Genomic DNA, 288,358 nt, shown 5'->3' on the forward strand with positions numbered 1-288,358 from the left:
GAGGCTGCTGGCCTGTGCCCAGATCCTGGGCCACAGAGCTGCCGGGAGCTCTGCGGACCCTCTCTGTGCCTTCACTTCCTGACCTGAGACATAAAAGCTTACCTCCTTCATAGGAAGATTAAATAAAATAATACAAAAAAACTACTAAGAACAATGCCTTGCATATAAGAACTCATTTTTATGGTTGTCTTTTACATTTCTTTTACTTGAATTAGAGGAATTATTTCTGATGCTGCTTGACTTTAGTAGATCAACCCTTAATTATCCATTTTGTGAATTAGTTTTTTCTTTATTTTTTTAAAAATATTAAGTCACAAATTAGTTTTATCATCCCTGCCAAGTGCATACTTTTATCATGTCTGTGTTGGAGATACTAGAAATGCTAAGGCATTCTCCTTGGGAGAGGTTGGGGAACATCCATGTGCCCCCAGTGTAAAATTAGAAAAACCCAAACTAAATATTTTAACCCCAAATAATAAATACATATAAAAGCTATTCTTCTCTGGAGAAAAACTTCATCAAAGGAATCCATTTCTTTAAAACAGTTCCTTTCTATGCCTTTGTGTTTCAAGTATAAGGTATTTAGAAGTGGCTTTACTTGCTATTTTAGAAGCATATTTTATATTCCAGCAAAAGATTTTAGTGAACAGTGAGAGGTGTTAGGCCTTCTCTCAGATTTAAGTTAGTTTTCAAATTGTTGTAGCCAAAACAGGTGATGAGGGGATCCTCTGTGATATCTGCTCCAGTTTTAGACATGGGACTTGATGGTCAAAGCTATTCCATATTGCAGCAGTTTTTTTTTTTGTTTGTTTGTTTTTTAACCGAGACAGAGAGTCAGAGAGAGGGATAGATAGGGACAGACAGACAAGAACGGGAAGAGATGAGAAGCATCAATCATCAGTTTTTCGTCCCGACGCCTTACTTGTTCATTGATTGCTTTCTCATATGTGCCTTGACCGTGGGGCTACAGCAGACTGAGTGACCCCTTGCTCGGGCCAGCGACCTTGGGTCCAAGCTGGTAAGCTTTTTGCTCAAACCAAATGAACCCACGCTCAAGCTGGCGACCTCGGGGTCTCGAACCTGGGTCCTCCGCATCCCAGTCCGACGCTCTATCCACTGTGCCACTGCATGGTTAGGCGCTATTGCTGCAGTTTTGATGCAGTTCACACTGCGTATTATTTATCAGTATCAGCAGGCTAGGGCAAAGCTTGTAAGAACGTACTTTCCAGAGGTCTGTAGTATAATATGGCTCAAAGAAGGAAGCTTTTTAAAAACTCCCATTTAACATTTTAAATATTACTGTGTTTTTGGTTGTTGTTGCATTTTTAAGCCTATCTTTAATAAACTGACTTTTGTGAGGACTAAATCTTGTTCTTTTTATCTAAGTCACTTGTGCAGATACTCCAGTATTTCAACCTTTTGTACAGTGCATTTTCACCAATGAAATAAAAATTGGTTTTGCATCTCATTTTGCACAATCAAATGACCTACTTTAACTTGTCGTTTGTTTTTCTGATCTTTAATAAAAAAATAAATCAAATGCTTCTTTTTTTTTATCACTTCATATTCATTTGGAAATATCCTCTAATTTTTGTGAGCAGTTTATATCAAAAGAGGGGGAATGAGGCTTTGGGAAAAATATCAAGAAGTGTTTGTTGGAAGCTTGCGTATTAACCTCCATCTTAAGTATGTTAGATGGGAGGGGGATTTAGGTTGGTGTTTAACACTCATCCATGTTCTGTCAGTGATGCATGTATAATTTCTGAGAGGCGCTTCTTAAGGCAGTTTCTTGAAATTTGGGGATGGATTTGAAAGTTTCCTTGTGCTTTGTCTTACTCTCCTACCCACCCAATAAAACCCTCACCTGTTATTTCATTTTCGATACTTTTAAAACTTGAGATAACTGCATATAATTTTTAAGAAATACTCATTTTATTGATTTTAGAGGAAGGGAGAGAGCAAGAGACAGAACATCAATCTGTCCCTGTGTATGTCCTCACCGGGGATCGAACCAGCAACCTCTATGCTTCCGGATGATGCTCTAACCAACTGAGCTATCTGGCCAGGAACTGTGAAGAATTTTAACAGTACAGAACACTACAAACTAGCTAACCGCTACACTTCTATGTGTATCCCCTTCTAACCTGTTCAGGTCATCACTCTACATCGGTCCTTTCCGTTTTTTGACAAACATTTAGCAGATTATAGTGGAGGCATAGCTCCTCTATTGAAAGGGTTCTCAGAGAAATCTGTTTGGCTTTAAAATGTTCCTTGAATTCTATGTACCCAAGAGAGCATTGTCCTCTCTTTGGCTGTCTCTAATTTTGTTGAATGGCAGACCTTTTCAAAATGTATAACGTCGAGCTTATCTATCCAGATCTTCTAATGAGATTATTGAAGTGATCCCCCTTCCCCAAAAAAGCCAATTGAGATTAATTTAGGGTGGCTTTCAGAAAGAAGGAAAAAGGATCTTGGTGGAGGAGACAACCTTGGACATTAAGGAGAAAGGAAAAAAGTGTTTTTTATTCTTCATAACATTTATTGCCATCTAACATTATATAGATATTATATTTCTTTACTCTGTTTATAGATTGCCTTATCTCATGGGAATTTGAACTCTATAAGACCAGACTTGTGTTCCCACTGCTAATGAGAATAGTAGAATTCATGTTATGTAATGAGAATGTTTAGTTGAATGGATTCTAGCACAGCACTTCAGCTGTTAGATCTTGATTACATGCCTCATGAAAGGAGAAACAGGCAACTCCACTAAAATTAGAACACTCATGTCTTTTTTTTCTTTTTTCTTTTTTTGAACTTCTGGGCCTTCACCCTAAAGTTATCAGGTTCCTTCCTGAACTGTAGTGGCACAGTGGATAAAGCATTCGACCCAGGAGGTTGCCGGTTCAAAACCCTGCCCTTTTACGGGAGTTGATGCTTCCTACTCTTCTCCCCTTTCTCTCTCTCTCTCTCTCTCTCTCTCTCTCTCTCTCTCTCTCTAATTCTCTCTCCTCTCTAAAATGAATAAATAATAAAAAAAACTTTTTAAAAATAAAGACAAAAAAGTTACCAGGTTCCTGGAATTATTGCTTAGAGAACCTAACAAAATAACAGTTACTAATATTTTCTCAGAGAAAGAACGCAGTTTCCTTAAAGTATTTGACAGGAGAAAATAGCCCCAAAACGTTTACTTTTTTATTTTATAGCTTACAGGAATGGCAGTGTTAAGAGCCATGACGTTTGATTTTAGTGTCCTGTGTCAGATCCCATAGACCATCCCCTACTGTTGTGAATGAAGGAAGGGCATTCAGGCGGGCACTGTAAGCAGCCCTTTGCGAAACGACAGGCTGACCTGCATTTGTACTTCAGAGTAAAAGACTGATTTTGCTGAAGACTGTGCTTGTGGTTGTAGAGGGGGAAAAGCACAGGCTTGGGGGGGGGGGGAGCTGCACCAGATTAGTTAAGATTAATGATAAACATTCCTTGATGGCCTTTCTTTACATAAAATTCTGTGATTTTTCCAGGATTTATTGATTTAGACTAAGGAACATAATGCACCTAAGAGTACTGTTCTTGCTCCTGTTCCCTTTCCAATGGCTAGAATGCAAATATTATGGCAGGAACTAGAGTAGCCACCTTGTAGACGTGGGAGCCAGGGGACGAGAGTGAAGCGCTGTGCTGCTCCTGGAAGGTTCTGAGAACCAGGAACTTGGAGGTGGGGCGTGTTCTTGTTAACACAGTTCAGAGTGTAACCTTGTCAATACTTACTTGCTCATTTGCTTCGTCTCACCAAACCTTTCCTGAGTGCTGGGCAGCAGAGCCGTAGCAGGGAGTCACCTCTCATCCCCACAGAGAGTGAAGCTGTAACATAGTTTAGTGTTCTCAGTCCCTATCTAGTAGGGTTATCCAGTCAGTTTCGGAGGGTGGATAAAAAGCAGGAATGGAGAATGGAGAAGACTAAAAATAGGTTCTGCGTCTGTTTATCTGATGTCTGTACTTTCTCAGGTCCTGAGCAGTATTAGGTAAAGTAGCAGTGTGCTCATTCATTCAACTAATATTTGAGGGCTTTCTAGATGTCAGGCTGAGGATAAACTGAATAGAACAAAAATTCTTTTCCTCAAGGAACTGCATTCTGGTTATAGAGACATAAAACAAGCTAAATGAAATATAGGGTGGGGCAATAGACTATAATCTTAATACAGCATCAGGGTGGTTAACTCTTTCATGGACCAGCATGAAATTTCTGGCAGACTGGCACCAGTCTACAGACTGGTGGTTGAAGACCACTGGTGTAAGGTAGTGGTAGGTTCTAAGGAGAAAAAGCAGGAAAGGGAGATTTGAAATATCCGGGGTGGGGGGAGGAAGGCAGTTGAAGTTTTAGATCAAAAAGCCAGGGAAGGGCTCCCTGAGAAGGCGATCTTTGATTCAAGTTCAGAAGGAGGTGAGAACGTGGTTTGTGAAGCAGTGATTTAGCTGCAGCCTTGTCGAGGCAATTCAGGAGGCATATGAATGACACGGTCAAGATTCCTGTGGGGAAAGGGGTCGTTCAAGTAGAAACCGCAAAAGGAACACACTTAAACTGGATGTTCTTTTAGTCTCCGCAGGAGATAAAATAATAACTGAGGTGTTATACAGGAGACAAGAAATGTCAGTTGCTAACAACTTTGCAGATTATCACCTCCAGGAAACTGGCCACCTGGTGAATCGATCAGTAAGGCGAGTTCAGCTCAATGTTTCATCTGATGCAAGTTTAGTTTAAGGTAGAAAATAAAGGTAAAGTGTTCAGAGGAAGAACCCACGAGCAAATTTACCTGAACCTTGAGCTCTTTCTACAATATTACATTCAACAAATACTTGTTCATTGCCTGCTTTGTGTGTCACATGATGTGAGGCGTTGGGAGAGCAGCAGTGCACAGGGTGGATGTTGTCCTTGACCTTGTAGAGCCGACATGTTAGTGGGGGTGGTGGTGGACATTAGGCTATGATGTGTGTGTGTGTGTGTGTGTGTGTGTGTGTGTAATAAAATGTAAGCAGAGGGGAGATAGTGAGGCAGACTCTTGCATGCACCCTGACAGGGATCCACCCCACAACCCAATCTGGGGCTAATGCTTGAGTACTGAGCTATTTTTAGTGCCTGAGGTTGTCATGCTCTGATGAGCTATCCTCAGTACTTGGAGTCACTCTCGAACCAATCGAGCCACTAGCTGTGGAAAGGAAAGAGAGAGAGAAGGGGGAGATGGGGGAGGGGGAAGCAGCCATTTGTTGCTTCTTTGGCTTCTTCGTGTGTTCTACTGGGAATAGAACCCAGGCCATCCATTTGCCGGGCTAATGCTCTCTATCCACTGAGCCATCGGCCAGGGCCTATATAGTTATTTAATAGCTGTGATCCGGGAGTTGACTGGGGGCTATGAATGAATGTAAGTGATCTGAGAACTCAGGCATGTCCTTTTGGAGGAAGAGATATTTGAGACTGGAAGGATAAGAAGGCATTAGCCAAATGAAGGATGAAAGACAAACAGCTCAGGCAGAGAGAGCTGAAGGATTGAAAGGCCATTGTGTCTAAAGCCTGGACTCAAGAGGGGCATGAGGGGATGAGACTGGAGAGGTTTTTTGGGGCCAGATGTTGCTGGTCTTGTAGGCCAAGAGTAGGATTTTGTTTTACTTTCTGAGAGCAAAGAGAAGGAAGCCATTGGAATGCAAATGAGGCAAAGTAGATGTTGGGCTTTGAATTTGGGTGGTGCTGGTGGAGATGAAGGGGAGTAGATAAAGCAGATTTGGGGCTAGGAGGTGATGGAAGGCATGTGGGGAAGATGAAGAAGAGTTTGGGGTCAGGAATGACCACCAGGTGGTTTTTACTTTGGACAACCAGATGCAATTTGCTGAGCTGAAGACGACGGGAGGAAGAGTTAATTTACATGGAAGGCTGAGTTTTAGGCATGCTGAGTCTGAGGGTGCCCATGAGATATCCAGATGGAGGCATTGAATAGGCTCAGGGATAAGGTCTGGAGAGAGTCATTTGAAAAGCACCTGAAGCTATGTGAGTGGATGCGCTAGTTTTAGGGGAAGCTCAGTGTAAAAAGACCTAGGACAGCTGCACTCATGCTCCGGGCATACCTGCTGGGAAGTGGCAGACCTCTGCTCTGTTCTAGGATAGCGCATTCCTTTTGGAAAAGGACTGCAAGTCACTGAGGGAAAGCAGTTGCTGTTCGGTTGCTGAAAACATTTCTGGAATGGTCCTCCTGTTTAGTAAAAATGATAGCTCACATTCAGAGCACTTATACCTGTCAGACATGAGTGAAGCACTACTTACAATGTCTCAAATCCTATGAAGTAGATGCTGTTATCTCCTTTTTACAGAGGAGGAAACTGAGGCTCTCAGGCATCCAGAAACATGAACTAGGCATAGAGTGGATGGTCAGGGTCAGGTTACCTCTAGGACTGAGGCTTTTGGTCACTACAATATGCTGCTTGTCCCTGGCCCTGGCATCTGCAACCACCTTCCCTAATTTCATCCCCACCTCTCACCTCCCATCAGAAATACATTCTCAACCGTCTTCTCCGCTCCCAGTGGAATTGCAGCCCCAAACCTCTGCCATGGGTCCTATGTTTAGCCTGCCATGCCCAGCTCTCCCAAAGGTGGTGCCAAGGCATCATGGGACCATGGCAGAGCAGAGAGCCAAAAGAAGTGTGTGTAGACCTGCCTCTCGACACCCATCTGAATGTCCAAGTACCACGTTGTAGTCCACTTAGCTGCTATCAGTGGAGGGCAGACAGTGCAGCCACATCCCTGCTTTCTGGGGGAGAATCTGGGACTAGGTCCAACATGGGAAAGGGCCCATTACTGCTCAACCAGTCTAACACTGTACTAGAAGAGGAAGTGGAATTATTCAGGGTCACAGTGCTGACAAAAAACAGAACATTAGACTAGTTTCTCTCACCGACCCCCCCTTGGTGTCTAGAGTCCAGCTCTGCAGACCCAGTTACCTAGGAGTTTCTTCCAGAAATAATCTGTTTATTTGAAGTGCTCAAGCCTTTGGTTTCAGTGGCTGAGGCCCTTGCAACCCTTTAGAGACATCAGAGGGATGCTTTCCAAATTATCTCCATCTTAGCACTGTTTACACTGTATGCCTTGGGCCAGTATTTTATTAAGGGATTCCACAGCCTCCTGGATCCCTCCGACTTTAGCTGATTCCGGCCCAGGAACTCAGGTAACCTCTAAGCCAGTCATCCAATCATATTCTTCCCTGCAGGGGCCAGCCCTTGTCTTTGTGGGCACAGCAGACAGGGAGATGACATCTGCTTTGTGGGCCAGCTTCTCTCTTTAGCATGTTACACTGGTTATGTCATTTAATATCATGTAGAGCTAGGTGACATGATACTCATTTCACAGATGAGGAAACAGGCTAAAATAGATTAAGTAATTTGTACAGGGTCACACTGCCAGTGAGCAGGGGAACTGGGATTAAAGCCAGATGGCGAGACTCCAGAGTACATGCTTCTGACCACCCTGCTTTTAGGTATGCCCACAGGAAGGTATACAAGAGGGCGTACTCCACCTCTACAGTAGTCTCCTACCCCTCACAGCCCCTAGATCCAGGCCTTGTGTCCCCCATAATAGCAGTGTGACTTCATTAGGGCAGCCAGGGGACCTCATATCTCCTTACATTTATTCCACTTAGCTGTCTCTGCAACCAAGGGTAGGGAGGTCTGGCTACATTTCCAAAGACCAAACTAGAATGTTCTGTGAAGTTATCATAGAATTAGCACCATTAGGGTTTGTCTGGTGTTAGCTCTCCAAGACATGGGTAATTATGCCAGGGTGAAACATCTACTTATCTCTGCTGCTTCAAGGGATAGGAGCCAGGAGGGGCTCTAGGAGGCCTGGCCTGAGACTCTAGCCCTAGCCCACATTTTCCCCTGCCTCAGCTCGGGTCCGTAGTAGGTTTCAGTGTCTGACACCCTTACCAAGCGTCTGCAGGACTATGTGCCTGGCTGCCTTCTGCTAAAGGCAGGTGTCCTTAGCATTCTGCAGATTCTCAGCACCCCAGTGACCTCCAAATGGTTTAGATTACTGGATTAGATAAGATCTACAGAATGCTTTTTTAGTCACACATTCTCTCAGCTCTAGTGCCCCAGAGCCAGGTGACTCCTGACACTATTCTAAATACCCCTAAAAAGACTCCCTAGAATTAGGTTCACTTTGAAAATGGTCAGGCTTATCAGAGATCTGTCTCAGGTTCTTTGAGACTGTCTCCTGGTGGGTTTACTCATCCATTGCTTTCTGCTGTGTTCTCCACAGCTGGCCTCCTCCTGCCTAGTTAGGGAAGAAGTGCTGAGCAGCTGCCTCCACCTCCTGAGCCTTAGGGCCCTTCCTTTGCCAGCTGGTTCTGGGTTAGAATAGGCTCTTGGGAAGTATTCAGGCCCAAACAGGCTATGAGAGCAGAGAGGACAGGAAGGGAAGGTCGCTATGGAGCCACGTTTCAGGACAGTAATTCCTTTTGGAGACTGGCTCTAAAAACACTCCCGGAAGCAAGTAACTGACCCTGGGGGAAAGCTGGAGAAGAGAAAATATCAAAACTGACCTGGGCCACAGCAAGGCCGGAGGCAGGCTGCACTTGGCTCTCAGCTGCTCAGGATGCCCTGCCCTTATCTCCCTTCCCAAAGTGGCGCAACCAATGATCAGAGCGTTCTCAGCACTGGGTCTAATTCGGTGAGGTTTTATTGCAGATATACCACCGCTGGAGATGTGGGACGTGGATCCCCACAACAGGGTGCTGCCGGTGAGACCCTATGCTTCTAGACCGGCTTCCGCTCCGCCCGTGCCCGCAGAGAAAACTGGGTCCTCGGACCCGGGTGGAACCTAGTGAAATTCCGTGCCCCCTCACTTTCCCTGGAGAATGTGGTCCCCGAGGGCCACCGTTCTACAAAGTCCAGCTGAGTTTATGCTTTGGTCCCAGCGAGGTCCTACGTGCCAAAGACGGGAAGAGGCGGTAACAGCCGCGGGAAGACAGCACAGGGCCAGCAGTCCGACAAGCAGGTCCCGGCTGGTTGCGCGCTCGCCGTGCTAGCTCGTTCGGTGTGCAAATGAGGAAGCCAGCAGGTGGCAAGCCAGGCGCCTAAGTCCCTCAGACCTCCTGTCTTGGGAAGAAAGACTCTGGCGGGGGATCAGAACCTTGGTGCCTCGCGGCTATTTGGAGCGGGACCCTAAGTAGCTCTGACGCTTCCGACTCCCTTTACCCTCAGGTTGCCGATCGAGGTCTTCGAGGTCGGGAAGGGTCTTTAGGTCAGGGTGCAGTGTGCCCCAGGGCCGGCAAGCCCCTGAGGTCAAGCCCGCCCTACCTGGCTCACACTACTGCTCAAGGTGAGACCGGGACTTGGCGCCCCCCGCCCGGCCCGCTGCGCCGTTACACCGGCCGCGTCTTCCAGGGCGCTCGGGCGTCGCGCAGCGAGCGGTCGTGGGGCAACGCGGCGAAGGCCGAGTGGCGCAGCTGGCAGCCAATGAACAGGACGACGAGCGCCACGGAGAGCAGCAGCAGGAAGAAGAGCAGCAGGTAGGTGGGCAGGTCGGGCTTTGCGGCCGCGCCGTCCCGCACACCGCGCGCGGTGGCCAGCTCCAGCGGCAGAGCGCCCTCCGCTTTGACCGTGGCTGCCAAGGCCAGCGCGCCGCCCACCGCCGCCTCCGGGCCGCCGGTGGCATTGAAGACGTCGCCGTACATGGCCCGCGGGTCCCCGGCCAACCCGCTCACTGCGCCTCGCGCGGACCGGCGCTGCCCTGCGCCTCCATGGCGCGCCTTCCCGCCCTGCTGCGCACGACTGGCCGGGAGTCGGTGCTTTCGGAGCCGCAGGGCCGGGGCTGCGGCCGCTTCCTCGTCCCTGCACTCAGCTGTCCTCCGAGCAGGGTGGAGGTCACCCGGCCTCGAAGCTGGACGGCACTGCGCCCGCGCCCCGTTGGACTTCCCCTGTGTTTCGCCGTCGCCACCTGCGGTGTGGAATCACCGTCTCGCGGTTTTACGGCCGCCCTCTTGGCTGGGACCCGCAGCTCCCGTGAGCTGCCCACCCCGGGGCGCCTGTGGACTGCAGCGGCGGCGAGAGGTGCCTGGGGAGCGCGGCGGCAGCTCGGGTCTCTGCTCGGGCGGTCGGGTCGCCTAGTGCACCGAGGAGAGGGCCCGGAGTCCTCCGCGTCTACCGCGGTGTCTGGGAGCAGTCCTGCAGCCCAGAGTCCCGGTCCAGACACCCGCCGTGCGGCGAGCCGGCCCCACTCTCGCGGGCTGCTGTGCTCCTGTCTTGAGCAAGAGACTGAGCGCTAAGGAGGCTTTGAGCAAGCTCGGGTCCAGGGTGGAGGCGGGACTGGCAGAGGCTGCCCCCCCTCCCCCCCGGAGTGGCTGCGAACCAATGACGGTGAGGGAGGACAGGGCTGCGAATGCCCCAGCCCGACCTCACATCACTCACAGAATGAGGGACACACAGAGGAGGGGGAAAAACACAGGGTCACAGAAAGACAAAGAAACGGGTACAGACTTATCAAGAGACAGTTGTGCACAGCGCACTGACTTGGGGACATGGACGTCGGCTTTCATTCTTCTTTTTTCTCTTTTCCTTTCTTTTTTGAGATTTTATTTATTCATTTTACAGGCGGGGTGGGGTGGGGGGATCAAAAATTAGCGTAGTTGCTTCTTGACATTCCCCTCCCAGCCTCGCCTGGTTTGTGCTGAGCCCCACAGGGTGCTAGGTTTCCCAGGGAGGGCACATGCCTCCAGGCAAGCTGGGACTAGCTTGGTGGGCCCAGGCAACTCTCTAGCTGTATTTTGAGGGTACATGTGCTTCCCTGCCATGAGCTCCCTGCTACTCTCTGGCCTGGCCAGTTCCTGCACGGGGGCAAGAGGAATGACACTGGCGATGGCCCTCCCACCCTTGGCTGCCTTGGCAAAGGCTTGGTGGCCAGGACAGAGGTGAGCAGTCAGCATTGTTGCGGGAGGAAGAAAGGAGGGCAGTCTCCCTTCCCAGGAGTCCTAACTCCTCACTTCCTCTGAGAAACCTTCCAGACTGGCATGGGAACTGCTGCCCAGGTCACCACGGCCCTGCACGTCTCAGGAGATACCCACTGCTCCAGACTGCCTATGACTGTCTGGAGTTAGGGGGAGGGGGAAAGAAGCCCAGGGCATGAAACTGAAAGAGGTGTTTGCCTTTGGGGTCCTGCAAGTGCAGTTGGGACTGAGTGTGCCTCCTTCCGTGTGGCACTGAAGGCACCTCACCCCGCCCTAGTCCCAGCTCTGCTGCCTGGCCACTCGCCTGAGAGCTCTGCAGGGTCAGCCAAGTTCACAGATTTGTTCCTTTCCCCATTAAGGGTGCAGTGATGGGGAGAGCTTGGTGAGCATGGGCTGAAGGAACTGGTGGGAAAATAAGGTAGCTGTTCCCCTCTCCCTCACTGCACCTTACACTTGGCCACCCCGGTGATGCGAACAACCAAGCTGTGCAAGGCCAGTTTTGGCCACAGCTCATTCCACAAACGCCAGCCCAGCCTAGGACAAATACCTCTGTGAGCTCTTTGTCTGAGGTTGGAATTGTGGTTCCAAGACCTGTCCTGCCCCTGCAGGGTGTTTGCTGGCTGAGAATGTGGATGTGCCCTAGAGGCCCTCTTCGTGCTTCCTCTTAGTCCCACCTATGGGCTTCTGGGGGCCTCCCTGGATGGAGAGGCGGCTGTGGTGTGTGGAGAGCAGGACCCACACTGGTACTGGGGAGCTGCCCAGTGTGCTCCAAGGGCATCAGACTCTGAGCCACTATGCCTGGCTGCTGAGACAGTCAGTCATGGGGAAGGTCAGAAGAGGGTTGCATGGAGGGGATCTTATCCAGTAACTCCCTGGGTCCTGGTAAGGCTACAGGGCTTGAGGGGCTTGATTTGGGGTCTGGCCTGGAATTCCCTTCTTGTATATGCATGGAGAGTGACATGGCCTTGCTGTCCCAACTTCTTCTGCACTCCACCCATGAGATCAGTTAAGACACTAGGTGGTGTCCAGAAGCCTGAACAGCTCAGTAGGGAGTTTCTGAGTGGAATCTGGAGCTATAAAGTGGGGGTTCATGGTAAGTGATTTCTGGTCCTGTTCTGGAAACATGCTGTGAAGCACTCAGGAAGTGGGTATGGAGCCAGGGGAGTCTGTGAAGGGTTTGGTGCAGATGGTGGGGGTCCCTGCAGCCCTATTGCTCATGCTGGGCTTTCGGGGTGTCTGGACTGGGGTCACTGGCACTGCCCATTCCTGCAGCTGCTGTTTTTCATCATCATATTGAATTTTGCTGGGGCTTGTGTGTTTGCCCTGTCTGCTGAGGGAGGTGGCATATTAGCTTCTTGTGAAATGGCGTCTAGTTTCTCTGTGAAGGCTGAGGATGCTCTGGCTTACAGATCTTTTTTTTTACCCATCACCCCTCATAGCAGGTTTTCTTATTTTTATTTTTGATTTTGTTTTTACAGATGGCTTGGGCTACCATACTGGTTGGCAGCTTGGGGTTTCAGCTAGGCTCCAGCATCTAGGCATTCAGCCACTACCATGGCTGTCCCCAGTGGTAGAGCATTTCTAGTAGCTGCCATTCACGGACCCCTTACCACGGGCAGAGCACTGGCTTGGGCCTCGGTGTGGTCTGTCTCCTCACAACAGCCTGTGAGATGGGCACTGCTGTCTCCCCAGTTTTCCCAAGGAGGAAGCTGGAACCTTGTGAAGTGGTTGGTGTCACTTCCCAAGGTCACACAGACATAGCCGTGTCACGGTGCCAGGGAGCCTCAGATTCTGTAGCCTGTTGTCCACTCATCTCAAGCTGCTGCTTCTGATGGGAAACTTGGCAAAGAGCACGTGGTTGAACTGCCTTGCTTTTTGGTAAGGTGGGAGGAGGTACCTTGCCCTTTTGGGGGGATCTTTTGGTTCTGAAATGGGGAGGGCACTGTTTATTTTCTGAAAGATGTTCAGAACCCCAAGAGGGCAGTTGTGTTTCCTAAATATCCCGGGGCAGGAAATTAAACAAGGCTGAGCTGGGTAAATGCAAAGATGGAGTTTACACAGCTTTTTACACAAGCCAGAGCAACCTTCCATTAAGGGAGCTGTGTGTACCCACACATTTAAGTCTCAGAAGGATTATAAAGGGGCTCAGAGGTTGGCTTTGACAGGCAGAGGTCACAGGGCTGGGACCCCAGAGTGACCTCTTCCCCATTACATGGCTGCTGAGTGACACATATTCCTTGCCCTGTCAGCCTATCTGTGGAGAAACCGAGAGAGGCAAAGCAGGGGTGCCCTTCCTGCCACCATAGGGTCATCAGGCACCTGTTTAATGGAAACTTGGGAGACTGGGAACATTACAACCCCATGATTTCATAAACTGTGCTGTGCTGGCCTGTGGTGCTTGGTGGAGCTATTTCTGTTTCTTCTGCACACCAGGGGAGTTATTAAACCACTCGGCTTCACCAGTAGGCTGCGATGAAGATCAGGGTGAGGTGTTGCTATCTGACTGGGGGAGTTGTTTGCTGCTGGCTGTGTTTGCCCTGTCTGCTGAGGGAGGTGGCGTATTAGCTTCTTGTGAAATGGCGTCTAGTTTCTCTGTGAAGGCTAAGGATGCTCTGGCTTACAGATCTTTCTTTTCACCCATCACCCCTCATAGCAGGTTTTCTTATTTTTATTTTTGATTTTGTTTTTACAGATGGCTTGGACCACCATAGTGGTTGGCAGCTTGGGGTTGCATTTTAGAATGACTGTTTTAGAACTCAGCAGCCAGTAGGCCGAGTCCAGCTCTGAAATGAAGAGATTTTTCCAGTGGTCACAGGCAGTGGTAGGCTCAGAGTACGGTCAGCCAGAGCCTGGTGGGGGCTGCAGTCTGGTTTTCAGAGTGGGGTAACTGGAGAAAGGGCAGGTGTGAGGGAGAGACGGTTCTGTGAGAAGAGCGTTCACAACAGGGCTCCCCTCCTAGAAACATTGCCTCCACCTCTGCCGCCCGATCCCATGGGCCTGCGGTATCTTATAGGATCAAGTGGTAGGATGGAGAGATCAGTGATGTGGTTCACAGGATGCCTGGGGCTGGGAGTCTTGTAAGAAAGATATAGATGACAGTCCAGGCCACCTGTTACCCCAGCTGGTCTGAGCCATCAAGAAGCTCTTTTGGGCCTGACCAGGCGGTGGCACAGTGGATAGAGCATCGGACTGGGATGCAGAGGACCCATGTTCAAGACCCCGAGGTTGCCAGCTTGAGTGCGGGCTCATCTGGTTTGAGGAAAAGCCCACCAGCTTGAACCCAAGGTCGCTGGCTCCAGCAAGGGATTACTTGGAATGCTGAAGGCCCGCGGTCAAGGCACATATGAGAAAGCAATCAATGAACAACTAAGGTGTTGCAACGCGCAATGAAAAACTAATGATTGATGCTTCTCATCTCTCTCCATTCCTGTCTGTCTGTCCCTATCTATCCCTCTCTCTGACTCTCTCTCTGTCTCTGTAAAAAATAAATAAATAAAATAAAATAAAATAAAATAAAAAAAGAAGCTCTTTTGGGAACCTGCAGGAAGGGGTGTCACCAGCTCCTGCCATTGGTCCATCCTTCTCTTGGCCATCTCCTGAGTGAGCTCTCTGGGCAGTCTACAGGAGCTGGGCCAGGATGGGGAGCAGCAGCAGGGGCAGGCTGGAGCTCTGCCTCCAGACTCTGCTCAGTGCGGGCTGCTGCATGGGCAGTTGGAGACCTGACTTCCCGGAATCTCAGGGGCTTAGTCCTGGGCCTGCATGGACAGGCACCGTCTTCCTGCTTACCCCACCCCAGAGAACAGGTCTAGCCTGCAAACCAGGATGGGCCCTGGCAGCTGGTCTGGGACTTCTGCAGACCCTGCCTTTGTGGGCACAAATCCTGAAATCACTTTCCACGTTAACAGGAGGGCGGGATTGGAGAATCATCCTTCTGATACGTTCACTCTTCACCCCTTCCTCCACCTGTGTTTCCTTTTTCTTCCAAAGTTTAAACACAACAAAACCAACGAAGACACAACTTGCTTTCTCTCCCATAAAACTCCTAGGGATCCCAATAATCTTAATTTTGGATAAGTCCCACCCTACAGTCACTCACCCCTGCCCCAAATCTTGCTGTGGCTGGTTTCTGGGGTACAGCTCTCATGTCTTTCCCAGTCCTTCCTGCACCTCTGCCAGTGGGCTGTGTCATCTTTGGGGGTGCAGGTGGGGTGTCATGATGTGCTATCCAGAGTCTGGGGCAGAGGGGACTACAGAGGTGGAGCAGGGACAGAGAAAGGCCCCTTGACTAAAGAAACAGCACGTCGGTTATGACAAAATTGAAGTGTCCTTTTGGCTGTCACTTCTTGACAAGGAGGGAAGGACACATATGCCCAGGGCCCAATTCTTGAGGAAATGTGTTTATCTAAAAAAAAAGTTTTCAGTGAGAGAACTGCTGTCCTTTCAGTGGTATTTTAAAACTTACATTGGAAACTAAATTAGCGTTGCCATTTTATGCTGAGGTGTTGGGCAGATAAAATGTATTATGCTCACTTTGTTAAAGATAACACGAGGAGGCCGTCGCCCAGGTGATATTAATGTGTGTTGGGGTGGGCTAGGGGCAAGCAGAATCCTTGTAGCCTTGGTTTTGGGATTAAGCCTGTCCTACCCTTTTTGATGTGGGGCGGTACAATCCAATCATGCCTCAGAGAAGTGACTTTGTAGTAGAGACTTCCCTATTTTGTATATTGGATTAAAGGTTGTGAAGCTACAATATAAAATAGGGGTACAACGGGAGCTTGGGCTCTCTTGGTTCCTGGGATGATTAGCGTGAGAGAGTAGAGCCAGCAATGGAAGGAGGCCACGTGGAGGAGGCCAGGAAAAGCAGCCAAGATGGCGGAGTGCTGAGTGAGATGCCAGTTTGTGCAGAGTTTGTATCTGGGATAAGGAAGGAGATGGGGAACTGAGGAGAATAAGGCTGGTGAGCTAAAAACCTTTGGTTCTAGGAAACTCGGATAAGTCAGTGGCTTTGTGAGCACTGAATGTGAGTGGGCCTTGGAGCCCAGTGTGTGTTTTTACTTGCCCACCGGGTGCAAGCTAGGATTAAAGATGACAGCCCATCAGTTTTTGGCTCCATTGTTTCTTTACCGACTGTCTGAATCCAATGTGAACCTGCATGGGCCGGGCGGCGGTGATGGTGGCCCTGGCCGTGGCTTCTGGCTTTACATGAGGCGACAGAAATTCCAGCTGCCCCTCCCCTGGGGCTGGGTTCCCAGGTGCTAGGTTGGGATGTCTCCATCCTGGAAGGCTTCCTCTGGGAAGACACATGTGGCCCCAGTACCCCAGGACTGTGGGAAAGGCCCCCTAAGGTGTGCTGGTGGGGGTTCCCTGAGGGGGGGAGAGGGGTAGGCTGGTGAGGGCTTCCTGCAGGGTGGGGGATGGGCTGGTGGGGGCTCCCTGCAGGGTGGGGGATGGGCTGGTGAGGGCTCCCTGCGGGGAGGGGGAGGGGCTGGTGAGGGTTCCCTGCGGGGAGGGGGTGGGCTGGTGAGGGCTCCCTGCAGGGTGGGGAGGGGTAGGCTGATGAGGGCTCCCTGCGGGGAGGGGGGTGGGCTGATGAGGGCTCCCTGCAGGGTGGGGGGGGTAGGCTGATGAGGGCTCCCTGCGGGGAGGGGGGTGGGCTGATGAGGGCTCCCTGCGGGGTGGGGGATGGGCTGGTGAGGGCTCCCTGCCGGGAGGGGGTTGGGCTGGTGAGGGCTCCCTGCGGGGTGAGGGGGGGTAGGCTAATGAGGGCTTCCTGCGGGGTGGGGGATGGGCTGGTGAGGGCTCCCTGCGGGGAGGGGTGTGGGCTGGTGAGGGCTCCCTGCAGGGTGGGGGATAGGCTGCTGAGGGCTCCCTGTGGGATGGGGAGATGGGCTGCTGAGTCAGTCATCAGGGCCCTTCTCTGGGACAGCCTATAAACTGACATGCCCACAGTAATGGCAGCCAGTGGATTTTCTCAACATCTCAGTGGGAACCAAATAGGGAAATAAGACGCTTGGGGGTGTAAAGGGCATTCTGAGATTTGACAGTCAGCCCTCTAACACCTCCTGGACCTGGCTTCACTCACCCAGACAAGAAAGGCAGTGTCAGCACCACCTCCAAAGGCGCTGCGGGCTGTGGGCAGTAGCTCTTCCTCTGGTTCCTCCACCCCCAGCTCCTTCAGAATCCCGTGGGGGGCTGTTGGGCAGATAAAATGTATTATGCTCACTTTGTTAAAGAGGCCGTTGCCCAGGTGATATTAATGTGTGTTGAGAATCCTTGTAGCCTGGGCTTGGTTTTGGGATTTAGCCTTTTCTACTCTTTTTGCTGTGGGGCGGTACAATCCAATCATGCCTCAGAGAAGTGACTTTGTATTAGAGACTTCCCTATTTTGTATATTGGATTAAAGGTTGTGAAGCTACACTATAAAATAGGGGTAGAATAGGAGCTTGCGCTCTTGGTTCCTGGGATATTTAGCATGAGAGAGCAGAGCAGAGAGCAGAAAGAGGCCATGTGGCCAGGAGAAGCAGCCAAGATGGCCGAGTGCTGAGTGAGATGCCAGTTTGTGTAGTGTTTGTATCTGGGATAAGGAAGGAGATGGGGAACTGAGGAGAATAAGGCTGGTGAGCTAGAAACCTTTGATTCTAGGAAACTCGGATAAGTCAGTAGCTTTGTGAGCACTGAATGTGAGTGGGTTTTGGAGCCCAGGGTGTATTTTTACTTGCCCGCCGGGTGCAAGCTAGAATTAAAGACTATGGCCCATCAGTTTTTGGCTCCATTGTTTCTTTACCGACTGTCCGAATCCAATGCAAACCTGCATGGGCCGGGAGGCTGCTGTGATGGTAGCCCTGGCTACTGGCTTTACAGGGGCGTCATAAATTCAGACTCTGGCCCAAACCCCAAGATTCAAACCAGGGAGCTGGGAGTGTACACATATGTATGTATGTGAGTGCGTGTGCGTGCATGGGTGTGTGAGTGACCATGCATTGACCAAGATGTCCCCCTCGTTTCCGGACACGTGGGATTCTTCCTCACAGGCTGATGGCAGATTGCCCAACCTCAGCTGCCTACAGGAAGGACCCACAGTTTTAACAAAGGAGTCAAATGATTGGCTTTTTTTTTTAAGTGTCAAAAGTCTGGGCCTGGGTATAGGGTTTGGAGCAAGACATGAGTCAGGGCAGGGCTGTGGCTGCCCTATACGGGGCTTGTGAGTGAATTACAAAAGGTACCTTTCTCCTTGGCAGGGCACTGGCAAATCTGAGTCTCCTGTTGTCCGCCCTCCACACATACACACAGGGCACATTGAGCTGTGTGCACCCTGCTCACCTGGCGTAGTGGCCCAGGAAAGGCCGCTCTCCTAGGTCTGAAGTGAGGAGGGCTTCCGGCTCTTGGGGCAGAGTGGGGGAGCGGAGGTGAGGAGAGGGTAGTTGGTGGGAAGACAAGGAGACCTTAGATGTTGGTGGGTCCCTGAGAAGGGCTCGCTCTGCCTTAGGAAGAAACTAAGTAGTTCTGGAGATGAGGGTGCAGAAGTAGATAATGAATACCTTTCTTGGGTAATGTCCTCGGAGGCAGAAGCCCTCAGAGTGCAGATGGCTGCCCAGGCCCTACCAGGTGGGAGGTGGTGGACTAGTTCCGGCAGGCTCATCGAAGTGTCCTTGGAAGTATCTCAGGGCTCCCTGGCTTCCTTAGGCTCCAAATGGTTTGGGACAGAAGACAGGCCTCCTGGGCCAGTGCTTCAAGAAGGCCATGAAAGTGCCAACGAGGCGTCTGGGGACATCTTTTGGATGGAAATGAGGGTCCACATAGCCGCAGCCTGCAGGTCCGACCTTTAGGAAGCAGCAGGTGCTTGGTTGACGCCTGTGTGGAGGACTGGGGATGGTAAGTGCACCCGCCTTCAGCCTGCAGACCTCAGTACAGTGTTGGGAGATGAGGTGGGGTCGTGGGGCTGAGACTTAGACCATTTCAGGGGACTAGCTGGGGACCGGTGGAGTGGAAGGGAGTGGAGGGCTCCTCACAGAGACAACTAAGGGGAAAATGTTATATTTCATACCCATTTGAGTTTGTAGATTAAATGTGCTACAAATAGGCAAAGAAAACCACAAGTAATGATCTGTGTGTGATGGGATTAAGGGAGATTCCATTTTCTTTCTGAGTGCTGAGGTTTTTGAAAATTTCTCCAGTGACCATGGTTTACTTTTGTAATGAGAGTAATAATTAAAAACAAAAAAAAAAGTATGAAAAATAGTAAACACAATTTTCTTTTTGCCCCCTCTGCTCGCTGCGGTCCTCAGTCCTTGGTGCTTCCCGGATCATGCTTCCTGCAAACCCAGGGCCCCTTCCTGCCCTGCTCGCCTGACAGGCGCAGCAAGGCCCTGAGTCAGGATGACACAACACTAGCATCTCCAGGACACTGTTTCATTTTGCTTTTATTAACTTACTCATTTTAGAGGGGTGGGGGAGAGAGAGAGAGAAGAGGGAGGAGCAGGAAGCATCAACTCCCATATGTGCCTTGACCAGGCAAGCCAGGGTTTCGAACTGGCGGCCTCAGTGTTCCAGGTTGGTGCTTTACCCACTGCGCCACCACAGGTCAGGTGCCAAGACACTTTTTAATCTCTTCTGTATCCACGTGAGAGGACAGCCAGGGTGGGAGGGATGCTCTCATCATTTCTTGGCTTTGTGGAGGTGGCCTGTCCTTTGCCTCAAGCAGGAGAGGGCTGGCCTTTCTGCTGTCCAAGCTCCTGCCCGAAATGGTACCTTTCTGGGAATCTGCTCCTCTGGCTCTGGAGCTCTTGCTGGAGCCTCCCTCTGAGTACGGAGGAGGAAGGGCCCACCCTGGCTGCTGGGCCATTTGGAGAGAGAGGGAAAGGATGACAAACCAGCCAGGACCCTTTAAGGAATCCCCACCTGGGAGCGATGTGATGAGAATAGAACGGAGGCAGAAGGGGAGGCTGAGTGAGCTGGAGGGAGAAACATGCTGGTTATTAAAGAGCGGATTACCTGGGCCTCGTTGTGAGAGCATTTCTTCTGACACAGACCGGAAGTGCTTCTGATTCTGTCACAGAGAGTTGGAAAGGGTGATTGAGAAAACAAACAGGTGGAGCTCAGATATGAGGAGTCAGTCTTGGCTTTCCCCTCTCTGCCAGCTTGCAGCTTTCCTTCCTGCTCTCTCCATGGGCAGAACCTGTTCACACAGGGCAGGGGGTGAAGGGTCCCTTCCTCTCCTGTGTGGTCCAATGCCAGGACACCCAGGAGGCTTGCTCTCCTCATCCGGACAGGCTGTCTGCCTTGGGCTCTGCTCTCTGACTCCAGGTGAGCTCTGAGGTCCCAGGACAGAGAGGGTGGGGACCCTGCCCGTGCCCCAGTGCAAGAGTGACATTTCTCACTTCTAAGAAACAGGAGACAAAATTCAAACTAGGCCATTCCTGGAGAACGTTATTTCCCAAACCCTTGTCATTGTTTCCTGTCTGTCCACTGGGATTTTGCTTCATAATAATGCTGTTTAAGGCACTGGCCGGTTGGCTTAACAGTAGATCGTTGGCCCAGAGTGTGGATGTCCGGGTTCGATTCCCAGTCAGGGCATACAGGAGAAGCAACCATCTGCTTCTCCACCCTTCCTCCTCTCACTTCTTTATCTCTCTCTTCCCCTCCCACAACCAAAGCTCTACTAGAGCAAGTCGGCCCCGGGCGCTGTGGATGGCTTCATGGCTTCTGCCTCAGGCACTAGAATGGCTCTGGCTACAATGGAGCAACGCCGGATGGGCAGAGCATCCCCCCTGGTGGGCGTGCCGGGTGGATCCCTGTCAGGTATATACGGGAGTGTGTCTCTCTGCCTCCTTGCTTCTCACTTTAAGAAAATATAAAACAAAACAAAATAATAATAATGCTGTTTAATAATGGATGTGCAGCACAGGACAGAGTAGGGTTGAGCTATTCCCCCCCTTTTCCCTTGGTGCCTCCAATGCTTTATTCCCCGTCTTTCCTACGTGTTCAGCTCTGACACATCCTTCCAAAATGGAATCAGTCCCAACTCCTGGATGAAGACGAGTGCTAGCTAGAGCACTGGACCATGAGTCCCCAGTCCCATTTCCATCACCCACTAGACAGGGGACTTGGAAACCATGCCATCCCACTCTGCAGGAATAGAGTTCAAATGCAGTTTTTCACCAGAGTCACCAGGAGCATCAAAAAGTACAGAGTCCTAGGCCCCATTCTTGTCTGTAGATCTACATTTTAACAGTTGTCAGAGGGATTCTGAGGCAGGAGATCCAAGCACTGCATGGAGAAATACCATGAGAGGACCACCCCTTCTCCCCCAGGCTGCCTCCTGGGGACAGCACATTCATGCACTGTCCCACCTAAGAGCAACCCTCCCATTTAGCTGTGTTCATGGGCACCACCGAGCCCCAGGGGCTGACCCTGTAGCTCATTGAGGTCCCACTCAATGGGACTCCTGCACTACTTCAGATTTTTCTATGCAAAGGAGGTAATTAAATCTGCCCTGCCCACCTCACTGGGTAGTTGTTTTAATTAAATAAGATAAGGGATGTGAAGGTGTTTGATAGCTGTCAGGTTGGGAATTGAAGGGAGTGCCATCATAGCTCATCGGGCAATGATTCACTGGCTGCCTTGTGACATCTGTGTATTGTCCACTATTCACCAAACTTCTCACAAATCTACTTGCCTGTCCCCAGGCTTGCCACCTTTCTCTCCTCAGCCAGCCCCTCCATGGCACCTGTTCGGGCCTTTGCACACTGCAGCATGTGAGCTGAGCAGTGCCTACGCTGACTGGCTGCATTCAGCTTGTTCAACAAAGTGTCCCTCCTTCTGCAAGATGGCCAGGCTGTTCTGGGGGTTTCTGTTGGTGGATGGAACAGGGTTTCCTTCCAGGTGAAACAGTGTTGTCCTGGGCATTTGGGAACATCAACACCAGCAGACCTGAGTCCTGGGTCACAGCTGACTGAGGCACTCAGAGTGAGTCATTCTGTTGGGCGAATGGGTGAGACTCCTCTCCTGTAGTAAGGCTGAGTGCAGTGTGAAAAGTTTCTGACCATCCTTCGGTCTCTCAGTTTGAGTTATCTGTTGCTTTGGTAACATAGCGCTTCAAAACTGAGTGGCTCAAGACAACAGAATCCTTTGATAATGCGGTAGATTCTGTGGTGGACAGGCTTCCACCAGGCGCTTTTTGTCCCGTGACTCACACCGGAGGCTGCGCTTGGCTGGTGGCTGGGCTAGACTGGACAGGAGGCCTCTGCTCTCCAGCGCTTGTCTAGTGGCCTCCTCACATACAGTACTTTTAGCTGGGCTTCTGCTGTTTGTATTCTTTTTAATAATTAAAAGATTTATTTATTGAGAGAAACATTGGTTTGTTGTTCCATCCATTTATGCATTCATTGGTTTATTCCCATATGTACCCTCACCCGGGATCAAACCTGCCACGTTGGTGCAGTGGGATGACACAGTAACCAACTGAGCAACCACACCAGGGTTCTAGCTGGTTTCTTTGCAACATAGCTGCGGGCTTCCCAGAGGAGGCACCCCAGTGAGCATGTGTTTAGGAAGCCCTTGTGGTGCTCTGTACTTGCTGACATCCCATTGGCTTACACAAGTCACATGACCACACAGGGAGTCCTTGTGGGAGGAGGGGAAGAAACAAGGGCAGGTGAACCTGGGGCATGTTTCACCAGGGCCACTGAGTCAGGGCCACTGAGTCATAGTTCACCACACTTTCCTTTTCTGGGAGGGCACTGAAACACCTCTCAGAACAGGGCAGCTGCCATGCCAGGCGCTGTGTTCCCTGCTGCCCATCTCCTGGCCCGGGCTGAGGCTCCACCGACCCCTGGCCTAGGAGGCCGGCCAAGGGGCTGCAGCTGCGGAAGTTGCACAGGCCCAGGCTCCTTGGCTCTGAGCCTGGGGGTTTTTGCCCCCGGGCAGCCACCGCCTGCTGGGAGGTGGGTCTCGCCAGGCAGGTGAGCGCTTTCTGTTAGTTTCCCTTCGCAGTAGCTGGCTGCAGCCATTGCCTCTAATGATGGTCCTGGCCTTTCTCTGGGGGAGGTGCCCCTGCATGTGGCTCCCAGGCTCCCTGAAGATGCAGCCACCAACTCCATTGCCCTCCACATCGGCTTGGATTGCCTCCATGTCTCCGTGGCCAGGTGGATCCCTGAGAGAGTGTTTATGGGGCTCCTTATTCTTGGGAGTGCTGGGGGGTTGGCTCCAGATCCCATTCTCACCTCCTCTCCGCCTGTCCTCTCTGATCCTGTGGTGGGTGCCAGGAGTAAGCCGGGGCACCCGTGAGCTTGGTGCATCGTGATCTCTGTGGAGTCAGGCAGGTAGGGGCCTGTGACCCTGTGGGTATGCGCACAACTAGGTCCTAGGGGAGTGACACTCGGTTTCCTCACACATCTGTGCTCTTCTCTCAAACTGCTAGCTCTGTTTTCCAGGAGAGGATCATTTTGTTCACTTCTGGCTGCATCCTTCATGTTTATGTGTGTAGTACAAAGAGAGACAGGAAGGTCTTTAGGAATCAGAAAAATAGTATTTCTGCCCTTTGGGAGAAAAACTGGAAGTCTGTTCAGAGTTGCTAGAATACCGATCGATCTGTGCAGTCCTCTTGCTGCAGCCTCAGCACAGTGGAAATCTCTCACCTTTGAGCTGGGACCAGGGACATACAGGCTCAGATGTCACAGGACCCAGCAAACACTTCTGTGCATCTTTGGGGGGAAATATCATGAGAACACACACTGGCACCCCCCCCCCCCCATGGCCTTTGCTGAAGTGCAGAAGGCACATTCTGTTCATGCTGCTGGTGACAGACAGTGAGGATGCTGTGAGCATCTTTACGTAAAGATGTGTCTAAGAAAACAGCTTGGCTCTCAGACTGTTGGTTGCCTTCAGCATGGCTCACTAGGCTTTGGGGGCTTCTAATTTAGTTTTGCAGATTGGGAGGGCAACTGGAGGCTCTGTTTTGATGGGGTGTCTATCCTGTGATTGATTGGGCTGAGCACGAAACCCCGGGCTCTGTGCTGTTCTATCACTGAAATGATCCAAGAGTTGTTCCTCTCTCTCAGAGACTAAGCCCGCTCAGGTTGGGGGCTGTCCCTACACTCCCTGGCACTACTTGTCTGGAGACCATGTGAGTCCATGGTACAGATGCTGGTATTCCTGTGACTCTAGTGATCTATGGAATGCAGTAAAAGTCTCCCTAATTGAATATTGAGTTGTATTTATGTGACTCGAATAGTCCACTAGCCTGTGTCTACAAAATAAGGCTGTGTGTTTCCTATTTATAGCAGGAACCTCACCAGTCAGAAGTTGGTCATCCTCAGAGGGTCTACTGGTCATTTCTGAAGTCTCTCAGCAGTCCCCTGTCAAGGCTGATGACTGTAGCCATCATGCGACTGCCTCGTCCCTTTTTCTGCTTTGCCCTCTTTGCCACTGCACTACTTGCCGCCAGCACAGCTGTGGAGAGGTGCCTCCCTGTGCCCATTCTGGACCCCTCCGAGCTGGGGTGGGGCGTGGACAGAGCAGGGAGAAGACTCTCCCCTCAGCCTGGAGGCGCACCTGTCACCTATGTGCCAGGGCAGCCTCGTGGTCCAGCTGTTGCGGATTTGCTCCTGAACAGTTTAACCAGCCCCAGGCCGTCACCCATTGTCCACAGCCTCACTGAGTCTCAAGAAAATCAGTTGTGGCAGTGGCAGTTTCTGGTCCTCACTCCTGGAACCACAGAAACAACAGTCAGCCCCGAGGGAAGGGAGGGACAGGGAAGTCCTGGAATTCTTTCTGTGTCCAGCAGGACTCTGAGGATGTAAACGCCATCCAGAAACACAGTGCAGACCCGGCCTTAACACAGATGAGATTTACCTGGTGGCCTGGCTCAGAGTACTCCCGGGACAGGTGTCCAGACACAGGGAGGGCTGCAGAAAGGAGGGTGTCACACAGTTCTTCTCCCCCACCCTACCCCTTTCCTCCCCTCCCCTCCTCTCCTCCTTCCCCCTTCACTTCTCCCCTCCTCTGTTTCTCCCCTCTGACCTTATTAGCAGATGACTGCTGTCTGTGTGGCAGGGCACCCTTATGTCCCAGATCCACATTCTCCCATTGATTTAACCTGCTGGGAAAGGGCCCACATGCCAGTGTCCACATGAGATATTTAAATCTCAAGGCAGGAATATGATTACTCTGCATGGGGTCGTGTTGGTTTTAGGGGCACTGGGTGCTCTGGTCAGTTCGGTTGGGGTCAGGTGACAGCCTGTACCCCGGGGAAGGGGCTAGGTGAGTTTCCAGCCAAGGAGGGGGTCACAGCCAGTACAAGGCCCACCTCCACACCCCTGCCTCCCTTCCCTTCTGCTTTTTTGTGAGCAGGCACTGCCCTACGCACTGCCCTGGGGGTGGGTGGGAGGAATATGCAACTTGAGGAGTGTTGTTTGCCCTGGGGCACCCGAGAGTGTCCCCATGACCTTTTATGCGGACATAAATTGCCTTCTCTTCTCATCTGTCTGCCCAGCACATTGCTGCGTGGGTGGGTGGGGCCTGGATGAATGTGGGGTCAGCGCCACAGGACCTGCGGGCCTCTGTCAGAGGGCCCAGCTGACACAGCGTCCTTGTCACACATGGCAGGCTGTCTGACCCAGTTATTTCAGACTCAGACACTCTGAGGAAATGGAATCCACACTCTTCGAACGTCTTGTAATGAAAGGGCACTTGGCCCTGGCCTGGGCTTCCCCCCACCCCCCGCCTCTGCCTCACGCCTCCCTGGAGGGCAGTGGGAGGGCAGTCTGGCGAGGAGGTGGCCTTCCAGTTGTGGTCCCGCTTCTGCTTCTTCAGCAGCAGCGTCCTAGGAGTGCCTCTCCCGCACAGGCCCCTCCCTCCCTGCCCGCTCAGCCTGCGGGAAGCATTTCTGGCTGGGGTGGCCATGTCCCTGGAATACCCTTTCTCTCAAACACTTGAATTCTTCCCTCAATCCTCTCCCTTCTTTAAAGACTCAGGCCTTTGGGAACCCAAGCCCGGTCACCTTTATCTTTCCCTGTGTTTGTGTCATTCCTTCCCTGAAGCAAAGGGCCACAGGACAACCTGCTGCCTGAGCGGGTGGAGTGAAGGGAGCACTCTGGGCAGCACCTGCAGTTTCCTGAGGACGAGGATGGGCCGCCCAGCTCGAGCTGCCCTGTCTGCAGCTCCAGGAAGGGCATTTGCTGCCTGGTTAACAAGCCGGAGTTGATCTGCAACCCTGTGTCTTTCCTCGAGTCCCTTCCCTTTGGCACTTCGCCCTTCAAGGCAGGAGGGGAAGGGATAGGGGATAAACATAGAAGGGGCGTTGCCTGCCTGCCTCAGCGGATCAGAACTCCTCGTTCCAGTCAGCCCCTGGGAGCCTCAGACTCTACACTTTACATAAGTCTAATGAGCACTTGCAAGAGTGACAGGTAGTGGGGCCGCCTATTTTTAACCAGACACTGTGCTCCTGAGTGAGGCAAGGTGTCTCACCACCCTTCCGGAGGACGGGGCAGGGGAGGGTGGGCCATGTCTTGCGGTGGCCCCTGGGAAGAGATTCGCAGAGTTGTCCCCACATTGGGGCACACCTTCCCGCGGGCTGCGTCTCCTGGGCCTCACTGGGAGGGAGGGTGGTGCTCTGTGACGGGCAGGGGAGGCCGGCTCTGCTTTCTCAAGCATGTGAGCACTTGTCCTTTTGGAATAGCTCTAGGGACTAATTGGAGATTTTGCCCAGGAAGCGTCACTGGGATTTGTGGAGTCCCCATTATAAACCATCAGAAGGTGACAAGTTTTTGGAGAATGTGCTGCTTAACCACTGGTACCCTGGGAGAGCTGGACTGTGCTGGCACCCCCAGCTAGGCCTGCACTGCAGTCGTCTGGCCTGGGGTGGGGCAGAGGCCATAGAAGCTCAGTGATACGGGGTGTCAGGGCCGGGCCTCCTTCCGTGCTGGGACCAGAAGGGAAAAGAGACCCGCGTCCGCTGACACTGCACTGAGCTGCAGCAGGGACGCTTGTGTGTCCTGCGTGTGCACCCATGTTTCAGAGCCCGATGGTGCCATCTGAAGGCATTTTAGAAAATTGGAGTGCAGCAGTGATTCACTGAGTGGCCACTCCTTGGCTCTGTGCCAGTGCACAGTAGGGGTGAGACAAATGTGCAGAGTACTGCCAGGGGCCAGGGCTGGTGCTTTGGGAAGTGTGCAAGTCATGGGGGGGAGGGTTGTCTGCGGACTTCTAAGGGAGGGTTTGGGCCCTCTCTCCTTGTCTGCCACTGAGCTCCTCCCAGACTCTATCCTCTCTGCCCTGTTCTCTGCAGCTTGCCTGCCTAGCTAACTCAACAGGAGCCAAGGAGATGGGGGGTGTGGCAGTGTCTGAAAAGTTGCCGAGCTCTTGGCCCCAGCTCCAGGCTGACAGCTCCACCAGCCCTCAGTTCCAAGGCTCGCCAACAGCTTTTGACAGAATGGGGGTTCCTCTGCTCCCCCACATCCCTGGTAGCCCTGAGTCATTCCTGGACTACCTTCACCTGCCAGACATTCCCAAAACCCAGTGGATAGGGCTGTAGTCCTGTTCCAGTTTTTACCTTGGACTTGTTTTCCTTTACCTCCTTGCAGGGTGCATTTGAGACTTAGGTGTAATGGGGAAAGGGTGCCCGGATTTTAAAATGGGGTTGCCAGCTGCCTCTGGTTGAAGACAGGTAGGGAGACTGAATAATGGACCCGAGGTGTGTTTATTAGCATTCTGATGAAAACAAGTGAGGGATCTGACAGGAAATCTTCCAGAAGTGTTGGTAATTTGTCCCTTGGGTAAACCAATTGCTCTTCCTGCAGAGCAGGCAGCCTCTCTATTCAGAGCCCGGGGTTCAGAGGGAGCCCCACCAGAAATGTGTCCCATCCTCAGTACTGGCACGGGGCTCAGTCAACACCTGAGTGGATTCAGCCCTCCCCTGCAGGCTTTGGGGGCTATGGAGCCGTATCTGAGCAAGGCTACAGGTATTCTCTCCAGAGCAGTGCACCACCACAAAGACAAGCATGCAGTCTGATGAGCACTTTCAGACTTGCACGTTCACTGAACTCACTTCTGTAAAGTTCCCTGGACTCACACTGTGCCCGGTGCCTTTGGGAGTGCCTGTTTCTTCTTGTCTGACACAGGAGTGTGTGCCAGGTACGGAGTCACATTTCAGGGCATCTTCTGCTGCCGCCAGGGAGCCAACCAGTGTGACTCCCCTGAAATTGGGAAGATTTGGCAAGACAGGGTCCGCATTCCTCATGGCAACAGTTGGCTGGGCTGAGTGTTGTTGGCCTGCTTTATGGAGGGCAAGCTGTCTAGTTTGTCGTAGCCCCTTCCCACCCCAAATGCTGGGACCCCCTTTGCTTCTCTCCATCACTCATTCAATCTGCTTTTTCCTTAGAGCAGAGTTAAGTAAAAAACGTTCATCTCTGAAGATGCACTGTATGTCATGAAACACAAGCCCCCCTCCCCATGCACACATAAAACATATTTTGCCTTCCCAGGGTATCTGCAAAGGCATCTGAATTTGTGACCCTGCTCAGGGCTGCTGTGAGAGTTCAGTGGACTGATGCATGAAGAGCTGTCAGCACAGTGCCTGGTACTCAGCAAGGATTCACAGCAGTTCTGGATCCAGGCAGGCCCCTGGGCGGCAGATATCAGCAAGGCTGTTCAGGATGGAGCCAGTGGATCCCCTTAGGGTCCTAGAGGAGTGGCCTGCGACCCCTAGTTCCCTAGTGCTCTTACTATGTGTCCTTGAGGCTGGTAAGCAGGCTCTCCTGGAATCCAGTGGCATTACCATCCTACTCAGAATGGGTGTTGTTTGAGGCCGGGCGCCCTCTGGTGGCCACTCTTCCCACTCACACCTAGGCTCTTTCAGAAAGATTTCTGGTTCCCTTTCACAGAGCGGCAGAGGGTGGGAGGTATGGCCAGGTGAAACATTCTGCTTCCCTCACCATTTCCTTCTCTTCCTTCCTCACTCTGGTGAGGCTGGGGACACTAGGTCTGGGATAGGAGGAGGGGCTTGGGAGTGGGGTTCCTGGTTGCGTGACTGTGGAGAGGGGGTGTTGGTGTCTTTCCCCCTCATCCCTGCCCCATTTTCTTCTGATCCATAGGCTCCCAAAGCCCCCTGCAGACAGGGCACAGGGCAGCAGGAGGGCAGCACATTCACAGAGGCTCCCCAGGCTATTATGAGGTAATTTTATTTCTTTTCATTGTAGGTAAAAATAGTAAATACAAGATAATCTTAATAAAGGTAAAAATACATCATTTGGATTTTGAACAGTGCTACCTACAGTACATTTTTTGATTTAGAATTTTTAAACTTTTTTTTTAAAATAAACAAATAGAACTATTTTGCTATTAGGCTATCTGTGTTCTCATCTGGCACTTAAGAATAGATCACAGGTCCCCTCCTGGTTCTGTCGGGATGTGTGTGGGTGGTGGGGAGGGATGAGCAGGGCATGTGGGGTGAGGTGGTTTGTCTTCCCAGGACACAGACAGAGCTGCGCTCCCTGTGCAGGGAGGTGCGTGTGCATCCCAGAAGGCCTCTTCGCGGCCACACGGTGTATGTCTGTGGCTGGACTGAAGGTCTCACACATGTGTGGGGGCCGGGGGGCACTTCCTCCCTTCCTGTGGTCCTGTTTCTCACCCAACAGCCTGGATTCACAGCAGTTCTGGATCCAGGCAGGCCCCTGGGCGGCAGATATCAGCAAGGCTGCTCAGGATGGAGCCAGTGGGTCCCCTTAGGGTCCTAGAGGAGTGGCCTGTGACCCCTCCCCACCTGGGCTGGTGGCCAGGGCATTCACCCTGGCCTTGGAATGCTGGTAGAAGTCACAGATGCCCATGTGGGCCGCTAAATGTCTTTACCCTTGTTCACCCTCAGGTGATCCTTGTTTAAATTCTTTCCAAATTTCTCACTGAGCTGCTGGATCAGGTCTGCCAGCTCCCCGGTAGCTTGAGATTTCTCTTCGAGAAGCTCATAGCGCAGGCTGGAGATATCTTGCTTGATTTCCTTCAGTTCACCTGTAAGGGCAGATGAGGTTGTAGTGAGCAGGCAGGAGGGGTTCCTGCCACATGCATTTGGGGTGCACATCTTTCCAGCAGAATGCCAGGTTGCTGGTCTAGCCCACCAGAGACGGAGGTGAGGGGACGTTTTGTCATAAGTACCACCCAGCTGCTACCACTGAAGGACACATCCATCTATCTGGGCCCCCTCTCCCATTCCTGGTCAAGCTCTCTAGTAAGGGTTTGAGGTAGATGGAGGAGTCAAGGTCAGGGTTGTGAATTACCGCCACCTAATTCATACGATGATTGTTAGAATGCAGATCTTAGAGCCAGCAAAGGTTGATTTCAAGACTCTGAGTAGTATCCTCGTTAACTGGAACCCGTTTTCCTGATGCTCGCTGTATTGTACTGTTAGTATTTGCAGAGTGGAGAAACTCCCACAAGTGAAGGGAGCAGCTCGGCCTAGTCGACTCGGCCATGGAACCGGGCAGGTTTGCAGGGGCAGGGTCCGTCCAGACCATGCAAATGGCACTGTGTCACAGAAGCCCTGCGCCAAGCCTGCCACCTCCTTCTGTTGCGACGGACCGCCAGGTGGGGACTTTCACCAATTTCCACAGTGAACCATGTGGCTAGAGAGCCACCGGGGCCTGAGCCGTGTGAACCTTTCCACATATTAACCACAGAGGGAGTTGAAAAAGTCTTTCCTGATGTTATAGATACTGGACTTGACTCAAGCGGGAGTCCACTGCCTGCGGACACAATATTCACGTCTGTTTTCTAGGTATATCTTATATACACACACAACATAGAGCTCTTAAAGGTACAGTTTGGTCAGTTTTGACATCTCTCAAAACTCACTGGGTACCTCACTGAGCCCCGGTTCCACAGTGTGATTCTAGTGCCATGGAACCCTGCAGCTCTGCCCTCTGTAGTCAGGTAGCTTCTTGTCAGTCACAGTTACACACTGCTTGAGGCTGGCTGGCCTGACACCTGGCAGTTTTATGTTTGAGACCCCAAAGTAGGAGTGGGTAGAAGGGCTCCTGCTCAGTCTCCGATAGATAGCCGGGGAGGGGGGGGACGCCCCAGGTGAAGCAGAGAGCCACCAATGATGACCAGGCTCTTCTGGGAGGCCCCTGTGGCTCAAGCGAGGGGCAGACTTAGTGCCTTTATTCATGGAAAAGGCTGTTTCTAGGTAGCAAATATTTGTCCTAGGTATCTTATGAAGATTAATTACCTGGCATAAAGTAACTTGCATTTTCATTTAAGAGTAACTGCTTAAAACAGACTGAAAAATACTGAAACAGTGAAAATCATGTAGTTTGCAAACTTCACCATGTATCAGAATGACCTGGTGCTCTTATCAAAACGCAGACCCCCAGGCATGGCCCTTCATTAGGCCTGGGTGTGCATTTTTAACCCGTGATTCTGAAGCAGGGTTGAGAAACCCTGGGGTTGTCAGATTCTGAGAGCCTCGGGGTGAGACAGGACGGAGCCAGCTGGACCTAAGGCGGTGGCGGAATTGGAAAGAGGTGTGTAGTCCACCTGTGCACCCACAGAATGAGGAGCTCGGGGCCATCCTGAACTCAATGGCCACGAGGCCGACTCAGGCAGCCACTGCGGCAGCCAGCAGAATTCCTACCCCAGGTCCTAAGCCCTGTGTCCTGCCTATGAACATGCTATGTTATGTGGCAAAAGGGCACTACAGTTGCAAATGGCATTGAGATTGCTAATCAGCTGACCTTAAATAGGGAGGTGATCCAGGTTTATCCAGTCTAATCACAGGTCTTTAGAAGTGGGAGGGGAAAGCAGAAGAGAGGGTAAGGGGACGGGATGACAGGAGGCCCGAGTGGTGGTGCCTGAGGAGGAGGAGGCCCAGTGCTGGCTCTGAGACGATGGGGCTGCACGCGGCAGGCAGACTGCTCTAGGTGACAGCGAGGGCTGCCCACCTGACAGCCCACAGGGACTTGTGATTTTAGTCTTACAGCTGCATGGAGACACATTCTGCCAACCTCAAGCCAGCATGGAGGCTGAGCCTGCCCGGGGTGCCCAGACAGGACCCCGGCCCTGCTGACAACACCTTGCTGGCACCCTGCGAGACCCCGCCCGGCTCCCGCTGACCCACAGGACACGGTCCACTCTCTTACCTTCATTAACTTCATCATTTTCTCTGTCCACCTGGGCCTTCAGGACATATCTTTTGATAAGCCGTTTCATGATTTTCTGAAATGTGAACACAAGGACAAGCCTAGCTGAGCACGGAGGCAGCCTGTGCGGTATACCACATATCATCCCTCCCACCGCACCTGGCCAGCTGCGGGGAGTCCTCACACGCCTGGTGCTCTGTCTCGTGGCAGGCCTGGCCAGTGCCTGCATTTAACCTCTCCCCCAGGATTCAGTACACCTGACCCCGGGATGGGAGAATGGGGCACTCTCAGTGCCAGGGAGAGAGAGCCATCCACACACGCTGCTCTAGGGTCTGAGGCCTGAGCAGCCCTGTCCTTGTGACCTCTGCCCTGCAACGGCCTCTTCTTGGGGCTTCAGCTCCGGAACACTTTCTTCTAGTTCAACAACTCATGCGATCAGGAGGGAGCGCTGTGGTCGTAGCAGCCGGCATTCCTTTGAGGTGCTGTGTGTGAGCAGAGATGCGCTCAGTCCAGAATCAGGGCCTGGGTTGGAGGACAAGACTTTACCCCGGAAAATTCCTATCAGATGCAGAAACAGACAGAGCTGGGCCCTGGGAAGTTTTGCCAAGATAGCACTTCCCTGAAAGCCCGCACACCTGACTCTGTGTCCCTAGGCTGCACGGAGTGGGAGGCTTTGGCCTGTGGCTTCAGTTAACGTGCAGACAGTGGGCTCTTGAAGCTGACACAGCCTGAGCAAGAGGAGATGCTGAGGACACAGCCAAGTGTAAGGACGACTGCAGGGGTGAACTTTGGATGTTGCCAGCTAGTTGTTCCAGGGTTCCTGTGAAATCACAGCATTTAAAAATATTCTGGTAACTGAGACTTTTGAATTTTGCAAGAGATGAGCAGCCAGCCAGCCAGGCAGGGAGGGACGGAGTCCCTGCTCCTTGACTGTGCCTTCCTATGACCTGTTCACCTGCTCACACCTGAGGACTAAGAGGACAGAGGCAGCACTTTCTAGATGGAAGGGCCCTGAATTCTGTCCCTCACTCAGCTGTGGATATCAAGCGGGTTAAGTTCTCTCTATGACATAGGCACAGGAAAAGCTCTTGCACGTGAAAGGCATGACCTGCGTGATGCAAAGACCGGCGGATATAGTTCATTATCCCATGGTGGTTCTCTCAGGGCCTTTGATTTCGAAGACATGGCTCTGAGGGGCACTCCAGCCTGGGGGTCCGAGGGCTTCCACTGAGCCTGGCAAAGGCTCTCTGTGGTGACCTTGAGTCCGTCCATTCGGATCAGTGCTGCCCTCTTCAGCTCTTACTGGGCTGGTGGTCCACGTGGCTCTGTGGTTTGAATTGTGATTAGTGCTAGATTTTTTCTTTCTCTCTCCCTCCCTTCCTTCCTTTTTCTTTCTCTTTATTATTGATTTTGAGAGAGAGAGAGAGAGAGAGAGAGAGAACTCAGTGGTGGGATTCAAATAATTTAACAACTGGTTCTCTTCCCTAATGACTGTTTTAAGTATAAAAAACCCGATATACTAAAAGTAGTTTATTATTTCATGCATTTAATACTTAAATAAGAACAAGAAAAGAGGCACACAAAACTAGATTATAAGAGTTTTAAAATATTAATGAAAAAAGATTAAATAATACCTGACAAAAAACAGTAAAACTGTTATTTAAGATATTTCCATATTGCTTCTTGATTGGCATCCTCACTTGCAATTTTTTTTTCCTACGGACGGAATGAACATTACTACAGGTGCTTAGAATATGCTGTGGTGCAGATGAACGTTAAAAAAGAATACATAATGTCAATTTGTGATTTTCACATTGGGTGGATGCCCAGGCACCCACCTTAGAGAGAACCCTGATTAAAATGACATTTTAACAACCAGTTTGCAGAACTCAACAAAAATTAGGTATCAGTTCTGCCAAAGTGGTGTGTACCAGCTGAATCCCACACTAGAGGAGAGAGATGGGACGCATCAACAGCTCATAGTTGCTTCAGTTAAGTTGTTTCTTGGTTGCTTCTCATATGTGCCTTGACTGGAGGGCTCAAGTTGAACCAGTAGCCCCTTGCTCAAGCCAGCAACCTTGGGATCATGTTGATGATCCCACGTTCAAGCCAGTGACCCTGCACTCAAGGTCGTGACTCTGCATGCAAGCCGGCGACCCTGCGCTTTAGCCAGTGACCTCAGTGTCGATACTCTATCCACTGTGCCACCACCAATCAGGCAGTGCTAGATTTCTCATTGATAGTCTTCTGGTCATTAAGGCCAGTCACCTAAGTTACAAGATATATATGCCTTTCCATGGGACTCATTAATGCTCTTTGCACTTTGAAAAAACAAAACAAAACAAAACTTGGTCCAAACCAGTCTCACGGGAAAACAAACAAACAGCCCAGGGATCTGACATCCTTATTGAACAAGGAATTCAGAAGTACTCTTCCACTGCAAAGTTTCAGGCTGATGCAACTTAAGGGGATCTGGTTAGTCTGTTTCCATTTGTGTTGTAAGATTATCAGCCAGAGATTGGAAGTGAAGAGTTTCCTTTTCCCTGAGGTGCTGAGTGGGATCCTCCCCCAGCCATGGCAGCACTTTGGCCCTGCTGGCTCCGGCCAACACTGCGTTCCAGGGCAGCGTGAGTAAACCAATCATTTAGAGCAGGGGTCCCCAACCTTTTTTGGGCCACAGTCTGGTTTAATGTCAGAAAATATTTTCACGGACGGCCTTTAGGGTGGGACGGATAAATGTATCACGTGACGGAGACAAGCGTCAAGAGTGAGTCTTAGACGGATATAACAGAGGGAATCTGGTCATTTTTAAAAAATAAAACATCGTGCCCTGGCCGGTTGGCTCAGCGGTAGAGCATCGGCCTAGCGTGCGGAGGACCCGGGTTCGATTCCCGGCCAGGGCACACAGGAGAAGCGCCCATTTGCTTCTCCACCCCTCCGCCGCGCTTTCCTCTCTGTCTCTCTCTTCCCCTCCTGCAGCCAAGGCTCCATTGGAGCAAAGATGGCCTGGGTGCTGGGGATGGATCTGTGGCCTCTGCCTCAGGTAGTAGAGTGGCTCTGGTCGCAACATGGCGACGCCCAGGATGGGCAGAGCATTGCCCCCTGGTGGGCAGAGCATCGCCCCTGGTGGGTGTGCCGGGTGGATCCCGGTCGGGCGCATGCTGGAGTCTGTCTGACTGTCTCTCCCTGTTTCCAGCTTCAGAAAAATTAAAAAAAAAAAAAGAAAAAAAGAAAAAAATAAAACATCGTTCAGACTTAAATATATATAAATAAAACGGAAATAATGTAAGTTATTTATTCTTTCTCTGCGGACTGGTACCAAATGGCCCACGGACCAGTACCAGTCCGCGGCCCGGGGGTTGGGGACCCCTGATTTAGAGAGTCCGTGGTATGTGTTTAATGAATACACAATGTGCCCTCAAACTCCATTTGTTCTGAACAGGTGAGACGCTGCTCCCTAACCCCCTTCAGTGCCGAGCAGCTCCCCAAAGGAGGGGACATGGTGGGAAGGAAGCAGAGAAGCAGGTGTATTGAGTCCTGCAGACCGGAACCATGTGAACCTCCTGCACCAAAGGACCCTACTAAATCCTCCCAGAAACTGTGAGATGGAGGTGTCATCTCCATTTACAGGTGAGGACACTGAGGCTCAGAGAGGAGGTGACTTCTCCAGGATTGCACAGCTGGGAAGTAGCAGATCTGGGATTATCCAAAATAGAAGCCAAAGTTGGGGCTTCATCCAGGCCTTAGAAAAAGGATAAGTGCAAAATAGTTTAGGAGATGAGATGCAGGAAACTGGCTCCCATTGGTCAAAGGGGAATTTGGACCATTTCTGGGTACCAGTTTGTCTTTTAAAAAGGTACGTCTTTTATGCAAGAGGAAACCTCATTTAGATTTCAGAGGATGGTTGGCTTTGTTGTTACTCCTTGGAGAAGAGGGTCAGTGGTATGTCATGGTCACGCATGCTCATGGCCCGCTCTTGAAAACTGGCATGCTTGCCCTGAGTTCAGGTTTCTGCAGACTTATGGCTCAGAGTGTGGAGAAGCAAAGGCTCGCTGGCTGGTTTCTCAATATACGTGAGGATTATAGAGCCTTAATATGGAAGCCACATCACACGAGACTACAGACATGAAGGGGCCCTTTAACCTTCATTCCTGTCCCCCATCCACTTCCAGGACTGACAGGTGCCTGAAGGGAGAACAGTGTGGCCACCTGGAGTTGCTGAGAAAGTTCTTGTCCTGCTGGGGACCTACTTCCCCCCTGGTAGGTACACATCAAGACAACCTGGGGTCTGCAGGAGCAAGAGGTCAGTCTTGTTCCCAGGAAGTCTGAAATGGTGAGAAAATGCCCCACATCTCCACTAAGTGAATGCTACACAGGATTCTAGAAAAGATGGACAACAAAAGCCTCCCCTCCTTCCCTACCTGGGGGAAAATCATGTTCCTTTGGGGTGAGTGTGAGATATCTCTTTAGTAGTCTTGCACTTCAAGGAGATGATGAACTTTACCCACGTTCACATGTCTTCACTGGTGGCCCTCCTGGCCCGCCATCCCCCGTGCGTTCAAGCAAGAGTGGGCGGTGAATATTTTCAGTGACATGATGGGGCAGAAGAGCTTATACTGAGATGCACAGTGGGTAGGATGGTTGTGAGACCAATATTCTGAGACCAATATCCAGGGCAGAAGGGACACAGTTCCCCTTGCCCAGACTCCATGGGGCTGATGGCCTCTGGATGCTACTGATGAAGGGAAAATCGGTCTTTCTATGGAAGAGAAACCCCTGCGGTGCAACCAGGACAGCTGAAGACACAGACGAGGAAGAGCACACCTGTGGTATGTGGAATGGCACACCAAGTAGAACCTGGGAACACAGAGGCTGAGGCACACTGGGAGCAGGGAGGGCAGAATGGGTCCTGGGGCGAGTCGTGTGTTACACGGGGCTCATCAGACATGGAAGAGAAGAGATCAACACTGGCTAGTGGTCTCCTCTGGTTGCTCTGATCTCTGCACAACAGGCCTTCTGCAAGGTGAGAAAAAGGACTCCCCCGGTTTGTGGGGAAGAGATTGTGTCATCAGGGTTGGGGCTATTTGAATGACGGACTGTGCCTGGATTCGGTGGTTCTTTGGGATGTGGCTTGTGTGCCTGCCCACAAAGGAAATGTACCTCTCCAAGAGTGCGTATATGGGTCATTATACACTCCAAGACACTGACACTGGATCTTGGAACAGGTCACAGGGCAGCTTTGATAGGAGGCACAATATGGCCACCTCGCTGTTGTCATGGTTTTGTTCCATTGTTCAGTCTCACCACAGAACCCAGATTGGAAAAAACAACATTGCAACAGCTAGGAACCGCTTTTGTGAAAAATAACAATTCAGGCCCCTGGAAGCTCAAGAACACAAAGCACAGAGAGCCCTGGGGTCTGAAGGGGACCTTTCCCTGGAGAGCACCCAAAGATCAACACTGTGAGTTTCAACACCTCAAGCACTAAGGCTGAACAATCAAGCAGATCTACAGAGACACAAAGGAAACAAGCTTAAAACCACAGGCTTATGGACAACAGGGCTCCTGTCTTATTGGGACATTACAGAATTTCCCAGAGCTGTGAGGGTGACAGGCTGACGGTGTCTGTGCTCAGAGAGATGGCAGCCTGGGTGCAGCCTGGGAGCAGCTCAGGCTCCCCCGACCTTCGCAAGTTGGGGAGCTGCTTGGAGAAGACAGCACTGCAGCTGGGAAGGCCACCAGTGGCCCAAGAGAGGAGGTGAGCCATCGTAGATTCTGGCCTGACTCCTTTTCTCTGCTTCCCAGTTCCTTTTGCACAGTGCTGCCTCCTGCACCTCGCCTTCTCCCCTCAGGCTGCAGAGGCTCAGCTAGATCTCTCCCTAGTGACGGTCACACTCAGGCAGGGCAGGCCCCCGAGGAAGGCTCAGGTGTGATGCTATGCAGATGATGATGGGCCAGTGCCTGGGCTGCATGTGAGGTGAAGGACCTCAGTTCAGCCAGCTGTGTGACCTTTGAGACTGAGCATCAGTTCTCTCATCTGTTAAAGGGGGTTAAAGATACTGCCTCAGACAGGAATATGGTGAGATTACACCAGTGCTAGTGTCTAGTCTGCCCCCAGCTGTCTATTCATGTCGGCTCAAGGTTTACTTCTGTTTGAGCAGGTGATGGCTCAGGAGGATGCCTAGACCTTCCTGAGCAGAGCTGAACAAAGTGCAAGCGTGCACGTGCCCAGTGCTCCCCGCGCCCATCTGCTCTCCTCCGACGCCTGTGGTCCAGTTTGCCTGTCTCCTTCTCTGTGACGACTGTCTGAATGAGCAGCCCTAGGCTTTGCGTGGTGGAGTCACAGAATGCAGGCGAGCCCACTTCCCAAGGTTATCCCTGCAGCTGCAAACCCTCCAGTCTCTGTGGTCAGAGCAGGGAGCTCTACAGGAGATGGGAGGCTGCCAGGACTCCACCACTATGATGGGCAGAAGCGGGACCCCCCTGAGACTGCTTTTGAAAATGGCCTCACTCGTTAAGGACTCATTCTGGGTACAGGAATGGAGAGGTCTTCCTCCCTCTCAGCAGCTGATGGGCCTCAAAACCCAGGAGAGATTTGGCCCCAACCTGATGGGGTTGTCTATCTTTTTGGTGACACAGATAATCTAAACTTCCCTCTGAGAAGCTGAGAAAGGAGAACCCTCCCACTGACCAAAGGATTTGTCCTGTAAAACAACTCAGGGCAGGTCAGATGGCTGAGGCCCGATTTTATGCGTGATTAAAGACAAGATTGCCCAATGCCAACGTTCAACCTGCATCATCAGATAACACCTGAAGAAGTGCTTTGAGGGATGAGCCAGTTCTTAATTGTGCACTTCAGTCCTCCTCACTGCACAGCTGGCTTCTGAAATACGGACGGGAATTCAGTTGGAGACCTGTGTCTGGAAGGTGTGATTGCTCCCTCTGGGGTGGTGGCACTAGGGACACATCACCTGGGCCCAGAGGAAGGCTCAGAACAGCTTCAAATTTACATCTGATAGGAAGTGATTAGTGCGGATCAGACTGCTGATCATTGGGGAGGAAGTCAGGGAAAGAATGGCTTGCACTTTTATAATTAATAACCTGAAGTTACCATTTATCACTACTGGCTCACAGGCTGATCGAACCGATACAGAGACTTGACATTAATGTCCAAAAGCGATGTGAGGACGGCAAGCACGGAAGACCATCTTCTGATCTGTACCAGACTCTGCGGGCTGGCAGGCCAGGGGCAGGAGCTCGCAGAGGACAGCAGAGCCACCTGGTGCCTGAGACCAACACTGGGAGTCAGGCAGCCTCTCCCTGCCACATGCCCGTTGGGGCGCCTCTGTGCCATTGGTTCTATATCCAGAATATGTTTGCTTTTCTCCTTCGCCCTACTCACACCCCGATCGAAGCCATAGTCCCCCGTACCTTCATGACCGTCCCATTCTCCTCACTGGCCTCCCTGCTTACACTCTGATCCCCAGCAGTCTCCTCTCATTAGAGCCGTTAGGTATTCTTCAAGCAGAGATAGCAGGTTATCTTCTCCCTCCCAAAGTTTAACTCCTCCAGCTGCCTTCCTTGATGCCTGACCTTGGTCTGGTCGCCCACTCTCTCCTCTGACTCTTTTGCCCCCCCTTCCAGCTGGGCTCCATCGGCTCTGCATCTGCCCTCCAGCTGCATGGAAGGCCCCAGATGCTGCCTCCTCCTTGCCCACAAGGGCCTAGCCTGTCGGGAGCCGATCAACAACTGCTGGCTGACAAGGTCACAGCAGGAGAAGACCCACAACTGCTGGCTGACAAGGTCACAGCAGAAGAAGATCAAAAACTGCTGAATGACAAAGTCACAGCAGAGAAGACCAATGGCTGCGGGGTGACAAAGTCACTGCAGTGAAGACCAATGGCTGCGGGGTGACAAAGTCACCGCAAAGGAAAGGCACAACGATACTTCCCCCTTTGACTTTTTGAATTAATCTGGCCTTATATTCCCCCTTTTCTGGGTGTGTGCTATTAATTATGGCACAGGGATAATAGTACCGTGCTTTCCCTGTAGATTCGTAGTGATTTCTTTGGAAATGAGACAGAGGATGTGAGTTCCACAGAAAAGCCTGTAAGCCCCTTGAACTGGGCTCATAGACATAAGAGGCTGGCTATGATATCCCTCGTAAAGGGTTAAGTTTGTAGGAGAATTCCTTCTTAATCATGTTAGAAAGAATAGATTGTGACTTGTGAATGGTTAGGAGGCAGTGGCTGTGCACAGAGCACCCCTAGGCCTTCACTTAATTCAACATTTTTCCTCCCTAGCCTTTTCATGTGATAGAGTAGAGAAACATTCCTTTCTTCTTGCTTATTTGATCTGCAAATAGTGGTATATTCTGAGAAGAATAGAGTCAGAACTTAACTAGTGTTTAAATATAATAAATAAGTAATATTTGACTAGACAATAGTATCTTAGGTAAGGTATAGTAGAATGGCCCATTGTGTGGCCTAGGATGAGAGCGTAGTCAGCAAGAAAAGAATGTTTTACTAAGAGAATTGTCTTTTGACTAAAGGCAATTGCTAGGCTTTCTCAATGAGATGTTCTCATGAGATTTAAAAATGTAGGGAAATCCATGGAATGTCTTGTGTTGCTGCTGGGCTATCTTGCAAGTGCACTCTGCATATCTTTGGATGAAAGCTATTCTTGATGTTATGTTAATTTCTTTAGAGGCAAGCCTTTTAGAATCTTGTGAGAAAAAGTAGGACATTGCATAAACCCAAGGCCATTTACCTGAGCAAGCGGTGGTCCATTGTTAGTCGTCTGCTAAATCTCTCTCTGCCCCTTAACTCACAACAGCAGTAAAGTTAGTTAATTTTTAGAACTAATACTCTAAAAGCTTTTACTGATGTTGTTATGCTATTCAAGTTATTTTGTATTTTGAATGATTTGCTACCTGGTTTGTGACTCATAGATGTAAATTAACTGTTATCTGGAAACATACAAACATAGTGAAACAAAAGCAATAATTAACACCATGTGATTGTAACTCAGTGTGCGTGTATAAAAAGGGAGCTATACTAGCATTTGGGAGAGATGCCTGGCAGTAAATGCTAACCAGAGAATAAAGAGAAAGAAAAGAATTCAGCTCTCTCACTCCATTTTCGCTGACGCCGTCTCCTCCTGTGGGACCCCTGGATCCCACCCCGGGGCTGGACCCCGGCACTAGCCAACCTTCCTCTCCTCGAAGGGGCCTCTGCTGACCACATTGAAGCAGCAGCTCCCTGTTTTCTCCATCTCTGCAGCCTACTGTGTTCTTCATGGCACTCTTACCAGTCTGGTTGTATCTATTTACTAGTGTGTTTACTTGTTCATCGTCTCCCCCACTGGACTGATGTGCCACTAAGGTAGGAACTCTGTCTTTGTCCCCATTAACTAGCACAGCCGGGCATACCGTAGGCACGCAGGAAACATTGGTTGAGTGGAAGAAGGAATGAAGCTGTTCTGAGGGCACAACAGCCATGCGGTTGAATTGTGTCTCAGTGGAGCCCACTTCTGCCCATGCCTGAGAAAAGGGTGGTACCTGGTAGCGGGTGGGTTTGCTGAAAGTATCATTTGCTGTCTGTTTCTCAGAATTCCTCATGCCAGCCTGGTAGCGAGTCTTCTGGAAAAAAAATACACAGATACATCATACCTATTTACCTGGTAGGACTTGAATAGCACCCACATATGGGGTGGTCCCTAAAAAGAAGACCCTTTGGAAGGCAATATACCCACTGCTGCTTGGCTTCCTGGGACACTGTTCCCAGGACCTTAGTTCTGTAGGATGTCCACAGGTTACAGAATACTGTTGATCAACTTTGGTAAGCACTGAGTTCAAGTTATACTGTTGTCTGTCCTCCAGGACTCCCCAGGCATTTTGCTAAGCTAATAAATGTTGAGAGTGTCCAGAAGGAGGAGATCATTCTCCAGTTACACTCTGGGAAGAGTGTACGAGTCCCCTAAGGGGTTCCCTAGGCTGGGGCTAGGGCTGGGCCCCAGACACACCTGGCCGAGGAGCCGCAGGGCACAGGGCAGCCCCCTCCGCCTCTGTGAGTGCTGCAGTTTTGCTGATGTGCCCAGCATTTGGAAAAGCAGTGGCCTTTCTGGAAGCCCAGCTCCCCTTGTATCAGGGGCCGTGTCTGAACCGAAGATACACAACTCCCCCTGCCCCCTCCTGCTGCCTTCTTAGCCCCATAAACTCCATGCTACCTACCCTGAATTTGGAATTTAGCATGCCCATTTCAAGGTCGTTTTCACAGCTTTTGGCCTTAGATTTGCAGAGTTTGATGAGGCACATCTTGATTCTCATTATGAGATAATAAAATGATTTAGGACTTGGCACTAGATTAAAAGGAGCAGGTAGAGTTCTTCCTTCATCAAAATACGACAGCCAGAGCTTCGCTCGGGCAAATTTCCATTCCACGTCTGCGTCCTCCTGTGGGGCCAGCAAAACAACAAGACACCATCAAAGCCCACGATTTAACAACTGAGCTCCATCTGAGGGAGGGGTGCAGCCTCCAAATCTGAAAGCAGATTTCTAAACAGGACTCTGACACCTTGTGGATCTCACTAAGAGGCATGCCTGGGAGCGTGCTGTCGCTAACACCATACACGCTAGTCATTCCTCCGGTCCCCGCTTGCATTCACAGCTGAAAATCTCAGCCAGTTCATCCTCGTTCGTTCTCCACTGGGTGTCTTTACCGACATTCTCCACCTGCCCCTAGCCAAGGAACGTTTCTCACTGCCACGTAATCTCGTTATCCGCTAACATTTATAGCTCTGCTAACTGGTTCACCAGCCACCACAGCATTAGCTAAGCCACAAAGGTGGACCGCAGAGGTACAGTTGAATTTTCAAGTAGCCACAATACGAAAAGAAAAATGGAACAGGTGAAATTAATTTCAGCGATACGTTATTTAATCCAGTAGATCCAAAAATGTGATCATTTCCACATGTGATCATTATTAAAATATCATTATAAAATTATTTTTAATAAAAATTATTTTTAAATAAAAATTATTAATGAAGTAGCTCACATTATTTTTTTCACGCCGAGCCTTAGAAATCAGTGTGTATTTTATACTTATGGTGCATCTCAACTTGGACGAGCCGTGTTTCAGGCACTCAGTAGGTGCATGTGGTAAGTGGCTACCATGCCGTATACCACGGTGTATTTCTCAGTAGGAAGTGTGTTTCCTGTTAGATAGAGTGCTGCCAGGAGATGCTAAGAGACACAGCACATGTAATTCAAGGGGAACAAACCTAACCATCGTTGGTCCGGCCATAGTAACTATGTTGTTACTGTTGTAACTATAGTTACTCTCTTCCCCGGGGATGGTGGTAGATTGAAACCCCAGATCTGTTACTTCTGACTTGGTGTCAGCACCAGAAAGCTGAGGGGGCCTCCAGTGAGTGGGCAGGCTCCGTAGGCCTCTGTCCTGGGAGGGCAGTTTGAGGCCAGCACAGAGGCATGGGATTTGGGATCAGACAGACCTGGGCTCACAACCTCTTACAAGCGATGTGACTTTAGGCGAGGGGCTTGGGCTCCCTCATCTGTGCATGGAGATGATGCTGCCTCCCTCAGAGCCCTGAGTCTGTGCTCTGTGAGTGGTGGCTTCCTCTCCCCACAGGTGCTGGCGACACTCGAGGCCCTGAACCCAGCAAGCACCTGTGTGAGGCTGTAGGGATGTGCTGTGTGATATAAGGCCATCGCCAGCAGGCTTGGCCATTTTGCTTGCTTTTGCTGAGACTCCATCAGCACCTGGCCTGGTTTATGGAACATCCTACATAGGTCTTTTAGACTGGAAGCTTTGTGAGGGTAGGGGTTGCTCCTTGTACAACAGAGAGTGTAACAGGGACCTAAGAGGAATGGTGATACGGTGGTGAGACCATGGGCTCTGCAGCCTGCCTGGCTCCATTCCTTACTAGATGTGTGCCCATGGTAGCTGCTTTACCTGCTCTGGGCCTCAGTTTCCTAATCTGTAAAATGGGGATAATAATACCTACCTTGTGGGTGGTTGTGAGAGTTAAAGAAGTTCATGTCTGAAAACCATTTAGTATCAGAAACTTGGGAAACCCTCAGTAAATGTTATTTTTATCTCCATAGCTTAACACAGTGCCTAGTGTTCAACCTTTAGTCATTCAGCAAACATTTATGGAGTACCTACTGTGTACCTGGCATGTGCTAGGTGGGCACTAGGGATGACAAACCATGCCTTTGTGGCAGTGACATGAGTATGTTAACGCATCAGCTAACCTTATACGTAGAGTCATGCTGAGAGCCATGGAGGCTCTGGTGTTTGGGTCGGCAGCCTGGCCCTGGGGACCAGGGAGGCTGCCCCGGTGGCTGGTATTTGAGCTGAGGTCCAGGGGAGAGTAGTTCCCAGCCAGGTCAAGTGCGGTGGCCGGCGGATGGAGAAAAGTGGGAGTCTGTCAGTGGGAGAAGCAGCGGGAGAAGCAGCAGGAGACGGAAGCCCTCTGAGAAAGATGGCAGTGGAGTGGAGAGCGGGCGGGAGCCGGGTTGAGAGCCAGACGTGTGATGGAGGGAGGACTTCTTTTTTTGTAGTTTTTAAGACCCAGAGGGTTATTTAAATCCTGACAGGAAGGACTAGACAGAAAGGGGGAGGGTGACAATGCAGGGGGAGCCGGGATAATAGGCGGGAGGGTGGGCTGCTGGGATGGGGAAGGAGGCAGGTGGGCGAGGCGGCACAGGGGCTTGTGGGTGTGAGCACTTGGACAGTAGGTGCTCAAGGGCTACTGGCTGTTCTCATGGAAGGCTTTATAAATATGGACTTGATCAAAATTCACTGTAACCATGAAGAGCGGGCATGTTCCAGTGGCCTCATTCCTTCCTGTCTGGCACACGCACCACCAGTGGGATGGGCGGGGGACAAGTGCTTTCAGCGATGAGGAGGGCCCAGAGCCTGGAGGGGAGCTGTGGCTGCAGTGAGCTCTGTCTGCCTCGTGTCACCACACTGTTGGGATAACTCGCCATCACAAGCCACACGCTTGCCCACTCTCACCCCAAACTAGTGGGCATCAATAACGTGGCTTTACATTTCACATTCATTTGGCCCAAAGCATGATGCTTGTTGGGATGGGGTCATCCATCCCAGGTGAGTGGTACAGAGACTCACAGATTATCTAGGCACCATCTGGTTTCTCTTAAACATGGGGAAACTGAGGCCCAGAAGGGCAAGGAGGACCAGTTAGCAATAGCTCATCCATATAGGTGACCAAATAGGTATAGAACTTTTAAAAAATATGTTTTTTAATCAACAGATGCTGCATTTTTATGGGTGTGTGGTTTGGTGGGGATGAGAGCTTCATGGTCCAGCTCACCTCTGCTTCTTTTCCCTGCACAATCTACACTCCTTCAGTGCTGAATATACCACATTGTTTACCCCTATCTACCTGGTGTATCTTCCTAGAATTTTATATGTTGAAGTTCTATTTTTCCGAAGCTGGAAATGGGGAGATACAGTCAGACAGACTCCTGCATGCGCCTGACCGGGATCCACCCGGCACGCCCACCAGGGGGCGATGCTCTGCCCCTCCGAGGGGTCGCTCTTTTGCGACCAGAGCCACTCTAGCGCCTGGGGCAGAGGCCAAGGTGCCATCCCCAGCGCCCGGGCCATCTTTGCTCCAATGGAGCCTCGGCTGCAGGAGGGGAAGAGAGAGACAGAGAGGAAGGAGAGGGGGAGGGGTGGAGAAGCAGATGGGCGCTTCTCCTGTGTGCCCTGGACGGGAATCGAACCCAGGACTTCTGCACGCCAGGCCGACGCTTTACCACTGAGCCAACTGGCCAGGGCTATGTTGAAGTTCTAAACCTCAGTACCTTACAATGTGACTACTTGGAAATAGGGCTCCCTAAGAGGTAATTGTAGTTAAATGAAGTTAAGGATGGGCCCCTAATCCAGTATGACCGGTGTCATAAGGAGAGGAAGAGACACCAGGGATGCATAAACACAGAGGAAAGGCCATGTGAGGACACAAGGAGGCAGCCATCTACAAATCAAGGCGAGAGGCCTCAGGAGAAAACAACCACGCTGACACCTTGAGTTTTGACTTCAGCCTTCAGAATGGTGAGTCAGTAACTTTCTGTTGCTTTAAGCTACCCTGTCTGTGGTACTTTGTTATGGAAAACCTCGTTTACTAATATATGGAGATCTTTATTTTTTCCTATGTGAGAAATAGACAAATAATTGTTTCTTATAAAAGATTTAAATACAGCCTGACCAGGTGGTGGTGCAGTGTATAGAGCATCTGACTGGGAAGTGGAAGGACCCAGGTTTGAGACTCTCAGGTCGCCAGCTTGAGCACGGGCTCATCTGGTTTGAGCAAAAGCTCACCAGCTTGAGCCCAAGGTCCCTGGCTCCAGCAAGGTGTTACTCAGTCTGCTGAAGGCCTGTGGTCAAGGCACATATGAGAAAGCAATCAACGAACAACTAAGAAGTCGCAATGTGCAACGAAAAACTAATGATTGATGCTTTTCATCTCTCCGTTCCTGTCTGTCTGTCCCTGTCTATCCCTCTCTCTGACTCTCTCTCTGTCTCTGTAAAAAAAAAAAAAAAGATTTAAATACAGAGGTATACCAAGCATATGTGATCATCCTCTTTCAAATCTCTGTTCTTCATCCCTTCCCCAGAAGATGCCCCAGGTCAGGGGGGTGGCCCCTTTCCTCTGTCTTCCCCTACTTTGTCTTTCTCTATATTCACATTTGCATATAAATAAGATTTGCTTATATTTGTATAACATTGTTTCACTCAACATTATCACGGGAATTTTGCTATATTTGCATTATGTAAATAAGATGTGCTTATATTTTCTTACAACTGCCATTTTTTCACTTTATGTTATCATAGAGATTTTGCTATATCAGCACAGAGACATTTTCCCCCTTGTTTATACAGTATTATATACACAGTGTTCTAAACTCTATACTACATTACAGTTTATTTAAATATTCTAACATTGATGAGCTAGTTCCAAGTTTTTTCTTTCATGAATTGTATAAAATCATATTTATGCATGGATATATTCCTAGATTTGTAATTATTGAGTGAAAGCATTTGTGCATTTTATTTGGTTTTAATTTTTAGTTTATTTATTTAACTTAAAAGTAAATCAAACAATAATATGATTTCTGAAACATAAAAAGGGATGAATGGAAAGGCATTCCAACCATTATGTCTCCCAACTTTACCTCTCAACAGGCACCCTGCTGTTCATTTCTTGTGAACCCTGTCAGACATCTTTTTTCTTCTTCAGATGTTTATATAATCAAAACTAAATATGTATTCCCCTTTCTCCCTTTCTTACACAAGACAGAGTACACCAGTGTTTTCAACCGCTGGTCCCTGGAAAAACATGTACTACAACTTGATTTTTTTTTCACTTAACACTCTAACTTGAAGATTTTTCCAAATCAGTATATAGAGAACATCTTCATCCTTTTTTAAAGCTGCGCAGTATCCCACTGTTCGGATGCAGCATAATCTATTTAACCAGATCCCTATTAATGCTCATTTAGTTTATTTTTAATTTTTTGCTGTTCCAGACAAGACTTCAGTCAATAGCTTATGGCTTGTGCATTTTAGATTTTGATAAATTGCCTCCTGGTACTCTCTCTAGGATTCCTCTATCTGATGGCAAAATCGTATTAGTCTTTGAATGGCCTTCAGTCATCACCTCTGCAGGCTTCTTGCCCCCACAGCCAATCACAGTTTCTGTTTTGCACCTCCTGCACCTGGCAGGATTGGCCCCAGGGTACTGTGGTTTGTTGATTGACATGTCTGTTTTTCTCATTGGACTGAGTTCCTTGAGGGCAGGGACTGTGCCTTAATCATTTCTGTATTGTCTTGTCTCCCACAGACTTGGCATACAGTAGGTACTTAATAAATTCAGGTGGGAGGCGGAAGGGAATGTGGGCTGAAAGATATAGTCATTTTGATTTGCTGTGGGTCACCTGCATTCTGCTCTGAGGGAACACATGTGAAAGAGGAAAGAGCCATGACCTTGAGTCTTTCTGTCCTTGTCGGGCCATTTTCTGTGTGCTGCTTGCTATGCCATGTGGCAGGTGGACCTGAAGTGCTCTGTGGAGCAGTCTGGGAAGAATGCCTGTCGTTTGCTAGTCTGGCTTCACATTCAATAACACATGGGCTTCTAAAGTCATTCCTTCATTGCTGAAAACAGCAGTGCAAATTAAACCAAGGGAAAGGGGATTTTCAATGAACTGGTCTTACCTCAATTTCCTGATATGAGTTGTTGATCATGGCTATTAGCATATTGAGCAGCACTACCACCATGGTGACATTGTAGACACCGTAGAGGACATAGCCGATGTTCTCGATGAACTTGTGGTCATATTTCAGCACCACCGAGATCACTTCAGACAAGCCAAATATGGACCAAAATAAGGTTTTAAAACTTTCTTCAACCCTGCAAGGAAACAGCAGTCACTTCAGGCAGTATGTATCGGCGAGCACTTCTCACACCCAAGTGGCCGTTACCCAGACTGAGTGGGTACCCCGAGTGGGGCTGGGCTGGCTGGTGGCACCTGTGTGCTGAAATAAGGAGACATTCAAGCTGCTAAGAATAATTTGAAAGACTATTATAAAGCGCAGGCTTTTCTTTTTCATTCAGTTCATTTATTAGGACTACCTACTGACTGTGGTGTTGGTTTTATCTTGTAATTAATTAAACATTTAAAATTAAACACCAGGGTGAATGTTTGTTCTTATGTTATCAGACTTTTTGTAGTTTGAGCCTCCTCCCAGACTGCTCAGTCCCATGTGTAAAGGGAAGAGGATGATGTCACTGATGGAGGTGGCATCATTGGTGACTGGGACTTGTTGGGCACTTGAAACCAATCAGCTCACTTAAGCCTTAAACCACCTCTGGGCTCTGTGGTGGGTCTGCTTATTATTCCCATTTTGCAGATGGAACCACTGATGTTCAGAACCTTACTATGTACCTTCCCTAGTAGCAGTCAGCTGGAAAGTGGGGGTGCAAATCCAGGCATGTCAGAGGTGTTCAGGAGTGTGTACTTCTAACACTACCCTTTCCCACCCCCTGGTCTGGGGAGGGCAGCCAGCCACTTATATCAAGTCCTCTAAACTAGGGTTGAATGATCAGGAATGAGACTGGTGAGTTTAGTGTGTCCATGTTGTTCCAGTTCACCAGGTTACTACCCAAACCTCACCCTGCTGTTCACTCCAGGCAGATACTGCATGTGCTTTGAGGGAAGACCTGGCTTATGGGACACTACACTTTGATGCCTGTGGAACTTGGGAGTTTCCAAAACACACTGGTTTTAAGAAGAAGATCCAAACACATGCCTTACTCTGTACTTTGTGGTGCTGATCTTGCATCAGGTTTCTGGCACAGAATCTGACTGGGAAGCTGGATTTGGGTGGGCAGTTGAGAACATGCATGTGTATCCGAGTGGCTAAGCAGTTCTTTTAGTTTGTGTACAGATTTTTCTGGTACCATTTATGAGAAAGCACTTTCTTTTTTCTTTAACATTTCAGATTTTTAACACTCACCCACAAATGGCCAGAATTAACCAGATCTAAAAAAAAAATCAGTGTTTCTTAAGGATTGGTATTTATTTGAAAAGATGTACAAAAATACTAGTACTTGTCACATTGGGTAAAAATTATATTCTCTTGCATAAATTTTCAGCGCTCCTATGTGTGTGTGTGTGTGTGTGTGGGGGGAGTAGTGTGTGTGTAGCCAGCTGTTTGGCTCATGCATCAGTGTCTGAAAACTAAAAGTTGAAAAGGGTTTTTGTGGTCATTACTTGTTTTTCTTTTTTTTTTTCTTTTCTTTTTTTTGTGAGGCAGAGACAGAGAGAGTCAGAGAGAGGGACAGATAGGGACAGACAGACAGGAATGGAGAGAGATGAGAAACATCAATTCTTCGTTGTGACACCTTAGTTGTTCATTGATTGATTTCTCATATGTGCCTTGACCGGAGGGCTACAGCAGACCGGTGACCCCTTGCTTGAGCCAGCAATCTTGGACTCAAGCTGGTGAGCCTTGCTCAAACCAGATGAGCCCACGCTCAAGCTGGTGATCTCAGGGTCTCGAACCTGGGTCCTCTACATCCCAGTCCGATGCTCTATCCACTGCGCCACTGCCTGGTCAGGCTCTTTTTTTTTTTTTTTTAAGTGAGAGGAGGGGAGATAGTGAGACAGACTCCCACATTCACCCCAAGCTGTATCCACTTGGCAACCCTGTCTAGGGCCAATGCTCAAATCAGCCAAGCTATTTTTAGCACCTGAGGTTGACATTCAGACCAATGAGCCATCCTCAATGCCTGGGGCTGACACTTGAACCAATCAAGCCACTGGCTGTGGAGGGGAAGAGGGAGAGAAGGGATACAGGGAGGGGGAGAGAAGCAGATGTTCACTTCTTCTGTGTGCCCTGACCAAGAATCAAACCCAGGACATCCATATGCTGGGCTGATGCTCAATCCACTGAGCCACTGGCCAGGGCCTTTGTTTTCTTTTAAAACTATGCATCTGGAATATTATAATTCATTTTAGTTTTAGCAAGCAGGAATTTCCTCAGGGGTTTGGGTAACCAGTGAATAACAAGCTGTTATTTTAGAGCTCCTGGTTCTCATGCTATTTCAAAAAAGAAGGAGAACTCTTTCCTCATATGAGATACAGCTTCCATTCGTGTGAAAAAGATGCTGTTCCATGTGGGGGCATGATTCATTGCAGGTGCTGTCTCCACTAAGAGGCAATCTTGGCTTGACCTGTGGTGGTGCAGTGGATAAAGCGTCGACCTGGAACACTGAGGTTGCTGGTTCGAAACCCTATGCTTGCCTGCTCAGGGCATATAATGGGAGTTGATGCTTTCTGCTCCTCCCTCCATTTTCTTGGTCTCTCTCTCTCTCCCTCTCTCTTGCTCTCTCCCCCTCTCTAAAATGAATTTTTTTTTTTTTAAAAAGAGGCAATCTTTCGGTTATCACCTTAGTGGAAGGGTACAACTTCAGAGAGAATTCAAAACCAAATACCAAAGGGCAGGATGTGGTCTCTGACAGTTGTCCCCTTCCTGGCAGGATCAGGTGAAAACTGGAGGACACTGTCCGGAGGAGGGGAGCAGACAGGTACTGGTCCAGGATTATGCGCTTAGCACGAACAGCCTGAGAGATGGATGATATGTGGACTGAAAGACATTTTACAGAAATTCATCTTCTCCTTCTTACCTCGAAAACCTCACAAACCTTTGGCTGACGCAACGAGGCACACAATTAATTATAGAACACATCTAGGGAAAACCTTCAGAATTTTGATTAGGGAAAATGGCCTAGATTCAGCAAGTATTTTTTTTCTCATTTGCTTCTTGCTATGATTTTTGCCACTAAGCTCTGATTTATCCTGGATGCCTTCACTTAGGCATTCTTTGTCAATAAGCTGAAGGAGGCAGAGCTGGCTCCTTAAGCAGTCTGTGTTCCAGTAAAAGAATACTTACAGATCTCTAAACCTATGCCTTGCCCCTCCCCCCCACACCCAGTCCCCCTCCCTTCCCCTCTGAGGCTTGGAATCACGAGCTGTTCAGTTTGTTGCCTGGCTTCCAGTTAATCTTCACACTTGTTTTTATTTCTATTCTGTAGTTTAAGGATTGGCCTCTGGACTTGAATGTGACCATGACCTCTAGGAGAAGCTAATTAGAAGAGACCGAGGCCCACTGGGATGGCCAGAGTGAGAGGGACTCCCAGCATCTGACTGGGCAGGATGGGATCTTACCCAAACTGCGTGTTTTTAACAATCTCTTCTCATCTTTAGGGGGGTATCGATAGCCCTTGCTTCCTCTTATTATGAGGCAAAATATATTGCAGGAAGAAAGGCCTTTAAAAAAAAAAGCTGAGTTCATTGGGTTGAATCATCCAAAATGGCTAGCTAGAGTCACCAGCAGGGACCCTCGGGTCTTGCATCTGTACCCACATTGCTTTACATGAATGTTCAGTGGACCGACGGGACAGACTGATTTTGTTGTTGTAGTGGTTTCTCAGAGGGGACCTTATGAACTGAGTTATGCCCAATTAGCTGGGCTAAGTAGTGAGCAGTTAAATATTTTATCCATACCTCAACCCATTTACCAGTAACTAAACTCTGAACAGCATTGAAGAGTTCAATGTTTAAAAATTACATGAACAAAATAAAACATTAGTATTTATATCATCTTGGTCTGAGAAAGGCTTTAGAAACTACAAGGGAAACAATTGCCCACATCAAACTTGTATACATCAAAAACATAAGTAAAAATATAAGGTAAAAAGACTAAGGGAAGAAAGAATTTGTATTTGTAACACCTATGACAATGAATATCTTTCTTATATAAGAGCTCTTATATATCAATATGAAAATGACAGACATCCAGCCCTGCTTGGTTGGCTCAGTGCATAGAGCATTGGCCTGGTGTGTGGATATCCCGGGTTTGATTCCTGGTCAGGGTACACAGGGAGAAACAACCATCTGCTTCTCTCTCCTTCCTTCACCCCCTTTTCTCCCTCTTCCCCTCCCACAGCCAGTGGCTCGATTGATTTGAGCATTGGCCTGGGCATTGAGGATGGCTTGGTTGGTCTGAGTGCATCAGCCTTGGGCACTTAAAATAGCTCTGTTGATTCGAGCATCAGCCCAAGACAGGATTGCTAGGTGGATACTGGTTGGGGAGCATGCAGGTGTCTGTCTCACTGTCTCCCCTCCTCTCACTTAAAGAAAAAAAGGGAAGAAAATGACAGACATTTGAGTAGAAAGAAAAAGGTGAAAAGTCCATGAAAAGTTGATGTTTTTTTATGGTGACGAGTGCTCCAGTCAGTAAGTTGATATGCCACACTTGTGGCATTTTCTGACTTACTATGCAGCAGGAAACAAATGAAACTTCTCCTCACTGTTGTGAGAGGGAAAAGGCTTGTGTTGCCTTGGCCTTGGAGCCCTGTAACAGTTTCTAGAAGGCTGGCCTTGGATGGAAGGCAATAGTACATTGTCCTCAATCTCATGAGGTTGGGCACTGGAGCTAGTCCCAATGGCTTGTGAGGTTATGATGCTCTCTGCGTCATGTACTAATCATCACCCACAATTTCAGGACCTATGGGACTTGGCATGGGCAGAAGACCAGTCACAGTGGAAGTCTGAGGATGTCTTTCTTTTTTTTTTTTTACAGAGACAGAGAGAGGGATAGACAGGGACAGACAGACAAGAACGAAGAGAGATGAGAAGCATCAATCATCAGTTTTTCGTTGCAACACCTTAGTTGTTCATTGATTGCTTTCTCATAGGTGCCTTGACCATGGAGCTACAGCATACTGAGTGACCCCTTGCTCAAGCGGGTGACCTTGGGTCCAAATTGGTGAGCATTGCTCAAACCAGACGAGCCCACGCTCAAGCTGGCGACCTTGGGGTCTCAAACCTGGGTCCTCCACTTCCCAGTCCGACGCTCTATTCACTGCACCACTGCCTGGTCTGGCTGGGGCTGTCTTTCAAGAAGAAAGTATCTTGCCATGGACTTCCTTGACATTCACCATGAAGCCACTTTTCTCACAAAAGGACCCTACTATCAACTAGCTGGTCTCAAGGCTAAATTTGAGGTTCTTTACTGACAGGCAAGGCTGCCACAGGTTCCACATTGTCCTCCCATCCACTCTGGCTATCCGCAGAGTTTACCATAGATCCCTTCACTTGTGTCAATCACAGGGATCTTCACAGAGATAGCTGGAGGAGTAAGAGCAGGAAAGGAGCATGCCTGGGTTCAATCCCAGCTCCAGCATGTATTGGCTCGGTGAGCCTGGGCATGTTACAAAACCTGTTTCAGTCTCAGTTTAGTCATGTATGAAACGGGATAATGGTGTGCTATTATTAAGTTGCTTTGAAGGTTACATGAGCAACCCATGTGCCTGACCAAGTGGTGGCACAGTGGATAGAGCATCGGACTGGGATGTGGAGGATCCAGGTTTGAAACCCCGAGGTTGCTGGCTTGAGCCCAGGCTCACCAGCTTGAGTACAGGGTCACTGGCTTGAGCGTGGGATCATAGACATGACTCGATGGTTGCCTGCTTGAAGCCCAAGGTCACTAGCTTGGACCCAATGTTGCTGGCTTGAGCAAGGGGTCACTTGCTCTGCTGTAGCCCTCTGATCAAGGCACATATGAGAAAGCAATCAACAAACAACTAAGGTGTCACAACAAAGCATTGATGCTTCTCATCTCTCTCCCTTCCTGTCTCTGTCTTCCCTATCTGTCCTTCTCTTTGACTCTGTCTCTGTCAAATAAAAAAAAAAGAGCAGCCCATGTAACATACATAGTAAGAACCCAATAAATGGTAGCTATTATTTTTATTCATTTGTGTATTTGCCAAACATTCACTAATCTCCCACTGTGCCAGGCACTGTCCAGGTGATGAGGACATGTTTCTGTCCTTGTGGGGGTCCCAGTCTAAAGCAGGTCCAACAGGGTGAGTGGATGCTATACAGACATTGGTAAGGATGCTGCATTTGCCTTGCTTTATCCGGAAACACATACAACCCCATCGGCCCCTCATTGCTTCTGCACAGGACTAAGTAACGTTACTAAATCAGCTGCCTATTGACTTTTCTGAACAAGCCTCGTCTTCCTTCTTGTCTGCAAAGAGCATCACAAACCCTTGATTTCATGCAAATCCTATTTCCGCTTTCTCCAGCCCTTGCTGTCTTTCGGTATTTGACATGTACTCAATAGGCCACCCTAGCCTAAGCAGTGCTCCTAATGAATAAGAGGGGAACAGTGCTGTAGTGATGTTGAATAGACTGTGATTCACCCTCCTCTTACCCGCTGGGGTGTATGTGGGGGGCAGGTTGGGACCGATTTGTCAAGCAGAAAGCAGGGACCTGGTAATCAGTTCTGTGCCAGGTCTGTCTCGCCTGCATAACAGGACTTTAATCACAGGTTGCTGGAAGAGGCAGTGAGTATTGGTCTCAGAGAACAAGCTGATCAACAAGGTGAGGGTTTGGGGTGATTGTTATGAAAATTGTTGCTGCTTCAGAATGCATGTCGCCCTTTCCCCAGTGTCAGGGCACTCTCCCCCACCCCAAAAGTTAAGTTCAGTTACCTACCCAAGTGCAGGGTAAAATTAAGCAGGAGGAGCAGGTCCTAAAAGACTGTTTCTCAAGTTCAGGTGTTGTGCTCGAGTTCTGCTGAAGCAGAAACAATGCTCACTTTCCACAGAGCTGGGAGATGGAAGAAGATGCTGGAACATGGACAGTCTCTGTTGAGGGGCTGTGTTTGTCTGTGCCCAGACCTGGAGACCCAGGGCTGTAGGATCAGGTTTGCAGAAGGCACAGGAAGAGAGTCAGATGCCTGAGAAAGTCTGAACCTCGCCCTTGCTCTGCCCTGCAAGCTTGTGTTCTCCAAATCATTTCTTGGTTTGTCTAGGGTTCTAAATGAAGAGTTTGATTTAGACAGTCCAGAGATAGAGTCCTAGATTTAGGCAAGGAACTCAATGCACAAAGCCCATAAAGCCTAGATTATTCCTCCTGAGGACCAAACTCTTCTCCTGGTAGCTGGGCTGCTTCTGGAGGGCAGAGCTGGGCATTCTTCACCCTTGAAACTCCAACTCTAGTACTTTACTTGGCCCCTGGTGCATGAATAAAGCATGGCGCACTGCAGGTGTGGGTAAGTTCAGTGTGGTTCAATGAATAAAGGAATCCCTGGTGCACATTTTGGCTTCGTGGTTCCTGGTCCCAGTGTTACCCAGTCAGAGTGCAGGCTCTGAAGTCAAGGAAACCTGGTTTGACTGTGAACTTCTGGCCAAATCACTTAGCATCTCTGAGCTTTTCTCCCTAGCTATAAAATGAGAGAACAACAATTTCTACTCCATAGGGTTGCCCTGAAGATTCAATGAGTTCATAGAATGCTTGGGAAGTGCATCAAATACTGCCTGGCCATACAAATACACGATAAATGTTACTAATTTTATTATTTGTATTCATTTCTTTTTCTTTCTTTACTGTATTTGGTTCTGGCATCAGGGCAAAAAGACTCTTCTACCCTACAATCAATTCTCAGAATAGCCCTTCCACAATGAGAACCAGCTCTTTGTCCATCTTTAGGGGCTTTCTATAGGCTGATGGCTGAATGAGCCACCTGGCGCATTCTCGCAGCCGTGGTACCTGCATCCTCCCCACTTCACCTACCCATGCGTCCCGCCTCTGTGCCTCCCCTGCCCTCAGCCTGGGATGCCCCTTCTCGCCACATGGCCACCCCTCCCCAATCTTTTCATCCTAAAGGCTTTAATTAATTGTCACATGCTCAGGGAGGCCTTCCCTGACTGCTGTGTCTGAAGGAGGCCCACTCCTAATTGCTCTTTTGTACAGCACTTAATCTATAATGCTCTTTCTCTCTTACCACAGGGGGCAGGGCCTGCCGATTGCTCCCTGTTCTGCTGTCTGTACCCAGAACAGCGCCAAGCTCTTAGTAGGGACTCAGTAAACACTTTTTTGGGGTCAATAAATGATTAAATTCTGGGAAACTAAGGCACAGAGGTATTTGATCTTAGCTAACGTGCTTCAGACTCGCCTAAGAACTGTCCCTCCTGATTGATCCATAGAGCTAAGTCCAGTTTCCTGTCCCTGTCACTTTGAGGAATGACAGTTTAAACCTTATTTCCGTTCTAGAACTGACTTTTAGTGAATAAAAAGGTAGGGATTTCTTCCCTTTAGGTTGGCTACGTCCATCTGTGCTCAGACGGAGGACTTGGGGAGACACCTGACAGCGTGCTGTGAGGACAGCACCCACATTTTTAGTGTGTCATCAAGCCCTTTACCTCAGGACTCCGGGCTCAGCCTGTGCCAGAAATGCAAAGGTACCAGGCTTTTAAAATTCACATCATGAATAAACATGAGGAGAGGCTATGAATAAACATTATAGAATGGTAGAATGCCTTTGGTAACAGGCATAATCATTTTTCTAAAGGAGCCCAGGAAAAGATCTATATTTCATCACTTATTGGAGAGTTATGCTAAGATAGGAACTTACATTAGGCCCAAGTTTTGTTTGTTTGTTGTTGTTTTTTTGGACACACAAAGGCCATTTGAAGCTGCTCACCCTCTCTGAGCCTGACCTGGGCCCCAGTGTTGACCACTGCTCTCTCCTCTGTCAAGTTTTAGACCCTCTGTGCTGCTTTCTCCATGTGAAAATGGGAGTAATAAACTTTCTCATGACCCCCAAACCCTTATGCCTTACTTGAATTAATAAGATGAAAGGCAAGATGATAACTTTCCAAATATAATACAGCATGATAGCACTTCTATAGCAGAGGTGCCCAAATTTCAACACCAACCCTGGGTTCTGGAGAAATGTGCCCTCTGTAAAGCCCAGGAGGCCAACCCATCCCTCATCTCATGGCAGACATGCTCAGCATGCTTCACACCCACAACACGGCAGTGGGCCGTGGTCCTGCAGTGCCCCACCGTGACCTTTCCTCGGGTTCTCTTAATTCACACTGGTCATCATGAGTCTTATGAGGGCAGGCAATGTAATCTAGCCTTGGTTGCCCCGCAGGACCCCCTCTGCCCACAGGTCCTTCTTGGGGGTATGGCTCTTTGCGCTCTGTCAGGAGGCCCCTCTGACTCGCTGCCTTCCGGATGTCTTTGGGCCTATATGGCTCACCTGACTGTCTCCCTTTTTCCCTTCCTTAGACTGGGGAAGTCTTAGGCTCTTGTCTTCTGTTCACGAAGTGCAAGTGCAGTATGTCACTCCGTCAGGAAGTCCTCGCTTGGCCCCTGGTGCTGAGCCTGGGGCCCCCTTCTCAAGGCCCTACGACTCCTCCAGTCCTTGGGACATGGACTTAACTTAAGCTTCTGGGAGGTGGTCTGAGAGCTTGCTTCCGTCCTGTTGGGTGTGGCTCGAGAAGGCCAAAGCCCTGTCCCTAACCTGAGTCACCAGGGACCTTGCCCTCTTCCCCCTCATACCCTCCTTGACTCTCTCTGAAATCCTTCTAGGGTCTTCCCCATGTCAAAACCCCGGAACATTCTCCTTCTCTCACAGCCCCCATTCGGGCCATCACCGTGTCCCAGCCAGTCGATCCTCCTCAACATCCCTTCTGCACCTCGGCTCTTCATCCCCAGGGCCGCTCCCGAGTTCAGTTCACCCGGCTCTCATCCTCTCCCACCCAGCTCCTTGCCACAGCCTCTTCCTGGATCTAGCTCAGCATCCTTTGGAGCTGCCTTTCTTTCAAGTTCCTTTCTTCTGGAACATTTTCTCATTTGCCCTCCTCATTCCTGTGAAGGCATCTGTCTTCCCAGCCAGTCCCTAAGTTCCACAAGGGGAGGAGCCCTGACTGTTTTTGCTCATTGCAAAATCACCAGCACCGAGCTTGAGCCTGGCAAGAGCTTCCCCTCCCACCTGTCCTGCCCAGCTGCCACAGTCTGCCCTCTGAGGGCACACTGATCACACTTCCTCCTTTTCAGAATGCCTCAGGGAGATGCTAACACCCTATCAGGACCTAGAAATCTGCAATCTGACTCCTGCTGGGTGACCTGATCTGACCTTCCACCATTTCCCCAAACTCTTGCCTACTTGTCTACTTTCCTTTTTATGAAAATTGATTCTTAAATGTACAAGTTCCACAATAATACTTCATTCTCACTATAGATGGCAACAGATTAACATTGGTTCTTGGCAAGGAATCCAGATGTTTAGACAGGGATAGAATTAAGGATCACTATTGCCTCAGGAGATAGCCTATTTGGGGGCAGATTCCTTAACTCCACTTGGGTGGGGTTAGGGTGCTTTCCACGGCCCTCAATGTGTGCTCCTCAAATCTGTCTCCTCCTTTTTCCCCTCTTCACTGCCTTATCTCATCTGTCTCCCTGGCCTGCTTCTTGAGTGCAGCTGGGGCTTCTTCTTGTCACCTCTGTGGCCTGACATGGCGCTTGCTGTCCCTTCCCCAAACCCTGCCACTGAAAGCAGCTTTTTTTTTTCTTAAATAATTTTTTTGTGGTTTATAAGGCGTTCCCTGCCAAGCAGAGTTCAATGCTTCCTCCTTGCTGTGCTGCCCAAGTGCCCTGGATGATGACCACATGATATAAGAACTGATGCTTGCTTTACTCTTCTGATTCCCCTACTTGTTCATGAGTTTCCCAGGGATGGGAAGATTGCTTTATTAGCCTCTGTGACCCCAGAACCAAACACAGAACTTGGCATGGGGTAGCTTCTCCATAATATTTGTCAAATAACTGAACACACTTTTGAATGGAGAGCTGTTTCACCGGAGGACAATCACAGCTGCAGACGCAGAGTTCTTGGTGATAATCGGAAATCGGAACTTAGTGTGCTATTTTTTAGAATAGCTTCAGGAAAGTGACCCAACTTGTAAAGACACTCAGCATCCACCTCAGAGCATAGGCCTTGGGGTGCCCCTGGGTAATTTCCGGTCAAAAGGTGGAGGATGGGCTTCGAGTCATGCAGATCTGGGTCAAATCCTCATCTTGGTTCTGTGATCTGGAACAAGTCTGGCATCTCTCTGAGCCTTGGTTTCCTGGTAGTGAGATCTGTGTCGTTCCATTGATGTGTGGATCGGATGAGGAGAGCAGATCTTATGTTTGTCACAAGTTGTTCAACAACAGGGTGGCACAGTGGCCCTGAGGTGGGCAGAGTCGCAAGGAGTCCCTCTCAGCCGCAGTCCCCCTTCAGGTTTATTGGTGCTGCCCTCTGGGCTGGCGCAGCGGAGTCAGTGTCTTCTGCCCCTGGTGGGCACATGACTCTACAGAGTGTGGGGATTTTCTGTAACTGTCATGGCAAACAGAAGCTTCTAATTTTGCCTCCCACTACTGAAGCTCCTTCCACTAAAATGATTCCTGGGAAGACAGAAGGACCTTCGGAGAGGTATTATTTGTGATTGGAAAAGTCTCAGCCCAGCTGTGCTGTGAAGCTGCCTCCACAAACCTCTTGAAAAGATTGGCTGGGGCCTCTTTATAGAGTCGGGGCTCACATTTACTCTCCAGTCACAATTAAGTGGGGCAGGTCAGGTTCACCCAAAGGGAAGACCAGGGGCCTGTCCTGGTCTCCACTCCCTACCCCTGCATTCTCAGTCACCTGTGCACCTGTTGTGCCATGGTCACCAGTTGGGTTGGGCATAGGGAAGGTCGCTTTTCCCCCTGTGTTCTCGCCCTGCTGCGTTTCATCAGTGAGCTGGGGAGTTTGTCTGTTTTCCTAACACTGCAATAGAGTGCTGGGACTCCGAGATTTCTGTGCAGAAATTTCTAAGCAGAAAAATCTTTGCATTCCAACAAAGCTGGCTACAAAGCAAACTTCCAAAAAGCAAATCATATTCGTCTAGTGATTTCCATGATAAAATCAAAGATATGGTCCCAGTTAGAACAAAATTCCTCATAGTTGGTATTGAGATCTTTTCTTAACTGCTTTCTGGGAGAAAAGAGCATTCTCAGGCAGTGTTCTCTCCACTTCCTCATACCTGTCCTAAGAGTACCTGGATTTTGTACTTGAAGAGTGTAAAACGTGTCTGAACATCATCTCTTCCTTCCTGCCGGCCACTTGCAGTTTCTAACAGAGGTGGCTTGGAGATAATGAGCTGCCAGCAGGTACACTATCTGTGATGCCCAGGCAGCCCGCTCACTACCCAGGGACCCGTGCACCCCATCCCGGCTCCTCCCTCAGGTCAGCCGTCCAACACAGGAGAGGTTGTGACATACGACCCAGACCTTTGAGGAACCTTTGGTTTTGAAGTGAAAAGAGGCTGAGAAGTTGGGAACTACTCATAGGATCTGACTCTAGGGCCTGATCCCCACTGGGTCGGGCTACCTAGCCTGACGGCACACGACCTAGAATTCTACCAATAAGACATTCAATTTTTTAATGCGCAGACCCGAGATTGGTCTCCGTCGCCCTATCTGAGTAATGATGAGGTTCAATCAGATCAGTATTTCTCACTGTGTGGTTCTGAGCCCACCTAACTCAGAATTCCCCAGTCTGCTTATTAATGCAGACGTCCAGGCCATACTTGGAACTATTTTATTTTAAGGTGAGAGGAGGGGAGATAGTGAGGCAGACTCCCACATGTGCCCCGACCGGGATTCACATGGCAACCTCATCTAGGGCCACTGCTTGAGTTCTTGAGCTAGTTTAGTGCCTGAGGCTGATGTACTTCATTGGAGCTATCCTCAGCCCCTGGGGTCTGCTCAAACCAGTTGAGCCACTGGTTCCGGGAGGGGAACAGAGAGAGGAGGGGAGAGGGAGGAGGAGAGAAGCAGACGGTCACTTCTCCTGTGTACCCTGACTAGGAATTGAACCTGGGACATCCATACGCCAGGACGATGCTCTATCCACTGAGTCACTGGCCAAGGACAAGGGACTAGAGTAATTAGACACTTTAAGGGATGGACCTGGGGAAGTCCCAAGGTTAGCCATTTCCTCAGATGACTGAGGTGTGGTTGGAGAACCACTGATCTTTTTTTTTTGGAAAAAAAATTTTATTTAGTATTTAAGATTAAAAACTACAAGATTCTGCTTGCAGCTGATGAGAGGAGAGAACCACTGATCTTAATTAAGACTGCTCATGCTAGGCCCTGGCCGGTTGGCTCAGTGGTAGAGTGTCGGCCTGGCGTGTGGGAGTCCCGGGTTCGATTCCCGGCCAGGGCACACAGGAGAAGCGCCCATCTGCTTCTCCACCCCTCCCCCTCTCCTTCCTCTCTGTCTCTCTCTTCCCCTCCTGCAGCCGGGGCTCCACTGGAGCAAGGTTTGCCCGGGCACTGAGGATGGCTCCGTGGCCTCTGCCTCAGGCGCTAGAATGGCTCTGATTGCAGCAGAGCGACGCCCCAAGATGGGCAGAGCATCGCCCCCTGGTGGGCATGCCGGGTGGATCCCGGTTGGGCGCATGCGGAGTCTGTCTGACTGCCTCCCTGTTTCCAGCTTCGGATAAAAAAAAAAAAAAGACTGCTCATGCTATGTGTTTATTCATGCCTCTGCCAGACTGAGTTCAATCAATCTGTTTTCTTTTAACCTCTCACTGAGGTCTGCCGGGTGAGGGAGTGGGACTCGGGGGTGGGGAAGGAGGTGTGTGATTCCAGAGCTGGAACACAGCAGGGGGTAGGGCAGGGCTTGGCTGAGGGTTGGGGCTCTGCAGTTGGATTGTCCCAGGATGTCCCCACCTCTCCCATTTGGGATAGTACTGTACCGAGTGAAGTTTAGATGGGATGGGCTTTTGTTAGCTGGCCTGCTCCTGAACCCCTAGGGGGAACGGAGTTCCTCTGAGATAGCCATTAGTTCCTCATGGGAATTTCACAGTGAACTCTTGAAGAGTTTTTAGGAACTCAAGCTGTCTTTGAACATGGCAGGGGTAAGGATGGGGGTGATAGTCAGTGGTGAGGCAAAGATACCAGCACTGTGCTCAGGCCGAGTTTTCTTTCCATAGGACTGAGTCTTCCGGCCCTACAGGATGTCTTTCCTTACAAGCTCAAAAAAGACCCCCTGTGGGTGAGCCACAGGGGAGATCCCAAGCTGGGCAGGGTGGCCTGGGCATGGGCCGCTGTGAAGCAAACATTCCCCTAGGAGGAGTCATTGGTCTTTATCATCAGTATAGCTGTTACTCAGAATAGCTCAGATCCCCTAAAGCACAAGACTCATTGACCCCAAAGTGGCTTCTTGTTCATCCAAGGTCTCTAGGGGCTGCTGTGCTTCAGAGAGCAGTCAAAAGGTAAGGGACGACACACAGATCCATTCCTTCCTCTTCACTCCACTGCTCTATTGGCTGTTTTCCTGTTCAGTCCAATCCTATTTACACAGCTGCACATCCCATTTTAAGAGCTCCCAGGGTGGTCAACATCCTGTTCTCTCTTCACTGCCCTTGCTGTCGCCAAACCTTCCCCTCCTCTAACCACCCTGCAGGGCCTGGCTCCACTTCGGTCAGGTCCCTTGTTTCTAGGAAGTCTCCCTTTGGTTCTGAGCACACGGGATAAGCCAAGTGCTGTGTCCCCTTCTCCTCCCTCCACCTCTTCCCTGTAGGCTAGCTGTGCTGCTCCTAGCTGAGAACTGTGGCCAGGTCAGCCCTGCTCTGAAGTCATGACCTTTTCTATTTTCCCAGGTGTCACGGCACTGACCCTCTGAGGAGCTGATGGCAGGCAGTAGGAGGACGGCATACAACACCCAGGGCACTAGAAATGGCACAGAAGTCTACCCATTCAGATTTCCAATCTGCTGCTTATCCTAATGCCTTGAATCTGGCTTTGTTTTCCTATTCATTCCCTCATTCTTTTTTTTTTTTTTTTGTATTTTTCTGAAGTTGGAAACGGGGAGGCAGTCAGACAGACTCCCGCATGCACCCGACCAGGATCCACCCGGCACGCCCACCAGGGGGTGATGCTCTGCCCATCTGGGGCGTTGCTCTGCTGCAACCAGAGCCATTCTAGCGCCTGAGGCAGAGGCCATGGAGCCATCCCCAGCGCCCGGGCCAACTTTGCTCCAATGGAGCCTCTGCTGCAGGAGGGGAAGAGAGAGACAGAGAGGAAGGAGAGGGGGAGGGGTGGAGAAGCAGATGGGCGCTTCTCCTGTGTGCCCTGGCCGGGAATCAAACCTGGGACTCCTGCACGCCAGGCCAACGCTCTACCACTGAGCCAACCGGCCAGGGCCTCCCTCATTCTTCTTAATGAAACACGAAATGAACACAACTGTGTGCAAGCACTATGCTAGACGGGAAACACAGGAGGGACACGGCCCGACCACCACAGGGAGGAGCCTGTGTTCACTGACTGACATCTTGACTGTTGTTCAGTAACACTGCATCCTGTACTTAGCGGACACATTTAGCTTTGCCTGTAGCAGGTCGAGAGCAACTGTGATTTTGGGTTAATCACTGGGTTTTGGAGTCCAACTGATTTATTCATGCACTTGGCCTGATCTGGTGGACAGTTTGAAAGGTAGGCCCTGTCCAGAAAGGACCCTGTGAAGCCAGGTCAGTCCCAGGTATCTTTTCTTGCAGCCTACCCTCCCCTCTTCGCCTCATTCACCATCTCCATGATGATCACCACCATTCATTGAAGGCTTATTATGTGCTGAGCACTGATCTGATCCTATTTCTTCTCGTTGGATCCTTACAACAAACCCATGATGCTGACGGTCTTAGATGATCATTTCGAAACTGGGGAAATCGAGGCATAGGGGGTTTAAGCCTTGATCAAGGCCACATAGCCAGGAAGAGGAGAGCTCAGACTGAAACTGTCTGAGCCGTGGGGTGCGTGGGCTGAGAGGCAGAGCCTGGCACCCCTCAGGTGCGTTTCTCAGCACTGGGCCTGGCACCTGCTCTGTGTGAACGTACACTATTTCTCTGTCGTAACCGGACAGCACCTGTGGTTCAGCAGTGCCAGAGCCCCACCCTTCTAGGGTCCACGTGGGCAGGCCACACAGTTCATTGCCCTTGGTCTGGGCTCCTAGAGACAAATATCTTCCCTTGATGGGTGATTTCTCAGAAGGAGGGTAAGGTGAGACCCTGCTTCAAGGTGGGGACTGCGCAGGAGCCTGCAAGGCTCAGGCTCAGCTATTTTTACTGTCTGGAAAACAGATTCGAGGCTATTCACGGGTTCCTGGAGACAAGCATCAGGAAGTGCTTAACTTTGTTGGTCCCGGTGGCTGAGCCTGTGGCTGGAGGCCTGACTGTCCTTCCCTCGAGACTCTGGGCAGAAGCCTGCTGGAGGCTGGGGGGCACTAGGTGGCCTAGGGTAGGACCTGGGTGGGGAACACTTCTGTGCTTCAGGCACTTACTTAATTGCTTCATCGATTTGTGCAGATATTTATGAGCAAGGTAGGAAACATTATTTTTGTTTCATCTGTGAGGACACAGAAGACACAGGCATGGATAAACATAGTGACTTGGTCATTAGTAAGGGCATCCTTTGCCGGAATGAAAACTCAGACCTGTGAGGTATTCACTAGTCCATGCTTAGGGCTGCTGCTGCCTTCTAGGGGATGCCTGGCACCCCCAGAGGGGAGGCACTCTGGGTCTGATGCCAACTCTGTGGGGGAGGCTGTGCCACTGTCCTGTTTTGTCTGCAGCAACTACTTCTGGATCCTGTTATCTACTGGCCTGACAGTGCTTAGACTCATGCTTGTGCCATGTGTCCCCTACTTCCCAGAGGCATGTGAGGCTGCAGGACTTGCTTGGTGCCCATGCAGGTGCTGGCTTGCCCAGCCAGGCACAGAGAGCTGCTGACCTGTGCCCACGAGTAGTCCTACCTCCCATGCTATGTGGATATGGCTTCCCCAGGGGCTGCCCTGGAAAGCAGGTGAGTTAATGTCCTGGGGAGTGAATCTGACTCATGGAGGACAGCAGATGGGCAAGAACTGGCTGATTAATTCCTGATTCCTCATCCTGATGGGCTATTCTGAGATGTGGTGTTCCCATCAGCCTTCCTGAGAAGTCTGTCACGATCAGGTTTTCTGTTCTGGCAGATGGCAGCCAGGTCAGCAACCTATATATGCTTTCTCTCCTCTCACACTGATTTTTTTTTTAAGTGAGAGGAAAGGAAAAGAGAGACAAACTCCCACATGGGCCCCTACCGGGATTCACCCAGGAAACCCCGTCTGTGGCTGATTCTTGAATCAACCAAGCCCAGGGCCAACTCTTGGACCAACTGAGCCACTAGATGCAGGGGAGGAAGAGAGAGAGAAGGGGGAGAGGGAGGGGGAGAGAAGCAGATGGTTGCTTCTCCTGGGTGCCCTGCCTGGGGATCAAACCTGGGATGTCCACATGCTGGGCTGATGCTCTATCCACTGAGCCAACAAGCTAGGGCCTTTTTTCCTTTAGTTTTATTTCTTTTGGGTTGCAGCTCTCTCAATCCATTAATGTGTTGGCATGCAAGACTTGCCCAGAGCTTTGTTTTCTAGGTAACATAGGCTAAGCCAATAGTAATAGTAGTGATGATGGTTTCTTTCATTTATGGAGAGTCCAGTGTATGGCAGCTGTACCAGCTCTTTGCATCTCACACAATCCCTGGTAAGCAGGTACTATTATAGTCTTTATTTTAGAGATGAGGAAACTAAGGATCAGAGAAGTTAAGGAACATATATGTCTGTGGCCACGCAGTGTGTAAGTGGTAAAGTGAGGATGAATCCAGCTCTCTTGTTCTTCCAACTCCAGAAACTGCCCTTGAATAAAGTTGCCTTTAACCTTTAGAAATACCAAGGAAACCTGAGCCTCTGCAAAGAGTCACATGCAAGAGCCTCTGAAAGACTCCTGGAAAGCCCATAGAGCCCCTCAGGGGAGCCCTAGGATACTCACGTTGTAAACGCTGGGTTGTACTTGGCACCTCGGTAGTAGGAGTACAGGTTGAACATCCCGATCATGAAAGCCACAAATACCATGATGAAAATGACCATGAACTTGAAGATGTCTTTCACGGTTCTCCCCAGGGAGATCTGCAAAGGCCCAAAACTCTCATTGGCTGGCAAGATGTATGCAATTCGAGAGAAGCTGAGCACGACAGCTATTGCGTACAGCCCTTCTGATATGATCTGAGGGTCTGATGGCCACCACTTGTCCCTGGCTAAAAGAAAAAAATCTTGGTTACTCACTGGGGACAGGATATTTTCTAGAAAGAAAACCAGTTAGCCATCTTTAGAGGTCTCCAACTTCATCACATGCCAATCCTGCCCTTTTCTTTAACTTAATCCCAATACGCTGGATCTTGGAATGTGCTGGACTATCTGCCTGGAACATTCTTCCCTCACTTTAAGGTCTACCTCATTCCCAATCATTCTTCAAGACTCTGCTCAGCTGTCATCAATTTCAGGAAGTGTTCTGTGACCCACCATGGGCTGGGGCAGCCTCCCTGTTCCCCTGGGTCCCACAGTATCACGTAGACGTCTCCCATGGCACTTACCAGGTTTGAGCTCCACTAGCAGGGCTGTCCCACGTGCAAGGAAGTGGAGGGGAGGAGCATAGACCTGAGGTTGAGAGTGACCTTTCTACACACTGGCTGTATGATTCTGAGGAAGTCAGTTAACTTTCTGAGCCTCATGTTCTCCATTGGTGAATTGGGAAATAGCAATCTAGCAGAGCTGTGGTGAGGATTAAATTAAATCATATATATTAACTGCTTAGCAGAAAAACAAATTCTGGGCTACTCAGGGTGTCCTGGGGACAAGGGTCTAGAACACAGCAGGTGCTGATAAGTGTTTGTTAAATGACTGAATGAAATCCTAACCACAAGCTTAGACTAGCCACAAATCAGAATAAGTGAGCTCAGATGGGGGTCAGGCATCTGAAGGATCCTGTCTGAGGAAGTGCTCCTGGGTTTTGTTCCACAATGTATGTCTGGGAGAGTTTGTTTGAGGAAGTGCTCCTGGGTTTTGTTCCACAATTTGTGTCTGGGAGAGTTGCTCACTGATTAAATTAAGGCCCCCAGAATGGTGACTAGTCATCCAAGTTTGCTATGACAGCCCCATTCAAGGGGGGCAAGAGTCCCAGGACCTGTCCGGGGCTGGGAAGATGCTGCCTGTGGTCACAGGTGAGGGTCTGAGCTGCCCCGGGTATATTCCTGCAGCAGAGTGTTCCTACTGCAGTTCTAATGGTGCAAGGAGCCGCACCTCTCTCTAATGAGCTGCCTACTATGTGATGCTCAAATGAGGGCAACACCTTCCTCCTGAGGAAGCGTGTGGGGTGTGTGTGGTTGTCATGATGACTGGGTAGGAGTATTATTGTGATGCTAATGTCTTGCAATGCTCCAGACAGACAAATGCTGTGAAAATTGCCCTGTCAAGAAAACCAGTAGTGTCCCTGTTGAGAAATACTAAGTGAAACTTAAATTGAGAAACACTGAGAAACCTCAATTAGCCCTTACACTTACATTAGCTGTAATTTTCACAATAGTCCTGTAGAGTAGATATTATTATTGCCGTTTTAAAGATTGAATTTGGGGTATGGGGTCCTTTCCACAGCCAAGTAAATGCAGAGAGCAAGGATATTACAGAGCAATATCCTTGGTGCCCCAAGGGAGATGCAAGAGGAAGAATTTTGTTCTTTATTTTCAAAGCTAGACTCTGTTAAACAATTATAATAATAAAGAGCAGTGAGAAATCTTTAGTAAGGGAAGCCAGGCCTGTATTTGCCACAAAGTTTCATGTAGGGCATTTTTTTAAAATTACATTTGGAAATATAATAAAATTATAGATTCTTATGATTTTATCAAGGTCATAACTCAGAAGTCTACGAAAGACAAGTATGAAGACTAAATTATGTTTTTCCAATATATCTGTCACCCTTTATGGAGAAATAACACAACTGGATAACATAAAATAGGACATAGCTTCTTCAAACAGACACCAAAGGAAATTCTTTTTTTCTGCCTCCTATAATTTACAATCTTAAACATCAGCTGAAATAAGAAAAGGCACTCCTATAATCTATTAAGATAGATTTAGTCTTCAGGCCCTGGTGACCAGGTCAGGAATTTTTAGTGAAAAATATTCTCCTTGAACTAGTTTGTAAGAGTTGTGATGGGTGTAAAGCAAACAGCACTGTAATAATTCAGACAAAAGGATTTTTTTCTTGGAGAAAATTTGTCCTAATCTGAAAGGACCACTGTCTTGCTGGCCACAAGAGGGCTCTCTTCCTCCACAGCTGGAGCACGACAGCTATTGCATACAGAGAGATCCAAAAGATATCCAAAGGCACCAAGTGGACAGTAAAAGCAAGGGCCATAATGTGCAATGTTTTGGGTTGGTTGCGACCTTAATATAATCCATAAAAGGAGTAGAAGTCACAAGTGGACAATATTGAAGGCTGAATCATGGCATTAAGAAAGGTAGCCAATGTGGTATCAAGATTCTTTCATCCTTCCTTGATGAACACTGAGCAGCACAGAAGGGAAGATATATAAAGACCATTTTGCTTTTAAAAACTCTGAATTTGCCTGACCGGGCAGTGGTGCTGTGGATAAAGCATCAACCTGGGACACTGAGGACCCAGGTTTGAAACCCCTAGTTGCCAGCTTGAGCACTGGCTTATCTGGCTTGAGCGTGGGGTTTCCAGTTTGAGCATGGGATTATAGACATGATCCCAAGGTCGCTGGCTTGAGTAAGGGGTCACTGGCTCAGCTGGAGCCCCCAGGTCAAGGCACATATGAGAAAGCAATCAGTGAACAACTAAGGTGCCATAACTATGAATTGATGCTTCTCATCTCTCTCCCTTCCTGTCTCTCCCTGTCTGTCTCTCTCTTGCTAAAAAAATAAAAATAAAATGTCTGAATTTGTGAACTAATAAGTGAAGAGTGGATGATTTGTAATACTACAATATTCTCCATTTCTCAAAGGGGATTTCCCTATCACATTTAAAGGTCACATAATCTGCATAACACACTCTACATTGAATATTGGCAGTAACTCAACTTTTGCACTAAGTGGCCAACCCTCTTCAGATCATTGCTGTACCTGATCATGAAGATTCTGTGGTCACAGGAGCTATGTGGTTTTATCTAACAGGGACATTTGATATTCAAACCCTTTATAGTATAGCAGCTGCCATTAGTGAATACCTATTAAATGTCCAGCTAATTTCCTGTTAACAACAAATATCTACTGTTTCTTCTCCCCACTCATCTTTCTCTTTCAGTAAAGAACGCTCAGTGTTTGAACAAGAAAATGACCCAAGGAGAGATGACGTCAGAGTAATGGCGGGGTAGGAAGCGATACCGATAAATCTCCCCCAAAACTCAACAAGATCTTCAACCAGAAACAGAAAAACCTATACTTGGAGCTTCCAGATGCTTCGCAATACACCCAAAGTTATGATTGAGTGAAAAATTGGCTAAATATATAACCAAACCCCGAAGGAAATAGGGAGTAAGAAATGCTCTGCCTTCCTCACTAACCTAAACAGGGAGGCTTTCTCTGGTAACTGTGAATATAGAAACTGAGGCGGGCAAAGGGGGTGAATAGATCCAGGCCGCCGTGGCACAAACGGCCGAACCAGGCTGTGGCACGGAGATCCAAGCCGAGGAAAATCTGATCCTGTGGCAATCCGGGCAATACAAGCTAACACTCCCGCCAAACCCAAACAAAGAAAGACAAGCGGAGCGGCCATTTTACCCGGTCTCCTGGTCGGCGTGCGCACAGTTAGTGGGCGAGAGATTTCTTCCTAAGCCCCGGAAGTGGGTGCCCGTGTTGCCCCACGGAGAGGCAGGGTCAGAGGCCTTTCTGTGGGCCGAGGGCAGAGTCTCTGGGCAGCCCCAGCACCCTGGGAAAGCCATGCACGGGAGGGAGTGAGAACTAATTCCAACGGTGGAGATTTTCCGTGCTGGAGGGTGTTTCACTCAGAGGGAACCGCGGCCGGCCTCATATCCTGGTTTGCGCTCGCAGATAAGGAGTGAGCAATTCCTCCGAGTGCCTCGGCAGTGCACGCCCGTGTTATCACACAGAGGGGCAGAGTCAGGGGCCTTTGTGTGGGCCAAAGCGGAATCTCGGGCCGCCCCAGCGCCTTGCAAAAGCCACGCACGGAGATGGAGCGAGACTCAATTCCAACGCTGCAACTTTTCCCTGCGGTTGGGGGTTTCACTCAGAGCGTGAGACTGCTGGCCGGATATCCTGATCGCAGACAGTGAGTGAGAGTTTCCTCCAAGCGCCCCGGAAGTGGGCGCCCGCTTGTGTTACCGGACAGAGTGGCAGAGCCAGAGGTCTTTGAGTGGGGAGAAAGCCCGCCTGATTATGCTAGCAGCTCTGACTGACTGAGCCTTACCCAGAGCCCTATGCTGAGTGGAAATAGAGTGGGGAATTGCCAGCTCATTGAGCCTCTTACTATCCAGGCAGAGGCAGCAGCAACCCCATAGCTGGATTATCAGGCTACTAATTGAGGAAGGAAAGACTAGGAGAAAGGCTCCAGGAACACAGACTCTCTCACTGTCGGAGCCTATAAATGCTAATGAGCCTCGACTCCCAACGAGACTAAAGCACAATACATGACATTGCCATAGAGACTTATCAACTGCAAACCTCTACCTGAGCGTGCCAAAGGGGCAGAACCCGGGGTACAGAGTCACCGACCAGGAAGAGGGAGAGAAAAGAAAAAGCAAGAAGATAACCTCTCAAAATCAAGAATAATCTGCAGACTTTATAACCTATCCCATTTTATTATATTTGTTCGTTTGTTTCTCTTATCTTCATTCTTGATACTTTTTTTTCCTCCTCCAATTTGGCTGATTAACTCTCTATCGGTCTTACTCTCTCCTCTCCTTGAACTACACTACCCATAAGTGTTACATCTCCCATTATCTTTTCTCTTCTCTTCCTTTCTCTCTATGAGGGTTGCACTCCAAAACCCTTAACTCTCTCTCTCTCTCTCTCTCCTTTCTTTTTTCTTCTTTTAGTGGTTCCCTCTTTTTTTTTCTCTCTCTCTTTCTTTTCTCCCTCTATATTAGTTTCTTCCTTTCTCCTTTACATCTCCTCTCATTCAAACCTCAATAACAAACAAATTATCTTATCTGGGACTCAAACCTATGTTTGTGGCATTTTGGGGGGTTTTTACTTCATCTTTTTAACTCACTAGCAGTGCTCCCATCCCTGGCTCTCCATATTATCTAGTTCTTGTTCCACTAAATACAATAGTAAGTTTTTAATTTGTCCCCCCATTTTTCCGTTTTCCTCTTATTCCTCTCATCATAACTCTTAGACAACCAACACCTAAAAGCAAATCATTTTATTCTTGACCCAAATTTTTTCCTTATTTGCTTTTTGTGGGTCCATATGCTCTTTTTTTTTTCTTTTTTCTTTTTCTTTTTATTTTTTTTCTCTTTTCTGCCCCTTTATTACTTTTCCCCAATTCAGGCCCTCCATCACAGGCATTGTTTGTTATAACTCACAGTCCACCACAAGATTTTCTTAAGAAAGAGGGGAGAGTAGAGGAGAGGAAAAAAGGAGGGGGGGAATAATTTCCTTTTTTTAAAATTTTTATTTTATTTTATTTTTCTTTATTTCATTATTAATTTTTTTTAAAAAAACAACTCTTTTCGATTTTTTATTTTTTTATTTTTTTTAACTTTTTATTCTTTATTAAATCTCATTAATACTATCAACAAAACCACCCTCAGATGCCATTAAGGAAGAGAAAATCGAATATCATGGATACAAAAGAAAGAGAGGTAACACAGCTAGATGAGGAAAAATCTATGGAGAAAAAATTTAATATATTGGAAAGCTTGGAGCTAAATGACAGAGAATTCAAGATAGAAATACTAAAAATCCTCCGAGATATACAAGAAAACACAGAAAGGCAATATAGGGAGCTCAGAAAACAACTCCATGAACACAAAGAATATATGTCCAAGGAAATTGAAACTATAAAAACAAATCAAACAGAGATGAAAAACTCAATTCACGAGCTGAAAAACGAAGTAACAAGCTTAGCTAATAGAACAGGTCAGATAGAAGAGAGGATTAGTGAAATAGAAGACAAGCAACTTGAGGCACAACAGAGAGAAGAAGAAAGAGACTCAAAAAATTAAAAAAAATGAGATAGCCCTACAAGAATTATCTGACTCCATCAAAAAGAATAACATAAGAATAATAGGTATATCAGAGGGAGAAGAGAGAGAAAATGGAATGGAGAACATACTCAAACAAATAATAGATGAGAACTTCCCAAGCCTGTGGAAAGAACTAAAGCCTCAAGTTCAAGAAGCAAACAGAACTCCAAGTTTTCTTAACCCCAACAAACCTACTCCAAGGCATATCATAATGAAATTGACACAAACCAACAGCAAAGAAAAAATTCTCAAGGCAGCCAGGGAAAAGAAGAATACAACATATAAAGGAAGGCCCATTAGATTATCATCAGATTTCTCAGCAGAAACTCTACAAGCTAGAAGAGAGTGGACCCCAATATTTAAAGTCCTGAAAGAGAGGAACTTTCAGCCACAAATACTATACCCATCAAAGCTATTCTTCAAATACGAAGGGGAAATAAAAACATTCACAGATACAGAAAAGATGAGGGAATTTATCATCAGAAAACCCCCACTCCAGGAATTACTAAAGGGGGTTCTCCAATCAGATACAAAGAACAAAAAAAAAACAGAGCCACAAGTAAAAGCTCCAAGAAGAACACAATAAAACCAAATTTAAACTGTGACAACAACAAAAAGAAAGAGGGGGAGAAGATGGAGATTAACAGTAGCAAAGGACGATGGAGTGCAAAAGTACTCACAAAATAGTTCGCTACAATGAACAGGGTAGGGACCCTTTTCATTACTCAAAGGTAACCACCATTGAAAAAAGCACCACAGAAGCACATGAGATAAAAAAGATAGCAACAGAGGAAAGATGTATGGAATACAACCAAATAAAAACAAAAGATAGAAAAATGAAAGAGAAGGATAAAACAAGACACAAAACTAACAGAAAGCAAGATATAAAATGGCAATAGGGAACTCACAAGTATCAATAATTACACTAAATGTAAACGGATTAAACTCACCAATAAAAAGGCACAGAGTAGCAGAATGGATTAAAAAAGAAAATCCAACTGTACGCTGCCTACAGGAAACTCATCTAAGTAACAAGGATAAAAGCAAATTCAAAGTGAAAGGCTGGAAAACAATACTCCAAGCAAATAACATCCAAAAAAAAAGCAGGTGTAGCAATACTCATATCGGATAATGCTGACTACAAGACAGGAAAAGTACTCAGAGACAAAAATGGCCATTTCATAATGGCTAAGGGGACACTGAATCAAGAAGACATAACAATTCTTAATATATATGCACCAAACCAAGGAGCACCAAAATATATAAGACAGCTACTTATTGATCTTAAAACAAAAACTGACAAAAATACAATCATACTTGGAGACCTCAATACACTGCTGACGGCTCTAGATCGGTCATCCAAACAGAGAATCAACAAAGACATAGTGGCCTTAAACAAAACACTAGAGCACCTGGATATGATAGACATCTACAGGACATTTCATCCCAAAGTGACTGAGTATACATTTTTCTCCAGTGTACATGGATCATTCTCAAGAATTGACCATATGTTGGGCCACAAAAACAACATCAGCAAATTCAGAAAAATTGAAGTTGTACCAAGCATATTTTCTGATCATAAAGCCTTGAAACTAGAATTCAACTGCAAAAAAGAGGAAAAAAATGCCACAAAAATGTGGAAACTAAACAACATACTTTTAAAAAATGAATGGGTCAAAGAAGAAATAAGTGCAGAGATCAAAAGATATATACAGACTAATGAAAATGACAATACGACATATCAGAATCTATGGGATGCAGCAAAAGCAGTGATAAGAGGGAAGTTCATATCGCTTTAGGCATATATGAACAAACAAGAGAGAGCCCAAGTGAACCACTTAACTTCCCACCTTAAGGAACTAGAAAAAGAAGAACAAAGACAACCCAAAACCAGCCGAAGAAAGGAGATAATAAAAATCAGAGCAGAAATAAATGAATTAGAGAACAGAAAAACTATAGAAAAAATTAATAGAACAAGGAGCTGGTTCTTTGAAAAGATCAACAAAATTGACAAACCCTTGGCAAGACTTACCAAGGAAAAAAGAGAAAGAACTCATATAAACAAAATCCATAATGAAAGAGGAGAAATCACCACGGACACCGTAGATATACAAAGAATTATTGTAGAATACTATGAAAAACTTTATGCCACTAAATTCAACAACCTAGAAGAAATGGATAAATTCCTAGAAAAATACAACCTTCCTAGACTGAGTCAAGAAGAAGCAGAAAGCCTAAACAGACCTATCAGTAGAGAAGAAATAGAAAAAACCATTAAAAACCTCCCCAAAAATAAAAGTCCAGGCCCTGACGGCTATACCAGCGAATTTTATCAAACATTCAAAGAAGACTTGGTTCCTATTCTACTCAAAGTCTTCCAAAAAATTGAAGAAGAAGCAATACTTCCAAACACATTTTATGAGGCCAACATAACCCTCATACCAAAACCAGGCAAGGATGGCACAAAAAAAGAAAACTACAGACCAATATCTCTAATGAATACAGATGCTAAAATACTAAACAAAATACTAGCAAATCGAATACAACAACATATTAAAAAAATAATACATCATGATCAAGTGGGATTCATCCCAGAATCTCAAGGATGGTTCAACATACGTAAAACGGTTAATGTAATACACCATATCAACAAAACAAAGAACAAAAACCACATGATCTTATCAATAGACGCAGAAAAGGCTTTCGATAAAACACAACACAATTTTATGTTTAAGACTCTCAACAAAATGGGTATAGAAGGAAAATATCTCAACATGATAAAGGCCATATATGATAAACCATCAGCTAACATCATATTAAATGGCACTAAACTGAAGGCTTTCCCCCTTAAATCAGGAACAAGACAGGGTTGTCCACTCTCTCCACTCTTATTTAATGTGGTACTAGAGGTTCTAGCCAGAGCAATCAGACAAGACAAAGAAATAAAAGGCATCCATATCGGAAAAGAAGAAGTAAAGGTATCACTTTTTGCAGATGATATGATCCTATACATCGAAAACCCCAAAGAATCCACAAAAAGACTACTAGAAACAATAAGCCAATACAGTAAGGTCGCAGGATACAAAATTAACATACAGAAGTCAATAGCCTTTCTATATGCCAACAATGAAACAACTGAGAAGGAACTCAAAAGAATAATCCCCTTCACGATTGCAACAAAAAAAATAAAATACTTAGGAATAAACATAACAAAGAATGTAAAGGACTTATATAATGAAAACTATAAACCATTGTTAAGGGAAATCGAAAAAGATATAATGAGATGGAAGAATATACCTTGTTCTTGGCTAGGAAGAATAAATATAATCAAGATGGCTATATTACCCAAAGCAATATACAAATTTAATGCAATTCCCATCAAACTTCCAATGACCTTTTTTAAAGAAATAGAGCAAAAAATCATCAGATTTATATGGAACTATAAAAAACCCCGAATAGCCAAAGCAATCCTAAAGAAAAAGAATGAAGCTGGGGGCATAACAATACCTGACTTCAAACTCTATTATAGGGCCACGACAATCAAAACAGCATGGTACTGGCAGAAAAATAGACACTCAGACCAATGGAACAGAATAGAAAGTCCAGAAATAAAACCACATATATATAGTCAAATAATTTTTGATAAAGGGGCCAACAACACACAATGGAGAAAAGAAAGCCTCTTCAATAAATGGTGCTGGGAAAACTGGAAAGCCACATGCAAAAGAATGAAACTGGACTACAGTCTCTCCCCCTGTACAAAAATTAACTCAAAATGGATCAAAGATCTAAACATAAGACCTGAAACAATTAAGTACATAGAAGAAGACATAGGTACTCAACTCATGGACCTGGGTTTTAAAGAGCATTTTATGAATTTGACTTCAATGGCAAGAGAAGTGAAGGCAAAAATTAATGAATGGGACTACATCAGACTAAGAAGTTTTTGCTCAGCAAGAGAAACTGATAACAAAATAAACAGAAAGCCAACTAAATGGGAAATGATATTTTCAAACAACAGCTCAGATAAGGGCCTAATATCCAAAATATACAAAGAACTCATAAAACTCAATAACAAACAAACAAACAATCCAATAAAAAAATGGGAAGAGGATATGATTAGACACTTCCCCCAGGAAGAGATACAAATGGCCAACAGATATATGAAAAGATGCTCATCTTCTTTAGCTATTAGAGAAATGCAAATCAAAACGGCAATGAGATACCACCTCACACCTGTTCGATTAGCTGTTATTAGCAAGTCAGGTAATAGCAAATGTTGGAGAGGCTGTGGAGAAAAAGGAACTCTCATACACTGTTGGTGGGAATGTAAAGTAGTACAACCATTATGGAAGAAAGTATGGTGGTTCCTCAAAAAACTGAAAATAGAACTACCTTATGACCCAGCAATCCCTCTACTGGGTATATACCCCCAAAACTCAGAAACATTGATACGTAAAGACACATGCAGCCCCATGTTTATTGCAGCATTGTTCACAGTGGCCAGGACATGGAAACAACCAAAAAGCCCATCAATAGATGACTGGATAAAGAAGATGTGGCACATATACACTATGGAATACTACTCAGCCATAAGAAATGATGACATCGGAACATTTACAGCAAAATGGTGGGATCTTGATAACATGATACGAAGCGAAATAAGTAAATCAGAAAAAAACAGGAACTGTATTATTCCATACGTAGGTGGAACATAATAGTGAAACTAAGAGACATTGATAAGAGTGTGGTGGTTACGGGGGGAGGGGGGAATGGGAGAGGGATAGGGGGTGGGGAGGGGCACAAAGAATACAAGATAGAAGGTGACAGAGGACAATCTGACTTTGGGTGGTGGGTATGCAACATAATTGAACGACAAGATAACCTGGACTTGTTATCTTTGAATATATGTATCCTGATTTATTGATGTCACCCCATTAAAAAAATAAAATTATAAAAAAAAAAAAAAAAAAGAAAATGACCCAAGAGGTAGAATGTTACTGACTATTACTACTTACTTAGCATTTAATATTTTCAGAATATAGTACAAAATTCTTTGTATGCACTCTTATTTAATCTTCAAAACAAACTTTTTAACACACATTTTATTCCAGTTTTTTATAAGAAAATAGAAGCTGAGAAAAGTTAAATAAATAAGGTTTCACAGTAAGCTACAGAAATAGGTTTGAATTCAGATCTCTCTAAACTCCAAAGCCTGAGAACATAACCACTATGCCTTCTGCATGGTTTTCAATTCATGTTGGGCCAGAATCCCTTGCAACCCAAGGTAATTTGTATTTATGGGAACATCATGAGCCCTGCCTTAAAAACCTGTTTTTTTTTTCATGTATAAAATAGGGACTAAAAAAGACCCTTTTATGCAGGATTATTGCAAGGATTGCAATTTATGGTGTAAAATGTTTACACAGTTCATGGCACTTGGTAGGTCCCCGATACATGGATGCTGTTACTATTATTCCTAAATTTTCAATCTAGTACCTCACTGTACGTATGGCCTTGTGGTTTGAAAGAATTGAGGTATCACTGAAAACATTACCTTGCCACGAGAAAATAACTTTTAAACAGAGAAACCATAACTTATCTTTGCACAAAACACGGGGATCTAACATAGAAGGAAAAAAAACTCTTGCATCTGCATCAAAAATGAGATCTTTATTTTAAAAAAAAAAAGACTACCATAGAAAGGCTCCAAGAGCCTTTCCCAAACAAATCCATCCTTCCTAACATAAAATGATTCGTTTCTCCTAGCCACTAACTAGCTCAGCTTGTACTGCAGCGACTAAAACCTTTTTGGGGGGCAAAGGTTGTGTCCGTATCTAGATGACCACAGCCGCCATTACAAATCAGCTGCAAAACAAACAAACAAACAAACAAACCGAACACCAAGCAAGAAACATAAGAACAAAAAAATCAGAAGCTGCAGGACCAGCCAAGGGAAGGGCCGCTGGCCACAACCTGGAAGTGCTTGGGCCGGAAGGCAGAGGAGCAGGAGCGCGCTGACTCACCATAGGTGAAATATGCCACTTCTGGCGGAAGGGAGACGTTGTGGAGTGTGTCATGTGGCACATTCTGGTCAACGTACATTTGGGCTTCGCTGGCCTTCAGGAAGGCCATGAACCTTGCGGTGAAGGAGGCCATGAAGATGGACAGCATCCCGAAATCCAGAAGGTTCCACAGGTGCAGCATGTACTCCCGCGGCCCCTCCTCCCAGATTTCCTTGCACTCGGACCATATCATCCCTGCAGGAGACGGAGAAAGGTCCTTGGCATTTGTGACTACAGGGGGCACGGAGGGAGCTGGGGACAAAGGTAAATAAAAACTTGGACGCTGATAAGGTGGATAGCCAGTAATAAACGGAAACGTATTTTCTAAGCCAGATTGTGGATAAGCAGATCCTCAGTCTGTGAGGACAGGTTCTCTTGTGCCTCGCCGTGTGGCTCCTTTTTCTCTACAAGCGAGGAGAGAGTTCTCACCCACTGATAGCCTCTTGCAGGCCACGGAAGAGAAATCCAGTGGCTTACTTACACATTTTAAGAGCGGGAGGTCTTAAGGAATCATCCACTTCTGAAGTAAATATACGGAAACGCAGGTCCAGATGGCCTTTCTGAAGATCTCACACATGTGATCTAGAACCCAGTTTTCCTGACTTTCAGGTTAGAGTGCTTTCTGCAATATTTTTCTTTCTTTCTTTCTTTTTAAGATTTATTCCTTTTAGACAGGAGAGGAAGAGAGGTGGTGGGGGAAGGAGCAGGAAGCATCAACTCCCATATGTGCCTTGACCAGCAACCCCTGGGGTTTCAAAGCAGTGACCTCAGCGTTCCAGGTCAACGCTGTATCCACTGCACCACCACAGGTCAGGCTCCTCTTTATTTCTATGACTGTTTTGGTGCATGTTTGTTTTGAGTTACTAGCTTTTTTCTTAGTCTTTTATGACTTTTTAATGCCTTTAAATAATTTATTGGATTTTAAAGACTTTCCTCATTTTTCCATATTAAACTATGTAAATGCATGTAAATAGAATGTTAATAGTTTTCCCACCCCACTTCTGAGGCAGCCCTGTTGCCTAGACCAGTGGTTCTCAAAGTGTGCTCCAGGGTGCACTGGTGAGCCCTAGAACAGTGGTCCCCAACCTTTTTTGGGCCACGGACCGGTTTAATGTCAGAAAATATTTTCACGGACTGGCCTTTAGGGTGGGATGGATAAATGTATCACGTGACCGACAAGCGTCAAGAGTGAGTCTTAGACGGATGTAACAGGAAATCTGGTCATTTTTTTTTTTTTCCCGTTCTGAAGCTGGAAACGGGGAGAGACAGACTCCCGCATGCGCCCGACCGGGATCCACCCGGCACGCCCACCAGGGGCGATGCTCTGCCCACCAGGGGGCGATGCTCTGCCCCTTCGGGGCGTCGCTCTGCCGAGTCCAGAGCCACTCCAGCACCTGGGGCACAGGCCAAGGAGCCATCCCCAGCGCCCGGGCCAACTTTGCTTAAATGGAGCCTTGGCTGCGGGAGGGGAAAAGAGAGACAGAGAGGAAGGAGGGGTGGGGGTGGAGAAGCAAATGGGTGCTTCTCCTATGTGCCCTGGCCGGGAATCGAACCCTGGTCCCCCGCACGCCAGGCCGACGCTCTACCGCTGAGCCAACCGGCCAGGGCCAAAATCTGGTCATTTTTAAAAAATAAAACATCGTTCAGACTTAAATATAAATAAAACGGAAATAATGTAAGTTATTTATTCTTTCTCTGCGGACTGGTACCAAATGACCCACAGACTGGTACCGGTCCACGGCCCGGGGGTTGGGGACCACTGCCCTAGAAGATTTCCAGGTGCGCCCTATGTATTCCAGAGAAATATGTGCCTGTTGGGGACCAAAAAACCAACAAGGTTTTTGAAGGTTAGATTTTGGGGGGACAGAGGTGTGGGGAATTGGCTGTAAGCTGACAGTCTGCCCAACCCCCCCACATCACTTGCCTCATTAGGTTTCAGAAGGCTGTTAAGCTGTGGTGCTGGATTATTTACACTACCCCCCATGTTCCCCGGAAAGACTGGAGGCAAATTTCTTCTAGCCTTTGTTTGGTGTAAAGTGAAAATGATATGTATGGTGGGGGTTTTCTGCACTCAAAACAATTGAGAGTAAAAAGAGAGGAATTCTTCAATGTATTGACGAGCAAATGAGAGTTTGCCTTTCAAATATATGCCCAAACATTGAAGAAATCGCTAGGACACATCAGGCTCATATTTCTTATAAACACAAGAATGAAAAAACTTAACATATTTGCGTCGGGACTTGCCAAATTTACTAAATCTTACTATGAATGTATCTATATATATATATAAAAAGATAACATTTTTATCGTTTTTTTATTTTTAACCCCTCTTTTTTACGAATTCTAAAAAGCATAACTCAAAAAAATGTAACATAAAAATGTTTTTTAATGTCAGAATAAATTTACTTTTGTTGTATTTATTTTGTTTAATTACCATAAAAGCATGCTTGGACTTTATATTTTTTTCTTTAATATTTGACTTAATTATTATAACATATTTCTCAGAAATTTGTATATAGTGCACCTACAATTATTTTAGGATTTTAAATGCACCCCAACTTCAAAAACTTTGAGAACCACTGGCCTAGACTAACAATTTGGTGTATGTCCTTCCAATAGTAGCCACTAATCACATGTGCACAACTGGGCACTTGAACTGTGGCCTGCTGAGAGGTGCTGTGTAAGTGTTAATGCACACCATGTTTCAAAGACTTAATCTAAAAAGTGAAATAGTTCAACATTTGCCATATCAATCACATGTAATCATAATAATTTAGATATATTGGGTTAAGTAAAATTTATTACTTGTTAATTTCACCCATATGTGACTACTAGAAAAATTTAAAATTTAAAGTGTGGCTTATGTTGTGCTTTGCTCTAGATTTTAATTGAATAGTGCTGTTTTACATTTATCTTCACTGATTACTAAAATAAAATTGGATTAGGTTATTAAAAGTTAACCATGAAATAACATTTTGAGCACTTAGTATGTGCTGCGCACTATTTGAGATGTATGTATATATTAACTCCCTTTAGTCTTTGCTATAACCATATGAAGTAGCTTCTATTATTATCTCAGTTTTATCGCTAATGTTTTATTAGGCACAGAGAGTTATAATGTGCCCAGCTAGGAAGCACACTTAGGAGGTTAATGTGGTAAAAGAACCACTAACTGGTTGGTTAGTGTAACAATTCCAGCTTGCTGACCACACACTTCCCAAGTGTTAACAGGGCTCGCCTCTTACACCGCTCTTGCTCCTGTGCATCAGACACATGGCCTGCCTTCCCAGGTGTCTTCTGTCTCTCTTCCTGCTCCTCCTCAGCATCCTTTGTTCTTCTGCACCCTTCATTCTTCTGCATCCTTCTCCCATCCCTGAAAGGCTGCAGCTTTCCACGGTCTTAGCCATTCTCATTCTTCCCTTTGCCTTTGTGGAAGTTCATCTACCCCTGCAACTTTGTCCTTTGTTCCCTTATAAATGCGCATGGGTGAACATCTTCCTCTGAGCTCAAACCCAAGCACACTGGCAGATAACCACATAATAAGACAGTGGCCTTTGAGGACCCAGCTGCCTGAGAAGCCAGTGGTAAAGAATGATTCTAGGAGCAGATAAATGGTCCTAGAGGCTGAGGTGTGGCTGACTTGGTCACAGGCCCACATCTGGTTGAATTTGAGTGATAAGCTGATCACTGCTCTGGGACTCAGTCCAGGGTCTTTTTTAATCAAAATTTTTTGTTTTCTGGTGAGAATGGCCCATCAAATAAAAGGATTTGAAAGTAAATGTTTTTTGAGGAGAAAAGTAATTTGAGAGCAGCTGTTTAGGAAAATCGTGGCTTTGTTTGATGAAATAGAGTCTAAGATTTGTGTGTCTGTATGAAATTGGAGTCCCCACAACAGGAAATATCCCAAAACATTGCAAGTCTGTTTACAAGACACCACCCCCTTCTGCCCTTGCCTTTCTTTTTCTCTTAAAAAAGCCTCACTTGTCAAGTTTATCCTTTCAAAATTTGTGTGGTAATTCAGTGAAGTAATAATTTTCTTAACACTGAGATTTACTCCCATCTCTGCTTGTCCAAATAGATATTTAGAAAAGATTAGAAAAGCCATTCCAGGCTGGAAGAAATCTTTGTTGCTTTCCTCTACCCCCAGATTAAAATTTCTAATGTCTTAATGGAACTGCTTTTAACTGGGCACAGGCGATCACTTAGTGCTATTGCTGACTTTAATTCAGGAAGCCCTGGGTTCAAGTTCTAGTTTGGCCACGTCCTAGGTGTGTGACCTTGGATAAGTCCTTTGATTTTCTTTAGATTTGGGGGTAATTTGAAGTGTTAAAAGCTCTATGAATCTGAAATGCAAATTATTTGCAGAAAACTCACTTTTCTGATCAGTATGGAGTTGCTCATTGGGCATTGCAAATCACTTCCTCCATGCTCAGATGCCCACATTAGTCTTCCTAGATTTGAATATTAACTCACCCAGACTAATTTAAATTATTCCTAGGCCATGAGTGAAAGTAGCATGGACCCAAGGGTTTGAGCAGCAGGAACGTTTAATGAAAAAAGAAATGTGTGAAATTAAGCACTTTAGTGAGTGAAAGTAGGTCCTCCCTTCCAAGGTGCTGAGGGTGGTTCAGCATTTTGTATCTAAGCTGAGCCTCATGGCTTCTTGCCTCCAGCATGTCAATCAGAGGAGTGTTTAGAGTCCAGGGATCCTGGGGGTGAGGATGCTTGCTGGTTATTGGAGCCTCCTTCAGGCAAAATCCCCTTCACTCGGGGAAGCCTAGAGCCCAGAGAACAAGGGCACTGATAATTAATGAGGGTAGCTGGCAGGAACTGACTGGGAAATGCTCTGAAGCCTTGGGGGCAATGAGTAGCTTCCTTTGGGCAGGTTTGGAGTGACGGCCTGCAGGCTTCTGAGGTGGAGCTTGACAGTTAAATGGCGGTTCACTCCCAAGCCTGCCTCAGATGCTGTTCAGAACAAATCATCCTTCAAAATTCTGGCTGAGTCAGGCAGAAATGTGCACATTCCTTGAATGACCACGCTCCCCTGCACTTCCTCTACATTGTCCCAGGGCCCAGGTAGAGCAGACTTCTTCCCTACCCCCTCCTGGAAGGCCTGTCTGTTCTTTCAGCTCAGCCTCTCATCATTGGGCCAGGACATGGATGTTCTGTGAACTCACAGAATGGACAGGATGCCGGGAAGTTTTCAGCCCTCAGCCCTGATATCCAATCACTATCTCAGTGGCAGGTCCTTTGCAGCAGATTCAGCCTCAGGCACACTCAGGATTCATTTGTTTTCCTGACAGGAAGACAGTATTAATAGATTGAAAGATTTTTTAACAAAACTCCCCATCCTCTTATGATTTATTTTTTTCTTCTTTTCAAAGTGAGAAGGGAGATAGAGAGACAGACTCCTGCATGCGCCCCGACTGGGATCCACCTGGCAACCCTGTCTGTGGCTAATGCTCTGCCCATCTGGGGCCATGCTCGTAATCAGGCTGTTTTTAACACCTGAGGCAGAGGCTTCCTGGAGCCATCCTTAGTTCCCTGGGCTGAGGTGCTGAAACCAATCAAGTCATGGCTGTAGGAGGGGAAGAGAGAAAGAGAGAGAGAGGGAAGGGGGAGAGGGAGGGATGGAGAAGCAGATGGTTGCTTCCCCTGTGTGCCCTGACCAGGAATTGAACACACCAGGCCAGTGCTCTGCAACTGAGCCAACTGGCCAGGTCCTCTCTTCTGATCTTAGTAGCTGACAGTTATTGCTAGGTGCTAGGCCCTGTGTTGAATACTCTGCTAACCCTGAGTCTTCCTGATAGCCTGATAGGTAGCTACTATAATCATCTCCACTTTACAGGTGAAAACTCATGTGCAAGATGGCAAGAATGTTGTCTATAAAGTTTCACCAGCAGTCTAGGACCCTTGCTCTCCACTGTCTGTCACCCACCGTGGCCTCTACCGGCACAGCTTACTCTATGGTCAGGAACTTACCCACTCACCAGGCATTGTCGAGCACCACCTCTGTGTAAGACACCATTCTGAGGGTGCAGCAACCCGGAAGATGACATCCCTTCCTAGCAAGTTCAGTGCTGGAGATAGATGTGTCTATAAATAGTGCTACAGAGTAACAGATGTAAGAAAAAATGTCCAGGAGACTGCTTTTGGAGACAAAGGGTTAAGAGCAATCTGCGTTATACTTATTTGACTTAGCTGAGTGTCTGGTACAATATTTATCTGTTGACTGAATGAAGGAGTGAATTCATGGAGGAGGTAACACTTGGTATGAGGAACCAGGAGTTAGCTAGGTTTGGGAGAGGGGCTGGCAAGGTGGTCCAAGTCAGAGCCATGGAAGTGGGGGGATCGTGAGAGGCTCGCTGTGGTTTAGGGTGAGGGCATGGCACTGGAGGCTGGCCTTTGCCCAGGCAGTTAGTGAAGTGACATCAGAGCAGAAACACGGTCTGACTTGCTGGGAGAACACTTGGCAAATTGGTTAGAGTAGTCTAAGATTTCTGCTTGGAAATCTTGTCTAAATAAATAAATGAAACCATCAAAAGAACGAATCAGGTGAAGAACCCAGCCCATATAATTTTATAATTTTAGTCTTGCCCCAACGTAGATGTGTGATCTGGAGGTAAGTCTTAGCACTGCCCTCAAAGACTTATAATCTTGGGTGGGCGGGTGAGGGAGCAGCTTGACCCTCACATTTTACACATGTGAACACAAATTTAGACAGACGGAGCCACCAAGGAGGAAGGGACACAGTCGGACTAGGTTTCCTCGCATTCATTCCCAAGCTCTTTCTGCGCCTCGGGTGTGTTTTCTCACTGAGCTGGCATCTCCGGTTCACTCTATCACTTGAGCTTTCAGTACTAGGGCATTTGTTTAAGAAAACTGCTAGGTTCTCCCTAAGAGTAGTGTTAAAGGAGTCTTCATGGCATGATTCTGTTCCTGGATGGAGAACTGGCATGCATTGTGGAGAGCTTCCTGCTCTTCAGGCTCAATGGCTTTCTGGAAGCCTCTAATGTTGTTTGTTACATAGTCATCTCTGTATCTAGAACCACAGTCTCCAGTTGAAAAGCTTTATTATGAGCTCTTTTAGCTACCCCAGTACAGCTGCTCATGATGCCAGCAAGAAAGATAGGTACTTATGGAATGAACTGATGTAAGAAGTTCTCCACGATGGAAGGAGTTCTCCAGGACGGAAGGAGTGATGGTCTGTGGTTCATTTAGTCCTCCTCAAAGCAGCTCACCTGACAGCTCTGCAGAACACACATCTAGTAGCGAATGTATCCTTCTGTCCTCAGTCACACTCTGCTCTTGGCTCCCTTGATGTTGTGTTCTGGTTTTTCTTCTACCTCTAGGTAAGTGTTAGTCTCTTTATGGTCCCCACCTCTTCTGCTTATGCCTTGAATCTCCTGCATTGACAATCTAGAATTTTATCAAAATTCTCCTGGTAATCAAGTGAAGCTGCGGGATTAAAGGAAGAATATCTTTCTAATTGGATCTGACCCATCCATAGAGCTGGACGGCAGAGAGGAACATCCTTCACGCCCAGCAGGAGTAGGGGCTTGGGAAAGTAAGAGTATCTTCACACTCTGGCCATTGAAAGAAGTTGTTGGGAAAACCACATGGCCACATGCAGAGAGGGCTAACAGAAGATGGAAGAGTCAACTACATGTTTGTATGATTACAGAAATATTAATATTGAGACAGACGGGAAATGAAAGCATGTGTTGTCAGAGGTATGAACTGCTAGGAAGACAAAGAGAAGGAGGCCTAAACTAAGAGGACAATGTGGCTTGAGGAACTTCCTATTCTGCAAAGGTTTGTTTAAAAGGCCTCACTTTGAGAAGGAGACTTCAGAGCAAAGACCTGAGGAGGTGAGGGAGTGAGCCAGACAGCTACCTCAGAAAGAACTCTCGGGCGGAGGGGGCAGCCCAACCCAAGGTTCTGAGACAAAAACAGTGTGAAGCAGGAAGCCAGTGGGGAGAAACCATGAGGTGGAAAGTAGTAGGAGATGAGGTCACAGAGACGTGGTGGAGAGGTGGAGGGCTTAGTAGACCATTATATCGACATCATCACTTTTAGGAAGATGGGAAGCCACTGATGAGTTTGAGGCAAAAAGTGACAAACCTGATTGCATTTAAAATGCATCACTCTAGCCCCTGTACTGAGAATATAGGCATGGGGGTGGGAAGGGCGGAAGCAGGGATACCTGGTCAACCTTGCCATTTCTTAAAGGAGCAGGCTAACTTGTTAGGGTCCTAAGGTTTTCTTTAGCTCCAGGGCTGCTTCTGGTAGAGAGGAATAATGATTGAGGTGGTGATGGGGTTTATAGCCAGTCTGTCCAAAAGATTGTTTATGAGTGTGACACATCACAGGAGGAAAGAACTGTGTTGCATGTTTCCATTTGATCCATGATGTTCTTTGTGGTGGCCAAGAGTGGAACTGCAGATTCCATCAGTGGGGCTGAGACCGTGTCAGCCTGTTCATGTGTGAGCAGAGAGTGCTCAGACTGTGGACCTTAGGTAGTGCTAGCTCAAAGAAGACCAGGAACACAGTGCTCAAACTTCTCTCTCAGATGGTGTTATTATTATATATTATTTTATAGTAATTAAAATACTCCAGAAGATATTTAGGGATAAGATAATGTTAGTCTTATTTTATCGCTGCTTCCCTAGTATCTGCACAGTGCCTGATGTATAATATAAGGGTTAATAGCTTTAGAATACTTATTTAAAAAAATTGAGAACATAGAAATAATCCCAACAAATTTCCACATTGCTCTCACCACTGCATCTACTGAAATATAGAAAAGAAAGGCCCTTAGCATGAATAATTTTTGGCAGTACTTACTTTCTCTAAAACAAAGAGACTTTTGGCAGGGCTTAACTTTTCTAAAAAGACTCCATATTCTTGGCCTTGAGGCCAGTCTCCCAGCCTGTGGCCTTGGGCTGGCTTTGCAAGGTTGCAGGTATTCTCAGAAAGTTTCTCCCTGGATTAACCCTATAAATAAACGTTGTAAGAAAGCTTGTTTCACTGCTTTGTCCTACTGCTATGTTTCCTCTCCTCCCCATTCCTCAGTCAGTATGTAATTTTGTCTTTAAAAGCTTGTCCCAGACTGTAGTCGGGACCGCATTGAGTTGAAAGACTTAGGTCTCTGTGCACTTGCGCAGCTAGCTAATAAAGACTCCCTAATTCCTTTTCTTTTTCTTTTTTTTTTTGTATTTTTCTGAAGTTGGAAACGGGGAGGCAGTCAGACTCCCGCATGTGCCCGACTGGGATCCACCCGGCATGCCCACCAGGGGATGATGCTCTGCCCATCTGGGGCGTTGCTCTGTTGCAACCAGAGCCATTCTAGCACCTGAGGCAGAGGCCACAGAGCCACCCTCAGCGCCCGGGCCAACTTTGCTCCAATGGAGCCTTGGCTGCAGGAGGGGAAGAGAGAGACAGAAAGGAAGGAAAGGGGGAGGAGTGGAGAAGCAGATGGGTGCTTCTCCTGTGTGCCCTGGCCAGGAATCGAACCTGGGACTCCTGCATGCCAGGCTGACGCTCTACCACTGAGCCAACTGGCCAGGGCCACTCCCTGATTTCTTAATTCGGCTTCTTGATTGTGTGTGTGGCAAGACATCTGTTTCTTGCTGTTCCAATACAACATTACCAAGCCACCTGTGCTGTGCCCTACACTTCCCTCCTATTGCAGTGGGTAAAGTGTTTATAGTCCTGCTGAGGCCATAAACCTAATGTGATTTTTTGTTTTTTATTAAAACTGAGTCTTAGTTTTGGTTGCTACAGCAAAGTACGTACCACAGACAGAGTGGCTTATGAAGAACAGAAGTTTATTTCTTACAGTTCTGGAGGTTGCCATCATGTTTGGGTTCTGGTGAGGACCCTCTTGGGGTAAGAGAGCACTCTGGGTTATCTTTTATGAGGGCACTAATCCTGTTCATGAGGACTCCACCCTTATGACCTAATCACTTCCCAAAGGCCCCACCTCCTAATACTGTCATTTTGGAATTAGAACTTTAACATTATTTTAAGATGAAATTTTAGGGACATAAACATTTAGTCCATGCAAAGTGCCGAGTATACTAAGGAGAATCAGGATACATTGAACTGTGAAAATGAGGCCACAGAACTCAGTCTGCAACAGGATGTCCAACTTTAATGCCAATGACTCCACTAAATGAGCCTTTGGTTGCAGACTTGCCAGTTGATTACAAGGCCTTAGGACACAAGGTGTGCTTTTCTGCCTCTGCTCTTTGGATCGGACTGTTCTCATTTCCCTCTGCTTATTGAGAGGTCCAGTTTAGACCATATTCCCAGTTGATCTCAGCTTGGCCGTTTTGAAGGATCCTCTCCAATGGTTCAGCGCCTGTGACTCTCTTAGGCTACGTGTAATTAACATGGGCTGTATGTTGGGCTCTCTTTTCATGTGTTTGTTCTTTCGTGATTTTGTTAATTGATGGCACAGGCACATCAACCCTGAATATATTTTCACTCAATGTTTGTGAAAAATGTAACAAAAATTATGACAACATTGAAATTTTGTCATGAAAGCAAACCTGGGCTGGGGTAAATATCAGAAATGCAGTTTAATTAATTGATCAAATTTTGATATTGCTTAAAATTTTCAGTCTTTTCTATCTTCAGTTTTGTTTTACTCAGAACATTCTCATCAAATTCAAATATTTCTGATATAAATCTAGCAATTTATTTTAAAATTTATTTTTAATTATAGTTGAGATACAATATTATGTTAGTTTCAGGTATATAATATAGTGATTAGGTGTTTATATACCTTAGTAATCACTGTGATTAATTCTAACAATCGGTGTTCATACATTTTTATTAAGCTATTATTGACTACTCTCTATGCTGCACCTATTTCCCCGTGACTGTTTTATAACTGGCAGTTTGCCCTTCTTAGTGCATTCACCCTGTTTGCCCATTCCCCCACCCGCGTCCCATCTGGCAACCATCAGTTTGTTCTCTGTGTCCATGAGTCTGTTTCTGTGTTGTTGTTAGTTTTGTGTTTTAGCTTCTACATATAAGTGAAATCATATGGCATTTCTTTTTCTCTGACTGACTTATTTCATTAAACATAGTTCCCTCTAAGTCCATCCAGTATCACAAATGGCAAGTTTTCACTCTTTTTTTTTTTTAAGTGAGAGGAGGGGAGACAGAGAGACAGACTCCTGCATGTGCTCTGACTGGGATCCACCCGGTAAACCCCCTACCAGCAATGCTCTGCCAATTTTGGGCTGTTGCTGGGCAACTGAGCTATTTTTAGTGCCTGAGGCAGAGGCTCCACGGAGCCATCCTCAATGCTCAGGGCTAATGTGCTAGAACCAAATTGAGCCATGGCTGCGGGGGAGGAAGAGAGAGAGAGAGAGAGAGAAAGAGAAAGAGAAGGTTGAGAGTGAGGGGTGGAGAAGCAGATGGTTGCTTCTCCTGTGTGCCCTGACTGGGAAACGAACCGGGGACATCCACATGTTGGGGCAATGCTCTACCACTGAGCCAACTGGCCAAGGCCAAGTTTTCATTATTTTTTTTTAAAATGGCTGAGTTACAATTCACTGTACACACACAGACACACAAACACAAACATAGCACATTTTTATCTTTTGATGGATACCTAGGTTGTTTGTACATCTTGGTTATTTTCAAAAACATGTCTTTTTGAATTAGTGTTTTGGATTACTTCAAATAAATACACAGAATTGGAATTGCTGGGTCATATGATAGTTCTATTTTTAATTTTTTGAGGAAACACTTACTATTTTCCATAGTGGCTGCACCAATTTACAGTCCCACCAACAGTGTTATGAGTGTTCCTATTTCTCCATATCCTCACCAACATTTATTTTTTGTTATCTTTTTAATAATAGCTAAATCTCATAACTTACTGATCAGGTTTTGATTAGATACAATATTACTGATAATAGCTTTTGTGATTTTTATTTTTCCCTACCAAGTCTAATTTTTTAACCAACTTTGAAGTTTTCTGTGTTAGAAATATCTATAACACATTTTGTCACGTATAATTTTAGCCATTGCCAGTTGTATTTTATCTTGTTTGTATTCTGCAAGTAATGGTTTTTTTGAGTTGGGCAGAAGTGAGATAGCCTTTCTTAGCTGGATAGTCAGTGGAGAATGGGAACAAGATCCTTGGCAATTCAGTGGAGGCCTTGGCAGCACAAGGTGTCACCACAGAGAGGAATTTCACAGCTTCATTGTATTCATTAAACACAAATAATGAGAAAATGTTATTTTCCTAACTTTTTAGATTCATATTAATCACTAAGATTCTACTATATATCAGTATTCAGTGATAGCAAAAATACTCGTCAGCTACACAATTTATACTGTTTCAGAAGCACAACCTGATTTCCTAAGCTTCTAGGAGACTGTATTTAAATGAGCAAATAGTATTTTTTTTCTATGCAAAGCCACTTTCAATCATGTTCAATACACCCTAATGAAAAGTACATAATGGATTTTCCCCAACATCTCCTTTCAAAATTGGGATTATACTACAGGTCTGTGCATCCTACACAGCAGCACATAGGGAAATTGACTTTGACTTCCGTGTTGGTTATCCACTCACCATTTTATCTGCTAAGAGTGCACTCAAGGAGAAGGAGGTTCAGAAGTCAGAGTTTAACAATGTTCTATTACACTTAGGGGAGGAGAGGATACATAATAGTGATTTGCTTACCTAACACCCACTTCATGATGAGCATTTCTGTCCAGGAGAACTGCGTAGTCTTCACTCGGAAGATCTGCTTCGGGTAGTCTGTGAAGGTTTCATTGGGCAGGGTTTTGACGCCTTCGAAGCGGTCTGATGCATTCACAACTAATAATCCCAAGAAGATTGTAAAGGAAACTGCATGGGCCACAAATTTCATAAAAGGGCTCCTCAGGGTTCGTCCTAGCTGGAAACAAAATACATACAAGACTGTTTAAACTGGATGACCCAGGTGCACACATGCCTCTCTCTTTAAAACATTGCTTTTGCCAAATGTGGAATCAGGTCTTGGGCAGAAACTGCTGACTGAACCCAGGGACATTTTCTCTCATATTTTCTGTGAGATGCTGCTTGACCAAGCTATTTTCTACCAACTTCACTTTTTCTTCTTTAGAGGATTTAGTGATCAGGGTGGTTAACTCTGGTGAACCAGCACACAATTTCTGGTGGACTGACACTGTTCCACGGACTGGCGGTTGAAAACCACTGGAGTAGAACGCACTGACATGTCACCATGTTACGCTTTGGCAGCATAGCTCCCCTCACGCACATGGATGTGAATGCTCTTTTGTATATTTTCTTGAGTTTTGTGCTTAATTTGTTTCCAGTATTTCTTATATCTGGTAAATTTATTTAAAGCTGTACATTTCCTGCTAAGTACCTCTTCAGCTGTTCCTGTGAATTTTGACATGGAGCCTTTTCATTGATATTCAGTTATTAAATACTTTATAACTTCCTTTTTTATTTTATTTTTAATTGTGAGGCTATTTAGTTGCCAGACATATAGGACTTTTTTTCTGCTTTTAGAAAATTTAATTTTATTGAACTATGAGCACAGATCATAGCTGCTCTGATAGAACATTAAACCATACTGAGATTTTCCTTGTGGTCTAGTACATAACTAACTTGTGCCATTGCATGGGAGCCTGAAATGATCCAGAAGGTGCCCTGTTCGGGAGCGAGTATTGGTCACATCTTCTCTATCCCTGGCATGCCATCCAAAGGCCACTTAGATCTTTAAGGACTAAATTGGGGATTGCACTGTGAGCCTTTGCTGACCCCTGTTAATAATCTCACTTGAGTCTCTTGCAGATCACTGCCAATATCCTCATCTAAGCATCAATTCTTCCCCCCTCACCCAAGTATATTGATGTCAGGCACAAAGAGGGAAGCCTTTTATGTGCTCAGTTCCTTCTCCAGGGCAGATGATCACTTATAGCCAGTGACTGGTTAGCTGATGTCCACATCCTGCCTCATTCAGGATCCCTAGAGGAACATGTTGACCAGAAGGCAGAGTATTGGTTCAGTAGAAGATCAAGTATAGGGTTTCTCCAGATAAAATTTCTCTCATATGACTGTGTTCAACATAATATTCATAAATCACATGGCTTGACAGTGTGCTCAGCATGGTAATCACCCACTTTAGTTATGCTAGTTATTAGTGTAACATGATTTATTATGGCTTTCATGCCATTGAACCTAACTATTGACATTTTTTAAAAGGTAGTTTTTATGTTTTTTAAAAAAATTGCATTTCAAGTTGACATTGGGAACCCCTGCTTGTGCTGGGAAAACACTGATTTGGAGTCACCTGCATTATCAAACCATCATATGGCGCTAGAAATGGAAAAAGATGTTTTCTGGAAAACTATGGGGCCCACAGCATCTTAGAAATGGCTTCCTCTTTGTAATGTTTTACTTTATTATTTAAAATATAGGAATGGTAGATTATTTTTAGCCATAAGTAGATGTGATACATTTAGAATACAGTGATTAATGTAAGGGTAAATAAAATATCTCATTTAAATTAAGTAAAAAAAATGGAATTAAGTCATATCTCATTTTGAGTTAGATGATTTCAAATAGCAAGTTTGAATTTTCACTTGACTGTGATGGTGTCTTGGAGCCCAGTTTCCCAACCAGGACATTGGGACACTTTGGTGTATCCACATCCTTAAAGAGTCATCACATTGTTTCTTGTTCCTGTGTTCTCGATGGTGCAGTGGTGAGAGGCGCAGGAAGACGGAGGATGACCGCAGAGTTGGAAGGGGCCATGGGAGAGGGAGGGTTGAGGGCAGGGCAAGGGATATGAGTTCTGTGTGTCCAAGCGGGGCCCTAGAAATATCAGAAAAAAGATGGGGAACACAGCGATAGACAGCTCGTAAGGGATTGATGGCTAAGTTTCCCTGGTCCTTTGTTAGTGTTTTCTATGTAGCATTTTCCAGTAACTACCTGGATGAGGATGTGGGGCCTATCTTCATCTTCTCAGGTGGGTGAGGCACTGCATGCTGCTGTACCCAGGCTAGGCTCAGGATTCCCTGGAAGAACTGCTTTGAGGAATTTAATGTTCTCTTTATTGCTTCCTTCAAGCTTTTATTTTCTGGCAGAAAATACATCTGTAAAAATTACAATATTTGTGGCAAACCATAAGAAAAAACTCTGATAAGGCCCTGCAATGATTTGGAAGATTATCTTGGGCTCAGTTTGCACTTGATCTAGGATGTAGGGAGTGAAAAGTGAGGTTAGAAATTGATGTGCCTTTCCTATTTTTCTTTTGGCCTTGAATGCCTCTTTTTAACTGATCAAACTGTGATATAAGTCAGACAAGATCAAATTGTTTCAGTGGCTTTTTTTTTTCTTTTCCTTTTTTAGGTGACGTTTCTTATTGTTTCACAGAGGTAATTTTTGAAGCAGATTACACTGGGGCAAACCTCCTTTCACAAGGCCACCAGGGGAGCCAAAAAGAAAGGAGAAAAGTCAAACACTACCTGGCAGCAGCTCTGAGCTGGGGAATCATTAAAGCTGGCTTTGGTAACAGCAGAGGTGTGAAAAAAGATGGTAGAGCTTCAGGAGATCTAGGCCTTGGCCTCATTAGTCTGAAATACGAGCTTGGCAGCTCTGTCATTACTTGGACCATATGAGCTAAGAACATATCAGGAAATCCAAACTTGTAATAGCTAAGCCTGGCTCCAAACTTTCTTTTACTTTGGGAAATATAGGCAGTCCTTGGGTTATGAACGAGATAGGTTCTATAGATTTGTTCTTAAGTTGTTTTTGTATGTAAGTTGGAACACGTATATGTGCCTATTAAATACAACTTAGATGTTTGTCTTAACATAATAAATACTTAAAAATTTTCAAACCTACGGAACCTATCTTGTTTGTAACCCAGGGACTGCCTGTGTCTGAATGTAGGAATAACTGAGTAGCACTCCTGAATTAGCTCCAAATGAACTGCTTTCATGAGCCCACAGGGTTGGATACCTGCTTTTACTGGTTGGCACACCTCTGTGTTCCATGGCACCAGGCTCTTTGCCCTAACCCCAAGTGTGAGCATTGACTGGACCTGGTGGCCACATGCTCACAGAAACAGGCCAGTCTGCGCCACGCGCAAAGAGAACGGCACTGCGCACAAACAGAACGTTTCCAGCATCTCCCCCACTGTCTGTGCCTTTAGAGTCCTCTCACTGAATGCCAGCCTCACTCGTTGCCACGTGCCAGTGGCCTCAAGCAAGGGACCAGTGTACTAGTTGGGAAGCTCGATGGAGACAACGTTTGGATCAAGTATTCTGTAAAGAGACATCTTCAAGGCTGGAGTGGCTTTCATATTTTAGAGAGATAAGTGGCAGTTTCCTCAGAATGCTGCCTACAAAAATGTTATTAAAAAGATCTAACCTATGGCTCAGGAATCTCCCTTTCTTTGAGGTGGAGAATGTTCCCTAGGAGTTTCTAATCATGGTCTTACATTACCATGTGAATCCACCCATCATCCTGGGGGCTGAGGAGAGGCTGAGTAACACTGGGGTTTCAGCGGTAGGGCTTCCAGGGAGAGAAAAGGAAGGAGTGGTGTTTGTCATATGGTGTTTATTCCTACCTTCTAGAAGAGCCTTGCCAACTAACTCTAAAGATCTTAAGTCAATTCTAACATTAATTAGCAGCTAAAATGTTTACATCAGCACTGAAGATTGTAATGGTGCTGATGTAACTGAATGGGATGGGTGGGAGGCTGATGGGTGTGTGGGTATATGTGTGTGTGCATATGTGCATGTGTGTATGCACGCATGAGTGAGCACATGTGTGCAGAGGTAAGGGGAGGTCTCTGAAGCTGGAGAGCCTAGGTTTAAATCACTACTCCATAGTTTTTGGCAAGTTACTTAATCACCTTGTGTCTCAGTTTATTCATCTGTAACAACAAGAATAAAATAGTAGTTACTACATAAGGTTGTCATAAGGAATGAATTACTATGTGCAAAGCAAAACAGCGCCTGGCACATAGGGCCTCAGGCACTTCCCTAAGGGGAAACTTAAAAGAACCTCGACTGACTCTAAAAAGCTTATATGCAGTTCACAAAGGGAGACCTGCACAGAGTCCTTATGTATTTTTGTCACAAGTCCTCTGGGGCACTATCTATGTGCAGCATGGTTCTGGGCACACGAGGTGATGGAGATGAACAGGCGAGAGCAATTGGTCCTTGCCTTCACAGTGATTGGTTTTCTAGTCAGGAGAGACAGAATGAACACATGGTAGGAAATAGACGAAGGGATGGGGAGATATGTTGCAGATCTCAGACTGGGCTGGAGTGGAGGTGGTTAGCCTCTGGCACTCCAAAATCCTACCCAGCAGGGTAACAGGAGTTGGACTCTCCTTTTGGATTTGAGGGTGAAAGCTTTTGTAACAAAAGGGCAAAATACTCTCCATTTCCTAGCACAAGTTTTCCTTCTGTGACAATGCTTCAAAAATTGTGTCATAACTTTTTTTAGTCTGATGTGGCTCTGTGGTAGAGACAAATGAGGGGACGCAGAGGCCTTTGGAGGTATTGTCCTCTCCTAGTTGGCCCTGGACTGCATGTCAGGGATTGTCAAAAACCTGGATCGCAGATGGGGACTGTCAGAAACTAGAATCACCATGCCTTCCTGACTAGATGCTTTCCTTTGGGATGGGGCTGAGGGTTGGGGGCAGCAGCTGACACTTTGAAATTTCTGCAAGCAAGAGTTATGTGGCAGGCAGTAAGGACTGGTTGGCCATACACTACACAGACATCAGGTAGGAGTCTAAAGTTGTTTACAGTTCTCTCTGCCTGGGTCCTGGAACTAATTTATAAGGATAGTGGAGTAGTGAAGATGAACAGATAACAAAGGAAGTCAGCTTCCCCTCTTGTACTTTCATACAAGTCCATTGGGACTTGTGTGGTTCCTCAGCATGCCCATGATGCCGACTTCTGTCCCAGTCTGCCTGCTGCAGGGCCGCTGAGCCCTGGGCGGTGGTGGCTGTTCTTTCAGTTGTCTGACTCTAACAGGCAGACAACCTAAATTGTGAATCATAATGCAATAGCAAAGGGTGGAAAGCAGCTTAATCAGCATAGAGGCCCTTTGGCGTTGGGCCCTTGTTGAGAGCTCTCTGGGGAAGACCCACCTGAAAGCACCCATGTGGGCCAGAACCCACTGGCCCCTCAGGCTGCCTGGCCCCACCCACGTTGTTGTTTACGATGAGAAGTGATTTGTTAAAAAGTCACTGTTCTGTTTATTGACCCTGACAAACTTCTCCTATGCTCCATACCTGCAATTATCACCAAAGGTACACATCTGGGACTTGGTTATCCTCTACAACCATCATGTCAGAAAGCTGAACTTCTGTTGACACCTTTAACCTTACAATCTTATTTCCCTGTCTTTCTTAGACCCTTAGAAACTTATATAAAAATAGAATTGACAACCTTGGGAATTCAGTAGGAAATAAATAATGAGGTGATTTTGGCAGGCCAATCAAGTAATTTTGGTGTCCCTAGATAATGACAGCAACTATTAAGAAGTGAATGCACCATTAGGTTGGAAGCAGAAATCTCAACATTTATGAGACATTGATAGACAGCAGCTGGTTGATAAGATTAAGCAGAGATTTTATGGATACATTTATCAAAGAATGTCAGGGTCTAATTTTGTTGAGGAAGTTGTAATAAGGTCATTAGAACATGGACTTTCTGGAATGACACTGGCCTTTTCGCTGAATTAATAGACAGATATAAAGGCTGTGATCCCTTGAGAGGGGGGATGCTGGCATATTAACAGAGTTCTCTGCTATGCCACTCCTCTTGGGATGACATTGTATTCTGGGCAGCAGGAGCCTTTAGAGAGGGCTGGTGTCTTCACATGGAAGATGTGATCCCTTTGTATCCCCTGCTAACGTATCTCCACCAAACCTGACTAGATTTCTTTCTAAATGGTGAAAGGAAAGACTAAACATGTCTTGACCATTTTATTTGTCCTTTAGTTGCCTCAGAATAAGTTTGACAAGCTCTCTAGTGAGGGAATCTTTTCTAGGGATGAGCATTGTCACCAGAAATTGTCTCATGTCAGACTAAGACTTGTCACTCAGCTGTGGATATACCTTCCACTGCCCTGAGCTTGGATTTGGAGCCCAGAAAGTGCAGAGCAACCACAAATGGCTTAAGGACCAGTTTGTTTATCCTGAGTGCTCTGTTTCTTAGACTTTCTGGAAGTTCCAAGGGCACCAAATGTCAATCAGACAGGTATCCGAACAGAGGAGAGGAAGCCCAACCATGGGGCCAAACTCTCCTGCAATCATTTCTTCAAGAATGTTCCAGAAACCTGTTGTATCTCTGACCCTTTTGTTCCAATGGTGGCATTCAGTCTCATAGGGTTACTAAGCGCCAAGAAAGTCCCAACCCCCCCCCTAAACACATACTCCCCCCCATACTCTCCCCCCCACACTCTCCCCCTCCAAACACATACTCCCCCACACATTCTCCCCCCTCACACACATACTCCCCCAGCACACATACTCCCCTCACATGCACATACAACCCTCACTCCCACACACATGCTCCCCCACACGCATACTCCCCCTCACACACATACTCCCCCCTCACACACATACTTCCCCCCCACATACTCCCCCTCACACACATATACTTCCCCCCATACACATACTCCCCCCACACACATACTCCCCCCTCACACACATACTCCCCCAGCACACATACTCCCCTCACATGCACATACAACCCTCACTCCCACACACATACTCCCCCACACGCATACTCCCCCTCACACACATACTCCCCCCTCACACACATACTCCCCCCTCATGCACATACTCCCCCCCAACACATACTTCCTTCTCACACACACATGCTCCCCCTACCCCCCACATACTTCTCCCCAATCACATCTGTGTGATTTTGGCTAAGATTATTCTTCTCAGACCTACTAAAAAGTTAGCAATTGGCATATAATTTCCATGTGACTGTTTCCTCAGGCAGGCAGAGGCAAAAACAATTTGTTGGTATTGGTTAGTACCAGTTTCCTGGAAACTGTCGTATTTAGTTTTACAGCAAAAGTGAAGATTGGCAGTGTTTTTTCCACAAGTGGTTGCTATTTTAATGACTGAATGTCCTAGAATTAGTTTGGGGCTACGAAAGTGTGGAGGCAAGCATCCCGATTTGTCTAGGCTCTGAAAGAAGGCAGTGACCAAATTTGCAGTACAGACTAGATAATTCCAGGGTGAAAACCCATGCCTCAGCTCAATGACCAGCTCTAATACAACTTTAAATCTTGTTAGTTTTTTGTTTGTTTTCTTTCACTTGCTGTACATTTTTCAGCTCATAATGAAGGACAGAAAAATTGCCTTCACCTACATGTATACATCTGGGAAATTGAGTCAGAAATCCATGTCATGGTAGACTGACACAGAACCAATATTTGTTGAACACCACAAATATTCAATGTGAGAACTTTTGTTTTTAACACCATTCTACAGAAGAAGGAGTTTGGGTCCTACTCTTTCTCTGTGACACCCCTCCTGCCCTAAGGCAGTCAGTTCATTGCCTGCCTGGTTGGGTGGCCTCAGTGGCAGCTCTGAAGTCTTGAGCCCACCATCCTGGTGTGAGTTCCCACTTGGTGGAGTTGACAAGAGGATCCTTTTACCGATGACACTTTTATTAACTGTATTAGCTAATCATATTTTCTGTGGAACTAATCTACCTGTAGTTGTATTGCTTCTACTGAATGTTGATTACTTAAGCTTAATTCTTTTTTAAAGATGTCCCTAGGTAAATGTAGCTTTGGAGCCTTTAGTGACCATCTTTACCCGTGAAACATACTTCAGAATTGATGAGTGGTTTGGTCTCATAAGCCTGGTCCTTTCCTTGAGCTGGAGAGACTCTAGTGTGTTCTGTGGCTATATCAAATGGCAACTTGTGTGTGTGACAGCTTGGGACCTGCAAGGTCCACTGTCTCATTACCAGTGGGCACTAGACACTTGCCCTTCCTCGTGAGGAAAAACTTAGCTTTGTACCTTTTAAGGTCTTGTGTGTGTGTGTGTGTGTGTGTGTGTGTGTGTGTGTGTGACTTGATTAGCTGTTGATGTGGGCCAGAACCCAATCAAGGAGGCTGAGGAAACTGGAAGATGTTGATATGGGTCTGTAGTGCTCCAGTATGAACTGTGTTTGTCTCTCAGTCTACTTGTTATTTCTCTTTTCTGAACCTACTTCATTAAGTGTATGTTTCATAATGTAACTAAAGGAGCGGAATGAGATATTCCATGAAAAAGGAAAGTACTCTAACTGTTGGCTATTCCACTTACCATTATTATAATCATATATTATTACTGTGGGTTTGGAGGACATGATTACATTATTGCATAATTAGAAAAACAGAAGTGCCTTTATTTCTTCTCTGATCTTTAATTGATCAGATTGTCTCATATACTTAAAATTTCCCATTTTATTGCTCTTCTCTCTTTAAAAAACTGATGGCAAAAGAAAGCAGATCTTAACATTTTCCCTCTAATGTGGTTTTCCACTTTTGCTCATATCTCAGGGCTATTTTCTTTAAATGTGGGAAATGATCAGCTTCTTATTTGAACAAAATGGACCTCGGCTGTGGTAAGTAGAGAGAGAAGAAATCCACAAAGACATGCACCTTAAGCAGTCTGTACCTTGCTGCACGGAGCAATCCAATAGGCTATGGCGAGAAAAGGGAGGCCTAGGGAGACTCCAAAGACAGCCAGGAACTTCACAGCGATAGACTGTTGACGTAAGCCTGAGAGGTTTTCATACCACATGGTAAGTAATTGCTGCTGACAGTTAGGATGAGCAACGAACTGTAAAAACAAAACAAAAACCAAAATGCAAGCAGGAAATGGCATCAGTAGCAATTGAACAGATACAACCTATGAGTAGCTTGGGGCTGGGGTGGCCTGTGTGTTAGAGCAGGATATCTGGGCCAGGTAGCTGCTGGGCCTGCTGGCCTGCCTTGGGGATACTGGGGGTCTTTGTGCTATGGCCAGAGTCCTCACCAGACTGACTGCATCAGTGCTTGGGAAACCAGGGCCCAGAGAAGTCTCAGGCACAGAAAATGAGAGCCAGCTGCTGGGTAAATGCTTGTCACTAATCTGGGGGGATTTATTTCTGGGCAGGGAACATTTGGGAGTCAACGTGGAAGACTGGATGGAGCATGAACGGGTTTTGGAGTACCACATGGGTTTGAGTTTTGTTTCACCACTTACTAGCCACATGACCTGGGCCAGCTACATACTTCAACTCTCTGAGCCTCAATATTGTCATATGCACAACGGAGTCTGTCATACTGTCTGATAGGATTAAATGAGCTATTGTAGAGAGCTTCCCCTCGCTAGTCCTACATTGTCTAAGAAGAAGTGCTTGCAGTGTTTCCGGAGGATGTGCTAAAGCTCCTCAGTACTTCCCGCCGGGTCTCAGCGGGCTGCCTGGGTCCATGGAGCACTTTGTGGTATGCTGGAGCACTGACACGTTGGGTCCCCATGTACTAGCTTTTCACTGCCCTCTCCTCTCTCTGAACTGCTCTAATGCTCAGGTTAAAGGACGAGCCTCCTGTGATCCTTTTGTATTGTTGATCTCAGCCCTCTGGGAAGAGCTTATTGGACTAGGGGTGGACCCCTGACTTAAACTGGGCCCATTAGGTTTTCTCACCAGGGTATTGGAAACTGTGATCGGAGAGGCAGTCTCTTTATTTCCAGAGTGTTAATGTGTAACCTTGGGAGATCTGGGCAGACATCTTCCACTGAGTGGATTAAGTAGTAGACATGCCAGTTAAAAAGAGAAAAAGAAGATGAAGTTGTGTAGAAAGAGGCTCAGCTGGTGTCTGACCCCTTTTGGAGCCCAGTTCCAGTCTGCTACATGGTCCATGAGATACCCCTGCATTCACCCTTTTCTGCTTAATTCAGCACATTGACTTGGAGTGCAGCCCCACACTCTGTTTCTGCAAGTACGTGGTGCTGCTTGACCAGTTGTTAGTTGACTCTGAGGCCTGACCAGTGGAAACTAGTAATAGGCAATATTTGAGTAAACTGTATAGGAATACAGTTTACATTTGAGAAAATTAAATTCATTTGCTTATTTTGCTCCTGTGACAGGAGAAAGCCACTATTTGCTTTGTTAGCCCTGTTCTCTGGCCTACTTAGGATAGCCATGTGCCATAGGAGCTGGGATCCATGCACCAGAGCAGATAGACCTGGCCTTCTTCAGAGGGATTGACTTTCCGTCTGACCTCTTTGGGGCAAAGCATGCTGGTTTTCATCTCCTTCGTTGGGTTTTAAGGGGACATGTACAGTGATTCCTGGGAAATGGGAAACATGCTTTTTCATTATAAGAACAATATAAAAAGCTACTTATACAATATAATCAATAGCTCAAATGCTATAGAAATGTTTGCCTGAAATCTATGTATTCTTATTGATCAGTATCACCCTATTAAATTTAATTTTCTTTTTTCTTTTTTTCTTTTTTTGTATTTTTCTGAAGCTGGAAACGGGGATAGACAGTCAGACAGACTCCCGCATGCGCCCGACCGGGATCCACCCGGCACGCCCACCAGGGGGCGACGCTCTGCCCACCAGGGGGCGATGCTTTGCCCCTCCGGGGCATCTCTCTGTCGCAACCAGAGCCACTCTAGCGCCTGGGGCAGAGGCCAAGGAGCCATCCCCAGTGCCCGGGCCATCTTTGCTCCAATGTAGCCTCGCTGCAGGAGGGGAAGAGAGAGAGACAGAGAGGAAGGAGAGGGGGAGGGGTGGAGAAACAGATGGGCGCTTCTCCTGTGTGCCCTGGCCGGGAATCGAACCTGGGACTTCTGCACGCCAGGCCGACGTTCTACCACTGAGCCAACCGGCCAGGGCCTAAATTTAATTTTCTAAATAAAATTATAAAAAAACTAAACAAAATAATTAACAATGCAGATGGCAGCACATTCTTGTTTCCTGTTTCTGGAACTCATGGCAGCAGCCAGGTGACCTATGAGGTCACTATCAAAGGTTTATGTAGCAACCCTAATAATTCTATAATTCAAACCTCAGCTACAAATGAGGCTTTTTCGGGTAGCATCATTCATAGCAGCCTCTAAAAAGAAGGGCAGTGGATTCTCCTTGATCAAGGTAGGAGCTCCTGGTGGCAGGCAGAGTGCTTTCCTGTGTCCTTTCTAGCTCACAGCAGAGTGGAGCGAGCAAGACAGTACTGTGGATGTGTTGGTAATTCTGAGAGCCTGGTGTCAACACAGTTCCCACAGAGGGTGGCGGTAGGGGTGGGGGACGGTTGTGTGGTTTTCAGCAGTCAGCCTTCTCTGGGCGTGCAGTGGCTTTACTCTGGAGAAACTCAGTCTGATTAGAGGGTGGGACATGTACCCAGGAAATAGCAGAAGACCCTGTGGCTGACGGCTCCCCTCACCCTGCTCCCTGCACTGTGCTGCTCTGGCAGGACGCCCTTTCTAGTTCCCTCTGCTGGCCTCTGTCTGTCCTGGGTGAGTCCGCCCTTGCTGCTCCTGCTGCACATAGGTCAGCCCAGCTGATGGGCAGCAGAGCGGGAGGGGAGGCACTTTTGAGAGAGAACACATTGGAACCGTTCCAACTTGCCCTTAGCTGACTTGGAGGAAGACAGTGGTCCCCATAAAACAAGGGCTCTCTAAGGACACTGTCCTCCTCTGATCACATCTTTTTAATTTCCCCAGCTGTATCCCCTTTCCATAATGAAACAACCTAGCTCCAAATATGCTCTTTATTTGTAGTCAGACTTCCTACTATAAGGCTCCCAGAAAGCTGACAGCAGCTGATAGATGAAACCCGAATTGTTGTTTATTGTTATATGGGCACTTTTCTGTATCTGAGGCAGGTCTTCTAAGACAGCTTCGTGACATCCAGTTCAATGTGTAACAAAGGATTCTTCTACTGTGCTTTTGAAGCATAGAGAAATATCATCCCTGAACCAAGGAAGATGAGAGTAACATGAGGCATACCATCTGAACACAAAGAACACCCCAAAAGGGCACTCAGCCAGGGAACAAAGGCAGGAAGAACTCCTGGGGGCAGGGGCAGGGGGCAGGTTTTCAAAAGCAGGGTCAGAGAGGAGCAGTGGAAGGAAAGCACACAGCTAGGATAAAGTGGGAACTCAGGAAGTCATTACTGTCTTGGGCTGCTTCATTTGACATCTAGCTCACAAAAGGATGGAATGATCAAAGTCTAGGTGACACCAGGAGCTTTGTCCAGGGACCATTGCTACCTCTAAAACATCTGGTGAGGTCCTGGTACATTTTCATGAAAGTTATTCTGGGGAAGAACTGATGTGACTGCCTCAATTTTCACAATGACATGGTTCTCACTGTTCAGAGCAGGGAGTATGTAATGGCTTGGAGCTGAGGCTCTGTTAAGGTGGGCTATGTGGAGCTTGGCAGCTTCTGAAGAAAATATCACATCACATCCACCATTGGGATGGACTGTCCAGAAAACTGGGCAAGGGGCAGGGAGGGCTAGGAAAAGTTACACTGAGAGAGAACTAGGAGGGGGCTCTGAGCAGAAGTCCCTGTAATGGAAAAGGAGGCTGGTGGGATGAGCCAGATGGGAAAACAGGACCTGAGAGTCAAAGGGACCAGAATTTATGTGGCTGCTGGTTCTTGAATCCATCCCAAGTCATTTACCTGGTAGCATGTTCAACCAGACTTCATGGTTAATATAACATTTCTCCCCAAAGCTAGTTTTCTGATAATATCTCACCTAAATTTCTTCTTCCTCCCTGGCCCTGGTGACATAGTGAGAATATATTGCTGGCATATGGGAACTCTTCGGGATATTGGCCAAATGTTCGCTGTTATTTTGCTTTTTTACTTTATTATGGGCCAAACGAAAACCATTTCCTTCACTCTTTTCTCTGCTTTATATTTATTCATGAGGAAATATATGATGCTTTAAGGATGGATAGTTGTTGAAGAGCTATTACCATTCTGTAACTACAGTAACTATTGAGTATTTTTAGGGCTGTTTCCTGGGATGTTAACAGCCTCGGGCCAGCTGCTCACACACATTGCAACAGGGTCTGAGACTTCCTGAGGAGGGGTTGTGGGGGGTGGGGGTGGCTGTTAAGTGCATGGGCTGGTGCCAGGATGCCTGGATTCAAGTCCTGGTCCTGACACATGCTGGCCATGTGCTCTTAGATCACTGACTCCTCTATGCTTAGCTCCCTCTTCTGTAAAATGAGGCCAGTAATGTGGTTAACTGAGTATTTCTAAAGTGCTTAGAACAGCACCTGGCAAATAGCACTTTGTTAGTATTTAATGAATAAAAACAAGACCATGACTTTCCTATTTTTCTCTCTCAAACACTTCGTTTTTGTTCTCCTTTACACTCCTTATAGCTCTGCTAATCCCGGGTCTGCCCCACTTTGTCTGCCTGCCTTCTCCACAGCAGTACAAGTTCTCTGCTAATCCCGCGTCTGCCCCACACTGTCTGCCTTCTCCACAGCAGTACAAGTTCTCTGCTAATCCCAGGTCTGCCCCACTTGCACTGTCTGGGATGCATGGAAGGGTTGAGCATAGATGGAGGAAAGGATTCTAGGTGGGGAGAAAGGAAGCAGGGGAAAGAGATTGATGGGAGGTGGAAGAAGAAGAGAACAGAGCAAAGTCAAGAAAACTGCTTCAGCTGCTGCTCAGGCTTGACCCCTGCTCATTTCTTCCCCGCCCTCATCTGGCCAGACTCCAGTGAAGCTGCTCTCAGAGCCTGCCCCAGGCCTGACCATCTCTGAGTCTCTGCTCCAGGGAGCTCCTGCTGCCTGTACTGCTGTCTTTCTTATCTCCATATGTCCAAACTTTGTCCAGCTCAGTAACTGTCTCTCCCATGAAAGCTTACCCTACCCACTCAGGTGAGAATTTCTCCTCTCCTGTCCAGATGCAGTCCTTAGCATTTCCCTTTTGTCAAAGTTCTGTGCCTGCCTGACCCTCTGACAGAGAGCAGCCCCCTCTTGGAGGGCTCCTGCAGTCCATAGTGTGGTACTCGGCGAGGGCTTCTCAGGTGAGACTGTTGGCATGAGTGAGTGCTGCAGCTGGAAGTTCTCTGTGTTCAGACTGCAAACATGGTACCATCTGTAGGACCAGAGTGGCCGTCCTCACCCATTGTCCCATGGTGTCGCTCTGGCCACGTCACCACAGATGGAGGAGGCACATGGGCACAGGAGGCCGAAAATTTGCTTGCTTTCTTGGAGACATGATGAATAAGTAAAGGACTGATTCATGTCTCCACTAAATTTACTTTCACTCTAGAAGTGCTAGCTTGGAAGATGATAACAACAGCTTCATTCCCAAAGGCAATTGAGCTAGGAGTTTAAGGATCTTATCAGGAAAACGTTCATACCATCATCTGAAGCGGTTGCTCAAGAACTGATCTGAGGAGGGGACAGGGATCAGAGTCAACTTGAGGGGACACTTGGCTCTTCCACCTACATTGCCTTGCCCTCTGCCTCCCTCTCCTCACCTTTCTGCAGCACTGCCTTCAAAAGTCTCCATTTTCTGAGCACCTGAGTGCCTTTCAGACATTCTCTTTATTGCTAGAAGAGTCCATTTGGATGCCTGTACAGGTGTCTCTCACTCAATTCCAGCCTTTCCGCTGCTTCGCTTCTCCCATGTGTGCCCCCACAGCCCAACCAACCCCAGCATGCTGCTTGGTTATTCCACGGCTGTGGTTCCCGCAGGTGGCTGCTTGTGGAGCCATCCTGAGGGTCTCTGGGCAGCAAGCAGGGATGGGCCCTTCAAAAGGCCCTTCATGCCCATAGAGACTTGACGGCATTAATTCAGTTGAGTAGCTTGCTCATTGTCAAAGCCAGCTATCTGTTTCTGCTTCTCAGGAACAGCAGGACATGGAAAACTCTGTCCCACTCAAGTTCAGCAAACCTCCAATTTTCCAGAGAGATCATTTATACAAATGTCCAGATTGGTATGTTGCCCTGAGGACTCAGCAGCTTCTCTCTTCCCAGAGAAAGGATGACTTTATGCTGAAGACAACTGCTCATGAGTAGCCTGTGCTTCAGTCTTCAGGGTGCGGGGTCCAAACAAATGGCGTTGGATGCTAGAGCTGTGGGTGAGTCATTTCCCGAGGGTGGGTGGGACGGCAGGGCCTTGGTTGACTTCCTGGAGGCCAGTGCTAAGTGTGTGGTCTTCCAGTGCTCACCAGGAGCCCTCCCATAGCACCGAGCCCAGAGGGTGCTGACCAGGTGACTCATTTCCAGTCTGGCTGTATTGTCATGCCAAGTCCCATGGTGGTCTCAGAGTGAGCTTCTTACTGGCTCCAGGTGGCTGTCTCTGCTCTTTAACAATGTCACAGAGGGGACACTCCATACCTGGGCAGTGACTCTCTCTACCTTGCTTAGGGCTCTTTTCTAGCCTGAAACCAAAGGAGAAATGGAAGCAGTTCTAGCACAGTGATTTTCAACTGCTGGTCTGCGGATTAGAATCTCATACAACACCAGGGTGGTTAACCCTTTTGTGGATCTGCATGGGATTTCTGGCAGACTGGGTCCATGGACTGGCAGCTGAAAACCACAAAAGACCTTGGATTTTCTTCAACTACTCACCCTTCTGAGCCTTCCCCTCCGGTCAAGCTGTTCTAAATGCTGTTCCCAGACATGGCCTATGTAGCACCTCTTGCCTGAGCTCAGGGACAACTGCTCCATCCTATTTTTCTCTGGTTCCATTTTTATTTAGCTGTAGACTCCTTCAGGTCTTGTTCTGTGGTCCACTCACTTGGCAGTCATGGCTCACGGTCACATTTGTGAATAGCTGTACTACTGTGTTTACAGCTGATCTGTTCTGCTGTTTTTAAGCTCTTTGAGGGAGCCAACTGTCTCTGCATACCCAAGAGCATGCAGCCCTATGATCTGCACATAGTAGGTGCTCAGGAAACATCTGTTGAGTGATAAACTACATGCTCTTCTAGAGCCTCTAAGATTTGCTTCATGATTTTCTCTGTGACTCATTGTCCTAGAATAATTTCTAAGTATATAAAAAATCCTCTATTACATAGGGTCTGATGAACACTGAGCTGTCTTCACCTCTTTAATAGAGGACAGGCAGGGAGAGGCGATGAAAACTAAACCAGGCTCTTGTCTTCTTGAGGAGAGAAGATTGAAACGTGAGATTAAAATAGGGTTTGAGGATTATCTTTTGGATTGGATGAAGATTGTTTAATTTTTTGTATATAGTTATTACTGAAAACTGACATCAATCCAGAAAATATATCATAAAAATTATTATTATCATGACAAAGAATAGCTAATGTTTACTGAGTACCTATTTTATGTCAGGCTCTGTGCTTAACAGTCATTACATTGTTTAACCCTCACATCAATTTATTGAGATGGACATTTTTATATCCCTATTTCAAATATGAAAGCATGAGACATAGATAAACTAATTAACTTGCCTGTAATCACAAAGATGATTATGATGGGGTCTGGACTTGAATCCAGGCCAGTCTGACTTCAGGGACAATATTTTGAGCTATTGTCCTATATTTCCACAAGCTGAATTTAATATCAAATGGACTAAAGCACAAGGGACCACAGAGATTTTTCCAAGCCCACAGAGGCCAGGAGACCTCATGTTTTAAAATTCTATTAGAACTCTCATTTCTCTGTGTTTCTGACTATGGGCTAGCCAAGTCCCAGTGGAGATGAAAGCAGCAGTCTGCAAGGGTAAGGGCTCAAAGCCAATTTCCTCGACAACTTCATCTCCCCGAAAGGAGTGTCATCACGCTAAAGATGGAGCTTGGGCTTTCTCTCCTGCATACAGACAAGAGCAGCAGCAAACGATTCAGCAGTGGCTCCACTGGCTGGGCACCACTTTGCCAGGAACCAGGTTAATGTAGAGGCCAATTAAGCCCAGACTTACAGCCTTCAGAAGTGTAGGCTCCAGCCAAGAATGCTTGACTGAAGGGCCTGTTAGGATCTCAAGCCTCTTGCCCAATCCCAGGCAACACTGACAACTAGGCCAAGAGCTGTAGTTTAAGGTAATTCTCTGAGCCCAAACTCTGACTAGATGATGTTCCGGTTGGATCCATAACTCTGCAGACTTTCCTGGGGGCTGTGCTGTCCCCGGGGTGCAAAGGTTCATGGGATCATAGAACATGCACAGGTTGTGGGGTCAGCCTTCCTGGGTGCCACTCTTGGCTCTACCACTGACTCGTGAGGGACAGAGTAGCTTAATTCCTCAGGCCTTAGTTTCTCCATCTTAAAATGACCATAATTATGACTAACTCAGAGGTGTTTCAAGGGTTCAGAAAATGCAGTTCCAGTTTTTGGTGTATGGTTCAATTTTTAAATGCCAAAATACTGTTGTTGTTGTTTTTTGTTGTTGATATAATTTATTTCTTTAATAAAAGTTAGACAAATATATCACTTATATCTTAAGCCTTGTCCAAGGCTTATATCATATATTAAACTTAATTTTTTTTTTTTTGGTATTTTTCTTAAGGGAGAACTGGGGAGGCAGAGAGACAGACTCCCGCATGCACCTGACTGGGATCCACCTGGCAAGCCCACTAGGGGGTGATTCTCTGCCCATCTGGGCCATTGCTCTGTTGCAACTGGAGCCATTCTAGCACCTGAGGCGAGGCCATGGAGCCATCCTCAGCACCCGGGCCAACTTTGCTCCAATGGAGCCTTGGCTGTGGGAGGGGAAGAGAGAGATAGAAAGGCGGGGAGGGGTGGAGAAGCAGATGATCACTTCTTCTGTGTGCCCTGACAGGAAATTGAACATGGTACATCCACATGCTGGGCTGATGCTCTACCACTGAGCCAGCCACCCAGGGCCCACATGTTAAACTTTTTAATCAGTCAAAGGTATGCTCACTTACAGAGTATTCATATTTTTCATGGTTTTTGTTTGTTTGTTTATGACAGAGACAGAGTTCGAGAGAGGGACAGATAGGGACAGACAGACAGGAAGGGAGAGAGATGAGAAACATCAATTCTTTGTTGCGGCTCCTTAGTTGTTCATTGATTGCTTTCTCATATGTGCCTTGACCAGGGGGCTACAGCTGACCGAGTGATCCCTTGCTCAAGCCAACGACCTTGGGCTCAAGCTGGTGAGCCTTGCTCAAACCAGTTGAGCCAGCGCTCAAGCTGGCAACCTCGGGGTCTCGAACCTGGGTCCTCCCTGCCCCAGTCTGACACTCTCTATCCACTGCGCCACAGCCTGGTCAGGCTCATGGTTCTTAAGTAGAGGAAGAAATTTGATTATTGATAACAGCAAAGTTTTTCTTGCAAGAATAGTTCTTACTCTAGTTCAAAGACTCTATCAGCAAGGAGAACAGGGATCCAGAGGCAATTGATGTTGACAGATGAAGTCTGCATCTGTATTTAATTAAACAAGAGAAGACTAAGAGAGACTGCAAATACTTCCTGGAAATATAAAATACAGCTTCCAACCAGTACAACAATGCAGTCCTGGGTTAATGGAGCTAGTAGTGAGTGACAAGTTGGGGTGGTCATACATTTTTCAAAAAAGATTTCTCAAATTATTGAATAAAATATTAGGTCAGTGGCCGATGAAAGAAACGGAGGAAATTTACTTAGAACTTTCTCTTTATGCTTCTAAATTCTTCAAGTTGTTCTTGCAGAGAAAAAAATGTGCATATAATTCAAAAGTAATGTATTTGATTCATCTTACTTTTTAAAATCACAGTTTACATTTTACTTTTACATAATTATTTAAAAATAACTTTAAAAATTAATTTCAACTCCTGCAACTTTATTTTATAATGTTATATATGTGTTACATGTATTTTACTTTTATTTGATGGTTTTATTTGTGTTTACATTGTTATATTTAAAGCATACTTGAGATTTAGTGTCACTTTTTTAAATTTAAAATTTGAATTCTCAATACTGATACGGTATTACTGTTACTAGTATTTTTATGTGAGACATAAATGTTGAAGTAACGGCATAGCCATTGGTTTAAGAAGCAGCACTCCGCATCTTGGTAGCTGGTGAGGACAAACCCAGCCCATTGGTAGACGTGCAGCCATGTCTTCACCGGACAGATAGTGGAGGCACGTTGGCACAGTGCACCGGGCACCTTCAGGCACGAAGGGCACTGCGGTGAGCAGATGGTCAAGGTCTTGGCCTTTGGGAAGCTTGTTAATTCCCAAATCTTGCTGGTTCAAAGCTAGTTCAGGCTGGGTGATAGGGAATTTCTTTGTGATGGCCTTCTCCTGAGTATTTCTACTTGATTCAGGTACCCTACATAATTCACCTTCCCTGTCACCAAATGTCCTCTGAGCTTTCCCAGGTCTGTAGCACAGGTACACTGCTGTGGTGTCTCTGTAGTGCCCTCACTAACTCTCTGATCAGTTGTCCTGCCTACATCAGAGCCTCCTGGGCTGGCCTGCTTCTGTGGAGGGTGTCACCCTCCACCCTCCGCTCTGCTCTCAGAGCTGCTCTCTCACCTTCTGCTGCTGGGCTGGTGGCCTCCCCCTTGGTGGTGCGTGCTGAGTTCCTCGGGGTCTTGACTGCTTTCTGGGCGTGTCGGGCCACTGGCTCTCCATCATACCCCTCTGCAGATCTCGTCTGCCCCTGAGATGCCTGTCTCTCCTCACATCCATCTTCCCTACAGGGCCCTGCTCCAGCAGAGTCTCTGGAAGTGATGCCCAGGGTGAGTGATGCCTTCCACTGTTCCACAGGCTCTCCTGCTCAGGGTTCAGGCCTGCGTAGTTTTGCTTTTGATGATCCCAAGTGGAGGATGACTTGTTTTATTTTATTTTGCCTCCATTTGACTACATGAGTTAGTTTCCCAAAATCTGTGTGGAGAGAGGTGCTAAATCCTGACCAGGACTCTCAGCTTCTTATGTACAGCTCACCTTGGCCTGTGGGGAGGATCCGAGGACCGCCTTGCACAGAACTCAGAATCCCTGCTCATCCCCTACACTCAGGGCTTGGCCAGACTTCTCCCTGCTTCTGGGAATTTTTCTCTCAGACTTTCCTTAAAAATTAACCTTATTTCTTGCTCTTCCACCTGCCAGCACCAACCTGACCAATAAAGTTAAACCCAGTAGAGATAGTGTTCAAATACTTTTTCATTTGGTTCTGCACCCTATGCAGACACTATGGATGGTCTAAGATGAGCCTCCCCTTCCCCAGCAACCACCATAATTCTTCACATCTAGAGCACACAGAGAACTGCCCATTTCTCCCCTCTGATACTTTTAGGCACATGGTTACTTAGAGAACCTGGCTCTACTGTGGCCTGATACTTAGTGCATGTTGCTTTCTTTTTGTGGTATCTGTGCCTGCTCTTTCCCCATGGCTTCCAGCCTGGACTTCCTCAGTTAACTCTTTTCCCTTCTCTGGAAAATGTGGAAACTCATCACACCCCAAAGACTGAGAAACATGCAGTATTCATTTCTGGTGAAGTCACACCTGGTTGTGTAGTGGACTGCGGGCTTCCTGCTCTTAGATGGCAGATGAGGAATGGGAATATTCAGCGTCCAATGCAGAGATTCCGTTCACATATGTTTTGTGTTTGAAGAGGCTGTAGTCTCTTTGTCATTCAGGGGCCAAATCCCAAGCTCTGATATATGTATGAATATATACACACAGAAGATGTCTTTTATTTAATAGAAAACTTCTTGATGGGTTGTGTTAATTTTGGTCACAATTTGAATGCTGGTTTTTATCCTCTGGCAAATAAAAGCTCTCTTATTCTCAGCATGATCACATTCTTCAGAAGTAGAAACAGAATCCTGTAAGTTACTGTGGTATATTAAGTTTACATCTATGTATTCACAAATTTACATCCATCTATCCATCCAGAAAATGCCTTCTGAGTCAGACACCAGGAACACAAAGATTGAAAATAATATCCTGGGTCTCATGGCCCTCAAAATTTTGTCAGGAAGACAGGTAAACTGGCAAATTCAATGCTATAAGAGGGCTCACTCAGCTCAGAATGCCATGAAATAGTATCCAGCCCAGGAGGGGATGTGGAGGGACAGTGATGACAGGCTTCCCTGAATATGGATCCTTGAGTTGAAGGCTGTAATCAGTCATGCTAGAAGAAGCTGCAAAGAGTTTGGGCTGGAGAGTTGGGTAGATCTTGACTGTATCTGAGCCGGATCCATTTCATCTGTGAGTGGGGATGACAGTATTGAAGGTGCACTGAATGAGTGCATTCAGAGGACTTGGCCTGGTGAAGGGCACTGATTGAGCTCTGAATAAATTGTTGTTATTAGTGATGCCTCAGAGCCTGATGTGTCAGGAGCGGCACAGGTGGCTCAGGGTGCATGGCCCGTTAGGGAGTGATGGGAGATGGGAGCCCCTCAGGGGTCTTACATCATGCTAGATGGAGACAAACATGACGTGCCTTGGCAGCTATAGAGAGTTGTAACAGGTTTTCATTTTTAGTACATGGGCCATAGTATAGATTGCATGTGCACACACATTTTCCCCCACTTCCACGCCCAGTGTTCTCCCATTTACCACGGAGCAAAACAACATTATTTAAATAACAGCATCAGAGCCTGACCAGGCAGTGGCGCAGTGGATAGAGCGTCGGACTGGGATGCAGAGGACCCAGGTTCGAGACCCCGAGGTTGCCAGCTTAAGCGCGGGCTCATCTGGTTTGAGCAAAAGCCCACCAGCTTGAACCCAAGGTTGCTGGCCCCAGCAAGGGGTTACTCAGTCTGCTGAAGGCTCACGGTCAAAGCACATATGAGAAAGCAATCAATGAACAACTAAGGTGTTGCAACACGCAATGAAAAACTAATGATTGATGCTTCACATCTCTCTTTGTTCCTGTCTGTCTGTCCCTGTCTATCCCTCTCTCTGACTCACTCTCTGTCTCTAAAAAAATAAAAATAAAAAAATAAACAAATAAATAAATAAATAACAGCATCAGACAGTCTCAAAAGGCTCCAGGCACACCTGATTCATGGAACCTGCCCAGTAGACAATGATAATTTATTGCAAATGTCCAGGATTCTGCTTGCAATCTCTTTAAATGTTAATGATCAATAGTGTAATTACAATGGGGAAAGTTCCTGGGCCAGTTGTTGGTTTAATTTAATTTATAAAGCCATCTGGAGCTTTGCAGAATTCTTGTTACATTTTTTTCCAGACCAAATGTGGATAGCTTCTAGTCACTGTAATGTCAAATGTATAACAGTGACACTACTCCCAGGCTCTGAGGATCCAAAGGGGAAGCCTGGTAACCTGAGGATAAGCCAGAGGGCTCAAGGATGATGGTGGATCCTATAATCTATCTCCCTTTCCTCCTCTCCCCAAGAGCAGGGAAAAGGCCTTATGTGGTTAGTGAGGATGGGTTTCTGCTAAGAAATAAGCCTCCTTCAGCTGGACAAGAGGCCAGACCAATGAAGGACTACCCACAATGCTTAGAAAAAAAAATCACATTTCTTCCTGTGTCTGTAAGACTTTGGGCAATCCAATTCTTATCTGCTTCACATCCTTCTACTCTTCTCTCTGCTCACTGTGAATCAGCCCCATTGACTTCCTCACTATTCCAGAAACACGCCAAGGATTTTCTTGACCATCCTGACCAAAATAGAAGTCTCCCCTCTGCTTACCACTCAATCCCTTTCTGTCCTCTTACCCAGCTTTATGTATCTTTCTCACTTAGTACCACCAGACTCTGTGTTTCGCATTTATTGACTGTCACTGTACTAGAATGTAAGCTCCATAAGGGCAAGGACTGTTTTTATTTCATAGCACTCAGAATAGTGTCCAGGACATAGAAAATGTTCAATGAATATATGTTGAATGAATTACTCTTGCAGCTCATCTCCTTAACTCTACAATGCACCCCCACAAATGGGAGCTCTAACCCTTTTTTCCTCCTGGGGTAGATGGCAGCGACAGTATCTCCCATCTCACATGCTCGGCAATGTGACTTTGACTCGTTCCTGTCCAGAGGTGGGATCTAGTCCTGCTGTCTTTGAAGTTGGGCTAGCTCTAAGAGATCTATTTGAATCACTGGAATGTGGCAGAAGTGGTGCTGCAAGGCTTTCCAAGACTGGGCCATAGAGATCTTCATTATCTACCTTCACTCATGGGGGAGCTCCCCCTTGGAAGGCACCTGCTGTGTACAAGAGCAGTTCCCCAAGACCACTGTAGTGGTGGAATCCCAGCATAGCCAAGTGGAGAGAGAGAGGAAGACCATATGAAAGAACACAGATGTGCAGACCTGTAAGTGAAGCCTGCTGGCATCTTCCATTCCAGCCCAGCCACCAAATGACTTCAGTGGAGCTAATGGCTCCAGACAGTGTAGTATATAAGTTCTTCCTACTTGAGCCTTATCTGATTTCCTGACCCACAGAATTGTAACCAAATATAATGACTGTCTTTTTAAAACCATTAAATTTTATGCACTAAAAGGTCAGTTGAAAACCTCTCTTTATTGTCCAGTCCTCAGCATTCCATCTTGTCTCCTCTTCTGTGGGGCCGTGGGCAAGAGCCCCTTCCTCAGTCCTCACTGCTTCTCTTCCCTGCTGCTCTCCCCTGCTCTGCTCCCTTCCCGGGGGAAGAAGCATCCTCATCATCACAGCCGACTGTCACCTGTGTACATGGTCTTCCCTATGGCCTTCGGGCTTCTGAACTCTGCTGTGGTCCCGTTTCCATTTCCTCTGTTTATCAGACCCATGACTCTGCCCTATGTCTTCCTTCTCTCTGACAGCTCTGTAGCCCAGATGCCTCCTACTGCTACCTGAGCCCTAAGTGCCTCCTCTCTTAACCCCTCTGTATCACTGGGTATCTGAATAATCTACCTGGGAGATGAGCCTGTCTTGTTTTCTTAGCTGAAGTCTTGTCATAGGAGAGTGAGTGCCATTTTGCCTTCCATCTCTTAAGGAGTTGGCCAGGAGGGCTCTGTGAATCAGGTGGTCCTGGCCCGAGAGGAAATTCACAGTTTGTGGAGGTTTTAGGGATGATTCTAAAGACCACATGCTGGCCTTTCGGGGGAATCAAGTCCCAGTGAAGGAAAGGGGCTAGTGGAGGGTGCCTGGTGTAGGAAAGACACTTTCTGAGACTGGATGAGGGGAGTGGGCTTTGGGGATTTCCACTTGAACTCTGTCCAGAAGGTAAAAGGACCTCGAAATGGAGTCATTCTAGAGTACCGGGGAAACTGGCCAATCCCAAGGGGCTTCTTTGTGGAAGGGGAGGATCCTGGCACAAGTTTGACCAAGAGACCTTGCTTCACTGGAAGCTTCACGAGGGAAGGGATTCTTGTCTGTTTTATTTTTATGAATTGTATTTTCAGCATCTACTATGGTATCTGGGTCACAGTGGTGTTGAATGAATAAGAGCCACAGCTTGGGGCAGATGGTGCTGATCAGGGCGTGTTACGGGCATCACATACTCACAAGGAGAAGGGCATAGGCCATGAGCTTCTTTGGGTGCAAAGGTGAGTCATCAGGACTGTGGTGTGGCACAGAGGAGGGTGGCCCAGGGTGACTGAGACAGACTTCCCTGGAAAAACTAGGCCAGGCTTCACATGATTTTGAAAAATTAATAAATCATAAGAGCCAACTGTTAATTGAAAATTTATGATACACTAGACATTGCATTGTTGTAATTTTCATGCATTATTTTAATCCTCATAACATAATATAGGCACAATTATTAGCCTTTTTTTTTTTTAACAGATGAGGGAAGTGAGGCCCAGATAGGCTGAGTAACTTGTCTAAGGTCACACAGACAGGACGCTCACTCCAGGCTTTCATGGGTGCCAGGTAAGCAGTTAAGCAGTGAGATTTCTTACCCCTCAGAGTCGTGAAGCAAAGTCATATTGGTTATCCCTGTTTCTTCACTAGTCACACATGTAATATCTGTACATAATGTATAATATTATATATAAAAATTTAATTATATTAAAAAAATTCAAAAGAACAGATTAAAGTTAGAAGTAGATAATTTTTTCCTAGTAGTAGAGTATCAAAACTTGGAGTGGGCTATGTCTGGCCTATGACCCAGGTAATATGTAGCCAGTGTCCCAAGTACCTGCTACGGATCAGAGTATTCCTGCAGGATCACCTTTGTAAGGTGCTGTGGCCCACACTCACCCAGCGCTTGCTATGCATCATTGCCGCACTTTGGAGATGAAGGAAGAGCAAGGCCAGTGGTTTGCCTGAGGCCATCCAGGCTCTCACTCAGAGTGCGTGACTCTAACCACTGCACTACAAGGAGTCTTTTCCCATGTGTGGAAAGCTGTGTATTTCAGCAGAATCATACACTGTTTGATTATCTGAAAGGGAGTTAGTGATTTTAGGAAGAAGTCTTTTAACCAAGTAAAGAACCTTCAGGATATGTATGCCCTGTTTATGAATATAATAACCAATTATAATTATAAAAGACCATTACATGCAGGTATATGTCCTCCGCCCTCACAGTACATGGTCAGTTTTCTCTGGGCAGTGGTCTGTTATCAGCAAAGGATCCTGTAGCTGGTGCTAATGGATTTGGTTGTTGGAACTTTGTCTTTATAAATCCTCCTTAATTTCAGGCTGATGGATACTGAAAGCTCTTTCCAAATTAATGAACATTTTAACATCTTTCTGCCCATTGAGTGAGGGTCCTCATTAGAAAATCAAGTATTATTTTATATTCACTAAAAATAATCTGGGTAAAGAGAACAAGAGGGTTGGTGAGGGTCGGGGGAAGGTTTTGTGTCTCTGAGATCTCCGAGGCGTCCGTGTACACAGCCAGCTCCCGCCACTTTCTGCCACCGCTGGCCTTCATGCATGGGACTGGAGCAGGAGCCCTGGCTTGGTGTGCTCCCTTGCCCTCTGCCCCCCCCCCCCCCTTGTGAATTCCTCTGACAACCCACTGGGCAGGGAGAGCTGGGCTTGGTCTCTGGTCCCAGCAGTGTGGTAGTTATGAGCAGAGGCTTTGGGGCCAGGAATGTGGGTTGGAATCTCTGTTCTGCTTCTTAGTAGCTGCTTAACTTTCCTTGACTTACTCTCCCTTCTCCGTCAGTGAAGTGGGAAAACGTGCCTGAGCTGCTCTGAGGATGTGGCATGCACGCGAGGAGCGGGGACAGGGCTGGCACTCAGTGTGAGAGCCACTCTGTGCACTTCTCTCTGAGCATCACCCTCAAGCCCTGATCCTTCTCTCCTGTCCTCCGCCAGCGCTCTCCTCATCCAGTGGACCACAGCTCTGCACTGCCCCTTCCTACCAGAGTCGTCCAGGCTCCTCATGGCCTACAGTTCCCTTCCTCACCTAAATGCAATCTCTGTTAAGACAATTTAGGAATGTGATAAAGCCATTAATCCTGTGGTTGGTAGGCCAGACCCTCACAGAAGCTTCTAGATTGAACTTTGCCTTTGGTTGCAAAGTCCCGTTTTCACCTTTAAAATGACCATTACAGAAATTCCTTACAGGATTACAGCCACCACCTCACTTTAGGCCCTCATCACCTCCCACTGAACTCTTCCAAAGAGCATTCTGGAAGGCCCTGTTCTCTTATTGATCATCAAACCTTTGCACTGCCCTATGGAAGCAAAGCTACCTGCTGTCATGACATTCCCCTGACCTGGACACAAATGGGTAGAAATTCTCTGTTGCATGATGCTGTACAAATCAACATGGAAAAGGTCAAGGCTCCAGTTCGGAAATGCTAGAGGATGTTGGTGGTGTGGTGCAGTGAGTAGTGACGGGCAGGCTGAATTCACAGAGAAAATGCTCATCTGCTCAGTGACCAGAGGAATGCATTTGAAAATAGGCGCAGCATAGAATTTTACATCTGCTAAGTTAGAGGAAAAAATCCTAAAAATACCCAGTGCTTGCCAAGTATTGATGAAACCAGTTCAGTTGTATAATATTGTTGATATTAAAAATAGCATAGCCATTTGAGAAAATAATTTTGCAAAGTGTTTCACAAATATTTGTGTTCTTTGACCGAATAACCTCACTCTTAGAAATTCATTGTTTGCAAATAGAAAAGGAGGAAAGAAAAGTGCTGCATGGTGATAACAGTGAAAGATAAATATACATCAAAAGTGGATGTTCACAAGTGGGGAAGATACATAAATAATGGTACATCAGTGTTGTGCTGGCAGAAAAAAATAATGATTGTAGAAAAACAGCAAAATGTTTACCTTTAGATGTTAAGTGAATCAAATCATAAAATTATTTAATCTATAGCTGTAAGTATGTAAACATGCCTGCACGTGGCTAAGAACCAGAAGAATATAAACAAATGAAAACTGACATATGGGGCATGTGATTGTAGATGATTCTTTGCGTTGTATTTTTCTCATTGTTATAATGCAGTTTGTGCAGTAAATATAATAAGTAAGTTTATAAAGGCAAATGTGAAGACAGCCTCGGGGGTTCTGTGTCTGTTGTGGAATGTATGGAATGAAGGCACTTGAGCACCACTTCCGCTTCTGGGCTCCTGACTCCTACCTCGTGTGTCTCCTCCTCCATGGCCTCCCTTCCTCCTGAATGCCCTCACCTGACCATCTGCAGTTCTCCAGACATTAGCACACTTTTGTGCTTCCCCCACTGTCTTCTCCATTTGAGTATCTTCATCCCCCTTTTCTTTGGCTCTCTGACCCGCCTTTCAGACTCTGACTCAGCAGCTACCCATTCTTCCTCCTTGAAGGTTTCCCACATAATTTTTGCCTGAATTACTCTTTCCTTTCCTTGTTAGATAAAAGGTAGATTTGGTATGTGTAGCCCTTTGGGATATAAGCTCCTAATGGCAGGGGCTGGGTCCCACTTATCTTTTTAGTGTCTACAGATTAAGCTGCTAATGGGTGTCACATGGGTACTTCCTCCTTTAAGCTTGCAAGTCTCTGTTCAGTAAGAGCCAAAAGCTTTCAGAAGGGGGGGAGCAAAGCAGTCAGATGATGACATATCAGGTGGGTTTATTATAGAATAATTATAAAAATTGATTTGTAATTTCTTCAGGATGCAATTTGTGGCCAAATTATTAGTAATTTAGTTAATCAAACAGTGATATTTTGTATTTAAATTACCTTTCTTCCCCTCTCCATCCCTCCCTCTTCCTTCCTTCCCTCCCTTCCTTCCTTCCTTCCTTGTTTTTAAATAAAATAAGGTCAGCAGTCATTATCTGCATTTCCATGGACTCGATGCCATAGTTGTAGAAAGAATGAGATAAGTAATGCCTAATATCTAGTAGTTTATCATGGGCTACTTCCCTGTTTATCTCATTTTGATTCTCAAGAGAACCCTGAACGTTTCCTCAACAGCATTTAGGAGTGCATCTCACTTTGAATGTGTGGTTGTAGTTCAGAAAAATAAGAACTGTAAGGAAACTCAAGTATGGTGCATTCATTCACTCTATCAAATTCAATAAATATTTTTAAGAATCTTCTACTTGCATGGGTCTGCTCTAGGCTAGGGATACAGTGGTGAGCTGCTGCCACAGAGTTCACTGTGTTGGGGAAATAGATGATAATAAGTAAACAAGTGATAGAAAAGAGGACACAAGGGCAGAGGGTGGCTGATGAGGGAGGGTATAACATGGCGGCCACACTCAGATAAGGTGGTCAGGAGGGTCTCTCTGTGAAGGAGACAGTTGATCAGAGTTTTGAATGATGAGAAGGACACAGCTAGCAGAGATTTGAGGGAAGGGGATCAGTAACTTCTCTGGGGTGGGAACGAATGTGGACCATGTAAGGAGCAGAGAGGCAGGCCCACAGATAGACCGTTACCCAGCAAGTCCCTTCAGCCACTGGGAGCTGCTTTGCCCAGAACTGCCTGAGAAGTTATGCCCCTCACTTGGGGGCAGCCTGCAGCTAATGGCTGCATGACCCAGGTGTGCACAGGCCAGGCCCCTTGCCTCGGTGTGGGCCGTGGTCTGTAGTGCTCCTCACACTCCAGAACTCCCCCACGAGACCAGACTGAAGTCAGGCTTCACTGAAACCACATAGCCTAACTTCTTCTCCTGCCCTGTCCTGCCTCACCCTGCCCCGTCCTGCTCCTGTTCTTCAGGGCAGGTTTCTCCCAGGAACACTCAGTTGCACAAGGACCATTCAGGCTCTGCTTCTGGCCATGAAGCTTATTAGACTGTGAGCTCCCTGACTGAGGGCAGGGACTGTGCCTGTCTTGTTCACTTTCAGATGGAAGATTTAAGCAGAGGCATGATACTATCTAACTACTTAAAATTTTTTCTGTTGCTTGTGTATGTGTGTGTGTGTGTGTGTGTGTGTGTATGTGTGTGTGGGAGGGTAGGGGGGTGGGGATGAGGAGGGGAGGGAGAGCGCAGAGGTAGCTAGACCAGTCAGAGGTTACTACAGTCATTCAGGAAAGATACAAGTATGGTTGTTTTATGTAAATGGAAGTGTCTATATTAAGCAAAGATTTTCACCACAATTTTACTTACAAAATTCCTCTGCCATCAAGAAATTAGCAGGTGACCTGAGGCAGATGAATGTTGATAAAAGAATAATGTGTTATGTATCTAAAGAGAGGACTGTATAAAAGATCAGTGCTCACTATGACTCAGAATCCATAGAGGAGCATCTAGTACAGAAATAATGGGACAGAAATGTGAAGTTGGTCTTTAGCATAATTACTGGAGTTAGTCACAGGTTTTTGGGGTAGAGGGAACTGTAATGTCTAAGATCTGTTTGAATCTGGGATAGAAGTAACAGTTTAAAAATGAATCTTGTTCTTTGCACTTTAGTAGATGCATGTGATTTGTACCTATTCCTTGGGGGCATTGGGGATTTACATTCCTCCCTTGAATGCTCTTCAGATTCCTCTCTTCATATTAACTCTCAAATCAGAATGTAATAATCTGGCTCTGACTATCTTAACGCAGCACACGATGAGTGTAATGACAGTTACACAAGCTAAGGCCACAGGCTTAGGGAACATGATAACCAAGGAGAGGAAAGATGATCTAAAGCAGGGGTCCCCAAACTACAGCTCACGGGCCACATGCGGCCCCCTGAGGCCATTTATCCGGCCCCCACTGCACCTCCGATAGGGGCACCTCTTTCATTGGTGGTCAGTGAGAGGAGCACAGGATCCATCCTCATCCTGTGCTCTGGGAGTACTGTATGTGGCGGCGCCACAAAGCGCAGCATGGCTCACGTATAGTACTACTTCCGGTGACGTGGGATGCACGCATCACGGCTCCGGAAGCGCGTCATATCACCTGTTACGGCTAGCAGTGACAAATATGGAACCGGACATTGACCATCTCATTAGCCAAAAGCAGGCCCATAGTTCCCATTGAAATACTGGTCATTTTGTTGATTTAAATTTACTTGTTCTTTATTTTAAATATTGTATTCCCATTTTTTTTTACTTTAAAATAAGATATGTGCAGTGTGCATAGGGATTTGTTCATAGTTTTTTTTATAGTCCGGCCCTCCAATGGTCTGAGGGACAGTGAACTGGCCCCCTGTGTAAAAAGTTTGGGGACCCCTGATCTAAAGGATTATCCATTCATGCAAATATTTTATGTTGAAAGAACTGAGCAAAAGGCAGGACAATAATAAAATGGCAATAGTTTTCTGCCCTATTGTGCCAGCCTGTACGTTGAGGGTGTGAAATCTTTTTTTGCAGATGTGCCATAGTATCTGCTCTTTAGAGAGAGTTGCATCAGGTGCCTCACAGCAGCAGGCATGAGGGAAAGGGGGAGAGGAGGCATGAGGTGCTCTGCTTTTCTCCCTTAAAGCTGAGCGAGGCAGGGTGGGGGCTGGCCACTCAGGCTAATGAGTGCGGGAGCCTCCTATGACCCACTGGGGAGCACTCAAGTGACCCAATCTCCCCTCCTAGGACAAGGACCCATAGCCTCTCTCTAGTAGTGCAGAGCCACCTGGGCGCCACCCACCTCTCTGCTCCATCCCTGAAACTGCTGTGCCAGAACCAGTGTTAAAGGTGCTCTGGATGCTTAGAGCTCTTTTCCAGAATTAACAACCCAGCAGGGAGCCAGGTCAGCAATGGAGGGAGTAGAGATGATGACCCCATGCTCTGAAGCCAGCCTGGAACATCATTTAAAAGTCTGATGATTGATTTCTAATCACAAGGGAATTACAGCTATTTGGAGAAGCATTAAAGTCTGTGGCTTCTCAGGCCCTGGCCGGTTGGCTCAGTGGTAGAGCGTCGGCCTGGCATGCAGAAGTCCCAGGTTCGATTCCCGGCCAGGGCACACAGGAGAAGCGCCCATCTGTTTCTCCACCCCTCCCCCTCTCCTTCCTCTCTGTCTCTCTCTTCCCCTCCTGCAGCGAGGCTCCATTGGAGCAAAGATGGCCCAGGCGCTGGGGATGGCTCCTTGGCCTCTGCCCCAGGCGCTAGAGTGGCTCTGGTCGCGACAGAGCAACGCCCCGGAGGGGCAGAGCATCGCCCCCTGGTGGGCAGAGTGTCGCCCCCTGGTGGGTGTGCCGGGTGGATCCCGGTCAGGCGCATGCGGGAGTCCTGTTTCCAGCTTCAGAAAAATACAAAAAAAAAAAAAAAAAAAAAAAAAAGTCTGCGGCTTCTCACTTTATACCATCTATTCATTTACTTAACACCCAGCCCGCTCTGTGTTCAGAGACCAAGATGAATGAGGAGAGATCCCACCTTCTAGGAGCTCAGTCTTTACAATAACTAGACTCATCAGAGAGCCTTGGAAAAGCACAGTCCCCAGGCTCCCACTCAGAAGAAATGGATTAGAAACTCTGGGCTGGGCTACCAGCATTGGTGTTTTTTATAAAACCCCAGATGGTTTCATTGTGTAGCTAATTTTGAGAATCTAGTTTGTCCTAGAGAGATACAGAAGTTTGAGTTTGATCTAACCATTCATTTGGTATAAAGAGTTGCAGGGCATCCTTGGAGAACCGCAGTCTTTGTCCCCAGGGGTATACAGTGAAGAGGTTATGGCCTCAGATCCTGAAAACTATCCTAGAGACTCTCAGCAGGGCATGCTACTGTCCTTACCTCTACCCCAGGGACATTAGAGATGGTGTCCAGACACATTTTTGGTTGACACACTTGGGGGGGGGGGGGTTGTGTGCTACTTACTGACAGCTAGTGGGTAGAGGCTAAGGAAATTGCTAACTATCCTGTCATGCAGTGGTCCCCAACCTCTTTTGGGCCACAGACTGGTTTAATGTCAGAAAATATTTTCACGGACTGGCCTTTAGGGTGGGACGGATAAATGTATCACATGACCGAGACAAGCATCAAGAGTGAGTCTTAGACGGATGTAACAGAGGGAATCTGGTCATTTAAAAAAATAAAACATTGTTCAGACTTAAATATAAATAAAACAAAAATAATGTAAGTTATTTATTCTTTCTCTGCGAACCGGTACCAAATGGCCCACGGACTGGTACCGGTCCGCGGCCCGGGGGTTGGGGACCACTGCTGTAATGCACAGGACAGTGCCCACAACAAAAACTATCTGGCCCCAGTTGCCAATTGTGCTGAGGTTGAAAAACCTGGTGTAGTCTTAAGGGTAATTCTGCTTAAAGTCAACATGACAAACAGCTTTTATTAGGTAACATTTATTATGAACTTACCGTGTTCTAGCTACATTGTGTGTTAACAAATATTAACTATTGTTCTTAGGTACTACTATCCCCATTAGATAAGAAAACTGGGGCTCAGAGAGAAATACCTCATCTATATCTAGTGGAACAAATAAAGGACTGGGCTTTGAACATGTGCAGTCAGGTTCCTACATTGTATTATTGCCCAACAGGTTCTATTTTCTTCTCCTGATAGTTTTCCAGGCAGTAAAGTGATATGTATATACCTGAATTAGTCCTTCTTAAGATTTATTACTTGAAAAAGCAAAACTTCTTTTTCTATGTGAAAGACAGCGCCTCTGAGCCAGGAGATTAATGGACATTGATCATTTTTGTGCCATGTGGCCAGACGAGGGTCACAGAAGTGCTGAGAGGAATCCTAGAGAGGAGGCTGATGGATACTCTTGGCACCAGTGGATTCAAGCAGTGTTTGGCAGCCCACAGGCATCCTGCGGCGCGGTTTGGGGTCATGCCTGACCACAGACTGTGTTTCTGACAACTCTGCTCTTCTTAACTCTGAGCATCTGCTGGAACGATGCCTGAGCAGGAAAACGCAGTGGGGGAGTGTCTGCTCAGGGCATGTGCGCTTCTGACTGACCTCTCCAGTGTCCTCTAGAAATCCTGGTTTCCCCAGGTCCCCTTTGCTCACTGGCCCTGTGCAGATGGAGGGAATGAAACGAAACCCAGCAGAGGTCATCTGCTGTCTCTCTAGCGTCTCTGCACCAAGGCGAGGACTTTCAGCCAGTCCTGCAACTCCTGCTGGGCCTCATTGTCTCCTAAGCCAGGAGGCACCGTTAGGGTTGGAGCAGTGTCTGTCCTACCTGGAGACCCCTGCAGGCTGGTGGATCAACTAACTTACTTAAAGACACAGGTCTAGTAAGTGGAGAACCTGCCTGAGCAGGCAGGCTCCTGGTCCTAACTCTGCATCGTTACCCAATGTTTTCTTCTCTTGGGAGTTTTGATCAGTTAGAAAATTGACCCATTTGCAGCATGACTCTAAAATGTGCAGAAGATGGTGATTTTTGGAAGAAAGAAGCCAAGGGACTAATGCTGGGGTTAGAGGCCCTGGGCAATTTTAGTCAGAGTGGCAGTGTGAGTGGAGAGTGGACTTGGCCCCATGCCCCTCCCCTCTAAGCTGCCCCTCCCTCCTTGGCTTTCTTCTCTGAGGGCAACCTTCTGGGTGCTGTGCCTTGTGGGCACATCTTGTGCACCTCTGCGTCTCATGTCTATGAAAGAATTTTGAAATGAAGCTGAGAGAGAGAATAGAGGTTCATGGAGGACATGGACATGGTGTGTTAACCATTTTTTGTAGACATTTTCTGTTTTTATTAAGAACACAGGCTGCTGCCAAAGAATTTATAATCTTGTCTTAGCTGGGCTTTTGGATCTATCTCTTCAGCACTCTCTTCTCCCAATTCCCACAAAATTTTTTCTGAACTTTTTTTTTTTTACTTTTTTTAGTCTGTCTTCTACTTTAGGGAATGATACTGCTCCCTACTTACAGAGGAGTTAAGGCTATTAATATGAATTCCCTCAACTTTCCTCCTTTTGATAATCATTAGTGCTATTTGCCAAATAACTCTATTTTTCTCTCCCTCCAAACATATAGCAGGGTTGTACTTCCTGGCCCTTCTTGTGGTAGGGTGAATGATGTGACTAGGTGACAGCATTTCATTGCTGATGTGAGCCTACCCAGGGCTGGACTTCCCTGTGGCAGGGCGGAGGCATTTGAGGTGGTGACTATTCTGTCACCTTTGGTTCCTCAGGGAATTCTATTCCTAGATGGCAATAGGATGAGCCCTACATAAACCTCCATTCATTAAAAGCCACACAACTTTGGTTGTGCTTGTCAATGCAGCATGACTTTGACTATCTTGATTAATATCCTGTCCCTTTGCCCAGCAAATGTGCTGCATCTGTACCCACCCCTGTCACCCTCCAGCTTTATCAGAGGGATCAGCTCTCTCCCTTTCTATCTTGATCTTTACAACCATTCTGACTAAAGTCCTCCAATGGCTTCCTAATCTTAAAAGAACAAAACCAAAATCCTTTATCAGGTCTAAAAGCCCCTGCATGGTTTGGTCCCTGTCTGCTCTTTAGACCTCTCCCCACACCCTACTCTTCATGTCTTCTAATCCAGACACATTAACCTTCTTTAAGTTCCTCTTAGGTGCCGTGTTTCCTCTCACCACAGTGCCTTTGAACATGCTTTGAACATCTTTTTTCTTTTCTTTTTTTTCTTCCAGAAATGTCCTCCCCATCTCTGGTTAATTTTTCTTAGAGCAAGCATGAGTTCTTCAGAGGAACCTTCATTGACCTCCTTGATCAGGTCACATCTGCTTTTGGGAGTTATAATATGATTTTTTCCCCTTTTATAATGCTTACTTCAGTTGCGGTGTTATAATCTATTAGTGTGATGCTTTGATTACTGTTGTGGCTGATATCATGCCATTTTTATTCACCACCATGTCCCCAGTAATTAGCATAGCACACTTTGTAGCCACTCAGTGAATACTTGTTGAATGTGTGAATGAGCATATACAGCTATACTGTTCACTTAGGTCACCACTGGACACATGTGGCTATTAAATTTAAATTAACTTAAACGTATTAAGAATTCAGGTTCATAATTACGTTAGCCTATCTCAAGTGCTAATTAGCCATATGAGGTTAGTGGCTACCATATTAGAAAGTGAAAAATAGAAGATTTCCATCATAACAAACTTCTGTTGGATACCACTGGCAGGATAAAGGCCACATGTCTATGCATAGTATGGAATGCCCTCAAGGATCTGGTTTATTTCCCGTGGTGACACAGCGACAGGGGAACATCCCCTCTAAACATGTTCCATACACATGCCACCCTTCAGGCGTCTGTGACTTTTTAACTGTCACTCTCTCTGCCTGAGTTGTCCTTCCTCAGCTCTCTATGCCTCGGGTGCCGTCTTGCCCGCACCTCTCATCCTTTCTGGCCTGTCTCAAGGGGTTTCCTTTCTGAGAAACATTTCCTGAGGTCCAGACTGAGCTGGTCAGTGCTTCATCTGGCCTTCATTTGGTCCCCTTCCCATTCCTGTTTGCTTTGGTAGGATAGGATTGTAACCCTTTGTTCAAACATCTCTGTTCTGGTTGCTACATGAACCCCTCAAGGGCAAAGGCTGGGTCTTGGTCTACTCAGTCTTCCCCGTGCTCAGCACACAGAGGGGAGGGGGCAGTAGACAGCAGTGAATGTTAAATGATGAGTGAGTAAATGAGTGGAATTCATAGGGGCTATTATTTTCTTAATACGACAGTATGAAGAAAGGGAACTGTGGTACTGAGTAGGGCTAGTGAGGGTTTCTCCCTGAAGTCCTCGCCCCTCCCATGGTCCTGTCCCAAGGCTTTTATTTCCTGTGAGTCTAGCTTTCTGAGCCAGGAATCACCAGGAGCTTGGCAGAGTCAGGAAATGGCACCTCTGAACTCCTAGAGATGGAAGGCTTGGTGGAGAGGAGCAGGGTTTTTTTTTTTTTTTTTAAGATTTTATGTATTCATTATAGAGAGGAGAGAGAGAGAGAGAGAGAGAGAGAGAGAGAGAGAGAGAGAGAGAGAAAGAGAGAGAGAGAGAGAAGGGGGGAGGAGCAGGAAGCATCAACTCCCATATGTGCCTTGACCAGGCAAGCCCAGGGTTTCGAACCGGCAACCTTCAACATTTCCAGGTTGACGCTTTATCCACTGCGCCACCACAGGTCAGGCGAGGGGCAGGTTTTTGAGGAAAGTGAGGAGTCTCATCTGCTAGAAAGAAAGATGGCTGGCACCATGATTAGATTCCCCAAATCAAGCCACATGCCAAGATGCTAGAACCGGGGCCACCTGGAAGTCCAAAAGAGCTAACTGCTATGAACTCTACTTTGCTTAGCTAGTGAAGAGCAGAGGCTACTGCTGCTGTAGTTGCAGCATACCTGCTGCTCTGATGGCTCTTAAAGGGCAAAACTGTGTCTTATTCTGCTCAGGAGCCTCAGCAGGCTAATCGGTGTCTGTGGAGCTCATAGGTGGTGGCTAAAAGAACTAGTCAGATGGAAGTAACGACCCTCACTGGTGATGCTGACTGAGAGAGATGTGCTTTCTGCAGTAGGAGTAACATAATTGTGGACAAAGATATCTACAATATGTTTTTCTTTTCTTTTTTGTATCAGACCTTTGCTTAGTTATGTCCAAAGAGGCCTGCATCTCCTTTAAAGGTAGAGTTAAGTCCCTCATTGTGCAAAACAGGACCTTCTGGGTCTCTTTGTCCTGCACTTCTTTGGTAGTTGAGCCTGGAGGACTCATGCCTACAAAATTCTTCGAGGAACTAGGAGATTCACCAGGTCCTCATTAAGACAGACTTGGAGTCAGGAAGAAGGAAGAGATGACGTGTGTGTGTGTGTGTGTGGGGGGGGTCAGCCCTGTAGCCTAGAGACAAAGCAGTAAAGGGCAGAGAGGGAGGGGTGACCATGAAGGCCCAGGTGTGTCCTCAGACTGGTTGGACAGAGCAGCGAGGATTGCGCCTGGGTCTTTGTGGCTGGTCACTCAGCGGTAACCACGTGCCAGACACTGGGTTCCCTTTACAGGTGCAGCCTGGGCCCAGCCAAACCTAAACAGATTCAGAGACTGTTGGGTCCTCCTGGTTGGTGGGTCTAGAAGTCTTCTAAACATTTATTCAGAGTTGATATTCTGTGCTCGAGTTTTCGAGACTGTTATATGGACAACTAGTTTCATCAGATGCTTTGTAAGAAATAGAGCTCTGTGATAACATAATACATATTGTTCCCTTCTTTTAGAGTAGCAGTGCATTTTAAAGCCTCTATAATGTTTTTAAGCAATTAAATCTACTTTATTTATTTGAATATGTAAGCTTTCTTATGGTAATACCTGTTAGCAGCTCATGAAACTGCCAAGAACAGCTAGTTAGCTTTAATCATTGAATTTAAGGTTTGCTTTGATATCACGTGGGCAGAGCCATAGGAATTTTTTGAGGTTGTATATTTTAGCCTTAAGACTAGATATCTGGTATAAAAGGCCGTGTATTTGTAAATAGGCCTTGGCGCTAGTCATTTCATAACTCAAAAGACTCAGGATTAGATTGTGTCCAGGCAAGCATGCTAAAGTTCATAAATCAAAACTGAATCTCATTATGATATTAAATCTTTTTAATATTAGATATTTTCACTGGTAAATCATAATAGAATAAATGTCAGTGAAAATGGTGAGCCTGCCTGCCATCGCCTGATGACATGTGTTTGCGAGAATCTCCCCACTGGGGGTCTTCAAGTGTGCAAGGCTGGCATTTCATGCAGCTCATTCCTCGCTGGCCCACCTATGGATGGCAGCAGAAACTTGACATTCATGATGGGGATTTCTGAGACATTTATGACCCCCTAATTAGCAGATACTACTACTGTCAATGATTGCCCCCTTAAAGCCTTTTTATTCCGACTGGAGCATCATGTGCTTGGAGCATTTCACTTTTTCTTCTTGCTCATCACTTTGGCTGTTTTGTACTTAGTAGTTGACAAAAAAAGACTTCTGAACTAGCTGACTGATCTACCTTCAGTGACAGTTTTGCTAAGGTACTTGGGTTTATGTTACAGAAAAATAGTGAATGTGTGCATCTCCTGGGCTGTTGTAACTGCTCCTGAATGGCCACACCTGTGCATGTGAGTCTGCAAGTGCTAAGCTTCTGTTCTTTGGGTTTTCAGAGCCATCTTCACCTCTCACCCTGTGCTGGAGGTAGGGGTGCTCTGGCTCGGTGAGGGAAGGTCATGCTCGTGGTTCTGGAAGCTCAGGCTCATCTTTACCCTTCCCAGTCTCCACAGCAGGCTTGTTTGAACTTCAAGGCCATGAATATGTCAGCAACTTCAGGAAGGGATTGTGGGGCTTTGATGAAAAGCCTCAGGCTAAAAAATTAGCTTCCTTGAGCTAAAAAAAAAAAAATAGTATTGTGTTTCACACTGTAGCCTGACTCCTCCCCTCCCATCACTTGGAATATTTGCCCAAACAGCCCTTTCCATGATTTATCCACTTTAGATTTGGGACTCAGTCTTAAAAGAAAGGGCTGTTTTTCGTAGAATTTTTGATTATTATTAAAAGTAAAAGGGCAGGAAGTTTTTATCAAACTTAGAAGCTATCTCTAGATGAATTCCACAGATATATGTGTTTTGTTGAAGGATGGGTTTACTCCACACAAATTAAGACAATCAGACTAGAAGAGAAATGCCCAGAGACTGCTTTGGGGGCACTGAAGATCTATCTTCCCAGTGTTGAACCTGTGAAGAAGCTGGGGGACCCCTGGAAGACTAGCAGCTAGCCTGCTGTGTGAAAAGCACATTGATACATAACATGGCTTTGGACCTTTGATCTTTTGAGCTCTGCAGTGTCCCTGAGGATGCATGACGTCATCTAACGTAAGAGCAGATTCTGAAGACTCCAGAGCACATCTAAACTGGAACCATGGTTGTGTTCTGCTTCCTAGGACCTCTCTAGCCACAGTGGGTCTGAGGGCTACTGTGTGCCAGTGGCTACGAAACACATCTTCAGGTTGATGAAGGAGGTCGGTCAACCTTGCTCTGTGGAAGTCGACTGGAGCTTTGTACTGGGGACTTTCATAGCCTGGGGAGTGAGATTCCTCTTAGCCCCCCAGAACCATGGATCCCATAGACATTTTCTACAGAGTCCCCAGGCACACAGAGAAAGCACAATACACGCTATTGAAAAACCTGAGTAATATGTTTCTTATGAAAACTTGTGAACTGGCCTGCTTGCTGATGGGAACACTCACTGTGACATTGTCCCTGTCAGTGATTTGGAGGCTGAAAGTCCTCTCTTTTGTTCTCAAAGCTCACAGCCTGTTGGTGAAATGGCTATCATAATTTCTCTCTCCTGGTAGGCTGGGGTAAAGGGGAGGGGGTTGGTGAGAGGACTCTGAGCAGCTCCCTGTCTAGAGAGAAGTTGGGTAATGGCTGGTGTTGCTTTTACCTTGCGGGAAGATAAAGCACGCATGAGCATAAAGCTAGGCCAGCAGCCTTGCAGGGGAGGCCAGGACAGGTGGGGCAGCTTACCTTCTTGACTTCGTATTTAATGGCGAGTTTGATCCGGCTCAGACTTGGACGGTGGTGGTCGGACCAGACTTGAAAGTTCACATCACCATTTAAAATCGCTTCCACCTCTTCTGTGTCTCGGCATAGGTCCAGCACGCCCACCACAAAATCCTTGCATTGCATAGATAACTTCCTGTAATCATTCTAACAGAATAAAGAGAAATCAGGGGTGCGCACACCGAGCCCACAGAGGGCTTGCCCAGCACAGCAGTGTCGGTCAGCCACTGTCCACCAAGTAGGAGCTTATGGAGAGTGTTAGAACTAGGGCTGTGCTGGGTCCAGAAGGCAGGGCAGTTTCTTTGACACAACGACCTAGAGGACATCTTCTCTAGCTAGGGTTTGTCCAGGTGTGCTTGAGCCACCTGCACCAGAGTCACCCTGGGTGACTAAATAATCAGACACTGGGCCCTGTTGCAGACATATCGAGTCAGAACTCCTGGGGATGAGGCCCAGGAATCTGCCTTTTAACCTGGTTCACTAAGTGGTTCTGATGCTTGCCAAAGCCCATCCTGTCTCTGTCACAGCAGCAGCTCTTTGCGCCCAGCTCTGAAGGAGGAGTGATAAGGAGGCGGGCTTCTGAGGCTGGCAGCACTACCACTCACTCTTCCCACCAGTCTGGGCCGGCAGCGGCTCCGCACCACCCCGGAGGCTTACTGGGAAGGCACCACTGCTGCACTCAGCTGGAAAGGGTGCACACAGGCACACTTCCTGTTTGCTGGAACACTTGTTTTTAAATTATAAATTTAAAAAGCAAATGTAATTTATCTCTAACAGGATTCTCTCTTACCACAAATTCTTTTGTGTGGCAAATCATGGCTCCTTAAATTACTTGCCTGTTACTAAACAATTTTAGATCTTGACTTTTTTTTTTGTTCTGCGTTTTAAATAGGTTGCCTCTGGAGTTCTCACTTCTCTGCCCTAGGCATCCTTTCAGCATTTTCTCCGGGAGGCTGGCTTCCTTTCCTAGTGACATGCCACTTGTCTCTCCCCCAGACAGACTGCTTCAGTCCAGATAGTGATCCAAAATGCTGGACAGAGAATGTTTCATGTCACCCTCTTCCCACCATTCCCCGCGCCCCTCCCTAAATATTCTCCCCTAGAGGCTTCCTTGTTGTTTTCTTACTTGGAATGAGTCTATTCAGAGTCTAGTCAGAAAGGACACAAGAGACAAACATCACTTTCAGTGCTAACCAGTCAGCAGCCTCTCCTGGTAAAGTATTGCTGATGAACAGTAGTGCAGTTTTACTTCCCAGAGCCCGATTCCTCAGCAGGGCGGGAGCCGGGCAAACTGCAGGAGCTCAGCCGCTTTCCTGAATTAATGATTCTTGTCTCCTCCCAGCGCTGTTGTGTCACGTCTCTTTGTGTCAGAGAAAGAGGTAAGTAAATGTTCATTAGCTAGGAAAAGGCAATGGATCAAGAAAATGTTTTCAGATAACGGTGGCCTCCCTTTATGTGTGTGTAATTTAGGGAGAAGACAGGAAATGCGGGATAGAGAAATGACTGCCCAGTTCAGGCGGATGGTCATTGGAAAGAAATTCAGGAAAGGTACTTGGAGTGTTCTAGTTTTTGGCACACAAGCCAGAGAGCTAGCTGGTAGTATTATGAAGAGCTTCAGGCTGTGTTCTTTCCTCCCATCCTCCCTCCCTTCCTTTTTTCCCCTTCATTATTGAGAGCCTACTCGCAGGGGTCCCCAAACTTTTTACATAGGGGGCCAGTTCACTTTCCCTCAGACCATTGGAGGACCGCCACGTACAGTGCTCCTCTCACTGACCACCAATGAAAGAGGTGCCCCTTCCGGAAATGCAGCGGGGACCAGATAAATGGCCTCAGGGGGCTGCATGCGGCCTGCAGGCTGTAGTTTGGGGATGCTTGGGTGTATTAAGTAATGAAGAGTTGGCAGTGAACAAGGCAGATGTGGTCACAGGGTAGTGTGGGGGGCAGAAGGCTAGGATCCACTCTGAGGATTGCATAAGAGCAATGCTGAGTGAGTACAACCTGCTTGGGCTTGTCCCAGCTAAGATAACCTGAGAGCCCTGACAAGCCAGGGGTAGGAAGCTCAAAGAAATGGACAAGAGGGGTTGCCCATCGCATGGACCCATTCAGCTCTGGCAGTTCTGCTGCAACTCATTTTCCCTGACTTTCCAGCCCCTACTCCACAAACCTTAATGTCACTTTCTCAAGAACAAGGAGTCTCTGAATATTATTACCTGTTCGTGGTAAGACACAGACTTCCCTTTTAATTGGACAAGACCTCTTCGTTTGGTGGAAACTCCTGCCTAGAGCTGAATGCATGGATGGACACAGAAAAGCAGTGGAAAGAGCTTGACCCAGGCTTTGGCCCAATGTCCTTATGCTAGGAGCAAGCCTGACTCTACTGCTCTAGAGCTGGTACTGCGCACACTCCTGAGTTCAGCGCAGTTGAGAACACAAGGCACCATTTTATTAGAGACTTTCACTTTCCTAGGCTTGTTCAGCTAGCCTGGTCATAGTACGGAGACACACCAGAGAAAGTAGTTAGCTTTTACCATCTGCATTAGCCACTCAGGCTGGAAGACAGCAAGCCTGCTGTCTGTAGATGGCTGGAAGAGACAGAGGGAACCCTTGTCTGCCTGGAAGTGGAAGTGACATGGACATGGATAGCGGCAGGGTCGGGCCAGGCTTATCACAGCATACTGAGGAATTATGATGATTATGATTCCCTGGTTATCCCTGAGCTCGGGAAGCCTTCCAAGCCACACTCCTCAACTTTAGTTGTGACACACACCCAAGACTTCACAGGTTCCCTTTTAAAAATAATATTTCTACAGTCTGAAGTCTGCCAGTCCCAATGGGTGACAGATGTTCTGCCTGCATCATCTCACTCAACCTTGTAAAAACCTCATGATAGAAGGACTGGCAGCATTTCCAACTCAAAAAGGAGGAAACAAAGACATAGAAGAGTTAAATTAATAGGCTCAACCAACTTTTCCTTGTATAGTCCCCTGTTATTTATAGGGGATACATTCCAAGATGTCTAATGTGTGCCTGAAACCAAATCCTACATATGCAATATTTTTTCCTATACATGCATATCTATGATAAAGTTTAATTTATACAAGCATGGCATACCTTTCTCTTTCCTCAGTCTTCTAACACCTCCTTCCTCGCCTAAGTCTCAAACAAGGATCTAGTTTCCTATTTACTTGGAAAACAGAAGTCATCAGAAGGGAAGTGCTACCTGCTCACACCATCATCTGCTCTACCTTCATGCATCTGCGTTCACAGCTGTTTCCCTTTTCTTACTGTGGGTGAACTGCCACCGCTCCTGTCTAAGGTCAGCTCCTCCACATGGATATCACCATTATGCCTACTCAAGAAGGCGGCTCCTGCAGTCATCTTCTCTCTCCTGCATCACCAGTTTCTTCTTTCCCTACTAGCTCCGTATACAAGCACGTGCTATCCTCTTGTCTTAAAGTGGAATTTCTCTTGACCCCACTTCCCTCTGCAATCACTACTCTAATTTTCTGTTGCATTTTATAGCAAAGCTCCTCAGTTGAGCTGTTTACACACAGTATTTCCAGTTACTCTCCATGTACTGTTTCATATCCCACTTACTAAGGCTTTCACACCTATACACTGCCTCCACTGAGACTGAACTTACCAATGTCACAAGTGTTGCTAAATCCAGTGGTTGGTTTGCAGTCCTCATCTTACATGGTCTATCAAGTGCTTTAACATAGCTGATCGCTTCCTCCTCCTTGATACAAATTCCGTACCTGGCCTCTAGCATAACAGGCTGTTCTGTTCTTTATCCAGGGTGACTTCTTTTGGCATTTATTTTTGATTCATTTTTATATCCCTGATGTCTTAATTTTGGAATGCCCAAAAGTATGCCTAGCGTTTTGAATTCTCTTTATTTATTTATACTCATTGCCTTAGTGATCTTATCTAAGACCATAAGATACCATCCATATGCTGATGACTTCAAAATTTATCTTTAGTCCAGCAGTCTCCCCTGAACTCAATTCATATATCCAATTGCCATCTTGCTATTTCCACGTAGATGCTAAATAGGCATTTCAAACTTGACCACACTCACTCTGCATCTATTCTTTTCCACTTGCTTAGTCTTTTCCACTATTTCAGTTGTTCAGGACCCAAAATAATTGGATTTATTTTTTATACTTCTCTTCCTCTCATTCCAACATGTAATTCAGTAGCAGATCCTGCCTGCTCTACCATCCAAATATTTATATATTGAAAAGAGGTCAGATTACATATACAGTGGTACCTTGAGATACGAACAGACCAACATACAAATTTTTTTTTTTTTTTTTAAGATATGAGCTGTGACTCGGTCCGTATTTTTGTTTGAGATCCAAGCAAAATTCCGAGATACGAGTCGTGATTCGGGAAGCTGCCGCTAGTTGGCGTATTGGTGCACAGGTCCAGTATCTGCAGCACAACACCAGCATCTCGTTCTTTCTCATGTTTTACCCACAGAATCAAGTAGAATCTTGTGCGCTGTACTCATTCTTGCATCATTTTTTACTAACTATTTTTGTGTGCTATCATGGGGCCAAAGAAAATGAGTGCAAAGGACAGTGGTGAGAAGAAGAAGAGAACAATGTTAATAGAAGTAAAGCAAGAAATAATAGAAAAACATGAGCATGGTATATGAGTGATTGAACTGGCAAGGCTATACGACCGCAATTCATCTACAATTTGTACCATCCTTAAACAAAAGGATGCCATCAAAAGCGCAAATCCAGAGAAGAAAAACTACAATTCTGTCCCAATTAAAGACAAATATCCATGAAGAAATGGAGAAGCTTCTGCTGGTGTGGGTGAAAGAGAAAGAGCTGGCAGTAGATACAGTGACAGAGACTGTAATATGCAAAAAGGCACATATTATTTACGGCAACTTGAAGAAGAAAGAACCATCAACCTCAAAAGAGGCAGCAGAAGATATGTTTAAGGCAAGTCACGGCTGGTTTGAAAATTTCAGAAATGCAAATCAAAACTACAATGAGATACCACCTCACCCCTGTTAGATTAGCTATTATCAACAAGACGGGTAATAGCAAATGTTGGAGAGGCTGCGGAGAAAAGGGAACTCTCATCCACTGTTGGTGGGACTGTAAAGTAGTACAACCATTATGGAGGAAAGTATGGTGGTTCCTCAAAAAACTGAGAATAGAACTACCTTATGACCCAGCAATCCCTCTACTGGGTATATACCCCAAAACCTCAGAAACATTGATACGTGAAGACACATGTAGTCCCATGTTCATTGCAGCACTGTTCACAGTGGCCAAGACATGGAAACAACCAAAAAGCCCTTCAATAGAAGACTGGATAAAGAAGATGTGGCACATATACACTATGGAATACTACTTAGCCATAAGAAATGATGACATCAGATCATTTATAGCAAAATGGTGGGATCTTGATAACATTATACGGAGTGAAATAAGTAAATCAGAAAAAAACAAGAACTACATGATTCCATACATTGGTGGAACATAAAAACGAGACTAAGAGACATGGACAAGAGTGTGGTGGTTACCAGGGGTGGGGGGAGAGAGGTCATGGGAGGGAGGGAGGGAGAGAGTTAGGGGGAGGGGGAGGGGCACAGAGAACTAGATAGAGGGTGGCGGAGGACAATCTGACTTTGGGCGAGGGGTATGCAACATAATTTAATGACAAAATAACCTAGACATGTTTTCTTTGAATATATGTACCCTGATTTATTAATGTCATCCCATTACCATTAATAAAAATTTATTAAAAAAAAAAAAAGAAAATTTCAGGAAGAGATCTGGCATCCACTTGATGGTGAGGCATGGTAAAGCTGCGAGTGCTGACATTAAGGCAGCTGAGAAGTACATCACACGTTTTGCTGCACTGATTGCTAAAGAAGGCTACATCCCCCAACAAGTATTCAACTGTGACGAAACAGGATTGTTTTGGAAAAAAATGCCCCGGAGGACTTTCATCACCGCAGAAGAGAAGAAGCTGCCAGGCCATAAACGCATGAAGGACCGTCTGACCCTTGCATTGTGTGCAAATGCTAGCGGTGACTGTAAAGTAAAGCCACTGCTAGTGTATCATTCTGAAAATCCTCGAGCCTTTAAAACACAAGATTTTTTAAAAAAACTGCAGGTTATGTGGTGCGCCAATGCTAGGGCATGGGTTACGTAGAAGTTTTTTTTTAAATTTAATTTAATTTTTTATTTTTCTGAAGTTGGAAACGGAGGCAGTCAGACAGACTCCCGCATGCGCCCAACCAGGATCCACCCGGCATGCCCACCAGGGGGCGATGCTCCGCCCATCTGGGGCATTGCTCTGTTGCAACCAGAGCCATTCTAGCACCTGAGGCAGAGGCCACAGAGCCATCATCTGTGCCTGGGCCAACTTTGCTCAAATGGAGCCTTGGCTGTGGGAGGGGAAGAGAGAGACAGAGAGGAAGGAGAGGGGGAGGGGTGGAGAAGCAGATGGGCGCTTCTCCTGTGTGCGCTGGCCGGGAATCAAACCCAAGACTCCTGCACGCCAGGCTGATGCTCTACCACTGAGCCAACTGGCCAGGGCCAGCAGTTTTTTATTGAATGGGTAAATCTCGTCTTTGGTCCTGCAGTGAAGAAGTATCTTCAAGAAAATAAACTCCCGATGAAAGCATTACTAATCCTTGAAAATGCTCCAGCCCACCTACCTGGTCTTGAAGATGACATTCTCGATAAGTTCAAATTTATGAAAGTCCTCTACCTCCCACCCAACACAACTTCAATCTTGCATCCTATGGATCAGCAGGTCATTCACAACTTTAAAAAGCTTTACACAAAGCACTTGTTCCACCATTGCTTTGAGGTGACTGAGAATACAATTCTAACCCTTCGAGAGTTTTGGAAAGATGACTACAACATTGTGATATGTTTATGCATTATTGACTTGGCATGGCAAGAGTTTATAAGAAGAACCTTGAACTCGGCATGGAAAAAGTTAGGGCCTGATGTTGTTGCAGACAGGGACTTCAAAGGATTCGAACCAGAGACCGAGACCGAGATAGAAACGTTGGAGGAGATTGTATGCCTTGGAAAGTTGATGGATCTGGAGGTAGATGAGGGTGATGTAAACGAGCTCGTCCAGGAACATGAGGAGGAACTCTCAACTGAGGAGTTGAAGGAGCTACAGATGATGCAACATACGGAGCTTCTGCAAGAGATTAGTAGTGAGGAGGAGGTAGAGTTGGAGGAAGTGATTTCTACAAGTGAAATTAAAGACATGCTGGCAATGTGGGAGAAGCTTTCAAGTTTCATTGAAAAGAAACACCCAGAAAAAGTTTCAACTGGTAGTGCTTCAGCACTTTTTAATGACATTTGTTTGTCACATTTCCATAACATTTTAAAAGGCAGGCAAAAGCAAACCTCTTTGGATAGATTTTTATTCAAAAGTCCTGCAAGTGAAAGTGCTGAAAGTGCAGCCAAAAAGGAAATAACAGGTGATGATTAAATGAAAAATACGTAATGTTAAGCTCAGGTTAAATTTAAAGTTAAGAAAGTGCATTTTTTTACAATTAAGTTTTTGTGGTTTCATTTTAAGTAAAGAAAGTGCAGTTTTAGTTTTGTTTAAAGTAAAGAAAGTGCAGTTTTAGTTTACATGTCTACAGTGCCTGCATCCCTTCCTCTCTCCCTCCTCCTCCGCCATTCACCTCCATTAGCCACACTCATCTGTCTCCAAGGTAAAAATACAGTACTAAATAACACTTTTTTCTTTTATTTCATATGTTTTGTTATGCATTGGTAAAGTATACATGTGTGTTTCTTAATTAAAAACATGTCTTTTTCATAATTTAGGATGGTTTGGGGATGTTTCACAGGGCTGGAACGGATTAAATCTATTTCAGTTATTTTAAATGGGAGAAATTTGTTTGATATACGAATTGACTGACTTACGAGCTCAGTTACAGAACGAATTAAATTTGTATCTCAAGGTACCACTGTATATAATTTTATGTTTATGTATATTTTACCAATTCTGCTCTTTTTGCCTTGGTCTAAACCATTGTCATCTTTTACTTGGACTAATCCAAGAGATTTCTAATTAGTCTCCTTAATTCTGGCCTGGGCCTCTATAATGTATTCTCCATACATCAGTTAAAAGGACACTGGAAAACATAGTTAGATCATGGCACTGCTCTTCTCTCACTCTTCTGTGGTTCCCCATCCACTCAGACTAAAAACAGAGTCATGATACTATCCCCCAAGAACACATATTATCTAGTCTCTCCATTTCCTGTGGTTCTATTCCTCCCTCACTCTACTCTAGCCACTCTGAGCCGGAGTTTGTACTGGGCATTCTTTCTGCTTGCTTGGTATGCTCTTTCCAGGTGTCTACGTGGACAACTTTCTCAGCTCCTTCAAATCTCCATTCAAATGTTACTTGCAGTGTATCAAACAGTTTTTTGTTTTTTTGTTTTTTACAGAGACAGTCAGAGAGAGGGACAGATAGGGACAGACAGACAGGAAGGGAGATGAGAAGCATCAATTTTTTTTTTTTTTGTTGCGGCACTTTAGTTGTTCAATGATTGCTTTTTCATATGTGCCTTGACCAGGGCACTACAGCAGTTGAAGCGACCTTGGGTCCAAGCTGGTGAGCTTTGCTCAAACCCACTCGATGAACCCGTGCTCAAGCTGGCGACCTCGAGGTCTTGAACCTGGGTCCTCCGCATCCCAGTCCAACACTTTATCCACTGTGCCACCGCCTGGTCAGTCGAACAGTTTTTGATATTCTTCTAGCATTTATGTCTTGTGCTCTGCTCAGTGCAGATGTTTACAGAGATTCTTTGATTTTCAAGTGGTTCAGAATTTCCTCTTCTTTTTTTTTTTTTTTGTCTATGAATTTCATGAACTCATTCATTATTGAGATAAGTCTGTGGCTCCACCACAGAGGACAAGCCAAAGCCATTTAACATGATATGTTGATATTTTTGAATTTTTAGTACTGAAGCTTTTGTTTTGACAACACCGATTTCAGGAAATTATTAATTTGCTTGACTTTGGTTAAGAACCCCAACACTCAAACATTTTCCAAGCTACTGTCAAACTTAAATTAGAAAAGAGAGAGAAGCTTATTACTTCATTGGTCAAAAGTTAAATTAATTTTTCAGACTGATGCTGTGGAGGCACCCACACAATACAGGATAATTAACACTCATTCCTCAGTGGAGACCTTAGAAATTAGATTCGTAAGAGTGTGGGCCTCACACCCACACCCATGCCGCCTCCCTTCAGGGACCCAGTTACGGAGAAGAGTGTTCACTGACAACCCCAACTGAAATACTGAGGGAGATAAATCACCACAGGTGTGCATGCGGTAAACCTGGGAGGTTTCTGCTTATGACATTTAGACTGAGTTTGTTTAAGAAATGAGTCAACAGCAGTTTATAATAAAAGTGGTCTAAGCATTTTAGTATTTCATTAAATGGTCACACTTACCCTATAGAGCTGATGGTATCATTATTTCTAAATAGGAGGACTGACAATTGGCCATTGGATGTCAGCAGCTTGGAGGTCATTGGCCACTTTGATGGGAGCACATTTGGGAGAGTAGAGGGCATGGCCAGTGAGGATTAGAGAAGGGGAAGAGGCAGAGTGGGAGCCAGTTCTATAGACAGCTCCTTTGAGGTGCTTTACTGCAAAGGAGGTTGGAGAAATGGGTAAGTAGCTGATTGGAGAAGTAGGGTCAAGAACAGCTTTTTCCCCCTTTCACCCTCCTTCCTTCTACCTTCCCTGCCTTCTTTCTCTTGATGAAAGAAACCATAATATATTGTATGTTGATGGAAATTTTGCAGTAGATAATTATGCTGATCCTTGAATTGGAAATCAGTAGCTCAATAGCATATCATAGATGATTGGATTAGTCATGGATTTAGATAGAATTGCATATGGTTTATCTATAGTGGGAGGATGGCCAACTATGTGAGTGAGGATGCTAGCATTGGTGGTGGGGCTCTAGACATTTTTTTTCTACTGCTTCAGTTTTTTTTTTTTTTTTTTCAGTGAATTGGAAGAAGAATTATCAGCTGAGAGTAAGAATTGGGAGGAAGTGATAGAAGTTTGAGGAGAAGAGGTCTGAATAGTTTTTAGGAGAATTTTAAGAGTGACTGGATTAGTAAGGCAGGATATGATTGCTGGAGAATAATATGAGCCCATTAGAGGTTCATGGTGAGAAATTTAAAATGAAACCAGCTAATATGGTTGATGTTCTTTCACCACATCCACCTTCCTGGGTGCTGGCATGGAGGAAGTAGAGAATTAGATTGTACCATGATTGTATTTTTGACAATGAATACAACAAGTCAAGAGAAGGGCAGAGGAACTGAGACGTGCGTGACAGAGATTATAATGAGAGTCCGTGGAATTGAGCTGTATGGATGGAGACAGGACTTCCAGGGGAGAAGGGAAGTGGAAAGATGGCTAGAAAAACAAGACCTGAGTATATGTTGTCTACAAGAAACCCACTTTAAACCTGAAGTTGGCAATTTCTTATAAAACTAAACATACTTTTATATAAGACCCGACAGTCATGTTCCTTGGTATTTACTCAGAGGAGTAAGAAAATATGTCCACATAAAAATCTGCACATGGATGCTTATAGCAGCTTTGTTCATAATTGCCAAAACTTAGAAGCAACCAAGGTGTCCTTTGGTACGTGAATGGATAAACAAACTGTGGAACATCCAGACAATGGACTATTACTCAGTGCTAAAAGAAATGAGTTATCAAACCATGAAAAAGACATGGAAGAAACTTAAATGCATATTACTAAGTAAAAGAAGCCAATCTGAAAAGGTTACATATTGTATGATTTCAACTATATGACATTCTGGAAAAGATAAAACTATGGGGACAGTAAAAAGAACAGTTTGCCAGGGGTTAGTGGGCAGGGAGGAAAGAACATGTGGAGCACAGAGGGTTTTAGGGGCAGTGCAACTACTCTGTATGATATGTGACGGTAGATACATGTCATTATATGTTTGTCCAAACCCATGGACTGCACAACACCAAGAGTGAACACTAATACACAGTATGGACTTCGGGTGATAGTGATGGTCAGTGCAGGTTCTTCAGTTGTAACAAATGTGCCACTCGGGGGGGGGGTGGTGGTGAGTATGGGGGAGGCTGCACGTGTGAGGGGAGGGATATATGGCAACTCTGTGCCTTTGCTCAGTGTGGGTGTGAACCTAAAAGTGCTCTAGAATTAAGGTCTATTTAGAAAAAGATAGTTAGATTAGTGATTTGGAGGGTAGGTCCTGGGGGGAGGCAAAAGATGTACAGAGTGAGGATATTATAGGGAGGTGGTAACTTTGAGCAGGTAGTCAGGAAGTAGTGTGAGGTGTGATGCTTATGGAGAGTTTGCATTTACTGATCATGACAGTTGTGGGCTCAAGTAGGTTCTTGGTCACTAAAGTAAGACTACTGGAGATGAGTTCATTAAAACTGAGCCAGGGTGTTGAAAGGATGATCTATGTATATATTAAAGTGCCAAGAATTTAAATAGGGACTGAAACCATGGAAAAATGACAGCGTGACCCATTGTTGCAGCCTGCAATGATGAGGGCTAATGGGTAATATAATCTGAGGAAATATGACTCAATGCCGAGTATTCTTAGGGAGGCATGGAAGAGAAAGGTCTGGCAGTGGTAAAGAACAGCAAGAGAGACGCACCTCCCATGCCCGGCCCGTGGTGTGAGGACCGTGGCAGCAAAAGCAGCCCACACTTCTGGGGAATGTGTCCTCTGGGAGCCAGGCTTTAGAAAGGGCAGGAAGGTGATGCGTTTCTAAGAGGATGGACAGTGGTGGGGATTGTACTGAGGAGGAGCTGTGACTCACAGATGGTGAAGTAGGAGGGTGTCCGGAGATGGGAAGAAAGGAAGTATGTGGTTACGGAGCAGGGATATGAGGATGGAACAGGGATCTGAGGAGTTCTATGTGGATCTGATTGCAGGTTCTGAAGGATGACCCAGGAGACAGATGGTGATGACCCCAAGATGGACTAAAACACCTGAATTATATGGTGAGGAGTCAGTGGGGGAAATCAGGGGAAGTGCATAGCTCAGTGTGGGCACACAGGTCCTACCGAGTACCTTTTAGGTGAGAAAGTAACTTAAAGCCACGTCCTGCGCTCCAGCACTACCTTCTGCATACCCCCACTCAGTTGATGGATGACAGAATGGAATGTTAAGATTTAACACACATGGCTGAGTCCTTATTAATTGTAACTGGAATCACTGAAATAATTAGTGGGCGTCAAATGCTGGATAAGAACCCAAGCCTAGTGCTCATTATTGCAGATGAAAATTGAAAAGCTTCAAATCCATGTTTTAGCTTTCATGAATACACTTAATTGTTTCATTAACCTTCACTGAATCAATAAGCCCATACCCTAAAGTACTGTAAAAGGCAAATACCCTTAGCATTTAATCTTCATTTAGGAATGCAGATCCAAGGAAGGTGATTCAAGTTCAGTACATGAGTCAGACAGCCAGTGTTTTTTTTTACCTTGGCTTTCCTCATAGGATTTAGTCCCCTGGGCCCTCAGAGTCCAGGGTTCTACCCCCCGGGGGTGGGGGCTCAGGCAGGGCTGGCTTCCTGCTCCAGTGACCTCTCAAAGGCCAAGTCTGTAACTCTGCTACTGGTCACCCACTGCCTCATTGAATTTATTATCTGCTCTCTGAGGAGGCCTTTCTCCATTCAGCTCACACTCCCTGCCTTTCCCAACAGGGACTCATCCCAAGTGTTCCAGGATTTGGGAATGCTGATTACATGTGAGCCATTGGTGCTTTCAGAAGCTTCTGGCACAGGCCTGATCAGTCTTTACCTGAGGATGACTGGGTTAGAGCTTGAGCTCTGGAGTTGGAGTGTCTGGGTTCAGATCCCAGCCTGCTTCACACTGGCTTTGTGATGCTGAGTAAATAGCTCATCTCCCTGTGTGTTCTGACCCGTGGGGCTGATATTGCTACTTACTTTAGAGGGCTGTGACAAGGAGTAAGCTAAATGAGATAACCCATTCAGTCACTTGACACAATATGTGACAAGTATTAGCCAATTTTATGATACCTGTGGCTTTCAGAAGAGGGTGGAAACCTGCATGTTTTCTCTTTTGGGGTGTGGGTCTTCGAGTGCCTTTTATAACAAGCTGACAGCCCTCGCCAGATTCAGCTCCACAGCTTCTCTCTGTGCCATGGTCAGGTGGCTGGTGCAGGCAGCACAGCAGGGCAGCAGCTTGGAGCTGGGGTTGCAGCAGAGTCCTGATAGCCACACACAGGGGCCACCCCGGGGGCTGAGCCTGCGTCCAAGGCCGCTGTGCCACCCTCCCAGCCAGCCTGTGTTGACTTGCTCTGCTGATGTTTTGGTTTCCACCATGCTTCTGGTTTACCTAACTGGCAGCTCCTGACATTGCAAGGGGCTCTTTAATTTGTCACCATGACACTATGAAGTCCCAGCAGTAATGGGTTGCCCTGCTTGCTGATTCTGTTACAGGCCCTTTCTGAGGGAGGCTGAAGCTTGCCGAAGGAAGCCAGTGTTTTTCAGAAAAATGGGCAACTCCAGTATTCATTCCCTGGCTCAGCACAGTATTTGAGCCCCCACTGTGTGCCAGCACTGGGGTGCAGACCTAAGTAAAACAGGCTTGATCCTTGAGGAACTCAGGGTCTTTCTAGACAGCATGACAAGTAACCAGGGAAGGGTTATAAGGTGACATAAGTGCCTTGGGACATGCCACCCAGCTCCAGATATGGGGGACTTTCAAGAGGAGGAAGGGTATACATTGAGGCCTGAGGATGCGTAAGAGGCAGGGGTGGGAGGAGAAGTAACGGAGTGGGCATTCCAGGAGGAGGGGCTGGCGAGTATGAAGGCCCACGGGGGAGAGACAGTCTCTGACCTGTAGACCTGTGTGGTTACAACTCCTTTAACAATGGCATGGTTATGTGCATAGGTTATGCACATCATCCAATGTTTACTACATTTCTAACTATTAAATATACACGAATGCTTTTCTGAATTCAGAGAGGAATTCGTGCACACTCTCTGCACATCTTTCTTTAGATTAAAGATGCTGCTTGGTTCTCTCTCACTAAGTTCTCTCCTCAGCCTTTTGCTTTTTCTGCGGGAACCGCAGGGAACCAAGACTGGGAGGCAGGTCGGCCTGCGTGAGCCTGGCCCTGCCCACACTGCCCGGAGGCTCCAGGGCATGCTTCTCTCTCTCTTAATACTCGGTTCTCCTAGCCCTTGCCCTCCACCCGTCTGTCTCTGTCCCCAGCTCCCTCTCTCCTTCTTCCTCTCTCCCTCCCATAAATGTTGGTACCTCACTCTGTCATCATAGGTCACTGTGAGTCAGTGAAGAACAGGGCAGGCATGGCGGCCCTCATGGAACTGACAGCTCAGAGGGGAAGAGAGACAGTGAAGGTCCTACAGCTCTATGGCAGGGCGATGTCCTCAAGCTGTGACTCAGGAAACCATCAGGCTGTGTGAGTAGAAAGAGAGAGGACTCTCAGGAAGCCCCATGCTTCATGGACATAGAAGCATGCCCACTTTTCCCCTTTCTTCCTGACCTCCTGCCCTCCTGCCCTCCTGCCCTGTGCCCACATGGGGCTAGCCTAAAGCATGGTTGGTTGGTTTCTGTACCCATTAGAATGGGAGACATTCTTAAAACTTAGAGTGTCATAGTTATTACTACTGTTAGTTATCATTTACTGAATGCGTACTCTGTGCCAGGCCCTGAGCTGAACGCTTTACATACAGTGTGTTTGTAAAGTCATGGTGCACTTTTGACTGGTCACAGGAAAGCAACAAAAGACAATAGAAATGTGAAATCTGCACCAAATAAAAGGAAAACCCTCCCAGTTTCTGTAGGATGATGTGGTAGCATGTGTGCATGCGCAGATGATGACATAACACCGTGTATACAGTGGAGCAGCCCACAGCCATGCCAGTCGACATGTGGACGGTACAGAGGAAAGTTCAGTGTGTTCTGTGGCTCGCTAAATTTGAATCCATGACCAAAGTGCAACGTGAATATCGGCGTGTTTATAACGAATCGCCACCACATAGGAATAACATTACTCAGTGGGATAAGCAGTTGAAGGAAACAGCAGTTTGGTGGAGAAACCCCATTCTGGTAGGCCATCAGTCAGTGACGAGTCTGTAGAAGCTATACGGGATAGCTACCTAAGGAGCCCTAAAAAATCTGTGTGTGAGCCCACTTTGAACTACACTGAATAGGTATGAAACTGGGAGAGTTTTCCTTTTATTTGGTGCAGATTTCACATTTCTATCGTCTTTTGTTGCTTTCCTGTGACCGGTCAAAAGTGCACCATGACTTTACGGACACACTGTATTTAGCTCACTGAATTCTCATGACAAATCTAGGCGGTAGATACAGTCATCATTCCTCTTGTATAGACAGGGTAACAAAGGCCTAGAGACTTCAGTGATAGCTGGGATTTGAACTTGGGTATGTCTGACTCCAAATTTTATAATCCTAACACTGGGAAGTACTCATTTGCTAAAAATACCAACATTCTTGACAAGTGCTCTAAAACCCCGAGCAGCACCCTGAAGGGGCAGGTTCAGAGTCCTTCCTGCTGAAGAGGAAGAGAGAAAGGAGGGCCTGTTGCTAAGAAGCAGAGGTCCTCAAACAGTAAGGCAGTCCTCTGTGCATCCACACCCAGAGGGAGGCAGGCAGGGAGGTGATGCTGGCTGAGCTCAGCTGAATGTGACCCACCCTCTAATTTACTGGCAGGTTTACTCTCAACTGAGGTCAGAGTGAGAGTCATCCCTACTGAGATGGGCCAATCCTGTTCCTCCCAAGGCCCCCAGCATCTTATCAAGGTATTATTAGTCTGTCTACTTATTCACATCTTTTTTGGCTGTATGACTCCCACCAGGGGGTCATCCTTCTCTATTCTTTCTATTCCATAATAGATTCCCCAGCTTCATCCAGGATCACTGTCTTCATGGGAAGGAGTTATGAGAATAGGAGCAAAGCCAAGGGTTTGCAGTTTCCTCTCTGCAGTGGCTTGGGGACCTTGCAGCTCATTCTGCAGGTACACGGAGAAACTGAGTGAGGTGAGGAGAGGTGGCATTGCTTGCACCAGCTGAATTCCAGAGGGACAGCATGGTGACTGCTGTTCACAGTGCACTGGCATTTAGCAAGCATTTGGGGGCTGTTTGTCCTGTGGAGCTGAAGAATAAATACCAAACAGCTGCAGAGGAGTACTGAGTTAACACACCCAACCTTGGTTCCTTCCACAGCTTTCATCCACAAGCATACTTAGCCACTTTGGTCCAGGGATTGGCTCACGGAAGAACTCATGCTCATTAATCATTACTTCATTAATCAGAAATAAATAGAGTTCTGCCATGTGGTGAGCACTCTGCTGGGGCCAGTAGTGGGATTCACACAGTTTCGGCAGAACCGAGACTTAATTTTTTGTTGAGTTCGGTGAACCAGTTGTTAAAATGGCAGTTATAATCAGGGTTCTCTCTAAGGTAAATTTGTGGAAATCATAAATTTACGTTTCTTACTCTTTTTAAATGTTCATCTGTGCAACAGCGTATTCTAAGCATCCATAGTAATTAATGTTCATTTCATTTATAGGTGAAAAAAATCTGAACTATGCTTGTAATATTTATTTATTTATTTTATAAAACTTATTATATATTTGATGAAATACTACATTTTAATTCTTTCGCTTTTGTTACTTCAGTAAACAAACATATAATGTAAAGAGAAAAAGTGCCAAACAACCAGGGGGTGACAAGCTGTCACTGGAAATATCTTAAATAACAGTTTTATTGTTTATTGTCAGGTATTATATATTTTATTAATATTTTAAAACTTATAACAATCTAGTTTTCTGTAACTCTTTTATTCATATTTAAGTATTAAATGCATAAAATAATAAAGTACCTTTTGGTGTACCTTTTTTTATACTTAAAATGATCATTAGGGCAGAGAACCAGTGGTTAAGTTATTTGAATCCCAGCTCTGGTGAGGGCCTGGAGAGACTGACGAGCGAGGCTGGCATGGTCACTGTTCTGGGGCTGACAGACCAGAGGGAACGGAGGCAATGCGGGTCCTACGGCAAAGCGTGATGAGGATCTCTCTTTTCTGTGCGTATTAGACCTGAGTTTCTTTACATCCAGTCTCAGTAATTCCTGGGAAAACATATTCTTTCAAGTGAACCCAATTGGTATGAGCCGATTAGCTTGAAAGTTTGAGTGCTTTCCATAATCCACCCTTAAAAAGATGTTCCACTCATTCAGCATGAGTTTATTGAACTGTCTGTGTCCTAGAAGCTCTTCGCAGCACTGGCGGTGCAAAGAGTGAGGTGGGTCACTGCCTGCGCAGGGGGAGAGGACACATGACCCAGTCGTGTGACTGTTATGTGTCAGTGCTGGTCATTTCTTCAGCAGTTACTCATTGAGGACCGACTCTGTACCAGACACGGTCCTAATCTTTGAGATACAACCATATGCAAAACAGAAAGTCCTGCCCTCATGGAGCTTATATTTTACTGTGGGCATGGAGACTGCGGTTGGCTGTTTTATATAGATGGTTAGGCAGGAACTCCCTGAGGACATGATTTTGGATAGAGAGTTGAAGTTGGTGAAGAAGGAAGCTGTGAAGCTTTTTAATGTGGGAGAATGGCATGGTCTGATTTGCACCTTGGTGGACAGGGGACTGTTGTGGCCTAGATGTAGAATCAGGGTGGGAGCTGTTGTACTCATCTGGTCAAGTACAGTGGTGGTCCAGACGCAGAGATGGAAATTGATTAGGAGACATTTACATTTTAATACCTGCAGGATTTAAGATACAGAGAGAAACTGAGAGCTCAGTAGTAGCATACTTGGGCATCTAACACTGGGAGGAAGTTCCTTGACATTTTAACATCTGATGGGTTTCAGATAATGTTTCTTTTTATACACAAATTCATTTTCTATTTTGCCAATAGAACTACACAGAAAATTTGAGTGTGTTGATATTTAAACCTGCCTGTGTTCCTTTGGATAAAGTTTGCTGATCCTTAAATTTCAAGGCTGGAGAGAGGTACCTACTCTTCCTGCCACCATCTTGGCCTGGGCTGCAGTTTTCTTTGCTTGTTACCTAATAACTTTTTAAATTTTACTTTTATATCAAATTAAAGAAAGTTCAAAAAGATTTAGAGCAAGTATGACCTATGCATCGTATTTGTACTAATTGTATATTGTGAAAACATTTCAAAGAAACACTAATTTAAAATTGGCATCTTCTAGAAAATTATGTCATGACTCTCCTCATTATGGATTCAGAGAAGTACATGTTCATGAGACTCGTTTTGAGTATGTATAGAAGTAATCTTTAAAAATTTGCTTGTGATTGCTGAAAATGTTATTAAGAGAGACTAATAACTAGATGGCAAAGTAGCAATTAGAAAAACGTAGAGTCCTCCTAATTAGAAAACAAAACCCAAGCTAGGCAAATCAGTACAAGATCCCCTTCCCATGGAGAGAATTTCCAAGACCCTGAGTGGATGCCTGAAACCCTGGACCCCTATATATACTGTGTTTTCTCCTGTACATATATACCTATGATAAAGTTCAATTTATAAATTAGACATAATAAGAGATTAACAAAAATAACTAATAATAAAACAACAATTATAACACTGTAATAAAAGTTATGTAAATGTACTCTCTCTGTCTCTCAAAATATCTTATTGTACTCATCTAGTCACTTGAAAGAAGAATTTTTACAGCTTCTCTTTGGCATATTTGAATGCCAGCATCACAATCTTGAGCTTTCGGGCCATTATAAAGTAAAATAAGGCTTACATGAACACAGGTGCTGCGATACCAAGGCGGTTACTAAGGGACTAATTGGAAGTTCATGTATACAGTGTGGATACACTGGGCAGAGGGATTATCCACCTCCCCAGCAGGACAGAGCAGACAGTTCAAAATTTCATCATGGACTCGGGATGGTGCTTAATTTAAAACTTGTAATTGTTTATTCCTGAAATTTTCGGGCTATGGTTGACTGTGGGTAACTGCAGAAGTGAGCCTGCGGATGGGGGAGACTGCTGTGCTTATGCTTTCCCGCAGGAGAGGAGCAGGCTCCATCCTTCCCACTGCAGTGCTCTGTGCACTGTGTTCCCGGGTCCAGGCCGATGCTCCAGGATGGCTTTCCTTGTGGTCCTGGGACTCCCACTGCTTCATACTCTGGGCACCACAGCATTTTATTCTAGGGCTCCCTAGTCCTGTCAAAATGCTCTCTGTATTTTTGACATTTTCATACTTAACTAATCAACTTTGTTCATTTGTGTATATTCCAGCCCAGGATAAACCACATTACAGGACTTCATAAATTTGCATAAAATGATTTAATACATATACTCTGACTTAAGAATTCTATTTGTAGGAAGCTGAGGAGCAAGTAAGTGCTGGCTTGTGGCTACCAGGAAATTGAGCTAGAAACAAACAGCAAGGGGGGTATGCCTGACTCGGAGAGATACCTCAGAGCCAGTGCCAACTGCTAAGGGCTCATTATGTTGTGCTAGACAACTGCATCACTTTCGAAAAGTCCCGGAAGACGTGAGTAAAAGATGAATAAGTGATTGCATTTAAATAAGTTCAAATCTCATCAAGAAAATCAGATTCCAGTTTTTTTCTTCTTCTTAAACGGATGTATCCAATGCATGACTGAATGACAGCTGGAAGTAAGACTTACTCCTATTTGGTAACATGAGAAAGAAGACTGAGGTTTTAACATGATTTCATTTATCTCCACAGCTTCCACTGTTGTCTGTGTGCTGATAGTCCCAGGTTTGTACCGCCAGCCCCAGCCTCTATCCTAAGGAGCTGATTGAATAATCACCTGCCAAGTGGTCTCCTGCACACACAAAGAACACTACCCTTTGCTGAGAAGTCATTTAACCATCTCACTGTTTCCTCATCTGTAAAATGGGAATAATAATATTTTTTTGTAAACTTCAGCTTAAATGTTGTTTATCAAAATACTGAGTAGCAGTGAGAAGCAGAAGGGGCTGGAGAAGTAGGGACCCAGTGAGAGGTGACCAGTCCAAGCTCTTGGCTTTATGAATGAGAAAGGTGAACTACAGAGCAGTGAATGATGTGAATGACAGGCCGAGTCCCATGCTGTGCATGGCAGGAGCCTGGGCCTTCTCACTTGGGCTTTCCTTTTGCAGTGGGAGGCTGGCCCGCCAAGGCCCCATGCTAGCATGGCCCAGAAGGATCTCTGGGATGCCACGTCAACTGTGACCTATACCATGTCCTGGGGAGAGTGTGACCATATGGCTCCAAGCTGTTCGTTTTCCTCAAGTAATCTCAAAAGCTCATTACCACGAGAGCACTCTTCAAATATCTTCTTTAGGTGAAGAAAAATCTCTCTCTAAACTCTGGTTCATATTTATAATCTGAAAAGAGATACCACTTAGAGGAGAAGAAACCTTGCTCCTAACGTTCTCTGAGCTGAATTGAAATAGTTTTCCCTCTTCCTGTGCATTTCCTGGAGCTCATTGCCAGGTTTATGTTGAAGTATCAGGTTTAAGCACATGAAACATGAAGTTTCTGATGTGCTGTGAAGGTATTGGGTGAATGCTTTGTGTTAATAATCAGCAGAGAAGATTGTCATCAGAAAGATTTCTTGGGCCACTGTTTTCAAATAACACGTGGGAGGAGCTGGAGAGAAGTATCAGCTGAACAGGCAGCGCCCTGGTCTTCGTTGCCCAGTAGGTCAGCACCTGCCTGCTGTGTTCCCAAGAGTGAGAACTGAGCTTTGCACCTTTCCCCCCACCCAAGCAACTGAAGTACTAGTAAATGTGAAGTGTGTACTATTTCTAGTATGTGTTTGTGTGTGTGTGTCAGAGAGAGACAGAAAAGGTCCTTAGCATTTCAGTATGGCCCTTCTTAATTTTCAAAACATTTAACCATGAGTAATTAGCGAGTCTCCTCTTGAGCCCAGAATAACAAGTCATTATTATTAATTTCACATCATGCTACTAGCCATTTGGAAAACCCTTTTCTGTTTGAGAAGTGATAGTATTTAGACAATTTTTGTCTCACTTATTCTTATATCACTGTAATTTTAGGACTAGGTGTATACCTTTAATTTTCTTAGTTTTTCTTGGTCTTACATCATAGTACCCCTAGTGTGACTAGAAATTGCACCTCCCAACACTTCCAGACTTCCTGAGGTTGATAGAAATGTGCAGATTGTACTATACGGCCTGATCTATTTTATTGAGAGCTGGTGGACAGGTTCATGGCCTCTTTTTGTTCAGGTAACATATGTTTTTTTTAATTTTATTTATTTATTTATTTATTTTTGGATTTTTCTGAAGCTGGAAATGGGGAGGCAGTCAGACAAACTCCCGCATGCGCCCGCCCGGGATCCACCCGGCACGCCCACCTGGGGGCGATGCGCAGCCCATCCGGGGCGTTGCTCTGTGGTGACCAGAGCCACTCTAGCGCCTGGGGCAGAGGCCAAGGAGCCATCCCCAGCGCCCGGGCCATCTTTTGCTCCAATGGAGCCTCGGCTGCGGGAGGGGAAGAGAGAGACAGAGAGGAAGGAGAGGAGGAGGGGTGGAGAAGCAGATGGGCGCCTCTCCTGTGTGCCCTGGCCGGGAATCGAACCCGGGACTTCCGCACACCAGGCCGATGCTCTACCACTGAGCCAACTGGCCAGGGCCAGGTAACATATGTTTTAAAAAGAAGCCTGTGGCCCTGGCTGGTTGGCTCACCAGTAAAGTGTTGGCCTGGCATGTGGAAGTCCTGGGTTGGGTTCAGTTCTGGTCAGAACACACAGGAGAAGCAACCATCTGCTTCTCCCCCACTTACCCCCTCTATCTCTTTTTCTCTCTCTTCCTTTCCTGCAGCCATGGCTCAAATGATTCGAGCAAAGTTAGCCCTGGGTGCTGAGGATGGCTCCATGGCCTCGGGTGCTAATATAGCTTGGTTGCTGAGCAATGGAGCTGGGCAGAGTATCCGCCTGGTAGGGACTTGCTGGGTGAACCCTGGTCAGGGTGAATGCAGTAGTCTGTCTCTGCCTCCTTGCCTCTCACTTAATAGAAAAGAAAAAGGAAAGGAAATAAATAAATAAATAAAATGAAGCTTGTGCCAGGATATTTAGTGTTTATTACAGAATTTCTTACCCTACACTGTGTTTGAGTGTATAACATGGTGGGTACTGATTACATATTTTAGAAATGGAAAAGAAAGAGAGAGACACTTAGTTCATCAATGACAAGTGAGATTTCTGAATGCGGGAGAATTTTTTTCACTTTGCTATCAAGTGCCCTTCTCTCAGTTTTCTTGATTGGTGTTAAATAGAGCTCAACCTTGGATCCAGGAGCTGCGGTGCATTTTCCAGCTTCTTATGACTCAAGGACTTGAAGGGTAGCGTGATATGCCACCCCCAAATATGTCACTTTGGCACAAGGATTATTTTGAGCTGAAGGCAATTCAAAAGAAGTAGGTAAAAGAAGAGCTCTCTGCCCTCCCCCTATTTGTCTGCAAGCAGGAGACATATTTGCAAGAGTGTCCCTCCTTCCCTCTCTACCAGGGACAGAAGTGAATCATCAGAAACAAGTCTAGGCCCATATCAGCCCAGAGACAGCACTAGAGGAGTCTGCGTAAGAAGCCGGCCTAAGACTAGTCCTCCTCTCCCATTAGTTTCCCCATATGTTTACCTTCCCACGGTCTGGTGACTCTAGAAGCTCAGAGTCCTTTTCCTTTGTCTTGTCACTTCTCTGAAACTTATTTTTCTTTTAAGTTATTATATAAGCCCAATCCTGACCACCCCTTTGAGTTACGTGTTTCTGAGTTCTTCTGTCTATTGTGCTATGTACATGTTAATAAACTTCTATTTTTTTCTTGTTAATCTGTCTTTTGCTTGTCTATAGGACTTTACCCAGGGAACCTAGGAGAGTAGAGGTAAAAATATTTTTTCCTCTCCTCCAGCCTAATAGAGGAAGAAAAGAATCATGACTTTTTGCCATTATGCAGCCTCAAGACCAAATACTAAAAAAATCCAAAGCTATGAACTCAGAAGGGTGGAGGGAAAATCATTTTCCTTCCCTACAGGGGCCTGTCTGTATGTCTCTGGCTAAGGGCTCAGAAACCCTTTCCCACATGGCCCTTCCTCAGTCCTGGGGCCCACCATCAATCACCCTAAACTGGACCAAAGGGGTTGCTTGGGACTCTGAGTTGTCAGAGATTTAGTTATATTCATTTAGTTATATATGTAGGACTCTTGTCAGCGTAGCACAAAGATTATTTTAAGCTAAACACATCTGAGCAAACAGCAGCTGAACTTTTTTTTTTAATATTTTATTTATTGATTTTTTAGAGAGAGAGGAGTGAGAGAGACAGAGAGAGAGAGAAGGGGGAGGAGCAGGAAGCATCAACTCCCATATGTGCCTTGACCAGGCAAGCCCAAGGTTTCGAACCGGCGACCTCAGTGTTCCAGGTCGACGCTTTATCCCACTGTGCCACCACAGGTCAGGCCAGCAGCTGAACTTTTTAATAGAACCTCCCCAAAATGTAACCATCATAAATCTGCTAAGAGTGGGGGGATGGGCATGGGTGTTATAGCCAGAAAGAAGACTGATCCCATGCACCCAGATGAGAGCAAATATCACAAACTCATGCCTTCCGTTTGTTTCCCTAAAAGCCTCTGTTTCCTAAAAGTCCTCTTTCTCCTTAGAAACTGTTTTCCCTCCTCTGTTTCCCACTATGTTGGTATATAAACCCTTGTCCTTACTGTTCAGGTAGCTACTGCCTTTAGGTAGTTCTACATGCATATGAATAAACTCTGTCTTTTCTCCTGTTGATCTTTTGTTCATCACAACCACCCCCCCCCCCACACACACACACTGCAGCCTGAGATGGTGGAGGAACAGTTTTCCTCCTGATAGGTGACACTGAAAATTTTCAGGAACTGTTTACCTATAAAGTATTGATATCACATGGGGGGAAATGCTAAAGTTACAATATTTAATGAGAACATGCAGATTTCAAATTGTCCATACAGTCTTGTCACTATTGCACAGAACTAACAACCCATGCACAGAGACCAATAACCTCCATACCTGGTAATAGGTCATAAAACAAAAACTTAGGAATATAACTGGAGGAATGGGCGGGTAGTAGTCATATAGGACACCAGAATGGAATGGAAAGTTGAGGAGGAGAAATGTGTATTTGGGAGTATGCGGGTCTGTGAGGTGCCCTCACAGACTAGTGGGGAGCAGTTAGATTGTCTAGTAACAGTGCTGGGAAACTAACTCATGGAGGAAAGCAAAAATCCACCGCAAACAAAATAGAAAGCAGCAAACAAAACAAAAAATCTTGTGGACAGAGACAACAAGGGAAGTGGGGTGAGGTGAGGTTGAAGGGAAAGGGGGTCAAATATGTGGAAACCTAACTTGGGTGAAGAGCATACAGTAGAGTAGCCAGAGGATGTATCACGGAATTGTACACTTAGAACTCACATTGTCTACCTGGCCTGTGGTGGCGCAGTGGATAAAGCGGCAACCTGTAATGTTGAGGTCACCAGTTCAAAACCTCAGGCTTGCCCGGTCAAGGCCCATGTGAGAAGCAGCTACAAGTTGATGCTTCCTGCTCCTACCCCTTCCCTCCCCCCAGCCTTTCTCTCTGTCTCTCAAATTAATAAATCAAAACAAAACAACAACAAAAACACAGCCCTGGCCAGGGGCGTCATCTTGATTACACCAAGGTTGCAGTTTTTTTTTTTGTTTTTTTTTTCATTTTTCTGAAGCTGGAAACAGGGAGAGACAGTCAGACAGACTCCTGCATGTGCCCGACCGGGATCCACCCGGCACGCCCACCAGGGGCGATGCTCTGCCCACCAGGGGGGCGATGCTCTGCCCATCCTGGGCATCGCCATATTGCGACCAGAGCCACTCTAGCGCCTGAGGCAGAGGCCACAGAGCCATCCCCAGCGCCCGGGCCATCTTTGCTCCAATGGAGCCTTGGCTGCGGGAGGGGAAGAGAGAGACAGAGAGGAAAGCGCGGCGGAGGGGTGGAGAAGCAAATGGGCGCTTCTCCTGTGTGCCCTGGCCGGGAATCGAACCCGGGTCCTCCGCACGCTAGGCCAAGGTTGCAGTTTTGAACCTTGGTCAAGACATGTACAGGAGCAGATCAATGTTTCTGTCTCCCTTCCTTCCTCTCTAAAATTTAAATAAATTTTTAAGAAACTTACATAATTTTATTAACCAATATCACCCCAATAAATGTAATAAAATAAAAATTGAAAAAGTATATATTTCTTTTACTCTGAAGGTAGTAGAAGAAAAATGTAAAAAAAAAATAAATAAAAATGTAGGTGGTATGATATATGACTATCTTTGTGACCTTGGGTGGGGAAGGATTTCTTAATGAAAGACTAAATGCACAAACCCTTTGGAAAATAGGGGTTTTGTTCAACAAAGGGTGCCGTAGACAAAATTTACCAGAGGAGTGATAGACTGGAAGAAGGTAGCTCCCTGAAGTAGACAGGGAGCTAGTATTTAGAATATGTGTGGAACTCCTGAAAGAAAATACAGAAACACCCTAAAACAGAGCCTGTTAAAAGTGGATGAAGAAGCCCTGGCCGGGTAGCTTGGTTTAGTAAAGCATTGTGCTGATATGCCAAGGTTGCGAGTTTGATCCCTAGTCAGGGTATATACAAGAATCAACCAACGAATGCATAAATAAGTAGAACAACAATTTTATGTTTTGTTCTCTCCCTTCCTTTCTTTCTCTCTCTAAAATCATTAAAAGAGGGGGTGAAGGAATGATTGCAAGTCACTGAAAAGAGAAATCTCTATGGCTGAAAAATATATGAAGCAGTCAGCTTCATTATCAATTAGAGAAATGCAGATTAGACTAACTGTGTGTTCCTCACTCATACTGGCAAACATTTGGAGAGCAGGATAATACTAGAGCTGCAGCACATGGCAAACCAAAGCCCCTGGGGGCAGGCCTCCTGGGGAGCAGTGGGTGGCGCCCAGTGAAATGAACCATGGGCAGACAGACCTTCCTGGGTCTCTCACACAAGAATACTAAGAAGGGATTGTAAGCAGGTACAGGATGTTCTTTGCAGCATTAGTTGTGACAACAAGAAATGAGAGGCAGTCTAAGTGTCTATTGCTACAGAATGAGCAAGCGGAAGGCTGCAGATACAGATAATGGGATGCTAGGCAGCAGGCAGAAGCAATGGGCTAGTGTATGTACAGCAACGTGGAGAGTATAAAAAGCTTGGTGGTGAGTGAAAGAGTAAGCTCATAATTTTATAATATGATCCCTTCTACATAGTTTATAAACACAAAAATCAACAGTCTGCTTTTCCATTGTTTTCATTAGTGTGTCAGCTCTGTGAAGCAGAGTGCAGGGCGTTGATGGTCTCTATGTAAGTGTTCCCAACCTCTAGAGCTTTCATATAGGGGGCACAAAAGAAATATTTCTTGAATGAATAATGTCGACAGAGAGACTTACATATACACACATTATATATATACTTACATATGTGCAAGTGTTTTTTTGGGGATGGGAGAGAATGGGAATGCAGATAAAATATGAAGGGAAAGAGAAATATGACAATATTCCATCAACTGAGTCATTTTTGTACCTGAGGGAAGGAGGAGCACCAGGAAGAAATATGTTAATTGTTCTTAGAAGGTAGGATTAATGCTGAACTTTCTGTTTTTCTATATTTTCTGAAGATTCTATAATCAGTGTGTTTATTTTCATTATCCCCAAACCCAACACTTGAAACTGTTTTTCTCATACTTGAGAAGGGCAGTTCCCCAATACCAAGTTTCCCTCATTCCTTCTGTCAGCTGCCACCCCCCTTACCCGCCCAACTCTCCCAAACACCACACGCACAGACACATGCAGAATTCCAGTATCTGTGTCTGCACTTGTGCCTTGGTCAATGGAAAGCATCAGAAATCTCTTCTCTTCCAGACTGACTCCTAGTCTTAGGACTGTCTTTGGCTTCCCAGAAGAAATGACCTTTGGCCTTTTGTCCTGCCCTGCTGGAAGGGTTTGCCTGGATTCCTGGTCTTGTCCTTCTCCAGTTCATCTCTACTTGGTGCTGCCCCATCGTATTGGGTTGAATAGTGTCCCCTCAAAATCTACACCCTTCCTGCAACTTCATTATGGGATCTTATTTGGAAATAGTGTATTGCAAATGTTATTAATGAAGACAAAGTCTTACTGGAGTAGAGTGGGCCCTTAATCTAAAATAACTGGTCTTTATATGAATGTCCTGATAAGAGGCTAAGGGATACAGAAACCCACAGGGAGATTGCTGTGTGACCACTGAGGTAGAGATGGGAGTCACATGTCTATAAGTTAGGATCGCCATGGAAGCTACGAAGACACAAGGAAGGATCGTTCTCTAGAGCCTTCAGAGAGAACATGGGCCTGATAACACTTTGACTTTGGACTTCTGGCCTCCAGCACTGTGAGAGAATGCATTTCTATCCAAAGCTTTGGAGAGAGAAGAAAGAGAGGTCTACTACATACCTTCATTTATGCTAAAACCAGCTCCAGTTGAATAAATATCAGAGATAAAATTTAGCCATTTTCCTCTACTTTAATGAAAAATTTACTTGGTTCATGCAACCAACAGAGGAAGAAAGGTATCTCCAGAATCTGGAAAATGTAGTAGGCTGGTCAAAGTCCAGTGGAACCTTTTAAAATCTGGGTTATCACTCCTGCACCCACTTTCCAGTGCCTCTGTGCTGGCTGTGCGTGGCAGTGGGAAGTTTGCCAGACTTGAGATGAGTTTTTTGCCTCTAAAGGGACCTTCTCTGACTGTGCTTACTTCTGGTTGTGGTGAATCACCCACTGGTTGAGATGTACAGGTCCTTCTGCGCTCCTGTGCTCTCACCCCTTCCTGGGTGGACCTCCCCTTCCTACAGCAGTCATCCCACTCTTTCAGTCGGTCCCTCAAATCCATTTTCCACAGTCAGTAGAGTGGATCTTTCTAACCTGTAGAGAGAATCACTCCCTCCTCTGCTGAAGCCTTCCAGTGGCTCTCCATCATCCTAAAATGAAGTCCAATTTCTTACCATTGCTGCCAATGGTAAGGTCCTGGGTGACGGGTTCTTCTTCAGGCCTCTATCACCTGCCACCTTGTCCTTTTACTCCTTGCACTAGGGAAGCTACTCACGGTTCTCTGATTGGCCTCTCCCCTCTCTGCACTGGGCTATTTCTGTGCAGTTTCTGTGCCAAGCACCATCTTTCCCATGTTATGCTGTCTGTTTACCTCTTCTGTGCCCTCAGAGTTTCTGCAAACACTCTCCTCTGAGAAATCTTTAAACACATCCCTATTTTTAAACATATGCACAGTCAGCTGTCCCACCAAGTTAACTCTTTTAAAATTGTTCTTGTTGGGTGTAGCACGATCAATAATGCTATGTTTTTTGGTGTGATTGAGTGAAGGATGCCTGCCTTCTCCACTAGACTCCAGGGCCCTGAAGGCAGGAACTTGATTTTGTTCACCATTTCATCCCAGACCCAATCCAGAGTCCTGCTCCTGCTGGAGGCCTAATAATGCTGAAAGCTCACTTATCTGCAGCCCTGTGATGAGGGTCCATTCAGATCTGATACTCTGCAAGTTTGTGACCATCTCCCGTTTCACCTTCCTGACGTCTTTCCCACATTTAAGCTGTGAATTCACTAGTAAAACACTTGCCTCCATGTTGGTGGTGGTACACATTTTTGACTAATGTCACCCTAGTACGAGTAATTTCTGTAGTATGGTAACTTTTCTTCAGAGCAAAATCCTGCACTTTCATCATTTCTATTTGATGTAATTTGTGCTATATTGTGACTAATATTCTCTAAGAATGTCTCCATTTTGTCCATATCTCTGATATTTCAGCCTGATAGTTGTGCTTGTATAGGAAATTATTTTTCTCAATTTTTTGTGTGTAGTGATGATCTTTTCCAGAGAGACATCTTTAAGAATACTTTGTGTCTGTGGTTAGCAGGAGCCGGGCCTGCACCGCTTCCTCCTGCTTCACGCATCTCTCCCAACCACAGGGTCAGCAGTCCTAGCTCGTGCAGTCTCTGTCTCCTGTCTCCTGTCCCCATCTCCTGTCCCTGTCTCCAGGGGAGAAAGACTCCTTTGCTTGGTTTTTCACCATGGACCTCTCTTGCACACCCCATGCTTTCTCTTGTTCTGGAAAGACCTCTTGGTGGGGAGGGAGGAAAGCTTAGCAAAATCAGGGAGACCGAATAGAGGAAATGCTGAAACTTAAATTGTGTTTATTGGGAGAAAAAGTTGTGGCACTAAAAATCCACTGAGGAACAAAAAGGGATCCCCACTGAGCTCTGTGATTGTGGATGAGGTAGGGGAATGGGGGTCAGGTTTTCTGCAAAACGTTCTATATTCTTCATCTCATTTAATCCTTACCAATACCCTGAGAGGTCATCATTCCTTAATTCACTTACCAACTCATTTATTTACTGAGCTAATATTAGGTACTGAAACCTGATATGTGCCAGGACTTCTCTGAGGTTGAATGGGACGAGCTACAGAAAGCCCTTAACAACTGGGTGAACTGTGATGTCATTTACAGAGATTAAGGTAAAGGCAAGAGTTTGGGTGGGGGAAACAAACATTCCATTTCGGACATTTTACAATCCTAATACCTACCCCCCACCACCCCCACCCCATTTCTGTTAAGAAAACTAACCTCCAGGTCAGGAGATGCCCAAGATTGCATGGCTGCCAGGAAGTGGCTGGGACTGGAGCCCAGGCCAGTCTGATTCCACAGCCAAGTGTTTGCTCTCTACTCCAGAGCCTGAGGAAGTGAAGTGTGGCTGCCTGCTGCTCACCAGAGCCTGTCCACTGCCCTGTCCTCACCCAGCAAAGTGGCCTCCTGTATGCCACCTAAGTACCTGTCACCTGTGCACTGTTACCCTGTAATTTAGAGGCTGGTACTCTTGGTATAAATCCCAGAAGAGGAAAATCATTTAACTTTAGGCATTAGATTTGACCCAATGAAAAATTGTCATTAACGGGCATATTGATTAGCTCTTTTTCCTGTTACAGTTGATAATAAATGCTCTGGTGAAAGTGCTCCTGCAGACACTTAGATAGAATAGTAGAAAAAGACAAAGCTAATGTGGGCAGAGGTCATCTGTGTCCCTTTCCTGAGATAAGCCATTTCCTGGATCTTACTCTCAGACATGAAAGCTGATGACCCTGGCCCCAGTGTGGACCTGTTGACTGGCATGCGTGCGTGCACCTTCCCTGTGTGGGCTTATGGGCCATCTGGCATGGCTCATCACCTACATCTGTGGTCTTTGTCTTTTCTGCTTCCATTCTGCATCACCAGGGACTCAGATGAGACCTGGGTGACCCAGCCAGATCCCTAAGGGTACTGAGGGATGATGGATAAGTACATGCATTGAGGCGTTTTCTGCCAGCCTCTTAAAAAACAATTTGCTTTTAGGATCTGCAGCCTCCACAGCTTAACACATATTTTCCCAATGGAAAAGGAAACAGTTTTCAAGTTATTTCGTGCATGTTAAAAAGGCATTTGTGTATACTACCAGCCAAACTTTCAAACTTTAAGGAAATGTGTTTTCCCAAGGTGTTGGTCTATAAAATTTAAAAATCCTAGAAATATTCAAAGCACGTGAGAAACAGGTGGAAACACAGATTCCACTAGAGGCAGCAGGCTTATTTAACCTTTGGCTCCGGCTCAGGCCCCGATGGGCCTTCCCTGCCTCCTGCACCTGACTCCAGAAAGCCAGGGGCACATGGGCTCCCAGCTCCCACCACAGCAGAGTCACCCCTCCCCTTTCCATTTTGATAAGTTTGCAAGCAGATTACAAAATGTCATCTCAACATCTTTACCTTCCACAATGGGATCTCACTGGAGATCCTAGCAGGTGGCAAATTGATCTGATTTATCATTATTTGCATTTTTAATTTGTGATATTTTAGGCTCACAGAGTTCTTTTTATGGGTCTTAAAAAGGCAACACAAACATCAATACATAATTCATTATCTATTTTTCATTGAACATATGGTTAGCAACTCAGTGACAAACAGAAAATTCATCAATACTTCCAGCGAGCAGTTTCAGCTCTGGCTCTCTTGCCCTGCTCTCCCCTCTGCAGTCTGTAAGAATAAATTGCATGTGACTGAACACCAGCCTCCATGCTGGTGTTTGTCAACAGGAAATGCTTTCTCAGTTGCGACTTGTTGTTATTCAGATTGACCAAATCTTAACTAAGGTAAAGTGTTGTTGGGCTTCCACGGTTCCCTGACTTGGGAACACGGGGTACTTTTCAATTTAAGCAAAAGATGACAGAGCAAGAGGTTACATCCAGTCGCCATCCTGCTTCCTCCTTTTAAAGCCCCGAACCTCGTTCTACAATATTCTCTTGTCCTTTTGTCCTTTCATTCTCCATCCCCTCCCACCCCTGTGAGGCTGTGCTGTTGGCACAATTCTAAATTGGAAGAAAGATTTAGTACCTACAATCCTTTTGAAACAACAGCGCCATGGATAAACAACACACAAAGGCCGAATGCCTGGAATTTAACGGGGAAGACAATAGCTATATCTGAGCATTTTATCAGAAAGATGACCAGTAAAGCAAACCAAGCAGAGTCATTCAGGAGAAATGGAGAGATCTTATCATGTTCTTGGTGGCAGAAGTTGTAACTCAGCTGAGATAGACAAGTTCCTTATTTTTTACCAGGTACCTCTACTTAGAGAGAGCCTACTCCATCAGTGAAACACCTCCAAACAAACAGTCCTTCCCATGTTGGTCTGCCCCTTCTCTGTCTCCCACTGCATAGACAAACCCATCAACCAAACTGTCGTTTGTGGGCAGTGCTCCCAGACTCCATGGGGTAGGTACTGTATAGGCCAGACCAAGAAGACACACTCTGCCCTCCAGGACTTCAGTGGTCATTGGCACCAGGCAGTGTAGCAAATGATTACTCTTTAGTTATTTAACATGGCTTGCTTTATCCCTTCAACCACATTGTAACCATTAGAGCTTCCCCATTTCACCATGTCCATTAAAACCACACATGCAGGAAGAGTTTAAAGTTCCAGTGGTAGTCAACCTGGTCCCTACCGCCCACTAGTGGACGTTCCAGCTTTCATGGTGGGCGGTAGCGGAGCAACCAAAGTATAATAAAAAGATAGATTTAACTATAGTAAGTTGTTTTATAAAGATTTATTCTGCCAAACTTAGCAAAAATCCGACATAAAGTACTTGGTAAGTAATTATTATTATATGCTTTAACTTGCTGTAACTCTGCTTTATAAATTTTATAAAGTAAAGTTACTTCCCTACTTTATAAATCACTATTACTATGGAACTGGTGGGCAGTTAGAAAATTTCACTACTAACAGAGATACAAAAGTGGGCGGAAGGTATAAAAAGGTTGACTACCCCTGGTTTAAACCATAGATAAATGTAATTGCTTGCTTTATCAGTTGAAAGGATTATCCTTTTAGGATTTCCTTCATTTCCTTCATTAAGTATTTATGGAATGCCTACTAGAATACTGGACACCATTCAAGATACTGGGAAGGCCTCAGTGGCCACATTGAGCTTTAATATTTTTGTGGACTGAAGAAGATTAGAAAGGCAGAAGGAAATCTTTGAATAGCTATATCATCTCCACATTAACAATAGTGGTTTTCTAGTAGGCCTCTGACTCCAACCACAATTTAGACCTTGACATTGACTCTACTTCTTGCTAAGGATGAGACTCTATTCTGGTGGTGAATTAAAATGACTCCAAAAACAGTAGCCTTGGCAGCTGAATCCAGGTGTTTATGCCTACTGTTAATCAGAAAGAGTCACTCCCAGGGTGAGTGTTTTAGAGGCTCTGGAGGATGACATATGACATCTCCATTGAGAATCTGATGGCATTGGGTCATCCGATGGCGACAGTCAGTAATGCATAGTCCCTTTGAAGCAGTACAGACTCTTAAAGGGGGCATTTTAGACCACATGATTTCTTCTTCTGTTACACTTTGACTTCCCTCTTGCTAGGCTGCTCACTTCTCTGAGAAGATGTATGATGCCAGGAGTGCACATGCAAGGATAGTTGACTAAGTAATAAAGTTCTAAAGGAACATTTATGTTAATTTATAATGCACCCTTTGTCAACAATCTGACAGACATTATTTCAGACAAAGGTAATTAGGAGGATGTTAATAACCAGTGAATGTGTATTTGTATGTATTCTTATCTGCTCAAATCATTGCATTGTAGAAAGGATGTGTCCTCCTGTTAGTAGTGTTCTTAATTGTCCATAAAATTTACTTTTTAAATCAAAATATCACAGTAAATACTTTTAGCAAACTTATAATTTTAGATACTATATATGCTAAAATATGCCAGACTTTGGGTTTTAGTAAAAGGAAACAAATGGCCCAGATGTAATGTCAAAGGTTAGTCTAGCATCATTTTATTTAGTAAGACTGGCATGCTCCTGGGTTTCAGGACTGTAGGAGAATTGTGCGAATATCCAGATAATCTGATTCAAACCATTTTTTTCCTTGAATTTATTTTTCCCTTGGCCAGAAATGTCTAATTAAACGGCTTAGCTGTTTCTTTTATGCGACCTATATGCAGATTCAGTCAGAAGCCCAGGGTAGAGTAACATTCCACCAAGCTTCCTTGGGGCATCATAGGCCTTATTGCTGGTAGGTGGAGTTTATTGTATAGAAACAAGGAAGGAAGAGGCAATAGCTACATTTCTTGTGAGCTTCTTTGGGGAATCTCTACATCTATATTCACCAGTTATTCTAGATGAGGCTATGAAAGAGGCAGGATTTAGGGAACTGTCTCCAGTTCAGTAGATGGGTCCAAGATAGGGGGACAGATGAAATAAAATTAGTTAATTTGGTAGCATTTTTCACAATTTTTAGTGCCCTGCAGCTTCCTGTTGGCCTGGTCCTTCTGGCCCTGGCTGCAGGGGTCCCATCCCTACAGAGAGGCCCATGGCCTTCCTTGTACATGCACAGCTAAGTCGTGCCCCTCTTCAGCCACAGTGCCCCACACTCCAGGTCCTCTAGTCCATCTCACCCCCAGTCAAGTTTATGTTCAGAACTCTAGCTTTCATCACTTTAGTCCCCTAATCACAAACTTTCAGCGGCTTTCCCTGTCCTACACGATAGCAGCCAACGTGCCCAGTCTGACACCCAGGGCCCTCTGGTGTCTGCCCCCACTCATCTCTTCTGCAGCTGCCCTGCGTGCCTCTGGAGGCTGGCCCTCTGGGGCTTCTCATCAGTTCCTGCCCGCTGTGGGCCGCTCTGGACCTCACCTTCACCTGCCTCCTCCGAGTGCTCACCTCTCTCCTTGCTGATCCAGCTGCTCCTGCTCAGCAAGGCCCTGCCCAGTTGTTTCAGTCTTTGAGATCCCCCTGAGTGATGCGGTCCATGGGGCTTCCCTTGCTGTGGGTTGGTACCCATCCACAGTCATCTGATTGTGGTTGTGCAGGGGCAGCTCTTACACTGACATCTTGTTTGGGCAATGAACTGGTCTCCTGCAGGGGACTCTTTTCCCAGTTCTCTGTCAGCCCCACATGTGGCCCATCTTTAATATGCTGCATGGCATCAGAGGCTCTGATGGAAGGGCAGGGTGAGAACTATGAGCTCAGCTGTAGCTCCTCCTCTTCCAGCCCTACCTTATGCAGTGGAGAATTTCCCCACTGTTCAGAGAAAGACAGATAAAACTGAGAAGCCCAGTGCATGGAAAAGGCCTCTGATTTGCAATTTCCCATAATGGCTAAGAGCTGGTTCTGATGTTCGAGTGCCTAGATTAGATTAATGGCTTTGCTGCATATTGGCTATATGATATCTCTCTACCTCTGTGCCCTCATATAAAATGAAGATAATAATGGTATCCATATCAATGGGTTTTGAAGAGATTTAACAACATCATATTAAGGCAGGGGTCTCAAACTCAACTCAGCATGTGGGCCACAGAGCAAGATCACAGCCATTCGGCGGGCCGCACTAGGTCTACAAAAGGCAACTGTTACGCAACACTTTTCTCACTGCAGTTGAAAACAAAAAAAAATCAGTACAACAAGCACAATCGTACATGCAGTTTACTCAGTGTCACAAAACGACCAGAAACTGTAGTTCGCATCACAACTGCTGTTAACTAAGCTAATATCTAGCTAGGATGCTAGAGAAATGAAAAAATACAAGTAGGCCCCTAGGCTTACTTAATTTTATCCAAAATATTTTGAACTTCGTGGATTAGTCTGCGGGCCGCACAAAATTGTTCGGCGGGGATGCGGCCCGCGGGCTGCGAGTTTGAGACCCCTGTATTAAGGCAATTAGTCTTTGGCACACAGTGAGTGCTCACTAATGTTTGCTTTTAATTATTGTTAAACACTGCCAAAAGCATTAGGTCTCAGTCTTCTCTTTCAGGGGAATGTCAGTTGACGGGAGAGACATAGGTCCAGTATGGAATAATGGATTTTGAAGATGGCTCTCCCTGGGCCAGCCTGGTAGGCCTAGCTGTTATCAGGGTGGCTGATTTACAGGGCTTGGCCCCATGCTCATCTGCTGGAGGGACAAGCCCAACTCTACAGTGTTATTTTTATTTTCACATACCTTCTCCTCAGCGCTTTGACAGGACAACAGCAATAATTTGCTAGACTGACAAAGGCTGCAGCCAAGTCTTTCTAGCATTAGCTATGAGACAGCCTAGGATCAGCACAGTCTGGCTGGGACAGAGTTGTGAACAGGGCACATCAAAACCGTGCAGGTGAGAACACCAAGCGCTGGACCAGGAAAGCAGCCCAGGGTTTCTGGGCTCCCCTGAGCTCCCGGGGCAGAGCCAAGGCTTGTACACCAGAGCCACAGTGTGCCCTGCCTGCATGTTGCTGGTCTTTCCTGCGTGGATTTGTGTGTGCCACCTCTTCACCGCATTTATGTGGTTTCAAATATTCCACTTTGTGGGCTCTGTTTTATTTTTTTCAGGCCTACATCTGACACAGGTTGAGGAGGAGCCTTCCCTCCCTGTCAGCCTGAAAGACAAGACCCCCAGCTTCACCCTGTGTGAGACCAAAGACACTCGTTTGGCCACTGGACACACCTGGAAGAGCCCACTGCGCGAGCTGCCTGCAGGGTGGTGAGTGGTGAATTACCTTGAACTCAGTCTCAATGTTGGCTAGTCTGGCTAACTCGTTGCTTAGCTCCAGCGCGGTGAGGACAGGGTCTTCACTGGACAGGGACAAGTAGGCAGCACTGGCCAGTCCCTTGTAGGCATTCATGCGGGAACGCGAGTGGCTGAAGGAGTCCTTCCGCTGCTTCTCGGTACACTCGTTGCACTTGCAGAAGTAGTCGTGGGGCCGCTCGATGCGGGCGCCCTTGAGCAGGAGGATGTGCACGATCTCGTACTCCTGGCAGTGGGCTGCCAGGATGATGGGCGTGATGTCGTGGGAGAAGCGCGTGCCGTCCTCGTCGTAGGCATAGAAGTCGTCGTCGCGGAGCTCCTGCTCCAGCGGGCTGAGCGTCAGGCGCTGGCCCCGCGCGAAGGCCGGGTGGCTGAGGATGGCCTCCACGATGCGCACGTAGCCCTTGCTAATGGCCAGCAGCAGCGCGTCCCCCACCCGCGCCAGGTTCTCCTTCTTGAGCAGCAGCTCTGTGACCTCCAGGTGCTCGTTGCCCACAGCCAGCTGCAGTGCGTTCTGCCCCATGTAGTCCACACAGTTGAAGTTGAGGGTCTTGGACTCCTCCAGCATTTTCCTGACCACTGGGATGTTGCCATACTCGGCCGAGTCCAGGAAGCGCTCCTCCTCGGGTGTCAGGCTGGTGCCCTTCTCGTTGAACATGTAGGCCGGACCCCGGATGGCCTGGCGGCGGCCCTTCTCCCGCAGTGTCGTGTGCCGGCGCTGCATGTTTTTGAAGGTGCTGCTCCCCAACCTGAGGGGTGACAAGGCCAAGATGCTCGGTTAGTCTCCCATAGGCCTGTGGGTTCCCGGGGGCAGAGCAAACACACATGATTGAGATAAAAAAGAATGTTGAGATGGGAATTTTAGGAGAAATTATGAAATTTTATGGGAATAATTGTTTTGCCACTGAGATGAAGACAGATTGGAACCTGAACTGTTCTTACTCAACTGGAAGTATTGAATTAGTTATCCAGCATCTGTGCCCCTTTGGGGGAGGAGCGGTGGCCGAGCTGAAATGTGGGTTAGGTAGAGTGTGATGGTGATGGATGTGGTGGGTTAGGGACTGACGTGGCAGACACAGGGCAAGGCTGTCAGCTCTGTTTTCGTCTATGCAACATTGAGCATGTGGTATAACTTCTCTGAGCTTTAGTACAATGCTTCTCTGCACTTTTACTGATACAATGGGAATAATTTTTTGTGAGCTGTAGGGTCCATAGGAGGAATGAATGAGATAACATGCATGTAGGAAGTACTGTCAGTGTTGGTTCAGTCCCCCCCCCCCCCGCCTATTGGCATGCCCAGTTCTCCAAGGCTGTGCCATAGAGATGGCCACCGTGGAGGCTGCTGCCTTTGGTTCAGTTATATTGCTTCAAATGACAAATTGCAACAGCATGCAAGCTGGCCACACATCCTGTTCTGTAGTCTGCTCTCCTGTGTGGGGACTGTGCTTGCTCTCCTGTGGAGCCTGAGCCCTTATAGAAGAGCAGGGTGTGTCAGGGAGCACTAGTTCACTTACTGATGGCCACATAACAGCGCTCCTGAAAAAAATCTAGCTGTAACTTTTTAGGATTGAACCTGGGTTTTTATATGGATGGGAGAACAACAGGTCAGTTTGTATGCTAGGTTCATTTCTAACTTGTTCTTTCCATTGTGGCAGAGGTTAATATTGATACTACTAGTAATACCAGTTAACATTTATTAAGCACCAATTATATGCCAGGAGCTATACTAAGAAGTTACTATACGTCATCGTATTATTGGTGTAATTCTTGCATTAACCCTTTGAGGCAGATAGTATTATTCCTTTATTCAGATGAAGATCCTGAGACAGTGGGGCTGAGAGACAGGCTTTGAGGTCGGAAGGCCCAGAGTCAGAATCCTGGTTTCACTTTTGCCAGCACTGTGACTTTGGACAATTGACCTAATGTTTTAAAGTAGTAGGCCAGAGAAAATAACAGCTGTAGTGTGACTTGAGCCTGAACCAGATACCTCCTCTCCAGCTAGCCTTCCGATCATGAGCAGGTCCCAGCTCAAGATGCTTTAACTATAAAATAGAGGGTCTGGGCCAGATGTTTCCTAATTCTATACAAACATTTTAAACTTTTCTGATTCTCTCACTGGCCCTACCATACTTCCTATTCTCCTTTTTTAACCTGTCCCCACTCATATTACTCAAGTAATATTAGAATGGCATACATTTCAATAAGAGAATTTGTTCTAGACAGTAAGAACTTGGGGATTTGTTTTGAACTATTTTCCATGTTCCTGACTATTTGTTATTGGTCCTGTCTCTGGTGCATTAAGAATACTCAGTATTTCACTTAAGCCATTAGTGAAAAATAAAGTAATCATAGAGGAAGGCTTTTCAATTAAACCTAATGTTTTGAGAGTTTTCTAAAAGTAGATGAAGATGTGAATGTACACATGGTATGTGTAGAGCTGTGTTGTAGAGCAGGGTCCTGACACCTGTATGGTGATGTAACAAGTGCCACCCTCATCAATTAAACATTTGGGGCTTTATTTCATTTTCTGCTCATTTCACCATTTGATTTACCCGTACCCTTTGATTTTAGGTCTTTAAGGGTAAGCCCTATCAGGTATAAAGCCCTATCTTGCAGGTCAGAATTTGCACTCTCATCCTGCCTGGGCCTAGTCACACTTCTTGGGAAAAGCTGTTCAACTATTCAGTGGAGCAGCTTCTTTAGCTGCAAAACGCGAAAGGAGTAATTATAGGCAACTCCCTCCAAAGGCAGCTGTGGGTGTTACACCCTAATAGGGAGCTCTGTGCTCCTTTAGGAAGAACGTCTGAACTGCCATGTTCTTTTCTAAAGAGCACTTTGGTAGAAAATTACTGGGGAAAAGAGTCTTAGCATTCAAGTTCATGAGCTCTTTCTGAGCCCATTACTCTCAACAGTTCTGTCATTCCAGGGAGAGAGGCTCTTACTGATGCCAGAGCAGGCCATAGGTTGGGAGTCCTGCAGAGGTGGGAGTCACACATAGGGTGCAGGGATTTATTATTACAGGTTTTCCAAAAGGAGAGGGGGTGACTGAGTTGAAAGCTAAGCGTTCACCTCATTGTCATTTCCAAGGGGCCTTGGTCAGGGGATGTTATGAATTCAGTTTCAAGGTCTGTCATCTGGATACACAGACTCAGGTGGGGATTGAGCCACAAAAGACTAATAATCTTTCTCATAGAATTACTCAGCTTGTCCTGTGATGACACTTCTGTCCCTCTCAGGAGCACCCTTCTGGACTTAAACATCACAACTCTACCCAAGAAAAGGCAGTTTCTACCCAAGGACATCTGACAGTGTGTCAGAGATGAAATGGCAGCTGTCCTGGAAGGAGCTTGAGCTCGACTCCACATCACTTTTCCATTAGAGGTCTGCTCAAGAGGGAGACTAGGTCAGACTCCAAGGTCAAGGGTGTGTGCTATTCCACAGCAACAAGCCGTGGGGAGATTAATTCAAAGGAAATATAATAACTACTGAACCATTTCACAAGGAACACATAAGTACCCAATCTAAATTCACAGTCCACATGAGTATCATAGATTCTACAGCCTACAAATGTAAAGGATGTTAAAGTATTATTTGTTAATTACTCTGATTAAACAAATAACCATAAAAATCAAGGTATTATCAAGGTCTCATTTTTTAGGTGGAGACTCTGTGGTAGGTGAAGCAAAAGGACTAAACTTTAGGGCAAATAATTTCTGCATAAGAACACAGCATCATACATATCTTGATGTTTCTGTAATAATTATGTATATCTAGTATTTGTCAGAAGTTAAAATGTCCTTCCCAGTTGACATGTGTTTTTTCAAATGACCTTGAAAGCAGACACCCAGAGGTAAATTAACAAGCCTCTTTTTCCCAGCTTTTAAAGCCTCAACGTTGAGGTCCATTAGGATGCACACAGAATTGTCAGTTCCCCTTTCCTAGCAGAATTTGGTACTGATGAAACCTTACGGGCCTTCAAGTCATGTATGCATACAAGCATGTAATGGGCCATGCTGCTCAATGAGGTTGCTTCCAACATAGGGGTTTCACAGCAGACCCTGGAGCCACATGAATTGATCCTGATATTGATGGAGGCCTTTTACCCTGATATCCCTCTAATGATGTTTTTTAAACATTTATTTTTCAGCTTTCTTAAGGTATAAACTAGTGGTTTTCAAATGCTGGTCCATGGACCAATGCTGAGCCTCCAGAAATTTTGTGCCAGTCTCTCTGGTATAACCAACAAATAAAAGAGTACAATATTTAAAGCATATATGGTGGTGATTTTATATATGTATACATCATGAAAGGAATCACATCAGGTAGCCATAATATATTCATTGCCATGTACGTATGTATGAATATATACATATATCGATATATATGAGAATATTAAATACTATTCTTAACAAATTTCAATTGTATAATACAGTGTTAACAACTATAGTCACCAAGTTTTATATTAGATCTTCAGACCTTATTCATCTCACAGCTGAAAATTTCTACCCTGTTACCAGCTCCCCCTATTTCCCCTACTTAAATATTTATAGACCCATTAATATATATATTAGGCTACCACATCCTTGCTACTTAATCTTAACTTTAGTTAGGCTTTAGCCATATGTTTCACAGGGGGAAAAAATCTGCAAAAGATACGTCAGCGAGAGCAGCTTCTTTGGTCCACAATAGCTGGTAGCCAGAACGCACACGCAGGGATCAATGTGCTTCTCTGCTGGACTCTGGGCATCTTGTTGCAGTTTTAGGGCCAGTAAAGAGCAAAAGGATTCTCCCTAAAGTGAAATTAGCATTTGATTGCCCATACTTTAATATTTTTCTTAAAAATGAACTTTGAATGCAAATACCTTTTTATTTGCATGTATTATTGAGATAATAACTGATCAAATACCTCAAGATAGTGGTTTTCATATTTCATATATGCATACATTGACATTTGATGTCATTGAGAAGAGGGTTCTAGTGGAAACAAAACCATATTTGAGAGGAGGACTGATTATTAAACTCCCTCTTAATCTCTCAGTGGCTATTTTTATCAAGCTGCTCTCACAGATGCATCAGCCAGTCCAGGCAGCTAGATGCCAGCGATCCATGGAAAGTGAATTCTGCACCCTAACTCAGGCTGCAGTGAGCATGACCACAGAGTCTTTTTGAGACAGGGATTGTTGTTAATTACTGATGAAGAAAGGCCACTTAATCAAAGTGTCTTCTTAGAGATATTTGTTGTTATTTTTCTTTTTAAAATTGGTACGTGCACCACAGGTCTCTGTGGAAATTATTCAAGCCTGAAACCAATTCAGTCTGTAACATTCCATAACTGAATATAGAAGCACACAAAATCCAAGAGTCAGGCCAGTCACCCGGGAAAACCCAGCTCTGGTCTGTGCAAGTGTGCATATTGAATTTTAGTCCAGGGCAGCAGTGACTAAATCAAGTGATTTGAAATCTTTTTCAAACCTTAGCTCTCTTGCCAGTGGAAAGAGAACCATAAAATCTATCCTCCGTGTGCTTCAGCCACAGAGATGATGACATAATGTATATCATGAACATTAAATATCCTGAGTACTATAAATCTATATACAAATGTCCATTACAGCAATGATCAAACCCTTACATATCCGTACACTTAGGTAAATGATTATAAATTTGATAACATTTTACTCTACACTGTTATTTTTTAGTTTGACTGTTTTTCTAAATGACTATATGATGGTAATGAACATATATTACACATTTGCCATGTGCCAGACACTGTACTAAACACTTTATATAAATTATTTGAAATTTGTACAAATCATATGATAGGCTTTGCTATTTTTATCATTGACCAATAATAATGATTAGCATTTATGGCCCATTGACCATATTGCAAGTACCATGCTGAGTGCTTTAACATATGTTATCGTTGTAAATTTCATTAACTACTGCACGACATAGGTGCTAATGTCATTCCCATTCAATAGATAATGAAATGGGGCTCAGATAGATTAACCGCTCTGTCAAAGATACACAACTTGTGAGTAGCAGATGTACTAGCAGGAGTAGGATGTATCTGACTTGAACACCCATGCTTTTGGCTGCTATACTGCTGCCAGCCATCTTCCTCCTGCATTTTTCTGTTTCTTTAGATTGTAAAATTTTCCATTAGAGTTCAGGATCCTTGAGGATGGGGGACTATAATATATTGCTGATAAAATTATTTGATATGGTGTATATGTACCTGGCATCTAGTGCTCCTGATGCCTGGCCTATGGGGCATTGTTAAATACTTGGCTTTGGGTTGGTCATTACAGAAAACCAGTAAAATAGAGGTGTTAATGTTTACCAGTGGTTTAATTCTTACAAATACAGGAGCCATGTAATCTTTTAACTACTGTCATATTTATAACTGAGTACTAATGCAAAAACTAGTTTCCAATTATAAATAATGATCCATATGTTGCTGCGTGTGACAGCTAATATCAGAGTGTGTATTAAGTCCTGTGGGTGACTGGGGCAGAAAACTGAGGTATTTTCACTTCTGCATTATACTCCTAAAATTTTTAATGTATGTATTTCTAGAGGCATCCAATTTATTTCTAAGTATTATCTTTCTTAATTTGTTGAAGTCAAGATAAGATAATGTATATAAATTACAGTGCCTAGTAAGTGCTCTACTAACTTTGGATAATATTAAGTATTTTAGTTTACTACAATTATAATAATTGTGGATCTAAAGCATACAAGTTGCCCCTAAGCTACAGACAATAATCTGCTTGTATAACACATGTATTTTGAATAAACGAAAAAAAGATATCCACCTATTTATTACCATGAATATGTGAATTCACTGATAAAGTCAGGTCCTATGTATTATATCAAAATATGTTTTCTAAGCAATTCTATTAATGTAGGATTTTCTTTTCTATTGTACTTTGGATTGAAAATATTATATAGTATTCCTGAATGTTAATAAATTATTTTATCAACAATATTTTTTCCACCAAATCATCATTTCTCTAAATATTTGCAGAAGAGGTTATCTCAGTATTTTCATAGTACTATATATATTAGCCATCCAAGTATAACTAGTGTGTTGTATGTGCTTTTTTTTTTACTACTACTTTTTTTAAAATCCATATTTATCTATTTGGAACTGGGAAATTATGAACCTGGATGTTTAAATCTCATTATGTATAGCTCCAGACAGAGCTGAAATATGTTCTAATAGTTATGTCCTCCACCCCCATCAAAGAGTTGTCTTATAATAAAATAAACATGTGAAACCTTTTGATTGTTTCATTGACCTCTTTAATAAGAAAGTATGAAGTAAAAATCCAAAAAAGTAAGAGAGGCTCTTGAATTGTGAAATGACAATCCTGAAAAATATAACTTGCTTAATATTTATTTGGGGATAAATGCTGATTGCTTTTTCTAAGCAAGAGATTTTGGCAGCTCTCTTGCAGGATACCACATGAATCTTCAATTAGTCTCAGTGATGCTCCAAGTAGTCCTGATTTTTTCTGGGTTAATTACTGCCTAAAGGAGTTAGCTAGGCTACATCCTCTAAACTCAGGATCAAGTGTTTTTGGAAATAAATATCTATGAAATTTTAATTGTGACATAGAACCTTCAAAAGTTATTAAATAATTGAATCAATGTCATTGTTTAAAAGATCTTAGAGAATGAGTTTCAGTCATACCCATAATGAATATTCTGAATTTAATATCAATTCATTCATAAACTTGATGTGTGACCAGTGCTTCAAAAATAAGACCCACCAGCAGGTGGCATTCTGAGCCAAAAATTCATAGAGTGCCACCAGACAGGGTCAATCATTATTGCCTCTTTCAAATCTACCCTGAATCCATTAAGCCTTTAAATTACAATTAATGGCAAACACATCTTGGTTATGTCAACTCAGCTGTACTTAAATGGATTTACAAATTCAAACTTAAAGAGGAAGATTTTATGTTCCACAGTTTCAAAGCTGTGACAAAACCCTACCCAGATTAGATCTTTTATTAAGAGCACATTCATTATGTTGAAATGGATGTCTAAAAGACATATTTTCACAAAGAAAAGGAAAGAAAAAGGAAAATCTCTTTCTTTTCATCTGTTCTTTAATAGTGCCTACTTATTAGAATATAGACTTCTTCCTCATCCTATCCTCTTGTTTACATTAAGATAAATGCAACCACACAAAAAAAATCAAATTAAGAAACTGCCTGTAAGTGAACTAGGAGAAGAGACGACGTAATACTCTCTTCTAGGCTTAATACTACACTCCAGCACAAAAGGACTGGGCTACCAGCATGAGTTGTCTATTTCTAAATAGCTTTGTAAACTTAAGACTTTCAATGAGAAGTAAAACATTCCTCTATCAACCCAACAAATCAGAAAGATTTCAGATCCAGGTTTATATCTAAAAATCTAAGCAATGTACAGGAGGGAGAAGGCTAATAAGTAAAAGTTTAATTCCATATTTCAGCGAGATAAGGATCTCTACTGAAAGAAATCAATATGAAAGAATTATCATAGCTGCTTACATTGAGGGCGAAATACGCAGGCTTGTCCCTCCTCTAGATGACCAGAATCCGGTGTTGAGTCCTGGGAATCCGACTCCCCATGGGTGGTAGCCAGGGAGGTGCCGCTCTCCGTGGTGCTGAAGTGTAGAGCTGACAAAGTGAGCGGAGCTCCGAGGATGTGAAAGCGCACTCTTCAGTCCTTTGTGCTGTATGTAATGTTACAAACTCGCCTTCCGAGGCAGACCCGCCTTACTGTTTTCCCTCTCCTAATCTGGGGGAAATTTCCCAGGGAACATGACGGAGAAGGATTCGTGTGTGAGGCTGGCATGCGGTGGGGTGATGGGTTGGTCTAGTCCCCACCCCCTCTCCCAGACAGTAGCTTTGTAAGGGAGGTAGCAACTCTGCCTAGCTCCTCGGGATTTCTACCTGCCCCTTCTCACACACAGAACAGTACATAACACACACAGAGACTCTCTCTCTCTCTCTCTTTCTCTCTCTCTCTCTCTTACACACACACACACACACACACACACACACACATACACACACACACACACACACACACACACACACACACCTCTACCTCAATTATATAAGGCAGCAGATTCTGGCTCCTGAGGCAGAATATTCATCTGTTTAAATAAATGAAAAATGAGGAATGAACTGGTTTCCTACATGTTGTGTATCTGTGTAAATTTACAGAGGAGTGGGTTTAAAAAACTAAAACCAGAGGAACCTGAAGAATGACAATAGTAGTTTCCTTTAATAAGCTTTAATGACACACCCCACTTTGTCTTCAGTGAGTGATGTATCTCCTAACTTTACCTTTTTGTTTCATGTCTTTTTGCATTGTCTAGGATCAGGAAGAGGTCAGTGGTGTAGCTCAAGTGTGATATTAGTCACAAGACTTGAACAGGCTTTGTTTTCATTTGTAACTTCATTTTTTAAAGGAAATTCCTAATGCAAAACCCCTTTTCCTGCACAGTCCCAGCTCACACCAATTGCTACGTTAATAAGCAGTCTACTATTCCTTTTTTTTAAGTGAGAGGAGGGGAGATAGGGAGACTGACCCCTGCATATGCCCTGATGAGGATCCACCTGGCAACTGCTGTCTGGGGCTGATGCTCGAATCAACCAAGTTATCCTCAGCGTCCAGGGCTGCAGCTCGAACCAGTGAAGCCCATTGGTTGCGAGAGGGGAAGAGAGAGAAAGAAGGAGGAGAGAAAGGGGAAGAGAAGCAGATAGTCACTTCTCATATGTGCCCTGACCAGGATCGAACCTGGAATGTCTGCATGCTGGGCCAACGCTCTACCCACTAAACCAACTGGCCAGGGCTGGTCTGCTATTCTTTTACATTAAAGTATTGTGATGGTCTCATTGGAGAGAAAACCTACTTTTGCCTCACTTGATATTGCCTGTGTGAGAGAAACCAGAATTACTCCCTGGATAGCGTCTATCTGGGTCACTGAACAATATGTCAGAATGTTTGTTCTTTCAAATCAATTCATGGATTAACAACTGACAGTCTGTAAAGACTGTCTCTCTATGAAAATGCAGTATTTAGAATTAAAAAGTTAGCTCTAATGTATTTTGTACAATGCCACTCTAGGTTTATATGCAAATCAGATTTCATGGTTCACTAATATGCTACTAGCATTTTTCTCTGGAAACAATGTGGTATGTGGGGAAAGACCCTGGAGCTTTGACTCACTTATTAACTGGATGACTTTTGGTATAATACTTAACCTCATCAAATCTCAGTCTTTTCCTATGTAAAAGGTGGTTAGCAATATTTTTTTCAAAATTCATGGTGTAATAATCAAAATAACATATACAAGCACCCAGAAGAGTATTAAGAGATGCAGAGTAAGTTTGAGTGTTCTTGCTCCCCTCCTTGCTCAGAAGAGGTTAAAACAATTCTCTAGTTAAAATTCTCTAGGAAACTTGACAGCAAACTACTTTTATTTCTATAAGCTTCTATATAAGCTTTCCAATGTTAGTAGTTGTGCTTTATTGGATAAAATACCTTTTTCAAGATAAACTTTCTCAAAATTAACACTTTTTCTTTAAAAAAATTTAAGTCTTTGAAGGGCAGGGGAATTTTTAAAAATTAGAGTCAGCAAAATACATTTAACTTACTTGAAGAAAATAGTAAGAGCTATTTTGTATTACACTGATGTGTAGGACAAAATATGTGAATTCAACAAAAGTGTCCTACACAACTACAAAGTTAGAAGATTTGCTATGACACTGATAATTTCCTTTTGATTGGGATTCCCATCATCATGATTAGTGAAGTGGTATAGAAAAAGTACTCTTAATTACAAAATGCTTCTTAAAAATAATGTGTTGTAGCCTGGCCAGTTGGCTCAGTGGTGGAGCATCGGCCTGGCATGTGGATGTCTTGGGTTTGATTTCTGGTTAGGGCACACAGGAGAAGTGCCATTTCCTTTCTCTCTATCTCTCTTTCCCTCCCACAGCTAAGGCACTATTGGAGCAAAGTTAGCTTGGGTGCTGAGGATGGCTCCATAGCCTCCACCTCAGGCACTAGAATGGCCCTGGTTGCAACAGAGCAACACTCCAGATGGGCAGAGCATCACCCCCTCATGGGCATGCCAGGTAGATCCTGGTCGAGTATATGCAGGAGTGTCTCTCTGCCTCCCTGCTTCTCACTTCAGAAAAATCAAATCAAATCAAAACAAAACACCCCCCCCAAAAAAAAAACTGTGTTGTAGCTTTTAGTTGATAACAATGGAGCTGGAGTCTTATATACAGGCAGTCCCTGGGTTACGAATGAGATAGATTCTGTAGTTTTGTTCCTAAGTTGAATCTGTATGTAAGTGGAACAAGATATTTGCCCATTAAATACAATTTAGACAGATGTTTATCTTAACAGTATTTATTTTTACCTTTCTGTGCATATAAATACTTAAACATTTTCAAACCATTGTAGCCCAGGGACTTCCTGTATTCTGTTTTTAGTAAATAACCAATGAGAATATTTTCATGAAATTATGACATGAACTATGTTTTTGTTTCCACTCATGATGAGCTCACTAAAAAACAAACCATATTTTTATAAAACTGTGTCAATGATGGTAGTTATATATATGGAAGAAGTGAGCAGATTACTTTACAGGTATGTTAACTGAAGGTAGGTCAGAATCAGGCCAGGCAGTTCTTCAAAATTGGTAAGATTAGATGATGTTTAGTGAAGGTTCCAACTTTCAGTGTCTACATTATTAGAGAGCTTTATCACTTCTAGAAGATATCATCCATGACATTTGTGTGAATACTTGTAATCTGAAAAATCTTGCATAAATATAAAAATATTTTCAATATGTAAGACACAGCAGTTATTAGCTCCTTACTATCAACAGTTCAAGTTCAGAAGACAGCTCTTAGACTAGAAGATGTCTAAGGTTCATGAGTAAGATCTTGAACTTTTGTTTTCTTGTAGGCTTGCAGTAGAGCGTGTACTACTTCTAGTCAAACTTCTTGTGTTGTAATTTCGAATGTTCCATTCCCCAAGTGTGTCCCTCACTGTAAAGGAAAGTAGTAATAGTCCCTCACTTGTAGCATTATAGTGGGGATAAAATGAGACAACTTACATAAAGTGCTTGCAGCAATGCCTGGCATGTAGTCAGAGCTCAGCATATGTTAGTTTTCATAATTGCTTCACAGCTTAGTCTGTGACTGAACGGTGAACAAAACTATTGCTTTGTGCTTCTTAGACGTTGCATACTCCATCATTTCCTAGTCGGCCTGTAAAAAATATGAAAATACAAATTTCTGGCACTCCTTCCCCAGAGAATTTGCATATTTTCCTCCAAGAACTTTGGTGATTCTGATGCAGGTGATTGATAAGTCACATTTGGAGGCGACACTGTTCTTGTTTATCAGAAAACCAAGTTGTTTTAGAAACTGCAGTCATGAGTGTGAAAGTCTGTTGCAAGTGACTGAATCCTCTGAGATGCTCATTCTCTTCCACTCCCAGAATGTTCTCTAATAGTCTGTGCTGCTTTGTTCAGTTACTGAACAGACCTGGTTATTTCTCCTAGACAGAAACAGCGATGTATTAAGCAGATTTCTATTTGTGATTTGATAAAATGATGCAAATAAGTTCCACAAAATGTCCAGAATCCACTGCGTTATGCTCATATTCAAAAGGAGTAGGCCAATTTCTGTCATCTTGGTTGATTACAATATCACTGCAGAACATTTCCTGAGTGAGCACAAGATCTGTTGTAAATCCTGTTCTCTACTGCTCTCAAATCATGAAAAATTGTCTTTATTCACAAATAGGTGGGGAGTGACTAGAATGGCCCATGTTTCAAGTTGTTAAGAATAATGCTAATTTAATTTTATTCATTTTTATATGTTTTATGAAGAATTATTGATCTTCCAGTTCGGGCTGTAGCTTTGTGGATTTCAATGGTTATGGCTTTGTAAGATTTATGTCAGCTATGATTGGCCAGTCACCTATTAAATTTTTCTTTTAAAAGCAAACAGAAATTAATATGAAATAATCTATATAAATAAAAATGTAAATGATTGTTTGTTCAAAATCTTAAATCTCCGAAAGTTCTTCACCAATTGCTTTGAAATTTTGACACAACGTTGCATTCGAATATGTGCTCTTTTTTATATACCTACTATTATATAGATATTGATGTCACACCTGTGACAAGTAAAAACATGCTTTTTTGAAAAACAGCACCATCTGTTGGATGTAAAAGCAACACATGCTATACTAAATATTTTATGATTCCATTTCAATGTTTCTGATTTACGATCCATTTACATGCAGCCAGACTTGAGGATGCACTGTTGAGAGCATGGTGATCGTGTTCTGCAGCTTCAGATCTGCTTTGTTCTCAACAGAATGAATGTGATAGGCTGAGAGTGGCTGAAAGACATCAACGAGAAACAGCAGATCAGCATCAAACACGACTCCATGCTCAGCAATCATGCGATTACAATCGCCTTGCATTCCGGTACAACCCAGCTGATGATTATAGTTTGAGCCCGCATGTTCTCATGGGCACTATGACTGCAGTGTATCCTTATTGCAAGGCTCTGAAATTTAATGGAGAAATGAAAGGAATGTGTTGCACTGCAGGAAAAATTAAACTGCCTCGACTTGGAGAACAGCCAGAGCCATTAAAAACTTTGCTTGCCGGATATACTGTTGAATCAAAGCATTTCCTATCTAACATCAGGAAATAGAACTCATGCTTCCAAATGACGTTGTTCAGTGCAGAAATCGTAACAGCTCAATTCATGCAAACTTTCAACGTGAAAAGACAAATGTATCATAAAGCCGGCTCCCTGCTTCCATTCCCAAATGGTCAACATAAATTCCTATGAATGTATTTCATTGGTGATGGCAATGATGAATTGAATGCACGCTGTGGAATTTCTACCAGCATGAAAAGGTCCATCGTTCTCAATTGCAAGAGCTTCTTTACGAAAAAACAATTTAGTGCATTTGTTCAAAACAGCAGTTGACATGATGCCACTGATACACACAAGATTGTTATTCATGCTGACAAAACGGCTGCTGGAGAACATGTGCGAAGACTCAATGCTCCAACTATAGACAAAGTGGCAATTGTTATAGTCGGAGATCAATTCCAACCTAGAGATATTGTTCTTCATCAGAGAAACAAACAATTGACAAAACTTGCAGAAACTCATCAATGCTATGATGCCCTACAATATCCAATCATTTTTTGGGATGGTGATGATGGATATCACTTCAACGTTATGATGATAAATCCAGTCAGTGGTGAAGAAACAAATATGAAATGCAGTGCAATGAACTATTATTCATACCGATTAATGATTTGAGAGAATGAAGACAATCACATTTTCAAATGCTGTCAATTGTTTCACCAATACATCATAGATATGTATGCAAAAATTGAAACAGAACATTTGATATTCATCCATTTGAATAAGACCAAGCTTTGCTCTGAAGAATACTTTCATTTGCGAGATGTAGTTGTAAATGACGGTAATACAACTAACGTTGGAAGACTAATGATTTTGCCATCTTCATATACAGGCAGTCCACATCATATGCATGAGTATGCTCAAGATGCAATTGCATATGTTTGTCACTACAGGCGTTCATACCTATTCATTACATTCACATGCAATCTAGCTTGGGATGATATACAACAACTCTCATTTCCTGGACAGTTGCCGGTGGATAGGCTTGACATCATAGCACGTGTTTTCAGACAGAAGCTGAAATTGCCAATGGATTTCATGGTAAAACACAAAGTGTTTGGGTCCGTGCGCTATAAAAAATTAATGAGCGGGATGACGTCAGAGTAATGGCGGGGTAGGAAGCGCTACCGATAAATCTCCCCCAAAACTCAACAAGATCTTCAACCAGAAACAGAAAAACCTATACTTAGAGCTTCCAGATGCTTCTCAATACACCCAAAGGTATGATTGAGTGAAAAATTGGCTAAATATATAACCAAACCCCGAAGGAAATAGGGAGTAAGAAGTGCTCCGCCTTCCTCACTAACCTAAACAGGGCGGCTTTCTCTGGTAACTGTGAATATAGAAACTGAGGCGGGCAAAGGGGGTGAATAGATCCAGGCCGCCACGGCACAAACGGCCGAACCAGGCTGTGGCACGGAGATCCAAGCCGAGGAAAATCTGATCCTGTGGCAACCTGGGCAATACAAGCTAACACTCGCGCCAAACCCAAACAAAGAAAGACAAGCAGAACGGCCATTTTACCCGGTCTCCTGGTCGGTGCGCAGTTAGTGGGCGAGAATTTCTTCCTAGGCCCCGAGAGTGGGTGCCCGTGTTGCCCCATGGAGAGGCAGGGTCAGAGGCCTTTCTGTGGGCCGAGGGCAGAGTCTCTGAGCAGCCCCAGCGCCCTGGGAAAGCCACGCACGGGAGGGAGTGAGAACTAATTCCAACGGTGGAGATTTTCCGTGCTGGAGGGTGTTTCACTCAGAGGGAACCGCGGCCGGCCTCATATCCTGGTTTGCGCGCGCAGATAAGGAGTGAGCAATTCCTCCGAGTGCCTCGGCAGTGCGCGCCCGTGTTATCACACAGAGGGGCAGAGTCAGGGGCCTTTGTGTGGGCCAAAGTGGAATCTCGAGCCGCCCCAGCACCTTGCAAAAGCCGCGCACGGGGACGGAGCGAGACTCAATTCCAACGCTGCAACTTTTCCCTGCGGATGGGGGTTTCACTCAGAGCGTGAGACTGCTGGCCTGATATCCTGGTCGCAGACAGTGAGTGAGAGTTTCCTCCAAGTGCCCCGGAAGTGGGTGCCCACTTGTGTTACTGGACAGAGTGGCAGAGCCAGAGGTCTTTGAGTGGGCGGAAAGCCCGCCTGATTATGCTAGCAGCTTTGACTGACTGAGCCTTACCCAGAGCCCTGTGCTGAGTGGAAATAGAGTGGGGAGTTGCCAGCTCTTTGAGCCTCTTACTATCCAGGCAGAGGCAGCAGCAACCCCATAGCTGGATTATCAGGCTACTAATTGAGGAAGGAAAGACTAGGAGAAAGGCTCCAGGAACACGGACTCTCTCACTGTCGGAGCCTATAAATGCTAATGAGCCTCGACTCCCAACGAGACTAAAGCACAATACATGACATTGCCATAGAGACTTATCAACTGCAAACCTCTACCTGAGCGTGCCAAAGGGGCAGAACCCGGGGTACAGAGTCACCGACCAGGAAGAGGGAGAGAAAAAAAAAAAGCAAGAAGATAACCTCTCAAAATCAAGAATAATCTGCAGACTTTATAACCTATCCCATTTTATTATATTTGTTCGTTTGTTTCTCTTATCTTCATTCTTGATACTTTTTTTTCCTCCTCCAATTTGGCCGATTAACTCTCTACCGGTCATACTCTCTCCTCTCCTTGAACTATACTACCCATAAGTGTTACATCTCCCATTATCTTTTCTCTTCTCTTCCTTTCTCTCTATGAGGGTTGCACTCCAAAACCCTTAACTCTCTCTCTCTCTCTCTCCTTTCTTTTTTCTTCTTTTAGTGGTTCCCTCTTTTTTTCTCTCTCTCTTTCTTTTCTCCCTCTATATTAGTTTCTTCCTTTCTCCTTTACATCTCCTCTCATTCAAACCTCAATAACAAACAAATCATCTTATCTGGGACTCAAATCTATGTTTGTGGCATTTTGGGGGGTTTTTACTTCACCTTTTTAACTCACTAGCAGTGCTCCCATCCCTGGCTCTCCATATTATCTAGTTCTTGTTCCACTAAATACAATAGTAAGTTTTTAATTTGTCCCCCCATTTTTCCATTTTCCTCTTATTCCTCTCATCATAATTCTTAGACAACCAACACCTAAAAGCAAATCATTTTATTCTTGACCCAAATTTTTTCCTTATTTGCTTTTTGTGGGTCCATACGCTCTTTTTTCTTTTTTTTTTTTTCCTTTTTTTTTTTTCTTTTTTGCCCCTTTATTACTTTTCCCCAATTCAGGCCCTCCATCACAGGCATTGTTTGTTATAATTCACAGTCCACCACAAGATTTTCTCAAGAAAGAGGGGAGAGGAGAGGAGAGGAAAAAAGGAGGGGGGGAATAATTTCCTTTTTTTTTAAAATTTAATTTTATTTTATTTTTCTTTATTTCATTATTAATTTTTTTTAAAAAAACCACTCTTTTCGATTTTTTATTTTTTTTATTTTTTTAACTTTTTATTCTTTATTAAATATCATTAATACTTTCAACAAAACCACCCTCAGATGCCATTAAAAAAGAGAAAATCAAATATCATGGATACAAAAGAAAGAGAGGTAACACAGCTAGATGAGGAAAAATCTATGGAGAAAAAATTTAATATATTGGAAAGCTTGGAGCTAAATGACAGAGAATTCAAGATAGAAATACTAAAAATCCTCCGAGATATACAAGAAAACACAGAAAGGCAATATAGGGAGCTCAGAAAACAACTCAATGAACACAAAGAATATATGTCCAAGGAAATTGAAACTATAAAAACAAATCAAACAGAGATGAAAAACTCAATTCACGAGCTGAAAAACGAAGTAACAAGCTTAGCTAATAGAACAGGTCAGATAGAAGAGAGGATTAGTGAAATAGAAGACAAGCAACTTGAAGCACAACAGAGAGAAGAAGAAAGAGACTCAAAAATTAAAAAAAATGAGATAGCCCTACAAGAATTATCTGACTCCATCAAAAAGAATAACATAAGAATAATAGGTATATCAGAGGGAGAAGAGAGAGAAAATGGAATGGAGAACATACTCAAACAAATAATAGATGAGAACTTCCCAAGCCTGTGGAAAGAACTAAAGCCTCAAGTTCAAGTAGCAAACAGAACTCCAAGTTTTCTTAACCCCAACAAACCTACTCCAAGGCATATTATAATGAAATTGACACAAACCAACAGCAAAGAAAAAATTCTCAAGGCAGCCAGGGAAAAGAAGAATACAACATATAAAGGAAGGCCCATTAGATTATCATCAGATTTCTCAGCAGAAACTCTACAAGCTAGAAGAGAGTGGACCCCAATATTTAAAGTCCTGAAAGAGAGGAACTTTCAGCCACGAATACTATACCCATCAAAGCTATCCTTCAAATACGAAGGAGAAATAAAAACATTCACAGATACAGAAAAGATGAGGGAATTTATCATCAGAAAACCCCCACTCCAGGAATTACTAAAGGGGGTTCTCCAATCAGATACAAAGAACAAAAAAAAAAACAGAGCCACAAGTAAAAGCTCCAAGAAGAACACAATAAAACCAAATTTAAACTGTGACAACAACAAAAAGAAAGAGGGGGAGAAGATGGATATTAACAGTAGAAAAGGACGATGGAGTGCAAAAGTACTCACAAAATAGTTCGCTACAATGAACAGGGTAGGGACCCTTTTCATTACTCAAAGGTAACCACCATTGAAAAAACCACCACAGAAGCACATGAGATAAAAAAGATAGCAACAGAGGAAAGATGTATGGAATACAACCAAATAAAAACAAAAGATAGAAAAACAAAAGAGAAGGATCAAACAAGACACAAAACTAACAGAAAGCAAGATATAAAATGGCAATAGGGAACTCACAAGTATCAATAATTACACTAAATGTAAACGGATTAAACTCACCAATAAAAAGGCACAGAGTAGCAGAATGGATTAAAAAAGAAAATCCAACTGTATGCTGCCTACAGGAAACTCATCTAAGTAACAAGGATAAAAACAAATTCAAAATGAAAGGCTGGAAAACAATACTCCAAGCAAATAACATCCAAAAAAAAGCAGGTGTAGCAATACTCATATCGGATAATGCTGACTACAAGACAGGAAAAGTACTCAGAGACAAAAATGGCCATTTCATAATGGCTAAGGGGACACTGAATCAAGAAGACATAACAATTCTTAATATATATGCACCAAACCAAGGAGCACCAAAATATATAAGACAGCTACTTATTGATCTTAAAACAAAAACTGACAAAAATACAATCATACTTGGAGACCTCAATACACCGCTGATGGCTCTAGATCGGTCATCCAAACAGAGAATCAACAAAGACATAGTGGCCTTAAACAAAACACTAGAGCACCTGGATATGATAGACATCTATAGGACATTTCATCCCAAAGTGACTGAGTATACATTTTTCTCCAGTGTACATGGATCATTCTCAAGAATTGACCATATGTTGGGCCACAAAAACAACATCAGCAAATTCAGAAAAATTGAAGTTGTACCAAGCATATTTTCTGATCATAAAGCCTTGAAACTAGAATTCAACTGCAAAAAAGAGGAAAAAAATTCCACAAAAATGTGGAAACTAAACAACATACTTTTAAAAAATGAATGGGTCAAAGAAGAAATAAGTGCAGAGATCAAAAGATATATACAGACTAATGAAAATGACAATACGACATATCAGAATCTATGGGATGCAGCAAAAGCAGTGATAAGAGGGAAGTTGATATCACTTCAGGCATATATGAACAAACAAGAGAGAGCCCAAGTGAACCACTTAACTTCCCACCTTAAGGAACTAGAAACAGAAGAACAAAGACAACCCAAAACCAGCTGAAGAAAGGAGATAATAAAAATCAGAGCAGAAATAAATGAATTAGAGAACAGAAAAACTATAGAAAAAATTAATAGAACAAGGAGCTGGTTCTTTGAAAAGATCAGCAAAATTGACAAACCCTTGGCAAGACTTACCAAGGAAAAAAGAGAAAGAACTCATATAAACAAAATCCAAAATGAAAGAGGAGAAATCACCACGGACACCGTAGATATACAAAGAATTATTGTAGAATACTATGAAAAACTTTATGCCACTAAATTCAACAACCTAGAAGAAATGGATAAATTCCTAGAAAAATACAACCTTCCTAGACTGAGTCAAGAAGAAGCAGAAAGCCTAAACAGACCTATCAGTAGAGAAGAAATAGAAAAAACCATTAAAAACCTCCCCAAAAATAAAAGTCCAGGCCCTGATGGGTATACCAGTGAATTTTATCAAACATTCAAAGAAGACTTGGTTCCTATTCTACTGAAAGTCTTCCAAAAAATTGAAGAAGAAGCAATACTTCCAAACACATTTTATGAGGCCAACATAACCCTCATACCAAAACCAGGCAAGGATGGCACAAAAAAAGAAAACTACAGACCAATATCTCTAATGAATACAGATGCTAAAATACTAAACAAAATACTAGCAAATCGAATACAATAACATATTAAAAAAATAATACATCATGATCAAGTGGGATTCATCCCAGAATCTCAAGGATGGTTCAACATACGTAAAACGGTTAATGTAATACACCATATCAACAAAACAAAGAACAAAAACCACATGATCTTATCAATAGACGCAGAAAAGGCTTTCGATAAAATACAACACAATTTTATGTTTAAGACTCTCAACAAAATGGGTATAGAAGGAAAATATCTCAACATGATAAAGTCCATATATGATAAACCATCAGCTAACATCATATTAAATGGCACTAAACTGAAGGCTTTCCCCCTTAAATCAGGAACAAGACAGGGTTGTCCACTCTCTCCACTCTTATTTAATGTGGTACTAGAGGTTCTAGCCAGAGCAATCAGACAAGACAAAGAAATAAAAGGCATCCATATCGGAAAAGAAGAAGTAAAGGTATCACTTTTTGCAGATGATATGATCCTATACATCGAAAACCCCAAAGAATCCACAAAAAGACTACTAGAAACAATAAGCCAATACAGTAAGGTCGCAGGATACAAAATTAACATACAGAAGTCAATAGCCTTTCTATATGCCAACAATGAAACAACTGAGAAGGAAATCAAAAGAATAATCCCCTTCACGATTGCAACAAAAAAAATAAAATACTTAGGAATAAACATAACAAAGAATGTAAAGGACTTATATAATGAAAACTATAAACCATTGTTAAGGGAAATCGAAAAAGATATAATGAGATGGAAGAATATTTCTTGTTCTTGGCTAGGAAGAATAAATATAATCAAGATGGCTATATTACCCAAAGCAATATACAAATTTAATGCAATTCCCATCAAACTTCCAATGACATTTTTTAAAGAAATAGAGCAAAAAATCATCAGATTTATATGGAACTATAAAAAACCCCGAATAGCCAAAGCAATCCTAAAGAAAAAGAATGAAGCTGGGGGCATAACAATACCTGACTTCAAACTCTATTATAGGGCCACGACAATCAAAACAGCATGGTATTGGCAGAAAAATAGACACTCAGACCAATGGAACAGAATAGAAAGTCCAGAAATAAAACCACATATATATAGTCAAATAATTTTTGATAAAGGGGCCAAGAACACACAATGGAGAAAAGAAAGCCTCTTCAATAAATGGTGCTGGGAAAACTGGAAAGCCACATGCAAAAGAATGAAACTGGACTACAGTCTCTCCCCCTGTACAAAAATTAACTCAAAATGGATCAAAGATCTAAACATAAGACCTGAAACAATTAAGTACATAGAAGAAGACATAGGTACTCAACTCATGGACCTGGGTTTTAAAGAGCATTTTATGAATTTGACTCCAATGGCAAGAGAAGTGAAGGCAAAAATTAATGAATGGGACTACATCAGACTAAGAAGTTTTTGCTCAGCAAGAGAAACTGATAACAAAATAAACAGAAAGCCAACTAAATGGGAAATGATATTTTCAAACAACAGCTCAGATAAGGGCCTAATATCCAAAATATACAAAGAACTCATAAAACTCAACAACAAACAAACAAACAATCCAATAAAAAAATGGGAAGAGGATATGAATAGACACTTCTCCCAGGAAGAAATACAAATGGCCAACAGATATATGAAAAGATGCTCATCTTCTTTAGCTATTAGAGAAATGCAAATCAAAACTGCAATGAGATACCACCTCACACCTGTTCGATTAGCTGTTATTAGCAAGTCAGGTAATAGCAAATGTTGGAGAGGCTGTGGAGAAAAAGGAACCCTCATACACTGTTGGTGGGAATGTAAAATAGTACAACCATTGTGGAAGAAAGTATGGTGGTTCCTCAAAAAACTGAAAATAGAACTACCTTATGACCCAGCAATCCCTCTACTGGGTATATATCCCCAAAACTCAGAAACATTGATACGTAAAGACACATGCAGCCCCATGTTTATTGCAGCATTGTTCACAGTGGCCAGGACATGGAAACAACCAAAAAGCCCATCAATAGATGACTGGATAAAGAAGATGTGGCACATATACACTATGGAATACTACTCAGCCATAAGAAATGATGACATTGGAACATTTACAGCAAAATGGTGGGATCTTGATAACATGATACGAAGCGAAATAAGTAAATCAGAAAAAAACAGGAACTGTATTATTCCATACGTAGGTGGGACATAATAGTGAAACTAAGAGGCATTGATAAGAGTGTGGTGGTTACGGGGGGAGGGGGGAATGGAAGAGGGAAAGGGGGAGGGGGAGGGGCACAGAGAGAACAAGATAGAGGGTGACGGAGGACAATCTGACTTTGGGTGGTGGGTATGCAACATAATTGAACGACAAGATAACCTGGACTTGTTATCTTTGAATATATGTATCCTGATTTATTGATGGCACCCCATTAAAAAAAATAAAATTATAAAAAAAAAAATTAATGAGCGACATTGAGAATAAACAATCTTGACAGGACCTTTCAAAGGTGAAGATGTCCTCATTCCTCGCAGTCCTATGATTCCAACAGATATGCCATTTCAATTTAAGAGATTGCAATTCCCAATTCAATTGGCATTTGCAATCACCATCAACAAAGCTCAGAGCCAATTTTTAGAATTGTGCGTTTTAGATCTACACACAGATTACATCTTACATGGACAATTATATGTTGCGTGTTCTAGACTCAGCAAACCAGACAATCTCTATATCTGCACAGACAATGGAACAACAAAAAATACTGTATACCCACAAGCATTGTAAAATTAAACATATTAGAAATGTGCGCTCTCTCTTTTCTTTCTTTTCCATTTAACCAGACTGAGCCGCAGCAACATATGGCCGGGTACAGCTAATTATATATGGCGATACCCTTTCAAGGAAAACTTGCATGGGGATGGCAGTCAGCTGAAAGACTCTACTGTCATATTCTTTTTTTTTTTTTTTTTTACAGAGACAGAGAGAGAGAGTCAGAGAGAGGGATAGACAGGGACAGACAGACAGGAACGGAGAGATGAGAAGCATCAATCATTAGTTTTTCGTTGCACATTGCAACACCTTAGTTGTTCATTGATTGCTTTCTCATATGTGCCTTGACTGCAGGCCTTCAGCAGACAGAGTGACCCCTTGCTCGAGCCAGCAACCTTGGGCTCAAGCTGGTGAGCTTTGCTCAAACCAGATGAGCCCTAGCTCAAGCTGGCGACCTCAGGGTCTCGAACCTGGGTCTTCCGCATCCCAGTCCGACACTCTATCTACTGCGCCTCTGCCCAGTCAGGCTCTACTGTCATATTCTTTAGGGTCTGTCTCAGATGCAAAACACCACCTCACCTGAGGTCACTAGTAGACTATACCTAGTGACTGAGCAAGGTGGGAATACATAGGCCATTTTAGGGACACTTTTATGAGAGTATTTACTCCAGAGCTCACTGCCATATTGGCCAAATTATCACAGTTTGATTTCAGATTTCTGCCTATGTCCAATTCTATGTCATCTCTCTTTTTTTCATAAGTGTTGATCCCTAAGAAGTATCTTTCATGAAAGAAACCCTCCCTCACTGTCTGTTTCCAGGGAAGCTGGATCACCACCATCCACATTGCAGTGTAGACCTGATCACTGGTCATATGTGGAACACATACAACTCCTGAGCTAGTGTGAAGATCCAGGTCCTAAACTTTTACTTGTGCTGAATTTGGAGGCTATACTAGTGGAAGAGACTTCTTTATCAGGTGTGACATACCAGACATTTAAAACATTAGGAGAAAAAATAATGATAAGCACAGTGGTACTGGATAGCTATTGTTAAATGCCACTGATGCCTGGCAGAAATAAAATAAGTAGCTGAGGGTGTGTAATAGGCATTTGAAATCCAGGTGTTAAAACCAAGGACCTCTTGGTTGTATACAAAGAAGCTTTTATTTATTCTAGTGGGTGGTTAAAGAAAGTTGAGTTCTAAGCCTAGGAATTAATATTGAGAATGCTGAATTTCAAGGATGACTAAATGCCCAACCAAAATAGGATTGTCATGCCAAGTTCAATACCTTGGTTGGGAAAATGTAGGACTTTGATGGGATGTGGATATCTGCATGGATGTCTGAAAACTTTGACTTCCTGTATACTCTTGAACCCTCTGAACCCACAGACATGGCCCACTCACCCCCTCATTTGTACTGGAAGATATTGTATAGGCCTCTCACCCACGAGGTATCATATGCCTGTCCCAGAACTCCACCACCTTCTCTGCTGCCCACAATGCCTATAACTGGGGTTAAGTTGTTGACAGGATATAAGTTGGCATTAATATAATAACTAGTGACTCATAAGACAGCAGAAGATGTTCTGAGTCTGATAAAGCATGAAGGGGGATAGTGCTCCAAAGGAGCTGCAAGAACTAGGCAACATGTGCTCTAATGAGTTAGGAGGTATGTGTGGGACTGGAGTCTAAGGATGTTTGATCAAGAGGCCTGGAATGAAAATTGGGTAGTGAAGAGTTTATTGACTTGGGAATGCTCTTTTGAATTGCAGAATTTAACATTTTGGCAAGGATGCCAGGTGATGGTGTGAACTTACTCCTAGGATGGCCCCTGGAAAGAGAATAAAAGCAATGGCCCACATTACACAAAGTTGAAATGATGCAATTTCCATGGCAGAAGATGGGTGAGGGAGATAAAAAGCTTATAGATGTGGGGATGTTGGAATTGATCTATTATATTTGGCTAGAAGGCCTAGGAGATGATTATATTCATGGGACCTAAAGGACACATCCTTTACCAAGGGCATAGGAAATGCATTTGCTAGAGGGGTGCCAGTATCACAAACATTGTCAGCAGTGTTTCTCCTCTGCAGCCCAGAGGTGGCAGTAGGGTAATCTTGCTTTAGAACTTGGCCCACTGACAACAGTGTGCATAACAGAACCCTAAAATAATGGAGGTCAGGTAGCATTGCTTAAACATCCTAAACCAGGCTATGCAATATTATAATGACCAGCAAGTCTGGAGGGACAGCCAAGAGGGTATAGGCCATAGAGTTATGAAAATGATTCATAGAAAATAGGATTTCTAAAGACAAAAGAGATGGGTAGCTAAGCTACCATTCAGTTTGTGCCTGTAGGAAAATCAAGAAAGGATGACCAGTAGGCTGAGGCTGTGTTCCTTCAATAAGAAGTTATGATTCTAAATGTATATTATAGTGAGTGATGCCAATATGAAAAGGCTACATATTAGTTGATTCGTAAATATTATATATGAGATCCTGGTAAAGATAAAACTATGGAGATAGTAAAAGGACAGCTGGTCACCAGGGGTTAGTTAGCGAGGAGGCAGGGATGAATATTTGGAGCACACAAGATTCAAGATTTCTAGGGCAGTAGAAGTACTGCATATGATACTGTAATGGTGGATACATATCATTATACGTTTGTCAAGTCCATAGAGTGCATAACACCAAGAGTGAACCCTAATGTAAAGTTTGCATTTTGGCTGATAATAATGTGTTTATCAGTTGAAACAAATGTGCCATTCTGGTGGAAGATGTTGATAGTGAAGGAGGCTTTGCATGTGGAGGGTCATAGAGTATACAGGACCTCTCTGTACCTTCTGTTCAATTTTGCTGTGAATTTAAAACTGCTTCAAAAGATATAGTCTGTTGAAAGAAAGCCATGATCTGTTGCCCAGTTTCTGGATCTGATCCCGATTTTAGATCTGGAACACAATGAGTGAAGTGTTGGGCCAATTCATAGGAGAAAGAACACCTAGATTCTTTACATGGTAATGATTCCTCTAGTACTCCCCAAAGGGTTCTTTTGTCATTTACTTGAGTAACTTTGCACTAGGGGAAAAGAAAAAGGGGGATGCCCTGGCATTTTGCTGTCTCTGGATTCTGGAGACAGCAAATTCTACATTTTGAGATCTGTTGGACACAGGGTCTGAGTTGACATTAATATCCACAGACTCAAGACCTCATCTTGGCTCCCATGTTAGAGTGGTGGAATATAGTGACAAGGTATAAGTGGCATTGTGGCCAAGGTTGAGCTTATAGGAGGTCAGCTGAGTCCATGAACCCCCCTGATGGCTATTTCCCTGGTCCCAGTATGTTAAATGAGTTTGACATACTTAGCAGTTGATGCAGCCTCTACATTGGGCCCTTGTCATGTGGGATAAGAATTGTCACAGCATGGGAGACCAAATGGAAGTTTCTTGAAACTATCCCTCACACCCCACACAGACAAGATAGTAAAATAAATAACAGCACAGAATCTTGGAGAAGGAGAATAGTGGAGATTAATGGCACCTTTCAGGACTTAAAGGGTACAGAGGTAACAGTCCCCAAAGTGCCTCCATGTAATTGGAGAAATTAATGGCCCCAGGGTGATAACTGTTGACTACAATAAGCTCAGGCAACTAGTAGCCCCAATCACAGTCACAGTGCTAGATGTATTTTTGTTGGGATAAATTAATAGGCCTAAGGTATTTAGCCATTGGTTTGGAAAATATTTTATTTTATATCCTAAATCATAGAAAGGATCAGATATCATTCATATAAAAAAGACAACAGTATGCATTTAAAGGTTTTTATTTTTGCACTTAAAATTTTGCTCAAAGACATGTCAACAGTCCTATTTCTGTCATAATATAGAACAGAGAGATGTGGGCTGTCTGTGTGTAAGAGCATCACACTGATTTATTACACTGATGGTATTGTGTTGACCAGACAGATGAGCAAGAAGTGGTCAGTATGCTGGTAAGACATGTACTACAGAAAACAGAAGATGAAACCTGTAAAGATTTATGGGTTTTCTTCACCTATAAAATTTTTAGGGGTCCAAGAATCAGGAGCATGCTAGTAAGCCCCTCAAAAGTATAAGGTTAATTATTGTGTCTTGTGATCTCCTTCTTAGAAAATAAAGCACAATAACTGGTGGGATTCTCTGGGTTCTGGAGACAGCAAATTCTACATCTGATGACTCTGCTCCAGCCTGTATTCAGCAAGCATGAAAGACAGGCATTTTTCAGTGGAGCCAGAGCAGGAAAGACTCTCAAGCAAGACCAGGTTATAGTGTAAGCAGTCCTGCTCTTGGACCATACAATCAGGCACATATGAGTATTAGGGGTTATCATTGGAGGGAAAAGCTACCATGTATAGTTTCTGTTAAGGTCCCAGTGATAGAATCAGAATGTGGGCCTTTGGGGTTCTGGAGCATGACCTTGCCAGTTGCAGTGGATAATTATATACCTTTTGAGAAAGAACTTCTGGAATGCTACCAGGTCCTGGAAAAGGTGGGCCATTCATCCATGAGAAACTAAGTGACCATATGTCCAAACTGCTCATCATGAGCTGGGTTCTACCAAATGCATAAGTCATAGGTCAGATGGGCCCAGGAACAATTCATTATAAATAGAAGTGGTATGTCTAGGACTAAGTAATAGTAGGACCAGGGAACACAAGGGAACTGCATGAGCATGAACAGGTCCTGCAGATCTCCCCATGGTACTGACCTCTGTGGCACCAGTGTTCCCTCCTGAGCACATGGCTGTGGTCAGGTGAAGAATTTAACATACCACATGAAGGAGGAGGAAAATGCCTGACTTTGGTATACAGATGAGGTAGCCTTGAAAGTTAAGGAGAATCTTTTCAGTGCAAAGAGTATTGGTAGACTTGGTTATCCTTTTTGAACAGAGAACTAACCTGAGTTTAAATACGTAGAAATTCATGGGCAGTGGTGAATGGCTTGGCCAGCTGGTGAGGGGAATACAAAGAATGAGAGATGGGTGACAAGAAGGTCTGGATTAGAGGCATCTGGATGGACATATGGGACTGGATATGAATTGTGAAGGCCTTTGTACCACATCTTCATGTCTATCAGAGAGCATCTTCCATGGAGTGATACTAAACAACAAATCAGACAAAGTGGGCTATGCAGCTAACAAATGCTAACCTTTGTCATTAGCCCCTCAGTGCTGGCACAGTGGGCATATAAATGATGGAAAGATAAAGGATTTGCACAATACCAGTAGTCTCAAATCCCAGTTACTGAGGCTTGTTTACTATAGTCCTCACTAAATATTCTGTATGTCATCAATAGAGAGCAATATTAATATGACAGTATTACTCAAGAAGACTAATCAGCCTCTAGGTGGCAGATTGACTATATTGGGTTCATTTCATGCTGGAAGTTGTTTATATTCACATGTCTCATAGAAATGGACATGTATTCTGGATGTGTGTTTGCCTTTTTTGTCCACATGGTCTTGGTCAGCATAACTATCGAAGAGTTTATGGAGTGTTTGATTTATTGGCATGGGATCCAGTGTAATGTTACTTCAGATCAAGGGACCCATTTACAGCAAAGGAAATTCATGAGTGGTTGTCTATGACCATAAGATGCTCTAGTAATAGGACATTCTGTTGCACTCCGAAACTGTTAGTCTGATAGATCACTGGAGGCTGAGAGGTGATACTCTATATGGATGGGTGCCATCTTTTAGAATGCAGTATTTACATTGAGTCAATGACCTTTATGTGGAAGAGTTATTCCAAACAAAGAAGGTCTTATGTGGTACAAAGATATTCACAATTCATATCCAGTCCCATATGTCCATCCAGATGCCTCTAATCCAGACCTTCTTGTCACCCATCTCTCATTCTTTGTATTCCCCTCACCAGCTGGCCAAGCCATTCCCCATTGCCCATGAATTTCTACGTATTTAAACTCAGGTTAGTTCTCTGTTCATGCAAAAAGGATAACCAAGTCTACCAATTCTCTTTGCACTGAGATTTCCCTTAACTTTCAAGGCTACCTCATCTGTATACCAAGGTCAGGTATTTTCCTCCTCCTTTATGTGGTATGTTAAATTCTTCATCTGACCACAGCCATGCGCTCAGGAGAAACACAGGAGGAATTCCATGGAGACAGGAATGAAGTGTTGGGCACAGTAGTGACCCTACTTATTGTCCATTCAGCAGTGATTCACTGAGGGTCATTGTGTTTCCTTTCCCCGTAATAATTCTGTGTTCTGCTGGGTTGGAGGGCTGCTCCCCAAAGGGGTACACTTTCTCAAGGGGATACAGAGAAATCCCATTGAATTATAAACTTTATTTTTCCATTGGACATTTTAACCTCCTTATGTTCAGGGACCAAAAGCAAAAAGATGAGTCAACATTTTGGTGGGATGGTTGACTCTGGTTATTGGGAAGATATAGGGCTGCTATTGTACAATGGAGGCAAGGAGGACTGTGGGTGGAACTCAGTTATGCACTTGAGCTTATCTTATTACTTCCTTGTACAGTTGTGACTATAAATGGGCTGGCAAAATGACCCCACCAAAGGGCATGATGACCACAGGCTTAGGTCCTCAAGGTTGAAAGTCTGGGTCACACTAACAAGTAAGTAGCTGGGTCAGCAGAGGTGATAGCTGATGGTAAATGAAATCTACAAAGGATAATAGAAGAAGAAGGTAATAAATATCAGTTGGGACTCTGAGACCCACTTCTGCCTCAGGCATGGTAGTTCCCTTCTAAGCTTATTTTTAGAAGGGAGACATGCCAGACACCTAGAAGAGCTTCTCTTCCATCCTTATGCAGAAGGGGATTAAAGTAGAAACAGAGATGGGCATGCCACCCAGCTTCCCACTCAAGGAAGAACTCGCTGTCCAGCTTCAAGCATTATAATCAGCAGACAGCATCCATATTTCAGTTTCTTCAGAATCTACCTCAGCTCCAGAGGCCTACCTTGTCTGAACTGACATCCTTGTTGGGGAAGCCTGTGTCTGGTGGCTAATCAAGGTGGAGAACATACCAGCCATTGTGGCCTGGCACAGGATTGTACTCTCTTCAGAGTGCCCTGCCAGTTTGGCAAAGGTTTGATCAGGCCTATGTATTCCCTCTGCCCTATTTTACTTCCTTCTTCCTCTCTTCAACAATGTGGATTACAAATAAATATCTTGCACCTCAAACCCTATTTATGATCTGTTTCTAGAGAACTCAACCTGCAACAGATGGCTTACAGGGATATATAAAATACAACACAGTTTCACTTTTTCCTTTCCAATTTCTTTTTATATATTTCTCTTGCCTAATTCCTCTGGATAGGACTTCTAGTCTTATGTTGAATAAAAGTAGTGAGAGTGAGCATCCTTGTCTTGTTCCTGATCCTAGAGGAAAAGCTTTCAGTTTTTTACTGCTGAATATGATGTTAGCTGAGCATTTGTCATATGTGACCTTTCTTATGTTGAAGTACTTTCTTTCTATATTCATTTTACTGAGAATTTTAATAATAAAAGGTATTGGATCTTGTCAAATGCTTTCTGTACATCTATTGAGATGATCATGTTTTTTACCTTTTATTTTGCTAATGTGCTCTATTACACTGATTGATTTGCTGATGTTGAACCATCCTTGTTGCATCCCTAGAATGAGTCCCACTTGTTCATGGTCTATAGTCCTTTTAATAATATATTTTGTATTACATTTACTAGTATTTTGTTTAGGGTTTTTGCATCCAAGTTCATCAGAGATATTGCCTGTAATTTTCCTTTTCTGTGTGATGTCCTTGCCTGGTTTTAGTATCAGAGTAATGTACCTACAGATGGCCAACAGGCATATGAAAGATATTCAACATCACTAATTATTAGGGAAATGCAAATAAAACCACAATGAGATATCATCTCACACCTGTTAAAATGGTGATTATCAAAATATAAGAAATAACCATTTTTGAAAGGATGTGGAGAAAAGGGAACTTTCGTACACTGCTGGTGGGATTATAAATTTGTGCAGCCTTTATGAAAAACAGTATAGAGGTTCCTTAGAAAAATTAAGTATAGACTACCATATGATCCAGAAAATACTCTCCCAGGTATTTATTCAAAGAATATGAAAACACTAATTTGAAAAGATATATTTATTCCTGTATTCACTGTGGTATTATTTACGATAGCCAAATATGGAAACAACTTAAGTGTCCATTGATGGCTGAGTGAATAAAGAAGATGTTAGATAGATAGATAGAAAGATAGATAGATAGAGATATGCACAATGAAATACTACTCAGCTATAAAAAGATGGAATGTTGTCATTGAGGTTATTATGCTAATGTAAAAGTCAGATGGAAAAGGACAAAACTATGCTCTCACTCATGTAGAATATAAAACAAAAAAGTAACAAATGAATAAGTAACATGAAATAAGTAACAAAACAAAAGAAATAGATACAGACAAAAGAATGGTAATTACCAGTGGGGAAGCCATGTAATCAGGTGAAGGACAACAATTCCTCATCTTAAGAGCAGATTATTTTTCCTGAGAAAGGACACTGTGTAATGAAACTTACAACCTTAATAATTATGATTGTGCCACATGGTTAAAGAGATAGCAATCACCATTTATTATATTTAACCAATAGAATTTCAGTCAGTTGCATTATCCTAAACAGGTTTATTGTTTGTTGCTGATACTCTTCATGTTTTGGTGCAGTGGCCATGCATTAGTTATTGTAACACATTATCCAAGTGTGTTTGGTTATAATGGTTTTATTGAAGATGAAGTATGAAGGACCATGATGACCAGTGGTGCCACACACACTATTATTCATTTTACCCTATTATACACCAGGATGTTTTTGCTTGAGCTGATTTATTTTCCCCTTTGCTTCTCCTTCCCCACAATGGCAATGCTACCCAGTGCAGGAGAGGACACTGGCAAATAGGGAGAGGGAGGAATAAAAGAAGAAATATGTGTAACATTGAAGGGCCGAGAGAATCTCTCAAGTGGAGAAATTTTTTATTTAGTTTTATTTAGACAATCAACTTAAATGGGGTGACATTGGTCAACTACAGCACATAGATTTAGAGAAAACATCTCCAGATCATTTTGACATTTGATTATGTTGTATACCCATCACCCAAAGTCAAATTGTCCTCCTTCATCCGTCATTTGATTTTCTTTATGCCCCTCCCCCCCACCCCTCCTTCTCTTCTCTTCTCCTCCCCCTGGTAACCACTGCACTTTTATCTATGTCCATGAGTCTCAATTTTGTGTCCCACCTATGTATGGAATCATACAGTTCTTAGTTTTTTTCTGATTTATCAAGTGAAGAATTTTTCTTGGGAACCTGAGTAATGAGTCAGCTAGTGTCTGATTTTGAGCCCTTGGTTTTCTAGGAAATTGAACAGAGATATATAACTGGTTTCCTTACAAGAAAGTGAACTTGTTTCATTGGACTAACTCTGAGAATAATAAATTCCTTCAAAAATCAAAGTATTTCTTTTATGGCAACAAAACAAACTTTCAAGACTGGGTTTATAGTTGGATTTTGCTGAGGGGATATATAAATAATTAGTGTAATGGATTTCTTAAGATATAAAGCAGAATGTTAGATTTTTTTAAAGTATATATTTTTAAAAAAATTACTTTAAAATGCATTGCCAAGAGAAATTATAAAGAAATTATAAAATTATAAAGAATTTATAAAAATAAAATTTTGCTTCCTCTGAGGATCTAAACTCCTGCATTTATTGTATATGGCTCATAGCTTTTCTTTTTTAAAATTCAATTTAATTGCTTAACATTTAAATCTTTTTTATTGTTTTTTATCAGTTATTACTTTAAATCTCTTAGGTGCTTCGGATTTCTGCAGGGATAATTCTGTTTTTTAAATCTTTCTAGTGCCACTCCAATACTCTTGATTTCATCAATACTTCTTTATCTAAAACACATACATAAGAAACATTGATACGTGAAGACACATGTAGCCCCATGTTCATTGCAGCACTGTTCACAGTGGCCAAGACATGGAAACAACCAAAAAGCCCTTCAATAGAAGACTGGATAAAGAAGATGTGGCACATATACACTATGGAATACTACTCAGCCATAAGAAATGATGACATCAGATCATTTACAGCAAAATGGTGGGATCTTGATAACATTATAAGGAGTGAAATAAGCAAATCAGAAAAAAACAAGAACTACATGATTCCATACATTGGTGGAACATAAAAATGAGACTAAGAGACATGGACAAGAGTGTGGTGGTTACCAAGGGTGGGGGGGGGGAGGGAGGACATGGGAGGGAGGGAGGGAGAGAGTTAGGGGGAGGGGGAGGGGCACAGAGAACTAGATAGAGGGTGACGGAGGACAATCTGACTTTGGGCGAGGGGTTTGCAACATAATTTGATGACAAAATAACCTAGACATGTTTTCTTTGAATATATGTACCCTGATTTATTAATGTCATCCCATTACCATTAATAAAAATTTATTAAAAAAAAATAAAATTCAATTTAATTGCTTAACATTTAAATCTTTTTTATTGTTTTTTATCAGTTATTACTTTAAATCTCTTAGGTGCTTCGGATTTCTGCAGGGATAATTCTGTTTTTTAAATCTTTCTAGTGCCACTCCAATACTCTTGATTTCATCAATACTTCTTTATCTAAAACACATACATAATAAAAATCTCACTAATGAGGTTTATTTTTAGGTTTGAACTAATAAGATTGTATTATAATGTCTTTAAATCCATTATATGCCTTTTAAATTTACTTACAGGAATTTGGCTACTGGAGTGTTAATAAGTTAGGTGATATAGTCCAAGAATTTATTTTAAAGAAGAGATAAAAAAATTCTTTGTAAAGTTTTTGCTTTGTGCTGTGTTGCCTTTGCCCTCAGAATAATTCTCTCACTCTCCCATATTTGCTCTATTTTGAGATGGGGCTAAACTTGGCAGTCTGCGTTTCTCAGGCTCCCCATTGGCTGGCTTTCCTCTGAGTTTGGCCTATAGCAGGGGTCCCCAAACTACGGCCCACGGGCCCGCATGCGGCCCCTGAGGCCATTTATCCGGCCCCCACCGCACTTCCGGAAGGGGCACCTCTTTCATTGGTGGTCAATGAGAGGAGCACATTGACCATCTCATTAGCCAAAAGCAGGCCTATAGTTCCCATTGAAATACTGGTTTGTTGATTTTAATTTACTTGTTCTTTATTTTAAATATTGTATTTGTTCCTGTTTTGTTTTTTTACTTTATAATAAGATATGTGCAGTGTGCATAGGGATTTGTTCATAGTTTTTTTTATAGTCCAGCCCTCCAATGGTCTGAGGGACAGTGAACTGGCCCCCTGTATAAAAAGTTTGGGGACCCCTGGCCTATAGGAATACTGGAAGAATGGAGGTGGAAGAATGGAGGATGGGGAAAGGAGGTATTTGCATACCTCTAGTACTTAGGCGGCAAGTGCAGACATGATTTCTGCATCTGCTTGGTGACCCTGAACCTGGGCTTCAGAGGCATTTTCTCCTCTTTGATACCTCAGCCTAGGGCTGATGGCATTTCCTGTGGTTGCCAATCTCTGATCTGTCCCATTGCCCCATTTTGCTTCTTAGCTCATCCGTCACTCCTAAAACTGAATCTGTGCCTCATATTCCCTCTGTTTTGGGAAATATGGACTATAAAAATAAATGGTTGTGGAAATGGTTTTTGGAAAATAAATAGTTGTGTATCTCATAACAATTGCCAGAACAAATTCCAAATGGATCAGAGAGCTAAATGTAAAAAATGAACCCAAGTAATAATAGAAGAAAACTTGGGTGATTTATCTATTGATGTGTGCATGAAAAAAGTTTTGACCCTGGCTGGTAAGCTCTATGGATAGAGCATCAGCCAGCATATGGACATCTCAGGTTCAATTTCCAGTCAGGGTACACAAAAGAAACAACCATCTGTTTCTCTCCCTCTCACTTTCCCTCTCTTCTTCTCTCGCAACCAGTGGCTTGGTTGGTCTGAGCATTGGCCCAGGTGCTGAGAATAGCTCAGTTGGTCTGAGCATCAGTCCTGGTTGGGGTTGCCAGGTGGATCCCAGTAGGGTGCATACAGGAGTCTGTCTCAATATCTCCCCTCCTCTCACTTAAAAATTTTTTTTTCAAACTATAATCTAAACTCCAGAAAAAAGCAAAGAAAAGATAATATCAACTACATAAAAATAAAGAAAAATATTTTTAATGATGAAAACACCACATGCAAAGTCAAAAGACCAATGAAAAATCTGAGGACTTGCATCATGGTCAAAGGATCAATTTCTCTAATAAATAAGGAATTCTTAATAATCAATAAAGACCCCACAAAATACGACCCAAAACCCCAAACAGTTCACAATAATAAAATTTTAAAATTTCCCTACAAGAAAAGGTATTCAACTTTACTTACAATAAAATTCAAATTAAAACTTTATTGAGAGAACATTTATCATTTCTCAGATTGGTAGAAAGTTCTAGGTCTAGATACCACATTTGTCCGTGCTGTGGAAATTCAGATACTTTTTTACATTTCTTGTGGGAATGCAAAGTGATAGCCCCTCTGGAGGGATTTGATGATTTCAAACAAAATCACATATACATTTACCTTTTGACCCAGAAATTCCACTTCCAGAAATTTGCCCCTTAGACAGGCCTCCACAAATACATACAAAAGCATATGTGCAAGGTTTTCATTCAGGAAGTTGTAGTAACAGAATATTGCAGTCACTCTAAATGATCACTCAGAGGAGAATGATTGAATTAAATATAGTTCTCTATACAATGGAGTACAATGGAGCCAAAGGCGAAGAATAAGGAAGCTGTATGAATCCTGTATATAATGGAGTGCATATAATAGGCTACCTATTGTGTAAGAAAGAAGGGGAAATTGCTTATTTTTACAAAATGAAACAGGATATATCGACCAGAAATTAATGAAAATGTTTATTTACAGGGTATATAGGGATGGTGTGGAGGGTATAGGGATGAGTATGAGACTTCTCTCAGTAAGCCATTTATTATAGTTGTAATTTTAATCATGTAAATATTTAAAATGTTCAAAATATGACAAAAACACAAAAAGGCCGACGCTAAATTTGAATGCAAGCAGGAGAAAATAACCCAACTGCATGTCAAATTGATAAGAATCACACAGAGAAAAGAATTGTCAAGTAGCTTTTGAATACAAGGCTTTGACTGCACATCCTAAATAAAATATAAAGTCAAAACAAACTGTATTTTCTAACAGCTTTGTTCTTGGTGGTGCTATTTGTGTAATTCTGAAACTGTTTTGTTTATGTAATAGGATAAAGCAAATGAAAAAGTATATTTATGTTTTGGGAAAGCAGATGTTTTTCCTTTCATGGTGACATCAAACAGTATGGGGTTGATTTTAGTGAGAGGTATGAATTTGAGTTCATCATGTATATACACATGTATACATAGATATGTATACATATATAGATAGGTAAATAGATTGATAGATAATTTGTACACACATGCACACTTCCTAGATCTGTTTACTTAAAGGGTTTTAACCAGAACCACTTCCGTAGCAGTGAGTACAGTCGGCACCTAGATTTGGACTTCTAAATACCAGTCACCATTAAAGTGTTTTTTAGAGAAATGGGCCCAGACCAGGGAATTTACAAGATAAGCCTGAAAATTGTCCTGTCGAAAGCAAGTAAGGGCACAAAGACTAATAAGTACATTCAAAAGAAAAGCACAAAAGCTGGCTTGGGTCAAGTTACACATCAGAAGGAATGGTAATACTTAATAAGTGAAAACTGAATTTGTGAGTTCATAGTGATGAGATGAGAGAGTTGGGGGGAGATAGGAAGAGAGAGAATAAAAATTCTTTTTATAGAAGAATGTTAGATAATAAATGTAGCTCTAATAACAATGAGAAAATCAGCATTTTCACCCCCAATATAATAACTGATTCCAACTAGGAAGATTAGTGAATGCTGAAACCGGTGGGTGAAAGATTGCTGGGGATGAGGGTATATATGTGGTCTCAAAGTATCACCCTGAGGCTATTTGGAGTAGAAGAAAAAATGTACTTTTATGTGGGTATATCTGATATTCAGCACTTTAACCAAGTAATCAAACCTGGCATCTCTAAAAGTAGGATAATCTAACATCTGCCTCATGAAGTAATGTTTCCCCATAGATAGACCAAAGTTCAATGTCTGTTACTTCCATATTGGGCTTGTGACAAAGCAAAATATTGCACTGGGCCAAGTTAAGAGAGGCCAGAACCCAGTCTGAGTTCTCTGCTGTGTCACGTGCCACCGAGGCTGCTCTGATTCCTGATGGCTCTGTGAATGAGTGATGTGCATCTGTAATGCCTGTCATCAACAGCCCTGCGCAGCTTCTGTGCACGCACGCCACTGGTTTCTTTAATGGAGTCCATCCATCTCGTATTTGGTCTCCCTCTTCTGTGCCGCCTTCTATTTTCCCCAGTATTAAAGGGCTAGGATGTTTTAAAGAGCTAGTATGGTAAGTGGGGAAGATCATAGACCACCTGTGTTTGCTGACTGGCCTTACCCAAAGGGATAGTAAACCCCTGCATCTTCATGACAGGAGGCAGTTTTACATCTTGAAGCAGGTGTCCATGGGAAGTCAGGCTCCTGTCCTCCCACAGGAAGATGGGGTGCTGCCTTCTCTGATATTTACATTCCAAAGAGATGACTCTCAGGTTCTTGAGAAAGACATTACAGGGTTGTAAACTGGCAAGCTATTATTGTTTTTGTATGATTGTCATATAACTTAAGTAAGAAGCTTTTAGAGATTTACATATCAAAGAAGCAGAGAAAAAAAATTACAATAATTTTGTTTTTCCAAGTAAATGCTCTAAGAAAAGAGAGACCTGTCTAAAAGTTAGTGAAGCCATGAGCATGTTAAGGCCCTTTTGGTTGCCTGACTAGGCGGTGGCACAGTGGATAGAGCATCGGACTGGGCCCTGGAGGACCCAGGTTCGAGACCCCGAGGTCACAGGCTTGAGCGAGGGCTCAAATGGTTTGAGCAAGGCTCACCAGCTTGAGCCCAAGATTGCTGATTTGAGCAAGGGGTCGCTTGCTCTGCTGTAGCCCCTCCATCAAGGCACATATGAGAAAGCAATCAATAAACAACTAAGGTGCTGCAACAAAGAATTGATGCTTCTTATCTCTCTCCCTTCCTGTCTGTCTGTCTCTCTCTCTGTCTCCCTCTGTCTCTGTCACAAATAAAAAAAGGCCCTTTTGGTCTTGACATTGTGGGTTTACAGAGGTTTGACTGAGAAATGTGGGACTTGTGTCTTTCACCCTAGCCCTCATTATAAAATTCCTCACTTGACCTTGAACTGCTCTTGACTAAACAAATCCTTTTTCTTTTGAAAATGCCTGAGTTCTTTTCTTCTTGTGCTCATGCAGCTTTTTCTCACCTTAGTTCTGCAAATATCCCCTTGACAGACATGTGATTCCTTTCTCTCACTTTCTTCCTGACTTTTAATCTTCTTTCCCCCTCTCCTTCCTTGTTTTTTTGGAATAGACTGTCTCCTGGCTCCCTTCCAGTTCCAATTCTCTGTGGCTCTCTGACTCTCGGTGCTACCCAGCTGAAGTAGGGCTGTCCCAATGCGATATAGAAGCGTCTGGCTCTTCTCAGGTTTTCATCAAAGGTGATGATCAAAAGGCCTTTTTCTAACTGGTGCCACAGGAGTAGCCGAATAAATTAAATTAAGGAATCGAGTCAAGGAATCAGAAGGACCTGGCTCCCAGATTTGCAGCTTACTGTGTGGCTTTGAGTAAGCTTGTTAACTTCTCTAAGCTTCCATGCATTTGTTTATAAAATAAGAGTAATATAGAACTAGCCATGAGAATCAACTAAGGTCATGGATGTAACTTTATAGTGTCAAGTATTGAGATCACTATTTCTTTGGAAAAAACAAAAACAAAACTCTTTGCCTATATAATGCCAAGAGCTGCTTTCAGATCTAAGGTGACATTTTTTTTTTCAGGTAGAACATCTGATCACTTCCTTCTTGTGCTAGATCTGCCCTCAAAAATAGGTGTGGTATTGTTAAGAGAAATTGAGAAAGATATAATGAGATGGAAGAATATTCCTTGTTCTTGGTTAGGAAGAATAAATATAATCAAGATGACTATATTACCCAAAGCAATATACAAATTTAATGCAATTCCCATCAAAATTCCAATGACATTGTTTAAAGAAATAGAGCAAAAAAATCATAAGATTTATATGGAACTATAAAAAACCCTGAATAGCCAAAGCAATCCTAAAAAAAAAGAATGAAGCTGGGGGCATTACAATACCTGACTTCAAACTCTATTATAGGGCCACGACAATCAAAACAGCATGGTATTGGCAGAAAAATAGACACTCAGACCAATGGAACAGAATAGAAAGTCCAGAAATAAAACCACATATATATAGTCAAATAATTTTTGATAAAGGGGCCAAGAACATACAATGGAGAAAAGAAAGCCTCTTCAATAAATGGTGCTGGGAAAACTGGAAAGCCACATGCAAAAGAATGAAACTGGACTACAGTTCTCTCCCCTGTACTAAAATTAACTCAAAATGGATCAAAGATCTAAACATAAGACCTGAAACAATAAAGTACATAGAAGAAGACATAGGTACTCAACTCATGGACCTGGGTTTTAAAGAGCATTTTATGAATTTGACTCCAATGGCAAGAGAAGTGAAGGCAAAAATTAATGAATGGGACTACATCAGACTGAGAAGTTTTTGCTCAGCAAGAGAAACTGATAACAAAATAAACAGAAAGCCAACTAAATGAGAAATGATATTTTCAAACAACAGCTCAGATAAGGGCCTAATATCCAAAATATACAAAGAACTCATAAAACTCAACAACAAACAAACAAACAATCCAATAAAAAAATGGGAAGAGGACATGAACAGACACTTCTCCCAGGAGGAAGTACAAATGGCCAACAGATATATGAAAAGATGCTCATCTTCTTTAGTTATTAGAGAAATGCAAATCAAAACTGCAATGAGATACCACCTCACACCTGTTAGATTAGCTATTATTAACAAGACAGGTAATAGCAAATGTTGGAGAGGCTGTGGAGAAAAAGGAACCCTCATACACTGTTGGTGGGAATGTAAAGTAGTACAACCATTATGGAAGAAAGTATGGTGGTTCCTCAAAAAACTGAAAATAGAACTACCTTATGACCCAGCAATCCCTCTACTGGGTATATACCCCCAAAACTCAGAAACATTGATACGTAAAGACACATGCAGCCCCATGTTCATTGCAGCATTGTTCACAGTGGCCAGGACATGGAAACAACCAAAAAGCCCGTCAATAGACGACTGGATAAAGAAGATGTGGCACATATACACTATGAAATACTACTCAGCCATAAGAAATGATGACATCGGATCATTTACAGCAAAATGGTGGGATCTTGATAACATTATACGAAGTGAAATAAGTAAATCAGAAAAAAACAGGAACTGCATTATTCCATACGTAGGTGGGACATAAAAGTGAAACTAAGAGACATTGATAAGAGTGTGGTGGTTACGGAGGGAGGGGGGAAAGGGAGAGGGAAAGGGGGAGGGGGAGAGGCACAAAGTAAACTAGATAGAAGGTGACAGAGGACAATCTGACTTTGGGTGATGGGTATGCAACATAATTGAAAGACAAGATAACCTGGACTTGTTGATCTTTGAATATATATATCCTGATTTATTGATGTCGCCCCATTAAAAAAATAAAATTATAATTAAAAAAAAATAGGTGTGGTAGATTTATATTGTGTCAACTTAACTAAAAAACTATACTGCCGGCCCTGGCCGGTTGGCTCAATGGTAGAGCGTCGGCCTGGCGTGCAGAAGTCCCGGGTTCGATTCCCAGCCAGGGCACACAGGAGAAGTGCCCATCTGCTTCTCCACCCCTCCCCCTCTCCTTCCTCTCTGTCTCTCTCTTCCCCTCCCACAGTGAGGCTCCATTGGAGCAAAGATGGCCTGGGCACTGGGGATGGCTTCTTGGCCTCTGCCCCAGGGGCTAGAGTGGCTCTGGTCGCGACAGAGCGACACCCTGGAGGGGCAGAGCATCGCCCCCTGGTGGGCAGATCGTCGCCCCCTGGTGGGCGTGCCGGGTGGATCCCGGTTGGGCGCATGCGGGAGTCTGTCTGACTGTCTCTCCCCATTTCCAGCTTCAGAAAAAAAATACAGAGGAAAAAAAAACTATACTTCCTATCATTCCTTTACCTGCATAATTCTGAATCATCTGGGCCACAGGAGGCATTTTGCAGGGGATGTGACAGAGGGAAGTGAAGTAGCAGCCATATTATTTATGCCCAGGTCAGTGGGGCACGAGGTGTGGCTGCAGCCCACTGTGTGTTGTCACTGCTGTGCCTGATGTGCTGGCTCACCTCCAGTTCCTGCTGCATGTCTGCCTTCAGCTTCTATGACTCTTGGGCCAGACAGTGCCTGGCTCTATGATGTAGGGTGCCAGCCTTCCCTCCAGGATACCTCCATTGTCAGAGTAGGAGCTTGGAGGTGGTGACAGCCTGCAGCGGGAACTAGACTTTTCTACCATCCACATAGGTTCCAGTTTTTCTCTGTGTCCTGCATTTCATCTGTCTTATCTTCCAGATGGCCTGTCTGCAGATTCACACTCCAGTACCAGAGCGGGTGGAGTAGCTTCCCATGGACCGTTTAACCTGCTCCACCGGTGTCTAAAGTCAGCTTCCTCTGATTCAGCTCTTTATAACATCGAATGCACCCTGGTGGCTTTGCTTACTTGACTGAACCTTGTCAAAACAATTGGTAATGAGTTTGATCAGAGTAGATGCATAGCTCAAGCTTAGTTTCTCCCAGTTACTGGGATAATTCAGTCCAAGATGACCATTTCCTGGGGAATAAGAAATGGGGCTTTGGGCCTGGGCCTTCAGGTTCTCCTTCCCTGTGGAGTATATATATATTTTTCCTGTTTCTAGTCAGACTAATTCTAGGATGGTGTTTTGACTCCATCATTGATTACAAGCTATAATGATAGCCTTTCCTAATGTGGTGACAAAATGTCACATAACTTTGCAAATGTCACTTTGGTGATTTCTAATACAAGTATTGAATGAATTATACAATCAGAGTGTGCCAGACTGCCAATTTTCACATTTTAAATATAACACACAAAAATAGTAACTTTAAAAAGATAAGATGTACAGTATAAATTATAACAAAAGCCTGTGAATAAAAGTGTAAGCTCAGAGAGGAAGCAGATTATATCATTTAGAAACGTAGACTAGGACCAGACTGCCCGGAGTTCTGACGCTTAGATGGTCAGCTCAGAGCCCACAAATTGTGTGGTTACTTGGCCTCCCTGCTTTAGTTGACTCCTCTGCTGTGCTGGGCCCAGTGGGCCTGTGGGAGTAATGAGGTGATCAATGGCATGCTGAGCGGAGTGCATGGCACAATGGAGGCAGATACTTTCATTTGGTTGGACAGGATTCTCCTTTATAAAGCAGAAAGTATTAAATTCTCCACCGCATGAAAGCAGGGACCAGGTCTGTCTACCATGTCATCCCTGCACTTGACCATTTGCAGGTGTATGTGTGTCCAATCCAGACCCCCTCAGCTGAGTTCCTCTCCAGGAATCTGCTCGGGCCAAAGAGAACTGCTGTGGATCAGCTTGTCCAGTGACTGGTATCCAGTGAATGGTGGATGGGACAGTAAGGGCTCCCTTTCTTCATGTGGTGCAACTCTGAAAAGCTCCATGTGGGGTCCACTGGGCTGGGGCTGCCATCTTCCCTGCATCACAGTTCAGCCCCAGCTCTCCCGTCTCCAGCCCGTGCTTTTCCTGAGAGCAGACTTCCGTCTCAAGACCTGTTAAAGGGTTGAGGAGGAAGCTTTTGGGGGTGATTGAAATGTTCATTATCTTGGGAGTGGCGATTTTCAAGTTCCTGTACCCTTTCTTTTTTCCATGACTCGTGCTAATTTAATTGACTTTATGTAACACTTTCCACATCTTAAACTTGTGTGTGTGTGTGTGTGTGTGTGACAGAGAGAGAGAGAGAGAGAGAGAGAGAGAGAGAGAGAGAGAGAGAGAGAGATAGGGACAGACAGACAGAAAGGAAGAGAGATGAGAAGCATCAATTCTTCATTGCAGCACCTTAGTTGTTCACTGATTGCTTTCTCATATGTGCCTTGATTGGGGGGGTAACAGCAGAGTGAGTGATCTCTTGCTCAAGCCAGCAGCAACCTTGGGCTCAAGCTGGTGAGCCTTGCTCAAACCATTTGATCCTGCGCTCAAGCTGACAACCTTGGGGTTTCAAACCTGCGTCCTCCATGTCCTAGTCCGACGCTCCATCCACTGTGCCTCCACCTGGTCAGGCCCACATCTTGAACTTTGCTCCAATGAAGCAAGTCCCTTTGCATTTTTATGACATTATAGGAAACAGAGCTCAAATGGACCCTATGGGGGGACGGGTAGCTGTGAGAAATGGAGAAAGGAGGAGCTGGTGAGCTCAACCAATATTAAAAATGTCCCTTGAAAGTCCCATCTGCTCTGCAGTAGTGTTCACCAAATCCCTGGCAAAAAGTGACTCCCTGTTAGACAGACCTGCTGCAGTCACAGGAGATGAATGAGACATGGCAGGATTTCTGATTGAAGCCACTGTGCTGCCAGTTCACCAGCATTTCGGGTATCCACAGCTCCAACTCATCCAAAAAAGATTTCAAAGAAGAAATGACAATGACAATAGAGAAAAAACAATTGTTAGTTTATATATTTAGTAAAGGTAGTCAAATCTGAATGACCTCTTTGGATATTATAAATAGGGAAATAGGAAAAGGAGTTTCCCTGGGAGCCATAAACACCTAGAGAAACCGAACGTGAGAAACAAGGCACTAGTTGCTTTGCTCAGCGGCCTCTTCCCCTGCACTGCTGTTTGAACTCCAGTCAGCATTCATATTTGAAAAAGAGTGCCTTGTGCCAGGACAGAAAACCTAAGGGAATTACACTTTGTGATGCCGAGAACCAAGTGTTACTATAATAATAATAACTAAACAAAAGTAAGAAATTAAATAAAAACTAAAACCTAAAAACAAATATTATATATCTGTATGTGGTCTTATTTTATACCAAGTTCTGTGTATTATCTCATTTAATCCTCACTTAGCCCCTTCCATTCTAAGTGGGAGGGAACAGCACAGAAAGGCTCTGTCACTTGCTTAGGTCACAAGGCTGGTTAAGTGATGGAGCTGGAATCTCTATCTGGTTCTTTCTTTTTCTTTTTTTTTAAGTGAGAGGGGCAACAAGCAGAGAGACAGACTTGCGCATGCGCCCTGACCAGGATCCACTCGGCAAGCTCCGTACTCACTGATGCTCTGCCCATCCGGGGCTGTTGTTGTGTTGCTCAGCAATTGAGCTATTTCAAGGATTGAGGCGAGGCCTTGGTGCCATCCTCAGCACCCTGGGCCAACTTGCTTGAATGAGACATGGCTGCCAGATGGGAGCAAGAGAGAGAGAGAAGAGGAAGGAGCGGGGAGGGGGAAGAAGCACATTGTCACTTCTGTGTGCTCTGACCAGGAATTGAACCCAGGACTTTCACACACTGGGCTGACGCTCTACTGCTGAGCCAACTGGCCAGGGCCCCATCTGGTTCTGTTTGACTTCATAGCCTACTGTTTTCTTTAACTCTCATGGAGAGGTCATTTACTGAGTTTTTCTCCAAGAGCTTGGCAAGCCGTGAGAAATTCCATGAGAGCTGTATGTATAGACTTTGAAAGGTGTTATTTTGCTATTGATTTCTATTGTTATTGCCTTGTCATTAGAGAATTCTGTGTTTGGTATCAACTGATTGATTGAAGCTTCTTTGATGTGTTTGTTCTATTTGTAGGATGTGTCTGCTGGATGAATATTGTTTATTTGCTTGTTCAAGTCTTTTATTGCCTCACTTCTTTTGTCTGCTTGATTTGTCAGTTTCGGAGACATGTTAAAATACCCTGTGGTGACTGATCAATTTCTCTCCATACTATATATTTACCATATTTTTCACTCCATAAGATGCACCTGACCATAACACACATCTAGGGTTTTAAGGAGAAAAATAAGAAAAAAAAATATTCTGAACCAAATGGTGTGTTAAAATATTTAATAAAATACGGTATTTTTCTTTTTTCTTTTTTTTTTTTTCTTTCTGAAGCTGGAAACGGGGAGAGACAGTCAGACAGACTCCTGCATGCACCCGACCGGGATCCACCCGGCATGCCCACCAGGGGGCGACGCTCTGCCCACCAGGGGGCGATGCTCTGCCCCTCCGGGCGGGACCAGAGCCACTCTAGCGCCTGGGGCAGAGGCCAAGGAGCCATCCCCAGTGCCCAGGCCATCTTTGCTCCAATGGAGCCTCGCTGCGGGAGGGGAAGAGAGAGACAGAGAGGAAGGGGAGGGGTGGAGAAGCAAATGGGTGCTTCTCCTATGTGCCCTGGCCAGGAATTGAACCCAGGTTCCCCGCACGCCAGGCCGACTCTCTACCGCTGAGCCAACCGGCCAGGGCAAAATACGGTATTTTTCTTATGGATTTCGAGACAGTATGGTTGCATTTATGCTGGGCCAGGCTAGTTATATAGTGGTACCTTGACTGACAAGTTTAATTAGTTTCATGGCCGAGCTTATGACTCAATTTACTCATGTGTCAAATCGAATTTCCCCATTTAAATGAATGGGAATGCAATTAATCCATTCCGGTCCCCAAAAAACCACACAAACTTTTTGTTTTATATGCTTTTAAATAATAAAATGTACTTTATAAATAACAAATACATATATGTATATATAATAAAAAAGACTGTAAAGAAATAAAATGGTTTATGAAGTATATTTACCTTCAAGATCAGGAGAAGATGCTGGCGGAGGGGGAGGAGACTAGTGGATGAGGTTTTCATTTCGTGCACTGTTGCTTAACATAACTTACTCTCTACACACTTAATGCTACATTTAATTGCAAATTTTAACTTATACACTACGTATGATATGTAACTTTATCATTAAACTTAATTGTTATTTTTTTACTTTGCCCAATCATCATCATTTTCTTCACTGACTTTTGGTTTTTTCACACTTTCCTTGCTTTCACTTAGAGGCCATTTCAACAAAAACCTCTCCATAGAAGTTTGTTTTTTCCTCCTTTTCAGAACGTTCAGCAGGCTATCTAATGGAGGATGGCAGAAGCTTGGGATTCAAATATCTGCTCGTGACTTCAAGCAAAAAATTCCATGAGTGACCACTTGTCTCTCAAATTGCTTGTGATTTAAAGTGCTCGTGTGTCAAGGCACCACTGTATCTTGCTGGTGAATTTTTTCTTTCCATCATTAAGACCCTGTTTTTTGCTTAAAGATGCATTTTATCTCAGTATAACTTGATATTAATATTATCATACCATGTTTCTGTTAATATTTTCTTGCTTTAATTTTCTGTACTAAACTTTAGAAAATAGTCTAAAAACAGGTTTGTTTGTGTGTGTCTGTGAGTGTGTGTGGTGTTGGGACATATTTGATTTTGGTTTTGGGAATTAAGTCTAAAATTTATGCAGGACAATGTAGCTAACACTCCTGGAGGGGAAAAATATGGTGGCCTGCCAGATGCCAAGATTTATTTTAAATCTATAAAAGTAATTAAGTGAAGTATTAGTATATGGATAGAAAAGTAGGCCTGTGGACGTGAATGGAAAACCCAGAAGTAGCTCACATACATGGGAGCTTAGTTCAGACAAACCTGGAATTGCAAATCAGTGGAGGAAAGGAAGGTGGTGTTTGTAGATGACACTGGGACCATTTACACATTAAAGATATGTAATTGGATTCAGTCCTAAAATATGACAAAAAATTAAGATAAAAGTTCAACTCATATGTTTTGAGACAATACCAGAGATTACAGGAGTGGGCAAAAGTCAGTTAAATTACTAGCCATTATTATCTGAAGGATAAATCATAACTAAGGATATAAAATAATAATAAGACAAAATATATAATAATTAATAAATTAAAAAGTAATAAAAGAATAAACTGTGTTTCATGTACTCACAACTATAAACCTTTTTGCTAACCTCTGTAGATTACAGCTTTGGGGTAGGACATGATTTATTAAAATGGTGGCAAAAATTCTAACTACTAAGAAAAGATTGTTACATTTGACAGCAAAATTAAAAACTTTTATTTATCATAAACTTCCATGAAGTAAAAAAATACCCAGAAAGTGAAAAAATATATTTGTGACCCATGTTCTTGTGAAAGAATTAATATCTAGAATATATAAATAACTCTTAAAATTCTCAACAGAAAAATGGACAAAAGATGAACTGATAAATTAAAGAAGGGAAACCTGAATATCCTAAGAGTATGAAAATGATCTGCCTCATTAGTATCATATATCAAACAATTGCAAATAAACCACCACAATGTTATACCATTTTATACCCATCAGTTAGTAAAAATCAAGACATCAGAGAATATCACATTTTATAAACAACTTCTAATACCTAAAGACCCAGCAATTTCTACTCCTAGACAATATAACCTGAAGAAATGCTTGTTTTTGTGCACCAAGCCTTGTATAAGACTTTTCATAACAGCAATACCCATATTCATGAAGACCAGAAAGAACTCATATATTCATGAGTTGGAGAATTGACAGATAAATTTTGTTGTAATTGTACCACGGGATATTAGAGCACAGAGATCCTGCGTCCCTGTGATGGGTCTGTCCTGTGGGTTGTCATATCCCTGTAATATGGGGCTGTGTCCCCTGTGACCCTGCATTCCTGAGTGTCTTAAAACCCCAACTCTCTGCCCCTAGAGCCTGTATCTGGCCTCATCCTCCCTGAGCCACCGTGACAGTAGCTTCCCTTTATGCTTTGCCTCTTCATTCTTGACACGTTAGAGATTTCCTTTTCTTTCACATCAAGCTTTGAATTTTACATTTTGTGAAGAACGTTTTATCAAGTGTTTCTTTAATATAGTTTATAGCGAGAGGAGGCATTTGTGCATCAACAATGTCACAAGAAACCAAGCCTCTTATCTGTATTGATTATGCCTGTTTCAGGATCCAGGGCCTGTACCAAAATCATGTTGCTTTGCCCAAGTTCAGCTGTTGTGTCTGTGGGAGACAGAAATGTGTTCTTCATGAAATCTTTTTAGAGTTCTTTTTTTATTTATGTTTGTTCCCCTTATTCAGAAAGGACATTATTTTCCCTTTCCCTCTATTGTTTTCATATCAGTCTGTATGATGACTTAATGTGATAAAGGCATTTTAAAAAGTCTTTTCTTATATCAGCTCTCCTGGTGCATCTGAAGAATCATTTTCAGCTCTCCTAAGGGGTTGAATGTAGACTTGTGAGAGGAGACCAGGAATGACAGCAGAGTTCTTAAGATACATGTACAGCACCAGGATGTTAGAGTGCAGTCATCTGCTTAGACACTTGCCCTGCCCTTTCCTTCCCAGCCTTTCCCTTTTCCTCCTTCCTCTTCCTCCCCCTTCTCTGCTTCTTCCTCCCCCTTCTTCTTCTTTTTGCATTAATATTTTTAGTGTATTCTAAAACTCTTAGAAAAGACTAGACCATAGAGTACATCCACTGAGAATTGTATGAATTTAGCCAGTCAGGGGAGGCATTTTTTGTGACATTGTTGATAAGTTGCATTTGGTGTTATCAGAGTGCCAAAACACCCTCTTTTCCCTACACCCAGTCTCTCCTTTCTTATATCTATTAATTATTTATTTTTATTTTGGTGGAATACAAGAGTCTACCTGAAGTATCTCCTATTAATAAAAATCCTTATGGCACTTGGTTGACCCAGAACACAAAGGTTTGAGCCACTTTTTCCACAGGGTCCGTTTGCTTGGTACTGCCCGTGAGCCAGGAGGGCTAGAAAGAGAAACGCTGCACATTGGCAGTTAGTCATGTATAAGCTGTCTTACCGTAATACACCTGGTTCTGCAAACTATTACTCCATTTCAAACTCCAGAGTAGATGTTCTTTAGCTGATGCTCACAAATTCAAGAATCTAAATGAGTTAAAACTAAAATAGATATAAATAAAATGACAATAAGGCACATAATAAATTTTCTCAAAATCAGTACTATAAAGAAAAACTTAAGAGCAGTCAGAGGAAGATGAGACATAATGTACAGGAAAGTAGATAGAAATGCCAGAAACTCTCTTCAGGAAAAGCACTAGTGAGAAGAGAATGGGGCAGCATCCTTAACATCCTGAAAGAAAAATACTGCCAACCTGGAGTTCCTCTAACTGAGAGCAAAGGATCGTATGTCCATAGAGAGACTTGTGTACAGATGCTCAGTGCAACTTTATTTGGAATAGTCTGAGACTGGAAACAACCCAAATGTTTCTCAACAGGCCAAAAGATAAATATTTTGTGCTATATTTATTTAGTGGAATATTACTCAGCAATAAAAATAACGAACTGTGGATACATACTATGATGACTCTCAAAATAATTATGCTGAGTGAAGAAAGTCACACAAAACAGAGTACATACTGTATTATTCCATTTACCTAAACTTCTAGGACAGTCATCCGAGTGCAGAATAATAGAAATCAAATCAAAACGGTTGGTTGCCTGAATTCATAGGTGAGGGTGGCCCAGGGAGGGGCAGGAGCGAAGGATTACAAAGAAGTATGAGGCAGCATTTGAGTGTGATGAAAGTATAAATATATTCATTATCTTGATTGTGATAGTGGTTTTATGGATTTAAATATAGGTCAAAACTTACAGACTTGTATACTTGCTATATATGTAGTTTATCACATGTCAGTTATGACTCAGTAAAAGTGTAAAGAAACCCCTGAGAGATTATGTCCATCCTCGTTATCTTCATGAGGAAATTGATGTTCAGATGTTGCCTCGCTTAATGTTACATAGGAAAAAAAAATCCAGTTTATTTGCTCTACATACTTTGGCTTAATCCTTACAACAGTTCACAAAGATTTATTTTACTTGTCCCATTTGACAAAAAAGAAAAATGAGACTGATAGAAGTTAAGGTACTTGCCTGTGGTCACACAATTTTGGTTAAGTGAGGCTCTCAGCCCATATCTCTCTGCTTCCAAAACATGTGTTTTCTTACTGCTGAGCTTCTTGACATCTTTGGGCTCTAGGTTTGATCACCAAGTTCTTACACTCTCAAAAGAATGAAAAATCAGCACCGAGCTTTGAGAATTGCACTCCTGAAAAAATACCAGAGGAACCTGTCTGAATACCCCTAACACAATGAATGGTGCTATGTGTGCAGGGCATTCTGTTTGGTAGTCCTGAGAGATTTCCCACAGTCTCAAATACTTGCAGCCTTTCCCTTTCATTCACTAGAGTATTTTAGAATGTGGGTCAGTGAGAATGAGGCCTTGTTAAATTAACTCTATAAAAGCAAATAATTTTATAAACTTCACTATTTAACAAGAATAGCTAACATTTATTAAGTGCCAGGCACTCTCTGAGCACTTTGTGTATTTAATCCTTAAAATACTGAAGAGGCAGGCATTAATATTATCTCTTTTCAAAACTGAGAAACCTGAAGCTCAAAGACATTGTCACTTTCTAACGTCATGTAGCAAATCAGAGGAGAAGCCAGGAATAAAAATTAGTCAGATTCTAGAATGTGCTTATCATCTATACTAAATTGTCATTTTGTATTTTAACTGTCACTTAAATTAGTTCTGGTGCTAAATGATTTGAAACATATCTGGCAATAGATCATGGCAACTCATGATGCTTGGTCCCTACCGTTAGAAGAACTCTGGAGGGCTCACAGCCCCCACTAATCCTCAAATGAAATCCCACAAACCCAGCAACATAATGCTGTCTTCTTAGGAGGATGAAGTCTGGACACAGGTTTGATTAAGAAGAGCTAGCTCAGCCGGGGACCCTTTAGGATTACTGATTTTATCAATGTTAGGATGGATTAGGGAGCAGAGCAGATGGGCGTCCTCTCTGTAAAAGCTTAGAAAATGATGTTGACTTCATTCCTGTCTTCTGTGCGCATGCCTCTAAAGAGAACACCTTCAATTCTTCAAACTGGAGAAAGGCCCAAACTCTTCTTTCAGAACGACAGCACCCCAGCGTTAGCTTCCCACTGCTTCTAGAATTGAACTCAATTTCCAGAACATTAAACACACACACACACACACACACACACACACACAACAATTAACCGTTAATTTATCATCATCACGTATTGATAATACAAGACAACAAGTCAGAGTGTCTTCAGGACATTAACAGTTAGTTACCAGGTGAACGAGAGGAAGCAATCTCTTTGAAACTTTTGTTTTTGGCAGAGGGACCCATTTTCAAACAAGATCTCATACCTTTTAAAACATTTAAAAGCTTTTTCATTGATAAAGGTTGATTTTATGTCTATACAGTTAACTAACACATTTACATGGTTGGTTAATGTGGCTGCTGAACGAACAGATAGTTGAACTTGGGCTCTGTGGTGGCTCCGTGGCTCACAGTCACTGTAGCACCTGTGGAACCAGAGGCCTGTCTCAGTGGGGTTTTGGCAGCATCAATGCAGAATGTTCTGTGAGATGGTTTGGAAGCTACAGGTTTAGACCAAAGGGCTGAATATTCCTAACAGGAGAGTGATTCCTGGGTGGAGAGCCCAGGACAAGCTCCAGAAGGAGTTGGGGTTGGAAGGAATTTTGGAGGTGAAGACGGGACTGTTGGTGAAAGGGGTGCAGATGGTGTGGGAGTTCCTGTGAACTGCCTGTCTCCTCTGTGCCCTCCTGCACCTTGGGCACTAATATGGGTGGGTTCTAGCACTCGGTCCTGGTTGAGCAAGAATCTACTGTTCCTGTGCAGACTTCCTCCCCACAGACACTTAGGTCAGGGTCTGTGTCTCATTCATCTGGGTCCTGTACCATTTCCTGTACTCTGCCAGAAGCTCAATACATGCTTGTTTAGTGACTAGGGACCCGGGGTGGGGGGGCGTCACAAAGTATGCAGCAGGAACCCACTTCTTCCCTGTTTCAGAGGGTCATTCGTCAGGCCCAAGGTTTCCCTGTTCCCGTGGGTGACAGACTTTCCTCAGAACTGTACTATGATCTCACGGGGGTTCCCTGGGCCTCTGTCTGTCATCTGGGAGCAGCCTGGGCAGTGGACATAGGCATGCTCCATCTGCTTCAACTCTGTCCACAAAGGCCCCTGAGGGCCTGATTCTCTTTTTTGCAGATTTCCTCATAATCACTCCAGAACCTTCCATAGACACTTTACTTTTAACTCTTTATATCATTACCAAAGGAATACACCTGGCTCCTCCTAGGTGCCAGAGACTGGGCTAGGTACTGCAGGGTCATCCAAGAGCTGGGTGGTGGGATGGGGGCACAGGCAATGAGGAAGGTACAGAGACAGTTCAACACAGTGGAGGGATCTGTGACAAGGCATAGCATGAGCAATTGTCTAGTGAATTATGCGGACATTTGATGCTCTAAGAGTTCGAAAGAGGAAGGCAAGAGCTGTCAGGGAGGGATTCACAGAGGATGTGGCACTGGGGATGGGGTTGGGGCCTGGGGTGCCTTAGCCACCAGGGTGCACTGGGCAGGCAAGGGGAAACATGGAGGGCCTGTGCACTTGGGTTGCAGGCAGTGCACAGGCTGCTTATATGGGGAAAGAAAAGTGTTTTTTTTGGTTTGGAACACAAACATCAACTATAACAGTGAAACAGTGGCTGAGATTGCTAATAGAAGTGTAAACTCTGAGAGTAATGGCAGGGTAGGAAGTGATACTGATAAATCTCCCCCAAAACTCAACAAGATCTTCAACCAGAAACAGAAAACCTATCCTTGGAGCCTCCAGATGTTTTGCAATACACCCGAAGGTATGATCGAGTGAAAAATTGGCTAAATATATAACCAAACCCCGAAGGAAATAGGGAGTAAGAAATGCTCTGCCTTCCTCACTAACCTAAACAGGGCGGCTTTCACTGGAAACTGAGAATATAGAAACTAAGGCGGGCAAAGGGGGTGAATAGATCCAGGCCGTGGCACAAACGGCCGAACCAGGCTGTGGCATGGAGATCCAAGCCAAGGAAAAACTGTTCCTGTGACAACCCAGGAAATACAAGCTAACACTCGCGCCAAACCCAGACAAAGAAAGACAAGCGGGGCAGCCATTTTACCCGATCTCCTGGTCGGGCACGCGCAGATAGTGGGCGAGAGATTCCTTCGAAAGTCCCGGGAGTGGGCGCCCGTGTTGTCCCACAGAGAGGCAGAGTCAGAGGCATTTGTGTGGGCTGAAAGCGGAATCTGCAGGCTGCCCCAGCGCCCTGGGGGAGCCGTGCATGGGGAGGGAATGAGAACTAATTCCAATGCTGGAACTTTTCCATGCGGGAGGGGGTTTCACTCAGAGGGTGAGGCCTCTGGTCTGATATCCTGGTCTGCGCATGCAGATAGTGAGCGAGAGATTCCTCCGAGTGCCTCAGCAGTGCCCGCCCGTGTTATCCCACAGAGGGGCAGAGTCAGGGGCTTTTGTGTGGGCCAAAAGCGGAATCTCGGGCTGCCCCAGCACCCTAAGGGAGCCGCGCACGGGAAGGGAGTGAGAACTAATTCCAACGCTGGAACTTGTCCGTGCGGGAGGGGTTTCACTCAGAGAGTGAGGCGGCTGCCCTGATATCCTGGTCTGCGCGCACGGAGAGTGGGCAAGAGAATCCTCACAGCACCTCAGGAGTGGGAGCCTGTGTTATCCCACAGAGGGGCAGAGTCAGGGGCCCTTGAGTGGGCTGAAAGCGGAATCTCAGGCCGCCCCAGCGCCTTGAAAAAGCCGCACACGGGGATGGAGCGAGAACCAATTCCAACGCTGGAACTTTTCAGTGCGGGCAGGGGGTTTCACTCAGAGGGCGAGACTTCTGGCCTGACATCCTGGTCTGCGTGCGCAGATAGTGAGCGAGAGTTTCCTCCAAGCGCCCCGGGAGTGGGTGCCCACTGATGTTACTGGACAGAGTGGCAAAGCCAGAGGTCTTTGAGTGGGCGGAAGCCCCGCCTGATTATGCTAGCAGCTCTGACTGACTGAGCCTTACCCAGAGCCCTGTGCTGAGTGGGAATAGAGTGGGGAGTTGCCAGCTCTTTGAGCCTCTTACTATCCAGGCAGAGGCAGCAGCAACCCCATAGCTGGATTATCAGGCTACTAATTGAGGAAGGAAAGACTAGGAGAGAGGCTCCAGGAACACGGACTCTCTCACTGTCGGAGCCTATAAATGCTAATGAGCCTCGACTGCCAACGTGACTAAAGCACAATACATGACATCGCCATAGAGACTTATCAACTGCAAACCTCTACCTGAGCATGCCAAAGGGGCAGAACCCGGGGTACAGAGTCACCGACCAGGAAGAGGGAGAGAAAAGAAAAAGCAAGAAGATAACCTCTCAAAATCAAGAATAATCCGCAGACTTTATAACCTATCCCATTTTATTATATTTGTTCGTTTGTTTCTCTTATCTTCATCCTTGAGACTTTTTTTTCCTCCTCCAATTTGGCCGATTAACTCTCTACCGGTCTTACTCTCTCCTCTCCTTGAACTACACTACCCATAAGTGTTACATCTCCCATGATCTTTTCTCTTCTCTTCCTTTCTCTCTATGAGGGTTGTACTCCAAAACCCTTAACTCTCTCTCTCTCTCTCCTCTTTTTTCTTTTTTCTTCTTTTAGTGGTTCCCTCTTTTTTTCTCTCTCTCTCTTTCTTTTATCCCTCTATATTAGTTTCTTCCTTTCTCCTTTACGTCTCCTTTCATTCAAACCTCAATAACGAACAAATTATCTTATCTGGGACTCAAACTTATGTTTGTGGCATTTTGGGGTTTTTTTACTTCACCTTTTTAACTCACTAGCAGTACTCCCATCCCTGGCTCTCCATTTTATCAAGCTCTTGTTCCACTAAATACAATAGTAATTTTTTAATTTGTCCTTCCATTTTCCTGTTTCCCTCTTATTCCTCTCATCATAACTCTTAGTCAACCAACACCTAAACGCAAATCATTTTATTCTTTTTTTTTTAATAAATAAATTTTTATTTTAATGGGGTGACATCAATAAATCAGGGTACATACATTCAAAGAAAACATTTCCAGGTTATCTTGTCATTTAGTTCTGTTGCATACCCATCACTCGAAGAGAGATAATCCTCCGCCACTCTCCATCCAGTTCTCTCTGTACCCCTCCCCCTCCCCCTCTCTCTCCTTCCCTCCCCCCACCCTCCGTAACCACCACACTCCTGTTCATGCCTCTTAGTCTCGCTTTTATGTCCCACCAATGTATGGAATCCTGCAGTTCCTGTTTTTTTTTCTAATTCGCTTATTTCATCCCGCACAATGCTACCAAGACTCCACCCTTCCGCTGTAAGTGATCCGATGTCATCATTTCTCCTAGCTGAATAGTATACCATGGTGTATATGTGCCCCATCTTCTTCTTCCAGTCCTCTATTTTTTTTTACAGTGATTAAAAGCCTTTAAGCAAACTCTTGGCCAATACAGCAAGAATCTATAGAAGAGTAGTGTCCTTAACATGTTCACCAAGTCCAAGTTGGCCCCATCACCATGCCAAATCCCTGAAAAATGCAACCCAACCACAGTTCAGTCTGTTAGGAGCTGTCACAGGGAGCAGGAGTCCAGGAAAGTTCCCTACAGGAAAAGTCCGCATGGCACTGGAATTGTTGTCACAATTCTATACTTTGCAGCTCATGTCCAAGTCCCAATGACCGCTGCTTCTAGCTGGTAATGATTCAGGTAGACTGGAAAAAGCCATTTGCAGCTTGAGGGGATATGGAGCTTCTGTTCTCCTCTGCCTGGAGAGTTGAGACCAGGCTGCTTTTCCCTGGAGCTCTGTGACTGTGGCATGGTAAAGAGAACCTTGGGATACACTAAGCTGGGTGGCAAAGGTAAATTCATAATACAAGTTGGCAAAAGGAGGAAAGAGAGCTCTAAATTAAGAGTAGGTCCCAGCCTGAAATATGAGTGGGGCATTGAGGTAGGAGGGATAAAGGAAACACTATATATTAAGCAAAGCAGCAGAAAATAGGACTATCAACACCCACAACAGAGATCTTTGAGGGAAGAATAAAAAACCTGACTATTCAGGCAAAACATAGTTAAGTGGCCCTTGTGCAAATGAGATCAGTTTACCTGCTTCTTGGAAGAAATACCCTAGGCTTGTCCACAGTGTCATAGATGGGGCCGACGGCCCTGGGCACCTTCAGCCTTCAGTGGCAAACCCCAGCTTTCTGGACAAGGTTAGGTCATAGGTGGCTGAAGCAGGGCTGGAAGAGACTGAACCCTCCCTTAGAGGAGCAAGGGGGAAGCCCACCTTCCAGTGTCCCTGTTTCCTCACAGCAGAGGCGTGTAAGCCTGGCAGGCTTTAGCTCAATGATCTTTCTTTCCAGTATTGAAGCAAAACCCAGATGGCATCCTATGAGACCCCTTTGGGGCGTTGGAGCTTTTAAGGTGTATCCTAAAAGCTGGTAGTTCCCCCTGATCTCTATTGGGCTTTTTCTGCCTCTAGGTATCTTAAAAGCCATTCTCAGAAGATCTCGCTGAGGGGTTTGAGGATCCCCATCTGCCTATATAAATCTTTTCCATATATCTGAAGCTATTTGGAAAAAGACAAAACAGTGTTATTAGCTAGATCTAATAAAGAAGGTAGTAGTTTGCAGGTGAAAAAGATTTGGTGTCTCCTGTTCATCAGCATTCAAAAGAAATGTAAAATTTTTTTTAAGTAAAAAGCATGATATGGTAGACCCGTCGGAGTCATTGGCCTGGTGTGCAGGATTCCCGGTTTCGATTCCTGGCCAGAGCATACAGGAGAAGCACCCATCTATCTCTCCACCCCTCCCCCTCTCCTTCCTCTTTGTCTCTCTCCTCCTGCCTGCAGCCAAGGCTCCACCAGAGCAAAGCCACCCCGGACACTAAGGATGGCCCCATGGCCTCCGCCCCAGTCGCTAGAATGGCTCCGGTTGTAACAGAGCAACACCCCAGATGGGCAGAGCATTCCCCCCTGGTAGGCATGCCAGGTGAATCCCAGTCAGGCGCATGCAGGAGTCTGTCTGATTGCCTCCCCATCTCCATCCTCAGAAAAATACAAAAAATAAATAAATAAAAGAAAAATACTACCAAAAACAAAAAAAAAAAAAAAAGAGGGGGGCCTTCCCTTGTGCTAAAGCTCCAGGGAGCATGGAGTGAGCTTGAGCTTGAGTATGTCCTATGAAACATGAAGCTGTATGTTGACATATAAGTCTTTGAAGAAGAGGGAACTGCTGAAATAGTTTATCAGCATTTGTCCCTAAGACAGCAGTCTTTATAGTGGGAACACCATACGTAAATATTTGCTGTCTGTCCATAGATTAAGGGGGGAATATGGCAAATGCTGAAAAGCCATGATCTTTGTGCTCCTCTCCTCCCCCAACCGCCTCCCTCTCCTCCCCCCACCCTGTAACCCCAACACTGTTGTTCATGTCTCTGAGTCTCATCTTTATGTCCCACCTATGTATGGAATCATATAGTTCTTAGTTTTTTCTGATTTACTTCTTTCACTCAGTATAATGTTATCAAGGCCCATCCATGTTGTTGTAAAAGATCCTATGTCATCATTTCTTATGGCTGAGTAGTATTCCATAGTATATGTATACCAAAGCTTTTTAATCCACTCATCCTCTGATGGACACTTGGGCTGTTTCCAAATCTTTGCTATTGTGAACAATGCTGCCATAAACATGGGGGTGCATTTCTTCTTTTCAAACAGTGCTATGGTGTTCTTGGGGTATATTCCTAACAGTGGTATAGCTGGGTCAAAAGGCAGTTCGATTTTTAATTTCTTGAGGAATCTCGATACTGTTTTCCATAGTGGCTGCACCAGTCTGCATTCCCACCAGCAGTGCAGGAGGGTTCCCTTTTCTCTGCATCCTCGCCAGCACTTATTCTGTGATGTTTTATTGATGAGCGCCATTCTGACTGGTGTGAAGTGATATCTCATTGTGGTTTTAATTTGCATTTCTCTAATGATTAGTGATGTTGAACATTTTTTCATATGCCTGTTGGCCATCTGTGTGTCCTCTTTGGAGAAGTGTCTATTCATTTCTTTTGCCCATTTTTGGATTGGATTGTTTGAATTCCTGGTATTAAATTTTACAAGTTCTTTATAAATTTTGGTTATTAACCCCTTATCAGACGCTATATCAAATATATTCGTCCATTGTGTAGTTTGTCTTTTTATTCTGTTCTTATTGTCTTTAGCTGTGCAGAAGCTTTTTAGTTTGATAAAGTCCCATTTGTTTATCCTGTCTTTTATTTCACTTGCCTGTGGAGACAAATCAGCAAATATATTGCTGCGAGAGATGTCGGAGAGCTTACTGCCTATGTTTTCTTCTAAGATGCTTATGGTTTTATGGCTTACATTTAAGTCTTTTATCCATTTTGAGTTTATTTTTGTGAGTGGTGTAAGTTGGTGGTCTAGTTTCATTTTTTTGCAGGTAGCTGTCCAGTTTTCCCAACACCATTTGTTGAAGAGGCTGTCTTTACTCCATTGTATTGTCTTACCTCCTTTGTCAAATATCAGTTGTCCATAGAGCTGTGGGTTTATTTCTGAGTTCTCTATTCTGTTCCATTGATCTATGTGCCTGTTCTTATGCCAGTACCATGCTGTTTTGAGTACAATGGCCTTATAATATAACTTGATATCTGGAAGTGTGATTCCTCCCGCTTTTTTCTTCCTTTTCAAGATTGCTGAGGCTATTCGTGTTCTTTTTTGGTTCCATATAAATTTTTGGAATATGTGTTCTATGTCTTTAAAGTAAGTCATTGGTATTTTAATCGGTATTGCATTGAATTTATAAATTGCTTTGGGTAATATAGACATTTTAATGATGTTTATTCTTCCTAACCATGAGCACGGTATATGCCTCCACTTATTCATATCTTCCCTGATTTCTATTATCAATGTTTTATAATTTTCTGAGTACAAGTCTTTAATCTCCTTGGTTAGATTTATTCCTAGCTACTTTATTTTTTTAGTTGCAATGGTAAAGGGGATTGATTCCTTGATTTCTCTTTCTGACAGTTCATTATTAGTGTATAAAAATGCCTCTGATTTCTGAGTATTGATTTTATATCCTGCCACCTTGCCAAATTCATTTATCAGGTCTAATAGTTTTTTACTGAGACTTTAGGCTTTTCTATATACAATATCATGTCATCTGCAAATAATGATAGTTTTAATTCTTCTTTTCCAATTTGGATGCCTTTTATTTCTTTTTCTTGTCTGATTGCTGTGGCGAGGACTTCCAGAACTATGTTGAATAAGAGTGGTGAAACGGGGCACCCCTGCCTTGTTCCTGATCTTAAGGGGATTGCTTTTAATTTTTGACCATTGAGTATGATGTTGGCTGTGGGTTTGTCATAGATGGCCTTTATCATGTTTAGGTATGTTCCCTGTATTCCCACTTTGCTGAGAGTTTTGATCATGAATGGGTGCTGGACTTTATCAAATGCTTTTTCTGCATCTATTAAAATTATCATGTGGTTTTTCTCCTTTCTTTTGTTTATGTGATGAATCACATTGATTTGCGAATATTGTACCAGCCTTGCCTCCCAAGAATAAATCCTACTTGATCATGGTGTATGATTTTTTCCATATATTGCTGGATCCGGTTTGCTAATATTTTATTGAGGATTTTTGCATCTAAGTTCATCAGGGATATTGGCCTATAATTTTCTTTTTTTGTGTTGTCTTTGCCTGGTTTTGGAATCAGAATTATGCTCGCCTCATAAAAGGAGTTTGGAAGTCTTCCTTCCTCTTGAATTTTTTGAAATAGCTTGAGAAGGATAGGAGTTAGTTCTTTGAATATTTGGTAGAATTCACTTGTGAAGCCATCAGGCCCAGGACTTTTCTTTTTTGGGAGCTTTTTGATAGCTGTTTCTATCTCATTTGTTGTAATTGGTCTGTTTAGGTTTTCTGATTCTTCCAGATTGATTTTTGGAAGATTATATGATTCAAGGAATTTGTCCATTTCATCTAGGTTGTCTAGTTTTTTGGCGTACAGTTCTTCATAGTATTTTCTTATAATATTTTGTATTTCTGTAGTGTCAGTTGTTATTTCTCCACTCTCGTTTCTAATTTTATTTATTTGAGTCCTCTCTCTTTTTTTTTTTTGATGAGTCTCGTTAAAGGTTCATTGATCTTGTTTACCTTTTCAAAGAACCAGCTCCTGGTTTCATTGATCCTCTGTATTGTTTCTTTAGCCTCTATGTCATTTATTTCTGTTCTGATCTTTATTATTTCCTTCCTTCTACTAGCTCTGGGCTTTACTTGCTGTTCTTTTTCTAGTTCTTTTAGATGCAGGGTTAAGTTGTTTATTTGAGCTTTTTCTAGCTTCTTGAGGTATGCCTGTAATGCTATAAACTTCCCTCTCAGGACTGCTTTTGCTGTGTCCCATAAATTTTGAGTTGATGTATGCTCATTATTGTTTGTTTCTAGGAATTTTTTAATTTCTTCTTTGATCTCAATGTTAACCCATTCATTGTTTAATAATATGCTATTTAGTTTCCAAGTGTTTGAATGTTTTTCAATTTTTCTATTGTGGTTGATTTCTAGTTTAATGCCATTGTGATCAGAGAAAGTGCTCGATATGATTTCAATCTTCTTAAATTTGTTGAGCCGGCTTTTGTGCCCTAACATGTGGTCTATTCTAGAGAATGTACCATGAGTGCTTGAAAAGAATGTATATTCTGCTGTTTTAGGGTGAGAGGTTCTGAAGATATCTATTAAATTGTGTTCATCTAATATGTCCTTTAAGTCTGCTGTATCTTTGTTAATTTTCTTTCTTGAGGATCTATCTAATGATGTTAGTGGGGTATTGAAATCCCCTACTATTATAGTATTGCTGTTGATATCGCCCTTTAAGTCCATCAAAGTCTGCTTTATATATTTAGCTGCTCCTGTATTAGGTGTGTAGATATTTATAATGGTTATATCTTCCTTTTGGATTTCTCCCTTTATCATTATGTAGTGACCTTCCTTATCTCTAACTATGGTCTTTGTTTTAAAGTCCATTTTGTCTAATATAAGTATTGCTACCCCAGCTTTTTTTTCATTTCCATTTGTGTGAAATATTTTTTTCCATCCTTTTATCTTCAGTCTGTGTGCATCTTTTGATTTAAGGTGTGTCTCTTGTAGATAGCATATATATGGGTCCTGTTTTCTTACCCACGCAGCTACCCTATATCTCTTGATCAGATCATTTAATCCATTAACATTTAAGGGTATTACTGATATGTAATTGTTTATTGCCATTTTTTTTCTTTAAAACTGTTTTTCTCTTTTGCTATATTCTTTTTTTCCTTTGATCTGTTAGTCAACAGGTCCCTTAGCATTTCTTGCCGCCTTGGTTTGGTTGCAGTGAAATCCTTGAGGTTTTTTTTGTCTATAAAGCTTTTTATTTATCCTTCAATTTTAAATGATAGCCTTGCTGGATAAAGTAGTCTTGGTTGTAGGTTCTTGTTCTGCATTACTTTGAATATTTCTTGCCATTCCCTTCTGGCCTCAAGTGTTTCTGTTGAGAAGTCAGAAGTCATCCTTATGGGGACTCCTTTGTAGGTGATAGTCTTTTTTTCTCTAGCAGCTTTTAATATTTTCTCTTTATCATTTAGCTTTGGTAATTTAATTATGATGTGTCTTGGTGTTGGTTTCTTTGTGTTTCTCCTTAATGGAGTTCTCCGTGCTTCCTGCACATGTGAAATGTTTTCCTGCCTTAATTGGGGGAAGTTTTCCGCTATAATATGTTTGAACAAAGTCTCTATCCCTTGTTCTTTCTCTTCTTCTTCAGGAACCCCTATGATGCGGATGTTATTTCTCTTCATGTTGTCACAGAGCTCTCTTAGAGTTTCCTCAGACTTTTTGAGTCTCTTTTCTTTTTTCTGCTCTGCTTCCGTGCCTTTATTTATTGTGTCCTCTAACTCACTGATTCGATTCTCTGCTTCATCCATCCTGCTTTTAATTCCTTCCATTGTATTCTTTATTTCAGATATTGTATTTGCCATTTCTGACTGATTCTTTTTTTATTATTTCAATGTCCTTTTTTATATTTGTTATCTCCTTATTTAGGTTTTCGTAATGGCCATCTATGGTGGTTTTAATATCTTTGAGCATCCTAACAATCGTTATTTTAAACTCTGCATCTTGTAATTTGGTTATATCTGATTCACTTAGTTCCTTTTCTGGGGATTTCTCTTGGTTTATTTGTGTTGTATTTCTCTGCCTCCACATTTTCTCTTCATGGGAGTGGCTATGATCATGTGCTTGGGTGCACAAGGGTTGGTGGCCTTGGCTTTTGCCCCGCCCCCTGTGTGACGTTATGCTTGGTTCTGAGGGCACTGGCGAGCACCTTTGCTCAGCTGAGGGTCTCCGCCTGTTTCCGAGTTTTTGCCCTGCCCTTGCAGGATGATCCCACTCAAGGAACAGCTGCTAGCCTTGGCTCTACCGCTGGGCAGGGCTGCATGCCCAAGCTCAGCTTCGTAGCGGAACTCCGCCTCTTCTGGGCTTTTGGCTCCACCCCCGTGGGAGGAGCTGGCTACCAAGTCAGACCGCAAGCCTGGGTTGCACAGGCTGGGCAGGTCTGTGCTCTCTGCCCTTGCTCCAGGGCTGGTCTCTACCCTTTCCGGGGTTCCTGCCCTTCTCCCAGAGGCTGGATTACAGGCTGCCAGCAGCTGAGCTTCACCGCTTTTGCATGCCCCCTTATCCCTAGCCGGGCAAGATTGAGCTCACACCTGAGCCCAGTGGTGGCCTGCCAGTTTCTGCCTCTGCCAGCAGAACCGCGCTTTTGTCTTCCGCTGCCACCCGCTCTCTGGTGCGCCTTCAGCTGCGTGGGTGGGGGCATTGTAGCTCAGACTCTAAGACTCACTACTGTAGACCAGAAAGCTCCCTCCTTCTATGTGACTCTGCTCTGAATGCTGTGGGGGAGCTTGTTTGGCTGCTCTCCTGCTTCCCTTTGCTGGTATTGCTGTTTCCGGGGGAAATATTCACTTCAGCTTTGGGGAGTGACTCGTCCCAGGGGTTAGGGTGGCTATCTCCCAAAATGTTTCTCCCTATGCCTCCTAGATTACACTCTCTTTCTATTACTGTGGTGCTCTCCTCTCTCCCCCCGTCTCCAGGAACCCAGGTGATTGTTTTTGAGAGAGATGTTCTGCGTGTTCCCTTTAAGAAGGATCCTGGGTCTGAGAAATGAGACTCTCTCACAAACAGTATCCTGACTTGTTTCCAGCTAAATACTGTCCTTATGCCTCTTCTGGGCTCTGGGGCTGCAGGCTGGGGCTTTGTTCCTGGGGCTCAGGACCCTTTCCCCTCTGGTAAACTCACTTCCGCCACGCGAGTCTCTCCCTGCTGCCGTTTGCTCCGAGGAGCTGGGCAGCCTTCTCCGCATTTCCGCTTTTCCTACCAGTTTCGGTGTGGCTTCTTCAGTGTTCCTTGGTTGAAGAGTCCTCTTAGTTTAGTCCAAAGTTGGTTTTTCCAGATGATAGTTTATAAAATTAGTTTGTAATCCACTTTGGTTCTGGGAGGTAGATGTTGGTATGTCCGCCTACTCCAGCGCCATCTAATCATTTTATTCTTGATCCAAATTTTTTCCTTATTTGATTTTTGTGGGTCCATACCCCCCTTTTTTCTTTTATTTTTATTTTATTTATTTTTTGCCCCTTTATTAGTTTTCCCCAATTCAGGCCCTCCATTACAGGCATTGTTTGTTATATTTAATACAATATAATTCACAGTTCACAACAAGATTTTCTCAAGAAAGAGAGGAGAGGAGAGGAGAGGAAAAAAGGAGGGGGGGGAATAATTTCCTTTTTTTAATTTTAATTTTATTTTATTTTTCTTTATTTTATTATTAAGTTTTTTTAAAAAAACAACTTTTTTCGGTTTTTTATTTTTTTAACTTTTTTTCTTTATTAAATCTCATTAATACTATCAACAAAACCACCCTCAGATGCCATTAAGGAAGAGAAAATTGAATATCATGGATACAAAACAAAAAGAGATAACACAGATAGATGAGGAAAAATCTATGGGAAAAATTTAATATATTGGAAATGTTGGAGCTAAATGGCAGAGAATTTAAGATAGAAATCCTAAAAAAATACTCAGAGATATACAAGAAAACACAGAAAGGCAATTTAGGGAGCTCAGAACAAAACTCAATGAACACAAAGAATATATTTCCAAGGAAATTGAAACTATAAAAACGAATCAGACAGATGAAAAACTCAATTCACGAGCTGAAAAACGAGGTAACAAGCTTAGCTAATAGAACAGGCCAGATAGAAGGTAGGATTAGTGAAATAGAAGAGAAGCAACTTGAGGCACAACAGAGAGAAGAAAGAGACTCAAAAATTAAAAAAAAATGAGATAGCCCTACAAGAATTATCTGACTCCATCAGAAAGAATAACATAAGAATAATAGGTATATCAGAGGGAGAAGAGAGAGAAAATGGAATGGAGAACATACTCAAACAAATAATAGATGAGAGCTTCCCAAGCCTGTGGAAAGAACTAAAGCCTTAATTCAAGAAGCAAACAGAACTCTGAGTTTTCTTAACCCCAACAAACCTACTCTAAGGCACATCATAATGAAATTGGCACAAACCAACGGCAACGAAAAAATTCTCAAGGCAGCCAGGGAAAAGAAGAATACAACATATAAAGGAAGGTCCATTAGATTATCATCAGATTTCTCAGCAGAAACTCTACAAGCTAGAAGAGAGTGGACCCCAATATTTAAAGTCCTGAAAGAGAGGAACTTTTAGCCACGAATACTATACTCATCAAAGCTATCCTTCAAATGTGAAGGAGAAATAAAAACATTCACAGATACAGAAAAGATGAGGGAATTTATCATCAGAAAACCCCCACTCCAGGAATTACTAAAGGGGGTTCTCCAATCAGATACAAAGAACAACAACAACAAAAAAAGCCACAAGTAAAAGCTCCAAGAAGAACACAATAAAACCAAATTTAAACTGTGACAACAACAAAAAGAAAGGGGGGGGGGTAGAGAATGGAGATTAACAGTAGCAAAGGACAGTGGAGTGCAAAAGGTCTCACAAAATAGTGCGCTACAATGAACAGGGTAGGAACCCTTTTCATTACTTAAAGGTAACCACCATTGAAAAAAAACCACAGAAGCACATGAGATAAAAAAGATAGCAACAGAGGAAAGATGTATGGAATACAACCAAACAAAACAAAAGATAGAAAAACGAAAGAGAAGAATCAAACAAGACACAAAACTAACAGAAAGCAATCTATAAAATGGCAATAGGGAACTCACAAGTGTCAATAATTACACTAAATGTAAATGGATTAAACTCACCAATAAAAAGACACAGAGTAGCAGAATGGATTAAAAAAGAAAATCCAACTGTATGCTGCCTACAGGAAACTCATCTAAGTAACAAGGATAAAAAAAAATTCAAAGTGAAAGGCTGGAAAACAATACTCCAAGCAAATAACATCCAAAAAAAAGCAGGCGTAGCAATACTCATATTTGATAATGCTGATTACAAGACAACAAAAGTACTCAGAGACAAAAATGGCCATTTTATAATGGCTAAGGGAACACTGAATCAAGAAGATATAACAATTCTTAATATATATGCACCAAACCAAGGAGCACCAAAATATGTAAGACAGCTACTTGTTGACCTTAAAACAAAAACTGACAAAAATACAATCATACTTGGAGACCTCAATACACCGCTGACGGCTCTAGATCGGTCATCCAAACAGAGAATCAACAAAGATATATTGGCCTTAAACAAAACACTTGAGCACCTGGATATGATAGACATCTACAGGACATTTCATCCCAGAGTGACTGAGTATACATTTTTCTCCAGTGTACATGAATCATTCTCAAGAATTGACCATATGTTGGGCCACAAAAACAACATCAGCAAATTCAGAAAAATTGAAGTTGTACCAAGCATATTTTCTGATCATAAAGCCTTGAAACTAGAATTCAACTGCAAAAAAGAGGAAAAAAAATCCCACAAAAATGTGGAAACTAAACAACATACTTTTAAAAAATGAATGGGTCAAAGAAGAAATAAGTGCAGAGATCAAAAGATATATACAGACTAATGAAAATGACAATACGACATATCAGAATCTATGGGATGCAGCAAAAGCAGTGATAAGAGGGAAGTTCATATCACTTCAGGCATATATGAACAAACAAGAGAGAGCCCAAGTGAACCACTTAACTTCACACCTTAAGGAACTAGAAAAAAAAGAACAAAGACAACCCAAAACCAGCCAAAGAAAGGACATAATAAAAATCAGAGCAGAAATAAATGAAATAGAGAACAGTAAAACTATAGAAAAAATTAATAGAACAAGGAGCTGGTTCTTTGAAAAGATCAACAAAATTGACAAACCCTTGGCAAGACTTACCAAGGAAAAAAGAGAAAGAACTCATATAAACAAAATCCAAAATGAAGGAGGAGAAATCACCACGGACACCGTAGATATACAAAGAATTATTGTAGAATACTATGAAAAACTTCATGCCACTAAATTCAACAATCTAGAAGAAATGAATAAATTCCTAGAACAATGCAACCTTCCTAGACTGAGTCAGGAAGAAGCAGAAAGCCTAAACAGACCTATTAGTAGAGAAGAAATAGAAAAAACCATTAAAAACCTTCCCCAAAATAAAAGTCCAAGCCCAGCGAATTTTATCAAACATTCAAAGAAGACTTGGTTCCTATTCTACTGAAAGTCTTACAAAAAATTGAAGAAGAAGCAATACTTCCAAACACATTTTATGAGGCCAACATAACCCTCATACCAAAACCAAGCAAGGATGGCACAAAAAAAGAAAACTACAGACCAATATCTCTAATGAATACAGATGCTAAAATACTAAACAAAATACTAGCAAATAGAATACAACAACATATTAAAAAAATAATACATCATGATCAAGTGGGATTCATCCCAGAATCTCAAGGATGGTTCAACATACGTAAAACGGTTAACGTAATACACCATATCAACAAAACAAAGAACAAAAACCACATGATCTTATCAACAGACGCAGAAAAGGCTTTCGATAAAATACAACACAATTTTATGTTTAAGACTCTCAACAAAATGGGTATAGAAGGAAAATATCTCAACATGATACAGGCCATATATAATAAACCATCAGCTAACATCATATTAAATGGCACTAAACTGAAGGCTTTCCCCCTTAAATCAGGAACAAGACAGGGTTGTCCACTCTCTCCACTCTTATTTAATGTGATACTAGAGGTTCTAGCCAGAGCAATCAGACAAGACAAAGAAATAAAAGGCATCCATATCGGAAAAGAAGAAGTAAAGGTATCACTTTTTGCAGATGATATGATCCTATACATCGAAAACCCCAAAGAATCCACAAAAAGACTACTAGAAACAATAAGCCAATACAGTAAGGTTGCAGGATACAAAATTAACATACAGAAGTCAATAGCCTTTCTATATGCCAACAATGAAACAACTGAGAACAAACTCAAAAGAATAATCCCCTTCACAATTGCAACAACAACAAAAAAATAAAATACTTAGGAATAAACATAACAAAGAATGTAAAGGACTTATATAATGAAAACTATAAACCATTGTTAAGAGAAATCGAAAAAGATATAATGAGATGGAAGAATATTCCTTGTTCTTGGTTAGGAAGAATAAATATAATCAAGATGGCCATATTACCCAAAGCAATATACAAATTTAATGCAATTCCCATCAAATTTTCAATGACATTTTTTAAAGAAATAGAGCAAAAAATCATCAGATTTATATGGAAGTATAAAAAACCCCGAATAGCCAAAGCAATCCTAAAGAAAAAGAATGAAGCTGGGGGCATTACAATACCTGACTTCAAACTATGTTATAGGGCCACGACAATCAAAACAGCATGGTATTGGCAGAAAAGTAGACACTCAGACCAATGCAACAGAATAGAAAGTCCAGAAATAAAACCACATATATATATAGTCAAATAATTTTTGATAAAGGGGCCAACAACACACAATGGAGAAAAGAAAGCCTCTTCAATAAATGGTGCTGGGAAAACTGGAAAGCCACATGCAAAAGAATGAAACTGGACTACAGTTTGTCCCCCTGTACTAAAATTAACTAAAAATGGATCAAAGATCTAAACATAAGACCTGAAACAATAAAGTACATAGAAGAAGACATAGGTACTCAACTCATGGACCTGGGTTTTAAAGAGCATTTTATGAATTTGACTCCAATGGCAAGAGAAGTGAAGGCAAAAATTAATGAATGGGACTACATCAGACTAAGAAGTTTTTGCTCAGCAAGAGAAACTGATAACAAAATAAATAGAAAGCCAACTAAATGGGAAATGATATTTTCAAACAACAGCTCAGATAAGGGTCTAATATCCAAAATATACAAAGAACTCATAAAACTCAACAACAAACAAACAAACAATCCAATAAAAAATGGGAAGAGGACATGAACAGACACTTCTCCCAGGAGGAAGTACAAATGGCCAACAGATATATGAAAAGATGCTCATCTTCTTTAGTTATTAGAGAAATGCAAATCAAAACTGCAATGAGATACCACCTCACACCTGTTAGATTAGCTATTATTAACAAGACAGGTAATAGCAAATGTTGGAGAGGCTGTGGAGAAAAAGGAACCCTCATTCACTGTTGTTGGGAATGTAAAGTAGTACAACCATTATGGAAGAAAGTATGGTTGTTCCTCAAAAAACTGAGAATAGAACTACCTTATGACCCAGCAATCCCTCTACTGGGTATATGCCCCAAAACTCAGAAACATTGACATGTAAAGACACATGCAGCCCCATGTTTATTGCAGCATTGTTCACAGTGGCCAGGACATGGAAACAACCAAAAAGCCCGTCAATAGATGACTGGATAAAGAAGATGTGGCACATATACACTATGAAATACTACTCAGCCATAAGAAAGGATGACATCGGATCATTTACAGCAAAATGGTGGGATCTTGATACCATTATACGAAGTGAAATAAGCAAATCAGAAAAAACCAGGAACTGCATTATTCCATACGTAGGTGGGACATAACAGTGAAACTAAGAGACATTGATAATAGTGTGGTGGTTACGGGGGGAGGGGGGAAAGGGAGAGAGTTAGGGGGAGGGGGAGGGGCACAAAGAAAACTAGATAGAAGATGACAGAGGACAATCTGACTTTGGGTGATGGGTATGCAACATAATTGAAAGACAAGATAACCTGGACTTGTTATCTTTGAATATATGTATCCTGATTTATTGATGTTGCCCCATTAAAAAAATAAAATTATTATAAAAAAACAAAAAAAAAAGAAACAGTGGCTGAACACTTACTGAATATATGATTTTTCTCAACACTGAGCTAAACACATAGTAATCATAATCTCAATCAAATCTCACAGAACCTGATGAGCAAATGAGACTTCTGCTGGTCTGTGCAGTAGTTTTGGGGTCATGAGAAAATGGTGCCCCTCGGGCAGACACAGCTCATGGGGACGAGGAGCGAGCAGACCGCTTAGTGCCACGCACAGCTGCCAGCCTACCTGTGCTGGAGACAGAGCATCACTGTGCATGGACCGGGGGCCAGGCTGTCCAGGCTCCACACACGTACTAACTTTCCTAACTTTCTTCCTACCTGGACCTGCCCCGTGAGAGAGCTGTCATTGCCCCATCAGAGTGATCACTTGGTGGGGGTGGGAGGGTGCTCGATGCTGGTGAGGAACACAACTGCAGGTTCTTGGCTAGGCTTGCGAATGGGACCTTATTTAGTAGGCCTTGAAGACTTGCCCCAGACACGCAGTGACTCCCTGCCACGTGGTCGCAGTTGCCCAGGCCTCCAAGACCTAGCAGAGCAGCCTGCTCCACACTTACCCTGCTCTTACTGGGAATGCGTTCCTGCCCTCCATCCTGCCCTCCATCCTGCCCCTGCTTGCTGGAGCCCACCCTCTAGCCTCCTGCTTCTCATCATCCATCACTGGTCTCACCGGATGCCCCTCCTTCAGGCAGGGAGCTCTCTGGTCACTGACAGACAGGCCCTCAAAGGCAAGGGTGTTCTCACTGTCCCGGCCCCCAGCATAAGCACAGATCTTTGGACTTAGCAACAGTGGTGTGGACGTTCCCCAAGAAACCCCCTTCTCCTTCCACTTTCCCAGGTTTAAGACTCGAGGCCTTTGGCTGACCTGGCTTCCGGCACCTGGAGCTGCACAGAAGTGTCCCTGCTGCAGTGGTGTCTGCCCAGTCAGAGCCTGGGCACCGCTCACCTGCTGTCTCCCGTGCACGTCTTCGCTTGTCTCTAGGCTGCTGTTTATCTCCCGTTACTGGCTGCTGGGCCACAGCGTGCAGCGGGACCCCGACAACACTGCTGTGTTGCACTTTTGTTCCCTGGTTTGAAGTGTTGCTGGGATTCAATTGCTTTTTATGCCATGTTCCTTCAGACAGGAGGGGGTAGGTCTGGGTTTTTGTCTTCCAGGCCAGCGGCACTGATCAGATCACCTGCAGAAGTTGGGTCTTGGCACTTACTGTCTTAGATGAGGCTGGTGTTTAGCTGGTCCCCACCTGGCTGGCCATACTTGGGGTTACAACACCGAACTATTTCTGTATTTATTGGTTCGTAGCTTCTGCTCTAAGTGGGCTTGGTGGGCTCCCCTGCCATCCTGCCTGCCATGGCTGTCCCCTGGGATCTTCTAGACCTCCCTCTATCCAGCACCTAAAGAGTTAATGCTCAGCACAGGAGGGCTTGAAGACTGGCTGGAATTCTGACTGGCTTGTCCAGGACCCACAGACTGTTCAATAGTTTAAATTTCACTCTTGCTTTCTGGCCAAGGAAGGCTCAGCCTGCCTTCTAACACCAGGCTCCTGGAGAGAGGAGGAGGACTATTTTCATTACAGGGAAGAGCTTCCATTCCAGGTAACATGGGAGCTGTTGTTCAGCGTGTACTCTTTATCAGGTCCTGTGCTGAACCGTTACCTGAAATGTGTAATCCTCAGTGATACCTTCGTGCAGCCCCTAGTGGTATTACACTCATACAGGTGGGGACCTTGCCCAGGACAGGCAAGTGGCAAAACTGGGATCTGAACCCAGGTCTGTCAAACTGCTCAGCCTGCGGGCCTCCCTCGAACAGTAGTCTTCGTTTCAGCCACGCTCTGTCCACTGGACTCCAGGTGTGCCTCAGGGGGGACCCTTCTGGTCACACCAGGCCCACTCGATTCTGGTGGGTGTACCAGGGCGTGGGGACACACTCCAGGCCACCTGTCAGAGGGATTTGGTGGAGAGGTTCCTTTTACTCTCATCTAAGTGACAACGTTCAAGCCATTTGGAGATCCTACACGTAGTGAATCCTTTAGAATAGCACCTAGTGAATTCTGCCTTCTGGGTCTATACAGCCCTTTGCAGTGGGACCTTGTCATTTCACCCACGTAGCAGCGGGGTCTGCTGGCCCACTCCTTGAATCCGGATTGACTCTTTCAGTTGTTTTGACCAAGAGAATGTCATAGAAATGATGTTCTGGAATTTTGCAACACAGGCCTTAAGAGGCCTTGTAGTTTCTGCTTTTGCCATTAAAACTCAACCACCATGTAAAGAAATTCTGACCATTTTGCTCCAGAGAGGCCACATGAAGAGGGTCCCCTGGAGGAGAACTGAGCCCTCCCCCGCCCCTCCCCCACTGCGTGCACCAGTGTCCAGGTGTCGGGGTGAGGCTTCCTGGGACCTGTGCTGCCGGTTGAGCCGCCCCGTGGAGCAGGCCCAGCCCTACGCTCCAAGCCCTGCTGCCCTCTGTGGAGCAGGCCCAGCCCTACACCCCGAGCCCTGCTGCCCGCTCTGTGGGCAGGGCGGGGCCATTGTTCCAGCCACGGAGCTTGAGCGATGTGTGATGGAGCAGTAGATACCAGACACGGAACATAAAGGGAGAGGGAAATTCTATTAAAAGCAAGGCTGAAAATGATTTATAATTGTTAATAACTGTTTTATAAGTATAGATTGACTTAACAACTTCACTCTTTGTTCCTGGCTGAGAGTTAAATAATCTGTTACACAGAGAAATTTCATAAACACAAAAGGAAATCAAAGAAAGCCCTTCTTCTAAGGAAACGATTATTGAAATAAAACATTTGAAATCAAGCATCTCCTCAAAGTCAACAGCTAAGCCAGAATAAAGGATGTCCTTGAAAAAACCTACAATGATTTTTATTTACACGTTTTCTTGAAAATTACCTGTTTTATAACTCTTTTAATGGAGTTTTAAGGTGAAAATATAAATGTTAGAACCCACAAAGTAAGGTGGATATACCGCTCCATGAACCTTTCTTGCAGCAGGATTTGAACATGTCATAGATCATCATATGTGTGATGATGCAAATATGCACCTTTAATTCAGCAAGCATTAACTGAGCACCTTCTATAAGAAAGTTAAAAGCAGAGAGTCTGAATAACTCATGTCTATGCCAATTCCCAAAAGACTTCACAAAATGTATATTGACTCTCTGCTTTCTTCAAAACTAGTCAACAGTTCTAATATTTTCTGACCTCAATTCTGGAGTTCCAGTTATTCAGTAGAGGCTCCATATGAATGAGTTAATAAACAGTCAGAGAAGCTGAACCGGGGGACTTAAAGGGAGGGGAATAAGAAGAAGAATCCAGGAGGTTGTTGGAGATAGGGAGTAGAATCCTCTAAAAACATAATAATCAGTCTCTTCCAGAAGGAGCTTCCATATCTTAGGGCCTTCGGAAACCAGGCTGAGGCAGGCTGAGGGCTGATGGGTATAAAGCGGTGTGTGAAAATTAAGCACGATGTTAACTGTGCTTAGTGTGCAGCAGCCAGTTCTGGCTGGAGGAAATGGCAGTCCTGGCTTTTGTCCTGGACAGACCGCCTTTGTACTTACATGTTCAGGCAATAACCCATTTGCAAAGGACAAAATCAGAGGAACATAGAGGTGGTGGTGAGCTTCTGGGAAAGTCCTAGGAATGATCCATGGGATCTAGAGTTAAAGAGTCTGGGATGTTTAATTTTTTTAAGAAAGATTCATGGAGGAAGGGACTGAGGTTGCTCTGCAAGGCCTCAGAGGGCAGAGGGGGGCCAAATAACAGAGGTAGTAGCCCTGTAGGGTACACAAATACAACAGCAAGTGGGGAAGGAGTGTCAGGTCCCCAGGCGGGCTCTGTTCTGGAAAGATGTACTGTTTAAGATAGTTTATGGCCCAAAGATGTATGCGTTACAGTAGATTCAAAGGTTAAAGATGTCTTAGGGAGGCTTTGAGAGCAGAGATTCTGGAGCAGGGTGGCCTGGGTTAGAGTCTCCACTTTACAGCTTACTGCTGCCTTCGGCAAGTGAGTTAGCCTTTCCTTGACTCTGTTTCCTTATCTATAAATGGGGAAAATAATAGAACCTATCACATTGGGCTGTTTGAGGATTAAATGAGTTAATGTTTTTAATCATGTGGAACAGTAGGAACAGTGTACGTGGGGAGTGCTCTAGATGTGCTAGCTGTTGTTATTGTTCTTTCTACAGAAGGGACAGGAAGCGTATCTTCTTATCCAAGTTACCTTCTCTCCTTTGTGCACGGTGTTTTATGGTGCACAAAGCTCTCTCAGGTATCAGCTAATATGTAGATTCACAGCAACCATGTGCTACATGTACAATCAAGGCCATTATCCCTAGGAGAGGGATGGGAAGACAGGGTCAAGGTCATAAGTGACTTATCAAGTGAGGAAGGAGGGAGTTCTGGCTTGAGCTCTGTCTTTTCTCTGAGCCTAGCGGTCATTCCCCTGTAGCACATTGCCTCCTCCCTAGTCTCGAATTTGGCAATTTAGCTCTAGGATGGCTCAGAATAAATGACTCCATTCGATATGAGAAAGCAGAGTCACCTTTATACTCCACTCAGAATCAGATGAACAATGAACCTGTGATTTACATTGCAAATATTTTCCCCTTAAAAGTAAATAATTAGCTCATAAAGGAAGTTACCTCTTGGCACACATTATCTTTTGCTATAAAATTTCATGCCACGTATTTTAGCTGTGTTGATTGAAAGTCAAATTATGAGCCTTGGGGAAAATGCAATATGAGGTTTTCAAGAGTCTTCCTGAAATTATTACCAGTTTCCCCATATTAACTTTCATGAGTTTATCTCAGCATAAGAGTTGATAATACCGAACATGAAATTAAATGATAAATATGTTTTCCAGGTTTTCACTTGCAGGTCTAGTGAGGTCAGAGCCACAGATGCCAAAGAAGATGCTCATTTTCTCTCCCCTCCCGTGTTGTCTATACTTGGACTGATAAGCCTTTGAGCTGGGTGGATATTCTGTGGGGAAAGGGAGCCCTCCCATTGTCTAGTGAAAACACTGAGCCCCAAGCTCCAGGAGTCTCATTCCCTAAAAGATTTCGTGTTCTCATTTCTAAGATGAAATTAAGCAAGGTAATGTAGGTGAAATATCTAACAGTATCTGACTCATAGCAGCAGCTTAGTAAGTGCTGGGAGAAAAGCCTTGCGAAGGGTGAAGATGACTCATTCTGCTGGCTCTGCCGTCCTAGTGCGAGGCACCTTGCTCCTTTGTATTGTTTCTTTACTCTCTATCAGTAGCCCAGCGTGTGATTATTTCTTGAAATTCTGAACACTGTGAACAGAAATCATGAGTTATTTGTTTCTTCAACTAATATTCATTGAGCACAGAGTAAATATCAGTAGAAGAATTGTAATAATTGCTTTTGTAGAGCTTAGTCCTGGGGAGAATTAGACAAGTAAGTGGTAGGGAGAACTGTTTTGCTGTGTTTACTACTGTGTTTGTTTTGTTATGTTCTGTGGCTCATTCCCTACTCAAAGGAGACCTGGAGGCATTCTGTGCCTCAGGGAAGGGTTTTTACCGCAGAACAGAAAGATAGGAGTCAAGTCTTACTTTGGAGTTCCAAAGTATATATATTTGAAAACACAAGGCACAGGCAATAGTTTAAAAGAAGAAACTTTTGACTTCCAAAAGCTTAGGAATTTGGGGTTTCAAAAACCTGTGCTTTGAAGAGACTTTGGGTCTGGGGACTATTAGACTAATCAGAGTCTGGGGTTCTTTGTTTTTCCTGCTCTGTAAAACAAAGGTTTTTCTGGGCTCAAGGAGAAGTGGAGGGAATGCAATGGAAATGAAGACTGGAGCTGCTCCCTGAGAAGGGGTCCCTTGATGTGCAGGCGTGAGTTCTAGGGAGATAGGTGAGGAAATTGACAGTGTATCTGGTAGGTTTGGGGACAGCGTGGAGAGTGGATATCAGTACCTAACTTTCTTGATGGAGTGTGGGCCGAAAGGACTGCTTGCATTGTTTCTTTATCCTGATATGTAGGGTCAGTGGAGATGGGTATGAGGAGTGTATAGGGCAAATGGCCTTGAAAAGGCTCCCTTGAGCTTCGCATCACATGGAGAACAGAAAAATGATTCCAGTGTCTCCAAAGCAATGCCGATGTAACCAGATAGTGCTGGGCTTGGAGAGGCGGATCATGGAGCAGAGTCAGGACCTCTACTGATTGATAAGAGAGGATCAGAGCAGGGTGCTACCTCTCAGCAGAAGCCTACATGAGTGACTGATGACAGCTGAGGTGCAGATGCCTCATCTTCTCACACCTCAACTCTGTATGAGGCCAGCAGAGCCCGGAATCTGGCTGGGAAGGTGTGGTGATTGGGGTTAGGGCCACATTGGCTGGGAAAATCTTCAGTTAACTAATATTACCTGACGGGACTGAGATTATGATTTGGAGGCTCAAATAGAAATTAAGTTCAATTATTGAACAATGAAAAAAAGTTGTTTTTTAGCCCCCAAACAATTTAGATTGTTGACTGAGATACTTGTCAGGTACACAAGCCATTCTGATTCAGTGTGATACTGGCAATGATGGGAGAAGGAAGCGCATAAGCGGTCACTTGCCCCAGCTCAGAGTGGGAGGGGCGGTCAGGGAAGGCTGTCAGAGAAAGTAGTGCTTGAATGAAAGCAATAGGAGTGTGTTAACCCAAGAACTAGGCAAGGGTATTCTGAGAGGAAAAGCCATGCAAAGGCTCAGAGACATAAAACATTTTCTTTTTGGAATAGTGTAACTAGATTTGTAGAGTATGAGTTACGGCTATATATTATATAAATATATTGGGGAGTGGGGGCAACTAGGTTGTGAAGGGCTTCTAGTGTTAAGTGGTAGGCTAATTTCTGGAGGAGAGAGGGTTCTTCTGTGGATGTTTAGAGAATGAAGCACCTGTACACCCCACGTGCGGAGGCCTGGAGCGTGAGTGATGGGGGTACAGACGCAGGGCGCCAGCCTGCATGTAAAGATGGTACCTTGAACAGGTAGCTGCCAGGATGGAATGGGCAGTTCTAGTTTTGGAATGCTACCTCTTCTCCTTCCTCGTGCTAGTTTATTTGTGTGATTAAATCACAACCATTACAGCAACTCTGTGAGGCTGGTGACACTATTACCTCGATTTTTAGGTGACAAAACCAAGGTTCACAGAGACTTAGCAACTTATTTGAGGTCACACAGCCAGTACATGGCCTCACTGATCAGAACTTGACTTTGTCTGGTTTCAAAGTCCTTCCTTTTAGCCATAAAGCTCCCAAACTTGGGGCATTCCTGCAGAGTGGACAAGGGTTGTGGTGTCAGCTCTGGGGGAGAGGAGGAGGCGGCACCTCAGCTCAGCTATGGCTTTGTTTATGCGAAGCTGTGAGTAGTTATCCTCGTGCACTAGTGGATGCCTCCTTGTTTTGTAGCAATGGTCTGGCCTAACATAGCCGTCACCAACTGGATGGATTGTGGGACTGAGCTGGACCATCCAATCTCACACACATGAAGCATAAGGGGCTGGTTGTCATGGATACTTATGCTGCAACCTGCCTCAGTACCCCAGGAAAGCCCTGGGCAGAAATGTCTCAGTGTGGAGCAGCTCAAAGAGGAGCAGAGGAGGGTATAGCATAGGCCGAGGCTGTGCATGAGAAAGCAGAAGGCGCACGCTGTCCCAGGGACACACCTCTCAGCCCAAGTCCACAGAAGGTGCCCATGCCCTGAGGAGGCCATCTGGGTGACAGGCAGATCACTCAGGAAGAGAGGCTGGCTCAGTACAGAGCAGCAGGCTCCTAGCTGATTGCTGAGCTTGCAAAGCAGGCCTCACGCTCACCAGGAGAAGCTTTGATAAAGCCTCTCGCCTTGGAACAGACTCATTTATTTATGTAAATTATTTCTGAAATATTATTTGCATTGGACACTCCATGCTTTAATCAGATGTGCTCCAAAGAATTCTTGGGCAGTTCCAGCTTGGCCAGGAAGATGTGGAGCAGGGGTGAGGGTGGGGCAGAGGAAATAAACATTGCTTAGAAGTTGGATCAGCAGAGCTGGGGGAGAAACAGCCTTGTGGGTACTCAGTTCAGATCTCATGGAGTAGGGATAGAGACTCAGGGGTCAGACGACCTGGGCCCTCTCCCCTGCTCTGTCACCCACTAGTGGAGGGGCTTTGGGCAAGTAACCTCCCATTTTGGGGTCTGAGATTCTCATTTGCAAGATGGGTTTGTTGACATGTTTCTGGGTTGCTGTGAGGAGTGTATGATGGATGATGTGTATAAGTTGCTCAGAGGAGCTCCCTGCACGCTGTAACTCCTTCAGTTCATGGTAGTTCCTGTTTCTGGTATAGTGACCACCACATTCATCGTTACATGCCCCGTTCTTCTTGTTGACCTGTAGACATGGCGCTGCTGTGAAGTTGGGGAACCACCTGCTCCTCTGTCTTGGCTGAGCCTCTCTGCATTGTTCCCAGAGCCACAGGTAGTGCTCCTCCCCTGGGAAAGGATTGGCCAGAGGGAGCAGGTTCTTTCTGGGCACCTAAGGTTTTCTTTGGGTCACTTGGCAGTGAAGACAGGAGTGCTTTCCCAGGGGGGCCCTCTCCTGAGTGGAGAGGCTGGAAGGGAGCAGATTATTTCAGTAGCTGACTCTCAAGTGGGCACTGAGGACTTGTGCTGATTATCAGGCAGTAGAGTCTGGCCTGAGACCCCAGCTGTCTGGGACCAGAATGAGTCTGTCCAGCCCCATGTCTGTGCCTCTGCCTGGACATTAGCTCCCTGGGAGCTGCAGCTCCCAGAAGTTATTCCAAGACTGGCCCCAGATTTCTGAGGGACTTTTGTAGGGAGGCAGATCTTAGACAATCTTTTTTTTTTTTATAAATAAATTTTTATTTTAATGGGGTGACATCAATAAATCAGGGTACATACATTCAAAGAAAACATTTCCACGTTATCTTGTCATTTAGTTATGTTGCATACCCATCACCTGAAGAGAGATCGTCCCCCGCCACCCTCCATCCAGTTCTCTCTGTACCCCTCCCCCTCCCCCTCTCCCTCCTTCCCTCCCCCCACCCCCCATAGCCACCACACTCCTGTTCATGCCTCTTAGTCTCACTTTTATGTCCCACCAATGTATGGAATCCTGCAGTTCCTGTTTTTTTCTGATTCGCTTATTTCACCCCGCACAATGCTACCAAGACTCCACCATTCCCCTATAAGTGATTCGATGTCACCATTTCTCCTAGCTGAATAATATACCATGGTGTATATGTGCCCCATCTTCTTAATCCAGTCCTCTATTTTTTTTACAGTGATTAAAAGCCTTTAAGTGAACTCTTGGCCAATACAGCAAGAATCCATAAATGAGTAGTGTCCTTAACAAGTTCCCCAAGTCCATGTTGGCCCCATCACCATGCCAAATCCCTGAAAAATGCAACCCAACCACAGTTCAGTCTGTTAGGAGCTGTCACAGGGAGCAGGAGTCCAGGAAAGTTCCCCACAGGGAAAGTCCGCATGGCACTGGAATTGTTGTCACCATTCTATACTTTGCAGCTCATGTCCAAGTCCCAATGACTGCTGCTTCTAGCTGGTAATGATTCAGGTAGACAGGAAAAAGCCATTTGCAGCTTGAGGGGATATGGAGCTTCTGTTCTCCTCTGCCTGGAGAGTTGAGACCAGGTTGCTTTTCCCTGGAGCTCTGTGACTGTGGTCTGGTAAAGAGAACCTTGGGATACACTAAGCTGGGTGGCAAAGGTAAATTCATAATACAAGTTGGCAAAAGGAGGAAAGAGAGCTCTAAATTAGGAGTAGGTCCCAGCCTGAAATATGAGTGGGGCATTGAGGTAGGAGGGATAAAGGAAACACTATATATTAAGCAAAGCAGCAGAAAATAGGACTATCAACACCCACAACAGAGATCTTTGAGGGAAGAATAAAAAACCTGACTATTCAGGCAAAACACACTTAAGTGGCCCTTGTGCGAATGAGATCAGTTTACCTGCTTCTTGGAAGAAATACCCTAGACTCGTCCACAGTGTCATAGATGGGGCCGACGGCCCTGGGCACCTTCAGCCTTCGGTGGCAAACCCCAGCTTTCTGGACAAGGTTAGGTCATAGGTGGCTGAAGCAGGGCTGGAAGAGACTGAACCCTCCCTTAGAGGAGCGAGGGGGAAGCCCACTTTCCAGTGTCCCTGTTTCCTCACAGCAGAGGCGTGTAAGCCTGGCAGGCTTTAGCTCAATGACCTTTCTTTCCAGTATTGAAGCAAAACCCAGATGGCATCCTATGAGACCCCTTTGGGGCGTTGGAGCCTTTAAGGTGTATCCTAAAAGCTGGTAGTTCCCCCTGATCTCTACTGGGCTTTTTCTGCCTCTAGGTATCTTAAAAGCCATTCTCAGAAGATCTCGCTGAGGGGTTTGAGGATCCCCATCCGCCTATATAAATCTTTTCGATATATCTGGAGCTATTTGGAAAAAAGACAGAACAGTGTTATTAGCTAGATCTAATAAAGAAGGTAGTAGTTTGCAGGCGAAAAAGATTTGGTGTCTCCTGTTCATCAGCATTCAAACAAAATGTAATTTTTTTTTTTTAAGTAAAAAGCATGATATGGTAGACCCGTCGGAGTCATTGGCCTGGTGTGCAGATTCCCGGGTTCGATTCCCGGCCAGAGCACACAGGAGAAGCGCCCATCTGCTTCTGCACTCCTCCCCCTCTCCTTCCTCTTGGTCTCTCTCCCCCCCCCGCCTGCAGCCAAGGCTCCACCAGAGCAAATCCACCCTGGGCACTAAGGATGGCCCCATGGCCTCCGCCCCAGTCTCTAGAATGGCTCCAGTTGTAACAGAGCAACATCCCAGATGGGCAGAGCATTCCCCCCGGTAGGCATGCCAGGTGGATCCCAGTCAGGTGCATGCAGGAGTCTGTCTGACTGCCTCCCCATCCCCATCCTCAGAAATATACAAAAAATAAATAAGTAAAAGAAAAAAATACTAAAAATAAAAGAAAAAAAGGGGGGGGGGCATTCCCTTGTGCTAAAGCTCCAGGGAGCATGGAGTGAGCTTGAGTATGTCCTATGAAACATGGAGCTCTATGTTGACATATAAGTCTTTGAAGAAGGAGGAACTGCTGAAATAGTTTATCAGCATTTGTCCCTAAGACAGCAGTCTTTATAGTGGGAACACCATACGTAAATATTTGCTGTCTGTCTATAGATTAAGGGGGGAATATGGCAAATGCTGAAAAGCCATGATCTTTGTGCTCCTCCCCTCGCCCAACCCCCTCCCTCTCCTCCCTCCACCCTGTAACCCCAACACTGTTGTTCATGTCTCTGAGTCTCATCTTTATGTCCCACCTATGTATGGAAACATATAGTTCTTAGTTTTTTCTGATTTACCTCTTTCACTCAGTATAATGTTATCAAGGCCCATCCATGTTGTTGTAAAAGATCCTATGTCATCATTTCTTATGGCTGAGTAGTATTCCATAGTATATATATATACCAAAGCTTTTTAATCCACTCGTCCTCTGATGGACACTTGGGCTGTTTCCAAATCTTTGCTATTGTGAACAATGCTGCCATAAACATGGGGGTGCATTTCTTCTTTTCAAACAGTGCTATGGTGTTCTTGGGGTATATTCCTAACAGTGGTATAGCTGGGTCAAAAGGCAGTTCGATTTTTAATTTCTTGAGGAATCTGCATACTGTTTTCCACAGTGGCTGCACCAATCTGCATTCCCACCAGCAGTGCAGGAGGGTTCCCTTTTCTCTGCATCCTTGCCAGCACTTATTCTGTGTTGTTTTGTTGATGAGTGCCATTCTGACTGGTGTGAGGTGATATCTCATTGTGGTTTCAATTTGCATTTCTCTAATCATTAGTGATGTTGAACATTTTTTCATATGCCTATTGGCCATCTGTGTGTCCTCTTTGGAGAAGTGTCTATTCATTTCTTTTGCCCATTTTTGGATTGGATTGTTTGTCTTCCTGGTATTAAGTTTTACAAGTTCTTTATAAATTTTGGTTATTAACCCCTTATCAGTCGCAATGTCAAATATATTCTCCCATTGTGTAGTTTGTCTTTTTATTCTGTTCTTATTGTCTTTAGCTGTGCAGAAGCTTTTTAGTTTGATAAAGTCCCATTTGTTTATCCTGTCTTTTATTTCACTTGCCTGTGGAGACAAATCAGCAAATATATTGCTGCGAGAGATGTCAGAGAGCTTACTGCCTATGTTTTCTTCTAAGATGCTTATGGTTTCATGGCTTACATTTAAGTCTTTTATCCATTTTGAGTTTATTTTTGTGAGTGGTGTAAGTTGGTGGTCTAGTTTCATTTTTTTGCAGGTAGCTGTCCAGTTTTCCCCAACACCATTTGTTGAAGAGGCTGTCTTTACTCCATTGTATTGTCTTACCTCCTTTGTCAAATATCAGTTGTCCATAGAGCTGTGGGTTTATTCCTGGGTTCTCTGTTCTGTTCCATTGATCTATGTGCCTGTTCTTATGCCAGTACCATGCTGTTTTGAGTACAATGGTCTTATAATATAACTTGATATCAGGAAGTGTGATACCTCCTGCTTTTTTCTTCCTTTTCAGGATTGCTGAGGCTATTCGTGTTCTTTTTTGGTTCCATATAAATTTTTGGATTATGTGTTCTATGTCTTTGAAGTAAGTCATTGGTATTTTCATTGGTATTGCATTGAATTTATAAATTGCTTTGGGTAATATAGACATTTTAATGATGTTTATTCTTCCTAACCATGAGCACGGTATATGCCTCCACTTATTCGTATCTTCCCTGATTTCTTTTATCAATGTTTTATAATTTTCTGAGTACAAGTCTTTAATCTCCTTGGTTAGATTTATTCCTAGCTACTTTATTTTTTTGGTTGCAATGGTAAAGGGGATTGATTCCCTGATTTCTCTTTCTGACTGTTCATTATTAGAGTATAAAAATGCCTCTGATTTCTGGTATTGATTTTATATTCTGCCACCTTGCCAAATTCTTTTATCAGGTCTAGTAGTTTTTTACTGAGACTTTAGGGTTTTCTATATACAATATCATGTCATCTGCAAATAATGATAGTTTTACTTCTTCTTTTCCAATTTGGATGCCTTTTATTTCTTTTTCTTGTCTGATTGCTGTGGCTAGGACTTCCAGAACTATGTTGAATAAGAGTGGTGAAAGGGGGTACCCCTGCCTTGTTCCTGATCTTAAGGGGATTGCTTTTAATTTTTGCCCATTGAGTATGATGTTGGCTGTGGGTTTGTCATAGATGGCCTTTATCATGTTTAGGTATGTTCCCTGTATTCCCACTTTGCTGAGAGTTTTGATCATGAATGGGTGTTGGACTTTATCAAATGCTTTTTCTGCATCTATTGAAATTATCATGTGGTTTTTCTCCTTTCTTTGTTTATGTGATGAATCACATTGATTGATTTGCGAATATTGTACCAGCCTTGCCTCCCAAGAATAAATCCTACTTGATCATGGTGTATGATTTTTTCCATATATTGCTGGATCCGGTTTGCTAATATTTTATTGAGGATTTTTGCATCTAAGTTCATCAGGGATATTGGCCTATAATTTTCTTTTTTTGTGTTGTCTTTGCCTGGTTTTGGAATCAGAATTATGCTCGCCTCATAAAAGGAGTTTGGAAGTCTTCCTTCCTCTTGAATTTTTTGAAATAGCTTGAGAAGGATAGGAGTTAGTTCTTTGAATATTTGGTAGAATTCACTTGTGAAGCCATCAGGCCCAGGACTTTTCTTTTTTGGGAGTTTTTTGATAGCTGTTTCAATCTCATTTGTTGTAATTGGTCTGTTTAGGTTTTCTGATTCTTCCAGATTGATTTTTGGAAGATTATATGATTCAAGGAATTTGTCCATTTCATCTAGGTTGTCTAGTTTTTTGGCGTACAGTTCTTCATAGTATTTTCTTACAATATTTTGTACTTCTGTTGTGTCAGTTGTTATTTCTCCACTCTCGTTTCTAATTTTATTTATTTGAGTCCTCTCTCTTTTTTTCTTAGTGAGTCTTGTTAAAGGTTCACTGATCTTGTTTACCTTTTCAGAGAACCAGCTCCTGGTTTCATTGATCCTCTGTATTGTTTCTTTAGCCTCTATGTCATTTATTTCTGCTCTGATCTTTATTATTTCCTTCCTTCTACTAGCTCTGGGCTTTACTTGCTGTTCTTTTTCTAGTTCTTTTAGATGCAGGGTTAAGTTGTTTATTTGAGCTTTTTCTAGCTTCTTGAGGTATGCCTGTAATGCTATAAACTTCCCTCTCAGGACTGCTTTTGCTGTGTCCCATAAATTTTGAGTTGATGTATGCTCATTATCGTTTGTTTCTAGGAATTTTTTAATTTCTTCTTTGATCTCAATGTTAACCCATTCATTGTTTAATAACGTGCTATTTAGTTTCCAAGTGTTTGAATGTTTTTCAATTTTTCTATTGTGGTTGATTTCTAGTTTAATGCCATTGTGATCAGAGAAAGTGTTCGATATGATTTCAATCTTCTTAAATTTGTTGAGCCCGCTTTTGTGCCCTAACATGTGGTCTATTCTAGAGAATGTACCATGAGCGCTTGAAAAGAATGTATATTCTGCTGTTTTAGGGTGAAAGGTTCTGAAGATATCTATTAAATCGAGTTCATCTAATATGTCCTTTAAGTCTGCTGTTTCTTTGTTAATTTTCTTTCTTGAGGATCTATCTAATGATGTTAATGGGGTATTGAAATCCCCTACTATTATAGTATTGCTGTTGATCTCGCCCCTTAAGTCTATCAAGTCTGCTTTATATATTTAGCTGCTCCTGTATTAGGTGCGTAGATATTTATAATGGTTATATCTTCCTTTTGGATTGCTCCCTTTATCATTATGTAGTGACCTTCTTTATTTCTAACTATGGTCTTTGTTCTAAAGTCCATTTTGTCTGATATAAGTATTGCTACCCCAGCTTTTTTTTCATTTCCATTTGCGTGAAATATTTTTTTCCATCCTTTTATCTTCAGTCTGTGTGCATCTTTTGATTTAAGGTGTGTCTCTTGTAGACAGCATATGTATGGGTCCTGTTTTCATATCCATGCAGCTACCCTATGTCTCTTGATCGGATCATTTAATCCATTAACATTTAAGGTTATTACTGATATGTAATTGTTTATTGCCATTTTTTTTCTTTAAAACTGTTTTTCTCTTTTGCTATATTCTTTTTTCCCTTTGATCTGTTTACAACAGGTCCCTTAGCATTTCTTGCAGCCTTGGTTTGGTTGCAGTGAAATCCTTGAGGTTTTTTTTGTCTGTAAAGCTTTTTATTTCTCCTTCAATTTTAAATGATAGCCTTGCTGGATAAAGTAGTCTTGGTTGTAGGTTCTTGTTCTGCATTACTTTGAATATTTCTTGCCATTCCCTTCTGGCCTCAAGTGTTTCTGTTGAGAAGTCAGAAGTCATCCTTATGGGGACTCCTTTGTAGGTGATAGTCTTTTTTTTTCTAGCAGCTTTTAATATTTTCTCTTTATCATTTAGCTTTGGTAATTTAATTATGATGTGTCTTGGAGTTGGTTTCTTTGTGTTTCTCCTTAATGGAGTTCTCTGTGCTTCCTGAACATGTGAAATGTTTTTCTGCCTTAGTTGGGGGAAGTTTTCTGCTATAATATGTTTGAACAAAGTCTCTATCTCTTGTTCTTTTTCTTCTTCTTCAGGAACCCCTATGATGCGGATGTTATTTCTCTTCATGTTGTCACAGAGCTCTCTTAGAGTTTCCTCAGACTTTTTGAGTCTCTTTTCTTTTTTCTGCTCTGCTTCCGTGCCTTTATTTATTGTGTCCTCTAACTCACTGATTCGATTCTCTGCTTCATCCATCCTGCTTTTAATTCCTTCCATTGTATTCTTTATTTCAGATATTGTATTTGTCATTTCTGTCTGATTCTTTTTTATTATTTCAATGTCCTTTTTTATATTTGTTATCTCTTTATTTAGGTTTTCGTAATGGCCATCTATGGTGATTTTAATATCTTTGAGCATCCTAACAATCGTTATTTTAAACTCTGCATCTGGTAATTTGGTTATATCTGATTCACTTAGTTCCTTTTCTGGGGATTTCTCTTGGTTTATTTGTGTTGTATTTCTCTGCCTCCGCATTTTCTCTTCACGAGAGTGGCTGTGATCACGTGTTCGGGTGCACAAGGGTTGGTGGCCTTGGCCTTTGCCCCGCCCCCGTGTCTGACGTTATGCTCGGTCCTGAGGGCAGTGGCGAGTACCTTTGCTCTGCTGCGGGTCTCCGCCTGTTTCCGAGCTTTCGCCCTGCCTTTGCAGGATGATCCCACTCAAGAAACAGCTGCTAGCCTTGGCTCTACCGCCAGGCAGGGCTGCGTGCCCAAGCTCAGCTTTGTAGCGGAACTCCGCCTCTTCTGGGCTTTTGGCTCCACCCTCGCGGGAGGAGCCGGCTACCAAGTCAGACCGCAAACCTGGGTTGCATGGGCGGGGCAGGGATGTGCTCCTCTGCCCTTGCTCCGGGGCTGGTTTCTACCCTTTCTGGGTTTCCCGCCCTTCTCCCGCAGGTTAGATTACAGGCTGCCGGCAGCTGAGCTTGGCCGCTTTTGCACGCCCCCTTCTCCCTAGCCAGGCAAGATTGAGCTCACACCTCAGCCCACTGGTGGCCAGCCGGCTTCCGCCCCTGCCAGCAGAACCGCACTTTTGTCTCCCGCTGCCGCCGCTCTCCGGTGCGCCCTCCACCGCGTGGGTGGGGGCATTGCAGCTTGGACCCTAAGACTCACTACTGTAGACCCGAAAGCTCCCTCCTTCTATGCGACTCTGCTCTGAATGCCGCGGGGGAGCTTGTTTGGCTGCTCTCCTGCTTCCCTTTGCTGGTATTGCTGTTTCCGGGAGAAATATTCACTTCAGCTTTGGGGAGTGACTCGTCCCAGGGAATAGGGTGGCTATCTCCCAAAATGTTTCTCCCTATGCCTCCTAGATTGCACTCTTCCTGTTACTGTGGTTCTCTCCCCTCTCCCTCCGTCCCCAGGAGCCCCGGGTGAGTGTTTGTGAGAGATATGTTCTGCGTGGTCCCTTTAAGAAGGATCCTGGATCTGAGAAATCAGACTCTCTCACAAACAGTATCCTGACTTGTTTCCAGCTAAATACTGTCCTTATGCTTCTTCTGGGCTCTGGGGCTGCAGGCTGGGGCTTTGTTCCTGGGGCTCAGGACCCTTTCCCCTCTGCTAAACTCACTTTCCGCCACGCGAGTCTCTCCCTGCTGCCGTTCGCTCCGAGAAGCTGGGCAGCCCTCTCCGTGTTTCCGCGTTTCCGCTTTTCCTACCAGTCTCTGTGTGGCTTCTTCAGTGTTCCTGGGTTGAAGAGTCCTTTTAGTTTAGTCCAAAGTTGGTTTTTCCAGCTGATAGTTCATAAAATTAGTTTGTAATCCACATTGGTTCTGGGAGGTAGATGCTGGTACGTCCGCCTACTCCAGCGCCATCCTAAAAATAAATTCTATAATTTTTAATTGATAGGCAAACTTGTACATTGATATTTTATGATTTTGAGGTGCCTGTGGAAAAACAAGAAAAAATATCTAGTAGTTTTGTGACACTGTCTCTGCCCTGGAATGCAGATGGATTGGACTAGTTTTCAGATCTTAGACGATCTTGGAGAAACAGTGATCCCAACTTGGTTTGGAGAGTCAGGATGGCCATGTAGCCTGGAGCATGGGCTTTGACACCAGACAGCCCTAGACTTAACTTCTGACTTTGCCATTTATCAACCATGTGACCTGGTGGGTCACTTTCCTTTCTGAGCTTCAGTTTCCCTGGCTGTAAACCAGAGATAATTTCAGATTGTCTGCCTTTTAGAACTGTTGTAAGAATAGTGCTGGGCACAAAGTAAATACAAATTAAATGGTAGTAACAATGATAAAGTCATTTAACACATATGTGATGCTTACTATGTTCCAGGCACCATTCTAAGTACTTAGCAGATATTATCTTGTTTAGCAACCTTATGAGGTAGGTAATGTCATTGTTCTTGTTTTCTAGCAGAAGAAACTGAGGCATAGAAAGGTGAAATAACTTGCTGACGATCCCACAGCTAGTCAGTGGATGCAGTCCCAGCCAGGCTGTCAGTCTGTGCAGCCTCATGATTATAACGGTGTTCCATAAAGGGCAATGCAAAGCCCATGAAGGTATAAATATGAACTAAATGCAGATGGTTCCCACCCCCATGCCAGCCAGTATTTTGCCTGCACTTATTGTAGTGAGGGTCTTTGTTCTTTTAGGAACAGAATAACTGACATTTCTACTAACCAAATAGATGATCCCTTGCAGACCTAGCTACCCCTACCCCTGATTCCCCTTTAAGAAGCTAATTTTTCAGTTGGAGGTACTGAGGCAGCAGTGGCCAGGCTGTGAAGCCACTTGGTCACTGAGCTGCTGGGCTGCGACCACAGGGCCATGGTGGGCAGGTGTTTATGGGGATTCCTGTTTATGATGGGGCGGCTTCACCAGCCACGTCTGGAACCGGGAAATCAAAGGAAGAGAGAACACCTGACTGGCAGGCTCTCTGCGGAGTGGAAGGCTGGAATATGGCCCCAGAAAGATCTTATCTAGTTTACCAAGAAGCAGGTGATGCTCATACAGAAGGCTGAGTGTGGATGTACAGAATTGAAGAAAGAAATTGGAGAACTCAAAATGTGTGGCTGGAGGAATTAATGCTGTTAAGGTTTCAAAGACACAGTTCAGCAAGGAAGGTGGAGACCCCTGGGGCAGCACGGCTCCCACATCCCCATCACTCAAAGTCCTGCATCGATGCGCTGGAGGAATGGAATCATGTCTGCTCACTGGGGCCTGGCTACTTGGAGTACTTTCACTCCTTTTAATCCGGAAAAAACTCTTCCGGATACTTTACCCAATTCCTGAAAACAAGGAAGCTTATCGTGGCTCTATGATCATCTGAAAGGTGTTGCTGCTTAATTCAGGTGTACAGGAGAAAGGAAATTTTCTGAAAAATGAAAAAACAAACATGGGGAGGTTTTTAATTGGGTGAAAGAAGACAAATTGAAGAGGCATGTATGATTCCACTTATCTGACATTTTAGAAAAGACGAACTATAGGCACAGAGAACAGCTCAATAGTTGAGAGAGGCGAGGGGGTGGGTGTTTTTGTTTAGACTGATAGAATATTTATGTATCCTGATTGTGGTGTTGGCTACATGAGAAATGAGTTAAAAATTCAGATAACTATACCATCCTTGCACAAGAAGTCAGTTTTACTATATGATAATTTTAAAAATAAGTAAGTACTTAAATTTTTTTCATTGATTTGATAGAGAGAAACGGGAAGAGAGAGAGAGATAAGTATCAACTCATTTCACTTAGTTGTTCCATTATTAGATGCTTTTTTAAAAATTAAATAAAAGCACTAATTTTTCTTAAGTCGTTCAGAAAGTAGAGCCACATGGGCCTGGTTTGTGCATTTCACTGTTTTCAAGCGCATGTGCCTGTGGGTTGGTGGAATGCAGCCGTAAAGGCCCCTCCTTCGCAGCTGGAGCTCCGCTGGACCTGGAGCAGTGAGAGACCCCAGATCTGCAGGACAGACCTGACTTGGTTCCAGCGACCAAGCGTCCGCTTTGTTCTTGAGCTGAGTGCCCACCCTGCGCTGCACACCTCCCTGAGCACACATTTTCCTCACCGCTGCCGCACCAGAGCAGGTGCACTTGTCGGCTTCTGTGTGTGAAATGAGGTGGAGAAGTTCCTCCAAAAAAGCAACTGCCGAGGAAACGGCTGCTCTGCTCCTCTGTGGGTGGAGAGGAAGATGGGGCTATGGAGCCTCTGCGTCCCCAGCCTTCTGGACCGGCCCCAGAGGAGGCTCCCTTCCGGCAGCCGCTTCCTGTAGAGAAATAGTGTATGTTCAGGGAGAGAGAAGAGAGCAGGTGCTTTGTAAGTAGGGTGCAGGGAAATCTTGGTGAGGGAGTTGAGTGGGAGGATCGCCCCAGGAGCTCAGGCACACTGAAGTCCAGGGAGATTGGAGATGAGATGAGAAAAAAGGTCATAAAAAAAGAATGAGGGTGATATTGTTTGAGAGAAATAAATATATAGAAATTAGAATTGCATTTCAATTACTTTTAGTTGTTGGACTTATTTCTTTCAATTAACCACTCAATCAAGAAAGGTATACATGGGGGTCCCTGGACTTTATTTTCATCACATGCCTGTCCTTTCTATCATACTATGAACTTTTTTTTTTTTTTGTGACAGAGACAGAGAGAGGGACAGACAGGGACAGACAGACAGGAAGGGAGAGAGATGAGAAGCATCAATTCTTTGTTGCGGCACTTTAGTTGTTCATAGATTGCTTTCTCATATGTGCCCTGATTGGGGTGGGGGGACTACAGCAGAGTGAGTGACCCCTTGCTCAAGCCAGTGACCTTAGGTTCAAGCTGGTGAGCTTTGCTCAAACCAGATGAGCCTGTGCTCAAGCCAGCAACCTCTGGGTTTTGAACCTTGGTCCTCTGCCTCCCAGTCCAACACTCTATCCTCTGCGCCACCATCTGTGAACTTCTTGAGGGCAGGAATTGCACCTTACCCATCTCCATATCCTCATGCCCAGCCTAGGGGCCAGCACAGAGAAGGTACACTTGTAATGGGCTGAACCAGGGTTACCAACTCTTCCTGTTTCATCTGGCACTTTCCTGAATTAGCACACAAAGCCCCATCTTCCTGGAAGTCCCGAGTCCCAGGCAAACTGGAGCAGTTGACACCCTAGACAGAATCAACAACTGAACTCTAATACTGGTTTCCTATCTTGCCCTTGACTATCAAGAACTTGACAGACTAAGTGGAATGTCCAGTGGAAACCCAGCCTCACCTCTAGTTAAGTCAGACCCCCAGTCGGAAGGCTTGGTGCCTGCATCAGGAAGAATGCTGTCTTTTTCCTGCATGACTCATTCTCATTGGGTGGTGAAGGTACAGCCCAGTTGCCAGGCCCAGCCTGATGGGTCTCTTTTAAGGCCTTTGCCATGTGACACACAAACTCCAGCAGCTCCTCAATGCTCGCCACTGCTTTCTCAAATATAAGCTAGTGGTCTACAAGGGTAGTTTTTCCATTCTGGGGGGTGGGGAGGAGAAACTGGTTCCATCTCAGAGTAGCATGAACAACTTTTTTTGGTATTGATATTAAGGAAAATGAAACTTTTCCCAATTTACTGTGTGAGATTTTATTGAATGTCCATCAATCCCAGAACCTCAGAGAATTTTTTTTTCTAGTTTCTCAGGCCACTCTGTTTCTCCCGCTTCTGGGCCTTGGGATGTGCTGTTTCCCTTGCCCGGCATTTCTCTGTCCTTTTCTTCTTCCCCGGAGCTGCTCCTGGACTGCAGGGCCTTCTCCAGGCTGCTCTCCTGAACTGCCTCTCCATTCATCAGACCTCCTGCCCTGTGCTCCACAGAGTCTTGGGTTTGTAGGCCATGGACTGTTGGCATGTGCTCTCCCTGCATTCTGAGCCCTGGAGGGCCTGCCTGTGTTGAAATGCTCTTCTATGAGAGTGTTCAGCCCAGTGGGCAGTAAAAGGAGCCCCATGTGAGTGACAGGGCCACTTGGGAACATGTCATCTCTCAGAAGTCTGTTGAATCATCTGGAAATGAGTTTGCCAAAGATGATTATAATTTGAACAAAAGCCTTGGCTGAGCATGTGCTGCGAATGGATCACAGAGAGAGCTCAGAGTCCAGAAATCTGATTACTAGCAGGTACAAGGTTGGGAGCCCCCTTGATGTCTGTCTTTAGCTGGTCCAATATTAGTCTTCCACTTTATGGTGATGGAAGAAGCAAGTCTTGCTTTAGAGATCTCTGCTTGCTGTATAAACATGCTGTTTTATATCTTTCCTTACTCTAGGTACAAGGTAGAAAGGGGTCAGGCAGTTTACCAGTTTCCCAGCCAAATCCTAGAAGGGATTAAAAAACCCCTAAACTTTTTGAATAGAAGATCTTCATGCAGAACAGAGCACTGCAGAAAAAGCCAGAGGCTGGGGCTTAGACCTGGCTCTGTACCATCCCGTCTTAGGATCTTGAGTAGGCTTGTCTCTGTTTGTGCTAATATTATAATATTCATTGTGTGTGCCTCTCATCTCATGTGTTTATTTCATTAATTATAAAAAATATTTTGAGAAATAATTCTCCCCACTTTATAGATTATGAACCTGTGATTAAGTGATTCTTCAAGCAGGGTTTGTACCCATTGTCACACAAAGTAGTATGAGAAGTTGGGGTTCAAACCCAAGTCTATTTGATTCTACAGCTGAGCCCTTAAGTATGGCACTGTCTTTCTCTTGGTCTCTTTATTGTTAAATGAGGTCTCTTCTTGTTCTGTCATTCTCAGATGCATGAGGACAAACAGGTCATTTATATTTTTAGCCATACTCACAGATGGAAGCCTGTCAAAGAGAAAACACACACACATGCATTTTGAGTTGGCTGTTTCATGGGAAAAGTCTTAGAAGAACAACTTTATTTCTTCCTTTAAGCACATCCAACATTTAATCTTTGCCTGTGTCATTACTCTACTTCATAAAAATAGGAGTCAACTGTGTAATTCTGATATGTCCTAATAAAGTCACTGAGAGAGGCACCTTGCAAATGAAGAGACAGTGTGTGAGGAAATAGAATAAAATTCTTTAGAGATGATGAAAGATGATACCCCCCACCCCGAAAAGGACTGATCTTTTGGATGAAGAAATCCTTCTAGTCCTCACTGGGGGTGAGCCTTTATCAGTGAAGGACAAGCTGGGGGCACTCATGTTTTTGATGCTATTCAAAATACTTAAAGGATTGCTCTCACCCTCAAAGGCAGTAGTGTGAGATGATTAAAGTACAGGTGATGGAGTCTGATAGGAAGGAGTTCAGATTTCAGATTCTGTGTGCAATTAATGTTTCTGTGTTCCAGACCCTTCAGTATATGGTGAAGCCCAGGGACCCCTGTACAAAAAATAATATTAAATGACTAAAATAAAAAATATATTTCATAGAAAACCAATTATATTAGTTGTGAAAATATATAAAATAATAAACTTGAAGCTTTAAATAATGAGCTCTAGTGATGAATCTAATAAACACTAATTTTGTGGTAGGGATGCATTCTTGAAATATAATACAATGCAATATGAAGATATCTATGCCATCTATTGGTAATAATTTCATAATACTGTTAATTATTTAAAAAATTTATTATTAATTAGGGAGGCAGAGAGATATACTCCTGCATGTACCCTGACTGGGATCCACATGACAAGTCCCCTACTGGGTGATGCTCTGCCCATCTAGGGCTGCTGCTCCATTGCTCAGCAAGTGAGCTATGTTAGTGCCTGAGGGGAGGCTGTGGAGTCTTCTCAGTGCCTGGGGTCAACCTGCTTGAACCATTTGAATCATGGCTGCAGGAGGGGAAGGGAGGGATGGAGAAGCAGATGGTTGCTTCTCTTATGTGCCCTCACTGGGAATCGAACCTGGGACTTCCACACGCCAGGCCAACTGACCAGGGCCCACAGTACTGTTAATTCTTCTGTGAATAGTTATCTATACTTATATATAGAAAGATATGCTAACTTTCAGTAAGAGATGATTGAAAACAGTGATATAATTATTTTTGCTCATCCAAGTTCATGAGCTTTGGAATTCTGTCCATAGGTACCTTTTGTCCTCTATATCATCGAGGCTGAAAGTCTATAAACTACATTTTTATCTTCCAATAAGAGAATCTTTGTGCACTGAGGTGCAGAAAGGAAGAAATGGACTTCTTTATTTGGCCCTGGTGGCAGTGGGATCAGCCAATGGCCGCACTGGAGCTCAGGGCTCAAGGGCCATGGTTCAGAAAAGTGCAGGCTCGAGTGGGGCAGTGACTTCCTATGGTTTACCTTTGGATCACACTGTGACCCCTTTCCTACTCTGGTCCTCCCAACAATTATGAAACATAGTTCTCTGTGTTAAATCCTTCTCTACTTGAATATCTCATGGCTCCTGCTTTTTAGATAGACTTGTAACTCAAAATATAAAAATAAAAACATTTCTGTCTCTTACTGGTTCTGTCCCTTTGGTGAGATAATGGATGTATCTCTCTGCCTTATCAGCATAATACCTTTCTGAAAGTTTGTTGTGACAGCCTAGTGGTACACTATATACAAAGCATCTTCCATGGGGAAAGATCACTTCCAATATTAACCACGAACCTTTGAGCTAATCAGCTGTAATTAAGTTAGGGTGACTTTTCAAGGAAAGCGGATTCTTTGACTATATTTGATTTGAAAATCTGATCTGGCTTGAAGTATTTTCTTGGACATAATTAAGTAGGATTATCTATCTATTTATAAGGTCAGTTTAAAAAATTAATGAAAATATCATTAGGAAAAATAATGAAAACTATTATCAATTCAATTACATTTGCTACTCTCAACTGTGGCCCATTGGGCAGTTATGCTGTACTGCCCACAATCAGCGGAGGCAACCTGCACTCGGGCAGGATTATGTATAATAATTTCCAGTTGTCTCAGACTTGTTGATTATCTCACTTCATTTTAAGTAGAAAAAAACAGCAATATTAAGGGTCAGGTGAACTTCCTTCAAACTCAGAAAAGAGAACATTTTATCAGACTATAGGGAACCTATGAAGTCTCTACACTGAATTCTTTGGATCATTCTACAGAGTTTTAAAAATATTTTGTGGGCAAATGATTTATCAGAAAGAAAGTAAATTTTGGGGGGCTGTAGTGCCCACCAAGAACTAGGAAGTGAAGCAAGTAAGAGAGCCCCCAGAGAGGGAAATGTTACAGTTAATGCATGCTGGTCATAGCAGGGAGAAAGAGGCGTGAAGGGAAAACAAAGGTTCTCCATTTGGAAAGGCTCTCTAGATTGTTTGATTTGTTAAAAATGAAGGAGAAAGGCAGTGGAAAGCTGTAAAATGGTGCATAAGCAGTGTTTATCTGACCAGAACAGAGGCAGCTCTCAGCAAACACCTGGGAATATTCTGCCCCCACTATGATAAACTTCCCCTATAAACAAGTGATGGGGACACAAGGCATCTTGGCTGAGGCCAGTAAACACCGGATTCATCTCCTGTGCAGACCCAGGCTCCCCAAGCAACACTAAGCTCATGATGTGCTTCCCATGTGGATGTCCCAGGAGGAGAATGGACGATACTAAAGCTAACATCGACAACAGTGGCTGGTGTTGAGTGCTTCCCGTGTGCCAGGACTTACTCTGTGGATTGTATTTAATCCTTGCAATACCCAGAAAAAGAGATTCTACAAATATCTCCACTTCACAGGTGATGGAACCGAGCCACAGAGAGGTTATGTAACAAAACTGAAGTCCCACAGCAAGATCTCAGTTTGTTCACAGTTGGGATAATAAAAAGTGTCCCTCATGGGCCCAGCTGCTTTTTCTTTCCTCCACTTGTGTGTTTTAGGTTTCGATTTGCAGGTATTTGACTCTTGTTCATGTTTTAGCATGTGTGGAAATGTGAAATCACCACATTTGAGTGATGAGAGCTGATTTTGCTCTCTTGAAATACAGATTACATTTCCAGCTGGCTGCCTCGGAAACCCATTTAGGCCGCAGAATTGGTGAGTGAAGGAAACCCATACAGACAGTATTTTGAAGTTCTCTTATCTGTAATTTCAAAAGCAAATCCAACAGGCTTATTTTATCTTTAATTAAGGTTTGCTTTTATCCACTTCACATGACCTGCTCTGGCCAGGTCTTACCTTGTATGATGTCATCTCTTTACAGGACAGCTTTCCATCCCGGTAGCCAGGGACCTGGCTGCTGTCAAGCTGGCGAGGCTTCACTTCGGGGCCGCTGGTTCTCGGGCGTCTCTGTTAGGAGAGAGGTCGGACCTAGTTAGTGGTTTGAGCATAGCTCAGGGGATCTTCAGAGTTAGCCCTTCCCCAGGGCCCTGAATTCCTAAAAGCACGGGAGCTGTGAGCTGCCCCGCAGGGGCAGGCAGAGCTGGGGACTGAGGTGGAGCAAGACTGAGGCATGGTGGTGCCCACAACCAAAGCCAGCTGATGCTGGCTATTTGTGAAATAACTAGAAAACTCAGCTTGATTTTTGTCTGTTTTCCAAAGGTTAGATATGATACCGTTTCAAGTTAAAGACCTGTGAGCATGCCATGAACAAGGAAAGTATAATACTGTGGTTTTGTGGTGACAGACCTGCCACCTGGTCCTGCGAGACAGGATGGGACAAAAGGATTAAAGGGAGTGAGAGAGAACATGCCATGTGCCTAGTGGCCCAAAGACAGCATGCCATCTTATTAGTGCTCTCATGGTGAATTCTGGATTCCCAACAGGCTTTCCAAGTCCAGTTGCATTAACTCAGCTTCTACATAGTAGAGTTCCATGGCCACCAAGTAGCCCGGAGGGACCTCTCAAGTTCATAGTTGTAGGATTTTATCCCTGCATAAATGTTTCAAGTAATTTGTCTGCACAGGGCAAGGGACACACTCCTGAGAACTGGACTCAGTTTTCAGACATTCAAGTGTTCCGTCTCTGTCACCACTCTGACATGTTTTTATGTCAGCCTGCATGTCAGCGGACTGGACAGTTCTCCTGTAGCTCGGAGTCAGAGAGCGTGGATGCAGCAGAGAGAGGTGTCATCTGAGTGGTGCTGTAGCCCTGTGAGTCACTTCACCGCAGCACACATGCATGGCACACGAGACACACTTCTGCAGACTTTATTGTTTTACTCTTTATTAGCTTATTTATTTATTTGTTTGTTTATTATTTATTTTTTGCTAAATGGAATTAAAACAAAGGTAGTCTGGAAGTGCCCATTAGCTTAGGCGTTGGAAGCGGTGAGCACCTGGCCAGGAAGGACAGTGGGCAGCGAGCAAGTGCAGGCCAGTCTGCAGTTAGAAAGCTGTGTGGACACTCAGGAGGGAGATGAATGGGGAAGCCCGTCTGCAACACGGGATTATCAGTTTGGCGGTAGCTTCCTTCTGTCAATTAAGGCTAAAGGTGCCTGAATTAGTTACTCAATTATTCCAAATTTAGTAGCTTAAAGTAACAAATGTTGGTTATGTAATAGCTTTTGTGGGTCAGGAACCAGGGGCAACTTGATCTAGGGAGTTCTGGCTTGGGATCTCTCAAGTCAAGATGTTGGCTGGGGCTGGAGGTTCCTTTTCTCAGCTCATTCATGTAGCTGTGGGCAAGAATCTGGCATCGGCACTGGCTGTGCATGACCTAGCTTCCCCAGAGCAAGTGATGGCAGGGGTGGGAGGGAGGAGGGAGAATGATGATGATGAGAATATCCCACTGGAAGCTGCAGTCTTTTTTTTTTAATATATATTTTTAAATTTTTATTGATTTTAATTTATTGTGTTTACATAGATTCAAGTGTCCCCCTGAAATTTGCACTTTTTAATTTTATTTTATTTTTATTTTTTAGAGAGAGAGAAGGCGGCGGAAGGAGATAGGGAGATAGAAAGAGAAACATCAGTTTGCTGTTCTAGGTATTTATCCATTCACTGGTCAATTCTTGTGTGCCCTGACTGGGGATCAAACCCACAACCGTGGTATATCTGGATGATGCTCCAACCAACTGAGCTACGTGGCCAGGGCTGGAAGCTGCAGTCTTTTTATAACCTAACCTTGGAAGCCCCACCATCACTTCTGCTGCACTCTTTGTTAGATTTCAGTCACTAAGTCCAGCCAGCACTCGGAAGGAGGGGAGGTGAGTTTCACCACTGGAAAGCAGGAGTATCAGAACATTTGTGGACATATTTTTAAGGCCAAACCAGAGCCCGTGCTTAAATTAAACTGTAAAATTGTGAGGAGTAAATGCTTAGAAAGCTCCAAATAATGGAAAACACAGAGCAAGAGAGGAGAGAAGCTGTCCTGACCAGTGTGGACGGGAGACTCAGTATGGGCACAGGGTCCTTGTGGGTCAAGAAGAGTCTCAAAGGGATGGTTACTCAGATCAGACAGAAAACATTCAAAGCAAAAAGAGCTACAACCAGGAAAGACAGGACAGCTGCGGGAGAGACTGAGTGCAGAGGGGGAGGGCAGCAGGTCCCGCGTGAGGCTGAGCCACAGCGAGGTGGCAGAGGGAGCAGGTCCCGCGTGAGGCTGAGCCACAGCGAGGTGGCAGAGGGAGCAGGTCCCGCGTGAGGCTGAGCCACAGCGAGGTGGCAGAGGGAGCAGGTCCCGCGTGAGGCTGAGCCACAGCGAGGTGGCAGAGGGAGCAGGTCCCGCGTGAGGCTGAGCCACAGCGAGGTGGCAGAGGGAGCAGGTCCCGCGTGAGGCTGAGCCACAGCGAGGTGGCAGAGGGAGCAGGTCCCGCGTGAGGCTGAGCCACAGCGAGGTGGCAGAGGGAGCAGGTCCCGCGTGAGGCTGAGCCACAGCGAGGTGGCAGAGGGAGCAGGTCCCGCGTGAGGCTGAGCCACAGTGAGGTGGCAGAGGGAGCAGGCCCCTCTCGCAGGCAGGTGTGAAGGCAGAGGTGGATGGGCCCTGGGGACACAGCTGGGCACTCTGTGGCTTGAGGGAAATCATTGATTTGCTATTTTTATCAGATAAAAATGATTAAATATTGTCAATTTTATGTGGTTCAATTGAATATTTTGTTTCCTTGAACTTTGCTTTCTTCAGTTTTGGGAGGCAGAACTCTGTAATGTTGTTTTTAAGATTACATATAAAGTGTTAAAGGCCTATTTCCATGCCTGGCAAGTGGGGGACACCCAATAAATGGCAGCCTGTCATTTATCAGGATAACCTTGGTGGGGGTGAGGGCTAAAAAGTCATCACCAGAAGGAACTCAAAACCATGTAACTTAGGAAACCAAAGACCAGGTTCATTCCTAACCATTTCTAATTCACTTATGCAACTCCCCTCCCCATCTGAGCTTCAGTTTTCCCAACTCTGAAATGGGAACATTGGCCTAGAAAAACTCTGACTCTTCCTATGCAACTGAGAGAAGGGGAGTGTCACACCGCTGAAGGGAGTAACAGGAATTCTAGCCTCAAACCCTGTGGTGAAGGTAAAGATGTGAGTGTGCATGTGTGTGTGTGACTGTACAAGTGTGTGCATCTCTCTCTGTTTGTGTGTCTGTGTTGTTGAATCTCTGGCTGAGCCTTTCTGCATAGCTGTGTTTCCCCACATGAGTCTGCGGTGTAGAAGGGGAGGGACCCCGAGTAGTTATTGTGCTTCTGCTCAGTGCTTGGGGCTGAAAAGTACTAGGTAGGGATTCAGCAGTGACAGACAAGTCCCTGGCCTTGTGGAGCCATTGGCTCTGTAGTCCTGTCCACGGCGTCACTCTGCACTCAGTTTCTCAGGCTGGGAAATGGAGTTTCCAGAGCCTTGACAGTAACTCCAGGCCAATATTATCAATGGGAATTTTGCAGTCAGGAGCTGCAGGCCCAAGGGACATTGCATTGATTATTCCTCATCTAGGAGTCTACTGTGGAAGCCTCCCAGCTTGGTTGAACTAGAGGCTGCGGTGATTGATGTGACAGAGGAGAGTGGGGCAGGTGGCCCGGAGTGTGCATGTGGAGCAATTAACATTTTATGGCTCCTCCATCCCCTGCCCCTCATTCAGAAGGCAACACTTGGCTCAAAGCCAAACTTTCCAATTATGCCATCAATAAACTCAGTGACACTGGCAAGGGAGGCAGAGGGAGAGAGCATTTGCGTCACTTCAGGTCTGGTTTCTGCCCACACAGTGTGCGCCCCTGTGGTAGCTCCCTCATCGAGTATGTGAGGATACGTCGGAGCCATTCTTTCCGAGTCACGCTGCAGACTGTTGATTTATAGAGACAACATATGTTCCCATGTGTGCTTTCTTTATTGGAAGATTACACCTCATCTGCTCATTTCCTGCCAACCCAGGCAGGAGCTGAAGAGCACCTAGATCCATGAACAAAAGGGGCAAGTCAAAGAAGTGGATGAAGCTTGGCCTGGACCACATGCCTGGGACAGTGAAGCCGGGCATGGGACCATGCTCCCGGGATGGTGAGGCTGGGCCCGGGGCCTTGTTCCCAGGACAGTGAGGCTGGGCCCGGGGCCTTGTTCCCAGGACAGTGAGGCTGGCCTGGGGCCGTGCCGCCAGGCCTGGGACTATGCGCCCAGGACAGTGTCATACTTCTAGTGTGAAGGGGAACATTGTGGCTGCACTGGAGGTTGTTTCTCTTGAAGATGTCTTCCTGATGTTTATATATGTTTGGGAAGTTTTGTCTGTGGTGTTTCTTATATTCTCATTTCCCTGTTGCTGGGACTACCTGTGATGTAGTACCAGTGGGGCTTAAGAAATGCAAGAGATCTCTGAATGAATGGATGTGATGGAGCATGGGCATGGTGGGGCAGGCTTGTTAAACTTACTGTGCGGAGTTCTTTGTATGCAGGGTCTCACTGACTATTCCTGAGACAGCTGCCAGTATAAGTGGTGGCTCACAGAGAATGAGTATAAGAGAAAAGGGAAGAATGACCTGTCTCCCCATCCCCCACTCTAGAGAAAGCAACCCTAACTGCTGGCAGAGGGACATTCCAGCAGCCAGCCACCCCTCTTCCAACCGTTGTGGGTGTCTAGTTACGAACTTCTCCATTGAAGAACAACCCATTCAGCCAGCACATGGCATGCTGTGTGACAGAAGTGGACACGAGCCCCAGGAGCAGGCGGTCAGTGAGCACGGACACATTTTGGATGACTACGAAGGGTGAACATGGCAGCCCCACCCTCCACACTGGTATATGCTATATGAGATGTGTCGGGGGTGTGGGAACTTAATGTCCACTGGGCATTAGGCCCATGTTGGCAGTGAGTCAGCCAAGGTTCTCTCTTCTTAAGGGGCCAAGGAGCCTCCTGGAAAGATCTCATCCTAAGGCCAAAGGAACCAGGCAGGGCAGACTTGAGATATGTGGAGAGTGACACAGTGAGAGCTTGTCTCTTGTTTATCTCTGGCCTGTTTGATGTGTGACTAAGTTCTCCCCATGCAATAGGTCTAACGACAGTGACTAAGGAACATGGTTTCTCAACCCTTGTGACAGCGTATGAAGCCCTGCTGACTCCAGAGCTCCTGTGTCATTGTGAGCACCCAGGGTTCTCTCAGAGGCAGGATGCGCTTAGATGGCAGCAGTCTGTGGGAGGCAGTGGGGTCCTCAGAGACCACATCTGTGTATAACTACCTGGCTCTGTCCCAGGGGCACAGTGGTACCCAAGGGCAAACAGAAGTGGAGCTCACAGGGTGGCTCTTGGCCCAAATCACAGGGCTATGTGGTCCTGATGATGAGGTTCCACTCTCCGGTACCTTTAAGCTGGGTGTCTTTCTAACAGTTGTAGCATCCTTGAATCCTGGTCTTTCTCTCTTTTGACTGTCCACAGAAATGTAAAATACCAGGTCCTTCTTTCCTACTAATTTAGCTCTTAAGTTTGCTTCTTTATTTGGGGAAAAAAAATGAAGCATTTTCAATGAAAATTGGGCCATCATGTTTATTATATGGTTTTCCCTTAAAGGCTTCAATTTCCCAAATCTGCACTTTAATCATTGGTCCTGCTGTGTCCCTGCCATCTTGTTATCTTGTGACCTTTTTTTTTATTTTTAAATTTTTTTTTTAATTTTCAACAACCTCTTATGGATTAAGAAGCTGGAAACGTCCATGTTGGATGTGTGGCAGGGTGGAGATTGCCACCTGAAAGCGGCAGGAAGTCTGACAGGCATTAAACATTTTTTAGAAACTAGATTTGCAGGGTCAAAGGCAGTTTCAACATTTCTGAATGGATGTTACAGTTTGTCTTCAGAATAGAACCTTCTAAATTTCTTTTGAGGACTGTCTCTTTGGTGGGGGCCTTTCAGTCATACAGATGTGGGGCGATTACCATATTTACCCATGTATAAGACACACCTTAATTTTGGAGCCCGAAATTTGAAAAAAATGTATTACATAAAGTTATTGAACTCAAGTTTTATTGATCATAAAATTCATACAACTCCTTATCACTGTCAAAACTCCCATCCATTAGCTTGTCTTCATCTGTGTCTGAGGACGAATCACTGTCCTCATATATTGTCTTGTCCTCAGTTCCATCTATGGCATTTGAAATGCCACAAGCACTCTATAAGACGCACCCAGTTTTTAGACCCCAAATATTTTTAAAAAGGGTGTCTCTTATACATGGGGGAATATGGTAATAACTCCCTCATTTTTCTTGGGAAGCCCCACATGAACCAAAAAGTAAAACAGAAGTGCTGTAGACTGAGCTTCCGTTCTGAAAAGACAGCTGGCGACCCTGGTAGTGTCCTGTCCCCATGGAGGTCAGACCTGTTTCTTTCATTTGGCTTGCCTGTGCCTGTTCTTGGAGAATACTTGAGTCTTCTCACTCCAGCTTCTGCTCTCAGAAAGGTGGGTCAGACCAGAGAGGGCAGCTAGCCTCTCTGTCTGGTGAGGAAAGATGAAGAGGAGGACTTGTAGAGAATCACCCATCTCATCTTGAACCCTCTATGACTTGGATTGGGAAACTTTAGCTAAAAGCCCTGAGTGAATGTCTCTTGGATGCAAACACCAAGAAGCTGTGTGAGTGAGTGACCTTCTTGCAGACACAAAGGAATGCATGTGAACCGGCTTTAGAAAATTAGCCTAGAGGTTCTAGATTGCCCCTTCCTTTGTGCTTGTTAATTAGCAAAAGAAAAAGAATGTACCGACCAAATTAGGCCTTTCTCAATGTAAGCAAAACAGCCATTAATTATTATTTCCCTTTATCACCTGATCTCCCTCCCCTGTAATCCTGTTACCTTTGTTCTGCTTCTAATGAATAAAAGCTGAGGGAGAAGGAAATTCAGAAGGTCTTCTTTGCCTCCTTTGACAGGCCACCCCTCTCCCTTTTGACATAAGTCTGTGTCTTGAGTAGGTTTCTTCCACGCGACACTGGTAGTTTCCAGCTGGCTGGAGTATTACAAGGACTGGGATTGGGTGGAGGGCAGATGGGATCACTGGTGCATCTCATGCTGTTAGTTCATCTAGTAAAAGGCCAGGTGTTGCTAAACTTACTGTTGACTATTAAGACTTTCTTTTCCATGATGTGGCTGTGAGTTTCATTCTGAGGAAATCGAGGTTGCCATTGTCACCTGAGAAGTTAATTCTAGAGCAGGAAGAATGGTGGTGTTGGATGGGAATGTAGAAGGACTTCTTCCTTAATTTTGAGCCAAGAGTGAAGAGGGTGTTGGGAAGACCATTGACGCAAAGATGCTTGTAGCATCCATCTGAAGGCAGTGAGTTGGGCCCACCATCTGAGACAGGCAGGAGACAGGCAAGGACCAGCTGCCATAGAGACACTGAGTGAGGCAGAGCCCATGATCTTCGGAAGGGCCAGCGCTAGGAGAATGTGGCTCCCTTTTGGGAGGAAGTTATGTTACTCTGCACCTGCGCTATCTTGTTAACATCACAGCTGGGGTCTGGGGAGTTAGAAATCACGGTGCCCTCTTTCTGATGTTGTGATAACGTGGGGACAACCAGCAGGTTCCAGAGGAAAAGCCTGGAGAAATTGCCTGCAATTTGCTAGAGGGATTCACATGGGGGGGGGGCAATGCTGTAATAATTTGAGTATTATAGAATGGTAACTTTGTTTTGTAGTCACAGGCTGGTGGGAATATGAACTTGGTGGTTTCTATGGGGATTCTCACAAACATCAACAATACATTGTTTCTCTTTGTAAAAATAAAATTAAAATTAAATTAGTGTGGGACTCATGCCAAGGCCCTGCTTTGGAAAACAAGGGGATGCTCTGGACCAGAAAGACAAAGACAGAGAGGGGTGGGGCCAGGTGCGCAGAGTCAGACCTGGGCAAGTTGGGCTGAGGGGAATTGAGCTGGCTCCGCAGACTTCCACATTCCGGAGAGTGGTGGTAGGCTGGCTCTGTCCGTCTGCCTCACTGCAGACCGTTGTGCACAGGTGGGAGAGCTGCAAAAGAGAACCCAACAGTGTGGCCTTCTTCCAGTGGGACTTTGTGGAAAATGTAAGAGCTGGAGTGTGTGATTGTAGGAACAAGGTCATAAACACTTTTATCTTTTCAGAGACTTTAATGTGAAGAACCAGTAAGAAAATAGAGTGGGTTTCTAAACTTAATCATTGAACTCAGCGCATTGAGATCTGATTCTAGTCTGAGGTGAGACTCCACTTCTCTGTGACCTGGAGGACGGCCTGGCCCCACTCTGGACCTCAGTTTCCCCTAGTCACTGGAAGAAGTGATTGGGCTTAGCAAGGCCCTGTCCTTCTCCACCAGTGACACTCTAGGCCTCCACAATGGGACTCACTTGCCGGACACCTGGTCTTCCTGAAATTGAGATGCTTAGAGTACTGCTCGTTGCCATACAAACATCCATGGCTTAAGTAGAGGAAGGCTGGCTTTCAGGTGTTCCAGTGTGAGCACACTGCCACTCACTCTGGCAGTCTGGATACCTGATGGCCCTCTATCTCCCTGCAGCGCCCCCTGGTGCTTCTGGGCATCACACCTAGGTGTCCTCCCAAGACACAGCAAGCCAGGAACCTGCTTGATAATGCTGGAAATTCATCTTTAGGGTTTCAGAACTGCTAGGTCATTTCACTCTGCTTAACTTTGCTTACCAAATAGCAATATTCAAATGCTGGTTATTCCCAGTGGAAAGCCAGAAGGGAGCAAAAGCAGCAGTGCTGTCATTTCTGCATGATTTTAAATCCAGAGGATGGACAGGAACAACTGGAAAGCTCCCAAAACATGGGAGAAACAGAACTTCTTTGTCTAGAACACAGAGCTATATTATCATAAGCTTTAAATTAAAAAATTGTTCTAGGCAGCCCCTGGCTTTCAGTGGCTAGTGTTGATATCACATTCTGGTTTACAAGCAGCTGATGTGTGATTCTGGGTATAACAGTTATCTGTAATTGAAATCATCGTAAAACAAATCCCCCTGCCCTGGCCAAGACAGCAGTCAATGTCAGGAATGCTGTGTTTACAGCATTCAGGACCCATAGAACGTGCAGGCTTAATTTGCTGAACTTCATTCAGGCTTCTGGCAGCCCTGTCACCTGGGACCAGAGAAGCAGCAAATTCATTCCCACCTCCACTCGTTTTGAAACCTCAAGTGCAGTCTCCTTTGCGTGGCTGTCTTCTGCTGATGCTTTCTGCAAAAATCAGACTTCTGGAATGTAAAATTCTGTTTGGCCACCGAGGTGCCCTGGTGCCCCTTCTGGACCCATGACTGATTTTATTTATCTTATGTGACACACTGCCAGCCACTGTTCTAAACATTTTATAAATATTAATTTTTTAATCCTAATAGCAACTCTATGAAGGAGACAGCATTATTACTTTCATTTGATAGATGAGGGTATAAGGTACAGAGAGTTTAGGTAACTTGCCCAACGTCACACAGCTAGTAAATGATAGAGACAAGATTCAGACCCACCAGTCTGGCTCCAGAGTCTGAACTTTTTCCACAATGCAACTCACTGATTGTTGCATGGCTCACCTGTTTTTCTTTCCTTTCCTAATATTTATAATACCTTCATAATTAGCTCCTTTCTTGTAGGGTGTAAATGTGTCTAATATGGGACACCTTAAAAGACACACAACACACACATGCATGCGCGCACTCACACTCCTTTGTCCTCGTGCCCTTGTATCAAGGCACCATCCCATCTTTCTTTTTCCTGTGTTCATTCATAACAGGCCCTGAAAGATTCTCCCAATACTGCTGTCTCCAATTCTTCACTGAATTCGCGCTTGGACCTACTGCAGGCGGAGCTTCTCTCTCAACCACTCCATGGAAACTGCTCCTGTATTATCAAAACAGTCATTTCCTCTTATCACTCCATGTATTGATGTGATTAAGTATATTAATACATTTTCTAATATGGAACCAGTCTGGCATTGACATCCGTTTCATTCTTTAAACTTAGTGATGGATTCAGTTTGCTAATATTTTATTTATGTCTTTGATTAGTGTCAGAAGGACAGACTATTTCCTTAAAACTCAGGGGGACATAGGAAGTTCTTTCCAGTCCATTTAAGTTTCTTGTTAATTTGTATCAACAGTTTTACTCTCTCTGCCATTCATGTCTCTTCCCATGGAACATCTTTAATTTACCAATTAAAGGGAAATGAGTGTGCCTTCTAGTGGTTCCATAAGGCAATACCTTCACACTGGGCCGTGAGTTAAGAAAGCTAGAATCATCTGATGGACTTTTACACAAAGTTATTATTTAAATGCCTACAAAATGCAGGTTGGTAGGAAAAACATACTCTCTTGAGAAAAGCCAAAGAGTTATGATATTAATGAACTACAAAGTTTTTTAAAAGGAGACAGAGCAGTTATAGTATTTTTAGGACTTATACTATGCTAGTCATTGGGCCAAGCATATTGAATGTGTTATTTACTAGGATGTGAAGTCTATTAGGGCAGGACTATCAGTCAGTGTTGTGACAATTACTATTGTATTCACAACTCTAGGAGGGAGGTGTTGCTATTATCCCCATTTTACAGAGGAGGAAGTTGAGATTCAGACAGACAGAGTAACTTGCCCAGGCTCACACAGGAAGACTCTATAGTGGATTGTCAGCTTTTCCTGTAAACAGTAAACAGTGTCTACCAGGTACCACCGGGCCCCTTTGTCCCGCACCCCTCCTCCAGCCGAGCGGAGTGACTGTGGTTTGTAGTATGAACATTCACAGCCCACATCATTGCATGTGCTCCTTCCTCTGTCCTGAGAATATTTTGAACCCTTCTTACCTGGGTGACTTCCACTTGCCCTTTGAGGTTTATTCAGGTATCATGTTTTCCTTCTCCCATTCTGTGTTCCTCTCCCACTCCCTGGAGTTCATTCCTCTTGTGGCCATGGGGCATTAGAGATTGTGCAGGTTTCTGTCTGTCTCCTGCTCGAGGCAGGACACTGGATTATTTCCACTGGGGACATTGGCCACCAAGACCTCTCATAATAGGTATGTTGTGTGAGTCAAGAATGAGAATCTCCTAGTGCAGGGGTCCTCAAACTTTTTACACAGGGGGCCAGTTCACTGTCCCTCAGACCATTGGAGGGCCTGACTATAAAAAAAACTATGAACAAATCCCTATGCACACCGCACATATCTTATTTTAAAGTAAAAAAACCAAAACGGGAACAAATACAATATTTAAAATAAAGAACAAGTAAATTTAAATCAACAAACTGACCAGTATTTCAATGGGAACTATGCTCCTCTCACTGACCACCAATGAAAGAGGTGCCCCTTCCAGAAGTGCGGCAGGGGCCGGATAAATGGCCTCAGGGGGCTGCATGTGGCCCACGGGCCGTAGTTTGGGGACCCCTGTCCTAGTGCTTTCTCTCACCAACCTGAGTCTGGCCAGTGACAGGCAGAGGTCAGAGAGGTCTAACCCTCATCCCCTCCGCCAGCTTGCTCCTACCCTCCACAGCACTGGCAAGGTGGGCTTCTGGGCTCAGACATCCACAGCTTCTGTCCCTGACCATTCTCTGTCTTTCCGGGGAACCACCCATTATTCCAAAAAGCAGTACACATTCCTTTAAAAGAACACTACATTTTTTGTTCATTTATTGAAGATTAATAAACCAGTAACTCATTGAACATGAGGCTGAAAGAGCTATAACAAAATCTAGTGGAGGTCAGGGCCACTCAAATTTGGGGGTCCACAGCCTTAGGAATTTACAATAAATATCTAAACATTTCTTCTCTGAATTAGCCAAACAATCTTTTTTTATGACTATGATAAATACCATGGCTTTCGACTTGATCAGAATAACCCAGCTCATCAGTATTTCCAGGGACACGTAACTGATCAGGAGATTTTTTTCTCTTTTAGAAACAAATGTTTCTCTCTGTGGAGAAATAAATGGGAAAAATTCCAGAGAAGTACATCCTTCTTGTTAGCTCCAGAGATACTGAGTTTCCAAGAAGATTCTTATCTGGCCTACAGCAAGGATTGAAAAGAAAAAGCTTTATTTGTATATACAAATAGGGAAGAAATGTCATTCTCTCTGTATGCAAATTCCTGTACGGCTTTGCTATTAATCTGCTATAAAACCTCACCCATCTCTTTTCCCAACATGGAACCAACAGGTCCAGATGACACAGAATAGAGATTGCCTGTGCGATATGGCAGATCCTTGTTCTTTGAAAGTCGTGTGTTCATGTGAGAGAGACCAGCGCTGTGCACAGGCTGCTCTCTGTGTAGGTCAGCACGCGTCTGTCAGGCTCCCCTCTGAACGCTCAACTCTGCGCGCTGAGTCCGGAACCTAGTGAGAGTTCAATAACGTATGTGGAATGAATAAAGAAACAAGTGAGTGAGTGACTGAGTGACTGCATTCACTCCTTCAAAACCTCCCCCTACATCAGGACCCTGTATATATTTTGCATACTCAATTCTCCCAGAGTCCTACCCCTTCTTTCAGCCCAGCGACAGTGCCACATAGCTGTGACCTACAGGGATTGTGTGAGTACAGAGGATGGAATATCTAACTTGGGTTATCAGAAAGGCTTCATGGAGGAGGTGCCCATGGAGGAGGACTGGGTGGATAAGAGGTGGAGAAGAGAGAAGGCTCTCTAGGAGGAAGGAAGGGCACCCCTGCAGGTGAAGAGGCTCAGGTGTGGGGAAAGAGTGCTTGACTCTCTTGTTGGTCTCATCTCAGAGTCCAGGAGGTCAGAGCGTCATCTCCCCAGAGGCCCCCAAAGCAGAAGGGTCTCTTTGTCCTACATGCCAGCATACTGGGGCATCAGTCTTTCTGCGAGTCTCCCCCACCATGCATGCCAGGCCTCTGCCCTCGTCTCCTCACAGATCCCAGTCAGACTCACCTTCCACAAGAACTAGGGAAGTGCCTGGTGAGCCCTCAAAGAGCTGTGATGGGAGCATGGGAGCTTTCCTCTACTGTCCCTGCATGACCCCCAGGACGCTCCTTGGTGGCCTCTGCAGTACATAGTGCAGACCTGCATGTCGCAGGGCTGAGAGATCGTTTCTTAGATGATGAATACTGGAGTCTTGGAGGTGGCGTCATTAGCACACTCCCATCTAAATAACCCTGGACTGTTTCTTTATTCTCAGGGTGCTCATTGGAGATGCAACTCAGGACATTTCATTCCCACTAAATATTCAGACAGTGCGTGCCCAGTTTGTTGTAGCTGTTTTCCTGAGTAGTTAAACATGCCCTGACATGAGGGGATGCAGCCTATTGTCCACGCTGCCACCAGACACGATGCAGAGTGGCTTGCTCTGCAATCAGATCTCATTAGGACAGAGAGGTCTGGTCCTGGCATTGTGGGAGACAGATGAAAGGCAAGATTAAGTGCACAGGAATTGCAGCTAACTGTGAACAAAGACCAAGTCGCATAGTAAAAAAACAAAGCGTTTCCTATCCAGTATGCCGTGGACTGTTTTGAGACTGTTGCCAGGTATGTTGTAGGAAGGGGGAATTTGAACGAGCTGACGCTCAGAGGCATGGGGGCTTCCTTTCCAGTCACGAGGAAGCGCTGGTGCTGCTGGTGGCTCTGTACACGAACTTGTTTTTTAATAGCTGAAAGAGGTTGAGACATTAGGACAGATTTTTTTTTTTAACAGAGACAGAGAGAGTCAGAGAGAGGGATAGACAGGGACAGACAGACAGGAACAGAGAGAGATGAGAAGCATCAATCATCAGTTTTTTGTTGCGACACGTTAGTTGTTCATTGATTGCTTTCTCATATGTGCCTTGACCATGGGCTTTCAGCAGACCAAGTAACCCCTTGCTCGAGCCAGTGACCTTGGGTCCAACCTAGTGAGCTTTGCTCAAACCGGAAAAGCCCATGCTCAAGCTGGCGGCCTCGGGGTCTCGAACCTGGGTCCTCCGCATCCCAGTGTGATGCTCTATCCACTGCACCACCGCCTGGTCAGGCAAGGACGGATTTTATTTGTGAGAGATAACGGACTTGGGTTTGTGACCTGTCAGGCATTTCAGGAGGTGCGGATCTCTGCCCTGCCTGCACTGCCTCTTGCCAACCCTAGCTCCAGGCTATTTACTGCCCCTTGTCTCAGTGTGGTCCGGTCTTCTGTGGCCCCTGGTTTCTCTCCTTATTCCATTTCTGATCCATGCTAGAGTCAGTACTCCCAGATCAAAACCTTCCCACCTTCCTTTCAGGGCGGGTGCCCCAGTCACTTGTGGAGTGAAATCAGAGTTCCTTGCTGTGTGTGTGTGTGTGGGGGGGGGGCACACAGCTCTCGCCTGCTTTCCCTGTGTCACTCTCTCCCTTACTCTCTCCTCACTGTCCTCTGTGCCCCAGCCAAGCTATGCTATTTTCTGCTCCTTTGCCTCTGCCAATAATCTCCTTTTCACCACCACTTACTCTCCTTTCCTCGAGCATATCTGATTTTTCTTCTTCAAAACCCTGATTGTTACCTGCCCTGTGAGATCCTTCGCCTGGGAGAGTTTGTCACCCCCTCCAGTGTTTCCGTAACACCTGAACAAGTCCTATTAGAGCATTTTTCTCCCTGTATTATTTAATTATTTGCTCACTTCACTACCCAGTGGTGTCAGGGAGGCAGGGACCGTGTTTGATTTCGGGTCCCAGGATTGTCAGCAGAGTCCACAGGACAGAGAAGGAGCTGGAGAAGGAGCTGGAGTCCTGCCATCTCTGCACACTTCCACCCCCTGCTGGGCTGCCACCACTGCCCCTCTCCAGACACCACTATTTGTCAGTGCTTTAGGTAGATTTGCATGCAGTAAAATGTATATATTTTAGTGTATGAGTTTTGATAAATATTTACATCAATGTAGCTACCACCCTCAATTAAGATATAGAAAATTTTAATCATTCTGAAAGTTTCCTCAGCTCCTTTTGCCCACAACCTGTCACTGCTCTAATCAGTCAGACACTGATCTTTGATCTATAGTAGGGTTTTGATGGTTCTAGAAGTTTATGTAAATGAAATGACACAGTATATAGTCTTTCATGTCTGTCTTTTTACATTCAGCATAATGTTTGTGTGAGTCAGTATTTTGTTCTTTTTATTGCTGAGTGGAATTCCATTGTATAATGTACCACAGTCTGTTTATCCATTGATCTGTTGATAAGACATTTGAGTTGTTTCCAGTTCAGAGCTATTGTGAATAACGCTGCCACAGATATTGCTGTACAAGTCTTTTTTGTGAATATATGTTCTCATGTGTCTTAGGTAAACTTCCTAGAAATAGAATTGCTGGGTCATAGGTTAAGTGTATGTTTAACTTTCTAAGAAGTACCCAAATACTTTCTTAAAATGGTTTTTTTCTTTTTTACATTTCCAATAGTAATATACAGGAGTTCTAGTTGCTCCACACTTTGTCAGTAGTTGATATTATCAGACTTCTTAACTGTAGTCACACAAGTGGGTGTGTAGCTGTGTATCACCGTGACTGTAGTTTGCTCCACCCCATGTTTATAAAAACCTTCTCATGTGCATATTGTCCATTTGTATAGCTTCCTTTTTGATGTGTCCTCTTCAATTCACTTATCTATATTTTATTGGATTATTTGTATTCTTATCGTTTTGTGTTCTGTTTAAAGTATTTTTGACTACTTTAGGGTTGTGAATATTTTCCCTTTGTTTTCTTCTAGGAGTTTTATAGTTTTAGCTTTTAATAAAAGCTTAGGTATATAACTTATTTTTTTCCAACATAGCATCTTTTAATTTACAGCAAAAGTTCAGTATAGGCCAATCCATAGAAATAGAGAGTAAATTTGATTTGCCTAGGCCTTAGGGGAAATGTGGTATTCTCCTAATGAGTAAAGTATTTCTTGTTTTTTGAAGAGGACTATGTAAAGTTTCTAAAATTAATTATGGTGATTTTGCACAATTCTGTGAATACACTGAAAACACTGTCACACCTTAAAGTGTGCCTTGTTTGGTATGTGAATTATATCCCAGTAAGTGAAGCAGGTAAGGCTGACCCGAGGCCACAGAGCAGCACACAGTCTCTTTCCACTGCACAGTGCAGGGACGCCCCTTCTGACACGCCCATTTCCTTGAAGCAGGGCCAGTTTTGGTAAGAAGGGCATGGGAATCCAAGTTCCCTTTCTGCAACTCTCATCCACTCACTCACTTTATTATGTGTTTATATTAATAAAATGGCTCCAGCACCTCCCCAGGAGGGTTAGTGTGAGAATCAGATATTGGAGACAGGAGCACCCAGTACCAGTAAGAACTCTGGGATGCTGTTTCCTTTGGACATGGCTGACATGTATGGAGCAGGTGCTGTGGTATGACCCCGTGGCGGGGGTGGGGTGGGGAGGAGTGCTCCTTCCACTGAAATGAAGTCTTGTCTGTGAGTTTCAGAGGTGGAAGATGGAAGTCTAATTCTTCACTACAGGGTTGAGGAATGGATGACTCGGAGGGGTCATGAGATCGCTGCAAAGCACAGGGCAGGTGGGTGCAGTTCTCAGAAGGCAGGTGCCGCAGAACTCGGTAAATGACTTTTTTTTTTTAATTTTTTCTTGTCCATATCTTTGAGTCTCATCTTTATGTCCCACCTATGTATGGAATCATTAGTTCTTAGTTTTTTCTGAATTACTTATTTTACTCAATATAATGTTATCAAAGTCCATCCATGTTATTGTAAATGATCCGATGTCATCATTTCTTAAGGCTGAGTAGTATTCCATAGTATACATGTACCAAAGCTTTTTAATCCACTCATCCACTGATGCAGTGGTCCCCAATCCCTGGGCTGTGGACCGATACCGGTCCGTGGGCCATTTGGTACTGGTCCGCAGAGAAAGAATAAATAACTTACGTTATTTCCGTTTTATTTATATTTAAGTCTGAATGATGTTTTATTCTTAAAAAATGACCAGATTCCCTCTGTTACATCCGTCTAAGACTCACTCTTGATGCTTGTCTTGGTCACGTGATACATTTATCTGTCCCACCCTAAAGGCTGGTCAGTGAAAATATTTTCTGACATTAAACTTGTCCATGGCCCAAAAAAGGTTAGGGACCACTGCACTGACAGACACCTGGGCTGTTTCCGGATCTTTGCTATTGTGAACAATGCTGCCATAAACATGAGGGTGCATTTCTTCTTTTGAAACAGTGCTATGATGTTCTTGGGGTATATTCCTAAAAGTGGGATAGCTGGGTCAAAAGGCAGTTTGATTCTTAATTTTTTGAGTCATCTCCACACTGTTTTCCACAGTGGCTGCACCAGTCTGCATTCCCACCAGCAGTGCAGGAGGGTTCCCCTTTCTCCACATCCTCGCCAGCACTTATTCTGTGTTGTTTTGTTGATGAGTGCCATTCTGACTGGTGTGAGGTGATATCTCATTATGGTTTTAATTTGCATTTCTCTAATGATTAGTGATGTTGAGCATTTTTTCATATGCCTATTGGCCATCTGTATGTCCTCTTTGGAGAAGTGTCTATTCATTACTTTCACCCATTTTTTGATTGGATTGTTTGTCTTCCTGGTATTGAGTTTTACAAGTTCTTTATAAATTTTGTTTATTAACCCTTTATCAAACGTATTGTCAAATATGTTCTCTCATTGTGTAGTTTGTCTAGTAAACAACTTATTTTGAATTAGTTTTTGTGTATAGCATAATGTAGGGATGTTCATTTCTTCCTATATGCATATCTGATTGCTCTCATACCATTTTAAAAAAATACTATCCTTCCCCTATTGAATTACTTTGGCAATGAGGTAAGAAAAGCAATTTGACATATCTGTATAGGTCTTTCCCTGGACTATCCACTTGGTTATACTGATTTACATTATCTATTTTTATACCAATATCCCATTCTCTTGATTTTTATAGTTTTATAATTTGTCTTTAAATCTGATAGTAAGTTTTGTTCTTCTCAAAGTTTTTTTTGGAATCCTAGCTTTTGAACATTGTATGTAAACTTTAGAATCAGCTTGACAATTTCTGTTTTTGAAAAGGTATCTAAGGTGGAACCTGAAGGTGGCAGCGGAGTAGACAGATGCACAGACTCCCAGCTCACATCACCAAACTGGATTACAAATTAATTTAGGAACAATAAGCATGAAAAACCAAATCTGGACTACAAGAACAGCTCTCAAAAACCAAGGAGCAAAGAAGAAGCCACACCAAGCCTGGTAGGGAGCGCCAAGGAGTGATGGCTTTCCCCTGCTTACAGGAACGAAGGGGGGTGAGTCTGAGAGCCCAGAAGGGATCTCATTCCAAGGAAAAGAATAGAAAATATCGCTCACAGCCACCTGCCTGAGGACCTGGGAACGAGGTGTGTTGAAAGGGCTAGCTTATCTTCCAAAAGGAAAGGAGGGAGAAAGAAACAGATGGTGATGCACAGAGGAATGCATCAGAGGACCTGAAAAGCTGACTCATCTATGGAGGCGGCCATAGCTTGGGGAAGGATTGATCCTGACATATAACACAAGACTAAAGTGGTTCTGGGTCACCCATCTCAAGATATCTCTCCAGCTCCAATCAGCGCAATAAGACACAGCTGAAAACAAGAAGTGGGGAGGAGGGGCAGTAACTCAGGTCTCCATGGAGATCTGAGCTACACTTCCCCCTACTGAAGTGGAGAAAGTACCCTGCCCCCAGAGAGAGTAACTGGCAGATTAGGTTACATCCACCACATTCCTGGATACAGTTTCAAATAAGCCCCCTGCTGAGATCAGTAAACAAGAAAACTGAGAAGAAAACAAACAAATCAAGGCTTCAAAGTGGCTCTACTAGAAAAGCTAATACCACAGTGGATTACAAATAACAGTTGATGCCAACCCAAGAAGACCTAGAAATAACACAATTGAAAATTGGAGGCAGATACCACCAAGCCTAGACTCAACCAGCTCTACAGACAACACACCCAAACACACAGACAAAATGAGAAGACAGAGTAGTGCAATCCAAATGGAACCACAAGAGAAACCTCCAGAAAATGAACTGAGTGATGTGGAAATAACCAAACTACCATATGCAGAGTTTAGAATAATGATTGTTAAGATGCTTAGGGATCTTAGAACAACAATGGATGGTCATTATGAACACCTAAATAAAGAGATAGCAAGTATAAAAAAGGATATTGAAATATTAAAAAAGAATCAGTTGGAGATGACAAATACAATATCAGAAATGAAGACCACAATGGAAGGAATTAAAAGCAGGATGGATGAAGCTAAGGATCAAATAAGCGAGTTGGAGGACAAGATGAACAAATGCACGGAAGCAGAGCAGAAAAAAGAAAAGAGACTCAAAAAATCTGAGGAAACTCTAAGAGAGCTCTGTGACAACATGAAGAGAAATAACATCCGCATCATAGGGGTTTCTGAAGAAGAAGAGAAAGAACAAGGGATAGAAACTTTATTCAATCAAATCATAGCTAAAAACTTCCCCAAATTGATGCAAGGAAGGGTATCACAAGTTCAAGAAGCACAGAGAACTCCATTAAAGAGAAACCCAAAAAACCTACACCAAGACACATCATAATTAAAATACCAAAGCTAAGCAATAAAGAGAAAATATTAAAAACTGCTAGAGAAAATAAGGCTATCACCTACAAAGAAACCCCCATACGGATGACTTCTGACTTCTCAACAGAAACACTGAGGCCAGAAGGCAATGGCAAGACATATTCAAAGTAATGCAAAACAAGAGCCTACAACCAAGACTACTTTTACCAGCAAAGCCATCATTAAAATTGAAGGAGAAATAAAAAGCTTTACAGACAAAAACAAAAAAAAACCCTCAAGGAATTCATTACAACCAAACCAATGCTGCAAGAATTGTTAAGGGCTTGTTGTAAACAGATCAAAGTGGGAAAAGAATATAGCAAAAGAGAAATACAGCTTTAAAGAATAAAATGGCAATAAACAACTACATATCAATAATAACCTTAAATGTAAATGGATTAAATGATCCAATCAAAAGACATAGGGTAGCTGCATGGATAAGAAAACAGGACCCATACATTTGCTGCCTACAAGAGACACACCTTAAAACAAAAGATGCACATAGACTGAAGGTAAAAGGATGGAAAAAATTTTTCATGCAAATAGAAATGAAAAAAAAAAAGCTGGGGTAGCAATACTTATATCAGACAAAATGGACTTTAAAACGAAGACTATAGTAAGAGATAAAGAAGGTCACTACATAATGATAAAGGGAGCAATCCAACAGGAAGATATAACCATCATAAATATAAACACACCTAATATAGGAGCACCTAAATATATAAAGCAGACTTTGATGGATATAAAGGGTGAGATCAACAGCAATACTATAATAGTAGGAGATTTCAATACCCCACTAACATCATTAGATAGATCCTCAAGAAAGAAAATTAACAAAGAAACAGCAGACTTAAAGGACACACTAGATCAACTCGATATAATAGATATCTTTAGAACCTTTCACCCTAAGGCAGCAGAATATACATTCTTTTCAAGTGCTCACGGTACATTCTCTAGGATGGACCACATGTTAGGACACAAAAGCAGTCTCAACAAATTTAAGAAGATTGAAATCATATCAAGCATTATCTCTGATCACAATGGCATGAAACTAGAAATGAACCACAACAGAAAAACTGAAAAATACTCAAACACATAGAAACTAAATAGCATGTTATTAAATAACAAATGGGTTAACAATGAAATCAAAGAAGAAATAAAAAAATTCCTAGAAACAAATGATAATGAACATACAATAACTCAAAATTTATGGGACACAGCAAAAGCAGTCCTGAGAGGGAAGTTCATAGCACTACAAACATTCTTTAAGAAGCTTGAAAGCTCAAATAAACAACCTAACCTTCATCTAAAAGAACTAGAAAAAGAACAGCAAGTAAGGCCCAGAGGTAGTAGAGGGAAGGAAATAATAAAGATCAGAGCAGAAATAAATGACATAGAGGCTAAAGAAACAATACAGAGGATCAATGAAACCAAGAGCTGGTTCTTTGAAAGGGTAAACAAGGCCAATGAACCTTTAATGAGACTCACCAAGAAAAGAAGAGAGAGGACTCAAATAAATAAAATTAGAAATGAGAGTGGAGAAATAACAACTGACACAACAGAAATACAAAATATTGTAAGAAAATACTATGAAGAACTCTATGCCAAAAAATTAAACAACTTAGGTAAAATGGACAAATTCCTTGAAACATATAATCTTCCAAAAATTAATCTGGAAGAATCAGAAAACCTAAACAGACCAATTACAACAAATGAGATTGAAACAGCTATCAAAAAGTTCCCCAAAAACAAAACCCCTGGGCCTGATGGCTTCACATTTGAATTCTACCAAATATTCAAAGAAGAACTAACTCCTATCCTTCTCAAGCTATTTAAAAAAATTCAAGAGGAAAGAACACTTCCAAGTTCCTTTTATGAGGCAAACATAATTTTGATTCCAAAACCAGGCAATGACAATACAAAGAAAGAAAATTATAGGCCAATATCCCTGATGAATTTAGATGCTAAAATCCTCAACAAAATATTAGCAAACCGGATCCAGCAATATATGAAAGAAATCATACATCATGATCAAGTGAGATTTATTCTGAAGAGGCAAGGATCGTAGAATGTTTGTAAATCAATTAATGTGATTTACCACATAAACAAAAGGAAGGAGAAAAACCACATGATAATTTCAATAGATGCAGAAAAAGCATTTGGTAAAATCCAGCACCCATCTATAATCAAAACTCTTAGCAAACTGGGAATACAGGGAACATACTTCAACATGATAAAGGCCATTTATGAGAAACCCATAGCCAGCATCATAATTAATGGACAAAAAATTAAAAGCAATTCCCCTAAAATCAGGAACAAGGCAGGGGTGCCCCCTTTCACCACTCTTAGTCAACATAGTACTGGAAGTCCTAGCTACAGCAATCAGACAAGAAGAAGAAATAAAAGGCATCCAAATTGGAAAAGAAGAAGTAAAACTATCATTATTTGCAGATGATATGATACTATATATAGAAAACCCTAAAATCTCAGTCAAAAAATTACTGGACCTAATAAATGAATTCAGCAAGGTGGCAGGATATAAAATTAAGAGTCAGAAATCAGAGACATTTTTATACACCAACAATGAACTGTCAGAAAGGGAAATTATGGAAACAATTCCCTTCACTATTGCAACAACAAAAAAAATAAAGTACCTAGGAGTAAATTTAACCAAGGAGGTTAAAGACTTGTACTCAGAAAATTATAAAACATTGATAAAAGAAATCAGGGAAGATAGAAACAAGTGGAAGCATATACCGTGCTCATGGTTAGAAAGAATAAACATCATTAAAATGTCTATATTACCTAAAGCAATTTATAAATTCAATGCAATACCAATTAAAATACCAATGACATACTTCAAAGATATAGAACACATATTCCAAAAATTTATATGGAACCAAAATAGAACACGAATAGTCTCAGTAATCTTGAAAAAGAAGAATAAAGTGGGAGGTATCACACTTCCTGATATCAAGTTATACTACAAGGCCATTATACTCAAAAGAGCTTGGTATTGGCATAAGAACAGGCATATATATCAGTGGAACAGAACAGAGAACCCAGAAATAAACCCACACCTTTATGGACAATTGATATTTGACAAAGGAGGTAAGAGCATACAATGGAGTAAAGACAGTCTCTTTAACAAATGGTGTTGGGAAAACTGGACAGCTACCTGCAAAAAAATGAAACTAGACCACCAACTTACACCATGCACAAAAATAAACTCAAAATGGATAAAGAACTTAAATATAAGCTGTGAAACCATAAACATCTTAGAAGAAAACATAGGCAGTAAGCTCGTCGACATCTATGTATATATTTGCTGATTTATCTTTACAGGCAAATGAAATAAAAGACAGGATAAACAAATGGGACTATATCAAACTAAAAAGCTTTTGCACAGCTAAAGACAATATGAACAGAATAAAAAGACAAACCACACAATGGGGAATATATTTGACAATACATCTGATAAGGGGTTAATAATCAAAATTTATAAAGAACTTGTAAAACTCAACACCAGGAAGACAAACAGTCCAATCAAAAAATGAGCACAAGAAATGAATAGACACTTCTCCAAAGAGGACATACAGATGGCCAATAGACAGATTAAAAAATGTTCAACATCACTAATCATTAGAGAAATGCAAATTAAAACCACAATGAGATACCACCTCACACCAGTCAGAATCGCACTCATTAACAAAACAACACATGATAGGTGCTGGCGAGGATGTGGAGAAAGGGGAACCCTCCTGCACTGCTGGTGGGAATGCAGACTGGTGCAGCCACTGTGGAAAACAGTACGGAGATTATTAAAAAAAAATTAGAAATGGAACTGCCCTTTGCCCCAGCCATCCTACTTATAGGAATATATCCCAAAGACATTATATCACTGACTGAATAAAAGAAATGCACCCCCATGTTTATGGCAGCATTGTTCACAATACTGAAGATCTGGAAACAGCCCAAGTGCCTGTCAGTGGACGAGTGGATTAAAAAGCAGTGGTACATATATACAATGGAATACTATGGGGTTGTGAAAAAGAAGGAAATATTACCTTTTGCAACAATATGGAGGGACCTGTAAACTATTATGTTGAGTGAAATAAGCCAGGCAGAGAAAGAAAAATATCATATGATCTCTCATTTGCACAAGGGCCACTTAACTATGTCTCGCCTGAATAGTCAGGTTTTTTATTCTTCCCTTGAAGATCTCTGTTGTAGGTGTTGATAGTCCTATTTTCTGCTGCTTTGTTTAATATATAGTGTTTTCTTTATTCCTTCTACCTCAATGCCCCACTCATATTTCAGGCTGGGACCTACTCCTAATTTAGAGCTCTCCCCCTTTTGCCAACTTCTATTGTGAATTTACCTTTGCCACCCAGCTTAGTGTATCCCAAGGTTCTCTTTACCATGCCACAGTCGCAGAGCTCCAGGGAAAAGCAACCTGGTCTCATCTCTCCAGGCAGAGAATACAAGCTCCATCTCCACACATGCTGCAGATGGCTTTTCCAGTCTACCTGAATCATTACCAGCTAGAAGCAGCGGTCATTGGGACTTGGACGTGAGCTGCAAAGTATAGAATTGTGACAACAATTCCAGTGCCATGTGGACTTTTCCTGGATGTGGACTTTTCCTGGAGTCCTGCTCCTTGTGACAGCTCCTAATAGACTGAACTGGGGTTGGGTTGCATATGCAGGGATTTGGAATGGTGATGGTGCCAACTTGGACTTGAACATGTTAAGGACACTACTCTTTTATGGATTCTTGCTGTATTGACCAAGAGTTTGCTTAAAGGCTTTAATCACTGTAAAAAAAAAATAGAAGACAGGATAAAGAATGTGGCATATATACACCATGGTATACTATTCAGCCACAATAATTGATGACATCGGATCATTTACAACAAAATGGTGGAATCTTGATAACATTATATGGAGTGAAATAAGTAAATCAGAAAAAACCAAGAACTGCAGGATTCCATACATTGGTGGGACATAAAAACAAGACTAAGAGACATGGACAAGAGTGTAGTGGTTACAGGGGTGGGGGGAGGAGGGGGAGGAGGGAGAAGGGGAGGGGGAGGGGCACAAAGAAAACTAGATAGAAGGTGACGGAGGACAATCTGACTTTAAGTGATGGGTATGCAACATAATTGAATGACAAGATAACCTGGACATGTTTTCTTTGAATATATGTACCCTGATTTATTGATGTCACCCCATTAAAATTAATAAATATTAGTTTATAAAAAAATATATCATATGATCTCACTCATTTTAGGAATCCAAGGAATAATGAGAACTGAGGAACAGAATTAAGACAGGGGAGGGATCAAAGGGACAGAGGGAAAGGGGATGATAGGAGGGGATAAACCTGAAGGGAAGGGGGGAGGGCACTGTAGGGAGGGGGGCAAGGGAGATGTTGAGAGGAATATGGGGGAGGGGGCATACATTCGAAGTGACCCTAGAATCTATGTAAACACAATTAATTAAATAAAAATAAAAAACAAAACAAAAGGCATCTAAGATTTATTTTTATTTTTTATTTAATTTATGATTTTAATTTGTGTTTACATAGATTCAAGTGTCCCACCGAATATATCTTCCCCCACCCCCTAAGGCATCTAAGATTTTGATAGGGGTTATATTGATTCTATAGGTCAATTTCTGTCAGAAATGAGTTTTAGATTTTAGAGTAGAGTTCTTAACACATTTTTGCTGAACTTATTCCAGTGAATTTTATGGTTTTGATTCTGTTGTTGTAAATTGTATTTTTAAGAATAAATGTTTTATTTTTGAACAATTTTACATTGATATAGCAAACAAATTAGCAAAGATAGTACAGAGAGTTCCCATAAACCTATGCCCAGGCTCCTCTATTCTATTAGTAGGGTACATTTGTTACAATTTAAAAAAGTGATACATCATTATTTAAAGT

The 288,358-nt window shown here is 44.2% G+C and overlaps 2 protein-coding genes and 1 non-coding gene across 3 annotated transcripts; all 3 read right to left on the reverse strand.

Moving 5' to 3' along the window:
* Window positions 1–8,710: 8,710 nt before the first annotated feature.
* SMIM32 (small integral membrane protein 32) lies at window positions 8,711–9,716 on the reverse strand. Its single transcript, XM_066277149.1, has one exon. It carries the CDS (start codon window positions 9,714–9,716, stop codon window positions 9,405–9,407), a length of 312 nt encoding a protein of 103 aa, XP_066133246.1. The 3' UTR covers window positions 8,711–9,404.
* Window positions 9,717–29,163: 19,447 nt separating this feature from the next.
* Window positions 29,164–176,244, reverse strand: TRPC7 (transient receptor potential cation channel subfamily C member 7). The gene is made up of 12 exons (XM_066277151.1): window positions 176,128–176,244; window positions 167,556–168,333; window positions 131,316–131,498; window positions 100,399–100,563; window positions 91,413–91,629; window positions 78,662–78,895; window positions 66,401–66,665; window positions 48,373–48,568; window positions 42,342–42,563; window positions 41,670–41,750; window positions 32,111–32,186; window positions 29,164–29,984 (listed from the first exon to the last, which is right to left on the reverse strand). Coding segments are annotated over exons 1-12 (2,589 nt in total). The 5' UTR covers window positions 176,130–176,244; the 3' UTR covers window positions 29,164–29,814.
* On the reverse strand, window positions 153,008–153,083 carry TRNAT-GGU (transfer RNA threonine (anticodon GGU)). The gene has a single exon. It is a non-coding gene; the product is annotated as a tRNA-Thr (tRNA).
* Window positions 176,245–288,358: the final 112,114 nt, after the last annotated feature.

Source organism: Saccopteryx bilineata, chromosome 4, assembly GCF_036850765.1.
Source record: "Saccopteryx bilineata isolate mSacBil1 chromosome 4, mSacBil1_pri_phased_curated, whole genome shotgun sequence".
Taxonomy (NCBI): Eukaryota; Metazoa; Chordata; class Mammalia; order Chiroptera; family Emballonuridae; genus Saccopteryx; species Saccopteryx bilineata.

Coding starts and splice junctions, on each gene's coding strand:
- SMIM32 (XM_066277149.1), bottom strand. CDS start 9,716: ATGTACGGCGACGTCTTCAATGCCACCGGCGGCCCGGAGGCGGCGGTG.
- TRPC7 (XM_066277151.1), bottom strand. Junction 41,751..42,341: donor TGCTAAATTCCAAATTCAGG/GTAGGTAGCATG, acceptor TTTTTTTTCCAG/AAGACTCGCTACCAGGCTGG. Junction 32,187..41,669: donor GCAAACCCACCCGCTACCAG/GTACCACCCTTT, acceptor TTCACATTTCAG/AAAATCATGAAACGGCTTAT.